The sequence below is a fragment of the Mytilus edulis genome, chromosome 9, assembly GCF_963676685.1.
Source record: "Mytilus edulis chromosome 9, xbMytEdul2.2, whole genome shotgun sequence".
NCBI lineage: Eukaryota > Metazoa > Mollusca > Bivalvia > Mytilida > Mytilidae > Mytilus > Mytilus edulis.
Genome location: NC_092352.1, coordinates 23536322 through 23788777, shown reverse-complemented (window position 1 = coordinate 23788777; position 252456 = coordinate 23536322). Strand labels below are relative to the sequence as shown.

The following is a 252456-nucleotide window of genomic DNA, read 5'->3' as shown; positions in this document are numbered from 1 at the left end:
AACCATTGAAGATATGCTGTCAGTACATCAGCTATAGTTCATGTACACTCGATGAACCATTGATTTAATGTGGCGGATCAAGAACTTTTCCTAAGGGTGGGCCCGCTAACTGACCTAAGAGGGGGGCCGCCCAGTCATGCTTTAATGATTCCTATATAATCAACCAAAGTTTTCCCACGAAAGGGGGGGGGGGGCTGGATCCGCCTATGATAAATTATATGTTGTGTTTAAAATGAATTGCAAGTCGTTTTCTTACCTTGCTCAGACAAAACATATGACCAGGATGTGAAATTACCAATTATGGCTTTCAAAATTAAAACAAATATTGTAGATAAAAAAAATGGCATTTGAAGTCGCAACAGCATTGTTTAGTTCGCATATGCACATATCAATGGAAACTCTGGTATAAACATGCCCAGTTATGCACTTCCTTCAGTACAAAAGACGTTATTCAAAGGACCTGGTCATAAAGAACTAGCCATAGTACTATTAGACGGATATAGCAACAAAAAAAGAAAATCCTTTATTTAATAAAGATGGTTACGATAGTACATGCATTTTGGCTGCTAAAATGAGTAATTAGGTCTTCAAATTTAAATTTAAGGATGACTTTATACATAATTATATATCCCATACGAATGTACTTAGAGAAAACAATCATGTAAACCTTCTAGAGTTACTTCCCTTAGCATGCAGGCAGAAATTATCAAAATAATCAATATATAGGTAATAATAGTTCATTCCAATTAAAGGATCCATGTTAAGAAAAGTAATTTATTGCAATGCTATTTTTGTAATTGATAGACACAAATAGTTTTGACATTCATAGATAAATGTGTATATTTCCAGAGATGACAAGACAAACAGAGAGTCCAGTCTCTCTGTTGAGCCTTCTAAATAACTATAACAACGACTCAACCATCAGTCAGTTACCAGATCCAGTTACACCTCTTGAATCTTCACCGGTTATACCAATGTATACTGCAGTTCCCATTGACAAATTTTATTATTCCAAAGGAAAATAGACGTCAACAACAGTTATGGAAAGACATATGGTTGGTCACACCTCCAGCTCCCCAGTTAAGAATGTAGGAACGACCCTAGATTACAGGTCCGTTGACCCCCATCGAGCTATCCAAAATAAATTAGGATGCAAACTGGGTGAAGAAAATTAGAAACAGAGCAAGGGAATTCAGTACCGAGGTTAAAGTCATACCAGACGGCTTTTTAGGAGTACGAAAGGAAGAGAAGGTGATCTTGACAGATTGAACAATCTATATGCTGAGTTCGACATGATTCTGACCAAGAAGTTGTAAAACGAAGAAATATTGGTGTACAGACAGATGAAGACAAGTCGATAGAGTTTGAGCTGATAGAGTTGGACGTGGAAGGGAAAGAGACACAAACAGAGATACAAACAGAGAATACAGGGATCCAGTGTGACATTCTTAAAGAGCTTTTTGATTGTTTTTAAATTTAATGTTTTAATATGCTAACCAGCTAACACTTCAAACACATCAAACAAATGAATAACAACTGTCATATTCCTAACTTGGTACATGATTGAACTTGGTTTTATAGCTAGTATGACAGTCGTTTCAAATTCAATTATATTGACAACAATGTGTTGGGAAAAAACAGACATAATAGGTAAAAATGTCAAAATAGGTGTACAACAGTCAACATTGTATTATAATCTTAATCACTGTAATCAAAAATATACAAACAAAACTATACATAAAAGAAGCACAAAAACCCATGTAGACAAAGTACAATAGCTAAATTGAAAGCAAAAAATACAAAAAATTACCATAGCAGAATAACAAAATGACGGTATGGATAAGTGCAGAACCACGTCAAATGTATCAAAGAAACATAAAAAGGCAAATTTACAAATCATATTAGCAAAAAATATAGACAAGCATACAAAAATTATCATACACCAGTACCACAATGATGGGATGTATGAGTATGGAGATCACCAAAAACAGACTTAACAGCGAAAGTATTATTCACAAAGAAAAATAAATGAATATATGTATAGATTATTACATGGCATTTTTCATATCATACCCTTTATCGGCCCTAGGTCATGATATCAGCCCAAGAGCCGCATCATTCCCTTTATAGGCCCTAGGTCATGATATCAGCCCAAGAGCCGCAGACTCGAGGGATGATATCATGACCGAGGGCCGATAAAGGGTATGATATGAAAAATGACATGTAATTATCTTTTTATCATATTCTTCAACAGAAGAAATACAGACAAAAACCATTAAAATTTTGTTTTTCTTTGATAATTTATAATTAACTAAATACAAATTTCTGAACTTTAATTGTTGTTATTAAACGATATAACAAGCATCAGGGTGACATAAATGTATGCAAACAATTACATGACTTGTATATTCATGATATTAATGTTCTTAGTTAAAAAAATTAATTGTCACATTTCCTGTAATAGTTGCCCCTGCGAACATATGCATTGCTTTTCCTTTGTGATTTTCATGTACTATTTCTGGCATTTCATTTATTACTGTAGTTGTTGTTGCTGAAACTGGTTTAGAATTAGATTCAAAATTTGAAATGTCTTTCAATACAAAAGAAAGTTCGGCTTCTGGGGAAGCAGACAAAAGTTCTGCATCATCATCTGATGGTATATCATTGTTGTTATCATCCAAAGGCCTTGGGTTTTATACGAAGTTATTTTCCCTGTACCAATTTTACTCAAAATATTAGACATTTCCTTCTGTTGTTCAATTGATACTGAGCTATAGGAGTTTATGGATTGAACATTTTTATGTCCACTCAGCTGCATTATGCGTGTATCTGGTATGTCCTCATGTACCAAGGCAGTGATAGTAGTTTTTCTGACACTATGATTAGTTTTTTCAACCCTGAATACCACCGTCTTCACACATTTTTTTTAACAAAAGAACTTAACGTGTTCTTTCATAAAGCTTGTCTTGAAAACGAGACACCGTCATCCTTAATTTGCCTGGAAAACCCCAAATAAAAGGGACAATCATCTGCAACCATATCTTCTGGTCTTCTTCTAAGAAACTGTTTATATGTCTGTATAGGACATCTAGGATTACCTGAAAGAAGATAAACCAGTTCAATATTGAAAAATGTCATTATTATACACATGTTTACAATATAATATATATATAGCTACACTTGTAATATCTGGCTGTTATTTTGTGATGGCAATATTTTGATATCTTGTTTAATACATATTTACACTACATGTATACTACATTTTATGTTTTGCTCGTAATTCAATTAAAAATGAAATACTTATTTTGAATCTTGTCCCCCTATAAAACTTTTCCTGAAACATTACCTATGTCAGCAAACAGCTTGGCTTGAAAGGCACGTGTATCTAAGTTAACACCATTTCTTGTTTTGGTTATCCTTTCTGTATGTTCTAGATACTGCTGACCATCAGTTGTTGCCTTCATTTGAATGTCTCCCCATCTCAAAGTTGTGTGCTTTTCCCGGGAGCGCAAACCAAAATGTAGAGTGTTATTCATCCATACTGTTCTTACTAGAGATTGAGGATTTCCTGCAAATAAATTTAAGGAATTTGTTTGAGTAAAAAATATTTGATTTAAGACTTGTGTATAGAATGAGGTTAAAATAATATACATTCTTACGACTGTACAAAATCAGGTGAAGATAATTCAAGTTATTGTCAAATCATTTTTTTAATACATCATGATCATATCACTGACAATGTGTTTATTTTTTAGAGAAAAATGTGACGTCAAAAATAGTCAAATAACAAGACAAAGCTACTTTAAATATCAATAACAAAAATAATAATTATGCAAAGAATTGTTACCTGCACCAAGCAGCTCTTTTTCGTATAGTAAATTAACTTCTTCAGCTGTGAAGGGGTCTGCTTTCCTTTTTTTTGGCTCCCATTCCTATGGATTTAAGCTGTTTCAGTTTGGCAGACATCACATCTCTAGAGTGGTGAAATTCTTTGTCAACCATTATATTTATTGCACATTTCTCTGTTAGATATCTTGAAATGCTGCTCTGCATTGACCTGACAGATTGAGGTTCATAGTTTGACTCGTCGTCTTTTTTAACTGTCATGAAGAAACGAGCCAAACATTTATCAAGTTCCGTAACAGGAATTTCTTCCGCTAACCTCATCTCGTTATTGCATCTCAACCATTTGTTGAAAAGTCTCATGTCACTAGCAGTTTTTCTAACTGTATTATCGTTTTTCAACGATTGAACAAAAGCAGCAGTGTCCGTGTCGTCTGCCATGTTTACAAACAACTTTCCGGAAATACGGAAATACCCGAAGTTGCATGTGATAAACCCCACGGACAATAACGGAAAGGCATGCGATAACATTCCGGAAGCAGTTAATAAAGGTGCCTTTATCAGCCCGCTGAGCAAATTTGTAGGAATCTGGTCAATAAACCTTGTAATCCTTTCATAGCCTTTTAATATGGGGATGAAGTCCCCTATTACAGTAGAAAATTCAATAAAAAAAAAAAAAAAAAAAAAAAATCGGGAAAATTTCCCCAATTTTTCATTGTACTAATGAACTCAAAATCGTTCAAATTTTTTTTTGTCGTGTTTTTTAATTTCCGGATCTGCGTAGAACGCAGAAATCTACTTCCTTTTTCCGGTCTTGTTGTCGTGAGACTTTGATTAGTCTAGTAAAATATAGGAACCTTAAGGAACACAATACCAATATTTCACTTTTAATCATTCTTTGTCTTTGATATGAATTGACGTTACCTGATGCATTGTGTTATTTTGTTTACATTGAACATGACGTCATAACTTAAATAACGTCACAAGTAAAATCCCTAACAACAGAACCAAAATCGGAAACGTTACGGTATTTCCGTTTCTTTTTTTCACAAATATTTTAAAAAGTTACAAAAAAAAAAATCATACAGACTTCGTCCCCATTCACAGATTATGCCTGCCTCATATTATTTTTAAATGTTATTGAACTGTAAAATTTAAGTATTATTTGATACAAGTATATGATAAAACACGTTATTCAGATGATAAACAACGTCTGTCCCAGAATCTTGACGTCAAGACGATCGTGACTTATTTGTGAAGTTGATACGAAATATTTATTAACAAGGTCTTAGTACCTTTTATTGTTTAACATTCTTTTTGTTACCGACTTCGAATGCCATTTTAAGCATTGGGGTATTCTGCTAACAATACCTTGAATTATACTGAACAAATATATGTTGGCTGCCTCCAAAATGCATAGTTGACTTATCATCTTTATTTAAGGCAGTGTATTGTCTCTTTGAAAATAGCGGCAGGTAAAATTGCTCTCTATTCATTCCTTCGACCCCCTTTTTAGATCTTACCTCATTGATTTGTAATATGTAATCGAGCTTGCTAAAAAAAATATGTCACCGACATTTATTCAGCATTTTTCAAGAAAAAAACATAAATAATCCTACTAGTAAATAATAGCAAATACATATGTAAAACAATATATCTGGTAGCAGCTATACCGTTAAAAATATGTTGTAAGTACATCAGTTATAGTTCATGTACACTCGCTGAACCATTGAAGATATGTTGTCAGTACATCAGTTATAGTTCATGTACACTCGATGAACCAATGATTTAATGTGGCGGATCAAGAACTTTTCCTAAGGGAGGGCCCGCTGACTGACCTAAAGGTGGGGGGCAGTCATGCTTCAATGATTCCTATATAATCAACCAAATTTTTCCCATGAAAGGGGGGCCGGGCCCCCCAGCCAACCCCACCCCCCCCCCCTTGGATCCGCCTTTGATAAATTATATGTTGTGTTTAAAATGAAATGCAAGTCGTTTTCTTACCTTGCTCAGACAAAACATATGACCAGGATGTAAAATTACCAATTATGGCTATCAAAATTAAAACAAATATTGTAGATAAAAAAAATGGCATTTGAAGTCGCAACAGCATTGTTTAGTTCGCATATAAACATATCAATGGAAACTCTGGTATAAACATGCCCAGTTATGCACTTCCTTCAGTACAAAAGACGTTATTCAAAGGACCTGGTCATAAAGAACTAGCCATAGTACTTTTAGACGGATATAGCAACAAAAAAAGAAAATCCTTTATTTAATAAAGATGGTTATGATAGTACATGCATTTTGGCTGCTAAAATGAGTATTTAGGTATTCAAATTTAAATTTAAGGATGACTTTATACAAAACAATCATGTAAACTTTCTAGAGTTACTTCCCTTAGCATGCAGGCAGAAATTATCAAAATAATCAATATATAGGTAATAACATTTCATTCCAATTAAAGGATCCATGTTAAGAAAAGTAATTTATTGCAATGCTATTTTTGTAATTGATAGACACAAATAGTTTTGACATTCATAGACAAATGTGTATATTTCAAGAGATGACAAAACAAACAGAGAGTCCAGTCTCTCTGTTGAGCCTTCTAAATAACTATAACAACAACGACTCAACCATCAGTCAGTTACTAGATCCAGTTACATCTCTTGAATCTTCACCGGTTATACCAATGTATACTGCAGTTCCCATTGACAAATTTTATTATTCCAAAGAAAAATAGACGTCAACAACAGTTATGGAAAGACATATGGTTGGTCACACCTCCAGCTCCCCAGTTAAGAATGTAGGAACGACCCTAGATAACAGGTCCGTGGACCCCCATCGAGCTATCTAAAAAAATAGGATGCAAACTGGGTGAAGAAAATTAGAAACAGAACAAGGGAATTCAGTACCGAGGTTAAAGTCATACCAGACGGCTTTTTAGGAGTACGAAAGGAAGAGAAGGTGATCTTGACAGATTGAACAATCTATATGCTGAGTTCGACATGATTTCCTGACTCAGAAGGGGTAAAACGAAGAAATATTGGTGTACAGACAGATGAAGACAAGTCGATAGAGTTTGAGCTGATAGAGTTGGACGTGGAAGGTAAAGAGACACAAACAGAGATACAAACAGAGAATACAGGGATCCAGTGTGACATTCTTAAAGAGCTTTTTGTCATTTTGTTTATTTTCTTTGGTTACATCTTCTGACATCAGACTCGGACTTCTCTTGAACTGAATTTTAATGTGCGTATTGTTATGCGTTTACTTTTCTACATTGGCTAGAGATATAGGGGGAGGGTTGAGATCTCACAAACATGTTTAACCCCGCATTTTTGCGCCTGTCCCAAGTCAGGAGTCTCTGGCCTTTGTTAGTCTTGTATTATTTTAATTTTAGTTTCTTGTGTACAATTTGGGAATTAGTATGGCGTTCAATATCACTGAACTAGTATATATTTGTTTAGGGTCCAGTTTAAGGACGCCTCCGGGTGCGGGAATTTCTCGCTACATTGAAGACCTGTTGGTGACCTTCTGCTGTTGTTTTTTTTCTATGGTCGGGTTGTTGTCTCTTTGGCACATTCCCCATTTCCATTCTCAATTATAATCTCAATCACTGTAATCAAAAATATATAAACAAAACTATATATAAAAGAAGCACAAAAACCCATGTAGACAAAGCACAATAGCTAAATTGAAAGCAAAGAATACAAACAATTACAATAGCAGAATAACACAATGACGGTTGTTAAGTGCAGAACCACGTCAAATGTATCAAAGAAACATAAAAAGGCAAATATACAAACCATATTAGCAAAAAATATAGACAAAGCATACAAAAATTATCATACAACAGTACCACAATGATGGGATGTATGAGTATGGAGATCACCAAAAAACAGACTTAACAGCGAAAGTATTATTCACAAAGTTGATACGAAATATTTATTAACAAGGTCTTAGTACCTACCGGTGAACTTTTTTTTAGAAAAAGGACGTGACGTTCTTTGACATACCCTGGTTAATCAACTTTCTGCTCAGACATTGGCAACTTAATACCAACTCTGGGTACAAACTGTTAGCTCTTGAATACCGAATAAGTTGGTAAATGTATATCCCAAATGCAGGTAAAGTTGGTTTATTGCTACTAAAGTGGGTGAGACCGCTCTCGCCAAAAGACCAAAATGACACAGAAATGTACAGCTATAGGTTGCCGTTCGTCCTTCGACATCGTTAAAATTTTCAATTAAAGTTATTAAACCAAGAAATGAAGAACTTACCTAGAGATGGTTTGAGGGTTTCATGAACTTAGAGTGGTTAAACCTAGAATTTGGCGATCAACCTGCAAAATGTGGTTCTGCTAATGTTGAAAAGTACTTTGCAAGCTGAGAACAAATATCATCTTCAGGAGGAACCACATCTAATAAGTAATATTGACGAGAAGGGTATAACACTAAATCATAAACCATCTAATGTTTCATCTGGATGTGAAAATGCCTCCGGATTTGCTTTACCTCCATATTTTGTATTCGAAGAGAAGATAATGATGAATGGTGCAACACATTGTGCTGTTAGTGCAGTATCAGACCCCAATACCAACATATTCCTACAATATTTGACTGACCATTTTCTTAATTATGTAGAAACAATGACAACATACATCTACTCCTTGATGGGCATAATTCACATGCTGCAGTTGACATAAATGAATGGGCACAGCAACACCACATCATAATTCACGTCTTACCAGCTCATACCTCAAATATATCACAACCTTCGCATGTTGGATGTAATGGGCCGTTTCAACGTATTTATGATCATGAATGTCATAAAACCAAGCGTCAGAACTCCTCAGTCATAATCAGATACAACATATGTGAGATGTTCTGCAAAGCATATCAGAAAGCACTATCTCCAGAAAACATTCTGTCAGCATTTATGAAGACTGGCATATATCCCTTGGATAATAGTGTCATCAAAAAAGATCAACTGAAACCATCAGAGGTATTTACAGCAAATGCTGAATGCAGCGACTACGGATGAACCAAAAACAGATGATATAAAAGTAGTTGTAGTTGATACAAATGGAAAAGTAACGGAAGCTGTTGGAAAGTGCTGTGACTTATTTATAAGTTTTTGAAGATTTGCAAGATCATGGTGTTTCTGTTCAACACTTTTTTGTCGAAAAAATAAACAAACTAAAGAAAATTAAGTCAGAAAACGACTAGAAAGGAAGAAAACCCTTGGAACGATTGTATCCGGTATGCTCATAACTAAAACTGAGGTAGCAGAAAAGGCAAAACAGCATGTTGAAAACCAATAAAAAAACCGCTGTGTTTGTAAATGGTCCAAACCCAGTCAAATTAGACTTGGAGATGGTATTGAACTTATCAAATGGGTGCAGTGTGACAATTATAGATCAGGTGCATCTCAAATATTGTACAGAACTGAGGGCTGTACATAAGGGGGAATGACAAGTGTTACTGCATGCATTGCAAGGACATGGAATTGGACATTTTACCAAATTTCTTTGTTATTGTTACTTGTTGAATATTTATCGTTAAATTCAATTTTTGTTACTTTATTTCAATAGTTATATTTTTAAAGTAGCTTGGAACAAAAAAATGCGAAAATGCAATGTGCTTGCTCTCATCTGTGTGACGTCACAAAGTTGTACATCTGGTGGACGAACTTGATGGGCGAAAGTAGAACAGACATTGATTTCAAGTAAGTGTTCCTTGTTGCGTTTTCGATATACTTACTAGGTCTTTTGTTGATTTTTTTGCACGTCAAAGTTAAGATTTTTTGCACTGCGATATTTGTAAGGTGGACAAACTTTGGGGAGTCGATGATAAATCATGGAAAATGGAAATTAACCAGACTAAACTGAAAAATAAGACATGTGTGAAATGAACCGAAAATACAAAATCCATATCACAAACGAGATCACATAATAACTGAATACATGAATTTGGATGTATAAATACCGAAACACGATGTACAGCAATGTGATTTCACACTGAGCAAAAATAGTCATATTCAAGATTATGTATTAGTATTTACTTTGGGATACCATAAGGCATATTTTGGTAATTGTGAACAACAAGTGAAACATGCTACACAGAGGAACAAGTGATCAGTATGCTGGAATTATTATTGACAATATATTTGTTTAATTTGGAGGTAGAGACTTTTTACATAAATTATCGGCATTCCGGTATGAACGAATTCATCTCCTTAATGACCTCTTCTTATTTTCATATTAGTCGGAGTTCCTTCAGACGCTTGTCAAAAACAAGGAAGATCAAAGAAGTCTGATCATTAAATTTAGCATTCTGATATATTGCTGATGTTTTATCCATTAACAATCCATTTTTCTGATTGGGTTCCAGTAATATATCCTCCAAAACTAGACACTACAAAAAGAAGACACGACTTCCTCTGCCTCATTCTTAGACTTATGTATACCTTGAAGTCGACATAAGCGGTCACCATAATACCAGCATCTAGGACAAACGAGACAATTTTAATTTTGAAAATATCAATTTCCCGCATCTAAGACGTACAATATGAAAATTAAACATTGGAATGAGGAATGTGTAAAAGGGACAACAACCCGACATTAGAGCAGATAACTGCCGAAGGCCAATGGTTTTCAACGCAGCAATAAAATCTCGCGCCCGAGATATGCCTCAGCTGACCCCTAAATAAAAATGTGTACTTGCTCAGTGAAAATGGACGTCATACTTAACTCCAAAACATATCAATGAATTAAATTGAAAAACATACAAGACAAACAAAGGCCAGAGGCTCCTGACTTTTGACAGGCGAAAAATGCAGCGGAGTTAAACATGTTTTACTAACTTTGCTTTATGTGATTAACATTTACAACTCATTCGGTACAAGTATTCAGGAACAGCTGCTACTCGGACTTTGTAAAACGTCATTAATGTCTGAGCTGAAAGTAGATGAATCAGGGGTATGTCAAAGAATATGTCGACCTTTTTCTACAGTCGTTGTTAATAAAAATAATACTCGATGGTCTTGATTCTTAGATGCATGATTTTTTTTGTATGAGTTTTTAGTGGCTTTGAACTGACTGTCAGTAACTGTGAGTACTCTCAGGTCTGTATTTAGTGTCTTTTAGTTGTTGGGATATACAAATACCCGGTCACGTCTACTCAGTGTAGTAGTATTTCTAACCATCTGGCGAGTAAAGTATTTTTCACCAGATTTTTATAGTTCGTTCTGTTTTTGTACTGTTACACTATTGTAAGGGGAGGGCTGGGATCCCGTTAGCATGTGTAACCCCATCACATTCTGTATGTATGTGCCCCTGTACCACGCCAGGAGCCTGTAATTCCGTGGTTGTCTTTTGTATGTGTGTTACATAAATAATTGTTTGTTTTTCGTTCAAATTTATGTACATAAATATGGCCGTTATTTTCTAGTTAGACAATTTTACATTGTCATTTCGGGCCTTTTATAGCTGACTATGCGGTATTGTTGAAGACGGTACGGTGACCTATAGTTGTAAATTTCTGTGTCATTTGGTCTCTTGTTGTCGCAATCATACCACATCTTCTTTTTTATATTGAAGTTTAAGTACTTTTTTTTTTGTATTTGTAAATGATTACTTTTACCGTTTAATCTATTTTTGGTAATATCCATTTGACGTGGCTCGGTACTTATACGTCCCGTAATTGATTTCTTGTGCTATGGTTAGTTTTTTAACTCTTATCTATCGTTTTTGCTTATGTGCTTTGTCTATAAGCCTTTTCGGTTTTTTTTTTGTTTTTTTTCTTACTTGAAACATGTGTTTGTTTGATAAGTATTATGATCATATCACAATGTTGACTGCTGTACCCTATTTTTTTTTTTATATTTTTACCTATTATGTTTCAATATAAAGGATTTTTATCCGACTGTCATACAAGTGATAGTTTTAGCTAGCTTTTTTTACCTCAGGAATAGATTACCTCAGCTGTATTCGGCAAAACTTTTTCAGTGGTCTACAATGCTCTTCAACTTCGTTTTTTATTTGGCCTTTTAAACCTTTTTTTAATCAAGCGTGAGTCTTTTGTAATCGAAACGCGCGTCTGGCTCAAATACAAAATTTCAATCCTGGTATTTATAATAAGTTTATTTGATGTGGTTGACCTTTCGGTTTGGCCATTTGATTAGGGACTTTGCGTATGAATTTTCTTTATAGTTATGTTTTGTTATTTAATTCTTTCTATAAGATAATTCACTGTTGTAGCGCGTCATAAAGTTAATTTAGATACGTTAGAAAATAGTATTTTGCAAATACTGTTTAACATATTTTAAACCGCTGTGAACCATTCTACTGCATTAAAAAATACATCAAAACATCTTCAGCTCTTCAACTATTCGGTTATTGTACATCGTCGGCTTTCAAATAGTCAACTTTGAGCGTTCCTGATTAAGGTAAATCTAGAAAAGCGCTTCGTCAAGTTCAGACTTCTAAAATTGTTTTTCGTGTTGTTTTCATTCTTTGATAAATTTCAGTCATTATCAAAACTTGAACATAAGATCAACATTTTTTATAAGAAACAAAAATACAGATCTAGCAGTAAAAATGTATGATGAAATAGAAGCTGCAACTCATATATAAAAAAAATTATAAAAGAAATGCACAATATTCAATTTAGAACAAAAACAGTTAATTCCCTTTGTATGTAAGTTTTTGTCATTCTTTTAAAGGGTTGTCGTTATTTTGTTATAGACACAATTTCTATACAGTATCTTTTTTATTAAAAAATAGGTTGCTGCTAAATATCAAATCAATATCTTTATAATAGATCTATTTGCCACATAGTCATCACAATAATAACCCAAAAGGTCAATTATAATTCTTTGAAAGAATGTAACAAACTAAGTATTAATTTTAAAGACGATACAAACTAGTATCCATAGGCGGATCCAGAATCATTGAAGCATGACTGGAGCGGGCCCCCTCTTAGGAAAAGATCTGGATCCGCCACTGGAATCTGGTATTGAAGAATACATAGACTTTCATTTTAATGTATATATGTCAACTTAATTGCCTAACGGTACACTAGAACTAAAAATTGAAGTAAGTAGTTTTACCAAGAAGAAAATAAAAGACGAGTATCATTTTGTTTTATTTTGCCCAGCATATAGATCTGTGCGAATAGACTACTTACATGTTATGTTTATTACTATTTATGTCCAAATCGGTACAAGTTAGATAATAAAAGCTTATTGTTAATCTCTGGCATTAAGACTGTTATTAATTAATAGCAGCTTGGAAAATAAGATAATATATAGTTGCATAATATTATTGAGTACATAGTTATTATATAAAGTAAAGTCACAAAAAAACTGAACTCCGAGGAAAATTAAAAAAGGGAAGTCCCTAATCAAAATTAATGGCAATATCAAAAGTTCAAACACTTCAAACGAATGGATAACTAAAGGCAACAGTTGGATACCGCCGTTCGAAAGTCATAAATCGATTGAGAGAAAACAATTCCGGGTTACAAACTAAAACAAACAGTAAACACATCAGCTAAAAGAGGAAAACTACGAAAACAACAGAAACACTAAAGTGCAACATAAACCAGACGACAAAATAACACACACCGAGACGAACTATAAGATAACAACCGCTATTTTTCTGACTTGGTGTACAAGACATTTCAAGAAAAGTGGTGGGTTGAACATGGTTTTGTGACTAGCCAAACCTCGCGCTTTTATGGCAATGTCAAATATATCACTAAAATGACAACATAACATGGTATGACTACAGCACAAATAAATGCAAGATCATTCAAGACAGAGAAATACACAAATAAACAAAGTATACAATAATACATTTCGACTTGCTAATAGTAATCAAAGGTACGTGACGTTACGCACGTTATTGCGTCAATACTGTGTAATCAACCAGTCCACACTAATAAACAGTTTTTCAATAAAATCATAACAGTTAAGGTATATAATACGTATATCCATAGAATAGACAGGTAAATACTATTCCGAACAAAAGTACAAATTGTTTTATCATATTTTACTATAGTCTAAAATAAGGACAACATATTGACAAAACGTCCAAAATATGCGTGTCAGACGTAACAGACTATACTCATAATAACTTTATCAGGGGTGTTTGTGTTCTTCAAAACAATGTTATATACACGAAAATTCGAATGAATAATATGCTTTATATATAAAGTGTTACAATATTACTGAATATGCGTTCCTGTAACGACCAACGCTATTTTTTGGCAAAACAAAATATTGTTCATTATGGTCAGATTTTGGAAAATGTTTAGTTATCAAAATTTATAGGTTTTAAAATATAAGATTATATGATATTTCGTTTGTGTAAATTATGCTCACAAAAGAACAAACATAGACCATATCAAAATCGAATTTTTGCAGCACTCACACTACATATATAAATGCAACGGCTTCTGGCAAATGTCTAGCAAGATCTCCAATGTCGGATTTTGCCGCTTTTTTACAAATAAATTGTCATTTGCGACGTCATTTATTGAAAATTTAGATTAGCTGCATGCTAAATAGTGTTTTACCGTAATTGTACTTTAACTTTACAAAACAGCTCCATACTTTTTGATAATTTGCGTAGTCAAAACGACTTCGTTTTAAAAGAAATAAAATATCTTGCAAGTTTGTCCACTGGACGATTTTCGTACGTTTTCAACGTTGTCGATTCGGGATCCGCTATTTATGGTGGATCATCAGTATATTCCTCAGATAGAATTTTCTTGATAGTCAGATACTATCAACCAGACCACAAAGTATAAAAAAATTCGATGACTGGCGTTGTTCGTTTAGATGAGGTTCTTAAGTTGTAAAAAAGTTTTGTATCACGAGAGGGGAAAAATCCTCTTTTTCAAATTTTCAAATTTGGGAAGCGTAAAACTGCGATTTTTTTTTATTTCTCTGCAATAAGATTCATATGTATAGAACTTATCAGTAAAAATGAAATTGGGCCTAAAGCGTACCATGGCTATTTACCTCTCCACATCATACAAAGCTTGTAAACATACGAGATGAATTATAATTAACCTTTTTTTCTGACAATCGTTTAATTTCTTAATCTAATTGTACCACTATTAAAAAAAGTAAAGTGAATTTAATAATCAATACCCGTTTAACATGTAATTCCCGACAAACTTTTTATATTGAGGCAAAATATATGTCTTCCTCCTTTTCGGATCTAAATGGGGAAACATTGCATTTTATTACGTTTTATGTCAATTGGTCTCTGGTAGCGAAAAGAGGGACGAAAGATACCAGAGGGACAGTCAAACTCGTAAATCGACAATAAACTGACAACGCCATGGCTACAAATGAAAAGGACAAACAGAGAGTTGTCTCATTGACACTCATCACACCGTATATATCTTTTCTTTTCATATAGACTTATGCATTACCCAAATACGATATATTTTCTTGTTTGTTGCTTACGTTACTTTCAGTGGGAAATATTTCATGCATATTCAGTACAAACAAACATTAAGAAGTATCTATATTGATATGCAAAACAAATATTGCAAGCGAAATAAAACACTTATCCCAAATAATCATTAATCGCCGTAAAACGTAAAAATTTGACGTTACCATTTGAGACGCAATATCGTGCTTAACGTCACAATGCTTATATTTTTTAATACGTTTCATCAACATAATAGTCATCAGTGACGCTCAGATCAAAATAGTTAGAAAGCCAAACATGCATTAAGTTAAAGAGCATTGATGACCCAAAATTCCAAACAGTTGTGTCAAATACGGCTAAGGTTATCTATGCCTGGTATAAGAAAATCCTTAGTATTGAAATAAACTCATAGATGATTAAAATAATTCATTCTTTTGCAAACAGTAAATTTATAAAAAAAAATGGCAGTATAATTGATATTCATGTCAACACCGTAACAACTGTCACATTCCTGACTTGGTTTTCTTATGTAGAAAACGGTGAATTAAACCTGTTTTGATAGCTAGCTAAACCTCTCAATTGTATGACAGTCGCATCAAACTTCGTTTAATAACAACGATTTGTGAACACTGAAACAAACAGACATAATAGGTAAAACTGTCCAAAAAAGGTTTAGAGGTCAACATTGTGTTTTAATCTTAATCGATTTTAAAACAAACAAATATGTTACAAAGAAGCACAGAAAGGCATGTACAAATCACAAATTAAGAAAATAGACAATGGCACGGTGAACAGAATACTATATTTTTAAATTGTTTGGAGAAAATACCAGACCATAAAGAGTACAGTAAAAGCAGGTGATAATCTTTGGTAACCAACATTAATGATGCAATTGTCAAATATGTATATTTATATGGAAAGTATATTAACATACCAATGTTCTTGCATTATCATATGAACGATATCAAAGTAATAGTAAAAACAATCATCTGAATACTTATAACCTTCTATTGCATATTTGTGGGGTTTCTACAGTATTAATTTGCACATCTAAATTATATTCCCATGCAAATTTCACAATAATCAAATGAATCTTCAGAAAAGCAACTTAAATGATCAATATCATCTGAAGGACACACAGGGGTCAACATCATTATGGTTTAATAAAGATAGATGTAAAAAAATATGTCCGGACTTGTGTACATTTTAAGATCATTCAATAGTTTTCATTATTCTGTAAAACAACCGAAATGAATAAAAGAACATTTAAAGTTTATAAGAACTCCCCTTGTATCCTTGTATGCAACTTTGTCTTGTCGGTATAGAATATTTATTGGACAATAAAGAAAAGGAATGTCATGTATCATTCTATTAATTTGGAAATATGTCTGAATATTCTAATTATGACCAAGGACAGGAGCGATGACGGTCGACTATTGTAAGAAGTAGAGATTTATTTATTCTCAAATGATAATCAATACAACAGCTTAAAGCTGATCTGATTGCATGGACATTGAGCATTTTTTCATAAATCTTTGACAGACAAAACATAATTCTCTTTGATACATTGAAGTTGTTAAAATAACTGAGTTTACAACATAGTTTTTAAAAAGGTTATTTTTCTCCAAAACAAATCAACATATGTCACGTGGTAAGACGGATATACCGAATATTGCCCATTATCACGGTAGGTATAGTGTCCGGCTAGGATCGTGGTTTTTCGAGTGATTCGGTCCGTTTTTTTCGAGTGTAGTTCGGGCTTTTTCGAATGATAAAACATGCGATGAGTTCAATTAACTGCTATTTCGTAATTATAATAGTTTTTTTACCTTACTACCCATCTTATATTGAATACTACGCAAGTTTTGATCAACAAAGAAGCACAATTTCCTTGTATTTAACCAAATAATTCAGTGTTTGTTATTGTCCGGTTTATGCGTTTCCGTCAGTTTTAGTTTGTTACCCCGATTTTGTTTTTTGTCCATGGATTTATGAGTTTGAACAGGGTATACTACTGTTGCCTTTATTTTTTCGAGGGCAACTGTGAAATCGTCCGGGTTTTTAAACAAATGGACCGTGTTTTTTACAGAAACTTTTAGTGCGAAAAAGGGTATTCTAGACTTTAAAAAATGACATTTTCTGGTATATAACTGTAATAAAGTGAAGGACAATATCACATATTCCCAATAAATCATCAAAAACATATTACTTCGTTGATCAAACGTAAGCTTTTTCAATTAAGGGGGTTCGCGGGTCTAAATCATTTATATAGGATTTCTCTATATTTTTCTATAAATGAACTTTATCTTATAGTTAATAGAAAAATAAAATAAAAAAGTGGGGTCACCGTTCATTTGCGCTCACAATCTGCCTTCGACAGAAGTATACATTTTTGTATAGGTGTTTTTTTTTCTGTTGAAGTAATAGGAGAAATAAAGGTAATATCGAAATAAAAAAAAGAAATTTATTACAGAAATCGCTAAAATTTTACAATAATTTAGTTTAAGTACAGCTTATATAGAAATTATATTAAAAAAGATAGGTCACGGATGAGTTGAAAAAGATATTTCAATTTTAGAGCCAAAAAATGGCATTTTTCCACCAAAGGGAGATAATTTGGAACTTTTTCAATGATGTATACATTTTGAAAGTCATCTGGGCCTACACGAATGGATTGTTTTGAATGATTTTTGTACCATATGATAAAGTAACAACTATAAAAGGAAATAAATAAAATTTGTAATGAAAAACAAATGTTTGATTTTTTTATGAAATTGTTATACCCTCGAGCCTCCTTTCTGTTCAGGGAGCGTTCTACAACTTCTTTCCAGAGTTTATTTAGAAATTACTTGATCCTTAAACGGTGTTTAGAACATAGTACAGGGAACTACGCTACTTTTAATTTTACAGTTAATATGTTTTTTTGTGGTGAACCCCGGAGATTTAAAAAAAGGTGTAAGAAACCTAATAGACAGCTGAGAAGAATCAGAAAAATCCTGTGTAATGAAAGATATTCTACTAAAAGAGGGATGCCCCCAACCCGACCCAAAATCCATGAATGATAAATTTAAAAAAAACCACACACACACGTAATCCACCCCATTTGTATTGCCATTGAAAATAAATTTGAATAAAATTTCATGTATAATCAACAATGAAATGAATAGTTCATTAGCCTCAATATGATCCTTTAGAAATGATAGAAAAATTCAAAATGTGTATATGCTATCACCAGCCAGATTGTCTAGTGCTTTGAACGACATCAGGAACAACATTGTAATGTCTTGATAGATATCCATTTTTTCCATCTATTAAGGCACTTTTCTTTTATTGAAAGGAAGTTCTCATGGTGTTTAGTATGACCAATTATTACGTATGGATAATCAGACTCCTCTTCACAGAAGAGTTGCGACATTAATAACGCAAAATCAGCACTACTTGAACAGCATAGTCTAGATTGGTTTATGTATGCATGTGCCTGTCCCAAGTCAGGAGCCTGTAATTCAGTGGTTGTCGTTTGTTTATGTGTTACATATTTGTTTTTCGTTCATTTTTTATATTGATTATCTTTATTTCCTCCATATATATGAAGATTTTTTAATTTGTATTATAAGAACAGATAAGTGAATAAGGCCGTGAGTTTTCTAGTTTGAATTGTTTTACTTTACATTGTCATTTCGGGGCCTTTTATAGCTGACTATGCGGTATGGGCTTTGCTCATTGTTGAAGGCTGTACAGTTACCTATAATTGTTAATTTCTGTGTCATGTTGGTCTCTTGTGGAGAGTTGTCTCATTGGCAATCATACTACATGGTTTGTTTTATAATTACAAGTTTACATAAATACACAAAACTGCGAACATACATAACTTTGAAAAATACTTTCTCTGCTGAAGCATACGTTAACCTTAACCTACAACGAAACGAACGGTCGATATTGTCTCAGTTTAGATGCGGAATTCTATCTCTAAGAATTGAAACAGGACTGTTTAGCGGCGAACCCAAGGACCAGTAGAATATGTAAAATGTGTAGCAAAAATGAAATTGAAAGTGAAATTCATTTCCTTATTAACTGTGATTTATATAATGAACTCCGTAATGAACTTTACTCAAGCATACCAGGCAAAGAAACATTTTTATCACTATCACATTGTGAACGATTAATACAATACTTTAATACAATTTCCAATTTATTTTCCAAGAAGAACATCTGAATATATTTAGCAAGCAATTACAAAACGCAGACGATTTATATATGTAAATAATTGTACTACAGCACTCTAATATGAAATGATTTCAAGATTTATATTTTTTAAGCGACTTATATGTCCAATGGGCCGGGCTTACAAACATTGTATTGAAAAAATATTGTTATACTTCTTTGTATACATACACAATGTCACTATAAACAAATTCGTATTCGTAGTAGCATTTAAACATTTTTAGAATGAGGCGCGGAAGCACAAAATGTACATCGGTCAACACTTTTACACCCCAATGAAGTAAAAAAAGAAGTTTTCAATTCTTAATTGAATTTATTATATGATTGTATAGGACATGATTACATAGGAAAATTAGTCTGGGGACATATATTACTAACATCGGACTAAATATACTAGTAAATTCTGTAACCATGGACTTTTTATACTAATATTTATCCGCCCAGACATATTTTACCAGGACAAATTTATCACTTACATATGTAACTTACATTAGATTGTTGACATCACGAATATATACTGAACATGCAATTTATAAGATGTGAGAAAAAGAATATATACAAATGAACGATACTTGTTTATAAAACGCAAGTGCTAATATTTGTGCTATGTGCATTGAAAATACTTTTAATTTGAACCTATATTTTATAGTTTTAAACGAAAATACACCAACAGATTACACTTTTAGTTATAAGAAATGTGTATGTATAATCACTCGATAAAAAAAGGCCACACTAAAAAAAGCCCGGACTGTTCTCGAAAAAGCCCGGTCATGAAGAAATGAATTAAGTCTCAAAATAGCATATGCAATAACATTATTTTTTGTTAAGTGTCTGTATATCTAAGGATATATAGATTCGATATATGCATTTCCGTCGACATTCACATTGGTATGTGTATAAGAATTACTTTATTCTGTTTTTTTGGAATAAAAGCATTGTAAGGCTAAATTTAACTTTTTTAACGAAAAAAATGTCAGAATGATAATATTTTTTTTTATCCCAAATACTAATATACCTTGTATAACCTTGTATATTAATCTCAAGCTTTTAAATCACGTTTTGTCAGAAATGAAGTCTGTTTGTTTACATTTTTGATCATATTCACTCGAAAAACCACGATCCTAGCCGGACACTATACCTACCGTGATTATAAGCAGCATCATGACTTTTACCGCGTCAGCAACTCAACGACACAGACACAGAACATTTTGTCGTTTAGTATGTGTTTCAATGAAATCTGTTACATCATTTATAGTTACCTAAATCTAAAATATATGACCGTGAATACAAGCCGAAAGCTTGAGAAATAGCTAAAATAGTTGTTTTTTTTTGTTTCAAGTCAAATAAAGTAAAAATATATAAGAAGATGTGTTGTGAGTGCCAATGAGACAACTCTCCATTCATATCATAATTTCTTAAAGTAAACCATTATTGGTCAAAGTACGGTCATCAAAACGGAGCCTTGGATCACACCGAACAGCAATCTATAAGACTGACTAGTATTAAACCAGGCAAACGGGAAAACCAAAAGTCTAATCTATATAAGAAACGAGAAAGCCTTTTTTAAAAGACCCGCTTCACAGTCCACCAGGTAATAAACTAATGAGCAACCGTCATTGACTTCTACATAATTTTTAATTCATAATTCACAAAAATTAATTTCAGTGTAATCTCTAGAGAATTATATCTAAAAAATCAACTGTGTCTACTAATATAAAAAAGAAGATGTGGTATGATTGCCAATGAGACAACTATCCACAAAAGACCAAAATGACAGACATTAACAACTATAGGTCACCGTACGGCCTTCAACAATGAGCAAAGCCCATACCGCATAGTCAGCTATAAAAGGCCCCGATAAGACAATGTAAAACAATTCAAACGAGAAAACTAACGGCCTCATTTATATAAAAAAAAAATGAACGAATAACAAATATGTAACACATAAACAAACGACAACCACTGAATTACAGGCTCCCGACTTGGGACAGGCACATACATAAATAATGTGGCGGGGTTAAACATGTTAGCGGGATCCCAACCCTCCCCCTTACCTGGTACAGTGGTATAACAGTACAACATAAGAACGAACTATAAAAATCAGTTGAAAAAGGCTTAACTCATCAGATGGACAAAAATACAAATGGACGTGGCCCGGTACTTATACATCCCGACACAAAATTTGTTTTTACCTTTGATTGCTATGGTATCAACCGTTCGGCGATTAGGCCACAGTTACAGTTGTATATTTAAAGATCATCAACTACAGAATAATTGAGAGATTAAACTTTTGGTGGCAGAACAGCTTACTGCTAAACTCTGTTGATTAAAGTGATAATCTGAAAAATGGTTGACTATTACTTCCTCTCATTGTGGTGTGCAATAGCACGTGTAAACATAACAAGTCCTATTCAAACTTTTACTACGTCTGATTGTATGCAATGTTTCTTAACGATTTATGGTGCAAATAAATGAAAGAAACGCAATTAACAGGTTGATTTCTTGCGTTGTTTTTTCTTGGGGTAGAGAGGAAGGGCAGGGGGTCTATAAGTTACAATTGGTTGTTGTAATAGACGAAAACTTCTATGGCCTAAACTGAATACTTATCAGAATGATCCAATACTGTTCTTATAAAAAATGAAAAACCAGAAAATAAATTCAATGTTAAGTTACGAAAATTTGAATGAAAATATACGGGACATAATATTCATTGATTTACCAACAGATTTTTTCATTTACATTAGCTTAAAATGAAGGAGTTAACATAGCTTCTGCCAATTTCGTTTCCTGTATTTTACAATATGCAGCTGCATTTAACATAATCAATAATAGCATTCATTTCCATGTCGAAGCTCTTTACACTAAAAATTGTGTTTCGTAATTTTAAAAATCTCAACATTGTTCGTTTAATTTGAACATTCAACAGTTTGCCATGAAAGTGTTTTAGTTGAAAGATACAGACAATGATATGTGCCTAATGTCTTCGCTGCATATATTGGTATTGTTAGCACGTGCTTATAAATGCTTTTTAATAAGAATTATGCTGTAATCGTTTCCAGAAGGAATTTATAAAATTGAGAATGGAAATGTGTCAAAGATACAACGACCGGACCAAAGAGCAGAAAACAGATAAAGGCCAACAATGGGTCTTCAACACAACGAGAAATTATCACACCTTGAGTCGGGCTTCAGTTGGCTCCTAAAAAAATGTTTACTGGTTAATGAAAATGGACGTCACACTCCAAAACATATAGATGAACAAAAATTAAAAAATATACATGACCAACAAAGGACTCCATTCCTTCTTTGACTTTCTTTTTGCTACTGTAGAGAGATCTTCCAGTGCTTTAAAACGAATAAAGCCCAGTCTGCAATCAACGATGGTGGAGACATACTCAAAGGTCTGTCATTGATGCATGTCCTTCCGGAAGTTCAGCTTGATCTTGATCAGGTTATCTCACCATTTTGCTTCAGATGGAAATAAGAACATTAATCTTCTATTTCATAAATGGGTAGTTAGTTTCTGTAAAATGCAAGAAAAAGCAATACAAGTTTTAAAAGAAAAAGACTACTACAGACGTCTCATCCTTGCCAAATGATATGGTTTTGTAATGTTCCTGATAAAATCATGGAAACAATGCCAAAGTCTGAATCATTTAACAAATTGTATGGTTCACATTTACGATTTTTTACAGTTATCATTAAATTTTAAGGATATTTTTTCAACCTCGTGCAATACTCGTGATATTTTTATAACATGTAAAATGCCAAGGTCAATGTTCACCATTAACATGCTGTATTGAGATATTGTTACCATCAGGATTACAAATTTAGAAAAGCGCTTCGGACGCGACGTTTCTAACTTTTTGTTTTTGACAGCACTGAAATTGTTCCTCTGCTGGTGGACTATCAGTCCCCGAAACCATCATCAACTCAGTCGTCGGGACTTCCGTACCTACATGATTTAAAACAAACTTTTATTAAATTTTCAGTTTTTGAATTTTGAAATTATGAAGAAACTAAGACTTCTACTACCTCAAGCAAAGTGGACCTAATATGTATTTGGCTAATTGTGTATGTTCTTATTTCCTTATAGCTCAATGATTCGGTTATAAAATATCCTTGGCTTCCAAATAGTCGTCTTTGATCGCTCATGATGAAGGTAAATCCAGTAAAGCGCTTCGGACGCATCCAATTTAATTATAACGTGTTGTTATTATTGTTAAAGGACATTACAACTGAGCTGTTAATATGTTTAATTTATTCAGCATGTTTTATAACTAACATGATATATCAAGTTTAAAAGTCCTAATATTCTCTGGACCAGAATTTTTGAAATTGATTTAATTGTAAAATTTATAGCCCATATAATTTTTGCAAGACATAAATTTTCCTCGTTGATATTTCGAATACAAATGACTGTCTCTTTGATCGATTTTCTTTAGAAGATTTATTTGTTTTAAGCTTGTTTGCGTTTAGGTAATGATTTTGGCTTTTAGTGAAGAGAAAAGCATTGCATTAGTAAAATTGTCATGTTTAATCGTTGAAATATCATCGGAAAGTTGTGTAAGTATGTAATTTGATTCGGGAAATTAGTTTTCGTGTGCACGGTAACCTAATCAATGCTTGCATGCTTATGGACCAAAAATTCCGATGATTTTTCAATGCTCAATAATCGAATTAATTTCTGTTTTATAGAAACTATTTCATCATAACAAACAGTAATTCCCTGTTGGTTGTTAATCAATATCATTGATTGTGTGTACAATTTACATATTACAGAAAACGTTTTTATCATTGGACTGTCGTTTAGATAGTACATCTAGATAAAAAGTTTCTAGTTAAAAGTATAACAAAATGGCTGCTTGATTGAGTTTTGTGAACTGGGACGTTTCCAGTAGTTTGACTTATTGATTACTCATGATTCATGGATAGTGGAGAATATTCATACTCGGATATTTCAGTAAGTAAGAGTATCTTATTTCAGTATTATTGTATTATTAATGTACTGCTTTCATCACGCAAGATCATAGGAATTCGATAATAAGTTGGCTTGCTATATTTACTTTCTCGATTGTCGATTTTTAAGATACATTTTGAAAGCTCTAAATCATACAAATTACTGAGTATATTTAAAACGATTCAAAAGTTCTCAAGGACAGCTGATTCTGAAACAATTTTTTGGTGACGGTGTGGAATGGTAAACGTCTTTTCCATGCTTTAATATTTTTACTTTACATCCTAACATATTAAGATTGTACCACTGACTTGAATCTGGGAAATTTTTGAATTATAGAATTGACAACCATATGTTTTTAACCCATCCAAAAGTGTCTGTTATATTTGTGTGTGTGCGTATGACTAAACTTACTTTCACTTTAACCATTAAGATGTAACCAACCGTTAGGCATACATGGCTAACCGGAGATGTTGACTTACTGATGAAGTATGATTAACTTAATACTGTAGTTCGAAAACGACGGACAGAAACTGCACATAAATAACCAAACGGAGATACAAAATAGGCAATATATATATGACATGTTTTTCTTGTCTTGTTGCACAATAATGATGTTTTATTAAACTTGAGTTAGCTAGGTGAGAATAACTAGTCATGGGCTATACAGTTGACAATAACTCGTTAAAAGTTACAAATAAATAAAATATTTTACCAAACACAATACGACGTGTTTCACTAGCGAGGCGGGTAATGCTTACCTTTCTGGGCGCCTCGCTTAACCATTAGAATTTGACCGGGTTATTTAGCTTTATGAGTTCTTTCTATCCTTAAAGCAATGTCAACGGCCGTTTTGCTGTACAGGATGTATAAATACGCAGCCACGTCAGGTCATAATAGGATCGTTAAATATGATGCCTCGTGTAGCGAGACTGGATCGTTACCCTTGGCTAGCAAAGATGTTTTAAAACAAGCTCTCGTCTTTTGCATAAGTTTTTTCGCATTATAGTTTTCTTGTAATTGGTTGTCGGTTATATAGCTTTCTTGTCTTAACTCCTGTTCACCTAAAGCTAGACCTATGGTATGAACACTCGTCTATCGTTGTTGACCTGTAGATGTTTTTATGTTGTTACATAGCTTTCTTGGTCACACTGTGATGCTGACTTAGGGTAAGAACAATCGTATATCGCTGTATCTACCGTATGTTGACCTATAGATGTTTTGTTTGTTGGTTTGCTATGTGACTGACGTTAACCTAACTTTTTCTTATATTTAAGATATGTTAAAAGGGGCACTAGCTACGATATATGATTTTGTTTAGTTCATTCATTAATATAAGTGAAATAATGAAATGATAATTCGTTTTTAACAGCCAATTTGGTTCAATTTTATCAAAATAAGCAAAGAAACATTGGTGATGAATTATTCACTTGCAAGTGAATAATTACACTTCATTGAATCCGTATTCATGTGACCTTTAATTTAACCCCGTAGATAAAGATATGTGTGGTCAGCATTCAAAAGGGGGGGGGGGGGGGAATGGAAAAGAACACGTTTAATAATTTCATGCGTCCGAAACGCTTTTTTTGGATTTACCTGCATCAGGAACGCTCAAACCAAACATTTGAAATCCGAAGATGTATAAGTACCGAACCCGTTGAAGAGCTTTATGACAAAAAAGTACCTAAAATAAATAGCCAAATTCATCTAAAGTCAACTTTGCCTGAGGGAGTTGAAACCTTAGTTTCTTAATAATTTATAAACGGATAATTTTAGAAAAGTTTGTTAAATCATTTCAATACCGAAGTATTGACTACTGAATTGAAGATACTCGGGTACTGAAAAGAATGTCAATATTGAAAGTAAAACAAAGGCGAACCATCTCGTTGACTGATTCGATCCACAATAAATATGATCATTCTTATAGAGGTAAAATCCATAATTAACTTTTTATTTAACCTTTAACACAAAATCAATATAATTAGAGTATACCTTTTAGTATGATTTAAATCAAATATGAGAATTTGAGTCAAATCGGTGAATATGAGTTTGTCAGCTAGTGCCCCTTTAAGTAGCGAAAGACGTATAGAATACCATGGGTGTTTACAAAGGATATGATCAAAGCTAAGTTTGTGACAGTTTTGTCATTTTACATGCATACAAATTTTTTGAAAGACAGCTTTAATTCAGTTCAGTATTTGAAAAAAGCACTGAAAATACTGAACTAAAACCCTTTTATGTATTTTCTATCTTCGTTTTTTTAAAGTTTTTAGAATCTCTAACATCCATTTTTGTCTCACCAACCATCTTCTTATTGGATAGCGTGAAAATATTGTAATTCAATTTTTTTAGAATAAACCATGCATGAAAAAGTAACCGAAACGCATCTGCACACCTACAAAATCATTAGATTTCAAGTTCTCAGAGCAGATTGAGTTTTGAGATTACGCTTTCTGTGAATAAATGTGCAGAATAATTGTTATAGCGCTAGCATCAATGATCATTTTATAGAAACGTTACAACATACAAAAGCAAAATTTTCTTTAGGCTTTATGCTGAACTAACTTTTCTCACAATTTGGATTTCAAGTTGTCTGTAAGTTTTTCAGTTTATCGTTTCTTCATAAAATAAATAGTTTTCTTGCTTCACTTAAAATCATTTAAAACAATTCAACTTGCTCGTCATAGGAATGGGGACATTTAACCTACCCCCATTTTGGGAGCGTACCACGCTCTCGGCACACTAAAGAATGTTTTAGAACAACTCCTTGTGGGATCCATATCTTCTACCCTCACAAGACTTTTCCGTCGTTATTTTCCTTTATCCAATTGTTGACGTATCACAGTTAATTCGTTTCTTGCGAGCATAAGAGTATTACAGTGACTTCCTTTAGAATCTGATTAATGTCTCAGGAATTACTTAGTCAATGTTATCTTCCGTCTGAAGTCTGAATGATACAACTATTAGTCTATGCATTTAGTTAGTGTCATAGTTAGTATATCTTATTATAGTTAACGTAATATACGTTATAAGTTACCGTTTATATATACCATTTGTTGAATTACGAATAGAATATCTATTTAAAGGCTAGATAACCACTAGATAAACATATATAAATTAAGAAGATGTGGTATTGGATTGCCAATGAGTCAACCATCACTCATCGTTCAAATGAAGTTGATGTAAGCAATTATAGGCTACCGTACGGCCTTCGACAATGATAAAAACCCATATTGTATAGTCGGCTATAAAGGGACCCGACATGAACTTGAACAATTCAATTGCCAAACTATAACGGCCTAATTGATAACGAAAAAAATTACGAAAAAGAAATGACAGACAACGAACAAACGACAACCACTGAACTGCAGCTTCCTGCCATGGGACTATTGCTGTATTTGATACATTAACTGAATAGCAAAACAGTACGTCGGATGTAGGAGATGCTATTTTGATGTTACTGATATTAATTTTCACGGAAATTCTACCACTGTATATATTTTTTAAACGTTCGAATTTTCTAACAATCTTATAAGCTTACATTCTAGCTCCAGACTCGTGCAACTATGGTCAAAATAAACCGCTTAATTCGGCCTCAAATCAAACACTAAGTCTTGTATATTGTTGACTGATATCATGTTTACAATGAAAGAGATAAAATCAATGTCCCATCAATGTGTTTAATACTATGACAATTTTTTATAAGACCCCAAAAAAATTTTGGGATCGTATAATGGTAGAATGAAATTCAAAACAGTGTGGCTGTGGCCTTTGATTGACACATTAAATTCATCAATTGACTGGGACAATTTAGGTGAACATTTGTATGTAACGACCACTGCTCACTATGTACTTTTTAAAGACACTTAAACTATGGGATCACCAAAGGTTCTCAACACCTTAATAAAGTAATTCGAAAAACTAATCAGAAATAACACGATGTTTTGATTTATATCAATTATATAAATCAAAACATAAAGGTTATTAGCAATCAAAGACGGGCTTCAAAGTTATTGTGAAACTGCCTATTCTAGAGGTGGCGTGAATCAGATGTGGATACTTAAAAATTCCAAAGATCTTTTAGAGTACATACAATCTAACTCTCTTTCATCTTGTAACAGTATTAAAACATTTGACTTCTCTACTCTTTACACAAGTATTCCACATTCCAAACTTAAAGACAAATTAAAAGAGTTGGTATTACTTTGCTTCATAAAAAAGAATGGCCAACGTAGATACAAGTATCTTGTCTTAGGGAGGGATAAATCCTACTTTGTAAAGAATCACTCTGATTCAAACAAAAAATTCTCTGAAACCGATATTATCAAGATGCTTGATTTCTTGATTGACAACATATTTGTTACGTTCGGAGGACGTGTTTTTCAACAGACTGTCGGCATACCAATGGGAACAAACTGTGCCCCTCTACTTGCTGACTTGTTTCTTTATTATTATGAGGCTGACTTCATGCAGGAACTTCTTAGGAAGAAAGATAAGAAGTTAGCAATATCCTTTAACTCTACTTTCCGCTATATAGATGACGTTCTTTCACTAAACAATTCAAAATTTGGTGACTATGTGGAACGCATCTATCCCATCGAATTGGAGATAAATGATACTACAGATACAGTTAAGTCAGCTTCATATCTTGACTTACATCTAGAAATTGACAATGAGGGTCGGTTGAAGACAAAACTTTACGACAAAAGAGATGATTTCAGCTTTCCAATTGTGAACTTTCCATTTCTAAGTAGCAACATTCCAGCAGCACCTGCATACGGGGTATATATCTCTCAATTGATACGATATTCCCGTGCTTGCATTTCCTATCATGATTTTCTTGATAGAGGGTTACTGCTCACAAGGAAGCTATTAAATCAAGAGTTCCAAATGGTGAAGTTGAAATCATCCCTTCGTAAATTTTACGGACGCCATCACGAGTTGGTTGACCGTTATGGAATAACCATTTCACAAATGATATCGGATATGTTCCTCACGTCGTAACTACAATCCCCTTCCCTTTCATGAATTTGACCTACCGAATTAGACTATTTACCGGATTTGTAATAACATAAGCAACACGACGGGTGCCGCATGTGGAGCAGGATCTGCTTACCCTTCCGGAGCACCTGAGATCACCCCTAGTTTTTGGTGGGGTTCGTGTTGTTTATTCTTTAGTTTTCTATGTTGTGTCATGTGTACTATTGTTTTTCTGTTTGTCTTTTTCATTTTTAGCCATGGCGTTGTCAGTTTGTTTTAGATTTATGAGTTTGACTGTCCCTTTGGTATCTTTCGTCCCTCTTTTATTCCTGATTAATTTTTGGAATTATTTTATAATTAAAGGCGTTAAGAAACCTTTGGTGACCCCACAGTTTAAATGTCTATCGTAGGTACGTCGTGAACAGTGGTCGTTACAGACAAACGTTCACGAAAATGGTCCCAGTCAATGGATGAATTTAATGTGTCAATCAATGGCCACAGCCACACTGTTTTGAATTTCATTCTATGATGTCGTCATCTGCGTCGTCGTCCGAAGACACAATGGTTTCCGGATAATAACTTTAGTTTGAGTGAATAGATCTTTATGAAATTTTTTCAGAAGGTTCAATACCACAAAAGGAAGGTTGGGATCGATTTTGGGGGTGATGGTCCCAACCGTTAAGGAATTAGGGGCCCAAAAGGGGCCCAAAACAAGCATTTTTCTATTTTCAGGATAATAACTTGTGTACAAATATTTCAATTGCTCTGAAATTATACTGCAATGTTTAAAACCACAAGTAGAAGGTTTGGAATCATTTAAGGGGTTATGGGGCCAAAGTTTAGGAATTAGGGCCAAAAAGGGGCCAAAACAAGCATTTTTCTAGTTTCCAGACAATAACTTGTGTGTAATTGTATGGATCTCTCTAAAATTGTACCACAATGTACCATATAACAAAGGGGAGGCTGGAATTAAGTTTTGGGTTAATTGCCCAAAATATGTAGGAATTAGGGGCCAAAAAAGGGCCAAAAAGAAGCATGTTTCTAGTTTCCAAACAATCATGACAATAAAAGAGGGACGAAAGATACCAAAGGGACAGTCAAACTCATAAATCTAAAACTAACTGACAACGCCATGGCTAAAAATGAAAAAGACAAACAGAAAAACAATAGTACACATGACACAACATAGAAAACTAAAGAATAAACAACATGAACCCCACCAAAAACTAGGGGTGATCTCAGGTGGTCCGGAAGGGTAAGCAGATCCTGCTCCACATGCGGCACCCGTCGTGTTGCTTATGTGATAACAAATCCGGTAAATAGTCTAATTCGGTAGGTCACATTCAGGAAAGGGAAGGGGATTGTAGTTACGACGTAAGGAACATATCCGATATCATTTGTGATACGGTTATTCCATAACGGTCAACCAACTCGTGATAGCGTCCGTAAAATTTACGAAGGGATGATTTCAACTTCACCATTTGGAACTCTTGGTTTAATAGCTTCCTTGTGAGCAGCAACCCTCTATCAAGAAAATCATGATAGGAAATGCAAGCACGGGAATATCGTATCAATTGGGAGATATATACCCCGTATGCAGGTGCTGCTGGAATGTTGCTACTTAGAAATGGAAAGTTCACAATTGGAAAGCTGAAATCATCTCTTTTGTCGTAAAGTTTTGTTTTCAACCGACCCTCATTGTCAATTTCTAGATGTAAGTCAAGATATGAGGCCGACTTAACTGTTTCTGTAGTATCCTTTATCTCTAGCTCGATTGGATAGATGCGTTCCACATAGTCACCAAATTTTGAATTATTTAGTGAAAGAACATCATCTATATAGCGAAACGTAGAGTTAAAGGATAGTGCTAACTTCTTATCTTTCTTCCTAAGAAGTTCCTGCATGAAGTCAGCCTCATAATAATAAAGAAACAAGTCGGCAAGTAACTTTGTTTAAGTGTGTGGATCTCTCTGAAATTGTACTACAAGGTTTAATACTACAGGAAAGCATGGGATTGAGTTTAAGGGTTATTGCTCCAAGGAGGGGTTCAAAACATTGGGGGGGGGGGGTTTGTTTACCATTTTTTAAAGGGATTCCTTTTTTTCCAAAAAAATTCAAATTTCGAATTTTGAAAAGTTTCAAGAAGAAATCTTCAATTGCACAGTATTGTGCAATAGATTTGTTAGATCTTAATTTTGTGACAAAAACCTATATTATGTCAAAATTTGATCACAATCCAAATTAAGACAGTATCAAGATTGAATATTGTGATTAAATTTGCCCCAACTGTTCAGGGTTTAACCACTGGGGTCGTATAAAGTTGCGCCCTGCGGAGCACCTGGTTTAATGAGTATTTATATAAAATGAGGACCTGTGGTATGCCTGCCGATGAGAAAACAGAATGAAAATGAAGAAGTAAGCAATTATAGGTAACCCTACTGCCTTCAGCAATGAGAAAAAAAACATTACATGTAGTCAACTAATCTAAGTTCTAAAACAAAACAATTTCTTTTAAGAACTTTAATTTATGTAAAGTAATTCAATTTAAAAAAACGAAGCTGAAATTACCAAGTATACATTCAAGGACATTCAACACTCATCAGTCGAAAAACAAACTGACAACGCCATGGTAATATACGAAAGAACGAACAAATCCTCAAAACATCACATTTTTTCATATTAGTTATGAATATTTCCATTGCATTTTTCATGTCAAAATTAAAATATTGTATCAAAACCTCTTCATCAGCAATGTATGAAAGTGAATTGAATACAAGACTGTTTGATTGTTAGATTCGTTAGATTTCATCCACTTAAGAATTAGGGACCCCAAGGATTTACTTGGTTTACTAAGATACATGGTCAATTAAACAATTGTATTTCTAACTGAGTGAGTGAAACAAATTATTGAGAGCTTTGCCATACCTCTAATATTGTTTGTTTCTTTTGAAATATCTCTAGCTATACATTTAAATAGAATGAAATTCAAAACAGTGTGGCTGTGGCCATTGATTGACACATTAAATTCATCCATTGACTGGGACAATTTATGTGAACGTTTGTCTGTAACGACCACTGCTCACTATGTACTTTTTAAAGACACTTAAACTATGGGGTCACCAAAGGTTTTCAACACCTTAATAACGTAATTCGAAAAATTAATCAGAAATAACACGATGTTTTGATTTATATCAATTATATAAATCAAAACATAAAGGTTATTCCTGATTAATTTTTCGAATTCTTTTATAATTAAAGGCGTTAAGAAACCTTTGGTGACCCCACAGTTTAAATGTCTATCGTAGGTACGTCGTGAACAGTGGTCGTTACAGACAAAAATGTTATTGTAAATTGTCCCAGTCAATGGATGAATTTAATGTGTCAATCAATGGCCACAGCCACACTGTTTTGAATTTCATTCTATATCATGCCCTTTTTCTGTTTTGAATCTTTTCTTCTTTTTTTTTAGTGTGACGTTAGCTTTCGTAGTTTGTGTTGTTTTATCATCTCAACTTAGTGGTTGTGTCGTTGAACATTGACAATTTGTGTACTTTATCATGTGCCTAATGTCTTTTACATTCATCAGATATTAGTTGCATATTAATTATTGAAAATTATAGCATAACAATCCTCTAATATTTGTCATTCATCAGATATTACTTTTCAACCAGAGTTGCATATAATGATCAAATGAATTATTACAACTTATTGCATACCAATCATTTAATATCACATCAGTTGTTTTAGTATTTAAATTTTTTGTACTGTACCATGGGTTAAGTGAGCTTCTAATTTGATCTTTACATTTGTCTTTCATCAGATATTACTTTTCAACTAACGTTTTTCGTGTAAATTATTGAAACTTGCATATCAATCATTTAATGTTCCATCAACTGTTTAGCACTTTAAACAAGCAAATTGTTATTTAACTGAAGCCCGAGTTGACGAAGCAAATAACTATTAGATACAGAAATGTGACATGGTTGCAAATGAGACAACTATCCATCAGTGACTATAGGTTACCTTTATCAGTGAGCAAAACACATACTGCAAAGCAAGCTATAAAAAGTACTGAGATGAAAAAATATAAACCAATTCAAATTGATATATATAATAAGAAACCAACTAAGTAACAATGAAACCTTATCCTACCGTTGGATTTTGGTTTAGTTTCTGTGTTGTATTTTGTGATTATTCATTCAATTGTTTATTATTATATTCGTACTAAAAGTAGTCTCAGATCATGTAAAAAATTGTTTTACTCATACGCATCGAGGATTTATATTTGGTTATATGTAATAGAGTTATGAGACAAGAGATCAATCCAATATTGTATGATGTGCAGCCATAGTTCGGTATATATGCACATACTATTTGTCAATACACCTTATCGCGATAAGGTGTATTGACATTAAGCAAAAACAGCAACTACTACTCTATCACGTATATGTAAATTTTTGCTTGTTGCAAAATGCATGTTATAATTAGTAAACAAGCAACATATTCCAGCTTCCAATCTAGTGTATTTAGGATATATTTTTAATTATGACGACAACATTTTACGGGAATCTTTGTGATGTCCAGTAATGGCGGACAAATAGCGATAAGGAGTATTGACTTCAACTCGTCATCATCTGCGACTCGAACATTGTCATTGGTTCTGTCAATACTAATTTCCCTTGGTAGTCAATTTAACATGACAATCAGCCCTCTTCATATAAATACAACTTCTCGTGATATTAATAACGTTCGTTCACGATTAGTTATAAATGACGTCTCGACAACGTATGATGACGTAATAATTTCATAGCAGCAACGAATACGTACTGAATAAGAATCTGACTGAATGTTAGCAAAAATTGACTTTAGGGTACGAATAGACTCCATAAATGTCAGTATTTAAAGGTAAATTGCCGTATGAGTTATAAAATATTTAAGGAATGACTGTAATATTTTTCTGTCTGAAGAAATAACATCAAAAATGTGCACACTGAAAAACACGCGTAGCGTGTTATTTTAAAGTGTGCACCACATCTTTTATGTTATTTCTAAATTCCATTTCAAACCGGAGTAAATCATGAAAGAACGCTTTTGACGTCACGGTCACGTGACAAAATTATGTCTGAGCTGATAAACAAAACAGCGTCAGCCAATCAGAAGACTTGTTACATACAAAATTAAATTATATAACGAGAAGTTTAGTAAACCACATGTTTTACATATTTATTACTTAAATGCACATTTATACCCCTAAGCCCGAAGGAGTTGAAGTTATTTAAGCAATACAATACAAATATATAAACACTGCAAAAATTATAAAATATTAAACATCATATATATATAGCGTTAGTAAAGAAAGTAATGATATTAATGCAGGTGTTGGATGTGTCCACTCTCCTCAAATGACTTTTTAATAAACGGAACAGTAAGCTACATACATACTGTCAAATAAAGATAGACGTAATTATAAATTTATCCTTTGAAGATAATTTCAAAATCCTGGACAAATATTACTTGAGTCTTTTTCAAGTTGTTTTCGAAAAGATTTATTTATTTTACATTTAGAAAGCGATGTTTTCCTTTTCATCCTCATTACTATTACATCACATTCTATTTGAATTCTTTTATATTTATTCATCTCTATCTTCAAGAAAAGGTCACTGACTTGCATTTTACATTTTATATTTCGATTTTCAAAATCTTTTTTAAGAATGTATTTGTCTAATTCATATTTTGTTTTAATTTTACTGTATAAGAACATTTTATACTTCTTTAACTAGTTGAAAATATTTTCAAAGCTATCTTGTCTCTCTTTTAATTTTATTTAGAAAGAACTCTTCTCTTGGTTATAGTTTATTTCCTGTATTTTATTAACGTCTGTTTTTTTGGCTATATTTTCTACATACGAGAACCATGGAAATTTACCAGTTGTGCTGAGACATTTAGATAAACAGAGAGCATCATATATAAGAAAGGGTTATTTACTTAACATTATGCAATCTTTCATATATAAATAATTTTCTTGGCGGCAGCTGTCACTGTTTAGATGTACTTTATTCAGAACTTATTTGTTCTGTGATTAGATAATTATTACTGGACGTAGATGGAATTATTTTCTTTTATTGTTATTTATGATTATATTGGTGATACTAAATAATTTAATAAATTCACAAAGCAGTTGCTAAACAATGCCAGCTGATGATAATGAAACATTATAAAATGTGAATATTACTATGTCGATATTTGAGGGTCTAGAATAGGTTTACAGACTAAAAAAGAAAAAGTAAAATCACAAAAATACTGAACTCCGAGGAAAATTCAAAACGGAAAATCCCTAAACAAATGGCAAAATCAAAAGCTAAAACACATCAAACAAATGTCATATTCCTGACTTAGTACAGGCATTTTCTTATGTAGAAAATGGTGGATTGAACATGGTTTTATAGCTAGCTAAACCTCGCACTTGTATGACAGTCGCATCAAATTCCATTATATTGACAGCGATAAATGAATAAAAAGACCCTTGCAGCAAAACCTTTAGTTGATTCGTAGGTTGACGGATGCAAAGTAAAATGTTTGCCTCCATCGTACCCTTATTTCACAATGGAAAACATACTTTGCAAGGCCTACCATTATGATTATTTATTTGTTTGTTGAGAAGCGAGAACTTGAGATACTATTAAAGGGATAATAAATGACGAACAGACTAACAACAGCCCCAAGATACTACACAGAAAACTAAAGATTGAGCAACATGAGCCCCACTTAGACTGCGGGTAAACTCGTGTGCTCTGGAACGGTAAGCAGAACGAGCTGTGCTCCAGGGAGATCAGCTGTATTGTAAAAAGCAGTTACCGGACTCATTTGACATACAGCATTTTAAAGCGCACTGTTCATATTTTCTTAACATTAACTTTGCCATTAGATTTGCCTGTTTTGTCTCTTTGTTCGTTCATTTATGGGATAATTGTTAACTATTTATAGATTAAGATAGATTTAAAAGATTAACGCATAGTCCAATGGCCTGATCTGAGCAAAAAGTAAACATATGTTGTACTGTTATACCACTTTCCCAGGTTAGGGGGAGGGTTGGGATCCCGCTAACATGTTTAACCCCGCCACATTATTTAAGTATGTACCTGTCCCAAGTCAGGAGCCTGTAATTCAGTGGTTGTCGTTTGTTTATGTGTTACATATTTGTTTTTCGTTCATTTTTTTATATAAATAAGGCCGTTAGTTTTCTCGTTTGAATTGTTAAATATATACGTTGTCTTATCGGGGCCTTTTGTAGCTGACTATGCGGTATGGGCTTTGCTCATTGTTGAAGGCCGTACGGTGACCTATAGTTGTTAATGTCTGACTGTGTCATTTTGGTCTCTTGTGGACAGTTGTCTCATTGGCAATCATACCACATCTTCTTTTTTATATTTTAATCAGGATCTTTAGAGTCTTGCATATTGTATGTAATTTTAAAACGCTGCAATCTAACTGACCAAATATTAAAAGTTATTTTGTTATGTACCCCCCTTAAATAAAATTTATAAGTTGAAAATGGCATTATGAAATTTGATTTTTCTGCCGGTTTTCAACATATCATAATAACGTATAAATTGTTTTCTTTAATAATTATGTTTCAAACCATCCAATTGACTGACTGTACACTGTAACTTTTACCTTTTGTATTTGACACTTTTTTAGTCTTGCAGAAGTACTCAAATGTTGAATATTAAAACAAACAAAAAAACAAAAAAAACAATCATTGCCTATTGAGGGCAAATTTCTAAATGAATGCATGTAAAACAGAGGGCAAGATCAAATTGTCTACTGAAATGCATAGATTAGTCGGTCTATACATGAAAATGAATGTGACAATGCCATCATTGTCTTTAAAAGTGAGTGGACAGTAAAATATTCTAATTTTGTACAGCTGAGGCTGCAATTTTGGGATTTTGTGAAGACTAAATACGTTACTAATGTTGAGTATAGTTTTGCTAATTTTCCTATCATATGGCGCTTTAAATGGATGACTTTTAAATATGATATTGTTCTATAAATCTTTTTTATAGACGCCATCTGACGCTGAACATGTGATGTAAATGTCATGGGATATGTACCAGCATGTCAGGTAAGAATCAATGTATTAGGATCGGAGTAATTTGATTTACCTGAAACTTTATAAATTATTTACAACCAACAACCACAAAAACTAAAAATAAGAATCAGTGTGAAAACTTATTGATCTTTGATCACTACTCATCATTAAACATGTCTTTGAAGGAATTGATTGTCTGTTTTGTGAGGAATTAATTATTCTTAGTTATCATCCTTCTCATTTAACTAGGGATTTATTGCTATTACAACTCACGCAACACGGGAGCTGTCAACACTGCTATAAATAACGTTTTCCTCTTTACTTTATGTTGATTCAATAATTTCACATATGAATACATTGATTGGGTAAAATATCGAAGGTTTTTTTTTTATCCAAAAGTAAAATTACAACATCCGTAAGCTTTTGGTGTTTTGAGCTGTTCTAATTACGTTTTGATTTTATGCTCTCAGGAAAGTAGGAAGTGCTTCAGTCTTGGTACCATGGTTGCATCTTCAGTTAAATCTAAGACGGTTGCAACCTCCGTAGAAAAAGTAAACGTAAGACAGTTGCAACTTCCTAGACATAGTTCAATTCAGACGGTTAGACAACGTAAATTCAAGATAGTTGCAACTCCCTTTACAGACTAAATTTCAGAAATTTGCAACTTCCTACACACTATGTCTGGGTTTTTTTTAGATTTCTATGTTGTGTCTTCTGTACTATTATTTGTCTGTTTGTCTTTTGATTTTTAGCCATGGCGTTGTCAGTTTATTTTCGATCTATGCGTTTAAATGTCCCTCTGGTATCTTTCATTCTAAGACGGTTACTACTCTTTAGACAAAGTAAATTTCAAACAGTTGCAATCCCTAGACAATGCAAGTCTCAGACGGTTGCAACTCCTTCGGCAGAGTAAATCTAAGACGGTTGAAACTTCCTAGACAGAGCAAATTCCAGACGGTTGCAATTTCATAGACAGAGTAAATCTACGTCATGACGTTTGCAACTCCCTAGACAAAGTAAATGTTTTTAAAAAGACGTTTGCAACTCCCTAGACAGAGTAAATCTTAGACGGTTGTTTGCTATTCTGTTTATGACCTCTTGGTGTGCATGCTAGCAAACACATTTTTTTTGTGTTTGCCTTTCGAAGCAAATATATCACTAAAAGTCCTGTATTAACTTGAAGATAAACAGCTCTTTGGCCCTTTCATTTACTGTTGACTATGTGGATCCTTGCAGTATGTGGACCTATGACTTAATATGGACCAATGACATTTTATGGACCTACGACATTTATTTTTATGATGCACATAATTTTTTTCTGTTGTAATTGTTGTTCAAGAAACAAACTTACGCATGCTAAAAGTGATAATTACGATGTCAAAAGAAATTATGTCGCAAATTGGTCTCTTTTATCTTACTCCTTAAATGGTGCACGCTATCTTTAGGTAGAAATGATAAAAGTGAAGGAAATGTTTTGACATTAATGGAAAATGAAGCAGTGGTGTTTAGCATCCGATTAGCTGCTAATTATCCAGGAAGATGTTTAATGGAAATTGATGAACAAACATTTCCAAGGAAAATAATCCAATGACATGCCTACTACTTGTGATAATACTTGAATTAATTACAGAAATGAAGAATTTAAGAAAAGTTGAAACGCATACAAAAATATATTACATTTAATGTTATTTATTTTTGTATACGTTTCAACTTTTACTATGACGGTTTGATTTTTAACGATACTGCATTGGTTAAGTTTGTTCATCGGACGACCACTAGAAAGGTGGTATCAGAAATCCCCACCTGGTAGGAGCTGAAAATACCATGCAAATTAATATTCTGCAACACTAAATGAAGAAAACAATTGTGTAAAAAAAAGAAAATAATTAACGAAAAAAATAAGTATGCGTAGCACAGAACAGATGAAAATGAATAGTCAATCCTCAAAACCCCTCCTGACCAGGCAGCCCCTATCAAATGGTCGGCCCCTTAGCATGTATCCAGCTAGATTTAAGTATCCTAATACACTATGTCTCTTCTATAGTATATAAATGTAGCGAATTAACATACATTATAATCTATGATTCAGGGCACGAAGCTAACAACAGTCAGCTGAAGAATTTAGCTGAACGTCTTCTTCAACAAGACATCAAGGATCATGAAGGAGCTAGCGGTAGCTTGTTTTATAAATTTACTGGGTAAGTGTTAGGAGTCCAACATCAAGGACCATGAAGGAGCCAGCGGTAGCTTGTTTTATAAATTTACTGGGTAAGTGTAATAAGTCCTACATTAAAGGTAAGTGTAATAAGTCCTACATTAAAGGTAAGTGTAATAAGTCCTACATTAAAGGTAAGTGTAATAAGTCCTACATTAAAGTGCATAATTGATTAAACATAATCAAATATAAAAATAAAAATAAGAAGTAACCAATATTCTAAACTTAAAAGTATATTTTAAAACAGCAATGGCAATGAATATTTACCAATTCTGCAGAGTATTTAGACGATCATCATTTGAACAATTTGCGAGTAAATATAAAATAGCGATTAAGACATCTAATTCGAAGTAGTAAATTGGAGGGGATCTTTCAAATTGTTTAACCCCTTGTCAACCCCTTGTTTCCTGTACGGTCCTGAATTATGTTTCTGAATTTTATCGTTCGAAAAAGCTTACTGTCTATACAGAATAACAGTCCGTTGTTAAGGCAAATGTTTGAATTGCTCTGGTTAAAATTAGTATTACATTTACCATGTGGTGTTAAATAGACGCTGGGAAGAAAAATAACATACCCATAATTTATGAAAGTACCTTTAAATGCGGGCAGGGCCCAAAAATGTTCGTTATTTCTAAGAATTAAATAATATCGTATTGAAGTGAAAAATTTATAAAAATTATTTATAAAAACTGAAGCAAAATTGAGTTGACACAATTGTTTCTCAATTCAATTTCATAAATGCTTTGAATTGTTTAATCACCTTTATATATTTATATTGTTTAGAATGAAGATACAGAATGCCAAACTTCCACAAGCTTCTATGGTAGCAGGAAGGCTGCAAACAAGAAATGGTGCTATTTGTATTAATGGAAACTACAGTTTATTTTATGATGGCATGTTAGTGTTATTTCTGCATTACTTGAAAAGCGAACACTTCCAGTTTGAATGTATTCCTCTTTTTTGATTGATTCATTGGTGTATAACGCCACTTTCGGTACTATTGCACTATTTCACATGGCGGTCAGTTTTTATTGGCAGAGGAAGCGAGAGAGCTCGGATAAAACCACCGACCACCGGTCCTACTGCTTCAATACAGGCCTAGCTCTAATCGAAAGGAAAGCCACAATTCGTTTCATTTTATGAAATAACACAACTATGAGCATAAAGAATACTCATTACTTATATTTCCTCAAACAACCCCGCGATAGTTATATTTTAACCAGTTTTTTTTTTTGTTTTTTTTTATAATTGCCAAAAAAAAGTGACAACGTGTTTAAACAATGAAGTTCTTCGAAGACTTTTAGGAGTATCAACACATTTTGTTTACAATTTCTATATACCCTTGACTACAAACTTGCATGCTTATTAATTGATGTTTTAGATTAAAACGAACAGCAGATGGCGATTTTACTGTGATGATATCTGATATGGCTGTTAGTCTGGAAGATGTCAGAAGCGCACGCAACCGTAAGTGGAAAAACCTTAAATATTATAACATAGGGCACAAGATATGTCATACCAATACCTTTCATCGGTTTTTAGAAGTTTCATGCGCATAAGTAAAATAATACCATTACTTTTAAACGCAATATTAAAATGAGAACCAACATCGCGTAACTCGATCACTTTTAAAAGTAGTGATTTGTAATAGTTACCAGCGCATCGTTTTGAGGAACATTTTCTTAGAAGACATTAAAAACAGGAAATAGGGTTTTTTATTAACTGAAATCAGTAACGTCTTCAATGATCTTGTTCAGTCATTATGTCTGCCATGTTACAAATTTATTTCACATTGCCAAAATAGGTTATTGATTCCGACTATGAGGATCGATGTCGATCGGTGTCTGCACTGCTAATATCATGGTCAATCACAGAAAATTAAAAATATTGTCATAAGTTGTAAATGTCAATATCGTGCCACTATTGTGGAATGATCTAGAGGGTATCGATTGTTTGGTTTGTTTCAAACTACACTACTATACTGAAACAATTTAATTGTGATGTTACATTTGTTTTTAAAAGTTTACGATGCATGGTTAATGAGTTATACCGAAACCTTTTAATTCCAAAAGCATTAGTTACAATATAAGGGAGGTATGTGTGTGGGTGTGTGGGTGGGGGGAGGGGCAGGACTGATGATTTCGAAAATGAATATCCTGGCCTAGTAAGAGCTGAAAATACGTGAAAGACATGCAGGAAGTAAAAGATTATTCTGAAACATAATATGGAGGAATCAATCGTCTGCAATTTTTTAAGTGCAATTAAATCATCAGCGCGAAAACAATAAGCTTGCTCCCGAATATCAAATGGTCGTCCCCTTACTATTATTTTTCCCTGCGATGCTTGCTCGAGAAATATTTCCTCGTTATGATTATTGGATTTTTAATTCTCTTTACAAATGCCAGAATACATTTTATTTTACTTTTCTCTTGCTTCTCCGACTGAAGTCTTTATGCAGACTGTTCATAATATACACACATTATACAGCCCTGTTCATCTATTTGGATGACCATCGAAACCTCTGATCTATAGAGATAGCTTTGTCATCTCTTAATACGGATCAGAAATGTACCATTGCACTTTTTGCTGAGTCCTTGGTTAATATTTTCGATGTTATCTCAAAATATATCAAACACCCGTCATGTAGTAAAGACCTGTAACGGTTTGTTACAAAGGTTAATAGCGTGGAGATATTCTGTCGTTCTCTCCACGCGATGCTTCCGATTTAATACACGTCCCCTTTCGGACCGGACATGCCTGCGTATTTATACATCCCGTACAACAAACTTTTAGGTACATCCCACCATGACAAGGCTGGGTTTTACTACAGGTCGATAAAAGACCCAAATGGACCACATTTCTAAGTTTCCCCGTCACTCTTTGGGTCAGTGACATTTAAGATTGAAATGGTTATATATGTTTAACTGTCCAGTCAGGGATTCGTTATCACATGTCTACGTCATATTAAACTTGATCAGTTAACTCCACATACTATCGTACGAAAATATATCTTCTTATTTTTATATTGTTCATAGAGCTCTTTAATTTAGATACTATCCATGCATACTCATTGGTCTTTTGAATAAACTTATAATATATTCTCTTTATAAAATAGTCATTAGCACTGAGGTCAGAAGTAAAATATTTTATTTTATCCATGTGTTGTTATTTCTTTGCTATATGATGTTTGTTTCTGATTTGTTTTTGTCACACACTAATTATGTTTATATGACAATATAGATATTATTCATCTATATTATATGTTATCAATTTATATTCCTTGAGGTTTTTTTTCAGTACTCACATTGACTATTGTTTAATCGGTACTAACATTGACTATTGTTTAATCGGTACTAACATTGACTATTGTTTAATCGGTACTAACATTGAGGTTTTTTTATCAGTACTTACATTGAGTTTTTGCTTTATTGTAGGTGGACGTGACGGACGGGACAGTGTTGACCATGACCTATTACACAGGTTAATACGGAATGGCGTCTGTGTTTGTAAAATTGGAAAAATTAAAGCGAAGTTTCAAGGAGGATCTGCAGGATTATGTTTGTTTTTCTTTAGAATTTTAGTTAAATTCATGAGAAACAGTTTGGAAGAACAGGTATGGATTTTAGTTGTAGTTGTTAACTTCTGTGTCATTTGGTCTTTTGTGGAGACTTGTGTCTTTACATATACACATTCATGGATCTACAATCTGTCGATAACTGTATCTTGGCATTGCACAAGGTCATGTTTTTCTCTTACCGTTTATGACGCCTTTCCTAAATCCATTGGAAGTTGGATGTGTACTGATTGATAATTTAGTCTTAGATGCAGGATTTTTTTTATAAGTTGTTAGTTACTTTGAACTAGCAGTCAGTAACTGCGAGTACTATCAGATGTGTCTTTTTGTTGTTGGGATATAAAAGTACCCAGCCACGTCCACTCTGTGTAGTATTTCTATTTGTATCCATCCGATGGGTTAAGCCTTTTTCAACTGATTTTTATAGTTCGTTTACATGTTGTACTGTTACACCACTGTCCCATGCAGGTTAAGGGGAGGGTTGGGAACCCGCTTACATGTTTAAACCCGCAACATACTGTATGTATATGCCAGTCCCGTGTCAGTAGCCTGTAATTCAGTGGTTGATTTGTTACATATTCGTTTTTCGTTCAATTTTTGTACATAAAATAGGCTGTTAGTTTCCTTGTTTGAATTTTTTTACTTTTGTCATTTCGGGCCCTTTACCGGTGACTATGCGGTATGGGCTTTGCTAATTGTTGAAGGCTGTATGGTGACCTGTAGTTGTTAATTTCTTTGACATTTGGTCTCTTGTGGAGAGTTGTCTCATTGGCAATCATACCACATTTCTTTTTTTTTATATATACCATATGCAATCACACCACATGATCATCTACTTATTTTTATATGTATTAGTATTCGATATTAAAAATATCATAGATATGGTATATGACATTTGTTTTTTAATCATAGAATCAGACCAACATATGTTACTCTTAATGGTTGCGTCTTTCTTTAGTATCTGATTGTTAATATTTACATCTACTAGTACCATACGAAATGTTTTCAATAGATTGAATCAAATTGGAGATACATTCATTGAACTATCTTTTCTAACATTTCTTAAAATACGATCGTTATATTCAACTACCTTTGTCATAGAACCGCATGATCCTGTCTAGCTTTTCCTTACTCGGTGGGAATCAATGCATTATTTAAGGTCATTGTATGTGTAATATATAGTCGTCGCTGTTGTCATCATTTTATCATCTGTCTACAAGCCTAATGGGAAGTTTAATAATGTTATATTGTCAAGGCGGTCGCTGTGGTATTGGTTACTAAATTCGAATCAGGGTTCGTGCAAATAACAATTGTTGTGTTTTTGGTAGACAGTTTATTTGAGTTGATATTGAAAATTTTAACAGTATAAGATTATATCGAGACGAAGACATTACTTCTAATTACTTCAGTACTTTTACCATGCAAAAAGAAAAAGAAATGGGTATTGATTCCATGATCACTGAGTTTAAATAACAAAATTTACGGCATCTAATAATGATTTAAATGATATTTTCCTGAATATTATTTTTTCAAACTGTGCATCTGCATGGGTGATACATGAGGATTTGGATGGGGGTTCACAGAAAAGGGGATAATGGGACAAAGATATAAAGAATAGAATAATGATCAAAAGGTATAAAAAATAGAGAAAAATGGCACTAAAAATTAAAGAATTCAGAAATAAAGGACTATCTAGACCCTCATAAATAGGACAAAATAACTATAAAGGAAAAGCGTTCCATTTGCAAAAATGAAGAAGAATCAAGATACGAACTATTATAAATATCGCAAATCAAAAAGGGACAGCCAACATCATGACCATAACCAAAGACAATGTCAAACATCAGTTTATCTAGCACTACACATAAAACTAAAGATAGAGCAATATAAATAGGATAGGAATCTCTAGCTGTACTTGTTACAAAAGTCGTGCTGCAAGAGTTTTGTATAATGTGGCATTCCTATTCATAACTAGCATCAATGTTGCGTCTGAAATAGTTACAGCGTATATGTCATGCTGGTTTGATGAACAGTTTGATAAACCTAAATATTCAATAAGCTTCAGAAATGTGGCTTATTGAAGCATAAAGTAACATGGTGCACAGATTGATTATAAAACGCTACAAACATATTAAATGGAGATTGGTGGTCGATACCTAAACATTGAAACTGAGATATTCAGCTTGATTCTCATAATTTCCGGCTGAATGATAATTGCATTTGATTATGCATACTTTAGTATAGGATCAATTTTTGTCATGCAGAGGTTTTTTCTTCTCCCCCCTCTTTTTTTCGGATGTTGCTTTCTAGCTAGCATACAATCAGTAAATATGAATCGACGTGCCTTGTTAACTTCTAGTTATAGTCTTCATTTTAAGTTTAATATGCCTCTTTTACTGCAAGAAAAAGCGAAAACTAAACAGTTATGAATAATCAATTGTTTAATATTTTCATTATGTTATTATAGTACATTAGTTACATGAACTATTATTTGCACATCAATGACGTTAACAATTATGTTTTCTTTTGTATTTTTTTTTTCAAGGCCGCACAAGTTGTAAAGAAAATGTTAAAAGATGAAGAAGACATGGCTGTGATAGGACTTATAGGTTAGTATGACAGTGGTGTTATAGAACTTTAAAGTTAGTATGACGGTGGTATTACAGAACTTGACAGTCAGTATGATGGTGGTGTTACAGAACTTGACAGTCAGTATGATGATGATGTTACAGAACTTGACAGTCAGTATCATGGTAGTGTTACAGAACTTGACAGTCAGTGTGAAGGTGGTGTTATAGGACTTGACAGTCTGTATGACATAGTTGTTATATGACTTGACAATCAGTATGAAGGTGTTGTTAGAGGAGGTAACAGTCAGTAGGAAGGTTGTGTAATAGACCTTGACAGTCAGTATGAAGGTTGTGTGATATGAATTCACAATAAGCGAGATATAATGACAATGAGTGTGATATGAGATGACAATGAGTGAAATATGGGATATGAGATGACAATGAGTGAGCTATGAGATGTTAATAAGTGAGATATGAGATGTCAATAAGTGAGATATGAGATGTTAATAAGTGAGATATGAGATGTCAATAAGTGAGATATGAGATGTCAATAAGTGAGATATGAGATGTCAATAAGTGAGAAGTGAGATGTGAGATGTTAATGAGTGAGATATGAGATGACGATGAGTGAGATATGAGATGTCAATAAGTGAGATATGAGATGTCAATAAGTGAGATATGAGATGTCAATAAGTGAGCTATGAGATGTCAATAAGTGAGATGTGAGATGTCAATGAGTGAGATATGAGATGACGATGAAAGAGGATATAAGATGATAATGGGTGTGACTTGACTACATATTGATGTGGTAATTGTTTATCATAGGGACACTCAGACATACAGTACATTTTTTTCACAACGGATAGTATATGCAACTGTTATTACAATACACTGCAATATTTCAAAGAATAGGTAAATGTTACCAAAGGGATAATCAAACTCGTATGTCAAAAACGAACTGACAATGTCATGACAGAAAACGAACAAATTACCAAACAACAAACTACAGTAAACAAAACACAATTTACCAAAACTGAGCTACACAAATTCCACAAAAAAAAACAGGGATGAACTCAATTGCTCAGGTAAGGGTATGTCAATTCTGCTCTACATGTGATGAGATGATGAGGCAATAGTGATTTTAATTATTTCTTTCAATTTTAAAGAATGGACTGTAAGTATTTGGTAATTTAAAAGTCTTATCTTATTGAGATGTCTCTTTACTGTTAAAAGTTGAAATTATCTTCCTTGTAAAATGGGATTCAGTTCTATAAAATTCAGAAATTATTTGTGTATTTATTATTGTGATTGTGGACGAAAATGTGTAGTTATTTATCTCATTTCAGAATGCAAGTTCGTATTATTGCTATACTCATCCACTCAATAAAACTCTAAAATAGTTTCTGAATCTACATTAATGACTATTGAAGATTTTGTTCATAAGTATACATTATACATTGTATACATTATTTGTTCTATATAATTTCAGCACTGTTTGCATTCAGTGAAGATCAGCTTCCAGAAGGTATGTTTTTTTGTGATTTAAACAATTGAAAGCTATCTAAATAAGTCAATGTTGTACATATAAAATTATAAATGTATATCAGTGGAAAAATAATTTACCAGGTATTTCAAATATTGATTAGATGATTTGATTATTTTGTCTGATTTATGTAATTTTGTATTCTTTTTTATTGTTAAATGTCAATTACCATTTTTTAAATAACTTTTTTTTATCATCAATTATTCAATTACCACTAGTACAAGAATCTTTATTGATTATGTAATTATAGCCATTAATTATTTTCGATTTTGTGATAACCAAGTATCCTCATGCTGAGTCAAGATAATGATGAACTGACAAACTATATAAAAGATTAATTCATTTTTAATTTCTTGCTGAATAAATTGGAGTTACAAATATCAAAATTCTGTTAGACTAATGCTGATCAATTGATGATGCAGAATTTGATACAAGTATAATTTGACCAGGTAATTTCAATGTAAAATGTAAAGAGTTAAGAGAGGTATAACTATAGATAAATGACCAAATTGAGATGTGGTTTATATTGTGAGATCAACTGACCAACAAAAACTAGGTATGCATGGTATTAAGATAGATTGATTGATAATAGCTATACTCGGCATCAAAACAAAATGCTATATTGCAGTGATATGGTATTTTAATAGAGTTAATAGATGGATATTTATGAAAGCTTTAGAAGAGAATTTACATAAGTTTATAATACTCACCAAAAAATTAAATTTGTAACGTCTCTCTTATTGTTTTCTCCCATTTTTGTTATAATATTACATTTGTATATATATAATATTTGATATTTTTCAGAACCCCCAAGAAGAGGTATAGGACGTTATATAGCAAGTTGTGCCCCTGGCACTAGAACAAGACATTAGCAGCATCTTTATTTTTTATACAAAAACATGCTTAATCCAAAGGTATACTCCAGACGTGTTGTGATCTACTTCTAAAATTATACACCTTGGTGCCATGATATAGAAACTCATGCTAAATTATAGAACATCATCATTCATCTGAATATTTTTTCCTTTAGAGAAAAAGAACCATGTTGTGCTTATATAGAACCAGCATTTTGTCATAGAAGTAACATTAAATGTTATATTTTTGTATATATATTCTTGTGTACTACATTTTGTTAACTTATTAAAATTCATGTTCAATGTGTACAAATATAACTTTTATGTATTTTGTTACTGTCTCTAGTTTTATATGTACCATCTTCTGAGGTGACTATACACATGACACTACATTAAATACATTTAAATCATCCTTTTTTTGAAATGGCTTGATCCGCCCCTAGATTAAGATATAAGATGTCCAATTTCAACCTCCTTATTTCATTCCTACTTAATTCTCTTAAGGATTCAAAATACCAAATACCGAATACAGACAATACAATAGGGAAACTTAACCTCTTACAGTTAAGTGTGTTATTTTTTTAGTTGTAAGAATTTACGGCTTTTCTTATTCCTGATTATATTGTACCTTGCAGATCAAATTTATGCAAGTAATTTATTATTTTGCAATTCTAATAATCCCTCATAAAAATATCCCACTTATCATTATTTAGATGATAAAGTTGTTTATAAGGTTTATCTTATCACAGATTCAATATTTTTTATCACATGCGACACATGACTAACACACACCTAAATTGACTAAATAAATGACTTTTACTTTATAACTCTTGTTCTAAATAGTTCATTCAGAATGCTTAAATACATAATCTAACATTTGTGAGACCAGCTGTGATTAGTAAACATCTGTCTGTTCCATGGTGTCTAAAAAGATTTTATTCAAATATAGTAAATTTGATGTTTTAATGAATCCTGAAGATAAATTGATTGATTGGTGGTGTTTAACACCACTTATAGAACACTTGGCTATATCACATCAGTTAATTATAGAACACTTGGTTATATCACATCAGTTAGTTATAGAACACTTGGCTATATCACATCAGTTAGTTATAGAACACTTGGCTATATCACATCAGTTAATTATAGAACACTTGGCTATATCATATCAGTTAATTATAGAACACTTGGCTATATCACATCAGTTAGTTATAGAACACTTGGCTATATCACATCAGTTAGTTATAGAACACTTGGCTATATCACATCAGTTAATTTTATTTGGTGGAGGATGCTGGAGCTTTAGGATAGCACCACAGAACATTGACAGATGGCAATCCTAGTCCATTAAGATCAGTCAAACACACCTTGCCAAAAACTTCCTAGTCCATTAGGATCAGAGTCAAACACACCTTGCCAAAAACATCCTAGTCCATTAAGATCAGAGTCAAACACACCTTGCCAAAAACATCCTAGTCCATTAAGATCAGAGTCAAACACACCTTTCCAAATATATCCTAGTCCATTAAGATCAGAGTCAAACACACCTTGCCAAAAACATCCTAGTCCATTAGGATCAGAGTCAAACACACCTTGCCAAAAACATCCTAGTCCATTAAGATCAGGGTCAAACACAGCTTGCCAAAAACATCCTAGTCCATTAGGATCAGAGTCAAACACACCTTGCCAAAAACATCCTAGTCCATTAAGATCAGAGTCAAACACACCTTGCCAAAACATCTTAGTCCATTAAGATCAGAGTCGAACACACCTTGCCAAAAACATCCTAGTCCATTAAGATCAGAGTCAAACACACCTTTCCAAAAAACATCCTAGTCCATTAGGATCAGAGTCAAACACACCTTGCCAAAACCAAACTACTCCATTAAGATCAGAGTCAAACACACCTTGCCAAAAACATCCTAGTCCATTAAGAGTCAAACACACCTTGCCAAAAACAGCCTAGTTCATTAAGATCAGAGTCAAACACACATTGCCAAAAACATCCTAGTCCATTAGGATCAGAGTCAAACACACCTTGCCAAAAACATCCTAGTCCATTAAGATCAGAGTCAAACACACCTTGCCAAAAACATCCTAGTCCATTAAGAGTCAAACACACCTTGCCAAAAACAACCTAGTCCATTAAGATCAGAGTCAAACACACCTTGCCAAAAACATCCTAGTCCATTAAGATAAGAGTCAAACACACCTTGCCAAAAACATCCTAGTCCATTAAGAGTCAAACACACCTTGCCAAAAACAACATAGTCCATTAAGATCAAAGTCAAACACACCTTGCCAAAAACATCCTAGTCCATTAAGAGTCAAACACACCTTTCCAAAAACATCCTAGTCCATTAAGAGTCAAACACACCTTGCCAAAAACACCCTAGTCCATTAAGATCAGAGTCAAACACACCTTGCCAAAACATCTTAGTCCATTAAGATCAGAGTCGAACACACCTTGCCAAAAACATCCTAGTCCATTAAGATCAGAGTCAAACACACCTTGCCAAAAACATCCTAGTCCATTAAGAGTCAAACACACCTTGCCAAAAACAACCTAGTCCATTAAGATCAGAGTCAAACACACCTTGCCAAAAACATCCTAGTCCATTAAGATAAGAGTCAAACACACCTTGCCAAAAACATCCTAGTCCATTAAGAGTCAAACACACCTTGCCAAAAACAACATAGTCCATTAAGATCAGAGTCAAACACACCTTGCCAAAAACATCCTAGTCCATTAAGATAAGAGTCAAACACACCTTTCCAAAAACATCCTAGTCCATTAAGAGTCAAACACACCTTGCCAAAAACACCCTAGTCCATTAAGATCAGAGTCAAACACAAATTGCCAAAAACATCCTAGTCCATTAAGATCAGAGTCAAACACACCTTGCCAAAAACATTCTGGTTCATTAAGATCAGAGTCAAACACACCTTGCCAAACACATCCTAGTCCATAAAGAGTCAAACACACCTTGCCAAAAACAACCTAGGTCATTAAGATCAGAGTCAAACACACCTTTCCAAAAACATCCTCGTCCATTAAGAGTCAAACACACCTTGCAAAAAACATCCTAGTCCATTAAGATAAGAGTCAAACACACCTTGCCAAAAACATCCTAGTCCATTAAGATCAGAGTCAAACACACCTTGCCAAAAACATCCTAGTCCATTCAGAATCAAACACACCTTGCCAAAAACATCCTAGTCCATTAAGATCAGAGTCAAACACACCTTGCCAAAAACAACCTCAGTGTTGACCGGCTAGTGCTCACTATTGATGAACTACTAAAACCTCTTGTGTATTTTATATGGCATTGAAATAAGAGATAATATGTCATATTTTTATTATATTGAGCATGGTAAAAATATAACAATCCAGTGATAATATTTTATATCTAGGATATGTACAAATTTTAAGCAGTGACTGGAATTATTACTTCATTATAAAGAAGCAATTAGCAAATAAACATTATTTCATCAATGTATAACATTGTCATAAACTTCTATAATACAATATTACTAAAACTTATTTACCTGACCTCATATGGATTGAACAGGTAGGTAATTACAAAAGCAGTGGAGGTATGAAACAAAAATTTTGAATTCAGACAAATATATGCTCCATGTAATGAATGAATAAAAGATACAAAGCTGATCTGCCATATGAATCTGCAATTTGACGTTAAAAACCATTTGCATTATGGGTAATATTTTCAAAAACGTACACCATTAAGATAACATTGAAATAACCAATATTTGGTTGAAAATGTCCAAAACAATTGAAATCTAACAATGACATGACAATTTTATATTTTGGGGTACAAACAATAAAATTACCCATAGTCCTTTGGATTCTGAAACGACCAATTGTTAATCATTCCTAGTTATATAGAGTAGTCCTTTAAAACTTAACACCACTCCTAATAGTGTGAAAACATGGTTAATCTTATATTGCATAGATCACATGGACAGCAAAAAGGAAAATTACAAATTAACATACAGATGGTAAAGTAACTAGAGAAGGAGTCTTATTTCCTAAAATTATGCTTTACCACTGAGAAATTTTTTTAGGTCATTGCCAAATGACACATATCAGATTGACATATACTTTTAACAATGGATTCATTTTCCAAATATTAATAACTTCTCCTGTATATTAACAGTTTTTTTGAATATTTCACCTGAAATTGGAATGTGAAAATGTATTAAAATTCCATTCGATATGAAAAAACTTTTGGCCCTGCTGTTCTTGGAATTTCTTTGCCTTTTTTATTTGGCCCTTCATTATGTCAGATAATCATATACTTCTTAAAAACTATATCACAAACAAAGCATTGTTGACTTGTCATGCATAGCTACTGAGGAACAGGTCTAGAACACAATTTTTACATTACTTCTAAAGCAGGAAACTGAGATCAAATTCTTCTGAAAATTACTGGCTGAAATTTCTCTTCTTAGAAACAAATTTTGTTAAGCATTTTGAATGAGGTTTGGTCAAATGTTGATTTATTGATTGAATGATTGGTGCAAATGACACTTTCTTGAGCACTATTGTGCAATTTCCTGACAGTCAACCGCAGAGGCAGCTCAAGTTCCCAGAGAGAACTGTTAGATTTATATGCTATTGCCATTTACACTACAAGTTAAGTACACAATGTATCGTCAAAGTTTCACTTGAAGTAAATTTTGTTGGAGTTGAAACTAAGACCCATTTTGATCAAATGAACATACAATTATTCAGCACTTATGAAATAAATATGATCTAAATCAATACAAATATCATTTTTAAAATGACAAAAAATATAGACAAATTGAACTGTTGGAAATAAGCACAATTATATATTCAATGAAAGCACCAATATGAAACAAGCAAATATCTATACATTGTTCTGACTAGAAAAATAATATACTTAAAATATATTTTCATTCTTACAAAATTCTAAATACATCATTAAAACACACAAAAATATAACAATCCACAAATTATAAAACACAATTTAACATACTGATCCCTCCGTAAACTACTACAAGTCTTGTTCCCATGGCTAATCACAATGAATCTAAATAAATGGTCTAACCAATGCTTTTCCAGTACAGGTTTTGTACCATTTGAGCAAGTAAAATATTTTACTTCTTTCATGATTGGTAAAATACTGAAGAAATGTTACACAAAATCAATAAACAAAAGTAACTAGAATAAAATATATACCTACATTGCATTAAAAAAATAAAAATTATATAGAAAATAATGGTAGCTAAAAGCAATACATTTTCCCCATCTCTTTTCCAGTGGCAAGCATATGGTTCATTAATACTAAAAGTGAATGGGAAAATGTAACTGGTTAGTACCTGGTCCATCATAAATTGGTGAAATATTTAATAATACAATCTCCTTCAAAAATATTTGTGAATAGTGCTCCAAGCAAAAAAAATATAGTTCATGAACTAGCAAGTGCAAATGGTATCCTGCCATAGATAAATGTCTTCCATTCTAATGGACAGCACAGACAAAGTTAAAGTGCCAGAACCTGATGATTGTTGTTTGTCACAATAACTATTATAATTGTATAAATATAAACAATATACCAAACTTTCTCTCATGTTGATTTTTAACCACTGGCTTTGCCTGACTTTTATGATTTTATGATCATATAATTTTAACAAATACAAATTTAGAGAATAATTACTGATTTTTGTAATATTATAAAAGCTTATGATATTTTTTTTTATAATTTAAGTACTTTTATGATCCCTGAACTTTATACTCTCTACACTTTAATCTCATTCTAACCCAAATCCCTATGCCATTAAATGTAAAAAAAAAATGAGTGCTATCATTCAACTCCAATTTTCCAGTCTTCATGACTAAATATTATACCAAAGTATAATTGTTTGTCTGAACTTCCTCCCATTCCCATCCCTGCTAGCTGTGTGATATTCAATTCCTCATTTATCTTCCAGTCAAATGTGACAGCTTTGTCTTGGACCTCTAAACTGACCCGTATCTTTCCACTAGACAAAACCTCCGTCTCCACATTTAACTTTGTGCCTTTTGTCAGATCGGGTAATTTGTTCTTCATTTCTTGACCATTTACAAATACACATCCTTGAAAAAAAAACACAAAAAAACTTGAACATTGAAATATTAAATTGATTTGAAAATTCTGTTTTGATACCTATTGTAACATTTCATATCTCAAGTTATTTTAAATTGTTTGACATTCACTACCACATACAGCTATGGAAGACGAATGTTCAAAGAATTGAAAATCCATTATACATGATAAGCTACTAAACTGATGATGAACATACTGACAAAATATTAATATATCTTTAAACGTATGCTTATATATTTTAAAATATGTCACTAGTGATGATGACATCGTTTTGCTATGTTTGTTAGTTATATTGATTTGTAATTAAATTATCTCCATATGCTAATAAATTGTCATATGCAAGGTCAAGGATTCAATATGCAAGACCTTCAGGTACTTTCACAACAAAGAACATCTACATTTTTACTAAATATATTCCAAAGATCAATATTTACTCTGACAGCCCAAAATGCTTTTCGTTTTTACAAAAAGAACTATAAAGTGTGATCAAGTTAGGTCACTCAATTCGATCTTAAAACTGAAAATTGAGCAACCCTTTGCCCTTTCAATAAATTCCTAGATTAACAAATACCTCTAGTTGTTAAAAAGACTGCATTTTCTCTCTGTAGAGTCGTTGTATCCTGATTGTCTATAGATAATCCTACTCCATCAAGTGGAGAACTCTCTCCAGCATCCAATAGCCTAAATGTAACACAACCTCCAGCAAGGTAGCTATTACTACTGGAGTATAATACTTTTGTTTCACCTTCATTTGTCCTTGTAGCTGTCTTATTCTCATTACTTGTGTCATACTCCAGATTACCCATTGACCATTCTGAAATTCAAACATTTTAAGGTAAATGCAAATGAAATTGAGAATGTAAAAGGGGAATATGTTAACCAAAGTCTAATTCAATGCACATGTTCCTTTAGGAAGAAAAAGAAAATATAAGATAAGCTAGCAGAAACTTTTACAATAAAATACATAAGCATACCATTTTTATGCCCCATTTATGGGCAATATATTTTCTGGTCTGTGCGTCCGTTCATCCGTTTGTCCGCGCGTCCGTTCGTCCCGCTTCAGGTTAAAGTTTTTGGTTGAGGTAGTTTTTGATGTCCAATCACCTTGAAACTAAGTGCAAATGTTCCCTATGATATGATCTTTCTAATTTTAATGCCAAATCAGAGATTTCCCCCCATTTTCAAGGTCCAATTAACATAGAAAATGATAGTGCCGATGGGGCATCCGTGTACTGAGGACACATTCTTGTTGGTACATGTATCACCATTGAAAAAAGGTCTTACAGTTTTGCCTAGAAGAAATTGTATTCTCTGATGACGTATTTTGCATTATATTTAGGAATTGTGCTGATATCATATTTAAAATTTCAAAGTATGTCTAATATAACTTCATTTTCAGAAGTCAAGATTATTTCATCAAGTTCAAGTTAAAACTTACAGTACTATACATTGTGAGTTTTTTTAAAGAATTTTATAACACTCTCATAATGTAAAGCTTCTTCATTATCAAACTATAGGATTTAATAGCCTGACAAACCATGTACTATGCATGTATAATTACACCAAAATGATAAAGAATTTCTATGTTGTGTTTCTGTAGAGGAACAATTTTGAATATATAAAAAACAAGAATGTGTCCATAGTACACGGATGCCCCACTCGCACTTTCATATTCTATATTCTATGTTCAGTAGACCGTGAAATTGGGGTCAAAACTTTAATTTTGAATTAAAATTAGAAAGATCATATCATAGGAAGTTTCAAGTTGATTGGACTTTAACTTCATCAAAAACTACCTTGACCAAAAACTTTAACCTGAACTTCACACAATCATTTTCTATGTTCAGTGGACCATAAAATTGGGGTCAAAACTATAATTTGGCATTAAAATTAGAAAGATCATATCATGGGGAACATGTGTACTAAGTTTCAAGTTGATTGGACTTCAACTTCTTTAAAAACTACCTTGACCAAAAACTTCAACCTGAAGCGAATGGACACACGGACGCACAGACGGACAAATGGAGGCACAGACGGACGAACGGAGGCACAGACCAGAAAACATAATGCCCCTCTACTATCGTAGGTGGGGCATAAAAAAACAGAAATTTAAGGAAACTTTGGTATAGTGAAGCATACCATAATGTGGTATAGTTGTCATGGCAACTCTTGGTACACTCCAGGCACTCCATTTATTGCTGTTTTCACATCGACATCGAACACGGAAAGAATATGGCATGTTTGTACGTAGATGTCTGACTGTATGAGATGTGGCTGGTCCTTTGTATGAACTGTGGAATGTTACTGATTTACTGTCAAACTTTATACTGCCACTGGTAAACTCTAAACAAAAATCTCCTGGTTCTATTTCTTCATCAATCTAACAACAAAAATATTCTGTATTACTAAGAGGAAAGATATGAAAACTTATAATTGATGTCTTATATTCATGTACGAATACAAAATAAAAAAGGTAAAAGTGGAAGAGAAATGAAACAACAAGATTTATAAAATTCTGACGAATATCTCAGTTATTAATTTTATAATCTTTGCCAATAAAACTTGTAAAAAATGGGCAAACATCTTGCACAAAATAATTATCATGTAATTGTTCTTGTCCTGGATATGCATGAATTAATTGCTACTGAACTTTAGAAACAATATATCAATTTAACTGCTTCTAGAGCAACATACAAATTAAATGTATAAAGATACGACTTTAGATAGCAAACAATGGAAAAGTAAGTATTTAACATTCTGAAATTGGTAAAAATTAAGTGAGTTTTCGTGTTTTTCTAGTTTTACTTATCTTTCTTAGAATGTAGTTAAAAATTGCAGTCCCAGAATCTTTTATGTGTAAAAATGAAATTGTTTCAAAAAAATTTCAATATAAAATATTTTTATTCTAAATTCGCCCCTGGATAATGACATACTTCGCTCCATTTAACAGTTAGGCCACCAGGTCTCTCTATAATGTCAATAATCTGAACTGGAGCTCTTTCTAAAATTCTGCCCTCCTGACTTATAAACTCTGCCAATTTCTCATCTAATTCCGATGATACTTCTATGGTAATGTAAGGCACATCTGGTAAACTGGGAACTTCTGGAATGCTGAAATAGATTAACAGTAAAGAAATCAGTTCTATTGACTACCTGATATGTATGGCATTCTTGCTTCAAAATATTAAGGGTACTGGTTTTATCCAAGCATGCTTATCCTAAATGCTCCATTATACATATATAATTTTTTTTAAATGAGTTGAGTCTTACATCTCTTGAAAGTTTCAAGGTACATGACATTGCTAATCTGTAATCTGTACACCTTATAGCTATTTGGAAATCTGTCCCAGCTGACCAATGAATCTGCCCCGCTTTAACTATTGAAGTCATACAACAATCACTTTTCTATTCTGGCGTCAGAATTTTTTATGGGAACCTTTGAGATGTCCAGTACTGGAGGACAAATAGCAATAAGGTGTATTGTTTTACTTTCAATTTTTAAGATCATTTTAGGATCCTCAGGTTTTGTCATATTAATAAAGACCTTAATAAATTACATTAGTTAAAGTTATCAGAACAGAAAGTAGACAGAAACATTTTCTGATTCTTTTAAAGAGAAGCATAGAATTAGAATCTGTTTTTAAATCAGATTGTAAATAATTGTTTTATCAGCAAGAGTCTTACTACCAGACAGAGGTAAGCAAATGCAACCAGTTATATATTTCTATATCAGTGTTATTGATGATTTTATAATAAATAATTATATATTTTTTAATATGTATAAACATGTAGGTACCTGCTAAGTGCTTTTATATCTGGATTGTCCTTAAATTTCACAAGACCCTCTATATTGTCAGCTGGATTGTTGTTCAGAAGTGCTTTACCTACAAAACATTTGAAAACCTTATAGAATGTAGATCAAGTCCATTATTATTCTGCTGTCTTGATTGCACCTATTTGTCCTTATAATTCTCGACGGGCTATCACATTTGAATGACAGGTCAGTTGATTGGGGTGTTAATAAAGTTTATGAGTCTTCCAAAAAAGATATGTGTCATGTAATGTCTACAAATAGTATGCAGAAATGGCTTAGCTATGTTTTGGTATGGGTAACCTCAAAAATCCTTCTGATGTAACAGTATAGTATATATTAGGGAGAATAACTTTTGTCCTGTAGAATGATCTATGTATCATGATGCATGTTTGTTGAAATTCTATCCAGTTGTTTTTGTTTTTTTTTAGGAAATTGGAATTGCAGATCAACAAACTGATATAGCAAAAATTCAAATAGCAAGATCACAACTTCATGTCCTGTTACAGCGCTTATCCTGAAGGATTTGCATTTTCACAATACCAGTTTCTTAAATATTTTACCAAATTGCAGTTTTTTATTTCATCATTACAAACTGATCAACTAGTAAAACAGTTTACCAAAGAGTCATCAACTTTAATCAACCCATCAATGAGATCCCATGGGAGATAATCTGATATATTTTTACAGGAGTTGGTAAATTGACTATTATCTCCCTTTAAAACTTCAAGAAAACATATTCTAGAATAAAACCATATTTCTCTGTGTGTTTTTAATAAGGATTTAAAGACAACTCTATAACATTTAGAGAAAATTTACAAGAAGGAACATTTAGAAAAACTTTAAACTAGACATTGTTTTTATTATTATTATGTAATTCAATTCCAAAATTGTAATATTATTAGTGCTTTTACAATTTCAATGACAGATGTGTACCGGTAGTTCAAATCTTAGAGGATTGTAAGTATAATTTTGCATTACACTGCATTGGCATCATACTAACAACCTTTCAATTGCTTTGAACTAAACTGTGTTACCAGTTGATCAGTTTGTAGCAGTAAATTCAAACTGCAATTTTAGTTTTAAGCAATAAGTATTGTGAAAAGGCAAAGCCTTTACGATAAGCACAGTAAAATTTTGTCAAGCTGTTTTTTCAAGGACTACTGAATGTTAAAGGTTAGATAGGGTCAATGAGTTAATTACAAAACAAGACAAAAGAAGTAATACCTATATGTGTGACTACAGCCACAAGAATATTTTTAGTTTTGTTTTTTCAGATTTACCGGTATTTGACAGAAAAATTACTGTTTATGAAAGTATTTAGAAGAAAATCTAAAATTAGTTTATGTGCTATACACTGTGTGTGTATCATGCATATGTACATTGAGATAGCTTATTGCATGTACATGTATACTGTATGGGTTTTACTCATTTCTGAAGGCCATAAATTGTATGTTGGCCTATACATGCTATTTATCTGCTTATTTTGGTCTCTGGTGGATAGTTGTCACATTGGCAATCATACCACATTCTCTATTTTTTATATGTGTATTTTTTTTGGAAATTAAAGTCAAGAAATCAACTTTTTCTGTAAACATAACAATTTATGTCAAAAAAGGAGAATACTGTAAACGACTATCTTTTCTGAATAATTGGTTATAAGATTTAAATCTTCTAATTTGAGATCAACAGTAGAATTAGAATTTGATTATTTTATGCATAATGCAATAAAAATCAAAATTAAAGGTCTGATTGATTGAGTATAACTTTCACATTAAATACTAGGCCAATTGGAGCAATGTACGAATGTATTAGCATTGTATTATGGAAATTAGTATGGCCTTCATTATCACTGAACTAGTATATATTTGTTAAAGGGCCAGCTGAAGGACGCCTCCGGTTGCGGGAATTTCTCGCTACATTGAAGACCTGTTGGTGACTTTCTGCTGTTGGTTTTTTTCTATGGTCGGGTTGTTGTCTCTTTGGCACATTCCCCATTTCCATTCTCAATTTTATGATACATGTACAAAATATTCGTACCATCCTGCATGATTCTGGCTGCTGCTGCTAAACTCTGATTAATGACATCTTCACACTGTCGTAGTGGCTCTAATGCTTCATTAGCTATAGACTCCACTTTTGACAGTAGATGTGAAAGCCTCTTGTTGATATTTTCTATCACATTTTCTTTAACTTTGTCAAAGTAATCAGTCAGATTTTGGCAGGATTCTGTTTTACTGTAGCAAATCTGAAAAGATTTAAAGGAAATTACAAGAATAAGTTTTTGAAAAATTTATAAAACCATATCCACATTTGTAGAAAAAAATGAAAATATTCAAAACTAATGTTTTGTAAGGACTTCAAAATACACAACCTAGTCTTTAGCAGACTATATATAAAAAACAAGAATGTGTCCACAGTACACGGATGCCCCACTCGCACTATCATTTTCTATGTTTAGTGGACCGTACAATTGGAATAAATTCTCTAATTTGGCATTAAAATTAGAATGATCTTATCAAAGGGAACATGTATACTAAGTGTCAAGTTGATTGGACTTCTACTTTATCAAAAACTACCTTGACCAAAAACTTTAACCTGAAGCGGGACAGACGGACGGACGGACGAACGAACAGACGGACGGACGGACGCACAGACCAGAAAACATAATGCCCCTCTACTATCGTAGGTGGGGCATAAAAAAGAAAGAAAAGCGAGAAACTCTAGATCAAAATTAAAACTATCCAATACAATAATATGTTTTTAAGTTTTGAATACAGATCTTTTCTAAGATTAACATATAAAGGACAATATTGACTTTTCAGTATCCACTATTCCTAGAGTTTTATATAATATAATACATGTGTATATTATTTTTAGCATGTGACTGTAAACTATTTGTTATTATTTGTATAGATAAATGCTTCCTTGTTATAATACCTGATCCTGGGCCTCTTGTAAGGGAGGTAATAATTCTGTCAGCTCAGCCCTCTGGTTGTGGGCTATGTCCATAACATCTATCAAATTCTGTATCAGTTCTTGTGTCATCTTTGATTCTGCAAAAAACAATGAACTAATTAGTGAGTACATAATATCAATATACATCCTTTAAAACATAACAATAAAAAGGTATTCATTAGGATTTTGTCATTCAAAACAAAGACAATATATGACTACAAAGTTTGCACAGTTTATATCCATTGATTAATTGAAAAAATACAATAGGTATGCTTTTCAGCAGATACATTTTAAAGCAATTCTGTGCAAAATGTACCAACAAAACAAATATACATTGCATACCTTTATCTAAATTTAACAAATCATTTAAGAATTGAATGCTTCTTTTTGTAAATTTATTGGGGTGTAAAAGCGTTGACCAAAGTACATTTTGTATGAAGCGCGAAAGCGCTTCATTCTAAAAATGTACACACGGTCAATGCTTTTACAACCCTATAAAGTTACAAAAAGAAGCATTCAATACTTATAATTACATTTTTTAGCTATGATCATGAAAACGCGAATTTTATATATTTTATTATTTAATTCACCTGTGCACTTTATTGTTGGAGCACGTGTTATCATGAGTGAAAAGTTGTATTGAGCAATGCAACTGCTTACGGAATAACACGTGATGTGCAGTTAGCCAATCAGAATAAAATATTATAATGAAACATACATCTAATGTAATTATTAATGCATAAATCAATAGGTTTTACATTCTTCCACGTCATTCAGCATAAAAGACATGAATTTGGTTGTACATACATTTTTGTACGAGCCACTATCAGAAATGCTTGTAAAGTAAATCTTTTCGTTTGTATGGATCCTTACTTATTAATTGAAGTGCAGCAATAGGAAAATTTAAATGATTTTACACCATACAAAGCCCATAGTATGAACATAGTGTAAATCAATAAAAGTATGTATATGAAGCAAGTCTTACAAATACCTTATTATCACTCAAGAGTCAAGACATTATAAATTAGTATTTTATCTACCAACACAATATAAATATAAATATGAAATTTCAACATGTTCAATAAAATTGAATGCATTTCATGAAATTCCTCATTTCTTGAACATGTTGAAGAAACCAACATACTTTTGATTTGTAAAATATATGTATTAAATGTCTATGAAATTCATGATTCAAACTAGAAAACAGACATATCAGGAAAGGCCCTGCTTGAACATTTCAATATGAAGCAACTATTAACACTTTCTTTACCAGATAGAACTGGATTGAGCCTCTCTGACATAATTATATAAGCTTTCATATTTATTACAACATGAATTAATATTAAATGTGTTCATGATGAATATAAAGTCTTATCGGGCGTATGACATTTGCGCCGATTTTTAAAATTTTCATTCTTTCATTTGCGCCGATTTTTAAAATTTTCATTCTTTCATTTGCGCCGATTTCATTTTTTCATTTGCGCCGATTTTATATTTGCTCCTAATTGGATTTACAGGTAAGTTAATACTTGTACATGTACTATACCGTGCAGGTATATTGGTAAAATCTGTTTATAAACAAAGGTTTTAGTTAATTTTGATTCATATTGTTCTGAACTTTGCTGTAATTGATGGACATATTGCACACTGCAACGAGCTGAGGAGTCAATTTTTTTAACCATCGACGGCCATACACATAAGTACGTTAATAGCAAGACAAAGAAAAGATGGATTTCGTTATTGACAATTACAACAAATATAGAAGAGACGAAATCGGCCTCACAAGAAAGGAATATATTAGATATGTTGCCTATAAATACTCAGCAAGAACAGATTTATGATTTTAATGTATTCCGTTTTTATGGATTTGAATGCTGTAAATAGATTTTCAATTCGTCATTTTAGTATAAACCAGAGTGCTTTTATCTAAAGTTTTTACTTCTTGATTTTTTTAAGTATGTCAATATAGTGTACAACTGGATGACAGAAGAGGTCTATAATGATAAATTAAAAATAACATGACTTGGATGGAGAGTTGTCTCATTTGCACTCATACCACATCTTCTTATCTATTCACCTGTAATTAACCTGTAATTTACCTGTAAAAAATCGGCGCAAATGAAATGCAGATCGGCGCAAATGCAAAACGCCGGTTTTATCATGTTTATTAAATTTAAACTCTATGTATTTATGGAAGCTATAAATGGTGGGCAACCAAATACATGAAAAAAAAAAGATTCATTGAAATATTTACTCAAAGAAGATATTTCTTCAAATTTGTGATATTTTCTTTGACAAAAAATAAGTTGTTACCCCAGATCTGACATTGAGAATTTGGAATAGCTTATATAATTATGTATATTTTTTGGAAATCCATGCATAACAAGATGTTTCCCAAAATTTATGATTTTTTCATTTATGCTGAATATCTTATTTTCTCAACACTTTTTGACAGCTCAATATGCAATATTTTTACAGTTTTATCAAAATTTATAATATTAACAAAATGTAAAGATTTTTTTAAGGTAACATAGTCATAAGTTCATACAACACTTCTTTTTTTTTTTCTTTTTTTTCTGCACTAGTCATTGAAGTTCTGATGAGCATGATGAGCACAAAAAGTTGTATCTCAAAATTTATGACTTAATGCTTTTCATCCAATTTCCCAATATCATGAATATTAAAAAAAAATATCTAAAAAAAACAATTACTGACATAATTTGGAAATAAATTTTGAGTGGCATATCATAACATATATAGTGTTCTTGTTGAAATTCTTCCACAAAATGATTTTTTCATTCTAGAAATTAGTCTCTAATGTGACAATAACTTTTTTTTTTATTGTTGTAACATTTTAATGTAACTGTAGCCATGAGTTATTATAGTAATCTCAGGTTTCAAATATTATAGTAATCTCAGATATGTACCTTCATGGTCCAAGACCACAGTTATTTTGTATGGCATTTCTTTTAGACAATAAAATGAAAATTAAAAAAAAACATCTGTGTTTTCTGAATAATATTTTTACAGAGTCTGTGTTGTACTTCTTTTAAAACAAATTACCCGGTATATCAAAATCATAGAAAACTTCATCAGCTTTAACTTAAAATATGGACAATTTCTACTACTTGACTTTTAAATTCATGACCAAAATTTTTTTTACAGTGTAATTTCATGCCCCTACTTGCTATTTGAGGCATAAAACATGAAGAAATGTATTTGAAAGGGGTGTAAAAAAACAAAAGGCAAGTAACACTCTGTCAAAACTAGGCGTTATACAATAACATGTATTCGTGGACAATGAAAATCAAAGGATGATAACTGTGTTCCCAGACCTCATGACAAATTACGGTAAACAATTCTTGTCAAGTAACGTTAATTGTAGTTTTTGGTGCATGACGATAAAATGTACACTTTTATTTCAACGATAAAAATAATCAACTGATTTTGACTATTCACGTTAATTTTTTCCAAAAAATGACGCTCTGACAAATATTGATGCAGATAGTTTGATGTTCACGTTAAAATTTTAACCAATTTGACGATAACGGTAGCCGAAATTGACTGTTTGACGACTGACGGTAAAGGACATTTATACTACCCTCCTAAAATTTATTGCAAAAAACTGTTTTCAGAGACTATCATTATCTCCCATATTGTAAAACAAATGACGCTGGGAAACAACAAAAGACTTTAGATGCAGAAGATAATGTTAACGAACGCTGCATAAATATATCATAAAATGTTTACCGATGGAATATATTGTCGTGTCAGATTATTCAGGGGACAGAATTTCGATGATGGAGGCTGCCATTAATATGAAAGTGCTAAAACAAGAAATATAAATCCGGTAACGAACCCAAATAACCCTTATAAGTTTCCAGCTATTCTTATACATCTACTACTACCAATTAATGACCACCCTCAACAATTTTGAGATCAAATCACAGGGGTCAGTAAAAATACTTCATGGATTAATTTGAAATGAATTAAGTTAGATGAAAAATAAGTATTACAAACCTGGGACTATTAGTATAATAGTATAAGTTTGATGTGAATAGCTGAATGTAATATTGAAGTTTTGAGATTGGTGATTTGAAAAAAAATTAAAGCATTTTAATATCAATACTGAGTAGGTACATTATTCAAATAGTAAACTCCTCTGAGCATATCATAGCACGGAGGGTTTCCACTATGTATTAGATACCCAAACTACCCAAAAAAAACATAAGATATCTTTCTATCTCCACTTCTAGTGTTCAGCTACTTATCTTTATGTCAGTGCTTTTGATAAGCTCCTTCTATCAAATAACTTACCATGAAATTTTGCAATAAAATCTTCAATCTTCAATCTTTGTCGTGATGACAGAGTAATCTCTCTTCTAATTATCCTCTCTTGTAAAATTATTATCACTAATGTAGTTTCTCCTTTGTACTTAGATATTGTAGGTGGCGCTTTAAAAATATTATAGAATATATAAATGTATCAAGTGAAAAAAAAGAAAAAAATGGTTAATTAGGTTATCGAAATGGCATGAAAAATTAAAAAATATTAAAAATTAAAAGAAATTAGTATTAAATTATCCACTAAAACGGTTTGTTTCCTCTATGTACTCCGCTAATAGTTGATTGATACTTTCTGCATTTGGCGAATTGATTGTTAATAAATTGTCTAAATCTGTTGGAATTTGTCCTGTTATGAAGTATGTTTGATGGAATAATTTGTCTCTGGCATCTGAATACAGGTCACGTTCAAAAAGGTAGTGTTGTACATTTTGACAATAAAACATAGTGAAACTATGGAATCAATTAACAATTCTTGGAAGCATACGCAAATCTGAGGATGTTTTAGATAAATAACGTGCTTTTGGTGGTATTTTTTATTAGATTGAAAGTTTTTGAACGACCCCACCCGCCCTTCGAATCAAACAAAAGTTTTTTTATTCAATTAAATGGTCGGTTGAAAAATTTGAGTGTAATTATTGCACGGCTGCAACTCATATAAAGCCCTTTCCTCTAACTACAAAGGTAAATATGCTAATGCTACAAGCTGCTAGAATAGTTACTGGTTAGCCTTTATTTACATCATCATCATCATCATCATCATCATCATCATCATCATCATCATCATCATCATCATCATCATCATCATCATCATCATCATCATCATCATCATCATCATCATCATCATCATCATCATCATCATCATCATCATCATCATCATCATCATCATCATCATCATCATCATCATCATCATCATCATCATCATCATCATCATCATCATCATCATCATCATCATCATCATCATCATCATCATCATCATCATCATCATCATCATCATCATCATCATCATCATCATCATCATCATCATCATCATCATCATCATCATCATCATCATCATTTGAAAATCCGTTAGGGGTTTACTATCATACCATCATAAAATATATAAGAACAAAATCAAAATAACCTGTGTCATGCCAAGAACTGGTTTTAGAATAAATGTGTGTATTTCCTATGCAAAAGACCCTAGGACTAGGAGTGAATCAATATTAATATCAAAATATGCCATCTCTAATGACCTGACAACAGTGTTAAAGGTTTGGTTAGCTTTTGTGGTGAATGCCGACATTTTTGTGCTTTGTAAAGAATATTACCATAAAAGAATGGATGTGACTGAAATACCTGAACGTTACGTATGAGATGTATGCATGTTGATTTATATTTACGAAAGATGTCCTTGTACCGATGATACAATACCAATACACCGGAATGCCCTCACGGTCATCCGCTGTTAAAAAAAATCACCTCTTTTATCATGCATTTTGGTATCATGATTAAGTTTTCCCATATCAGATGTTGTTTCGATGCATGGGTCTTCCGCTGATTTAAGTCATAAATTGTAACTCATAACTATACAGAAACAGGTCCGCAATAAGGGGTGCACATGCAGTTAGTCCCCATTGGAATTCCGATAACTTGATTATATATGGAACCACCATTGCAAACACAACTGTAACTCTAGCAAATTTCAAAGGCAGTTATATTATCAAAGCAGCAAAGTGGAAGTGTAGAAAAATTAAAACTTTGAACGGATTCGAAATCAACACTTTAAGAAGCAAATTTATCAATATATACTGTTGGGTCACCTATCTAATTGATTTATAAAACTCTTAATTTTTTTTATGAGCTTCGGGTTTTAATTATTCTAACCTCGATCATCACATTTTTTTTTTATCGAAATGCTTATGTTCAAGTTGGAGAAATTGTCGATAGTACCGTTAATGTTATCATTGTTATCTTGGGAAAATTCTTTAGTTAAATAATCCAGAAGGCTTCTGCAATTTACCCAAAGTAACTTACTTTAAAAAATAGACATTACCAGGTTTAGCTTTCCTTTCCTAGATTTTGATATTTCAGTTTTACACAGGAAACCTTACGCTTAAATTTACCATAGGTGCTTGAGGACAGGATACTGTTATGAGGCCCCCATGTCCCTCCCCCTTATCATCATAAATCTCAGATTTTTGTAACTTATTTGTAACTTATTTGTACCATATATACATTATATATGGTACAAATAAGTGATATATATGGTACAAATAAGTGATATATATGGTACAAATAAGTGATATATACGGTACAAATAAGTGATATATATTAAAAAATCTGAGATTTATGATAATAAGGGGGAGGGACTATGGGGGGAACAGGATCCTGTCCTCAAGCACCTATGAAATTTACTACAAAAGGGACGATATTTATGTCCGTATTATTAACATTCCCTTTTAGACGGTGTACGTAATAATGTTCCTTTGGTTCCGTTTTTGCGGTGTCTATAAACTGAGACTACTATAACAAATAGTAGTCTCAGCTATAAATCACAACCCAGTCGTTCACTATGCCGGTGTCTGTAGTAACGTTTTGGGATTTCAATGAGATTAATCTATGTAAAACTTGTAAATAATTAAGTCGGGAATTCCGTAACCTCAAACTTCTTTAAAACCTTTAGTGGACTGATTGATACTTTAATCTCAGATATACCGTGATATATTAGCTTTTTATGCCCCACCTACGATAGTAGAGGGGCATTATGTTTTCTGGTCTGTGCGTCCGTTCGTCCGTCTGTTCGTTCGTCCGTCCGTTCGTTCGTCTGTCCCGCTTCAGGTTAAAGTTTTTGGTCGAGGTAGTTTTTGATGAAGTTGAAGTCCAATCGACTTGAAACTTAGTATACATGTTCCTTATGATATGATCTTTTAAATTTTAATGCCAAATTAGAGGGTTTACCCCAATTTCACGGTCCACTGAACATAGAAAATGATAGTGCGAGTGGGGCATTCGTGTACTGGGGACACATTCTTGTTTGGCTTTAAACTAGATGTCATGCAGTGACTTGGAGTAATCTCATGTATATCTAATCTATATTAAAAAAAACCTGACCGTTGAATTTTGTACAACATGAAGTTGGTTGCAAAAAGCTCCGGGACCCATTTATTATTAAAATGATGTTAAAAACGGCATCATATAAACTACACTTTGGCATTTTGATTTAGACACTGGTCTACATTTATTATCAACTGCCGATTGAACTGATACTGTAAATATTTCAACATTTTATCCTGATTAGATAGAATATTTGATCATATGTAGAGTGGGGCGCCCATATTCGCCGGGGAGACAATTTCGCCGTTATATGATTTTGGGGTGTAAAAACTTCAAAGGATGGATGAAATGAAGAAATATGCCGGTGAATTATATTTTTATAACAAACATGATTATTTTTTAAACTGAGACAAAATTTTGGCAATTACCGCAAAGGACCGAAAAACAGACAACGATTTTCGCCCGATTTCCTGAATGAAAAACACGGTTTCAAAGAAGCATTTCTAAATAATTCTTTGACTTGATTGCCCTAAATTTTAGTTCTTTTCACCTTTGAAATGTCTGCTATTCGTCTATAATGTAATTGATTTGATAATTACGGCGAATATGTGTCCCGGCCCCATTGACAAAACATCAGGAAATTTCAAACACCCTTTAATCTCACTTTTAAGATGATTATTTTCAAGCAAACACGTTTTCAAGCTTAAGAATATTTTGCATTGGAAGTTATCTTCATATAGAAATATCAGTTTACTTCAAAAACATATAGACCGGAACATAAACTGTAGAAAACATTGAAAAATATGGCAAAAATGAGCACCCCACTCTGTATGGATCTTTTTTTGTCTGCAGTAAATGTTTTGTTTGTTACCTTTTAAAAACGTTTGCGCTAAATATTTATCACCTATAAACAATTTTATGGTGCTAGAAATTGAGACGGGTACGGATCGTTTTACAGGTTTTAGCCTCTACCGGAAACTACTGTGTTACAAACAAAGACACCACAGACAACTGGCACTGGCACTGGGCCCTTCTTGATTTTGTAGATTGATATTCGCATGATATAGGTAGCTATTTTATGGTGATAAAGACCAAGTAAAAAATAACAAATCACACATGCACAAATAAATTCGAAAAAAGTTCATTTAGATTCTGAGGCTGAAACAAGAAACACCAAACAAACAACAATTTTTTTATTTCATTATTTGCCAATAACGGCGCCAAACATAACAGTGTCACCTAGTCGTAAAAATTATGATGCCTTAAAAGATGGTAGCAATGCCCATTGGCATCAGTCATCGAACAGGATTTTCCGCTAAGTTTAGCGTCAAATTCATCAAAAATATTTGTCATGTTTGTGATTCGTCGAAATATCTTGTCCTGATTTGTCAGACGTCTCAGATAATTATCTTACCGATTTAAAAAAAAAATTAAGCTGATTCGTCAACATCATTTAATATTTTATCGTCTAAAAGAAGGTAAAATTGAGAAAGGAAATGGGGAATGTGTCAATGTTTTTGTCGTCATGTACCAAAAATACCGTTAATGTCATTTGCCAAGTTATTTGTATTAAGATTACCTCATTAGCACGCTGTTGAAAGGCTATTTTATTTATTTTCTTCCACTTAAGTTACATCTTCGCAAGCCAAGGGTTACGATCCACTCCCGCTCGCTAGCCAAGGGTTACGATCCACTCACGCTCTCTTAGACCCGCTCTCTTAGAGCGGGAGTGGATCGTAACCCTTGGCTAGCGAAGATGCTTAAGTTACTGCAATAAGGAGTCAAAGCAAAAAATAAGATAGTCTTTCTAGACGTCATAATTATTTAGACTACAGTGTCACCAGTGCTGCCTCCTAGCCTTTCATTTGCCAAGTTATTTGTATTAAGGTTACCTCATTAGCACGCTGTTGAAAGGCTATTTTATTTATTTTCTTCTACTTAAGTTACTGCAATAAGGAGTCAAAGCAAAAAATAAGATAGTCTTTCACGACGTCATAATTATTTAGACTACAGTGTCACCAGTGCTGCCTCCTAGCCTTTCCACTTGTAGTGTTTTAAAATTTATAGAATGTAATATAACTTCATAACAAAATGATAGAAAGTTTTTAGGCTTCAAATTCATTTTAGGACATCCAGATAAATATGAACACATGAATTCTTGGTACATTTATATAATACATTTGTAATATAAACGTATAAGGTGTCATTATAAATTTGCAAAGATAACACTATTTGCTATAGACCAAAAATTGATGATATTAATAATTGAAGGTCACTGTATGGCCTTCATTATTGATTTATAAGCAAAATCCCACAGTAAGCTATGAAGTTCAACAGATGCCACCCTGAGTTGGCTTTTACTTCAACTTTAGTCAATTTGACTTTTCGAAAATTGATCAGTTGACAAATACTTGACTCACTCATTGTGCAATCAAATATTAGACAGTGTTGAACTTATTTTCGCTGAAATTCTGAAATTTCCACACATTTCCATTCTGTGGATTGATCATTATTATACCAATAGTTGTTGATTTCATGGATATAGTTCTAGATAAAACAAATTGCAAAAGTCTGATGTGCACGAATTACAAATTTTGTGAGAGCTTGTGCATGTATATATGCAGACTTCAGTAATACCATAATATCAAATATCAATCATTGTCAATGAAATATAATTCTTGCTGAATACACCAAAAGTTGGTATCCAGGATAAATAAATGAATTTTGTAAAATTCTAAATCTGAATTTTCTTTGAACCAGATCTGTTTAATTTAAATCAAAACATTTAAAATGAATTCATAAGATAGATAATTCCTACATGAACCTATGTAATAGGTAACCTATTCCATTTTTATGCTCCATTTATGGGCATTATATTTTCTGGTCTGTGTGTCTGTTTGTCTGTCACGTTTCAGGTTAATGTTTTTGGTCAAAGTAGTTTTTAATGAAGTTGAAGTGATATCGACTTGAACAGTCAGGGGACTTACTTAAATAAGTGATTTTATAAATCACTGATTCAAGTAACATTATTTCCATAAAGGTTGGAAGTTAGAGTTGTCTTTCTTTAATAATCACCTATTTAAGTAGTACAAATTAATCACTAGAAGAAGTGATTTAATTTTATTGTAGCTTTAAATATAGAATACTAATGATCCAGGGACTAATTATGTTTCTAAACTTATCAGAACCAACATCTGTGTTGTCTAGGATGACCAGGTCATTTCAGGTGATGACCTTGTACTGAATCTAGGATAATGACATAAAAATCACTTGTTTAAGTATCAGACCTCAATTTCCTTAAAATTTTACCAATTAAAAGATATTATTTTAACCAGTCAGCGGACTTACTGAAGTACGTGATTTTTAAATCACTTATTTGAGTAGCAAATTCGAGGTTTTGTCACAAATTGGAATTTTGTATTTTTTTCAAAATTTTAAACACATAGGTTAAAATAATATTTCAGTTCTATTTACCGTTATTGTTTTGATAATCATTTCAATGCAACTAATGTGTGAGCAGAGTGTGTATATTATTTTGTAAAGGTCACTGTATATTTCTCGGCTTGAGGTCAATTCGTTTACCTTGTAGCTATTTAGCCGCAGGTGTGAGTTCAAGCGTACACAGGTATAAATGTTGTTATTTGGAAAGGATAAACAGAAAGGATTAGAAAGAGTATGCTGTCACGATGTTAATACACTAAGATTTAATACACGATGAGAATAAAGATACAATAATTAAATTGTGTAAATTAATTGAAAATAAAATTCAGATTCGTAATTCCGAAAGTGTATAAAAATAAAAGGAAACAATTTTTGATTACTTTCTTAGCGGCAATTGGCGTAAAGATTCAAATATGAAGCAAAAAATAGTAGTTTTAATCTTTTATAAAAACTAAATGCAATATTACCCAATTTGATATACCATTGTACATCTGTTTGATATCATTGACTTTACCGGAATTTCTTAACTTGTATTCAAATCTGGCTGTGTTTAAATGCTAATAAAACTATTGCAATTTTAAAGTTTTTAATTGACAAAAAAATACAACATACAACATGCATGATTTTTTTTTTAGTTTCTTTTTAACATTTTATTCTTACATAATTAAATTCATTTGACAATCATTTACACGAACTTTTTGTGAAAAGAATATCAATTATCTAAGCTAAGGCATTATTTCTTTTGAGGATTTTTGAGGATTTTTTTTAAAAATTCTATGATAATATTTGTGCAATGTTGAACATGATAGCCGTCATTAATCCAAATAAGTAATACAGTAGTTGTAATAAAAGTTATATTTTAGTCATGCATAACTGATATTGACGAATTTATAATAGTTCGTCCATACATCGTTGTTCTTGAAACAATCATTATTAGTATACATGTAAGTTTCCTGACGTATAAGAGCCATTGAGGATGAGCTCCAGAGAAATCAGACTAGTGGCGTTTCGTTCGTTTGTTTGTTGGGAAAGGAGAGGAAATGCAACCGCTTGTACAGATAAACGACAGAATTACCATACAAGCATTTATAGTCAACACAATCAGAAAGAGTTCCCATCGTTAGACGGGGAATATGAAGGCTTTCAAGAATGAACAAGTGACATGTCTTACTCTGAACAGTTAGAAAACAGACTATCGACATCGACCGCTTGTTCTTAATATTTGAAACTGTATGCATATATATACGTATACGTTTATGATATATATGAGTTATAAAAACTAAATTCCTTCATGGTTATATCTTGCCATACGTTTTTACATTGGTTTGTAAGGTGATTACTCACAATCGTTATTTGAAAATCCTGTTTGTGAGATGTAGATTCATTTCAATACAGAAATTTCGTCTATATATTTCACAAGTGTATAACACGGAGAAGCTCTGAAGGTCCATTACTCCCATTTTGTTTGGGTGTGAACCATCGATGTTTACAGCAATATCACAGAATAAGATGATGATGGTAGAAAGAACTATGGGCGTCATGTGGCAAATATTACATGCATATCGGACAATGAGTTGTCAATCTGTATGAAAAGATTTCCAATACAACCATATTATTGAGAAGGAATGTTTACATGCTATACTCTCGTACTAGTATTACAGGGTTCTTGTGGCGTTCACCTTAGACACACATCTTTTTAACGATGTTTAAAAAAAAGACAGAACCAATTTAATGTCATATTTCCCTATTTTTTTAAATATAACTAAAAGTCTTTTATCTGACAAGAATACCCCTATTTAGCGAACAAGTAATTTATTCTTTTTTCTGTTATTGAATACCAAGAAAGAAAATAAATCCCGAAATTAATTTGAAACTTTGATACTCAAAAGTTTCCCAGCAAAATATTCACATTCCCTGGGGATAATTAGTGTTCGTCCAGTGGCATATATAACAATTGTGATGACGAATTACTTCCTTTGTTCGAGAACAATCTTATTGAAATATAAATCTGTGATTTTACTAGGTCCACAGCTTCAATGAACCAAAGCAAAAGTTATACATCGACCTGTATTTAAATCAAATTGGTTCTCTTCTTCTTCTGGTATACTTATAGATTATCGTTGATCATCTCAACGAGATTGATTTTCTAGCTTGAGCTGGTACAGCGAAAGTGAGAAAAGCAATTGAGTTGAGATGATCAATGATAATCTGTTTATCGCTATTTTACCTATGACGACGTTGTCAATTTCATGTCAATTTCGTTAGCAACGCCACGTGGCCTCCTTAGTTTTTAGCGATAATTTTTCCATCTCAAGCGAGAAGCATGATATGAAAATTATCACAAAAAAAGATCAAAAGAAAAATGGACAAAATAGCGATAAAATAGTCTATCGACATTCGATGATTACATACTGTTGGCATACATGGACTAGTCTATTTACAACACTTTTACCCCTATTTATTCAAAAAGATATGTTTTTTTCTTATGTTCAATGTATACATGTATATATTTTAAATTGCGCTATAGTTCCGTAACTTTCTATCCAGTCGTATAAACGAATCGTCGGCAAGTGCGTACATTTTTTTAAATCAATATTTCTGGTCTGTTCCAATCTGTCCTTCACTATTGACAATGACTATATATTACATTTTCCCAAATTCACCCTTGGAAAAAATATTTAAATAGATTTTAATTTCATCAAATCTTATTTTTTGGGTATTATTTATATGTTTATGAATTATATTCTTTACATCAGAAATGTTATTTATAAACAAGCGTATGAGTTTAGTAATGACAAGTAAGACAGAGTTGTATATTATTCATCTGATAGTTCAAAATGGAAAGTTATCAGCCGTGTACACTGATCAATACCTGCAGAAGTGAAACGATGCATGAACTTGCAAGCCCGACAGGAAATCGCTTGAATACCTGGACGTGTCACCTCACACCCCTCACAATACCTTTGGAAGTAATACCTTTAGCCATGCTGGTGATCAGATGAGGGAAGATCAAAATATATTTGTTTATTACTTTAAAGAATTATGAACAAATTAGATTTTCGAAAACAATTTTCACGGAACACTTATTTATGATTTCAACTTTGACTTTTCACCTAATTCCAATATCAACAGTTTAAAAACAACAGACCATGGTAATTTAAAAAAAGTAAGAATATTTTTCGTATCAAGTTAGTTAGTCGGATAAAACAACCGTACGATTGACAAGATATCGACACGCAATTACGACTACATCGGTTACTGTAGTTTTGTTTCTTTGTGGTTTATAGACATATCGTTTTTATTAATCGGGAAAGAAGACAAAATGGCGGATCGCAGAGAATTGATACTCTAAATTTAAAATTGATGGTGATCGCTTATCTAGCGGAATAAAACTTTAATATCTATGAATTTGAGCATTTTTATACAGAATGAACATAATATCAATTTTTGATTTTTTTGCGAAGTTTCCCTTTAAAGCTACAATAAAATTAAATCACTTCTTCTAGTGATTAATTTGTACTACTTAAATAGGTGATTATTAAAGAAAGACAACTCTTACTTCCAACCTTTATGGAAATAATGTTACTTGAATCAGTGATTTATAAAATCACTTATTTAAGTAAGTCCCCTGACTGTTAACCTATGTGTTTAAAATTTTGAAAAAAATACAAAATTCCAATTTGTGACAAAACCTCGAATTTGCTACTCAAATAAGTGATTTAAAAATCACTTACTTCAGTAAGTCCCCTGACTGTTGAAACTTAGTACACACGTTCCTTATGATATGATCTTTCCAATTTTAATGCCAAATTAGAGTTCTAAACCCAACTTCACCATAGTGCAATTGGGGCATCCATGTACTATGGACACATTCTTGTTTTCAGTTCATCTATAAACATAACATATAGTTGTATGTCCCTGTCAATTTACCAACATGACTTCCAATTGTGTAGATACAAATAAAACCTTGACGAACCAGATTTATACGCTATTACATGTATGTGGCCAAAGTGATTTAGATCTAGACTTGATATGACCATTTATGATTAAATCAAGACAAGTGCAAGAAGACAATACATTTTGCAGTAAACAAATCTGTCCAAAAATGTTTTTGGTAAAAAATTCTGTTGTTATTTGTAACATAAAAAATTTAGTTAGAAATTGTTAAAATAACGTACATTAAGTTGCTATAAATTTTATGAAAGCTAAATGAAAATCCCCCCCCTTCCCCCAGCTAAATGTTTTTCATAATCAATAACAATTTCATTTTTCATGTCAATTTGGATGCAATGAATGTAATTATATATATATATATAGATGGCATTAATTTTTAAAAAATCATATGAGGTAAAATAATGTCTTTGCTGTTATCTGATTTAATCAATCATTTTTGTCAATGGTCAAAATCCTTGTTTATGTGGATTCAATAAATGCATGTAAGTATAGTGATAATTATTTCATGATGTTACATGTACATGTAGCTGAATGAAAATTATTTGAGAAGTTTTGCCCCTGGCCTCCAGATAGATAAAATAACATCTGGGTATAAAACTAGTTTCTACAGGAATATTTGTTGATTGATTGCATGAAAAATGAACTAGTTTATGCTGTCTTCTCTTGATTGATTGCTTTTCATATTTTTATCTGACAACTAGATTTAAACTTGTCACAAAATTTAACAGGACAACAGAACAAAGTTTACATTGGATCTTTTGATACTCATGCATGGGTATACCATTGTATGAAGATTACTAAAAGACCTTTAAACCGTTCCTTAATTTTAACCAGACTTGACGTGAATCATCATAAGGTGTCTGGTTTTCAAATTGTACCTGATTTGATATTATGGCTTTTCGTCAGAAATTATAGTTCTCAGGTTGAGGCAGTATTATGCACATATTATAAGATGCAGGTTGAGCGATATGGCCCTTATGGGCTCCTCTGACCCTTTTAATATTTTAAGAGTTCCCTTGATCATTGTGTTTGAAGAATATAACTTTGTTTTTAAATCAATTTTTCCAGTCTGTTGTAAAATCCCATGAATTACTCAAATTGAATATATTATATAACTAGATAACCTTGGGATCATTTAAAAAAGGAAGACATGTCTTTTGTAAATAATTACATATTGAGTCAACCATACATTTAAATGGACCAATTAGTCGAATTGTATGAGTTCATTTATATAAACATTCATACAAATCAAATCTTATTTTTAACCGGATTTTTGTGACAAAAATGTCGGTTATTGATTTGGGGATGTACGGCGGGCGGGCGGGCGGGCGGGCGGGCGGCAATCAAATGTTGTCCGTGCATTAACTCATGAACCGTTCAACCAAAGCTTTTAAAATTTTAATATGTTATTACTGACAACTATGCGAAGGTCAAGTTCAATAATGGCGATTTTGACTTTTACCGTTCAGGAGTTATGGTTCTTGAAAGATTGGAAAATGGAGTTGTCCGTGCATTTACGCATGAACTGTTCTACCAAAGCTTCCCAAATTTTAATATGTTGTTACTAATGAAAGAATGGAGGTCAAGTTCAATAATGACGAATTTGACTTTTACCGTTCAGGAGTTATGGTTCTTGAAGGATTGAAAAATGGAGTTTCCAGTCGTGTCCGTGCATTTATGCATGAACTGTTCTACCAAAGCTTCCGAAATTTTAATATGCTGTTACTGATGACAAAATGGAGGTCAAGTTCAATAATGACGATTTTGACTTTTACCGTTCAGGAGTTATGGTTCTTGAAAGATTGAAAAATGGTTTTTCCCGTCGTGTCCGTGCATTTTCTCATGAACCATTCAACCAAAGCTTTTGAAATTTTAATATGTTGTTACTGATGACAAAATAGAGGTCAAGTTCAATAATGACGATTTTGACTTTTACCGTTCAGGAGTTATGGTTCTTGAAAGATCGTAAAATGGCGTTTCCATTCAGGTTGTTGCATTTACTCATGAACCATTCAATCTAAGCTTTTCAAATTTTAATATGTTGATACTGATGACAAAATGGAGGTCAAATTTGATATTGACGATTTTCACTTTCACCATTCATCAGTAATGGTTCTTGTGATATAGCCAGGACACAAATAAATGTTAATAAATCCGGTTTGCTGGTTGTGACAGCCTCTTGTTTATTGTGTGTTTTTCCCAATACTGGTTTGAAATTTTCTGTGTGCAGGTTTTAAAAAGTTATTTTGTGTGAGTATTTAATTCAATACTATTTAAATTAATTGTATTTTTGTATAGAATGCATAGAACCACAGTTATATGAATCACATGTAAAATGATTACTTTATTTGTATTGCTCAGTTTTAATTAAAACTTTGCATGTTTTTTTGTTGTGTCTTTCTATATTTTTGAAAATAAGTTACAGGTATATGTGGGGTATACATCATTGAAACAGCAACACAATAAATAAAAAAAAAATACATCAATATACTTATAAATGTTTATGAAATATTTGCTTTCGCTTATGCTTATAGTTCACTGAATGAATCTCATTTATTACATGCATTTTAATTTCAATTTTGCTTCCGTCTGATATGCATGAAAAACTTTTTAAAATCTTTATGATATTGACTTTATCATATCATGTTCAATAACATCAATATTTACAGTATGAATTGTAAACTTTATTTCATGTAGAAGCTAGATGTACTTTTTTGAGTTACTTAGTAATTAATTGTCACACACCCTTTATAAACATCATAATCATACATGTACACATGTCACAAAATCACATGTTATACTAATAACAGTCCCAAAATCATAAAATTAAAAAAATTAAATAGTTTATTATACATTGCATTGAAAGAAAAATAAGACGAATTTGTAAAATAGATAAGAAGTTACTAGTCAGTCATTGTGTAAGTAAGAATTAACAAATGCTACAAAGGACTCATTGAATGAGTTAATTGACTGAGTATCAGGATGTCCTACTACAGAGTAGGTAACCTGTCGAAATAATTGTAGAACCCGGAGTCGAAATTCAGTAATATGAAAATGGTCCTTGGTCTATAAGAAATTTATAAGAAACTATTTCTTTCTGTTTTGAGGAGAAATTGCTTGGTTATCTCTATAACTATCTTACAAAATTTCAATGTTCCTCTTAAACATGTTTGGTTCTTTGATGTGCATGTAATACTTGCCAATAGAAATCCATCAGTTAAACAATTTCTCAAGTGTTATTGGAAATTATGAATTATGTATCAAATAAAATGTTAATAGCTATAGACTGAATGGTCTTTCTTTGTCAACCAGTTTGTTTGTAAATGTGAAATCCCTCTGTCTGTATCAGGGAAGGTAGATATTCAATTAGACAATAAATCCCATGTTTAATGGATCACATTATTGTGATTATTCTAGGTTATTTAACTAATTGATTCTATGAATAGAACATTGATCATGATTTTATCAATTGGTTTTATTTGAAGAAATATATATTGCCATGGTCGTGATGGTAAGTATCTTGGTTTTGGGGGTGACAGATTTATTGCTCATTGTAGAAGGCCATATGGTAACCTATAGTTGTTAATTTCTGTGTCATTTTGGTCTCTTGTGGAGAGTTGTCACATTGGCAATCATACCACATCTACTTTTTTTATATTATCTAATTTCCACAAAGCAGTTCAAAAGAAAATATTTTTTTAACACCTCTTGATAAAATTGAAATGACTTCATGCTGAGGCTACTATCAAATGTATAATTTAAAAAAAAAATATTTGTTAAGTTTGCAGACAACTTTTGTCTGTAGAGATTGAAGAATTTATTTCCTGGTCTTTGTTTATTTACTTGTGCTATTGACATTAATATCAGGTTGAAGGGTATAAAAGTTTGATGTATTTTTAACTATCTGTCACTAGATTGACATTGAGTGATTGGTGGTATTATAAAGCTTCAAATTTATGCCTTTAATTATACCTTACACTAAATAACCTGTGGTTATTATGATAAAGCTTTGTCACACCTGATTGGACATAATATTGTTTTCTATTACGTCTATTACACCTGAAGTAATACATAACAAATGAAAGCAACATAAAAGAGATATTTTTTGTGCTATAACAAATATATAAATATATATATAATTAGTTATGTATTGCATTTATAATTAAATCTTATGAATCTTATTATTTATATAAGATGTAAAGTCTTATTACTATTTTATTGTGCAATTAATAACCAATACACAAAATCAGCTGTCCAAAACCATACCAAGGTTACCTGTCTGAAAACAGGTAAAATGTTGTTAATTTGTTATTTACATAAACTGTGGCTATTATCTTTGTATACAGTTATTTACTCTGCAATAGTCCATTGTGATATTCATTTTTAAGAGAACACGTTTTGTATGGAGCTTAGTTCAGAACAAAGAAAGTATGTATATGACATACCTTGATGTAATACATCTAAAGAGTTGTAATTATTGAACTTTACCTTGTGTTACCTATATTATACCTATCTTTTACCTGGATTTTTCTTTATTATAGATGGTCAATAATATACAAATCCTTCATACCAGACAATGACAGTTTTATGACTAACACAGATAATAAGAGGATTTACTGCAAGGGATAAGGATTAAATTAAATCTGGCTCAACAAACTACTATACACCTGTACAAAAGGAAACTATATTTTAAACTATGACTATTTTTGCTGATGTGTTCAAAGACAAACTATACTGAGGATGTTCTACAATGCGATTGTAAATTTGTACATATTGTGATGATCATGGACCTAATGGCAGTACAACATGGCCCCAGGGTAAATTGACTTGTGCTCTTGTCTTTGATGTTATCTTGAATTTATCATCCTGATTATATAACCAAATAAAATCATAATGATTAACGTAGGACAATCTGTCACTCAGGCGACAAGAAGAGATGAGAGCGCACGCAGGACAACTGAGGTGAGCAGCTCCAGTGGCTCGTCTTTTGATTCATCGTCTAGTTCTACAGTGACGGCACAGGGAAATGCTGCCACACAGCCACATACTCAAGCTGTAAGACCTGATCATTCAAGTAATCCACAAACTAATGTAGCAACATCTCAGCATAATAGTAATATGCCATCCACTCGCCATATCACGACACATGATCCAAACTCTGGAATTTTTACTACTCGTGTTGAGATACGTCATGAAGCAATTCCCGACTTGCTACACTCACATGTTGTGCCATCACAACACTCACATGGCGTGCCATCGCAGCACTCACATGGTGTGCCATCGCAACACTCACATGGCGTGCCATCGCAGCAATCAACTCAGGCGCCTATTGTTACTCGACATGGACAGCAAGTAAGACAACCTCCACCTGCACATCTTCTTAATCAACGAGGTCAAGTACATGTGCGGCATCATCCATCTCGCCAAATACGACAACATCAACAACAACATAGACGGAGAACAAGATCTCGTTCTCATAGTAACAGTGAAGATGAACCTTGCAAGGCTGGATGTCTGTCATGTTTAGCAGCATCTACGTCTTTTCGATGGATTTTAGTAATTTTATCATTATTAGGAGTATGTTGTGTTGTGACTGGAATTGTTCTTGCTGCTCTTCATGCTGCTGGGAATAGTTTTCTTTTCTTAGCAATCATGTTTATAGGTAAGTTTAAAAATGTTAAAAAATGGTTATGGTTGCGATATGTTATTTGAAATATTCATGTGGTAATATTTTGATAAGGTTAAAAGAGGATTTAGTTTTGTGTACACTTCTGATAATGGCAGACTGGTAAAGAAAGACAGATATCTAGTGAGTGCAATTTTAGATAATAAATAACATATGAACTTTCTGATAAAATGTGAAATCTCCAGAAAGGATAACATGCTTAATATCTTCAATCAAATACAAGACAATACACACAGTAGACTTGGCAAAAACTTATATTTTTTGTCTTTTTACATACCAATTTAAATATTATTATGGATTTTGTCATAAGAACCATTATCAGTTGAAGCAATCCATTTTATTATGAAACTTTAATTTACCCATTCAATATATTCTATTCTTCATTTCTCCTGAGCATTGCCTAATCCGATGAAAATCTAGCCAATATTTAAATCAATGGATTTATTATATGTCCAACCTTTAATTGGAGGATTTGTGAAATGAAATTCCCTATCAGATTATATATGTATACAATTAAAAGTGGTTTCATTTATAATATACAGTAACATTTGTTGTGCCTTATTTTGTATGATCTTCATTGTTAATCAATTTGACAAAATTGAATTTCATATTAAATTTCATCAATTTAATATTACTGTTTCCATTTTAATTTCTGAAGTACAATGTAGCTTGTGTACTGGTAGTAAATAAATTAAACGTTAAAAGTTATAATAGGAATCAAAAGTAACATTGATTCATTTAACTTATTATTCAAAAGTTAGTCTTGGGGAAATTATAATAATTAACCTTATAGATCACCAGCACACTTCCCTGATTTAATAAATATCATCGTATATAAGGGATTAAAATGAATATGCATTGGTTTTCATAAACATTATAACACTTTCAAATTACTAATACCCATATACTTTTGTATTTTGACAAGCCTAAAGTATGGTTTATGTATACATGTACCAAAATTATTGGGATATTTTCATTGAAAAAGAATAGAAGTCGATATTATGTGGTAGATGACATCAACTTTTAGTGCATTAAACAAAATTAATGTTGCTGCACTTGATTAAACTTTGCATTTGAACACTAGTACATAAAGTTGATCAGCCATTACAACTTACAAGCACATGAAGACTTGCATACAAATTTTATTTCAGCAAAAGTTTTGAAAAGTTTTGTATAAATCCAAGATCCTTCTATCTTCCTATTATAATATTTAGATAAATGAAATGTTGTGAACTAGATTGACATGGATTGATTTTATCACCAGATCATTGGCATGATTGGGTATGATATATGGACCATGTGTTAACAATCCATCATGATTTTGCCTTGGGATATTGAATGTACAGTATGAGAATGTCAACATGTATACATTGTACATGTACATGTAGTTTCCTTATTGCTTGTCTTTCCTTGTTGTCTTTGGTTCCAAAGTTTTACATACAAGCTGAAATACTGAAAAAAAGGAAGGGGGCACCAATAAGGCAATGTTCAGGTTTGGACCATACATTAAATGTTCATAACTCCTTTCGGGTAGAGGACAACCCCCATCTAAATCCAACTCTGGGAAATAATTACAATGTATATCAGTGGAGGATCCAGAACTTTTCCTAAGGGGGGGCCCGCTCCAGTCATGCTTCAATGATTCCCTATATAATCAACCAAATTTTTCCCACGAAAAGGGGGGGGGGGGTGGGGCCCTGGATCCGCCTATGTATATAAGAATTAAGAGGTAGTCCTAGAATGACAAGTAAGGGCTATCTTGCATAAGGCAACAGTGATTCTCCTACATTTTTTAGTAAATAGATAAAAGCTAGGTTATAAATAGATTGCATTGTTTGTAACAGAAACTAAACCTAAATTTCAAGACCCTCACATAACATTTGAATACAATGTAAGTCTTATTTATGCCCTTGCCTCTAAGTGAATTGAGTGTTACCCTGGACCTTTCGTCGGTCCTATTACAAATATCATAAGCAAGTTTGAGCAGGGGCAATTGTGTCCCCTTACATCATGTACATATTTTTCTATTTTTTTACAAATTTTTTAATAAGCTTCTCATGTATTTATTTATTTATTTCCAAAATGATGGATTTATTTATTCTTTATGAAGTTTTATCTAGAAAAGGACAAATTAAGAATGTTTGATATTCAAAGGCAAGGACTTTTCTCTCCTACATTGTAAATCACTTTTATTTTTCAAGCAACATCTTTTTTGCCATAAGCTGATACATTGTACTTTAGTTTAAAGTTGAAGTGTACTCTTCCTGTAGTCAATATTGTTAAGAAGGATAAGACTTAAGTTATATGTTGTGTTTCCTGTATTAAAAAATCTCTCATACTTCAACTTTTTATTCCCCTAATCCTTTAAACGTGATATATAACTGGTTTCCCAAGAGATAGGAAACACATGTACATTTTTATGGTTATAACACATGTATTCCCTATTTTTGTTGTTCAAGTGCTGTCTCATTGATATATATACATGTATCCCACACTTCACACATATATTATATATGTATTAAACTATATATATTAATGTTCTAGTACATATATATTAGGAGTTATTAATAAAATGATAAGTTAGTTATGTTTTTAAGTAAAGAGGGTTGTAAAGATTTAACAAACAAAATTAGGTATATCTTTTATATCACATAGGAAAAAGGAAAAAATCATGAAAATGTTAAATTTTGTGTCACTTCTATACTGAAGATAATTCTGGAATTTAGTACAAAATACACCTGGTATTTTTATTGTGGTCCATGACCTTAGACCTTAGAAAACTTATCATGTGGTATATACCTATCTTGGTTTCATCACTACAGATAGTGCTGGTTCACTGAACAGGGTGTTTGGACCTACACCCATCATTACATTACTATAATATATATGTATCTTCTGAAGGATCTCTTTTAACTGTGGCACTTCATAAGTTCAATATGCATATATCTAGTAGCCCAGATCTATCTTATGACAGGTTAGTGGATATCTCAGAACTTTGTGTATTGACAAGTGGTCATTTGATACACAAAATCTATATAACCTGACAGGTATAATTTGTCTTTGGACCTCCAGGTAAACACAAGGTGCTGATAACATGACCAGTTTAATTAAGATATATATTCCCTTTACACCTGTATAGGATTAGAGAAAATTTATATAGATAAATTTGAGTTAGACTGGTATATTTGCCAGACAGTTTGATGTAATACGGATTATAGGGTGAAAATTTGACATGATTGACGTTTGATAACAGTCTGTATATGGTTTGAGATAGACCCCTACTGAGTAGAAGGAAAGTCCTTATCAGTAAATTGGTGTTGTTGCTAGTGTTTTGTCACTGTTTCATTGATATTTCTTGATAAGATTTGGCAAAATAATTTAATATTTATTTTTTTATTGAAAAATTAATAGCTTTCCCTAATAACTGTTTGTATAACATTTATAAGAACAGTCGAAACACAGATATCTAAAAAATAAATCTCCAAATTCTAAGCTTTTTAATAGAAATTTGGAACAAAAGCAATATATATATATAGTACACATTCATAATGCCACAAACCATAAACTGAAGGTGATTGTGATTCTGAAAGATTTGTGACAGTTTGTATACAACTGCAAAAAAATCGTATATTGGTATGACGTCGTCGTCGTCGTCCAAAGACACATTGGTTTTTGCACTATAACTTTAGTTTTAGTAAATAGAAATCTATGAAATTTGAACACAAGGTTTATGACCACAAAAGGAAGGTTGGGATTGATTTTTGGAGTTTTGGTCCCAACAGTTTAGGAATTAAGGGCCAAAAAAAGGGCCCAAATAAGCATTTTTCTTGGTTTTCGCACAATAACTTTAGTATAAGTGAATAGAAATCTATGAAATTTAAACACAAGGTTTATGAACACAAAAGGAAGGTTGGGATTGATTTTGGGAGTTTTGGTCCCAACAGTTTAGGAATTAGGGGCCAAAAAGGGGCCCAAATAAGCATTTTTCTTGTTTTTCGCACCATAACTTTAGTATAAGTAAATAGAAATCTATGAAATTTAAACACAAGGTTTATGACCATGAAAGGAAGGTTGGGATTGATTGTGGGAGTTTTGGTCCCAACAGTTTAGGACTTAGGGGCCCAAAGGGTCCGAAATTAAACTTTGTTTGATTTCATCAAAAATTGAATAATTGATATGCCAAATCTAACTGTGTATGTAGATTCTTAATTTTTGGTCCCGTTTTCAAATTGGTCTACATTCAGGTCCAAAGGGTCCAAAATTAAACTTAGTTTGATTTTAACAAAAACTGAATTCTTGGAGTTCTTTGATATGCTGAATCTAAACATGTACTTAGATTTTTGATTATGGGCCCAGTTTTCAAGTTGGTCCAAATCGGGGTCCAAAATTAAACTTTGTTTGATACCAACAAAAATTGAATCCTTGGGGTTCTTTGATATGCTGAACCTAAACATGTATTTAGATTTTTGATTATAGGCCCAGTTTTCAAGTTGGTCCAAATTGGGGTCCAAAATTAAACTTTGTTTGATTTCAACAAAAATTGAACATATGGGATGCTTTGATATATATATGCTGAATCTAACCATGTATATAGATTTTTGATATTGGGGCCCGGTTATCAAATTGGTCCACATTGAGGTCTAAAGGGTCCAAAATTGAACTTTATTTGATTTCATCAAAAATTGAATTCTTGGGGTTCTTTGATATGCTGAATCTAACCATGTATTTAGATTTTGGATATTGGACCATAATAGGTAAATGTCCAATTCAAATTTTTTTAGTTTTTAAGTTTAAGTTCTTAGACCACATTCATTCTGTGTCAGAAACCTATGTTTTGTCAACTATTTAATCTCAATCCAAATTCAGAGCTGTATCAAGCTTGAATGTTGTGTCCATACTTGCCCCAACTGTTCAGGGTTCAAACTCTGCGGTCGTATAAAGCTATGCCCTGCGGAGCATCTGGTTGTCATTTACTGTATTTAACACAATGTTTTATAATTTTGGGTCCTCAATGCTCTTCAACTCTATACTTTATTTGTACTTATTTGGCTTTCTAATTTTTTTGATCTGAGCATCACTGATGAGTCGAATATAGACCAAACTTGTGTCTTAGGGAGACGGATTTATAAAAGTTTTTCCAAACTTGTTTCCGAATCCCATATTTGAACTTTATGTAACATTGTAATATTTGTCTTGACATTTTTCATTAATAAATACTGTTTAAACTAAACTTGTGTCTGGCATATCAAATTATAAGCCTGGTACCTTTGATAACTAATCAGAGTAAATGTCATTAGTTTTCTTGAAACATTGGTTGTTTTTTTTCCTGGATGATAGTAATTGTTTCCCTTCACAGAATCCTGTAAATCCATATTGTGCAGGTCCAGTTTGATATAGACAGTAGACATTTACCTTTCAAGATGTTCAAGGGTAATGCTGCAGATGGTGATATCGGTGATCACTTAAAGTTTAGATCACCTCAATCTAGTTTTGTTCGGTTGACACATATATGTATGTACATGTCTCTGGTTGACAAGCGGAACATACCAAATAAACCACTGTATGCATGGTCTGCCTTTACCAAAAACAAATAGAATATACATGGAATGAAAAGGACACAAAAGCAATCATTATTTGTGTTAATTGCACTGGTAACTAATTAATCTTTGGGAAATGACAAATGAGAGCAATCAAGAAAAAACAACTTTACACTGTTTATATATCAATTAGTGTTATAGTAGTTGTCATACAAACAATATAACATTTGTTTTCACTTCTTTGTACATATGTTGGTAACAATTTATTGGTCTTGAAATGGAACTTATTATCAAGCTACTATTAGCTTATTTTTTACAATAAAGGTGAACATTGCCATAAAGTTTTATGACAGTGTCCTTACACTTTATAATCAATATGTATACTTGTACTTCAGGGTAAATAAGGTAGATACCTATATTGATTTTCAGTGATCAAATGTTCTACTTTGTATTAGAATTGTGAGATCAAATACACATCATAAACTTTTCAGAAAATATGTGTTACAGTCCAAATAGTTAGGTTCTGTAATAGGGATGACAGACTTTAATTTGGGACCCGTTACTAATGGAAAATTATGGTTTAATGGATAGGGACATAAATTTTGCCACCTACAGACTCCCTAAATAGTTGTTGAAATGGTTCTTAATGTACAGAGAGCATGTTATTCTCTAGTTGAGTCCTGCCTGGACTTTGCTGCACATTTAGACATCCAGCACAACCAAACAGACACCCCTCTTTGGCAAGTTTTTTTTTTTTTTTTTTTAATCTTTTAGCTATTTATTAGAAAGTAGAATGCTTGTGCTACATAAATATCGGTTGTTTTTGACAATACAATGCACATATATCGGGTACTAGCATCATTAAGTCATGCTCAATTACTGAAATCTTCACAATTTTAGCATTTTAGTTAAATTTTAGACGGCAAGGGTTTTTCTGGTAGACAGAAGTAAACAAAAAGTGACCACATGTCTATTCCTCAGTCACCCTTTGCTTGGGGTTATGAGCCTTGGTTAAACCATCACTAACCAAGCTCCATTATCTATCACTTACAAGCATATTCAATTCATATCCTGATTTTTGCAAATGACCCCCTCCATAATGATGAATGACTAAGTTGATTTGCCCTTATCATGCTTATTGCCTGGTAGCTTGAGCCCTATTGTTATTCTGAAATTTATTTTAAGTGTCATTAAAAGTATTTCAATCAAGTTTATAGGTTGTTTTTCATCTTTGTGTCAGAATATTTCTGTCATTTTTATGCCCATTGCTTGTTTTTAATACCGGTACATAGTTTTTTCCCTAATTTATGTGTTACTTTCATTAATATTTCATATATACTTTTATGCGTTCCTACATGTCCAATGCAAGATAGTCATGAAGATATATAAATAACTTTTAAATGTTTATGTAGGGTTATCAAGGATTTATTTTCTGATTTTGGTTTTATTACAGTCATAAAGTATTGGGGTCCAACTCGAACATATCTTATGCTGTGATATAAATCTTTAAAACCAACAGTATCAGCAAGTGTTCTTACACCAATTGACATGTGTAGTTAAGTTTAAACAACTTGTTTTGTTCAGGAAACATGCACTGTTACTTAAAATAGATCAAACATAAACAGATAATATAAATTCATTGCTTTCCGACATTTACTGTACAAACAGATTTTCTTAAAGAATACTTAAAGTATTCATAAAATAATGTTTACACAGATCCTGGACAAAGTTTTAAGATTTTAGGTTTTGTCGTGTTTGTCATGTCTTTCATTGTCTACTGTCGTTTTTTTAAATTTTTGTGTTATATCATGATTAAAAATCTCAATCAAAGAATATTTTCCTATTATGGAAAAAACATTTCTGATGTTGTCCTGCATAGATGAGAAATAGGGAAACATTGTGCATTCATACAGCCTATTACATTGTTATTAATTATGAAGGGAGCAACCATTTAACTTCAAGGGAAGTGATGTGTTTTTTTTGTCTGAGTCAGATTTTTTTTCTCAATCTGCTATATTTGTTTATATATAATAATGACTATCTTTTTTAGCATGTATCAATCAGCCAATTGTTTTGTTCTGTTTTCATTTGTCATGCTAGGGTGTCTTGTATATAAACCTACTATGGTTTTACTCATTGTTGAAGGCTTTTCAGTGACCTATATATAGTACTTTACTTCCTTGTCCTTTTGTCCCTAGTTGATAGTTGTCTTATTGACATCATACCACATCTCACTCCATTTGATATAATGCATTATTATTAAAACAAGCAACAGTCAATGAATCTCAACCAATCCATTGAAAAAAACACTCAATGTTAAATTAAGAAAATTAAAGTTTAAACATTAAAAAAAAAAAAAAACCCATTAAGAATTTCTTATATTTCAGGTTTGGGTGTTCTTTTGGTTGTTGTAGTAGCAGTTGGATGGAAATGTACACCTAGAGGTCATGAACCTTTACATGCTTTGTTTGGTCTTGGTGATTTTCGTAGGCGGAGAGGAGGTAGAAGAAGAGGACGAAGACGTGGTCATCAGAGAGGTGATGAAAGGTGGTATGGAGGTAGGTTCACAAGTAAAATAATTAATTATAGAACTTAAAATATAATATACATCTAAAAAAGAAGATGTGGTATGATTGCCAATGAGACAACTCTTCACAAGATACAAAATGACACAGAAATTAACGATTATAGGTCATTGTACGGCCTTCAACAATGAGCAAAGCACATACCACATAGTCCACTATAAAAGACCATGAAATGACATAGTAAATCAATTCAAAAGAGAAAACGAAGGGCCTAATCTATGTACAAAATAAAAAATGAAAAACAAATATGTAACACAGCAGCAAACGTTATCACTGAATTACAGGCTCCTGATTTGGGACAGTCACATACAAAATGTGGTGGGGTTATAAAAAACATATAACATGTATAAGTGGGCCCCAACCCGCTATTTTATTTGCCTAGAAATAATACTGATATCTTTCATCATGACTGTTCAACACATTCTAATTCTTTTGTAAGGACTTAACACATTGTGACAAATTTGTTGAAGTGAACAATACTAGTACACGTAGTTTGTTTCCAGGAAGTACATGGTCAGATCATAATTTCAGCACTTTTGTGATAAGATTCATTCATAGTGTTTATCTTTTTACTATGAATGAAAGAAGTTATGGGGTTATATATGTTAAACATCAGTGAGACAGCATTGTTAAGTTTGATGTCTGAAATAAACCAAGCTATTTTAAGAAAAGGTCACATTTTTACACACTGTAAATTTATTTGTGTCTGAACTGTTTTAACTTCGTGTATATAAAGTACAAAAGAGTATGTATTTCATGATACTCCTGAGGCATTGCCCTATATCTATGTGATATTTCCGTATAGACCACATTGTCTGTTGTAAAGTCATGTACATTTAGCCTGACTCCACAAGTCTTTATACATTTCTTTGTTCTTTGCCACAGTATGTATGTTTGATTTAAAATCAACCCATGAGGAAAGGTTGTCCTCAAGCTGAAGTCAGCCATATATTTCATTACTGTGCAATACCTGTAGGCAATGTTTTATTTAATGATGTATCATAAACATAATGTCAAACCAGATTATGAATCAAATTATATTTTTTTTACATTTCCTTGATAAATGATTTATAAAGAAATGAATTTAGTTCCACAGGGACATTTCATCCAGGTCGCTGAGCTAAAAACCTAAGTCATTATGAAATTTGAATTGAGATGAAAGCTTTGTTTACTTGTTACTTTCCCCAAGGTTATATCTTTAAGTAGAGAAAAAAGCTTTTATATCTACATGTAGGTGTGTGGTTGACTAGGTTCATTGTAAAGGACACTCATATGAATCCTAGTATTAAAAGTTGTTATAATTACTATTATTACATTAGACTTAGTATTTTGTGGTAACTTTAATGTCATTGAAATTACAAGAGAGTCATAGTTCTGTTTCATTAAACCTTGAAACCTTTATTTTATTTCAAGTATGTTTTTAAATTGTAAACAACATTTTATTTTTTTGCTATTCTTTATTGTTCCCCAATGCATGTATTGAATTATTTATATACATCCTTTGCTTTCAAATTTTGGGGTCTGGGTATTCCTAGTTAAAGTATATCCAGAAAAGTGTTTCTTATGCACCAAATAATTTATGTATTGTTTTTGTGGTAGAGTGGGGTGCTCATTTTCGCCATATTTTTCCATGTTTTCTTCAGTTTATGTTCAGGTCCTTATGTTTTTGAAGTATACTGATATTTCTATATGAAGATAACTTCAAATGCAAAATATTCCTAGCTTGAAAACATGTTTGTTTTGAGTAAAATCATCTGAAAAGTTGGATTAAAGGGTGTATGAAATTTCCTATTTTCTTGTCAACGGGGGACACATATTCGCCGTTTTTACATATCTATTTAAAACCAAATAACTGCAGCTTTAAACAATATTTATCAAATAAATTTCATTATAGACGAATAGCAGACATTTGAAAGGTGTAAAAAACTGAAATTTAGGGCAATCAGTCAAAGAATTACTAAGGAATGCTTCTTTGAAATCGTAATTTTTTTCATTCAGGAAATTGGCTAAAAATCGTTGTCCATTTTTCGGTCCTTTGCCGTAAGTGCCGAAATTTAGTCTCATTTTCAAAAATAATCATATTTGTTATAAAAATATAATTTAACGGCATATTTCTTCCATTTCAACCATCCTTTGAAGTTTTTACACCTCAAAATCATAAAACGGCGAAATTGTGTCCACGGCGAATATGAGCGCCCCACTCTAGTTCATTGTCTTTTTTTAAACAGTTTTGAAAATCATAATGAAAATGTCAAAGATAATTAGAGATGATTTACAATGGTTATTGTGGTGCTTTATTAATATTGGCATGTGCATTTATATGTACAATTATATAATTGTAACATTGGCAAATTCTTTAGCCATCATATACAATGCTGACATGTCATAATTTAAGTGTTTCATGTAGCTCCGCATGGCATAACCAGTTGCAACTATCAAGTCCAAATTTAAATTTTGCAACTCTTCAAATCCAGTCTTGACAGTAGTTATTATTTGAATTTATGAGAGAGTTTGTAAGTTAAACCTTGAAGTGTAAAGGTTTACATTACCACAATAAATTTCCCAACCAATAAAACTAACCTGACAGTTAAAATCACTATCAAATATACATGTACAAACAGAATAAAATGGTACACTAAAGATATACATTAATAACAGTATGCAAGGTTGAGAAGAAAACAATGAACTCAAAAGTTTTTGTGAAGTTTTGATATGAATATTATCATTTGTGGATTACACCTTATCGAAATAGCAACCATACAAAATAACAAAACAAAAAGAATTATTATTTGCACTGATTTTCTGGTACTTGTAATTAATTAGGTGCCTTTATTTATACTGAATGAATACATTGCTTACATTTTTAGTTTGAGTTCTAGTATGTAAATAAGTAGAACATCTGTGAAAAGACATGTTGACATATATACCAGTTCAATATTTTCATTTATTTTTCAGGAGTTATGTACCCTGAATTTCAGTACCGCAGACCTCCCCCATCATACAATGCATCATTACAAGATTCATTACATCAGTTAGCGATGGCTCAGAGTGCCATGGACATGGAAGAGGATGACATACCAGCAGAAGACTATAGTTTACCAAGTTCCAATCCTCCGTCCTATAGATCTCGCGCCAGTACTGTTAGAACTGGTATACAGATAACATTTCCTCCCAATCGTGAAGGTCTTCCCAATTCCAGACCACCTACCTACAGGTCACATGTTAGTACTCATCCCTCTCGACCTTCACTACCTCATGACATGGATTCTGCAGGAGGTGACGTTGCCTTTACTGGTCCCGATTATGATATAGCTAATATTGACGATGTGAATATGTCGCGTACTCACAGTAGACAGCCCTCTGCTAGTGCAAATTCACATAGTGCTAATCATGGAGAACCTCTAGATCATATTGTTCAGCAAACATTACAAACGTTAGATGATGCCACCATAGAGGGACAACGAAGGAGTAATGATGACAACGATGATGATTACCCACAATTCACTGCTTTGTAATAACAAGCTTAATATATGGATAAGGAGCAGGGATTGTAAAACGAGCACACTTTCAAAACTTGTGATTCTAAGCAATGGAGCGGAAACGTTTCAAAGTTATATATAATATCATGACTCACCAAAAAAGGAATCTCTAAGGAAATTGTGTCCCTTTGTGGCTTCTCATTGAAAAGACTAAAGAGAGGTTCTCAGAATCAGCTTTAAAGTATAGCAACTAAAGTTGTTTCCTAACAAGAAATCGTGGAAAAAAAAGTAGGCCAGGACGTTCAAGACATATCATACTTTCTATGCAAATATTTTTTTTTCGTACAATTTTCATTGTGATATTATCATAATGGCAGCATTATAATTTAAAGACACAATTCAGTATTTTATTTAACACTTTCTAATGTTGTAGTTAGAAAGTTTTAATCTAACTGTTAAACTTATGTTATGTTAAAGATGTCGCTTAAATAAGAAATTAGTAGTAATTGTGTAGCTGTGCAATAAATGGCAAAAGGATGAAAGTGTAAAAGTCATTTCTCCTTCCATTACTTTTAAGATTTCAGTTTGTTTAGTAAAAATCATGTATAAAGAGTTAAGCTGTTCATTGAAGGTGCTTAGTGCTATTTTAGAGCTTTAACCCTTATTTCTTAAGTATGGTTTCACATTGTTGTAAGTGTGTTAATTATTTAATGATAAGGATCAAAATATTTTAATATCAATAGTTTTAAAAGTCATGTGTAAGCTTTTTTTTTTTTAAAGAAATGACAGAATGTGATTTTAAATTAATTTTCAATGAAATGTTAAAGAATTTTAAATTAAATGCTCTAGGCAGTATTGTTTTGACAAAGACAAACAACACCAAGATAATTTATAATTTAATATTACATTGCCATTTATAATTTAATATTACATTGCCATTTAATTTAATATTATATTGCCATTTTTGCCATTATATATGTAATAATGATCTAGATATATGAACAAGTCATACCTATAATTGACACCAAAGTAAAGATACATTCGTGCATTTTAATTGAAGCAGGTGCCCTCTAACAGCTATTATTAGGTTGATTATCAGAGTTCTCATCATTCTCATTGATTTACAATAGATTTCTTTGTGTATAGCAGATACTGTGATGGTGTAATAACATATCATGTGTTCAAGTTTTTCAAAACAAGGATATTTCTTAAGAGTTTTTGTATATCAGTTTTGTTTAATACGTTGTTGCAAGATATATAGTGTTGTTATCATCTTTTTACAATACCTGTTCATCATTATTTCACACATTTCATAAAACATTCCAATATCAAGAATATATTATATATTTTCATGTATAAAAAGAAGTAACTTATATAAACATTAGGATCCTGATCACAAATATTTTAATTTAATATTTTTATAGGCATTGTTTTGAAGGATTTTTTACGACATAGGTTGTCCACACAACCATCTGTTATTTCTTGACTTTTTTATGAACTTTTACACTATGTTTGGTTCAAGGAAAACAAGATCCCTTGGATTCTTACACAAATTAAATTGAGAATGGAAATGGGGAATTACACAAAGTTCACTTTCACTTGACAATTTTTGTTTATTTTAAATGAAAATTGTAGAACAAGTTTACTTTTTATTGCCTATATTTAGAAACACTTAACAGTATTGCCTTTTAACGAGTGTCTTAATTTTTATCAACCTGTAAGGTTAGGAATTTCGACATGAAGCAAAATACATATTTTTTCTTTTATCTACCTGCTCAAAGTTGCAATCACAAATATAAAAATAAAACCTTTATTCTAGTGATAAATCTGCAGGACCAGTACTAGTACATGCATTTAATTCAAAAGCTTCAGATGACAAATTAAAACTTGCATAGTGAAATTATTATATACTCTGATCTCAATTATACCCTACAAGAATGAGCAAATACATAAGACTTTCCATAGATCTGATCTTTAATGAATTCCATAGGATAGATTATCTGTGATTAATGTAATATCTCAGCATATCAATATGATGTAATATTTTATCATAATGAGTGAGCTGGTATTGTTTGGTAAACCTGTTGTAATCATATGTACAAAACTGAAATACCAAGGGAGATTATTCTTTGTGGTTTGCTTTTTTTAAGCCATGATTTAAGAAAAAAATCACAATGGGCTTGTCTTTTTGTTGTTTCTAATTCTTTATATTCAAATATAACTGTCTCATTATACTAGAGTATGGCAAAAAATTGTAAAATGTTTTATGTACTTTCTGCCAATTAGGAATTTTGTAAACTTATCTAAAATGATATGTTTCTTAATCCATTTAGACTTTTGAATTGGTGCATCAGCTTATTTTTACACTTTAAACTACTTCTTTTTGAAATGATTCTTGCTTAGTTTTAACGAAGCATTCTCTAACATATTAATTCAAGTAAAGATACGTAGTACATGTATAGTATTTATTGAGAATCATGAGAAAAAGATTTTTTTTTTAAGTACAATCAACTGTTTTATAGACTAGATACTTTCCTCTTGAGCTCATGTTCTCCTTGAAAACAAGAAGTTGATTGAATATTATAATGCTACAAATATATTTGAGATTTTTGTTTGGTGTGCCAAAGACTTGTATATAAATGAGAAAACTATTATTACTTTTGTGTTAAACTTTTTTAAGACATAACTGATTAATGGATTAAGAAGGAATAGTTTTGTTTGCTTATTTTTATTTTTAAGATCAATTAAACTGACAAAAATAGGATTTGCTTAGACAAATATGTCATTAATGGATGGTTCAAAATAAGAAAAGGAAGGGGGGGGGGGGGGGGGGGGGGTAACGATAGTATTGCCTGGGGAAAGGGGGTTGAGTATTTTGGATACATTTATGTAATGGGCAATTATGATTTTTATGTTATTAAAAAAAAAACATTTTAGATGCAGTGGAATGCATTTTTATAGCATGGTTTTTCCAAGATTTTTAAAACAGTTAAGAGGCAGTTGAATGTATTTTTATTGCAAGGTTTTCTCAGATATTTTTTTAAGAGCATGAATTTTTAAAAGACGGCAATTTTGTTAAAGACAAAAGGTAAAGCTTTTATGGGTCTAGTCTGTTGTAATGTACTGTTTTTAAATGATTTCAAATAGCTCTTCATTCTCTGAAGAAATGAGATTTATAAGTGTGTATCAACTCATTTTAGAAACATACTTTTAATCATTTCGTTTTATAAGTTTAACACTTTAGGATATATTTTAATCTGGACAAGAAGATAAAAACTTGTTTTCCCAAATAACATTAGATGTTATTTTAGATTTTGTGTTAAACATATTCAATAACTATTTCATTTTCTTAAAATGATGTTGGCCCCCTTGTAACAGAATAAAAGAACAAGAAATAGTACAGTGTACATACATATCATTCCCATGTTTTCTTGTGATGTTTTTGTTGTTATATATGTTATCATTCAGTACCAATTATTTATTAGTTGTAAATGTGTTTTTATATGTGTTGTGTTTTTTAACTGGTTTCATTCCATCTTATATTTATTTAGTATCTTTTAGAATCCTTTTTATAGGATTTGCAATAAAATTTTAGAAATGATTTTTGTCTTTCTTCTCATTTGTACAATTTATAGATGAAAAACAAACTGACAAATCCATGGCTACAAAAAAAAATAAGACAAACACACAAACCAAAGTATAGAAATACTGACTACCCCCAACATGACCCCAACAAAAACTGAGAGTGATCTCAGGTGCTCTGGAAGGGTAAGCAAATTGTGCTCCACATGTAGCACTGATTGTGTTGCTCATGTTATTACAAACCCAGTTTATATTCTAATTCGATAGGTCATATTGGTGAAAGGGAAACAGGATTGCAGTAACTACTTTAGCAACATATCTTAAATCATCTGTGAAACAAATATTTTATAACGTTCAACTAACTTGTTATGGCGTCCGTAAAATTCATGAAGGGATAATTTCAACTTCACCATTTGGAACTCTTGTTTAATAACTTCCATGTGAGCAGTAACCATCTATCAAGAAAATCATGATAGGAAATACAACCTCAGGAATATCGTATCAATTAGGAGATATAATGGTACTCCATATGTAGGTGCTGCTGGAATGTTGCTACATAGAAATAGAAAGTTCACAATTGGGAAGCTGAAATCATCTATTTTGTCAGAAAGTTTCGTTTTCAACCAACCCTCATTGTCAACTTCTAAATGTAAGTCAAGATATGAGGCAGACTTAACTGGTTCTGTTGTATCCTTGTATCTAGTTTGATGGAAGAACATCATCTAAATAGCGGAAAGTAAAGTTGAAGGATACTTTTGTTTCTATATAAAGTTCCTGTATGATTTTACTGTATACTATTATATCATCCGTGTGGGTGAGTACCTCACTATTCTATTTAAAACAGGGGTTTTCGTTGTTCCGGTTATAATAAGAATGCGGGGGGAAAGTCACTGGCTAAAGTGCCTCATAAGAATAAAGGAACAAGTCGGCAAAAAGAGGTGCACAGTTGGTTCCCATGGGAATGGCAGATAGTTTGTTGAAAAACGCGTCCTCCAAATGTAACAAATGTGTTGTTAATCGAGAAATCAAGCATCTTGATAATGTGTTTCAGAGAATTTTTAGTTTGAATCAAAGTGATTTTTGTCGAGCCTGTGACTTTAGTAGCAGAAAGTTTTACAGGGATATTTATCTGGAGGTTGCAGTGTTAACTAACTTCTGAAAAGCTTAATATTTTAGAATGTGGAAGACCTTGATGCTTCATACTTTGTATATAGATACCTTATGTTAAGAAGTTTACGCCTGTCACATGTTCATTATCCTTGACCCCATTTTCATGGTTCAGTGACTACTTGAAAAACAGATTAGGATTTTTTGTAATGTTAAATCCTCTCTTATTATAAGAAAAGGGATAATTTGGTATGTGGGTACATTGCAAGGTCCTCGTGTTGGACAGTTTTCACTTGACTAAACTTCATTTCATGGATCAGTGAATAAGGTTAAGTTTTGGTGGTCAAGTCTATATCTCAGATACTATAAGCAATAGGTCTAGTATATTTGGTGTATGGAAAGCCTGAAAGGTGTACATGTCCAACTGGCAGGTGTCATCTGACCTTGACCTTATTTTCATGGTTCAGTGGTGAGGTTTTGTGTTTTGGTCTGTTTTCCTTTAACTATAAGCAATAGCTGAAGGTCAACTACCATTGTTGTATGGAAGGATTGTATAAAAAGAGGGGCGAAAGATTTTATTGAAATGTGTATTCTTTCTTGATTGCAAAAATATATATTCACTTCTTATAAAAATTCAAATGACTAAAATAGACATCTTAATTGATTGGGAATAAACTAACAAACAATGATTTATTATAATTGAAAGTTTTAAAATTTTAAAACTGTTTCAAGCCAAATCCTGATAAAAAAAAAGTGAACTCATCTATATTGTTGATTAATTACAGATAATTATTGGAAATTTACTTAGTAAATTATAGGCCTCGCCAGTAAACTTAATTTGCGACCATCAAATCCCCAATTGATGCCGTCGGAGCTTAAAAACAAAACAGTTATCTTGTAAGTATTGTCCCGTTTTTAATTTGGTCTACATTAAGGTCTAAAGGGTCAAAAATTAAACTTTGTTTGATTTCAACAAAAATTGAATATATGTTAGATTTTTAATATTTGGGCCCGGTTATCAAATTGGTCCACATTGAGGTCTAAAGGGTCTAAAATTGAACATTATTTGATTTCATCAAAAATTAATTTCTTGGGGTTCTATTGTTTGCTGAATCTAACCATGTATTTAGATTTTGGATATTGGACCATAATAGGTAAATGTCCAATTTAAAATTTTTAAGTTTTTAAGTTTAAGTTCTTAGACCACATTCATTCTGTGTCAGAAACTTATGTTGTGTCAACTATTTAATCACAATCCAAATTCAGAGCTGTATCAAGCTTGAATGTTGTCTCCATACTTGCACCAACTGTTCAGGGTTCGACCTCTGTGGTCGTATAAATCTGCGCCCTGCAGAGCATCTAGTTTCAGTTTATATGTGTAATATGTGCACATATATGAGAACTATAGGGAACTTTATTTCAGTGTGAATATATTTATTAATAGTAGCTAACCTGTCATGTTGTTAGGGAGGCCAGTACCTAAGTAAAGATTTAGAACAAGTTCTAAGCTTTCCAAAAAGACAAACAGACAAATAAAAGTACACAACACACAACATAGAAAACTAAAGACTAGGCAAAATGAACCTGAACAAAAACTGGTGGTGATCTCAGGTTCTCCAGAGCAGTAAACAGATCCTGCTTCACATGTGGTACCCGACATGTTGCTTAAACTATTACAAACCCAGTAAATAGTCTAATTCGATAGGCAAGGGGATTGTAGTTACGACATAAGGAACATATCCGATATCATTTGTGAAGCAGTCAACCAACTCGTGATGGCGTCCCTAAAATTTACGAAGGCATGATTTCAACTGCACAATTTGGAACTCTAGGCTTCCTTGTGAGCAGCAACCCTCTATCAAGGAAATACTGATAATAAATACAAGACAGAGAATTATTAAGCCGTACATGTCTGCCTGGCATAGTTCATCTGACCTTGACCTCTTTTACATGGTTAATTAGTCAATGTTTAGTTTTCTTGGTCAAGTCTATTTCTTAGATACTATAAGCAGTAGGTTAACTATATTTAGTGTATTGAATGATTGTAAGGTGTACATGTATTTTTTGTTTGGTTTATATAAATAAACCATGACCTCATTTTATTGGATCATGTTAAGTTTATGTGATAGTTTTAGTAAAGCTTTATATTTAGGACTATCAACATAATAGCAATGATTAGTATAGAAGGTGAGACATTTCAGTGTGTGCAGTCTTTTTAACAAAGTAGGTTTTATCCCTCCCTAAGACAAAACACTTGCATCAATACATTGGCCATTCTTTGTAAATTCCCAGCATTGTCAAACTTGTAAAATAAAGGCCAGGCACCAGTTCTGTTGTAGCTTTGTCATTCACCAGTTTACTTTTAACTGACATAAGTTTATGCCATCATTAGTTTTTAAACTAAAACTGAAAACCTTTATTATCATTATTTTCTTAAAGTTTGCTTTGATCTTCTATATATTTTTTCTTCTAAGGAGTTAAATCTGCTGATTCAAATGTTTCCTTGTGCATGTTGTGTTGTGTCTCAAATTGTCATAAATGATGGAATCATGTTTTACAATTCTTTAATATCATCTGGTAACAATTTATATATGTAAAATATATAAACAAACAACAATCTATCACAGTAAATACAAACTGGTAACATAACAACAAATATTTACATATAACATTATCACCATGACAACCAACTTTAAATGTGAATGAATAAATATAATGATAAATGTATTGATCTCTTACATGATGTACAAACAATCAATGAATTACAATTTTTTTAGTGAAAAATATCATCTCACATTAAGCACCATTTACAAATACTTTCAGTAAACACTTACAGAATAACACAACATTCCAAATTTTAAAATTATTGAATAAATTATAAAAGTACCCTCCAGTCTGGGTTTGTTAAAATACCCCAAAATAAATCTGAGAATCAGTGAAATAGTCAATTTTTGTATGAAACTATGTTACAATTGATGAGCTGATAACTCTACTTATATTTGGATAGGTTAAGAAAATGTTTTGGCAAATGTATCATAGTAATAGGGTGAACATGATGGCTTGTACATGTAGATGTAACAAGGCCATATATATACCAGGTCCTTTTAAGTCAATTAAAATCACATTTTGGTGGCAGGTAGAATGGAAAGAAAGCAGATTTAAAATGACACAGAATGACATCTGTGGAAATGTGTTGAGGACTTGAGTAATAAGTTAATGGTTTTGAACAGATTGATTTTCAAACAGAAAATAAGATGGAAAGCTTGAATTTAAGTTATTAAGCCCATAATAATGCTTAATTTATTGTTCTTTTAAAAGAGTCAATCTAACCAAAAAATGGTACTTACAATGTTGAGCTAAAATATTGCTTTAAAAAAGTCTTAAGAATTTAATTATCTTAAAACAGAAAAATCAAAATATGCTTAGATCAAAAGCTATAAAAATTCCCCCAAAATATTTAACTCATAAGAATGGTTGTATTTTTTAAATAATGATGAGGTACATATACATTACTTTTCATAACAAAGGCAAGATCTCTAGCAAACATAAATTACTGACATCTAATGATGGCTGATTGTAAAAACTGAGGTAGATTATATTTGTCATCTAACATTTTGGTACAGAATTCTATTAATATATCTAGACTGTCAATACTTAAACCCTGGAAGGTATACATTATCCTCATATTAATCCTTCAAACTTCCTGTTCCTGCTTTGAATGTTCTTATACAGTCATATACAAAAAAATCAGTTGAGGTTTTGGCACCAGCTGTTGGATACATGTCTTTCATAACTTTCATTCATAGAATACATAGTGTTAATATGTCTTTCTAAATGTTCATCCCTGGAAGTTCTGGTACTGACTGAAATTGAAAATATATAACTATCTATCTAAGTTTATTGATATGAAAAGTCATGAAGATATAAGCAATAAAACCTCTAAAGACAACTACCAATAGAAATTTGCTAAGGCAAAAGAAAGGAAAGCAAGGAGCCAACAAGAGTATTGTTTATGGATTTGCTAAGAAAGAGCAGCATTAGACAATCTCCATAACTTAAAACAGTCTCCAAGTTTTGGATGAATGGATGGAATGACAGACAATCAGAAGATGACCATTACCATATCCCCTCTGGTCAAGTGTGAGGGACAATGACATAAAAATGCCAAACCCACATTTGCTGTCTGTCTGAATTTTAATAGAACAAGTCCTCCTATTTTGGTTGTTTTATTGAAGCTTTACTGTATGAATGATTCAATGCATGTTTTCTCCACATTCCCACATGTGTTTTTTTTTAAATATGAAATACTATAATGATTCATGCAAAGTATGTTCAAAATTTACCCATTTTGGACAGATTTTTTAAAGAGATGGCCACAAATACCATGTAATGGGAATACCTAAATGCAGTGCGTTAAAAAGCTCTGGATATTTCATGGGTTTTTGAATTCAGTCACATTGTATAATTCAATCAGACACCTTTATTGTGTTCCTGCTTTTCAGTATTTGTAAATAATTTAGATTCATAAATAACATGTATATAGTTTGTACTTTAGCCTTACCTTAATGTCTAACATCTGATAGGGTACATGGTAACAAATGTTTTTGTGGTCTACTATTAAATGTCCTTTCTTTGCTGAAGGTCCAACTACTCTAACCTCTGAACCTTTTCTAAGTACATTTTCTGGAGTATCTTTGGCTATAAAAAAAGTTAATATAACATTACCGTAACTTTAGTTTGGAGATCTCAAGCTGAAAATTGTCAATCTTCAGCTGAAACTTTAGCTTACATTTACTGGAATTCTATGGTTTAAAAAAGTCTCCAATTTAAAACTTTGTAACATATGTGCATGATTTACATGAGTAATCTAGAGATTAAAATATTTTGATGCTTTATTGTGAGACATGTCTAAAATCTTCTATTAATGAAAACTAGAGTCTGACTTAACAAAAAACACTCACACATACCCAAAACATCATGTTTAAAATCTCTTCAGTGAAAACAGCCTAGTATGTCTATATGTCTGATATTTCTATATACCTGAGTAGTCATATTTGAAAACTCTGATTAGATTAAAGCTGAGTCTATAATCATAAGAGTTGGCTGAATATCCACAAATACATTAATAGTCTACTTTTAGTCTAAGACCTCTACTCTAAAAATTGCTCAACCTGACCTGAAATACACATACCTGAATAATCATGTTTTATGACCCTGATCTGTGGATAGCTGAGCTTGACCTGACCATTTACACAATAGGACCTGGTATTAGGGATGTCTGGAGCTGCTTCCTGAAAGATACATGGTTGCAAATGACAAAAAGACAACAGATGACAGCATTTGTCAAATAAAAAAAGTTTACTCTACTGAGTAGGGCAAAGCAATATATAATAATGTAGATCAAGTTTCAATAGAAAGGTGAAAATTCAGTTTTTATTCTTTTCAATACATTTTTTTGAATTTTAAATCAAAATTTGGTAACCATCTTGCATACCATAAATGACTGTTCAAAACCAAAAATAGATTAAAATTTGATAATCAAATAATACATCTAGGTCCTCTGACAGTTTATGTAATGTAGCATACTCTGTGAAATAAGTAGCAGCTTTCCATATGCTTTAAAGTTATTTAAAAATATTATTTGGTTCATTTCAAGTATTAGATGTTCTGTTTACTTATGAACTTATACTCAATATAAAAGTGAATGAAGTTTTTCATTTTATCTGTCAAATTTCTCTTAAATTGAGGTCAAAGTCCCTATAAAAGACAATACTGCTTACCATACTTATATTGTAATATTTAGAAGCTTGATCTAATAAATATGGTTCCTTTTTAATAACTCCTGTTTTCTTCATATCTTTTCTGAAATAAAAATGTACATAGAAAAATATAAAATTACAACAACAAAAAAAACTTTTAGAAAAATAAAACCGGTAAGATTGTAAACTTAAAACATAGATAGTGCCATATATTCACATTGTTATTTTGTTCCACATGGGATTAGAGAAATACCAGTTGTCTGTCCAGGCTAGTAAAGCACTCTCATATGTGTAATACTCACCAATTTTTATGAAATTTAATCAACAGGCTATATCAACAATGTGTTATACAATTTGGAAAATCATTTCCAATCAACTATTTTTTAAGGAGTTATGCCCATTGGTTATATAAATTAAATGGAAAACTGCATTGGAAGTGCTCACAAACTATAGGATTTTTATGAAATTTATTTTGAGGGTTTTAACAGCAATATCTTGAACAAATTTCAAAATCAAAGAGCTGATAAATTGCATATAAACAGGAGTTATGTCCCTTGAAAATGCAAATTTTAAAGGAAAATCAGCATTGATTAGTTATATTAACAGGACGTATGTCCCTTGGAAATGTAAATTCTATATGTATATCAAAAGTTTATACAAGCAATGTCTTGTACAAAGTTGAAAACCAGTGTTGATAAATTATATGAAAAGAAGTTATGTCCTTTATTCATATTGTAAACAGAAAGTTAAAAAAAATGTTTCCATACTTATGTGACTGTGGTTTTGGTGACATTAAACTTTCTCTTTGCTTGGTAAGTCTTGGTTTGACAGCTATCCATTCTAGTCTACATTTCAGTCCCCTCCAATGAGCTTGTATCAGAGCAGCAGCATTGTGTATTTTTTCTTGTCTCATGGCTTCTAGTTGTTGCCTAGTTCCTTCACTGAAATAAACATCAATCATACTACATTATTGTCCTTATTTCTCTAGAAAGTTATCATTCCTGTAAACAAACAATAAATTGTCTTACTGAGCACAGCCTGATACGACCACAGAAGTTGAACACTGAACAGTTGGGGCAAATTTGAACACAATATTTAAGCTTGATACTGTCTGAATTTGCATTGTGATCATATTGACATAATACAGGTTTCTGACACAAAAAAAATGTGGTCAAAGATCTTACAAATCTATTGTGCAAATTAAAAGTTGCTTTTTTCTTCTTAAAACTAAATTTGAAAAATTTTGAAGAAAAAAAATATGAACCCCTTGAAAAAATTGGGACCCCCCCAAATTTTTGAAACCCTTCTTGGAGTATTTCTCATTACCAATGCCTTAGTACCTTACTACCTTACTAATAGTACATTTTCTATCAAATTACCTGAAGAAAATATGTTTCTTTCCTATTCTCCATTGTGTACTAACATATGGTAATTTACTTTCATCCATCGCTTTTAGAAACTTTTCTAAAATTATCTGTAAAATAAACAAATTGATTTTCATAATGAGATTATGCTATCTTTCATGTCTTTGTTATTCAATTGAATAAAACATTTGCTGTCACAAACTTTTGTACAAAGACCTGTTACCCTTCTGTAAAGTATGCCACTATAAATATTAACTAACAAGTGAAACTGTGAGCTACTGCTCACTGATGAAACCCCTGCCACAACTGGATAATTTTAATAGTGTAAAAATATATTAGTGTTCGGTAAACAAGAGGTTGTTGAGTGATAAATCTGAAAATGCATCACATGGTAAAGCGGTTAGCGTACTCATCTAAACCATGTAACAAAATTTCAGAAATCCTTATAATGAGACAAAAAGGACTAAAATTTTCAACTTGGATGTTATGTGTAAAATGATGTTAGTGTTTGGTAAACAGGAAGTTGTTAAGTGATGAATTTGAAAATGCATCATACAATAAGGCTGACTCATATAAAACCTTATAACCAAATTACAGAAATCTTTTAATGAAGTTCCTGAGAAAAATGCCACAAAAACATTCAAAGGACGGACAGACGGACAGACAGAGGTAAAACAGTATACCCCCCCTTTTTAAAGCTGGGGTAACAGTTTAATAATAAAAAAGTAAGGAAGTAATTTAACTCAGTACATATGGTTTGCTTGATTTAATTTTATCATTTCGGTATCATGAAAAGGGAAACCATGGCTTATAAAGTCACTAAGAAAGAACATGATGTTTTGCAGATCCTTGGAAAAGAAAAAACCTACTTATTATTTAATAATCATAAAAATAGAGATTCCACAACAGTATCATCTGCTCTGAAATATTTAAAATTTCGTGAGAGGAAAAACATTTTGGTCACTCAATACAGCTAAATCAAATGATGTTAGTGTTTCAAGAAGAAAATTGGACTAACCTTGCACTGATCTTGGGGAGATGTTAGTTGATAAGGATTATGTAATCCCATAAATACTCTGTATCTATGGTTAAACAGTTTAAATCTCATTCTGTGAGGGATTCCTGAAAATACAGACAAGTACAGTATTATGCGAATTACAAAAACCAAATGTTGTCCACAGTTGTGTATAAGAAGTTTGTGGGGGAATCCCTGAATTTATTCATCAATTCACTGTTCATATATTTTTAAAATTATTTTAAGCAATGTTTACTGATGCTTAATTTAGAATTCTTTTTCAATGGGTTTTATATAAAATATTCATGATATCACAGTGAATAAAATCAGCTTACTGCCCTGTTCTGATGTAAGATATATCGCCTAGCTGATGTTCAATAAATACATCAGAGCAAATTAAATATGAAGTATAATATACCTGATATTTATGCATATATTCATGTTTTTATTTTCTGGAATACATTTCATTTCACTCATTAAGCAGTGCAAATTTATATTGAAAAATCATTTTTTTTATCTTATAAATGTTTTGTCATAATTAAAAATATGTGTAACCGATTTTGCTTTCTTCTGTATATACCTCCTGCCATAAGATGAACTGTTTCTAAAATCTGCAATGATCTTAGTTGTCTGATTATCACATCTTTATCATATAAATCCATTTCTCCTCTATCATTGGACTGAAAATACACATAAACAAATTACATAATAAAGTTAAAGCATTCAAAGATTAAAAAAAACAACAATTTCTTTACTAAGTAAAGTTAGCTATTGAGTTATAGTCATTAGATTTTGTTAAAAGACTACTTCCGTTTATTTGCTCTCTTTGTAAATATTATCTATAAATGCCACATAAAAAAAGCAGGATTGACTTGCTTACTTTTTATATTTTCAATATTAGGTCAACTGGATGTTAAAAAAAAACTACAATCACTCATCAAAAGGTGAGATGCTGATTCTTGCTAATTGTAACATGAAAAAAGTTGACTGGTTTTTTTTCAAGGATTATTTCAGGATAATTATAAAAATATATATATATTTAAGGAAAGCATGCCAATTTATATTTCAGTGGGTATCAATTTTCATGGATTAAGGAAACATTTTATTTTCATGGACATTTAATTTTCAAGGTTTGCCAATATCTGCATACAAGCTTAAAGAAAATATTTACTTCCTTTAACATTTAAATTTGAGGTTTTCCTTAAACTACATCAAATTCATATTCCATTGAATAATAAATAATCCACAAAAATGAAGTCACTTTCAGTAAAACCAATAATTCTAAAGTTTTACAGTAGTTTACCTTCAAACACTGTACAAAATGACATTTAGCATGCACAAGTGTTTTCAATAAATTGTTGATCTTCAACTGGAAGTCAGAATATACTGATCCCTTGCATTCACTGAAATAAAAAAATAGATCTCACAGTATGTCAATGGTAATGAAGAATATTCCTAATTTGAAATTAGCATATACATGTACATGTACATGATTATTAATATTTACCCTGAAAATATTTTGAGTTATGTCCCCTGTTTAAATTTATGGCAGGAAATTCAGAATTGTCTGTGTTAAATACAATTCAACAGCAGTTTTATAAAACATTGGAAAATTTTATAAATAGATTGTGAATTTGTGAACAAAAGAATGGAGAATGTTTCCCTGGGCAACAGATGATGCCCATGCTTGTTTAACGTTATAAAGGGACATAACTCAAGAATGGTGAAAGTGACTCCACCCAAATTCAAAGTTAATCTAAGTTTTGTGGTAAAAAGCATTGTGTATAAGTGACATAACATCATGAATATTGATTAAGGCAAACTTTAGTTAGAAAAAGGAAACCTAAATTCAGCAATTTTTCTATTTGTAAAAAGGCATAACTATAGAACGGTAAATGTGATGCCATCCTAATTCATTCTTGATCTGTGTTTTGTTGTAATAAGCATTGGTATAAGTTTCTTTATATTTGGATGAGGCAAACTAAAGTTAGAGAGCTAAACCAATTTCTGGACATACAGACAGACATTGGTAGCACTTAATTCCCCTACTGCTGCTGGGAGAAGGGATAAAAATGATGAGCATTTGGACCCCCCCTACCTTTGAGTACAGGAGTCGATTTCACAAAAAAACTTACGACTAAGATTGATGGTAAGTCATGAAAAATTGAGTATACTTAAGATAAATCTTAGTAGTAAGTTTTTTTGTGAAACCAACTCCAGGCTTCTTTGTCTTGATACTTTCAACAATGAACTTGAACTTTCAAAATTAACAGAGAGCGTCACGTTTACAGTCAAATTTACTTACCTTTTACTTGTACCACCAGGCAAAATTCTATGTTTCAGACCTTTTGGTCCATTCTCTGTAAATAAAATAATTTTATAGTCTTCAAGTAATATGTTATTGAAAGCATTATAAATAGTCTTCATATGCTGCATAACCATTTTTTCTCAGCTTATTTAATTTTATATTTTTGTAGCATGTACATTTTCATAAAAATAAATACCAAATTTTGCAGCTGAGTAGACACCTGTTCTGAGAAACAACTGTTGAATTTGTTTTATGATGGTTTAATAATTTGAAGTGTTTACTGTCATTTTTAAAGGCATTATTGATATTCTGAACTGTGGCCATTATTAAGTATAATTTTAAATAATATTAAACTTTAAAAACAATGAACACTGTTCCCTATGAATTTATTTGCTTAGAGATAAATCTTTCTCTCTTCTTTGCAACAAAATGGAACTGTTTTCTTGTAAATAAGATGCATATGCTGAAGTAATATCTCTATACTCTTAATAAACATTAAAATGGTCATTTTCTAAAATCATAAATTAACACACCAAAATACTGTATATAGATCATGCATTTGTATTAACATTCTATAGGAGATAAACAAAATACCTCTTGGTTGTTTTATTTCTTGGTTAAACAGATGAGTAGCAAATCCAAAGTTACAGTTCTGTTTGGAGAGCACCCACATAATATCATCTGGTAAGTGGTCACGATTACTTGGTAAGAAATTAATGGCATCATACACTACACGACCAGAAAAATGACGAATACCAAACTGATGATCTGACTTTGGCAATGGTTCAAAGAAACTGAAAAAAATAAAATAATCAGAAAACTTATTCAAATGCATCTTCATATTTTCCTAATTTGTGGCTGTAACAAAATTTAACTGGAGAACCTCAAACATGTGTACATATTTTTTTTTAAATCTATTCTTTGAACTGTAGTTGAAGTATTCAACCAGAAAATAAATTCTCAATAACAGGCTGCTTTTCCAACTAACATGTATTTTTTAATGCAAAAAATTACTAATACATCATATTTTATGAATAAACAAGATAAACATACTGAAACTGATATCAACATAAAGGAACAGTTCAGTGCATTCTCATTCAATGTATAACTTTCACAGCTTTCATAGCTATACTTACTAATTATTAACTCTATGATGAATTTTAACTTTAGATACAAATGACTCTGATGACGTTTTAGGCTGTGTACATTCTGTGTCAAGAATGTTAAATATTCCACTTCTCTGAAAATATACAGAAAATAATTCTTCATTTGTGTAATAAAATTTCCTGTTTGAAAGATAAATGATTAAAAACAAAACTCATTAAAACTGCTTAAATCTCGAAGAAGCCTTCAATTTAGGATAAGATACACAACTTTAAAAGTTTGGTTCTGTGTATTAATTCAAATGCATTACAGATGTACAAAAAAATAGAATTTTATAGAGCATTTATTGATACAGTGTAATAATAAATGGTATTTTTTATTGTTTTATAACATTTAATATTTGAAAACTTACCGGTGATGATAACAATTCTAATATAGGATCATTATCAAAATAAGTAACATCCACATCAGTCTGAACCTCCTCCTCTCTCAGAGATTCCATCGTACTTTTAAATATATGTGTATTGTAAAAATGCTGTATTGTCTCTGCACACAAGTTTATACATAACTGTTCTAATTGATTTGTCTGTAAAATAAAGACATATTGACAAATATTAATCTTAAATAGATTGCATATGATGGAAATGTAAAAAAAAAATGAATTATTATCATTATTATAACATTGTTGTTTGCATCCATAAATTTACATGACCCCTTATCATAAACTATTAACAACTTTTTATTGAATGTCTTGCTTTTCCTAAAGTATCTTATTGATGTTGTGAGTATGTTACAACCTATTAAACACTTGATGATGCAATGTTATTAAAAAGAAATATCTTATTGCTTCCATTTTAGATTGGTTTTTAATCAGACTGTTGGTAATGCAAAAGAGTCAACAAATTAAGGACACATGCTTTTTTTCCGACCTTTCAAAGGGATTAAATGAATTTTTAACTTTGAGTGGTTTTTTTTCTTACAAAGTATATTACTTTATACATATACAGATTTTTTAATTGATTGATGCAATAAAGAATATTACCTCAGCCACCTCAAAACCAAACATATCTACAATACTTATAAAACCATCATATTTTGTCTTCTCAAACTGACTAGATGTACTGCATGTTAATGATGTTCTTCTACTTGATATAGAGTCAGGCGATGTAGGTTCTAAAAATATCAACAAAAACATAGTTTTAAGTTGTCTGTGGATATGATCTATTTAAAGAAGAATCCTTTGTAAATAAAGTATAATAAAAAGTAATGATCACCTTTCTTATTCCGATGCTTCAGACTGTGCAAAATCAACATATATTGTAATGATTATACATGAAAAAAAGCATTATAATGTGAATAGAAAACAAGAGGCTGTCAGGGCAATAGCAAACTGGATTTATTAACATTTATTTGTGTCCTATGACAAGGACCATAACTGCTGAACAGTGAAAGTGAAAATCCTCAATACTTGACCTCCATTTTGTCATTTGTAACAACATATTAGAATTTGAAAAGCTTTTGATGAACCGTTCATAAGTTAAAGCATGGACACTGTTTAGCAGCAAACTTTTCAGAACATCTGTCATCTAATAAATGATCTGAGTTATCTCCCCTTTTATACCAAAGCATTTACATTTGAGGATTAATTAAAGTTATATTTCTGTAATTGCAAAAATAGTTTTTATTATATTATTAATCACATAAATTTATTGACCATCAAGTAAAATGTTCGAAATATCCCAAGCTCAAATAGTTGGCACAAGTTAGTAATAGTGATGTGGATAAGGCAAAATCTGTTTTTGGAAATTCAAAAAATAAATCAGATCAAAACAATTAATTGAAGGCAGAGAGGCTTTAAGGTGCTACTGATTAATTTTAATGTTCATAAAAATCATTATCAAATATGCACAAGTCCATTTTTGTTTCTACTGTAGATTTAAAGATTCATGATGCTGATGAAAAAAATACCCAAATCCAATCTTAACCCTTGAGCTCCATCATAATTACAGCAATTTTTAAAGCTAAGCAAAATGTTTCTTGAGTGTGAAAAAGAGAAAACAATCATTTGTCTCTGTGACTATAACCTATGTTTCCTGAAATCATTTAATTCAAACATGTACATCAGAAATTGCAAGTCAACCGAGCAAATAGTTTGAAGCGTATGATTCCAGTAGTGTTTTCAGTGCTCTATAACCTTTAACACTTTGCTCTTTGAATATAACTGGTCAATGTTTTTCAGGACTTACATTTATTGAGGTAAAGACAGATGAATAAATAAACAAAATTGCTTATATAGGCTGTGAGTGTAGTCAGGGACAAGGTCAAGTTTGGAAAAATCATTTGTCAGACTGACACAATCTATCTGGAAGCACATTAGTCCACAGTTTACTAAATTTAATATTACGATTTCTTTTTCTTTTATAAAATACTTTTTTACTTTTAGTCATACAATTTGATCATTAATGTCTCTGATATTATAAACAAACCTTGATGAATGTTTGATTCTGTACTATCTGATAATAATGAATTGATACTTGGTCTCTTTAAACTGTTGGCTCTCTTTAGTATGGCTGATACCGTTCTACAGTACAGTGATTTGGAAAATGAATCTCGTGTAGCATTTGCCTAGTAAATATAAGGTACAATGAGAACAACAAAATACACATGATGAAGTGTAACATTAATTGTCTTCACACTCAATTTAAATTTACACTTGAAAGTAATCTGAAGTGGTGAGATAGAATTTTGCACATGACATATGCTTTTTATTACAATCTTAAATGACTAGGATAATCAGTTTTCCTATCAAAGGTCAATAGTTCTCTCTGGACACTTAAGTTTACTCCAAAAATAAAAACTGAGTACCATGAAATAGCCAATATGAAATGAAAATGACATTAAATACCAATCAATCATTCTATGCAATGTATTGTACATATCATAAAATCATTTTGAATAACTTCATTATCTTCTGTCTATATGGTCTTGTAAAATTCTGACCACTTATTTGAATTCTATTTTGTCTAAGCTATACTGACTGTATTAACATCCGCCAATGATTTACAAACTTGTCCTCTAGTATTTCTTGTCTTTGTAGTAAAACCTCTGTATAAGGCTACACCAGACACTCCCAGTAAGGCTGCTACAGCTTTTATTTCTACAGCATAAAAGGAGATTATGTCAATAATTTTTTTTAATTTTAATTGTGGTTATGATAAAGTCTTGCCTGAATTTTTTTAGCTGTCATCACAATTTTGAGGTCATCTCTTTCATTTTTGTTTTGTTTCTGAAGTACAGATTATTTTACATATTTCAAAATTCTTTCAGACATTTTGTAGCTCATTTCTTATTGCAACTTACTTTTTTTATAAACATAAACCATACAGGTGTTTGTCAATTTTCTTAAATGAGGTTAATTCTATATTTCATTTTATCAAGCGCTAAAAATATAAAATACAAGGTGTTCAACTCAGCTCAGCTAGGATCTAGTATAATTATTTTAAAGACACAAAAATAACTGTCTGTCCAAAGCAGTCAGCTGTTTTAAAAAAATGTTAAATAACTAGAGGAAGATTGGATGTAATTCAGATAATTTATTGTTTGGATACCGTCTCACAGGAATATAAATGGTTAATGCTATGATAGTTTGAGAAAAATTAATAGAAAAATATGCATTTTCCTGAATTATTTTAATTTGTTGTTTGATTGTTCAGACTCCCTACAAAATTAATATAATATGACACTTCACATATAGCATTTTAGTATTTTAACTTTTGCCTTTTAAATCTACGTTCTTTAAGAAATTTTAGAATCAATGATAAGTATATAAAAAAAATAATACCATTATTGCCAACAATATCCAGCTCCAATCCTGTCCCTTCAACAAACTCCACGTTCCCTAACAACAATACAGCAGCAAATATCCTCATAACATCAGAGAATGGTATACCAAGAACTGACAGACAAAGCTAAAACAAAATATAGATAAATTAGAACCTAATAACAAAACAGCAGCAAATATCCTCATTATATCAGAGAAAGTTATACCAAGAACTCACAGGCAAAGCTAAAACAAAATATAGATAAATTAGAACATAGTTCTATATTACATGTAATATAACATTCTACTTAAAGATTCTCAAAAACTCATGTGTACACAATTGAATTTAAATGAAACATTTGCACTGTCAACTGAAAAATTATTTGACTTCCACTGCTGAAATAGTTAAGTGAACAACTTATATATAATAAAAAAAAGTTATCTGTTCCTTTTGTCATTCATTGTCTAAACCTGTTTTATCCTTACTCAGTCATTCACGATCAGTCTTAAGATGTAAAGTCTGAAAAGAGTGGACCAGAATATTTTTTAAATTTCTAACGAGAACATGTTTTTCAGTTGACCCGATGTTTCTCATTCCTTAAATTTATGTTAGCCATTTGATATACCCACAGTTTCTAAAGGTGAGTATATGGAATAGAAATGTCTATCTGACCATTGTAATTATTTGCACATATCAGAATATTTAGATTAGAGATGAAATCAGTCCTTTTTTTCCAAAACATTCATTAGAAAGAGGGTACGATGTTCAGTTGATTATTACCTGAAAAAGTTAATAGTATGTTACTGTGTGTTCTGGCTTAAGGTATTTTTTTTTATAAAATGTTTACTGCTATTAGAAGGATTGTTCCTAAATTGTGGCCTAATGTGGAGTGCACGTTTTTTTCACATTGTTGTCAAATTTAATGAGACAAACCTATTTATATAACTACCTGTAAACAAATCTTTGCATATCACATAAGAAAAGACGTTCTCTTTGAATATAGTGAATATTACATGCATATTTATAGATATTCTTCAATAAGTGGAAATACTAATTTCCTTCTTTTAACTTTTACAATAATCCAGCATCACTGCCTATCTTTTTAATAAGATTTACAATAATGTTCACAACTTACTTTCCATGAATCAAATCTAGATTTATCTTCCATGTCATTAAAATCTGTATTTCCACAACTCAGATATCTCAAATTATGTACAGAATGTCCTGTCAGGTGTAACTTAGCTGTGAAGAGAAAATGATTTATATAAAACAGTGGTACAGACAAATTCATTTATAATCAAATGCATCATTAAAACTGATTCAACAGAATGTATAAAATGATTTCCTGGAGCATATTGAACAAGAGGCTGTCACAACGACAGCAAACCGGATTTATTAATATTTATTTGTGTCCTGGCAATATCACAAGAGCCATTACTGATGAATGTTGGAAGTGAAAATCGTCAATATCAAATTTAACCTCCATTTTGTCATCAGTATCAACATCTTAAAATTTGAAAAGCTTAGATTGAATGGTTCATGAGTAAATGCAACAACGTGAATGGAAACGCCATTTCACAATCTTTCAAGAACCATAACTCCTAAACAGTAAAAGTCAAAATCGTCATTATTGAACTTGACCTCTAATTTGCCATCAGTAACAACATATAAAAATTTCAAAAGCTTTGGTTGAATGGTTCATGAGAAAATGCACGGACACGACTGGAAACACCCTTTTTCAATCTTTCAAGAACCATAACTCCTGAACGGTAAAAGTCAAAATCGTCATTATTGAACTTGACCTCCATTTTGTCATCAGTAACAACATATTAAAATTTGGGAAGCTTAGGTAGAACAGTTCATGCGTAAATGCACGGACACGACTGGAAACTCCATTTTTCAATCTTTCAAGAACCATAACTCCTGAACGGTAAAAGTCAAAATCGCCATTATTGAACTTGACCTCCATTTTGTCATCAGTAACAACATATTAAAATTTGGGAAGCTTAGGTAGAACAGTTCATGCGTAAAAGCACGGACACGACTGGAAACTCCATTTTTCAATCTTTCAAGAACCATAACTCCTGAACGGTAAAAGTCAAAATCGCCATTATTGAACTTGACCTTCATATAGTTGTCAGTAACAACATATTAAAATTTTAAAAGCTTTGGTTGAACGGTTCATGAGTTAATGCACGGACAACATTTGATTGCCGCCCGCCCGCCCGCCCGACCGCTAGTCCGACTGCCCACCCGCCCGACCGACCGCCCAAATCAATAACCGACATTTTTGTCACAAAAATCCGGTTAAAAATTCAAAGTTTAGACAAGGTAGTATTGGTAGGTATCTGAGTGATCCATAAGTGTTAACAAGTTACAACTCAACACTGTCAAGCTGCTTACCAAATATGAAGTCATTCTCTAGTGAAATTTCTTAAAAGGAGCAAGGTGAACAGACGGATGAAAATACAGACAAGAAGATTGCAAGATAGCCCCAACTGAAGGATATAATATTGAGTTTTATGCGGGATAGTATCTTGTGACAGGATCCCTGAAAGGGATATTAGACCAATAGCATGATATTGATAAACAATAGTCTGAATTTTCAATGAAACATTTAGTTAATAAATAATGTTTCTTAAAAATATAATTTTACCCTTTTCCTCTGCAGAAAGACCAGATAACATTTGGTAGAATATGTGGTAGTTCTTCTCAAATCTTTGTATACTGCACACTCTTGACTGAAAAAAACAGTAATAAGTTTTATAATGTATTTGTTTTCTGGAAATTGCAGATGAAGGAATAACATTAGGTTATATAAATTCTAAATTAAGAAAGAAGGTGCATTAATAATAGTATCCTATAAAATAAACAAAAAAAAATTCAGACAATTAAGTGTCTTTTTACACATGAATTGCAAAAATCAAACCATAAATGCCTTCAAAACATTTTTTGTATAAAACATTTAGTAAAAAATTGTAGATGATGAAGTTTTAATTGCATAACGCTGTAACTGATTGATGGTTAGATGGTTTTAAATGTTTGTCCTTTGAATGAGAAAAATCGTACAAGAAATATTAATAGACTAATTAATATTACCCTATCGAGCAGGTATGCATGAACTTTAGTACGATAGATTGCAGCATCAGTAAGAAAGTTCTCCACAAACATTCCCTGAAAAAAAAACCAAGTTTTCATATCAAAGGTTGCTTTTTTTACATATCAGTATATAAGGACCTTTGAAGATTAGATGTTGCTCATGGCAGTTATTTTGAAGTCGCTGTTTTAAATTGAAACATCCAAACATTTTATCAACTATTCATGAATAAAATGTAGAATAAAAAGGTGAAATTTTGGTTTGCAGCATCAACCAAATAAATTCTACTATGACTTGTTTATGATTAGATCTGGCTCTCAACATGAAATTTAATATTAATCTTTCTTCATATGAGTAGAACTTAATTTGAGCACTGAAAATCAAATCTTCTCTGAATTGTAGATTCTAAGAAAGAACAGACCATCAATACTTAATGTCCTCTCTTTAACTTTTGCTGTATGAACAGATTCTGTACATTCATTTTCTATTCCAAATTAAGCACTTCTATTTAAAAAGTCTAATAGTTACAGAAAATTACAATGTGTAATAATTGTGCATGACAAAGAAAACATGTATGATCTAATGACTTACTGCTCTACTACATTCAGGATTAGTAATGGTAGCAGCACTGGTTAAGGACCTCAGCACTGTTAGTGTGGCTGACAGGTGTTTGAAGGCATCAGTCTCGGGTCCTCCACCTGCTATGTCAAACAGTTGTCGTAGTAACTGCATAGCACAATGTGTTTTACCACTTCCACTCTCACCACTGGATAATACAACTTATATATTAAGAAATAATTTCTATGTTTGTTTCAATCATATTTAATTGAGTAACTTAAAATTTGTCAATACGGGTAGTTAAATGAATCTACTGGAGAGGAAAATAATGCTTTTAACACAAAGCTTGATTCATAATTCAATCATGAAACAAAACACTATTGCTTATCTAGCAAAATCCTTAATTTACTAATTTGTTATAACAGAAACCAATGATATTTTCAAATCGGGTATTTCTGGTTATCAACTTTTTTCAACACATGGTTTTGTATTACACTTCATTTCAATTGAGTTTCTATGTATTAAATGAATTAAGAGTTTTGTTTTCTGCATGGTTGACTGGTTGTTGCTTTCTCATTTTATAAATTTTAGTAAATGTGTTGCTAATTTTCACAATCATGCTTTTTTCAAATTTATTTGTTCAGTGTATGTTCACTTGTGTTAATATGTCTTTTGATTGAGTTAAGCCACTTCAATTGATATGTTATAGTGTGTATTTCTTTGTTGTGATGTAAATCTATTGTTGCAGATAAGGGTGAAGGTTGCTACCTATCAAAACGTTTAAACCGACTGTATTTTTTGCACCTGCTTAAGTCAGGAATCTGATATTAAGTAGTTGTCATTTGCTAATGTGGTTCATAAGTGTTTCTTGTTTCTTGTTTTTTTTATAGATTAGACAATTGGTTTTCCTGTTTGAATGGTTTTACACTAGTTATTTTTGGGGCCCTTTATAGCTTGATGTTCGGTGTGGGCCAAGGCTGTGTGTTGAAGACCGTACTTTGATCTATAATGGTTTACTTCTACAAATTGTGACTTGGATGGAGAGTTGTCTCATTGGAATTAATAGCACATCTTCTTATATCTATTTGTCTTTTAGATCTTCTTGTCTCTCAATTACCATTTACTTCATGTTAGTTATCACCATACCTTACAATGACTGCCTGTGAATGACCATTTTCTGAGTGTTGTGACACAGCCTCTCTAATCATACGTTTCATCATCAGTGATGGTTGACTATCTGGATCAACCATGACTTTATATGACGGTTTGTGTCGATTACAATTAACTGATACTATTACTGGTCCTATTTTGTTCTGAAAAATATTTTATTATGAGAATGTAAAAAACATGAACAATAAAACAACCTTATTCCAGTTTATATGTACCAAGAACTTTCAGTCTTTTCTTTTTTATTGTTTTAATAATCAGGTTACAGAGACTATTCAATACAGATATCAAGTCAGCACCATAGGGTTTTGATATCATTTCATGCAACATTTACCCCAAAACAGGTCATTTATTAAAGCAGCCTTCATATTCAAATTAAAAATTACAGCATATGATAAGGCTCAGATTCACCTTATAGAATAATGAAAACATCATGTTATAGATTTCAAGCAAACAATCAAACCAAAAAAGAATCTATAGATAAAAGCCATCTTTTCTAAAACCATCAAAATTGGTTCCAATAAAATTATATAACCCCATGTTATTTGGCTATATAGTCAATGTACCAAATCAGATGTTAAACTTCAAATGACTAAATCTGATGTTAAACTTTAAATTACTCATACTATCATTTGTATAAAAGTTTTAATGATGATGTGAAAAACAACATAAAACAACAAACAACATCAGTATTGTATAAACTAACCATTAAAGTTCTTATAATGTCAATATACTTCATAATATTTAAAACCCTGGTTTAGGAGTTTTTGTAAGTAGTTATGATACATTGACACCTAATTATTACAGACATTTGTCTACCTCAATGAATGATATAAAAACATCTCAACATCTTAACAAAATTACAAAAACCACTGAAGCACAGTTGTAACCAAAAGACATATTTCATCCATAATCCTCTTAAATTGTTTACAACAACTATTTTCTTTAAATACTTAAATTGCTTAAGATTTAAATTCATGTGGATACTTTCCGATATATTTAGGACAAAAAGCTACAAACTAGATGTTCTCCTGGCAAAAAAGGACAATCATAATTCAAATAAAATAAAAATCCACAGCATTGTGTCTAAACATACCCCTTCTTTGTTCTTTTTTCTTTAAAGTAAAAGATGAGATACATAAGATTAGGTTGTTCAGGTTTTCAAACATCTTAGTTCCAAATTCTTAAATTTCCCTTAAGTTATGAAAAAAAATTGATGACTGCCATGTGTTATAACTGTAATTCTTAACTGCGAGCATAAATATTTCGTATTGACTTTAATATTGTTCATTGATATTCACCAACATAGGCCACATGTATGTATCTTATAATATACATGTGGGAGTAATAAATCAATTGTATAAAACAACCAGTAAAATATATCTGTACATATGTCATTAGCAGCCACAACTTTTTGTCAATGAAAAATAAAGCAATTAAAAGTTGTTATTTAATATATTAAACATGTTAAACTTGTTTCTACTCTTCTTAAAATCTACTATCAAATTTTAAATCATACAAAAGAAAAAAATCAGGAAATTATTGAGATTAATAAAATGAGATCATCAATAATGTGATTGATAAACATGAATGATTTATGATTGATCATATATTGACAAGTTTCCTGCAATTTAATGGTAAAAATCTCTATATTATCATTGTATAATTCTACTCTGTAACCATAAACTCATGATCACTTTGTAATAATGCAAAAAAATATACAATATATACATAAAGGGAAATTTTTCCACAAATTGACAAATGGCTAAAGTCATAATAGTTCAAATTAAAGAACCTTAGTGAGCACGCTCACATACCCCACGTCCCCACATTGTCATTGGAGAAATTAAATAAGTATAAGAAAAAAAAATTGTATAAGAAAAAATACTGAATAATAATTTCCTGTCAATATACACATCTACATAGTATGTCCTTATTATCTACAAAATTTCATGAAATTCTGTTGTGTGTTTTCAGAGGAGTTGAGATGACAAACTGTTGCAGAAGTACAATGAAGCAAATAAGTTCAAAGGGCATAACTCCTAGAAAAAAAATTGAATCGTAATTTCCTGTTGATATGCACAACTACATAGTATGTCCTTATTATCTGAAAAGGTTTCGTGAAATTCTGTTGTGTGGTTTGAGAGGAGTTGCTATGACAAACTGTTGCAGTAGTACATTAAAGTAAATAAGTTCAAAGGGGCGTAACTCCTAGAAAAAAAATTGAATCGCAATTTCCCGTCGATATGCACAACTACATAGTATGTCCTTATTATCTGAAAAGGTTTCGTGAAATTCTGTTGTGTGGTTTGAGAGGAGTTGCGATGACAAACTGTTGCAGTAGTACATTAAAGTAAATAAGTTCAAAGGGGCGTAACTCCTAGAAAAAAAATTGAATCGCAATTTCCCGTTGATATGCACAACTACATAGTATGTCCTTATTATCTGAAAAGGTTTCGTGAAATTCTGTTGTGTGGTTTGAGAGGAGTTGCGATGACAAGAAACAGGACTGACGGACTGACGGACGGACGGGTCAAAATCATTATACCTTCCGCAACTTCGTTGCATGGGGTATAATTATTTGTGTGTTCTTTACATTGGAAGATTTCATTAAAAACAGGAATGTGTCAATAGTACAAAGATGCCCACTTGCACTATCATTTTCTATGTTCAGTGTACTGTGAGATTGGGGTCAAAACTCTAATTTGGCATTAAAATTAGAAAAATCATACCATAGGGAACATATGTACTAAGTTTCAAGTTGATTGGACTTAAATTTCATCAAAAAATACCTTGACCAAAAACTTGAAACAAAACTGCAACCTGAAGAGGGACAGATGGATGAATGGATGAACGAATGGATGGACGAACAGCATATGAACACACTGACCGAAAAAAGATAATGCCCCTAACTAAGTGGTGCATAAAAATGAGTATTACATCAATGAGACAGCAATCCAAGAACACACAAATCAAAAAAACATCTAGGGTTAAAATATAGCTTTCAGCAATAGATAGCCGTCTTCCTAAATGTGTTCACCATATAATAGAATAGGTCCACAGGCTTGAAATAGGCCTTTTTTTTTAATCTGAACAAAGACTCAAACTTTTGAACTAAATAGTTGTGATACATGTATTCAACTAAATTACTTCTTTTTGGCCTTCGATTTTTTATATTAAGTTATATGAATGACTCCTTCACCAATCCATGCATTATTTGTTTAGTAACATCAGATACAGAAAATAGTTGTTTCTATGGATTCAATAAAATGGTAAACATAACATTTTCAATCATAGGTTTTGAGCAACATCTCTAAAATATGGTTTTGGAGTCTCAAACATATTTTTTAAAGAGAGATTTGTTTTATATAGCAATAAGTTCACTGTTGGATATTTTAGTGAACAAGCTATTTATATTTTGCAAATGGAGAATATTCACCGATACTTATGCAACTGTTGTTCTCATATCCCAGAATCAGTTCACTGATATTATAAGCCAGAGTTTACTTTTAAATGTCAATGAAATAACTGTCTTTTAATTTCAATTCCTCTAAATTCAATCTAATTATGTTATAATTCAGTATAATACTCTGATCTCTGATTTACATCAGAACAGATAACCACCAATAATGATCTTCTAATAAAAAAAAAGACATTAATTCAAAACCACACACAGAAATTAAAGGATTATAACAAAGATTTTTTTAACAGAATGAGGCATGTCTATTTCAGATAACTTATGACAAAGTCCTTTCAGCAAAATTTTGAATGTAATTCAATAGAAGAAAAGTTGTGTTTATTTTCTTTCCATTAGATCATAATTACATTAGTTGACCATTATTTATTTATTTTTAATAGTTCTACATCACTGAGTGTAAATTAAAATTCCTTCCAATAAATAGATGGTCATTCTAGTAGCATTATTATCCTTTTAAAAGAGATTAACTGTAAAACTATGCCTCATGATGGATTTCTATTTTTCTTTTCATTTCTAAACTGAAAATATCAAATTTAAATAATTTTCATTTATTTTTCTATACAGGTTTCCCTTTTTTAAGATTATAAGTATTAAGTTCTGTTTTTCTTAACCTCTATCTCTATTTACCAGTCATTAGATCACCATTCAATGTCATAACATCCAACATTAGGTGGTCTAGTAATCATAGATATCCCATGATGTACAAGACTGTAGAAATTTGAATATTAAATGGTCATAACTTTTCAATAACCTATCAAAACCCAAATTGTCCTATTTTGTTGATTGATTATTGGTTGCTTAATGTCCAGTGGCAAATATTTCATGCATGTTCAGGATGGTGCCCTATTCAAGGGCTATAACATTGTGTAAAGTTTCATAGATTTTGTTAGTAATAACTTCAATATGATAACATTTGGAAACTTTGAAAAGTCGAACTCAGATGGATATCATTTCAACAGAATGACTGATTGATTATTTCATGTTTTATTTACAGTGTAAAATATTTCATGCATATTCTTCAACAATAAATCCAAAAATGTTATATAAAGTGAAAATGTGAATTGACACAGTAAAAAGTATTGCAAGAGGTCCCCCAAAGACCCTGAAATAGTTAATACAAGAGTACTTTACTGCAGAGAGCATGGCATGTCCCATATTGAGACATCATACTTGACATTTCAATTCTATTCAGACTTTACTTGGTGTTGTATTTTACACCAAACACACCAAACTGATGTCTCCACAGCATGGGTCTAACTACTTAATGGGAAAAGGTCCCACCAACTACCATTCTTTACTTCATTCATCCATATGGTATCTTTCATAAGAAAATAGTAAATTAGACAAAATCCTTGTTAAACTACATCTAGAAACCTTACAAATATAATTATTCAAACAATGAAGGCAATATTACTATGTCTGCCAAAATTGAAATCTTGAACAGTAAATGTGAAGTCTGAAATTTTCAAATTAGTACTCTATTATCAATAACTGACAGACGTGAAGATCTCATGCAATCATACTATTCTGAGCAGTTGTTAAAAAAATAAATAATTCTATAGCATCAGATGTGCTCATTTCAATAAAGTTGCCAAAATCACCTATATATGAGGCTCCTTCATTCTGTATTTTTTAAAAAGCTTGTACATTTTCTTTACTGGGGTTTACTGTATAGCACTTATGCTACATGGACCATTTTACATCTGATCACACAAAATATCAAGTGAGTAATCCCATTTTTTTATGGTTAAAAAAATTATCTGTCAATATAACGAAAATCAGGTTTTTCACACATTTATTGAATGTATGCCAATTAAAATGATTACCTATTTTTCAGTCTACAGTTCAAGGGAAATTCGACATATTTGTAAACAATTACCTGATATAAATGTGAATAAAAGCGAGCCTGAAGGCACCTGACCACTGTATCTTCTGTCATTGGACCCACTAAATGTGTCAGATCTTCTATACAGGAATACACACTCATATCTACAGCACTTCTTTGGTCTGTAAAAGATAATTCAGAAATAATTCATATAGAACAAGCAAACTATTTTAAATATTCGAAATAAATTAATATTTTTGTCCATGTCACTGCAGTGGTTAGCCACAAAATAAAAACGTACTGACATTTGTCAATCTTTTATTTTTGTTCTAAAAATTAATCTTTGATTGTAAAAAAAGCTATTAAAGTCAATAAACAGGAATCACGTCAACTGTTTGTGTTGAATACTAAAAATATGCATGGATATTGCAAAGGAATCAGGATACAGCTTTTTTTTTTTAAAGTACATTAACTGGCCGAGGAACTCTGAATTCCCTTACCAACTGTGCAAGGGCTGTATAGCCAGTCAAAGTTGTTAAAAACTTCCATCGTCGTTGGATTCCTGTGTAAACCTTTGACCTCCAACATGTATACTTAACTGGAACTCCCTTCTTATAAAATTAGTAGTCAGAAGTGAAGTGAAATTTGGAAAGCCTACTTCATGGATATTAGCATAGTTAGAACTAGCATATTTCAACAAGATTACACCAAGCCCCAACAAACACCTCAAACGTGTGTGTTAGTATACATTTTACAATAAAATATACTACAGTTTCAAGCAGCTACAACCTACACATTTTAAGAAGAATTATATCCATAAATAAATCCTAAAGAGTTCCTACATTGCTAATTCATTTGATTCAAATCTTGAAACACCAGCATAGCTCAGTGAAATGATCCCACCCCAAAGTTCTGAACATGTTAAAATTCTTCCATCAATGTTCTCACTCTGGTAGATGATTGTCTCACTTGCAATATAATGCTTCATTTCCTGATTTTTATATTGATAGCAGGGTAACTCAGTTGCTTGTGCTGTGTGGGTGCAGTCAAATGTGTCCCCATGCTTATGGTGTATCGGTATGTCCTTACATTTCACAATTTTGGGTCATTTGCTAGTGAGAGAGCTGTCTTCCAATTTTCTGTGGCTGGATATTTTTCTCATTGAGAATCATACCATGTCTCCTTATTGTTCACAAGTTACATGTAGAATTGAAGATACAACATTACCATGCAAGTGTAATTGCAAAACAAGATGGGCTCTTAACAGGCCCAAAAAGTAAAAGTTAAAAGTGACCAGAATATCCTATCCATATGGACATCTGTATATTAGAACATAACAATGTCTACTTTCTTGAATTTTGTGAAGATACATAAAACAATTCAAAATGGACAAATCTATAAACTAGAGCATTCAAGCAACATGTATTATACTCTGCACATTAGAATTTAACAATGTACTTTATTAGTTTCCCTATAACCCTTACAACATTGTTAACTGAGTTTGTTTATAGATTACCTGAATCATATATGCATACCTTCCAGTGAGTATAAGTAATCCAAATAATGGGAGAAAACAATTCAATGAGTTGAAGTATTAAATCATTATAACAAAAAATAGTTTCAACCTGTACATTTCAAATGCAATTTTTCTGCAATTTCAGAATCAAAAGTTCTTGTAAACTAGCTAAATATATAGGTATTTGTAAAAATAGATTTTATTATACAAAAGGTGGGAATTCAATGATTGAGGGCCAATTTGAATGTCAGAAAATGTCAAAAATGTTCATTCAAAAAGTATGTTATAAATAAAATATGGAAGGACCTGTAACTATTAATAAAAATAAATTTCCACTTACTGATAATGAGGAATATATTGTAAAATCTAAATTTGATTTTGATTTAATGCTTGAGAAATGAAAGCTGTTACTGTCCGACTAAGTTTTGCCAATCAAAAATAAATTATTGGGATATGTTAACCGTAGGAAGGGATTTACGTATAACATAAACATACATCATAGTAAGTAAAAGGACATTTCAACACTCACATTATGTAAATTCAAGTCAAACAACCTGATTTCACATGCCAGATTTTCTCTTGGATTGGTTCGTAGAAATATTTGCACAGTAAACTACATTTACGAATAAATTGTAGTAATATATGTACTTGATGAATGTACTTGGTTGCTTTAAATCCAGTGGCAAACATTTCATGCATGTTCAGGCTGGTGTACATGAAGGAAATACTGGTCCTATTTTAGATCAATGCAAACAGATATCAAAAGTGTTTATAGCATACAATCAAAAGAAATGTTATGTAATGCTAAAAGTTGAGTACTGCTTTGAGGTTTAAAACCATAAATATAGAAATAGTGTTGTATGTAAGGTACATTAGTGAGCCTCTTACAAGTTACTACTTATCAAAGGCTCTTATAAAGTGCAACATCTCTTAGTGTTGCTACTTATCAAAAGCCCTCATAAAGTGCCACATCTCTTAGTGTTAATCCTTAATAATGATTTTTATTGTCAGAGCCTAACTTTCCATAAAAGCCTTATTTTCAGTTCAGAAGCAGTTAGACTTAATAAGTTCAACTTTTCCAGATCATAACATATAAACTGTATATTTCAAAAGGTTTCAAAACTGAAAGTAATTTCCCTCATGTTAGTTTAATACAAAATTGTATGCAATTATTTCAATTATCTCCTTTAATTCTTTAAAAAAATCAAAATGGCCTTAAGGTGGATCCCTACAGATATAGCAAATTTTTTTTCACCATTGAATTTTTCTTAAAATTTGCATACATATACTATGCAATGGCCTCTATGAAAATTTGAGTTAAAAATAGTATGTCACCAGACTCGTTTCCATGGTAACGGTCACCAAAGTTGGTACATCACGTGTATGCATAAATACATACCTGATGTAGAAACTCTGGATTTTTTTCAAGCCTTTGACAGTATTTTGAAGGGTTTGTTCTTCATTTATTACAAAACTATTATTTAAAATGTAAATAAAACACAAATAATGGCAGTTTTATTCATTTTCATTGATTTCGTCTCTAATTTCATCAACACTGCTCCACAAAAAAAAACACAGATTTTGTTAAAAATTTCTATTTTTCTTAAATTTCCAAAAAAATGGTCCAATGAATATTTTTTTAAATTTGACATAAGATGGTCATAACAATGAGCTTTAAAAAGAAATTAAAAAAAATATGGGTCACCAGACTATTTTTTGCACGAAAAATGTTTTTGTGACCCCTAACGAAACAGTGATCAACAGCAGTTTTTTGTACATCTTTCATCATCGGTGATCAAAGTGTGACATATGTTGTCATATCCTTTGTTAAACTAACACAGAATAATACAGTTTCACAAGGCAATCAAATGAGAACAATTTTTTGGTTTCTATGAACAACGGTTACCATGGCAACAGGACATGAAGTTGGAAAATTCAAGTTTTTGCATTGTTCTGATGTGCAAGATTAACAACCTAACAGACAATGGCAGATCAAATACCATGATTTCAGACCAACAACACATGGCTTCTATGTAAATGTAAACAAATATTATGATACATTGTAATGCAGCTTATATTAGCATTACTGTGGTCTTAAATGAGCAAAATAGATTACTCAGAAGTTAGCGAAAATCACCAAATATATTTTTTTTTAAATTATCGATTCATAGGTAACAGTCATGCAAGTAAATGGATTAAAAAAGACTTTGTCACCTTTTCCACAATTAATGATTTAAGTTTGATGAAGCATAATGATAATACATTATATATTTCAGTTGTCATAGTAACATAACCAAAAAATGATGAAATTATAACTTTTTCAAAGGTTTTTCAACTTTCTTTATTTTGAATGCCTCAATAATCAAGCAAACATATAACTGTTATATTTACAAATGTGTAAATAGTTTACTCCTCTGATTCAGTCAAGTACTTATTGATAGTCATAGCATTATTAGAGTTCACTGTGTTCTCAGTCAAAATTATCAATCCTTCCATATTGAATAGTACATGTTGCTCCCAGTCAGATATAGCATATTACTATTAGTGGCAATTCTTTTCTTTCAAAATCTTTGTTTTCTGGTTATCTGTTTGCCTCTCTAATTTCTTATTCATACTTTCCCAAATTTTCTACGTAAATTTTCCAGGGGAACATTCTGTTGCTGCATTTACCTGAAAGTTCAATTTATTTATTTGTAATGAAAAGGTGTAATATATACTAATAAACTACTAAATCTATATAATATTTCAGTGAGTGCAAAATCAATCCAATCATGCATTACAACATCAATTTAAAAAGATTATATTATACCTGACTAACAAAGGTACTCATTAAGAGTTTTATAATATGATATATGGCCAGGTTTTTGAAGTGATTGCAATAATTAGGTCAGCTGATGGGTATGCATTTTATATTGCTTTTGCATATGATGGCCATCCTTTTTAGTGGTTTTTGTTTTGTGAACAATGGCAATTTGGAATGCAATAATTGACAATATAAATGATATAGGGAGCATTATAGGGTCCAATGCAAATAAATTCAAGGTATACATGTATATTAAATAGGTGTGACCTTTACCATATATGTGTACCTTAAATCAAAACAGTTGAACTGTTCTTTTTGGTAAAAATTTACATATATACAGCATGTGACCAAGTTTGAAATAAACATAAGTTATCTACATCACATAGTTATCTTCATTGTCAGAATTGTGGCACATAAGAACCAGTGGCAGTCTTGATAATATACTTTGTATTTAAATTATAAAATAAAGTACAAATCAATAGTGTAAAATGTGGATCACTGTGACCTTCTTTTGCCTGGAAGCTGAGTTACTTACTGAGACTCTGAGAGTGTATATATAAGTTTGCATGATCTGACACCTTTTAGTTGCTGAGATATACATTTGTTGTATATGAAATTGGATGTTTAATGTAACCAAAGTCAGTGAAGTGGAAAATGTAGGTCAGTGACATCTGTGTACAAGTTTACATGATCCTACATTTTATAGTTGAGTCTACTAAATATATTGTCCAAAAAGAAATGTTATAAATGCCTGCAAAACACCATTATCAGATTAAAAAGTCTCAAATGGAACCTAAGTTTTTTTTCAAAGGTAACTACATGTAATTATCCTAAAATGTATGTATTTACCATTGACAGTCATCCTTCATTTTTCTACAAAACTGCTGCTAATAACCTGCTGTTAAATGATGACCATGAGACCTACAATTGATAACAAATATAACAAAAATTAAATAAGTAAATTAATATAATCAGATAATATAGGATTCATAAAAAGTGAGAGTTTTATATTACTTTTTATCAATGTTGGTTGTTCAATATCAAAATAGTGAAAATAATGATAAAAAAAGCCATATTCCATAAAATAACAAGAGCATTGCTAAGTATGGCATCCTCTCACCATAGAAGACTGTTGCTTTCACATGGGTGTTTAGAATCTACAATGTCCACTTTCACCTTGACATTTGGGAATATCTTTTCTATTAATAAAGTTAAAGTCTAAATTCTTTAAATTTACCTGTATTACTTTCATAGTTTCAACCAGTACCAAACATTTGCAATTCTGCAACATAACTAGCTTCAACCTAATGAAAAAAAGTGATAACAAATATATATAAATGAAAGTGCATGCAGTGTTCAAATACTATAGCTAAAACATATTACATTTAAAATTAACTGGAAACTCAGGCTGTTAACAATGAAATTTGTAATAATAATATGTATAAAGGCTTTCAAAACCAAATAGGTTTCATTAAATTTGTTGAAATTATACATTAATATAGATTTCATTTAATAAATTATACATATGTAACTAATTCTAGTTCAATATTTTTGTTGAAACAAATTCTGTCATGTTCTATACATGAAAGTCTTCAAGTATATATAACAATGCTTTACCACAAAATTGATTTGAAATATTGACCCTAAACTTGAAATTATTACCAAGATCTGTTAATTCATTTTTATGACTGCTTAAGTGCAAATATGAATATAATTATGGTCCTCATTATACTTTATATCTACTTAGGAAAATTTATGAATTATATGACTAAAGGTTTAATTACCTTCCAATTATTCATTAAATTAACCATGTTTAAAACTGTTTCTTCTTTTGAATTTATTTACAGGATTCTTTTGCAACTGCAAATATTTTCTTTCCAGTTTAATTCTCCTTTTTCTTTAAGTATGGCTGATGAATTCACAGACAGTACATTCAATCCATTAAGGAAATTGTTGAAATGTGTGGCACAAATTCCTGCATGTATCATTCCTGAAAAATATGATATGAAATGTCAGTCTGCACATGTATTGGTTAATTAGATAAACTATAAACTATTTAGACTTGAGTTCATAATTTTATTTGGAATATACAATTGATTTTTTCAATTTATATTTATATATTATGATTGTGAATTCATGTTTACCTTTATTCTTATAGATCACAGACTCACATTTATTTCTAATAATGTGGAATGAGGGTGGGTGCCCCCCTTCTTAATTTTCTTTTTTGCCTTCATGCATTATCCTGCATTCTACACATCATTCTAAATGACTAAATATGTAAGGTTTCCGACCACTTGGTCTCTGATCACATGCAAAAGATGACTTAATATGAAAATTCTGATTATAAAATAAAGAAAACTAATATTTTGAGTTTGTAAAACATTATTTTTGTGAATGAATCATTGTGACTGCAATTGTTTACTTTTTCAATTCTAATTTTATTTATGGTTATATAATTGCTATCAAATAAGTATTTACAAAATAATCCTCTCCTTTTGGATGCAAAACTAAAAAGCCCCTTATGTATAGATGTCTTTGTGTACATTGCAAAAATGATAAATAACTTCCAGGGGCAAAATTCCAGAAAAATTACTAAGTCCAGCTTCATAAAAAATTTGGGCAGCACTTCCCCTCAAAATAAAGCTTTTTACCCTCAAACCACATAAACCCCAGACCATAATAGAGGGGATTTAAAGAAAGAAAAAGAGAGGTGTGGGGCAGGTTCATTTATTCAAGACATGAAACCATACACCTTCTCCAACCAGTAAAATGTGTAAAGTCTAAAGAGAATATATAATAAAGAGAAAATTAAACTCTCTTACCATGTGCAGCTTTTGAATTGATAACAAATCCACCAGTCCCATTTTCCCCCTCGTTTCTACACTGTCACACATGATATGCAGGTTACATGCACTGCAGCTACAACGATATGGTATGGACAAAATGCTCCACAGCCTCCACCTCCTGGTCCAAGCCTTGAAGGTCGTATTTCCGTTCACAGACAGTATCCGCAGGGGACAGTTTTGCATCTTAACAAACATATTCTGCGCTAGGTGATCATCAGAGCTAGCCGTCGACCTTCTTTCCAGGTTCCGTCAAACGAAACATCACTGTCTGTGATCGGACGCCGAATTTCTCCAACTCTCAAAAACTTATATGATATGATATTATAAGTTGAGAATCATTTAAGACTGTGTGAACTTTCAGGCTGAAGCTATTCATATTCTTTATTTTTAAAGAACGCATGCATTTATCCTTTATGATAAACCTTCCTTTCTTCTGAGCGATGAGCTGTAACTTGGAAGTTGTTTACACACGTTGACAACAGACGACATCGGAACTGTTACCGTGACCTAGATATACAGGCGATATATCCTAAATTTTTAAACGGGAACCAGTTTTACATCAGTAAAATGTTGTTATCTCCCTTAGTATCGGAAGTCACCTTAAACCATGGTACAAGATTTTCATGTTAACTATAGCAAAAGTGTAAATTGAGTTTGTGTACCAGACTGAAGCATCATCTACTGTTTGTTTATAGCAAATATAAGATAATGCACCTTGTTATATTCTTAAAATCTTTACATAAAAAAACATCTTGCTAACTAAATATTTATAATGGAAGAAATTACAATTGTAAACTACATTTATTAAATTTCTATGTTTGTTCTTCTCCTGGGACTCCCAAAACAATTATATGTCAAATAAAGAAATACAATTACAATGGTTGATTTCCAATATAGACACAGGACATCAAATTAAATATGTTGCACTCTGCAAATAGTTTTATCTGCAGGGAATCTTAATAGTAAATGCAGTTTATGGAAATTCATATTAGTTCATTTCCTAAAGCTATTGACATAATCAGATATGTAATTCTATTCTCCAATCATAAAGTTTCAGTTTATTTAGACCTTAGACAATGATTAGCAAAAATCTAGACAAGTAAAAACATTTCTTATTGGAAAAACATTATGTCTGCATTTAAGTCTCTTCATCAATAAATTCATTTGTTATCTGTAATGAACACTGTCATATAAAACTAAAAGACAATCCATGCAGCAGTCTGAAAGGTGTGGACACAGAGAAATGTCAAATAGGCATTATGGCTATGCATAAATGTATTTCAGTCTCCTGATATTGAAATCTATAAACAAACATATAAACCATAACAATAGGCGGATTCAGGGGGGGGGGGGGGGGGGGGGGGGACACCATTTGTGGGGAAAATTTGGTTGATTATATTGGGAATCACTGAAGCATGACTAAACCTTCATACTGTATTTATGGTTCGTCACTTCCTTATGACTAAATTATACACATATATCCCCAAAATGATATTTAAATTTTTCAAATGATTGCTGTAGTGATATTGTGATACCAATGAAGTTAATTTAACTCTGCCATTCAGAATTGCAAGACTGCAAATGCAAACACATTTTTGTAACAAGAACATGAACATGTTAATAGAATATCAAAATAAAACACCAGAAATTCTTTTCACAGAATCTGCTTTAAAAGATCTGACATTCCTGATTCCTTTATCAATTTAATTCTTATGCATACATTCTAAAGTCTTATGTTTTTGTTTGTAAATCTCTTTCAACATACACTGATTGGAATGTCACAAAATCTTCATATTTCTCACCAAAAAAAAAGCAATTTAAATGTGTTAAACATTGAATCAAAATTTACTTTTGAGAAGAAAAAAAACAGAAAATGTAGAAAAAAAGATGTCCAGGACATACCCTTAAGATATTTTATAAAAGCTTTTCAATGTTATTTCTTTTTAAGACTTAAGAATGTTATTTAATGTGGTAATGGTGTCAATCTGTACTATGTTTAAAGTTAATTAAATGTTAATCATACTGGACATAAATCAATTTTTATTAACATTTATTTGCTTTCACCCAGTCCAAATGTTTTATCAAATCATTTTTTTTTTATATTGTATGAATCCATAACTGCCTGGTATAATATTCAAATGATTATAAAAAATTATAAAGAATTAATTGTTTAATCTGAGATAACAATATCATTGTAGTGATCTTACGGTCGGTCTATAGTTTAAAGTGTCAATTGAAGCATAAAACATGCAAGTATAGCATTTTTAACAATGCATTTTTTGTTGTTGTAAATTGTAGAGACAATTTTAACTCTTCAGTATTGAAGTTTTGAAATTCTTCTTATTTTTTTCTAAATATTGACTTACTTTTGCATGCCATTGTTTATCTCACGAGTTACAGGTAATAAATTCCAGTTACAAATCTGAGCGATTGCTGTCAATCTATATGGGAATACACATCCCAAAACAAATAAGTTCAGATATAACATAAATCTTCTCCAAACATTACTGACCACATAAAGCTTCTAATCACATCAATCAAGTTAGTGTCATTTCTTTGTTTTTAAATTTCCTAAACTAACAAGTGCTGAAAATATTATCCCATATCATCCTTATTATTGCACATGCATAGTTTCATGAACTGAGTAAAACTGTGAAAAAGTAATTTCTCTACAGTTGAATAATATTTTTACTACTTTTCTATTATAACTATCGAATATAATAATAATCAATATTGGATGTAAATTGGTTCAATAGATCCATTTTAACAAAAATTCTATACAATCTCTTATTTCCAAATATCATCTACTGGTACTTGATAATTCAATGTCCCTTGTCCTATGTCGTGGATGTCAACGTTTTATTATCAGCACATCTCCTTAAACAGGTTATAGATTTTTTATGACAACATAATGACCTTCGATTGTATCTTTATGAAGCAACTTTCTCACCAAACTATTGTACATGGTATTTGAGGAAATCCAAACTTGTCTTTAAGTACTAATCCTATAGTACTACAGTGATATTACCTTCTGTAGTGCTTGTTTATAGACATTATTAAATGATACTTAAAACTTCATCAAATGTGGTCTTAAGTTGATGTCACACTTCAAAACATTTGATGGCCAGGTAAAAACATAGGTAACGGAGCCTGCATGTCACTTGACAGTCGTAAACTGGACATCTGTTTACACTAATGTATACTTTACAGTGGTATGTCACAGTACCCTGATCTGATTTGTATCTATTTATCCAATGTAAATTGTTTCCTCCACATTAATCCATCAAAATTTATCTTCTAATCGTAAATAATTCTGTTCAAATTGAGTAATGTTCTAATCAATTTTTGTTCTCCAAATTTAATATAAAAGAAAATATCTCACATAATTAAACTGGGGTACATTCCAGTTGGATGATTTTGATATAAAAAAAACAATACGGCTCTGTATTTGTTGTACCTGTTCCAACGATGACCTCTGGTACGATAACAATACAGAAGTGTATAACAATATTGTGATCAACAATGATAATTATTTTGATTGGTGTACGACAATCGTTTTATAACTATAAACTTCTACTTCATGTATTTTGTAGATTTAGGTTTTCTTCAATATGAATATAGATCTGCACTGATAAAGAATCATCTTGTTTCATTAAACTCGGACATATTTGGCAGTTTTTTAAAAAGATGAATTCATCCATACTAAGACATTTGTTAAAATGTCTATCGTTATATATCTATATAGCTGATAGCAATCAATGACTATTTTCTCAAGACCACATGCCAATAACAACAGCTTTAACTTAATCCTGACTTCAAAAGTTCACAGAAGGTCTAAAATAAGTGAAAATTTGATATAATGATAACTTGTAATAGTTCACATGGGACAGATCAAATCTGAGGATTATTACCACAATAGATTGGTCTACCTAAGTTTAACTAAGCTGATAATTCTATCTGGTCTTACAACACGTTAAATAACTACTGTATGTTAGAATTACCTTCAGGGTATTGTACATTTAAATACTTATGCAAAATCTGTACAAATACTTATTAACTTCTTTATGACCTGTTTGACTTTGCATTCAATTTAATTAAAACTTTAAATCAGAAGAACAAATCGGTTCAAAAATATTATTTTATTTGTCGTGTTTAAAACTGTGTCCTAGCTTAAATAATTTGATCAAATTATTCATGCAGAAGTAGTTACATTCCTATTACATAAAAAAGCTGTAGAAACATTTATTCTTCGTTAGCCTTTAATTTCAATGATCAAAGTACGAATCAGAAAAAGTTATAAAAAAAGTGTACCATATTTATAACTGCATAATAAAATAAGAATAATAGTTCTCTTTTACATAGTTTTCAATTATTATAGGCAGTTTGTTTTATTAATACTTTATATTCTTATATACATTAAAGAAAATTCCTACCTCAAACTCACAAGAAGAGAATGTAAATTTTGAACATTAAAGTAGCTGATAAAAGCATTTATACCAACTGTCCAATCCTGTGAGTGTACCTGGATTTCAATTTAATTGTAATAGCCCACTGACTTTTCTTTACCATTTAAGTCCATCTTTTAATATATTCTCCTTTTGAAATCATGCATTTAATTTGACTGACCAAAGTTTTTTTTTCTTCCGTCTAAATGATTTTAATAGAAAATGTGAATACATCATAATACTAGTATACATTTGTTTGAATAAGCAAACATACAGACATTTCCATAATTTTAGGATGAAACTTGTCCATCAAAATATAGTCATGAATTACCAAAAAAAAGTGATAAAGGACATAAAGGGTGGATGGATGTATATGGGATAAATATCTCATTAAATACTGGAAAAAACAAGATATCAAAGAAATATGGCTTTTATTGCTGTTTTATTATTGTATAGTATTTATATTCCTATATTAGACATACAAGGAAAACATCACCATTGATATTATTATAATTGTTTTCCCCATTTCAGATACACAAACACTTGTAAATGTATCATATTCTAAAATCAACCTTTTTTTCAACATTTGGAGCAGAAAGTTTTATTTCAACACTTTCATGTTTTAAAAAAAATATTATAAAAAAAGATTTGTTTCAAAAAGGCAAACCCTAAATTAAATCTATATCAAAGTGTTTATCAAATAGAATAAAGCATTACATGTCCATTTGTTTCAAAAAAAAATTAAATATAAACACCTCTCTGTGCAAGAAAGAAATTATATGAATATTCATACACTCCCACGATTAAGAACCTGATCTACTTAGTAGACCATTGTTGAAAAATCATATCAGTAAATGTATGTTGCTCTATAGATCCTTTTCTTTTATTATTTGTTGTGTTGCTGTCTATAAATTGATGTATATCCATCATCTTATTTTTTTTTACATTGATAAGTCTACAGAAGGAATTTAGGCATTAAAAAATAAGAGAAAAAAAAATCCCTTGAAATTTGAACTGCTGCAGACAAGATAAGATAAAATTTAAACTTTTAGAAAAGAAAAACTGACAGATTGTATGTATTTGGTATGGGAACACCAAATAATTATAACAAAAATTATAAGATAAACAGCTTTACTTCTAACATCTCTTATGACAATTCAGTAAAACAATAATTGCTATAGGATGTAACATAGAAGTACATGTGTGGAATGAACTCAATGGCTACCCAATAATTCAAATCAGTTCAATAACTTTTGTTTGTCTTTATCTGTTAGCCCAAAATTAATATTATCTGGATAAAGGATACTCTTATGTAAGTATTTATATAAAAATTCTATTTAATAAATAGTGGTTACAATGAAACAGGAAATTCAGTTAAATTAATTAGAAATAAATAGAAAATGAAACATCCTTGTAAGTAAATAGTTTGTATGATAATTTATGTAGTATATAAACAGAGGGTAATGTACCGTGTAACAATAACATGGTCTTTGATGAGGTAAACAATGTAGCCCACACCACAATCACTTTCCACAGTTCATGGACTCAATGTATCACTTAACAGTGATCATTAACTTTTTTTTTTATCAAAGTTTAGTTTTTTGTAGTAGTTGAGAATTGTTTTTGTCAAAATGTAACACACAATTTATTATTATCATCTTTGATCATCATTGTAATTGTCAAAAAAAGTAAAGGATGATTTCTTTTATTGTCTGCTTTAGATATTAAAGAAGGAGCATGATCAAAAATGTTTCTTATGGGTTGGTATTGTTTATTTTTTAAGTAGAAATGCTTACTCAAAAGCCGAACATTTACATTGAACTCCTGTAAATATTACTGAATTATTTTTTAAAAAAACCCAACAAGAATTCATAAATATCTTCACCCACTTAAAGACTATAACAAATTTGAAAGAAACCACAGCTTTTAATTGTGAAAATGACTTCATCCCTAATATTGATAAAACAAGACTTATTGTAATAAATCCAAAGTCACTGGAATGGACCCAGGGGACAGTGCCTCAAGTTTGTTGTCAAACTGATAAGTAATGATAGTAATAAAACTTTATACAAAATGTCATTGATCTATCCCAATTAGTTCCTATCAAACTGACTGACAACGTCAACAACAATCACATATGACAAGCAACATCTATGTCTCGCCCTCCATGACTTTCTATGCAGCTGAGACAAAAAGTACAATTTTTGTGTTGATTATTGTAAACTGAGAGGGGAATCTATACCGGGTAAGAGTTACCTTAAATTATCATGAGTGGGTAACAATTATTTTTAATGTTTTGACCTATACTTTTTATCTTTCTGTTTATTTATAAAATCATTTAAAATCTAGGATGGTATTCCAAGTTTTCCAGTTATTACTCAACAAGAACACAAGATATAGTTGGAACTATCTATCTGTCAGATTATCTCCATTCATAACTGTTTTAAAGAAAAGAGACTTATAAAAACAAATTCTTGTACCAAACAAAGTATATGTTGGACAGATGTCATTGTATAATTATTTTAATATCATTCATATTGACATTAATTTGCTTCAAAACCTTAAATCTAAAATGACACAATATCGCTACAAACAGCAAGTGAATATTACTCAAACACCATGCCACACACTAACACATACTTACATCAAATATAAAATCTGCAAGAAGATTACAGAGCCCGACCATGAGAGGTGAATTATCATCTGAAGGTAACGATTCAAACATATTGCGCATAAATGAGCGTCAATTCATTGTGGATAGTTTTGCACTCATTATTCCTTAATTCAATTCAAGACAATTAAAAAATTAACTTTTAATTCAACAATATTTTTTTATTGGAATATATACCAAACAAGGATTCAAAAAAATCTTTCAAAAAAATTGTTTAAAAGAAATGTTTTTTTTTTAAATCAACTTATTATATAAACATATTTATGATATCAGAAGAAAGTATTAAAAGATGACGACTGACGCAAAGTACCTATTCCCTAAACACCAAGCTAGCTTAATAATAAATTTTATGTGAATATAATATGAATATTTTTTTAAGAGACTTATAAATGGCTATAGTTGACATTAAAATATACCAGTGAAATATTTAAGCAATTCAAAGTTTAAAAGTCTTCTTTTTTTATGTCATAAATGTTACCTCTTAGTTTCTGCATGTCTGATATGTTGCTATCTGAAGAACTACCATTGGTCCATGTAGAATAACAGGATGAGTTGTCTCCCCATGACCAGGTTTCTGTAGATGAAGAAATTGTATCACTGTCATTAAACTGACTGTTTGAGTGATCTCCCCTTTCTAGATGGGGTATCTCTGCAGATTGAATGTCCTGTAGGTCATACCAGTATGGGTTATCTCCCATGGACCACACTGATGTTTCTGATGAAGCTGCTGCATCACTATCATTTGATGACTCACCCATTGTATTTGGAACTGTTCAGCATTAACCATCAAAGTTATAGTTGAATTTCACTTCAGACAGCAACTCCAGTCTGTAAGATGGATGAAGATAATTTGTCATGAGTTGCAATTCTAGGAAGTAATAGATTTAAAATTATATTTCATAAAAATAAAATTTTAAAATAAAAAATAATTTTCATTCGTAACATACATGACATAAATATATGTACATACTTCAATGTACTTCGCATTTGAACTTTGATTGCAATTTTTATTGCATAATCTTGAGAAAAACTCTCACAACAAATCAATTCAAATATTAATATTTCAAGGTAGTACTTCACATGAAGTCATTCCAACAGTCTGGCACTAAAATATAGACAAGATAAAACAATCGTCATATTTCAACATGTTCAAACATATCAGCACTTTTGCTAATGATTTTATATAAGCAACACTCAGACTTACAACTCATTAACAATAAATTTTTAGAACTACTGAGTTCAGAGAATACTTGTTTTGCCATCTTGAAATGTTTCAGAAATCTGTTTCTTATTGTGATAGTTACAAGTATAAGCGTCTTATCATGATTTTCACACTCAATTGTTCGTAATTTCAAAATGTGGTTCACTTACTGATGGCTGATGGTGCTTTCAAGGCACAAATCTTCATTATAATGAATTTGTAAACAGCAGCCAAAGTTTTCAAGGGAAACTGACTTGATACATGTACATGTATGCCTGTCCATAATGGCCTTTTTTCAACTAAAATAACATTCTTATCACATTTGAAAAGCTATTTTCATACAAAAACAATTTTAAAACCTTTTATTTATGCTCTTTATAGGTCCATGATTGTCAGATACTTCAATTTTGGTTTTACTCTATGATAACCTCATTTTTATACATAAATTATGTCATTAGTTTTCTCGTTTGAATTGTTTTACATTGTCATTTCAGGGCCTTTTATAGCTGACTATGCAGTATGGGCTTTGCTCATTGTTGAAGGCCATATGGTGACCTATAGTTGTTAATTTCTGTGTCATTTTGGTATCTTGTGGAGAGTTGATCATACCACATCTTCTTTTTTTTTTTATATTAAATGAAATTCTAATCATTTCACATTTGTTCAAATTCTCATTTCTCCTCAAATCTGCACTGAACAATTTCCTTTCATGAATTTGACAGTGAAACCCTATCAAGGATGACACTTCATCAGTGTTGAGTATGCAAGTTATGTATAAATTTTAAACATTGCAACATCATATATGTTCATGTTCAAAGTTAGAAATCTAGTTAGTGATTGCAACTGTCTATATGAAGTTGGTAGATATAGGACAGTCAGTATTTTACCTGTTGTGTACAAGTTTTTTTTTTAAAAGAGCAATATTCAGACACTGGTTATAAATTAATTTCTTTCAAAATATATTTCACCCATATCTTTCTGCCTTGAGCGCAGGATATGGCTGCCACACAGCACTATTTACATTTATTCAGGATAAGAAAGAGTCTATGTATTGCTGCTGTGTTGATGGACCCCTCCAAAGTATTTCTTGCAATTTATGAATTTTGAATCTGAAAGCATATGAATTTTCTGAATCAGATATAAGCTTGATTGACAGCTACATGTACATGTATTTAAATGGAAGTAAGCAATGTGTTAGATTTGAAATGTTGTTCCAAATTGTTGGGTTTATTCATTTCTTATTACTGAATTTATTTATTTTAGTTGTAATACTTAGATACTATTTTTGAGTATTTGCGCATATGTTATTTTTGTCCTTTTGTTAAGTTTTATGATGTTACACCTTTGACATATATGTTATGTTGTCTTTATATTCATTGCAAGTTGTTTATGACTCGGAGACACATCTATATTTGTTTAGAGAGAAAATAATCAGTAAAAAATATAAGAAATATTTATGTCAATTTTTTAGTTTGAACAATTTATAATACTAAAATAACAAGGTCCAATTTGTCAGCCGTCATGGGGAAAAAATGACAAATCAAAGAATTCAACTTTATACATATAGCTAGTTATAGGACAATGGTGTAGATTAAAAATTACACCACTCCAGACCCTTTTGTTTTCCACATAATTAATATTGCCAATAATTAACAAGTTCCGGGTCCAATCTGATACCAATACAAATAGTATTTTCACCTGTTACCTATTACCTTATCTGCACATTCCGCATCTGACAGGTGCACCACCAAACGGTGTATTTAGGATTTTGCTATATACACGGGTCATAATCACAGAGTTGACACTACTAAATTCAATCATTGTCAAATTGTTCCCTATTGTAGTATTTTAATCAGTAAGACTTTCTAAGAAAACAATACGAATACTAAAAATCTGGACTTAAAATAAAACAGCGAAACAAAGAATTCAACTTTATTTATAACTAATATAGGACAATGCTGTTGATTAAAAAATACTCCATTCCTGGACCTTTTGTTTTCCAAATAATTAATATTACCAATAATTGATATGTTCCAGGTCGACGGGTTCAAACAGAAAGATTTGAAAGCAGAGAAAACTGTGTATCTTATAATCAACATAACTTTATCAGATGACAAAACCAATACTAAAATAAGGCTTACGCATAGTTATATACATGTATACTTTAATTCAGTCACGGACCCACGATATCATGGGTGTGTTCTAGTATTTATTTAAACAAGGATTTGTATAGTTACAAATCCTTGATTTAAAGAAGAATATATTGTATCTTTTCATAAGAAATGTAACAGAACGGGTCCTACTAAATTGCGCCCGGGAGCGCCCGGGTGAAGAAAAAGCGCCCGGGGAAAAGAAAAAGCGCCCGGAGAAGAAAATATAGCGCCCGGGGACCAGAAAAAGCGCCCGGGGGAAATATATAGATATTTTATTGGCATGAGACAACTTTGTTTAGTTATGTACATTGATTTTTTTTTAAATTTTAGACAAGTAATTTGCAAATTCAGATAATAGACATTTGTAATGAAGCACAAAAACAAGTATGAATATTTCAATTTTAACAATAATATATGAATACTATTTCGAAAGTCTGATAATAATAGATCACAGTTTATGCGGAAGATTTATAACATGTAAGACATCAAAAGACATGTTTTTCAAAAACGATATCACAGTTTATGTGGAAGATTTATAACATGTAAGACATCAAAAGACATGTTTTTCAAAAACGATATCAATGAAAAATGTATAACTCAAATTTCACAAAAAAATATTAATTAAATCAAAATTAAAAGAGGTACACATAATAAATCAGCAAAAAAAGACCTCAGGCACCGATTATTTTTAGTTACAAAATATACATTTTGATCGAGGACAATATATATGTCTTTCATGATTCTTCTATATACTCTTATTTATATTTATTTACTTACTTATATACAATTTTGAAATCTAAAATGTAAAAGTACAACAACACTTTAGATGTAGCATCGTACATATCCCAATTTATATTAAGGACAAAACAAGCAATGATTAGTTATTTTTTACATTGTAAAAATATTATTATTTCCTTCTCCCGGGCGCTAATTTTCTTCTCCGGGCGCTAATTTTCCTTCTCCGGGCGCTTTTTCTTTTCCTCGGGCGCATTTTCTTTTCCCAGGCGCTTTTTAGTAGGACCGAACAGAACTTTAATATTTATTTCAATTAATTTTTTTAATTTAACAAGTTATTTATGAAGCATGTACATTATGAAAGAAAGTGATTCCTATACAGTTGTAAAGATTGTTTAGTATAATCATGATAATGTGTACATGTATGTCAATGTTTATATGTCTTTTTACTGCAGAGAATCGGTTGTTATGTCACACTTAGAGTTTATGAATCAAATGTAATGTGATGAATAAAGATACTTATATATATATAGTTTAACAGCATACTCGAAATGTATTGACTTTTATTGATGTGATCCGAAATATATAAAAGTTGGTATGGATATACATTTGTAAATTACTTGAAAACTGTATAAAGGAGTACCCCAACTTGCCAAGTATGTACATTTATGATATTAGGAACTTTACTTTTTAATATTTTCCTAAATGATGTGTTTCATTGTGTTTCAAGCAGCTCATCGTATAATTATGCAGATGATATACTTTTGGGAAATCAGTTTAAATAAAGGAATATATACATTGTATCTCCCTCATGCTAAGCTCATATTCCTTGTCCATTGTTGTCTTGATTTCTCTATTATATTTTTTAAGCCATTAGCATGATTAGGTTCTTTTTGTTTATCGTCTCTTCAATTTTTATATTCTGTTCTGGATTTTCAACTACCTTGGCCTAAAGTATCTAGCACAGCAGAGACATTAACTTGAAAGCATTATAATTTTAGCATAATGATCTTCCAATCTTCTTAAATATATATCAACACATTATGGATACAGGTGAACAAATTTCATCATTTTTTGTTGTACGCAAGAACAATACGAAAAAGTACTACCAAATCGTTAGTGCCATTGGCTGAACTGTTCACCAACTGGTTGTGTGGCCGAAACGTCTTGAATACACCTTATCACTAATCCCGGCTGAACCGGCCGCTTGAACTTTTGATGCATACAACAATCACTTTTCAATTGTGGCGTCAGATATTTTGTTTTATGACATCAAAATTTTACAGGAACCTATGTCATGTATGTCATGTATATACATTTGTACATGTGATATCCAGTCATGGCGGACAAATAGTGATAAGGTGTATTTCAAAAACAGTCATGATTCATAATCATGCACATTTTGTTAAAAAAATATATTGTAACTTTTATCATTCTTTCCTTATTCTTCTTATTCTTCCAGGTATAAACGTATTTACACTTTTGATATTTTGCTGTATTTTGCCTCCGAATGACCTGATATCACCTCCGAATAACCTTTTGACGTCAAGCAACAATCACTTTTTAGTTGTGACGTCAAATATTTTGAATTATGAAGTCAAAGTTTACGGGAACCTATGTGATGTTATGTAATGGCGAATGAATTTGCATACAAGTGTAAATACGTCTATTAAAGGAACTGAATTCAATATTTGAATGTATGAGGTCCTGCGAAAACTAACGCAATGTCTGACAACCCAGAAAGTTTTCTCTTGGCTATTTACAGGATAAAACGTTCTCTATATATATACAAGTAAAACTATGTATATGATGTTGCTGTCTAAATTTTAGCAGAGCATGCCTTCAGGGCAGCTCTGAATCCTTCAACTGTGTCAGATGTTGCTGACGTTGGCAGTTGGTTCCAGTCTCTAATGGTCCTTGGAAAAAACGATTGTCATACCACTTATTTAGAAAGCTTTGATATTACAATAAACTACTTACAATTTGCCATTATAAGTTATTGTTATTTTCTGTGTTTATTATTTTGTCTAATGAAAAAAAGTTTTTTTGGAGTCGATACCGGAAAATTTTGAAATTCCGTATCTGTCATAAAAATGAAATCAGTTTGCCATTGGATACTTTAACATTTCTTGATTAAATACATGACAGAAGAATAAAAAACAATGCAACTTAACTACAATAAAAAAGATTAATCACACTTTGGGTTACACTGTTTAAAGCCTCGAATATAATAAGTTTATTTTCCGGGGTTTTTTCACCCTTTTTGTTTTGCACTTTACTTGAGTATTGTTTACTTCCGTTACTATTTGCAGATTTCACAACACCCATCACAACACTTTTTCTCTTCCATGAACAGCTCAAGACATGTTGCATATACTATGAAAGTAATGTAGAGTTCAAAGATATAATATTTTATTATACACAGTTGTACAAACTAACAAAAAACTATGCTTGAATGTAACAAAAAAGGCAAGTGATGCACAGCCACAGGCACTTCTTTTCTTGGAACTTTTATTGTCAATAGAAAAAAACGACAATGTCTCCGTCTCTAATGAAACACTAATGCGATTGTTGGGTGACTTTATTTGCGAGTCGCGCCGGTTTGATTAATGTAATGTTAGATTTTTTTCTTTTTTTTTTTTTCTTTCTTTTCCTTTAAATTTTCATGTTAATTAATAATTGTATATATATTTTTTTAATTTTTGAAAAAATATGTTCAGCACAGTTGCCACCTAAAAGTATGTATTTTAAAGTACAAGTGAGTTGTTTACCAGAGTGAAATATAAATACACGCGAGATTTAAATAATTACAAGGGAGACAATCCAGTGTCAACAGCGACACCTACAGAATACAGAATTTCTTGGGGGAAAATCATATATACTTTTATATAGAATAATCAAGGTCTATTGACTTTTATCTAGTTTTCATATATTTGTTTGTGATAATGTCAGTTAATGGGAAATTGCTAGTGGTAGTTCAATGATAATTGATATGTACTAATGTAGTCCAAATAATTATGACGTCTTGAAAGGCTATTATAATTTTTTTCTTTGACGCCTTACTTCGTCAAAGAAAAAAATTATAATAGCCTTTCAAGACGTCATAATTATTTGGACTAGTACTAATGTAGTTGTATACACCTTATCGCTATTTGTCCGCCATTACTGGATATCACACAGGTTCCCGTAAAATTTTGACGTCTTTAAACAAAATATCTGACGCCACAATGGAAAAGTGATTGTTGTATACATGTGTCAAAAGTTCAAGCGGCAGGGTCAGCCGGGATTAGCGATAAGGTGTATTAGCATTGGCACATCTCATTTCCATGGAGATTATATACATGTATATATAATTAGTTGGCCCAGGTCCCTCAGTCATGGTCTTTTGACAGAATATTTTGCATAACCTACATTTCAAAGTATGGCTATTTAAATTTCAACATTTACATTTTACTATCAAAATAACAAAAAGGATACATACATGAATCTCTATATAAACATTTTATTATATATTAATACTTTATATAAAAGATTACCTTTCCTCTTTCTGATTTACAGGCTAAATAAGGCAGAGTTAATTGCTAGATGACAGACTCCAAAAGGTCCATTTTGTCCTTACTCACACAGTGAATACAAAGAAAAGGAAACCACTCAAATCAAGATCAGTATGTTGATGTAGAAAGATATTTAATGAAATACTTAAATTTACAGAAAGTAACAGAAAAGCAACTTGTATATAGTAAAAAATAATTGTTAATTTTCAGATCTTAGTAACTATATAAAATCAAAGAAATGATCTTCTGTCAGTGAGATTAAAAGTCCACTCTGAGATAAGGTCACCTAGAGATAAGTGTTTAACATAAATCAAAATGTGAGGAATTTACATATGCAGTTAGGCAAAATGCTTTTAATTTTTCTTAGAAAAAGTATTTTTAGAAGGATTTTTGTTTTCATTTTACTATATATACATGCTAGAAGAATATGAAATTAACATGCTATTTTGATGAAAAAAAACTTTGAAGAGAAAAAATATAAAAGGAATGGTCTTTGTAAACAATAGTAACAATTAACAGAATTATAAACCTCTCTCTGAATTAAAATAATGAATGAAATATAGCGTTGTGTCTGTTTGTTTGTTTACTTTTGTTTATGTGAAGTTTTGTGCTAGGTTTCAAAACTTAGCAACTGCAAATAATGCTTCTTGTTTACTGTAAAACTGAAGTCCTTTACACTAAAATAAAGTCACTTTGACTTTCATTTTACACATGGATAAGTTCAGATATTAAAGTTTTGCAAAATGGTCTTTAAATATAAAAAAGAAGATGTGGTATAATTGTCAATGAGACAACGGTCCACAAGAAACCAAAATGACACAGACATTAACAACTATAGGTCACCGTACGGCCTTCAACAATGAGCAAAACCCATACCGCATAGTCAGCTATAAAAGATTTAAATAATTACAAGGGAGACAATCCAGTGTCAACAGCGACACCTACAGAATACAGAATTTCTTGGGGGAAAATCATATATACTTTTATCTGGAATAGTCAAGGTCTATTGACTTTTATCTAGTTTTCATATATTTGTTTGTGATAATGTCAGTTAATGGGAAATTGCTAGTGGTAGTTCAATGATAATGATAATTGGTATGTACTAATGTAGTCCAAATAATTATGACGTCTTGAAAGGCTATTATAATTTTTTTCTTTGACGCCTTACTTCGTCAAAGAAAAAAATTATAATAGCCTTTCAAGACGTCATAATTATTTGGACTAGTACTAATGTAGTTGTATACACCTTATCGCTATTTGTCCGCCATTACTGGATATCACACAGGTTCCCGTAAAATTTTGACGTCTTTAAACAAAATATCTGACGCCACAATGGAAAAGTGATTGTTGTATACATGTGTCAAAAGTTCAAGCGGCAGGGTCAGCCGGGATTAGCGATAAGGTGTATTAGCATTGGCACATCTCATTTCCATGGAGATTATATACATGTATATATAATTAGTTGGCCCAGGTCCCTCAGTCATGGTCTTTTGACAGAATATTTTGCATAACCTACATTTCAAAGTATGGCTATTTAAATTTCAACATTTACATTTTACTATCAAAATAACAAAAAGGATACATACATGAATCTCTATGTAAACATTTTATTATATATTAATACTTTATATAAAAGATTACCTTTCCTCTTTCTGATTTACAGGCTAAATAAGGCAGAGTTAATTGCTAGATGACAGACTCCAAAAGGTCCATTTTGTCCTTACTCACACAGTGAATACAAAGAAAAGGAAACCACTCAAATCAAGATCAGTATGTTGATGTAGAAAGATATTTAATGAAATACTTAAATTTACAGAAAGTAACAGAAAAGCAACTTGTATATAGTAAAAAATAATTGTTAATTTTCAGATCTTAGTAACTATATAAAATCAAAGAAATGATCTTCTGTCAGTGAGATTAAAAGTCCACTCTGAGATAAGGTCACCTAGAGATAAGTGTTTAACATAAATCAAAATGTGAGGAATTTACATATGCAGTTAGGCAAAATGCTTTTAATTTTTCTTAGAAAAAGTATTTTTAGAAGGATTTTTGTTTTCATTTTACTATATATACATGCTAGAAGAATATGAAATTAACATGCTATTTTGATGAAAAAAAACTTTGAAGAGAAAAAATATAAAAGGAATGGTCTTTGTAAACAATAGTAACAATTAACAGAATTATAAACCTCTCTCTGAATTAAAATAATGAATGAAATATAGCGTTGTGTCTGTTTGTTTGTTTACTTTTGTTTATGTGAAGTTTTGTGCTAGGTTTCAAAACTTAGCAACTGCAAATAATGCTTCTTGTTTACTGTAAAACTGAAGTCCTTTACACTAAAATAAAGTCACTTTGACTTTCATTTTACACATGGATAAGTTCAGATATTAAAGTTTTGCAAAATGGTCTTTAAATATAAAAAAGAAGATGTGGTATAATTGTCAATGAGACAACGGTCCACAAGAAACCAAAATGACACAGACATTAACAACTATAGGTCACCGTACGGCCTTCAACAATGAGCAAAACCCATACCGCATAGTCAGCTATAAAAGGCCACGATATGACAATGTAAAACAATTCAAACAAGAAAACTAATGGCCTTAGTTATATAAAAAAATGAACGTTAAACAAATATGTAAAATTGAGATAACGATTTTTTTAAATGTTGGAAATTTGTGCATTGCATTTGTATAACAACTTTAAAATGCTGGAGTATTAACATTCAGAGACTTTTTCAGAATTGATGAAATGGCTTACAAGGCAGTGACAAACAGTAACGGAAACAATCCAAACTTTGTAGAACAGTGGGTGTCTAAAGTCCTTCACTATTCTTCACAGTATGATTCTCAAAGGTAAACTAGTTTTCAAATATTTCCATTATTTCCTATTTGTTTACATGGTTGTCTTTCTTGGCTGTTGCAAGATGTAGCCAGTATTGGGCTGTGAACCAAACAGACATGTATTGGCTGTTGTCTGCTCTATGGTCGGGTTGTTGTCGCTTTGACACATTTCCCATTTCCTTTCTCAATTTTATGTATTACTTGTGCCAAAATGATGAAATTATACATATTTCATTGAAAGTGATCAATTGATACAATGTATATATCCCAGTCATCTGTGTTTTTATTACAGTTGGCCAGCATCTTGTGTTGAAGGAAAACCTAGGGTGTACCCAAAGTATGGTGATATAGCTGGAGCTTGGGCTCAAAAACAGAAAGATGCCAATCAGTTTATTGAGGTACATGTATATTTATATATAGTATTCAGAAAAAAACTACACAGTTCAGTAACACCACTTTTAAGCACCACTTTTGGGTTATTTTGTGGCAGCCAGTTTTAATTGGTAGAGTAACCTGGAGTGCTCATCAGGATAACCACCAACTTTTGATGGGAAAACTGACAATCCTAGTCAATAATGAATTAAAATTGGAGTCAAGTGCACCCGTTCACTCTGCCACTGAGGCCCCTGCTACCCATTTTAAGATTTCCCTAAACATTCTTGTGAAATCATTAAATTAAAAAAAAATCTAAAACAAAGATGTATAAAAATCTTACAGTTTCTTCAATTAAAATATCAAAATAATTTGCATCAATATTGCAAAATTCTCTATCTTTTGACAATGTAATAGAAATTTAACATTGTAATGATGGAAATGAAGATGATGTTCATTGATCAACAAATGCATAAACAAATTCAGAAAACGAATTTCTTATTCTATGGTACATTGTTTATCCAACAATTCTTTTTTTCATGTGTAATTTCAACTTTTGTTTAAGAAAATTTTATCTTTTCAAGATTGAATATGAAGAGAAGATCTACATTGATAAAATAGATATTTATGAGACATACCATGCAGGGATGGTTAAGTGTATAAAGGCAAAACATCCAAATGGAAGCTGGGTTAAAGTATGGAATACTCCCAAAGTCAGTTGTATTACACATAGTAGGATATTTTCACCAGAGTTTGAGGTAAAATTATTTAAAAAAAAATCCAATATTAAAAGGTGAAATTTACCAATCTTAAAAGCATAATACATGAAATGCATTGTGATTACATTTTCTAATCAATCAAATAAAAAAAACCAAGCTAAAAAGCGTCTATCTCTTTGGTTGCTGTCAATAAAACAGCAAAAGGAACACTGTTGCAAAGATCTATTAGGGTTCTGTTTTGTATTCTTTAACTAGCAAGAGATATTTTTTTCTGCCCTATGTACACCCACTGTTTATCCTTTAGTAACTATCTCAATGATTTCATGTTTGTCTGCTTCCCTTCAGCACATCAGTTTGTAGGTTTGTGTCAAATTATTACTTTAAAATTGGTATTTGCTGTTTCTCCACCAAACATTAAGCACTCAGAAGAATGAAAAATTAAGAATCAGAATAATGTCTCATGGAAGGAAGACATGTCTTTATGAATAACTACCTGGTGAACTAGCATACTTAAGTTCCAATTCATTGTATCAGTCTAAAGAAAAGCAGAGTGTATTCCAATGACTTGAAATTTTATTTTCTCAACCCCTATTGGAAATTCCACTAGACATAAAGTATTTATAAATCAATCAGTCACATCCATTCTTTTCCTTCTTATAACACATTTGTTGTTATTTAGAAAGTACAAAAATACATGCACCATAATTCTCAATTGAAATTGTTATTCATTAAAACCTTAAGATTTGTTTGGTTCTAATCTTGATTCTATTTTTTAATATTTTACAGAGACTGTCTTTCCAGAGCAATGTACTTAGGATAGAGGTTGATTGCACAGTTGCTGGTAACTGGTGTGAGATTGATGCTGTAAAAATATCTGGAACAAAATTCAACTTTGGTAATTTTATATTCTACATACATGTACATGTTTATGTTGTTGTTTATAGGTTTTTTATGCTCCACCTACGATATCCTACGAAAGTAGAGGGACATTATGTTTTCTGGTCTGTGCATTCGTTTGTTCATCCCTCTCGTTTGTCTGTTCGTCCATTCGTCCCGTTCCAGGTTAAAGTTTTTGGTCAAGGTAGTTTTTGATGAAGTTGAAGTCCAATCAACTTGAAACTTAGTACACATGTTCCCCATGATATGATCTGTCTAATTTTAATGCCAAATTAAAGTTTTGACCCCAATTTCACGGTCCACTGAACATGGAAAATGATAGTGCAAGTGGGCATCCCTGTACTATGGACACATTCTTGTTTCAACTTTTGTTTAAAGCTTACTTCAGATCTTTACACATCTGTGTTGTTATTTTTTGTGTTATGTTAGCATGAAATGCAATCAAAAGTCAAATTCTATTGTCTTCATATCTAACTCACAGGTTAACAAATGATCCATATATTGACCTTCTTCATAGATCACTCATCTAATATATATACGGGTTAGTTACCATTTCTCTATAAACAAGGATCTAATAGTAAACACATGAAATATAAATATTGATAGATTGATGTACACAGTTGCTCATTTCAGTATGACACAATTATTTAAAAAATGAAACTTTAAACTAAAGTATAATTGATAAATGTGTTATTCTGTTATAGACTTGCCGCCTTCTCCAGCAGATATTACCAATGATCTGGCCAAGCTTGTGAACAATTCACAGTTCAGTGATGTGTCGTTTAATGTAAACGGGAATATATTCCATGGTCACCGAGCTATCATGTCTGTGAGATCAGAATATTTCAGAGCTATGTTCAGTTTTGATGGTTCCAGTCAAAAGGTAAAAACTATGAGCACTAAAAACTACATATATTGTATAGCAATTAAACATCTATAAAATGATATGTAAGGATAAATGTACTAAGGAAACAGATTTTTTAAAATGAATAGAAAAGTAAGATGAGCCTCCTAGTTGGGATCCAAAATAATTTATTGAATGCTAATTTGAATTTTGTTTTAAGGTCCTATCAGTATGATATTTTAACACATTGATACATCGGATCAAATTTTGTAAAATGAATAAAATGAAATGGTACAGTTTTACCTGCCTCATTTTATCATGTTTATAATCAGGTTTCAAATAATGACCTCATAATTGTCTTAGGTTGTTTGGTTTAAACTGAAAGTCGATTTTATCAGGGTTTGGTTAACCAAGGTTTCACTATGCTTAGTAGCAAATACAAGTAAATTGTATGTGCAATACAATCAATGGCAATAATGCTGTATATGACTATATGCCACCTGTAATGATATTGATATCAGTCATGGTTGTAAAGGCTTTATCAAACCACTAATCTGTATGATGTCACATCATTGATATCAGCAATTTTTACCAGGGCTTTATCAAACCCCTTATATATGTTTTACGTCATGTCACCTGATATGGGTTTTTTTTTCAAAATCACTCTCTGTATCAACTATCTACCAACATAATCCCTTGAGCAAAGCATGCGCAGTTGAGACTATATTCAATTATTGGTGTCTTGGGTTGATACAGGTGTGATATAGTAAAACCCAGATGACATTCTCTATTTACAGTCCTGCTTAGCCATAAGATTTTTCTTTCTTTTTTTCAGAATTCATCAGCGACAAGTTATGATTTATCAGACAAATCTCCTCCATCATATGAGTCACTTTCAAAGTTACATGAGGTAAGATACCTTGATTAATATTGTAAGTCCAAGTTGAAGCTCCATTTGAATAACACTATTTTAATATTTTTTTAAACTTTATAAAGCTCTATGGATTTCGTTTGACTTTGTTTACAATATTTATGCCCCTTTAAACTCTGGTTTAGTTTGTTTTAATAATTTTCAATTTTGTTCTGTTTCCCACGAAAGGGGGGAGTGGGGCACAGGCCCCCCAGGCCCCCCTGGATCCGCCTATGAATAAAAAAAAATCTCCCTTTTTCACAACCTTATAGCAAAGGTTCCACATATTTGAAGATTTCAGTTTAATCACTTTACCTACCATAAACAAAATGGTTTGGAGACAAATTTTACTTATGATTGATCTTTTTTTTTTAACAGAAACCAATTGAGTTAAAGGACGTGGATGACAGAGCGTTCTCAATCATATTACATTACATCTACACAAACAAGCTACCACAAAACTGTCAAAGTCAGATTCTTCCAAAGGTTTGGAGAAGTAAGTAAATAATGAGAGAGGTTCTCAATCATATTACATTACATCTACACAAACAAGCTACCACAGAACTGTCAAAGTCAGATTCTTCCAAAAGTTTGGAGAAGTAAGTAACTAATAAAATTGAAAATATAAATGGGGAATGTGTCAAAAGAGACAAAAAAACCTGACCAAAGAGACAAAAACCTGATCAAAGAGCAGAAAACAGCCAAATGCCACCATTGGGTCTTCAATACAGCAAGAAAATTCTGCACTAAAGGCGTCCAGTGAACGATGTTTGTCAATATTTTCAACATTGCAATGCCACCTTTATAGTGTCGTTATTGTGTTTACATTGTATCCTATCTATATGTTATGTACCATTGTGTTTACATCATTAACATCGTATACAACATGATGTTAACAATGTCGTGTCAACATTGTGTTAATGTTGTATATATAGAGTCTACACCTTTGTGTTTACATCGTTCACATCGTATACATCGTGATGTTAACAATATCGTGTCAACATCGTGTTAATATTGTATACAGAGTCCATACCTTTCTGTTTACATCGTTTACAGCGCAATGTTAACAATATCGTGTCAACTTCGTGTTTATATTGTATACAGAGTCCAAACCTTTCTGTTTACATCGTTCACATCGTATACAACGGAATGTTAACAATATAGTGTCAATATTGTGCTTATGATCGACTCTATAACTTTCTGTTTGTCTTGTTTATATTGTTTACATCATCAACATCACTCATTGTAATGTTGACAATATTCACAAAAAAGTTGTTTTTTTCAATTATATTATTCAATAAAGTCTGTAGATTACATGTATAGTTTGCATTTTTTTTAACCAGAACAAATCTGAACATCGTTAACATTGTATACATCGCGATGTTAACAATGTCAACGATGTAAACAATATACAAGGGTTCAAACAATGTAAACGATGTTGACACAACATCATGTTAACATTGTAGATATCGCAACATCTACAATATTGAATAATCATCTTGCACTGGACATTAATGCTTCAGCTTGCCCTAAACAAAAATGTATGCTAGTTCAGTGATAATGAATGTCATACTTAACTCCAAAATATATAAAAGAAGCTAAAATTAAAATCATACAAAACTAACAAAAGCTAGAAGCAAACCACCCTATAAGTTTTATCATTAAACCTTTTTGCTTGTACTCGCTTTATAAACATTAACATTAACTTAATTCAATTTCAAATATTGGATTACCTCAGTTATACTAGGAAATGGATTTTATATCACTTATGTTTGGCTTGTCAGGAAAAGAAACATTGAATGAAGGTTGTCAAGTAATTTCTTTTTTGTGTATTTTTGTTGTTTTTGGATAGGGTATTTGTATAAAGATTAAAAATGAAAAAAGTAGTTCTCTATATAACATTAGGGAGCTACCATTTGATTTTTATGGGGGGGCTAGGATGAAATTTGAAAAAAATAGGCAGGACAGGAGTTTTGAGTAAAAAAAAAAGGCAGGATGAGCAACTTGGTAAAAAAAAAAGGCAGGATGACAATTTGTGTAAAAAAAAGTCAGGATAACTAGTAAAAAAAAAAGGCAGGACCGAATAGAGTAAAAAATAAAAAGGCAGGACAGAGATTACAACTAAAAAAAAAAGCAGGACAAAATTTTTAATCCTAGCCCCCCCATAAAAATCAAATGGTAGCTCCCTTAGGTATGGTGTTCAAATATAATTTTTCATAAATCCACATTATCGCTATTTTGTGCATTTTTCCTTTGATCTTTTTTTGTGATATTTTTCATATCATGCTACTAGCTTGAGATGGAAAATAATCGCTAGAAACTAAGCAGGCATGTGGTGTTGCTAACGAAATTGACAACCTCGTCATAGGTAAAATAGCGATAAACAGATTTCATTGGTCATCTCAACTTGATTGCCTTTCTCGCTTTCGCCGTCCTGGCTCAAGCGAGAAAATCAATCTCGTTGTGATGATCAACGATAATCTATAAATACTTCACATTTTCACTTATTCATATTGATCTCTTTGTAGCTGCAGACAGGTTTTCTTTAGATGGTTTGAAGTCATTGGCCATCTTTGAATTGAGTTCAGCATTGACTATACAGAATGTTGTAGAGGTATATGTAGATGTTATCTCTGCACTTCCTATAATAGGTAAGAAATTAGAACATAAAAAAATGCCTTGCTGTAAAGAGAAACAAATCTATACCTTTACCTAAATCAATTAGTTATATATCATAAACAAGAAGGTTAAAAATTTAAATTTTATCCCCTTTTCCATGATACTCATGGTAAGAAAAATTGTATTTATCAATGCTGTTTTCCCCCTAATATTCTGCAACAACAAAAAATCTGTGATATTTAGGGGAAGTTTTTAATGGGCATGTAGGCTGTTTAATATGTATCTGATAACAGTTGCTCAAACATGTTAAATTGAGATGAAAATGGTATTGTCTAAAAGGAGGATGTTGTATTCAAGATATGTGGAATTTGTTTACTCATTCTTAGTAAATAAAATTCTTTGGTTAGACTTGTTATTTAAAGACTTTTGCCTCTATCTTTCAGAAAGTATCAAAACTATTTGTGAGAATTACATGCAGGAAAACATGGCAGAGGTAGTACGACTACCATCATTTACATCACTTCCTCAAGGCTTGATGTTAGAGCTTATACAGAAAATGACGGAAAAAATGAAAATATAATAAATAAATTTCATGTAGCACATTAAAAAAATATGTATATTTTCATGTTGATTTCAACAATTATTTATAGTTCCAATAATGGTGTTTACTTAGCCATACTTATTGCATTCCATTAGCTTTACATTTGTTCTTATTTTTTTTTATATTTTCCACTTAAAAACTGTATTTATGATGATAAGATATGTTGATACATTGTGGTGATTGAACTCTTTATACTAGAGAACTTGATTTTAATGCAATTCTTTTTTTTTTTCTTCTTTTTTTTTTCAAATGCAGTACAAGTTTTAGTACATTTTTTAGTGGAAAAGACAATTAAGTTTTAAGGAACAATTTAGTTATAATTTCATATTTATTTTGTGTTATCCCTTATTACATATATTATTAATGCGCTAACTGGAATTATAATGTCTTATTTTTATGTCTTAAAATTATTTTAAGTTTTGCTGATTGTTAGTTATGGGTACAACAAGTTATAGATTTAATCCCTTTCTTTAGTTTTTTTATATTTTCATGACGAATCGTTAATCATATTGATTTTAAATATTATGATTTTTAAGATATTAAATCTACTTAATTTACAACTACTGTAACATTTGAACCTGTTCTAATTTTACATTTCAGATTATGCACCTTTGTCTTTCATCAAATTTGTTTTAATTAGATTTCTAATATGTAGATTTTTGAGGGCTGATCCAAAAAGTTACAGCTGATGATTTTCAGATTTTTTGTGTCCATAAACATTTTAATCAGTCCACATATTCATCATGATTTTGATGAATGATGCTTGGTAAATTTTTTGTTTATTACTTTTTATTATATATACTTCATATACTTTAAAAATTCTGTGATACATGTGTGTGTATTTATATAATTGCAAAAATGTTATGTTCATGTTTCAGTCTATGGTAAAATATGTACAGGGTTTTCCCTGGATTGTTTTTTTTATTATACCTCACATGTCTCCTCAGACAGATTATTTTTAGACAAAGAATCTTTAGAAACATGCATTCATAATGAAAAACAGATATAAAAAAAAAATGATAATGTCAACTTCAGTGAAGGAAACCTAAAATTCCTTTCACAAATTATTTTCTTTGCCAGTTGCAATTTTCACAGCTAGCAGAAATCTGTTTGGTGACTCTTATATATTTTGTCATGTATAGTACCATTTTTATTATGAAAACGGTTTGAACATATTACCAGTATATATCACATAATTGACCAATATAGAATACATACTATAATTTTTGAATGTCTTAAGGAAACACTGTTGTTATTTTCTTCTCCTCATCATATTTGAAATTAAGTTATATATATTCTATTCAATATATAAAATTCCTTCTCTTTGTCTTTAGAAGATTATTGAATTTTGAACTCATCAGGCTGAATACTGACCAACTTACAATAAATTTGTTATTATATATCTTTAATTCTTTGAAATGTGTAAATTATCTACAATTCTGAAACTAAAATGTGAACATTTTTATGTATTTTATTGATGATATACAGTTCATAATTTTTATTTTTATCTATCTTTGTTCTTCAATATATTTGTGTTATAAATTTGTTGCAAATTATTCTTATTAATTTATTTTTGTATATTTGTTAATTATCTCAGGGCGTATTATCAATCATATTTTTTAGAACTTCAATATACACATTTGTATTTGTTACCAAATAATCTATACACTTTGATGTTGTTATTTACTTTATTTTACAAGTTAAATATTTTAATGAAAAATACTTGTTTGTTATCGGACTTATGTAATCATTGATTAATTTATAAAATTTACCACTATCTTACAATGTGTTTTGTTTTAATTATCACACAAAAATAAATGTAGGTTAATCGAATTACAGTATGCATTTTACATTTATTAATCAGGTTTTAAGTTACTGAAGATTCATTATTATTTGTTGGATGATTTTTGTTTATACAAGATGAAGCTAACAACAAAATTAAATATTCAACCAATTATAAATTTTTCTATAGACTTGTATGCAGACTTGGCAAAACCACGAAATTAAATAGCCATTAAATGTATTTTTTTAATGATCCACGAAAATTAGTACCCAAAAAAATAAAGGAATCCACAGTATGCTCTGGGAAACAAATGCATAACTTTAGCAGATGTTTGGAAAAATTCATAATCAAAATGGCTAATTTTTTTTAAATGGAAACAGAAGACCTGTTGGTGACCTTCTGCTGTTGTCTGCTCTATGGTCGGGTTGTTGTCTCTTTGGCACATTCCCCATTTCCATTCTCAATTATAATTAAAAGTTAAAAATTCTTTTTTTATAAACAAGTGTTTTGCATTTGACAAACATTTTTGGAATCTTCAGCAGGAAGGCTGAGAGTAAAAACACTTAAAAAAACTTTATCTGATTCTCTCGAATGACAACATTACAGGTTATTTAAATGAAGAATACATAAAAAACAACATAAGCTGGTGTCCCTATATTGAATTTTTCCAAAATTATTTGTAGATTTCCAATGATTATCAAGTTTTCTTCTGATTTATACTATGAAGGGTTATATAACTTCAAGTCCCAAATTGAACCTTTCTGTTGATTGAGTGGAACAAACCAACCAAAAACTTGATTGTATCAAACAGCTTATATTTTAAAATATTTTAATTTCAAGGATTGCATAAAAGAAAATTCATTTGTTATAACATGATTTTTTTTTCTCAATATGAGTTATTATAAAATTACGATATTTAGTCATATATTCATTATAAAAATTAGGAGATGTGGTATGAGTGCCAATGTGATAACTATCAACTAGAGACCAAACAACAAGAAATTAAACTGTATGGCATTGAATGTAAATTATATGGCACTAAACAATGAGTTCATCTCAACAATGAGTTCATCTCATACTGTAAGCTATGAAAAGCCCAACCACTAAGAGATTCTAAACAATTGAAAAGGGAAAAAGTAAAGGCTGATTCATGTTCAAAACAAAGAAAAAAAAGGCAGACAGCTACCAAGGAACACCACTGAAATACATTTGATCATAACAAAAAATAAGATGTGATATTGGCGGCTTAATTTGTAATGTTATTCCTACAACCAATCTTTCAATCTGATTCCTAATGTATAATTAAAGAATTCAGTAAAAGCAGTCTCTTGACAATTTGTGATAACCTTTATCTCAAAAAAACTAATTATAATTATATGATTTACTAGGTATACAAAGATTGGGGTGTTCTTTGAAATGTAATTAAAGTGACACTTCAAACACAGGCCAGCAAAGGCACACTGTTAGAGATGGCCAAAAGAATATCACTATCAAGATTAGGAAAGCAGGGGGAAAAAAACATCAGGAATCGGAAAAAAATCAATAGATTTTAAGAGTCATTTACAAATCCATGATTGCATGAAATCTTATTCCATGATATAACTAAACAATATTTTATAGGTGTCACATGATAGGTGTCACATGTGGAGCAGTATCTGCTACCATTTCTGAAGCAACTGAGCTGACCTCTGGTTTAAGGTCAGGTTCATTTTGCTCAGTCTTTAGTTGTCTGTACTGATATTTGTCTTTTTTTTTGTTTTCTTCCCTTCTAGTCACATGTTCATTAGGATAATTCTTAAAATGTAAGGCCAAATTAAAGTGTTTATCCTGATTTCATGGTTCACTGAACATGGAAGTGGGTCTCATTAGGATCTAAGTGTGACGCAGGATTGACAATTTTTTGTAAGCATGACACGTGAAAGGTAAATTATTGTGCCATGAAAACTGGAAATTGCAAAAAAAAATGGGAATGGCTTACGTACATATATAGTGTTACCAGGATGCAGGAATCTGAAAAAACAGTAAGCGGGATCCGGGATCAGAAACACCCCCCCCCCCACCCCCACCCCCCCCCCCCCCCAATGAGACCCCCATAAAAGAATGATGTCCTGTTCACCATTGTATTCTGAAATTTTATTATACTTTTCTCTTCTTGATTTTGAATAAATCTTGTATATTAATTAAACATGTTATGACAGGTAAATGGAGCGTTAAAGCAATGCACAAATCAACTGTATTGACCAAAACTGATACAGTTACATTTGTACTGCAGTCTGTTTCTCGTTCCTTAGTTAATAAACGGCGGTGCTCTTACATAGGAGGTTCTTGTGTAGACAGGGAGAAGTTATTAATGAAATATGTATAGGCAATATATTCAGTGCAATAAGGAAAGATATGAAATGAACTTCAACATTATGTACATATGTGTATAGGTAGAGGCAGGGGTGTCCTGCTTTCCATTGTATAAAGTACCCTATATTTTTAGATTTTAGTTGTGTACAGTAAATCTTATAAGTAAATATTGATAGGGCCTAGATATTTTTACCTTTTATTGCGTAAATTATTTTATCAGTCCTTACATATTTTTGATTTTATCAAGGATTTGTATAGTAAGACCCCTTACTATACAAATCCTTGATTTTATCTAATATAGGGCCTAGATATTTTTACCTTTATTGCGTAAATTATTTTATCAGTCCTTAAATATTTTAGATTTTACCCGTGTACAGTGAATTTAAAAATTTTAAGTTAGTTGGGGAACTTTTTTTAGTGCATAAATTTTAATTAACTCCCGTCTGGATGATATCCGCTGATGAGGAGGTGTTCCATAACTGGAAGGATTTACGAATAGGAGAAGAAGAAGAAACGTACATTTATAGTATCTTTCCCTTCTCTCTGATGGTTCCTGCTAAATAAACGGAAAAGGTATGTGAAATTTAATTAAAAGAGGATAGACACTTTACAACTTGAAGTCATGTGTCATTTAGCATATATTTGAATGCTGTTAAAGAGTTGACGACTTCAAAGATAACAAGGATAACAATCCACACAAAAAAAATCACTGACACTGTAGTTAGTATGGTTCGTTTTTGTCACAGGAGTTTGAAATCCTATCAATAAGGGGGTAAAAATATACCAAAGTCGACTATCAGACTTTGGTATATATACAACAATTTATTATACTGTAAAGTGAATAAAGAAGCTGCAAAGAACCCGAATAGGCATAGTATGTACAGCCTACATGAGATTAAAATATTTAAATGAGAGGGAAGAGAACAGCACATGTGAGCTGCTGTCTGAAAGAATCAACTGTCTGTGAATTAACACCTTTAGATGTTTAGGTATGGGAAAAATTAAAATCTGTAGGAGCCTCTGGACAAATGTTGAATGTACATGTATATACCTGATAGGCTGTTTAGATAGATGTGTTGTACAGGCATTTGTCTCAGATTTTTTTCCCCTTAATATTTAAAATTAAAGTATATAGAAAAAAATATTCTGAGACAAGTGCCTGTGGTGTGTCTGAAGGTGTGTGAATGATGTTTTCTGGTTTTACACCATATTACTTGAAACTTCTTTAGGAGGGATGGGTGGTCAATACACCTTATCGCTAATCCCGGCTGACCAGGCCGCTTGAACTATTGACGTCATACACAATCACTTTTCCATTGTGGGGTCAGATATTTTGTTTTATGACGTCAAAATTTTACAGAAACCTGTGTGATATCCAGTAATGTCGGACAAATAGCGATAAGGTGTATAGGCATATGCTAGAACTTAAAACAGAAAAGCTATGGTTAAGATGCTGGAGATTCTATCAACTTACATGTATCTGTATTGTACTTAATTTTGTCGTATTATATTCTTAATAAAATTGAGAATGTAAATCGGGAATGTGTCAAAGAGACAACAACCCGGCCATAGAACGCAAAACAGCAGAAGGTCACCAATAGATTTTCAATGCAGCAAGAAACTCCTGTACCCGGAGTTGTCCTTCAGCTGGCCCTAAAACAAGTGTATATCCTAGTACAGTGATAATGGATATCATACTAAACTCCAAATTATTCATGTATAACATCTTGCAGATATTCACACCTTACACATGTACATCATGTACATCAAAACATTTAACATACAAATAACTATCATTATACATGTTATATGACATCATTGAACTTTTGTAATAATTAAGGAAAAGTAACCTGCCTTCAATGCCTTCATTTGCTTTAAATTTCATGCCCTGCATAATGCCATTGGTGTCTGTCTGTTTGATTATACTGCAAATTAGTTTTCCTTTGCAACTGCTATTAAATTCACATGACTTTCTTTTTGAGTACATGTAGTAAATTTTCCAATGAATTTTGGTTGCCTAATATGGCAATGTCTGACACATCAACACTTTAAATTTTGATGGATTATTACCTTCGCTTGTATCTTATGCATGTAAGCAAGCAATAATAAATCTATTTTACCTTGTGGACAATTGGACATCCATAACGGAATGTGGCGTTAAATCAGATGCTTCATGTCTAGGTAGAATTCCACTCTCTATCCATGTCAAAGAACTCTCTGAGGGGTCCCTAGGTTTTCTGTTGCAAAGAAAAATTATTGACACTATCCAACATACCCCCATTTCTAGTGACAATCTACTTTCCATCAGTGACCTTAGGGTAAACATGTAATCAATTACATAAATTTTAACAGTTACCATCCTGTACATGCTTGAAATGTGTGCCACCATGGCCACTACATTTTCAATAAAAAAAAAAAACATCAATATTTTGTAATGGTTTTAACTAAATTTATCATACAAGCCTATAGAAAATATTTTTCACAGAGGAAACGATCAAATCACTCAATATGATGTCTGAAATATTCAGGATTTCCTTTACTAGATCAATCATCTACTTCAGCACATATTCATGTCTTACCATCAGAGACAGACTGACTGATTATCAGACTATTGGACAGGAACTGTCAGACTACTGGACTATCAGATTCTAGGTCTGACCCCAACCTATACACCACAAATAACAATGCATCCACATTATGCTCTTATTGTACACCTATTGTTCATTTGACTTCTAGTGGAAATTTCATTATATGCTACCTGGAACTAATGAGGGCCCTCATGGGGTTTTTGATTATGTGATTACTTGGCCGTTTTTTTAATGATTATTTGATTATTAAGCCAAATATTTCATGATTATTTGATTACCTAGGACTGTATTTTTAGTTTATGATTATTTGATTACTAAAGATAAGCAAATATTTAATGATTATGTGATTATATTGGCAAAAAAATGGTGATTATGTGATTACCAGACCCCCCCCCATGAGGGGCCTCACTAATACATGAATCTATTTGTCTATTGATGTAATATCACTTTGAAGAAATGATTGAATAATTTTTATACGACCGCAAATTTTGAAAAAATTTTCGTCGTATATTGCTATCACGTTGGCGTCGGCGTCGTCGTCGTCGTCGTCGTCGTCGTCGTCGTCGTCGTCGTCGTCGTCCGGCGTCCGAATACTTTTAGTTTTCGCACTCTAACTTTAGTAAAAGTGAATGGAAATCTATGAAATTTTAACACAAGGTTTATGACCACAAAAGGAAGGTTGGTATTGATTTTGGGAGTTTTGGTCCCAACATTTTAGGAATTAGGGGCCAAAAAGGGCCCAAATAAGCATTTTCTTGGTTTTCGCACTATAACTTTAGTTTAAGTTAATAGAAATCTATGAAATTTTGACACAAGGTTTATGACCACAAAAGAACGGTTGGGATTGATTTTGGGAGTTTTGGTCTCAACAGTTTAGGAATTAGGGGCCAAAAAAGGGCCCAAATAAGCATTATTCTTGGTTTTCGCACAATAACATTAGTTTAAGTAAATAGAAATCAATGAAATTTAAACACAATGTTAATGACTACAAAAGGAAGGTTGGTATTGATTTTGGGAGTTTAGGTCCCAAAAGTTTAGGAATTAGGGGCCAAAAAGGGACCCAAATAAGCATTTTTCTTGGTTTTCGCACCATAACGTTAGTATAAGTAAATAGAAATCTATGAAATTTAAACACAAGGTTTATGATCATAAAAGAAAGGTTGGGTTTGATTTTGGGAGTTTTGGTCCCAACATAATAAGGGGCCCAAAGGGTCCAAAATTAAACTTTTGTTTGATTTCATCAAAATTGAATAATTGGGGTTCTTTGATATGCTGAATCTAACTGTCATGACTGTGTATGTAGATTCTTAACTTTTGGTCCCGTTTTCAAATTGGTCTACATTAAGGTCCAAAGGGTCCAAAATTAAACTTAGTTTGATTTTGACAAAAAATGAATCAGTTAGGTTCTTTGATATGCTGAATCTAAAAATGTACTTAGATTCTTGATTATTGGCCCAGTTTTCAAGTTGGTCCAAATCAGGGTCCAAAATTAAACTTTGTTTGATTTCATCAAAAATTGAATAAATGGGGTTCTTTGATATACCAAATCTAACTGTGTATGTAGATTCTTCATTTTTGGTCCTGTTTTCAAATTGGTCTACACTAAAGTCCAAAGGGTCCAAAATTAAACTTAGTCTGATTTTAACAAAAATTGAAATCTTGAAGTTCTTTGATATGCTGAATCCAAAAATGTACTTAGATTTTTTATTATGGGCCCAGTTTTCAAGTTGGTCCAAATCAGGATCTAAAATTATTATATTAAGTATTGTGCAATAGCAAGTCTTTTCAATTGCACAGTATTGCGCAATGGCAAGAAATATCTAATTGCACAATATTGTGAAATATCAAAAAAAAAATTTAATTAGAGTTATCTTTCTTTGTCCAGAATAGTAAGCAAGAAATATCTAATTGCAAAATATTGTGCATTAGCAAGATTTTTTTTTAATTGGAGTTATCTTTCTTTGTCCAGAATCAACTTAAATCTTTGTTATATACAATATACAATGTATATTCACTTTTTACTACCAACTGATAAATTAAAATAATCTTTACCATTCAGTGATAACAAGCAGTTTTTTTACATCTTAATATTTTATGATGTATTTAAATGAGTAGTTATTGTTGCAAACTCCATTAGAAATTTTAATTGAGATTAGTTTTGGAATAAGGGAAAGGGGGATGTGATTAAAAAAATTGGGTTCAATTTTTCTCATTTGAAATTTCATAAATAAAAAAGAAAATTTCTTCAAACATTTTTTTGAGAGGATTAATATTCAACAGCATAGTGAATTGCTCTAAGAGAAACAAAAATTTCAAGTTCATTAGAACACATTCATTCTGTGTCAGAAACCTATGCTGTGTCAACTATTTAATCACAATCCAAATTTAGAGCTGAATCCAGCTTGAATGTTGTGTCCATACTTGCCCTAACCGTTCAGGGTTCAACCTCTGCGGTCGTATAAAGCTACGCCCTGCGGAGCATCTGGTTCTTCTTATAATAATAAAAATTCTACATTAATTATTTTGTATTATTTTCATTTACAGAACTTTCCAGCTATAAGATGTCATCACCAAGAAAATGTTTGAGTGGAAAAATTGGTCCGTCGATTCTCAACTCTGACCTTTCTAACCTGGCATCAGAATGTCAAAGAATGCTAGATAGTGGTGCAGATTATCTTCATTTAGATGTTATGGATGGTCATTTTGTACCAAATTTAACTTTTGGCCACCCAATTGTTAAATGTCTCAGACCCAAAATGCCAAATGCAATGTTTGAAATGCACATGATGGTAGAGCCTGCAGAAAGATGGATTGAGGATATGGCAGCCAGTGGAGCAAATATGTATACATTTCATTATGAAGCAACACAGGATGTTCCTGGATGTGTGCAGAAAATAAAGGAGGCTGGCATGAAGGCTGGAATAAGTATAAAACCTGGTACTAAAGTTGAGGTTTTGGATCCATTTATTGACCTTGTAGACACAGTTTTGATTATGACAGTTGAACCAGGTTTTGGAGGTCAAAAGTTTATGGCAGACATGATGCCTAAAATAGAATATTTGAGAGAGCATTTTAGTGATTTAGATATAGGTGTAGATGGTGGCGTTAGTCTGGATACAATTCAAATGTGTGCAAATGCCGGTGCTAATATGATTGTTTCTGGGAGTGCATTAATGAAAAGTGATAATCCAAGGGAAGTAATGCAAACTTTGAGGAACACAGTGGAGGATTCAATACAAAAATCTCAACTTGAACGATAAAATTAACAGCTAAGCTAACTTAATTTGAATTTTGGTATTTTCATACTTCAGAATTGAATGACTAAAACATGATCATGATGAAGCATACATTTTACTTTAAAAAGTGCAGTGAGAATCTATAGATTTAGTCACTATTGGTAACAAAATTATTCCTATATATTGATAGATTCTTTGATTGGAGTATGAAACAAGGAAAAATTATTGAAAAAAATACTTTTTTTATTTATTTACTTCTGATCTGAATTGTTACAATGACCAGATATTTCCAGCAAGCATAATAAAATATGATTCTTTTAAGGGTTTTTTTCTTCCTACAGGCATAACAGTATTTTTTGTTATTTTGTAAGGTTTTTTTCTGAAGAAACGATTAAAAACACATCATTTATATTGTTGCTGTTCTGTATAAAAATCAATTTAAGTTGAAAATGAATTTTTCGTCAACAAATACTTTTGGAATTGTTATGCAGTTTAAATGAAAAATATGAAGGTGTGGTATGGTTGCAAATGAGACAGCTATCCAATGCCAAAAGGACAACTATAGGTCACTGTACTGCCTCTAAGGTTGTTTAATCTCCTGTTGCTAGATGAAGTAGAATCAGTCCTTTTGTTAACTGTTATCTCCTCTTGAACATGTTGAATATTTCTATTAATTGGTGTTATAAGCCACTTTCAGCACTAATGCATTACGGCTATTTTGTGGAGGACAGTTTTTTGGTAAAGATTGCATTTCATGCAATCGAAACTCTATAGTAATGACTTCATATCTATATATTTTAAGGTTTATCAAAACTTTTGAGATACCCAAAATATAGTGCATTGATCATAACAATGTTATTAACATTCTTGAATTCCTATCAATGAACATTTCTAGAAATCTATCAATGCACTATATATGCTCAGTAATTCAAGTTTCAAAATGTTATAGTTGTCAAGAAAATTACATATCTTAAATTCTTTTGCAAGGTGCAGGAATCTAATATTGGTTCTAAAAATATCATTGATGTCATCGCTAAAGTAGTCTTAACAAGAGGCTCTCAAGAGCCTGAATCGCTCACCTATTGTTATTTTTTGCTTAAATCTTTCATCAATGATTATTTTTGCAGTTTACCCATATGTTCCATTTTAGCCATAGTGTCTTTGTTTCTTTACGTAGCAGGGAAATAAAATACAAATTTAAACTATATTCATTTGTGAAGATTTTTAAAGTTAATAAAAAACATAAACAACTTGTATAAATTGTCCTTTAAGGGCAATAACTCCTTAAAGGGTCAATTGACAATTTAGGTAATAAAACTTTTTTGTAGATCTTACTTTGCTGAACATTTTTGCTGTTTACAGTTTATCTTTACCTTCAATAATATTCAAGGCAATAACCAAAATCTGCAAAATTAAAGTAGCAGCAACCCAACAATGGGTTGTTTCGTTTGTCTGAAAATTTCAGGGCTGATAAATTTTGACCTTTTGAACATTTTTAGCCCATGTCAGATTTACTCTAAATGCTTTAGTTTCTGAGATATAAGCCAAACACTGCATTTGACCCCTATGTTCTATTTTTAGCCATGGTGGCCATGTTTGTTTTCAGATACAATTCGTAAACTAGACTGCTAAAGGAACATTCAAAGTTGAGAAGTAGTAGGCACAATAGTTTCAGAGGAGAATATTTTTAAATGTTAGCAAACTTGATGAAAAAATTGTGTAAAATTGTCTAATAAAGGGCAATAACTCCTCAAGGGGTCAATTGATAATTTTTGTCATATCAATTTTTTTGTAGATCTTACTTTGCTGAACATTATTGCTGTTTATAGTTTATATCTGTCTATTATAATATTCAAGATAATAACCTAAAACTGCAAAATTTCCATAAAACTACCAATTTAGTGGCAGCAAACTTGATGAAAAAAATGTGTAAAATTGTCTTTAAAGGGCAATAACTCCTCAAGGGGTCAATTGATAATTTTGGTCATATCAATTTTTTTGTAGATCTTACTTTGCTGAACATTATTGCTGGTTATAGTTTATATCTGTCTATAATAATATTCAAGATAATAACCTAAAACTGCAAAATTTCCATAAAACTACCAATTTAGTGGCAGCAAACCAACAATGGATTATTCGATTCGTCTGAAAATTTCAGTGCTGATAGATCTTGACCATTGGAACATGTTTACCCCATATCAGATTTGCTCTAAATGCTTTAATTTCTGAGATACATGTATAAGCCAAAAAGTCCATTTGACCCCTATGTTCAATTTTTATACGACCGCAAAAAATTTAATTTTTTGGTCGTATATTGCTATCACGTTGGCGGCGGCGTTGTCATCGTCGTCGTCCGAATACTTTTAGTTTTCTCACTCTAACTTTAGTAAAAGTGAATAGAAATCAATGAAATTGTAACACAAGGTTTATGACTACAAAAGGAAGGTTGGGATTGATTTTGGGAGTTTTGGTCCCAACATTTTAGGAATTAGGGGCCAAAAAGGGCCCAAATAAGCATTTTCTTGGTTTTCGCACTATAGCTTTAGTTTAAGTGAATAGAAATCTATGAAATTTTGACACAAGGTTTATGACCACAAAAGGACGGTTGGAGATTTTGGGAGTTTTGGTTCCAACAGTTTAGGAATTAAGGGCCAAAAAAGGGCCCAAATAAGCATTATTCTTGGTTTTCGCACAATAACTTTAGTATAAGTAAATAGAAATCAATGAAATTTAAACACAAGGTTTATGACCACAAAAGGAAGGTTGGGATTGATTTTTGGAGTTGAGGTCTCAACAGTTTATGAATTAGGGGCCAAAAAGGGGCTAAAATAAGCATTATTTTTGGATTTTGCACCATAACTTTAGTATAAGTAAATAGAAATCTATGAAATTTAAACACAAGGTTTATGACCATAAAAGGAAGGTTGGGTTTGATTTTGGGAGTTTTGGTCCCAACAGTTTAGGAATAAGGTGCCCAAAGGGTCCAAAATTGAACTTTGTGTGATTTCATCAAAAATTGAATAATTTGGGTTCTTTGATATGCCGAATCTAAATATGTATGTAGATTCTTAATTTTTGGTCCCGTTTTCAAATTGGTCTACATTAAGGTCCAAAAGGTCCAAAATTAATCTTAGTTTGATTTTAACAAAAATTAAATTCTTGGGCTTATTTGATATGCTTTATCTAAACATGTACTTTGATTTTTGATTATGGGCCAAGTTTTCAAGTTGGTCCAAATGGGGGTCCAAAATTAAACTTTGTTTGATTTCATCAAAAATTGAATAAATGGGTTCTTTGATATGTCAAATCTAACTGTGTAAGTAGATTCTTAATTTTTGGTCCAGTTTTCAAATTGGTCTACATTAAGGTCCAAAGGGTCCAAAATTAAACTAAGTTTGATTTTAACAAAAATTAAATTCTTGGGCTTATTTGATATGCTTTATCTAAACATGTACTTTGATTTTTGATTATGGGCCAAGTTTTCAAGTTGGTCCAAATCAGGATTCCATATCAAGTATTGTGCAATAGCAAGAAATTTTCAATTGCACAGTATTGCACAATCGCAAGAAATATCTAATTGCACAATATTGTGCAATAGCAATTAATTTTCAATTGGAGTTATCTTTCTTTGTATAGAATAGTAGTTGATAACATATGTTGGAAATTTAACAGAGATGACTATGATGTCATTTTCTATTTTTATTTGCCAATAACTTTATGTAAATAACTTCATTGGAAATTTGCCAATATAAAATGTTGCTGATGAAGTTTTTTTTATTGTTCTATACAATTAACAATGTATATTCACTTTTACTACCAACCAATCTTTACCATTCAGTGATAACAAGCACTTTATTTTACATTTTAATATTTTATGATGTATTTAAAAGAGTAGTTATTGTTGCAAACTCCATTAGAAATTTGAATTGATATCAGTTTTGGAAAAAGGGAAACAGGGATGTGAAAAAAAAATGGGGGGGGGGTTAAATTTTTCTCATTTCAGATTTCATAAATAAAAAGAAAATGTCTTCAAACATTTTTTTGAGAGGATTAATATTCAACAGCATAGTGAATTGCTCAAAGGCAAAAACAAAATTTTAAGTTCATTAGACCACATTAATTCTGTGTCAGAAACCTATGCTGTGTCAACTATTTAATTTTAGATTTAAATAAGTTTGAAGAAGAAATCTTTAATTGATTTGTAAAATCTTGACATTTGTTTTGTGTATAAAAACCCATGTAATGTCAAAAATTTGATCACAATCCAAATTCAGAGCTGTATCACGCTTGAATGTTTTGTCCATACTTGCCCCAACTGTTCAGGGTTCGACCTCTGCGGTCGTATAAAGCTGCGCCCTGCGGAGCACCTGGTTAGCCATGGTGGCCATGTTTGTCGATGGATCAAAACTTTGGATATATTTATAAACTAAATACCCTAAAGAACATTAATTTAAAGTTTGAAGGTATTTGGCCCAGGTGTTTCAGAGGAGAAGATTTTTAAAGTAGTTTACGACGACAGATGACGGACGAGGATGGACGCAAAGTGATGGCATACGCTCACATGAGCTAATAATTGGAGTTATCTTCCTTTGTAGTCGAATCAACGGCTTTTTGTACAACCATTGCTTTATACAATGCAGTGTTTATTTTTTCTTCCCACTGATAAATTTAAGCAATATTTTTTCCTTCAGTGTTCAAAAACTTTCATTATTGTCAGTGTTCAAACACTTTCATTATTGTCAGAAAAAGATGCAGTGCCTGGAGAGAACCATCCAAATTTGGCATACAAACTGACAACCCTCGTCAATTTAGATTGGAGTCCAGTACCTGCCACATGCAGGATTCGAACTCACAACATCACTGTTGACAAGCTAGTGATACAATAGTTGGAACTACTTAGAATATCAGCCTGTTTGTTTTGACAGTGATTTTGTAAGTTTGCATGTAACATCATTTGTTATCAAGGATGCTCTGAAGAGTTTGCAATTTCCAGAGCTTGTATTTCCCATCATGATTTCTGTGATAGACATGATAGAGGCTTTCTGCTTATAATGAAGCTACTCAAACAATTCTTTTTGGTGAAGTTGAAATCATATGGAATTTTCAAGGACACCATTATGAAATTGTCATTTCAATGCTTTTTGGTGAGTTTTTTTGTCATTGCATTGTCAGTTTTTTCCCACTAATTAGATTGAATGTCCATTTGGTATTTGAGGTTGCTATGGGTTTATATTCCTTTAGAAACTTTAAAAAGGTACGATTTGTTTATGGAAACATCTGTGAAAGAACTATATTAAAATTTTAAATAATGATATAAAGATTGGTTAGTCTTGTGGGAAGATAACTTTAAGTGCTTTCTACAAACATATTTATACTAAACTCTCTAACATGCAATGTGATTTTCTCATTTCATACACCATCTTAATATTATCTGAAATTCAAGGTTTCCCTGAACTAGACTAGGGATATCTGTTAAGTTTTAAAAGTAGTAAATATTAGGCTTATTTGGGGTTAAAAAAAATAATTTTTATGCCCCGTCGTAGCTGAAAGGGATTAAAAAAGAGGGACGAAAGATACCAAAGGGACAGTCAAACTCATAAATCTAATACAAACTGACAACGCCATGGCTAAAAATGAAAAAGACAAACAAACAACAGCACACATGACACAACATAGAAAACTGAAGAATAAACAACACGAACACCACCAAAAAACTAGGGGTGATCTCAGGTGCTCCGGAAGGGTATTAAGCAGATCCTGCTCCACATGTGGCACCCATCGTGATTAAGTTTTATCCTTTTCCGTCTACGGACGAACGAACGGACGCACGTCCCTCCGTACGACCCAAAATTAGTTTTCGTTCTCTAACTTCAGTTTGCCTCAACCAAATGTAATGAAACTTATACACAACGTTTTTACCAAAAGACCCAGATCAAGTTTGAATTTTGGATGCGTCATTTTAACCGTTCTAGAGTTATGCTCCTTTACAAACTAAACAAAAACGTTTTTCATTGTTTCTGTTCTCTAACTTTAGTTAACCTCAACCATATGCTATAAAAAAAATTATATACAATGCTATAAACTACCACAGATCAAGTATGAATGTTGGGGGCTTCACATTAACCGCTCTAGAGTAATGCCTTTTTACAAATGAAAAAAAAAATGCTATTTTTTAAGTTTTCGTTCCCTAACTTAAGTTTGCCTTAGCAATGCTTATTACCAAAAAATACCGTTTTCCTTTTCCGCCGTTTAGCAACACCCCAAAATACAAATCAAATTTGAGAATTTTGCAGGCGTCACTTCAACCGTTCTAGAGTTATGCCCCTTCACAAATTGCAGAATTTTTCGTTTCCATTCTCTAACTTTAGTTTGCCTCAACCAAATGCTATGCAACTTGTACACAGTGCTTATCATATCACAAAACTCAGATCAAGTACAAAATTGGGTAGGGTCACTTTTACCGTGTTTTTCAGTTATGTCTCTTTATAACTTTATTATATGATATGCAAGCGGGGGCATCATCTGTGTCCTATCACGGGACGCATTCCCTATATATTTTACTTCATTTTTTGCCCCATTTATGAGCATTATGTTTTCTAAGCCGTGCGTCCGTCTGTCCTGTATTTTTTTGTGACGCTGAAATCCAATCAACTTGAAACTTAGTAAACATGTTCCTTATGATATGATCTTTCTAATTTTAAGGATGTTTGCTCCTCTATTTTATCAATTTGAGTCAGATTTTCGGAATCCTCTGGTTTTATCCATGTATTGCCATTAAAAAAAAATTGCGTTGTTCTAACCCCTATTTTTCTTTTCATTATTTTATAACATTAAGTTTTAAAAAGCCATATTTCAAAATCTTATAAAATCCTTGTTGTTTTTTCATAGTTTTTAAAACAAAAAAGGTGCCAATGTTAAATGTATTAAAAATCTAGAGAGAATTAATTCCCGCCAAATTTTCAATGGCTTATATCTCGAAAACAAGCACACGGACCCTCCATTTTTTTCTTCTTTTTTAGTTTCTTTCTTTATATTCTATCAATTCATAACCGTCTTTTAAAAACCTTGTTATTTAAAAAAAAAAGTAGCGAACATCCTTAATGCCAAATTAGAGATTTTATCCCATTTTCACAGTCCACTGAACATAGAAAAATGTTCGTACGGATTGGGCATCCGTGTAATTGGGACTCATTCTTGTTAAAATATGTATTAAAACTTATACAATATCTTTTCAAATTTATCAATAGGTTTTGGGTTACCTACCATATTAAGCTGGTACCTAACACTTTACCTAAAATTAATTTGGCTCGTTTAATTTTCTACAAATTTTGACAAAGTATTTACTTTGACCCTTTGACAAAAATATAAAAAATTCAAATTGAACCAACCGTTTTATCAGAAAAATTAGACTGGTTATATAGTAGTTTGACAAACAATTATTTTGATCATTGAGAAGCTTAAGGAAGCTGGCTTGTCATGTTTTGGATTTTTTGTCAGATTTTCGGAATCTTCTGGTTTTATCCATTTGAATGCCTTGAAAAAAGTTGCCCGGTGACCCCCATTTTTCTTTTTGTAAATCTTTTACATGTATAATGATAAGCAATCTGTTAAAGTCTTATAAAATTTTAATTATTTTTTAATAGTTTTTGAGAACTTAAACTTGTCAATGATAAAGCTATGAAAAGTCAAGAGAGAATATTTTCCCGCCAAAATTTCAATGGCTAATATCTCGAAAACAAGCACGGTGACCTATATATTTTTTTTTTGCTCTTTTGATTCCTTAATTTACCCTCTATCAATATAAACTAGTGTTTTGAAAAGTTAATTACGTTGAAACTGAGAAGCAAACTCCCTTAATATTCCCTTATAGACACTATGTCATTATTATATGAAAAAAATGTTCCACTTGAAATAAAGTCGATGTCACAACATGCCTTGTTATAAGAAGCGGCGGATTCAGAGGGGGCGTAAAGGGTGTTTTCATGAGAGTGTAATAGTCTATAGAGACTTGTCCATATGTTTGCTATTAGAAACGGAAATTTCCAACAAACCTATTTAGCCTTAAATGAACATGATGAATAAAACACGGGCGATTTTTTTTTGTAGCCGGGGTTTGCATGTCTGACCGGAATGTCTGTTTCGCCGGACTTGTATATTGAATACTTTTTTCAAGACCAGACTGTTACCTCCCTGCTGGGTGTGACTTTGTCGACTGTCATTCATAAATTCGTTGTCATTACAGAATCATTCGTAGCATTTGGATGATTTGGAACCCCTCACTTCCCGTAATTTTGTTGGGTGGAAAGTATCAACTAAACATTTGAATACAAACTGCTCGTTTGACAATAACTTTGTCTTTTTTGACTCGTGTCGGTCGTATTGTAAATTTCATCTAATAGTCTTATCTTGTTTACCACAAAAAATCTGTAAGGTTATGATAACTAAGTTAGCTTACAACAAACCGGCGAGAATTTCCATGTTTATTTTTTACTGACAAATCCCACATCAATTATATTAGTACATAGCTTAAGATCCATACTATAATTTTGTGATAGACAATTAATAGGGAGAGTACAGCATCAAAAATGTCCAACCCTTACACTTTACAGCAACTATAAAATATACATGCACCACGCCAGGAAACGTTTAAAAAGTACATATTACACTTATTTTATGTTTTTTAGCCCCAAAAAGGACCCAAAAATGTTTCGCCTCGCTCCGATCGGCAATCTTTAAAAAACTTCGCCCCCCCTTTCCAAAATCCTGGATCCACCCCTGATAAGAGTTAATTCCCTTTAATAAATGATGAACATTTTTTGGCTAACTTTGCCTATTATCTAGAAAACTTTTATAGATTGGTTTGAAATGTACATAACAGAAAATGATCTGCAATATACAAGATCTACAAAAATGTCTATTGCCTTTAGTCGTCATTTTGACTACAAAAATCTAGTGTCGGTAAAATAGCCATTTTTACAAGAATATGCTATTTTGCCGGCTTGAATTAAGACAATTTAATCAGAGCCGACAAAATAGACCTTGCCTTACTTTTATTAAGTCTCTGGTGAACGACTTTGAAAAGAATCACGATTATAGAACTTTTTGAGTGGTGAACTCTCGTAGATGATTACGATCTCTTACCCAAAGACACGGGCAATGACGTAAATTAAACGCAAGTAGACTGACTGTTAGGTTACTTTTCCAGAGTACATAATATCACTATTTTTTTTTTTATATTTTTTTATTCTATAAAGTATACTGGTATACTGGTTTTCCCATTAAGCACGTCACAATCTACCTTGCTGTTATTGTTTGTTGTTTTTTGCCATTTTGTTTCCATTTTTTATCACACAACCAACATACTGACATTTTCAAAAAGGGAAAACTAATTGTCTTTTCTCATCAGCATATAATTCAAGAATTCATTGACAAAGTTTTCTTTATTATAATTAATATAACCTCACTTTAAATGTGAATCTTTTTACTATACAGATCTATACAGTTATTTCAGAAGATTTCTTCACTAAACGTCGAGCTATCATTTGTTGCTTCACAACACCTGAAAACGAAAGTTTGCATTCCTTCACAAAAGTCTGAATTTTTGCACCCATGTCTACTTTTCTGATTCCATTTCCTGGAAGCTTATGTAAAGACTCGATACTCTTGACAATTTCACGAACAGATCTTTTGTTTTTACCTTCAACATACGCTGGAGACAAAGACTTTTCCAAAAATGAATACCTTGGATCGTTAGTTAGTCCTGGTATAGCGCCACCAAATTTACTGAACTTATTTGTCTTAGTTAGTTTTGATCCTGTATGATGATAGCCCATGGGCGTAGAAGCTTTTAGAACTCGGCATTCTGGTTTTCTTGATTGTGATGGCATGAAATGAACAGTTCTTGCGCGTGAAGGGAGATCTCTTTCTCCTGTGTCATAGAATTCGGCATCGTTAAAGCGACGTAATCTCATGTCACCTTTCTCCGACATTATCGACTGTCGTGAAACGGATGTTCCAAGACGACCTGGAGCAGACGACGCTGACATAACACGTGCTTTCATTGCATTGATTCGTTTGACTTTCTTATCCTGAAACTGCTGTTTTTCAAATGTAAATCGTGCCAGAAATTTATAACGTTCATTTCCGAGTTCAAACAGTCTGGATCTCAGCAATCGTTCTTCTGTAACATTCTCTGGAAGTATTCCCGACATTCTAGAATCCTTATGACTACTACGATTCATAAAGTCATCAAAATCACTCTCTCCTTCACGTTTGTGTTTTTCATTTATCCAGTCTTCAATATCTTTCATCACACCCTTTTTTCTAGTCTGCAAATTGTGATTTTTCATTATTTTACTCATTTTGGTGACTCTTTTGTATTTGAAAAAATCTGACACTATAATTCTGTTTGGTATAATTTTATGATGTAAGATTATCTTCACGCGTCCATCACATTAATCCTTGGTAGCTAAGTGTTCATGATGTAATTTTCTAAAAAAAAAAAAAAATGATAAATTTAAATTAAATTAAATAAACCTGCACATACAGCGGTTGTTATAGTTTGATATTATCCCCTGTCTTGTTTGCTTATAAAGCTTATAAAAATTTTATTTTTTTTGATAAATTAATTTTAACATTAATCATGCATCTCAATGGACACTCATTAAAGTTGCAGAAGAGAGAAGTTTACTAGAGAAATTAATGATTTTAAGTTCAGCAGTTAATTGATAGACGTACTTAGTATTAAAATTAATTTTACAACCGACATAAAAGAACCATTCGCTGCTTCAGTCTTCATCGGAAAGAGTCATTATAAGTCTTACCGATTTTTGAATAAATTCATTCCATCAAGGCATGAGAAAATTCTCCTACACAGACATGACAGAAATATATTTGACATCATTTAACTTGTTATCGTTATTAATATCAAACATTTGTCAAAAACACAATGCCGAGTAAATGGTCGCTTTGTTTGTATAATTTAGATCAGGGTACGCAAAGACAAAAACAATTTTATACATTTTACATCGTTATCTGTTAAACTTAATTAAATGATTAAGTTATTCAAAATGTATGTCTAACTGGAGGTCTCATATTTTAAAAATCAACATCTGACTATTTTTGTCATCTTGTGTTGTGGGTCCGCTGTGTTGTTGTGACACCGACCTTATTCCAAGTGGAACATTTTTTTCATACACACATTCCGGTTTTTTATAAAGAATAATTTATGACTAGTATAACTTAAAAGAAAGAAAAAAACTTCTCCTAGCCACTTGTTGATGTGGAAGTATAGTCTGATCTGGTCCCTTGAATGTCAGTCAAGTCTTACCTCGCCACTTGTTGGTGCGTTAGTGCTGTCTTACTTTCCCACTTTCTCCATTTTTCTATAATACTTGTTGATGTTAAATTAATCATGTCAGTGGATACAGTTGGCTTTGCATATATTTTTATTTATTGAACGAAAATTTGATGCTAAATATTGTCAGATATTTGTTGAATTTACAACTCGTCAAGACTCGGTGCAATTTCTGCCGTACCTAATTACCATGCTTACAGCTTTTATGTTTGTCTAGCAAGATCGTATGGTAACGGAGCTGTAGATGTCCTTTTTGTCAACTCGTTAAGGTGTGTTGCTGTATCTTCTGGTATATTCATCATAACAAGAAACTATTACAGAAGAATTCTCAAAATACACATTTCGTTATTACTTACGTTCAATATCTAAAATGATGAATACCATAGTTTATTTAATTTCACAACATAATCCCTCCATTGAAGTATATTCGGGTAGGGATGTTATCTCTAATTTTAAATTGACGGTGTTTAAATAAATGGAGTTCAATATTTAAAGAAATACCACATTGAAGAGGCAACAATACTATAATTTATCTGTCATTGTCTTTAACCTTTTGAATAGCAATTGTTCGTTCGACTAGTACATCGAATATTTAAATTCGGTTAATAATACAGTTACTACGGTGTGTACGTTGATAACGTAGATATAAGCTTGAAAGATTTTTAATTTATAGTTAGATATAGACCAACTTGGTATTCCGCATTTCGGCTCACGGATGGTGACAAACATGTTAGATGTTAAATTGTTTTCTTTTGCTTCTTTTCATTTGACTTTAAACGGCCTTACGTCGTAACTACAATCCCTTTCCCTTTCATAAATGTGACCTACCGAATTTGTTATCTCATATGCAACACGACGGTGCCACATGTGGAGCAGGATCTGCTTACCCTTCCGGAGCACCTGAGATCACCCCTAGTTTTTGGTGGGGTTCGTGCTGTTTATTCTTTAGTTTTCTATGTTGTGTCGTGTGTACTATTGTTTGTCTGTTTGTCCTTTTCATTTTTAGCCATGGCGTTGTCAGTTTATTTTCGATTTATGAGTTTGCCGCTGTCCCTCTGGTATCTTTCGTCCCTCTTTTATAATAATGATTAAATTAAAATCTTAAGTCCAAATCCTTTCTGATAGAATTAATTGTAGTTGGTTCTAGCTACTCTTTTAACAACCTTTCATCTTATATAGCCCCTCCCCCTTGTATTTTATTTATGTTTGGCTTTTTCTGACTTCTGGTTCTAACGCAGCAAAATCGTATGCTTGTTTTTTTTTTATTTGCTTCCACTGTATCGTTAATTTTCTAGTGGTTAATAATTCGAAAACGAGCTGGTTTCTCGGGGACAACAAACTTGCTATTTTGCGCGATTTAAGCATAGTGTCAGTAATATCTTTTATATATTTCAGTCTATGGAAGAAGCGATTCGATAAAAACTTTTCTTATATCAACGAGCGATATTGTCTTATATCAACGAGTTGCATTGTGGGAAATTTCAGACGAATGTTAGCATTTGTACGAAGAAAGGCAAATTTCTCGGTATAAAGAAATGACTTTTTTCTTAAAACTGGGTGACATTTAACACGACATACGTCTGGTGTATAATTTCCATGAATTATTTTATGTAATAACAAGCAAGATGTATTTAAACGAGAAAATTGAATTGTTGAATAAATGCAACATGAATGCACGATTATTCATTTGTAGATGTACACATTATATAAATATCATGTAGCAAATTCAGTGGAATGCAATTGAGATGAATTCAATTGTTTGCTAAGCCAAAATCACCTATAAGTCAAAGATACTGCTATATTTTATTATATCAATGCGATATTTGTCTTATATCATAGCGATGATTTTTTAATATCAAAAATTTATGAATGCGATATTTTTCTAATATAACTGCTATGGTTTCTAATATAAAATAAATACGATGACACGTCACAATGCATGTCAAGAAAACTGCAAACATAATTCGCAAACTTAGATCATTACCGGCTTAATGTTTTTGGATCAATATCACTAAAATTTCGTAACTGTAACAAAATTAACGCTTACATGAACTTATCATTTCGAAAATGTTGCTTGACCCTATTAATAGTTGCAAGTGTTAACAACCTGTTCAGTCTATTGTTTTCAATCACATGGTTTAACCGACTAATTCTATTTGAAGTGATGATGCAATGGCGGAATTTAAATGCGGTTGCAAATAGTCTACCGACCTATTAGATTCTAATATACTGGTCACACTGCTATAGCATATCCACCTTGGTAAAATCGAAATAGACAAAAAATATCATTACTTAAAGCCTCGGTCACACCTTACCGGATAGCACGAACGGACGCTTAACGGATGAAAATAAAAGTTGTCCGTTGACAAAATATTTATCCGTTGGGAGTCCGTTGATGTAATGACTGAATAAAACGGACGTGTAACGGATGCATAACGGACACACACCGGATATGCAACGTACGAGAAACGGACACGTACCGGACAGAACGGATGTCGAACGTACATCCAACGGACGAGTAACGCATAAAACGGACACCTAACGTAAGCGTACCGGATAAAACGGATGAAAAAGATATACCCCTTAGTTTTAGCCTGGATTTTTAGAATTCGTATTGTCATTTGGTAAAGTCATGCTGATTATAAGCTGCACAGTTATTCCCTGTATAATGACGAAGTTCAGGTGTGATTATTACCCATGTTTATAGCAAATCCTCAATACACCGTTTGGTTGTGCGCCTGACAGAGGCGGAATGTACAGATTATGTAACAGGGATCAGGTAATTTTGTGAAATATACTATTGGAATTGGTATCGGATTCGACCCGCAACTTCTTAATTATTGGTAATATTAATTATGTGGAAAACAAAAGGGCCTGAAATGGTGTAATTTTTAATCTACACCATTGTCCTATATTATTTATATATAAAGTTAAATTCTGCGGGCAGTACATCGACTGAGCATGCGAAAGCGTATAAGACACGGATAGATAACGGTCTCCGAATTTAGATATTTTCTCAAAAATTGGCATTTTCTGTGGAAAAAAAGATTGTTTCAAAAACAAATTTAGGAAGTACAAGACATTACATTTATACGTCATATCACAAATATTTCTGACTTTGTATGGTTTCAGAGGAGTTTTTAGATAATAAGGACATACTATGTAGATGTGCATATTGACAGGAAATTATGATTCATTTTTTTCTAGGAGTTACACCCCTTTGAACTTATTTGACCCAATATACTACTGCAACAGTTTGTCATCGCAACTCCTCTGAAACCACACAACAGAATTTCATGAAACTTTGTCGATAATAAGGACATACTATGTAGATGTGCATATCGACAGGAAATTACGATACAATTCTTTTTCTAGAAGTTACGCCCCTTTAAACTTATTTGCCTCAATATACTACTGCAACAGTTTGTCATCGCAACTCCTCTAAAACCACACAACAGAATTTCATGAAACCTTTTTAGATATTAAGGACATACTATGTAGATGTGCATATCGACAGGAAATTATGATTCAATTTTTTTCTAGGAGTTACGCCCCTTTGAACTTATTTGCACCAATATACTACTGCAACAGTTTGTCATCTCAACTCCTCTGAAATCACACAACAGAATTTCATGAAACTTTGTAGATAATAAGGACATACTATGTAGATGTGCATATCGACAGGGAATTATGATTCCAATTTTTTTCTAGGAGGTATTCCCCTTTGAACTTATTTGCCTCAATATACTAATGCAACAGTTTGTCATCAAAACTCCTCTGAAACATCACAACAGAATTTCATGAAACTTTTTAGATAATAAGGACATACTATGTTGATGTGCTTATTGACAGGAAATTATGATTCAATTTTTTTCTTACAGTTATTTTATTTGTCCAGTGACAATGTGGGGGCGTGGGGTATGTGAGCGCGCTCACTAAGGTTCTTTAATTTGTGTTGATGTTAATTGACGGATTACAGCACCGTTTATTTTTATACCATGGCCACAACAAAACAGCATCCTACAAGTTTCATTTATATTTCTATCCACATACCAAAAACCTGAAACAAGAATAATTCTGCAAAACCTTATTCATATTTTTTATAGTGTACACTATTTGTAATAATCTATTTAGCATAAACAAATAAATTGGATATACCATGTAATTAAAATTATTTCATTCTGGTATCTTTTATCATGTTTATATAACTTCAATCAGGCCATGGAGAATCTAAGATAAAGACAATTTCAAAGAAAGAATTAAAATGTATGTGTGATACACCAGAAGTGTACTTTCTTGCTCATCTAGCCCCATGTGCATGCCAGGTATTATCATCACTTTGAACTATTAGACATCTAAGAAACAATGTCGAACATGTAAAGGGAATCTTTCACTAATGATACTGGGATGATCCTTGACTACAGTGTTCCAAGTAAGAAATGCCCATCACAATGGACATAATTAGAACCATACGAGAAGAACATACATACAGGTTCTTATAAACCTTCTTGCATATCAAAATTACAAACAATGTAGAAATGCAGCTTATGTGTTCCTCTACTAATTTTTTTTGTATTTTTTTTTTATCCAAAAGTAAAGTAGTGGATCTCATTTTAACAGAATCATTTGGTAATCCATATATTGTGTACAAAAAGTGTCTCCTCCAAGATAATCTTGAACATAAAACCCAAATATTGAAAAAAAAACCAACACTACACATTTTTAGTGTTTGGTACTGGTCTGATATTGAAGATGGCTGTTACTGTGGAACACTATGGGGGGGGGGGGGGAACAGATTTTTTTTAATCAGAAAACACCGTCAAACATTCAAACATATTATCCACATTGATCTGTGTCCACACTTGTAATAATTACAAAAAGTTATGATGGGTTGCATATTCCTCTTTTAGTGTTTTCGTGCTATAAAACGAAGATACAGAAAGTTACACAGGAGCTAAGCGTTTGGCTTAAGAATTTACGTATCATAAACGGAGCAAATTGTCCCCGAAATATAGAAACAAAAAAGAAACATTAATCGCATCATTTGTGCACGTGAATGAAGAAGTAGTATGCAATGTACTATGTACTATGTACAAATTATTAATAAGTATGACTGAATGCATGTACTAGAAGGGGTCAACCTTTTTATCAATACATTTTAAGAATAAACACGCTTTTAAAAACTAATGGTTTTTCTCTGTAACTATTTAGATATTTACAAATATACACTCTACGTTCGAATTTCAACCGAGAATAGCAAAACAGTTAAGTATAAAATTCATTAAGTATATCGCTGGAGTTTATAAAGTATATTTTTCTCTAAACAAAGTATGGTTGGTTACATGTTCTGAATTTACTTAGAATTTCGGGTTTTTTTTTGCATGAACCTTATATATTGGCGAGTTTTGGATGTGTCTATGAGCCACTCGATATCTCTCGGCCGGAAGTCAGAATAAAATCCTCGGAACGTCTCTAAAGTTTTCGGTCATTTATACAGGTCTTAACAGGTTGTTATCTACGTCTTTGATACGGTCCCTTGATGGCCCTTGACGACGCAATACTCTAGTTCAGGAAAGCTTGTTCGCGACCTATAGAATTCTAAGTGGGTCAAGCGTTTAATTGAAATTCATACGAGAATATGCGAGATTTGGATGAACTGGGGGCACAGTCATATATGGTACACATCAATATTCGGTGTTTAATAGGTGTTTATTAGGACGCCTGCCGCTTTCCCATTTACCTGTGAAGTCGTTGAGTGTCATCTGTTTTTTGTTTGTTTATGTTTATGTGAAATAAAGTAAAATAAATAATATTTTGAAAAATTTCGGGACATAGTGTTTAAAAATTACGGGAGAAAATTGGAAAAGAAATTTGAAATTACTGCTTGCAAATAGCCAAAACGAAATGTTTGATAAAGAAGGAACGAGGTCCTTCAAGTCCCTGGAAGCTGTTAAGAACTTTGAAGAAGTTTATGTGCAGAAATATATTTTTTTGTCGATTGAGAATAATTTCCAGAAACATGCTGGCGTAATGGCATTAATTGCCAAAACAGTATATCATACAATGGTGACACTATATAATTTATTCTCTTTAGCTTTTTTTCGGGAGAATATAGATGACCATATGATTACCATGTAAGACGGAGCTTTTTGAAAAGTTGTTGCTGGTCATAACACATAGTCGTAATATTATGCGATGTATTCAATAAAAAATAAACATCATGGCTTCATAAATGTTATGTTTTCAATATTGTATAAATAATCTGACCGTTAAACCTTGGTACAGTATATATACGTTCCTTGTATAAATTATAAAATATATTTCATTCAAGTATAAATTTGAAAAAGATATTTTTGACTAATTTGTAATGATTTTTCAAGCTGTTTCTCCAACTAATTTGAAAACTAATTTTCAAGCTGTTTCTCCAACCAATTTGAAAACTATTTTTTTATTATGTAACAAATTTTAACAAAGTTTCAAATACAATTGTAATGAGCAAATACTTACATCATCATTATCTGGCAACTAAAATGAAACCGTCTTCCTTCAGGTGTAGGACTGAACTTTCATCTGGGCTCATCCAGGGGTCTGTAATACAAAATAAAAGAATTCTTATATTTATGAGACAACAGTTAGTAAATTGAAATAAAAATATACTTAAATCAAAGTAATATGAAGATATCCAAATTGACAATCAGAAACTTTTCTTTCGTTCAATTAGTCTAAATCAGAGAAAAGGTTTCCAAATTGTCAATGATTAGATAATTAAGAGGTGACTGCCACGAGCGCATGATATGCTGGACGCTTTTTAAAGAATAAAGTTCCATAAGTCCTCAATGTTATAAATTTATAAATAAAAAAGAATTAAAGGAGGTTTAATTTAATAGGTAGAAACCAGTCACCAAAGTTTCATGGAAACTGCTCAAAGCACTTGTAATATTATCAATAAATGTTTGTGAGTTCTCAGCTGTAAACATTCAGGTCCCGGTTGGTTACACATCTCCTTAATTACCCCATGCGTTTTTCGGATCTCCTGTTTTACCTCTGTCTGTCTGTCACTTCCGTCCGTCTGTCCCATGAACATTTTTCGTTGCATCTTTCTCAGAAAATACATCATAAGGATTTCTGATATTTGGTTCCAAAACTTTAATAGTCAGCTATACCGGGTGATGGGTTTTCAGATTCATCACTCAACAACTTCATTGGCCGGCGGGTGCATCATCAGTGAGCAGTAGCTCGTAGTTTCATTAATTATTTACATCTTCCAATTTCTTGTTTTTGTACATTCCCGTTGAAGTTATACCAATGCAGAATAGTGTTCCAAATACACTGAATGTGTAAGTGTTATTTTACATTATTCAGTTTTCTCATACCTTTCTTCTGTAAGCGTAGGCCATTTTTTGACGCATTGATAATTTCTGTACCCACATTTTGTTTAGCATAGCTTAGTCAAACTACACATTGTCGAAGTTACTATATGTGTATATATATACAACTCGTCTAAAAACATCAACCCGACAATGTTAGATCTGTAAATTTGCTTTCGCAATTTTTTTGTTCTTACCTCGCCGGGATTCGAACCCATGCTACTGAGATATCGTGACACCAAATCGCCTGCACTGTAACCGGCGCGATAGACCACACGACCTCCTGGGCTTCAAAATGAAGCTTTCGGTGGCCGGGTGTTACCTTTCCACGTCAGTTTTAATCTAACGTCGTACTACAGTAAATGATATACAAGGCATGGAGATGTTATTTTTACAGATCAGCTAAATTATCTATAGTAAAGGATCCTACAAATTAATGTAAGATACAGTCACAGAAATAATTATATTTATAAGTACTTCTGAACCAGTGAAACTCTACAACAGATTTATCCATCGGATCATCAGCAGTGATGGTGATACATGGCTGTGTACATTCTGTATATACAACTCGTCCAAATATGTGTGTGTATATATATATAATATAAGTACGTTTGAACCAGTGACAACTCTACAACAGATTTTATCCATCGGATCACCAGCAGTGATCGTGTGGAAGGATATCTGTTCTCCGAAATATTTATGAATAATTACATTTATAGCTACCTTTTACTTTGTATTTGGTGTTGTTGGATACATTTTTTGTAAGTATAAACATATAGTTGGGTGCAGACTAAGCATTAAAACAAAGTTCTATATTGCAAGACGCCACATTTTTATTACCAATGTAGAAGTCAATTCGGAAGTATTTCCATTGAAATCCCTGTTTTGGAATGAAGAGATAATGGAACAAGCTGCCTTTAAATAGTAAAGAAATGATGGCCTTTGAAACTAAGCAGGGAGCTGATGGATTCCGGAAGTTTTCCTATAAATTTAAGGAGTTGGTTGGTGTGACCTATAGAGCCGATGGTACCTGGGTTTCCACCAACGAGGTGAGCGGCTATATGGAGATGGTCGGTCACTATGTAACAATTTTAACAATGGTCCCATCATATATGGGAATTTCACAACGGCCCTTTTAATGGCCACTATTTTTTTTCAAAATAAAAGCCTTACTTGTGCATCATACACTTTTCATTTTACGACGTAGTGCAGGCTTATGGTTAAATAAAGGGGATATAAAGGTGTTCAATTAAAGCGTTTAGCTATGAAGGATCTGACCCCGTTTTAAAATAAAAATATCAATCTTAAACCACCTACATGTATGTGTAGCAGGTCTCAAGTCCGTCCTGAACCAGATCTTGTATCTGGTAGTGGGAGAGTGTTTATCCACTTTCAAGGGTGTGACGTCACTTATAGTGTCCACCTTGAAGGGTAGCCTGGTCCAACATTTAGGTATGTCAGAGTCTCATGGTCCAACCCTAAGGTATGGTGTTCGTGTCTGAATTAAAGGGCTTATATGGCGTCGGCGTCTCGAGGTCAGAGTCACATGGTCCAACCCTAAGGTATGATATTCGTGTCCCGATTTAAGGGTCTTATATGGCGTTGGCCTCCGTGGTCAGGCCTTAATATGGCGTTGGCGTCCGACGTCTGAGTTTTAAGGGTCGTACGACGCGGATATTCCTACTGATGTCACATTGGCAAACACATTACATCAGCTTATTTTTATATTTTTGCTCAGTACAATAGTTAATATTCCCAATTTTCCCGTAACATAAAACCTTTGCTTATCCCCAAAAACAAATCTGTCGACACAATGTGTGATGTAATCTTATTCAATTCAATACTGCACATAGTATGTTGCATCGATTTTGCAAGACACACTTCTCAAAATCGAAATTGAATCACTGGCCCTAACCGTGTTAACAGTTATTTTGTTCATATTTATATGAACTGTCATATATGTTTCGTGCAATATGCGAACACAACAGCATTGTTTTGAATTGAGATGTCTTTATTCCGTATCAAAGTATTTCTTTTGACTGTATTAGTTATAATTGGCAGTTGTACATCATGGTATCGTTTTGTTTTATTCAAGGTAAGAAACTAACCAAGTACACACTATTCAAATTCAAGGCAAACAAAAATTATTTTTTTAAATGTCGATCAGGACTAGAGGGACACCGGATTTTATTTACATCTATTTTTATTCAATACTAATATTTATTATAAATCAGTGAGTAGTACTTAAAATTTGCTTATATTTAACCCAAACAACCGCAGCAAAAAAATGTATAATATTGGTAAAAAGTACATGTATAGTGGGAAAATATGAAAATGTAAACAAAAGTATTTGTAAACGAAAGGCGAAACATACCAAAGGAACATTCAAACTAATAAGTCGAAAATAAACTGACAATGTCATGGCAAAGAAAGAAAAAGAACAAAAGATACACAGCAGTATCTGATACACGCTCTAATCTAACACCTTTTCCTCGGAGTTCAGTATTTTTGTGATTTTACTTTATACACAATATTGAAAACCAAGGACGCAGCAACACACCACAAACACCGGGTAAATATATTATTATGTTATATAACAACGTGTCAATACATGTATAAAATTGAGAAAGGAAATGGGGAATGTGCCAAAGAGACAACAACCCGACCATAGAAAAAAAACAACAGCAGAAGGTCACCAACAGGTCTTCAATGTAGCGAGAAATTCCCGCACCCGGAGGCGTCCTTCAACTGGCCCCTAAACAAATATATACTAGTTCAGTGATAATGAACGCCATACTAATTTCCAAATTGTACACAAGAAACTAAAATTAAAATAATACAAGACTAACAAAGGCCAGAGGCTCCTGACTTGGGACAGGCGCAAAAATGCGGCTGGGTTAAACATGTTTGTGAGATCTCAACTCTCCCCCTATACCTCTAGCCAATGTAGAAAAATAAACGCATAACAATACGCACTTTAAAATTCAGTTCAAGAGAAGTCCGAGTCTGATTTCAGAAGATGTAACCAAAGAAAATAAACAAAATGACAATAATACATAAATAACAACAGACTACTAGCAGTTAACTGACATGCCAGCTCCAGACTTCAATTTATAAACTGACTGAAAGATTATGATTTCATCATATGAACATCAGGCACAATCCTTCCCGTTAGGGTTTTAGTATCATACCATCATAACATATATGAGAAGAATATAACCCGTGTCATGCCAACAACTGGTTTTTGAATAAATGTGTTTAGTTCCGATGCAAAGACCCTATAAGTGAATCAATATTAACGCCAAAATATGCAATCTTTAATGACCTGACAACAGTATCGTAACTATATCCCTTCTTAATAAGTCTATTCAAATGTTTTGTTAGTTTTTGAGGTGAATACTGACACCTTTGTGCTTTATAAAGAATATTTCCATAAAAAATTGGATGTGAAATACCTGAACGTATAAGAAGTCTGCATGTTGAGCTATATTTACGAATGATGTCCTTATACCGATGATAAAATTTAGTAAATGTTTTGACTAGTTTGTGATATCGAAAACCCTGGTGTAATAATTTTTCAGTAATACATAAATTTCTCTCGTTAAAATCTAAAACATTGTTACATACACGAGCGAATCGTACAAGTTGAGATATATAAACACTGTAAGATGGTGACAAGGGAACGTCACCATCTAAAAATGAACAATTAACGATATGGAATGAAAAATCATCTCTTTTATCATAAATTTTAGTATTCAGCTTTCCGTTAGTGATATAGATATCAAGATCGAGGAAAGGGCAGTAGTCATTGTTAGTATTAGCTTTATTTAAAGTAAGTTCAACAGGATAAATTTCTTTAATATACATACTGAATTCGTCATTATTGAGAGCCAAAATATCATCCAAATATCTAAAAGTATGATTAAACTTGTTTATCAGATGTTGTTTCGATGGGTCTTTGCTTATTTTTGTCATAAATTGTAACACATAGCAATACAAAAACAGGTCCGCAATAAGTGGTGCACAGTTAGTCCCCATTGGAATTCCGATAATCTGACGATATACGGAATCCCCAAAGCGAACAAAAATGTTATCTAGTAAAAATTCAAGGGCATATATAGTATCAAAGCATGTCCAATTGACATAGTTTTTTTGTTTATTGCTACTAAAAAATGACCTAAAAGAGTTTGAACATATATATTCACATTCTGACTTTTTAAATGTCCATTTAATTAGGTGTGTGAATTTTTTCTTAATGAGAATGTGAGGCAATGTGGTATACAGGGTAGAAAATTTAAAATCACCAATATAAGCATGCAATTTATCAAGTACTTCCAACGAGTTCTTGACACTCCAAAAGTAATTAATTCCACTATTTTCGAAGGCCTTATTTGAACAATTTATTATCAGGTTTTTAATTGTATCAAGTGTGCTGGTAAGAAGAATAGACAATTTAGTAGTGGAACAATGGCTTGAAGACGAAATAAATCTATATTTGTAAGGTGTTTTGTGTAGCTTCGGAAACCAGTACATAGTTGGGACTTTCATTGTATTTGGCTCTGCTTGTTAAGCGGTAGCTAAAAGTTTATGTTTGTTACAGATGTCGTTTTCTGAAAATGGAGTCAGTTGGAATGTTGGTGAATTGGTGATTTCTTTTTTCAGAACCTCAATGTAAAATTTACGTCAAACAATAATAATATTATTAGCAGCTTTATCGGCCGGGACAAAAACAAATTTCTTGGCTAGTTCTTTTAGTTTATGTTTGATACGAGAAATAGTTTTTTTGTGGTTTTTGTTAAGAGTAAAATGTTCTTTAAAATGTTGAATACGTATATCAACTATCTTCATTACTGACTTAAAAAAGAGTCCAAAGATTTTTTGTCAGCTTTTTCCCGTTTTATCCATTTCATACAGTAAGTATGGAGTGAGTCGTGGATGATATTACGACACTCATTCCAATTAATAATTGACGGGGGACGATATTTAGGTCCTTTACTGAGGAATTATTTTAACTCTCGGTCTTGAACGATGTTAAGATCTCCTGTTATAACATGGGAAATGGGTCCATAAATATATTCGGAGGTACTACAATTACATGAAGTAGGTGTATTTTCACTGATATTAACATCTTTACACAGTTGACTATAATTAAACACAAATTTCCGGGTAGATTTCTTGTAAATATAACAAATAAGAGGTAGCTCAGTATTGTCAAAATATCCAGGAATTTGTTCTTTAACAGAATGGTCGTTAAATATACCGGCAATATTTACAAAATCAAAACCTTTATTGACATACTTTATTTTAATAAAATGTTTTTTATGATCTTCAGGGCGATCAATTTTGGGAAATAGTTTAGAATAACAATATGCCATAATAATTTGAACAATTTCATGCTTAGGACTGCTATATGAAATTGTGTTGCAATCCTCCAAAATTTTATTTAACTTATTAACCGGTAATGAACAGAGTTTTGTTAACAGATAATGTCTGCCGTTGTTTTTTTTAAATAGAAATTAGGTCCGAAATATTGGTATGATTGGTCCGAAATATTGGTATGATTGGTCCGAAATATAATTCTTTACGAACAGTTTTAGAAACTATATCCAAAATGTTAACGGAATCGGTTCTAGATATATTACCAATTCCCATGATATTATCATTAAGACCGAGAGGGTAGACTGTCTGTAATTTTTTAATCCAAATGCATGCAGAACTGTTAGTAAACGGATTTCTATGTATTCATCGTAAATCGGAAAATCATTATTATTGTTTAATTTCCTTTTTTAGCGAACCCATGAGTCCCAGCGAGGGAAGAACAAAAAAATTGCGAAAGCAAATTTACAGATCTAACATTGTTGGGTTGGTGTTTAGACGAGTTGTATATACACAATGTACCCAGCCATGTATCACCATCACTGCTGGTGATCCGATTGATAAATCTATTGTAGAGTTGTCACTGGCTCAGACATACTTATAAATATAATTATTTTCTGTGACTGTATCTTACATTACTTTGTAGGAGCCTTTACTATAGATAATTTAGCTGATCTGTAAGAATAACATCTTCATGCCTTATATATCATGTACTGTAGTACGACGCTAGATTAAAACTGACGTGGAAATGTAACACCCTTCCACCGAAAGCTTCATTTTTATGAAGCCCAGGTGGTCTAGAGGGAGGGCTGCAGTGCAGGTGATTTGGTGTCACGATATCTCAGTAGCATGGGTTCGAATCCCGGCGAGGGAAGAACAAACAATTTGCGAAAGCAAATTAACAGATCTATCATTGTTGGGTTGATGTTTAGACGAGTAGTATATACACAATGTACACAGTCATGTATCATCATCACTGCTGGTGATCCGATGGATAAATCTATTGTACAGTTGTCACTGGCTCAGACGTACTTATATATAATTATTTTCTGTGACTGTATCTTACATTAATTTATAGGATCCTTTACTATAGATAATTTAGCTGATCTGTAAGAATAACATCTTCATGCCTTTTATATCATGTACTGTAGTACGACGCTAGATTAAAACTGACGTGGAAAGGTAACACCCGGCCACCGAAAGCTTCATTTTTATGAAGCCCAGGTGGTCGTGTGGTCTAGCGTGACGGCTACAGTGCAGGCGATTTGGTGTCACGATATCTCACTAGCATCGGTTTGAATCCCAGCGAGGGAAGAACAAAAAAAATGCGAAAGCAAATTTACAGATCTAACAATGTTGGGTTGATGTTTAGACGAGTTGTATATAAATATATATATATATAACAATTTCGTAGGTGGTCGAGTAGTCTAGCGCGTTGGGCACAGTGCATAGCGATTTGGTGCAACGATATTGCAGAAGCAAATTTAATTGAGTCCAAATCCCGGCCAGGGAATAACAAACAAAAAAATTGCTAACGCAAATTTACAGATCTAATATTATTGGGCTGTTATTTTGGACGAGTTATATATATATATTTTTTAATCTACAGGTATCCTGTAATGAAAAAATGAGCATTAAAGTCGGGAAATGTCTTCCAGAGGAACACCCTGAAAAATGGATGGAATATCTTTCGCCAGACGTTACAGAGCAAACCCAGATGAAAGATCTTGTAATACCAGGTAACAATCACATAAAAAGTGTAAGATAGTAGCTTTTAATGCTAACATGGTTATTGATATTTTCACTTTTATAAGTCTTTTCAATTTAATGTCTGTTGTCATTTGAAATACTAGGAAAATTTAATATGATGAAGATGCTATGTATTAGTTATCAAAAGTACCAGGCTTATAATTTGATACGCCATACGCGCATTTCGTCTACATAAGACTCATCAGTGACGCTCAGATCGAAATAGTTATAAAGCCAAAGTTGTAGAGCATTGAGGACCAGAAATTCAAAAACGTGCCAAATACCGCTAAAGATATATATGTCTGCGATAAGAAAATCCTTAGTATTTCGAATAATTCATACATTTGCAAACAGCAAATTTATGAGAATGACAATATAATTGGTATTCATGTCAACACCGAAGAACTGACTACTGGGCTAGTTATACCGTCGGGGCCGAAATGTCCACCAGTAGTGGCATCGACTCAGTGGTGTAAATAGTATCAAAGGTACCAGGCTAATAATTTGATACGCCAGACGCGCGTTTCGTCTACACAATACTCATCAGTGATGTTCAGATCAAAATAGTTAGAAAACAAGCTAAGCTTATAATCTGATACGCCAGTCATATTTTTCCATATTCTCTTCATATTTTTGGAAATTAAAAAAGGAAAAGGAAACAAGAGAGCACACATTTGCAATTGTTAAATCGCAGGTGCAACTGCTTAATCATTCTGATAATTCCATCACCACAACTTAGAACTTTAAACTCATACTAGTTACATATGAAAATCAGAGAATTAACAAAACATACTTAGGAATCGTGAATAAAACTGAAGAACGGTAAAGGGGTCATTAAATGCCATCTACCAATGGTAACCACATTGAACAATCATTGAGAAAAAAAAGCCTAGTTCAATAAACGAGAAAATAATAAATAGACACATTTAAAAACTAATGATCACTTAAGGTTCCACTAAAGTCAAAGTATAGGACACTTCAAAAACATCTAAACTTTGCCTATATTTTTCAATCTATAATGAATAAAGTCCTAAACTATGGGAACATATCTTCATTTAAAAATACTTAACATATACATACAGTGTAAACTTGAAGTTGTTATGTTGTGGCCAAAACGGTTCTTGGGGTGAACACTGAATTTTCAAAAATATCTGGAGGCCTGCTAGACGACTTAGTTTGTTTAAAATTGGTATGGACGAATACTGTTACATGTAATGCAGTACAAGCTAATGTTTTGTCAAATAAATATGTTTCAATGGCATATTTGTCCAATTATTGTATTGTACCTTCGAAATCCGTTCACTTAGATACATAAAATTGCCTGACACTCGTAAATAAACACATTTTCTAAAAAAATCAACATTAGCTTGTACTGCATTTCATGTTACAATATTCGTCCATACCAATTTTAAACAAATTAAGTCGTTTAGCAGGCATCCAGATTTTTTTGAAAATTCAGTCTTCGTCCCCAAAAACCGGTTTGGCCACAACATAACAATTTCAAGTTTATTAACAATTTACACTGTGTGTATATGTAAGTACAATTAAATGAAGATATGTTTCCATAGTTTAGGACTTTATTCATTATAGGTTGAAAAATACAGCCAAATTTTAGATGTTTATGAAGTTATTTTGACTTTAGTAGAACCTTAATATCTGTAACAGTACAATGATTGTTGTTTACTGGTTAAAAATATAGAGAAACGATACCAATCGACAAGGATAATGCAAAGCAAAAATAGGTAATGTCATGGCCCGAAGAAAAAAGAGAACAGAACATAAAAATGTTCACAGAAACCTAAAGAATGAAACTGACATACGTCGTATCTATCTATCTATCTATCTATCTATCTATCTATCTATATTATTAGTTATCTAATGTGTTAGTGACCTAATAAGATATATATGAAGTCAGTTAATTCCACATTGAATGAGAGGGAAGCCCCATATGGGATTTACTGACCCCATATATATCGTATTAGGTCATTAGCACACCGTGTAACGAATTTATCTTACCGACTATCTTCACATGTGGTATTTTGACTAGCATCCTAAGCCTACCAAAGTGATCAAGTCTTCAATGCTTAGTATAAAGATCATACTTCCATTTGTCTATACAGAAAACTTACGCCAACAATGACAACGTTTTAGCTTTAAATTTGTTTTATGAAATTGTTTCAATCGTTTATTACATGTATCAATTTCTTCGTCTGTTGAATCCTTTTAGATTTCCCCTGATTTTTTGAAAGGGAAGTAACTCTGTAATGCCAACAATAACAACTTGTTAGCTTTAATTATGTTTTAAGAACTTATTTCAACCTTTCATCTTCAATTTCTTCGTCTGTTGAATCCTTTTAGATTTTTCTTCAACACCGTGTTGTTTTTATAAAGGGTTGTGGCATCTTTTTTTGTTTTGAAAGGGAAGAACCTCCTTACTAACCCCATATGGTAACTAACCCTATATATTTTAGGACGCCCTATATTAAATATACATAGTCACCACGTGTAGTCCTTTAACCAATCTCTATAAATCTATAGGAGGTAAGATAAATATATATATATATATAAGCAAGCATTTACTTGGACTATTACGGTAATCGTGTTTAGTTAGTTAAAAGTTATGTTTATTTGCATTTCATTGGTAGGATCACATGATTCTGCATCATTCGACCTTGACCCGGGAAATGGAAGAGCAATCGACTTCACTTCATACATTGAATTGGCCGAAGAAAAGTTCGAAAGATGGTTTAAAACACAAAACCTAGATTTTACCGAGCAATTGAAGATTGGCGTTCGATACTTTGATCTCCGGACTATAAAGCACCCTGTGACAGGGGATTTTCATTTTGTCCACGGGCTGTTCAGCCATAAAACGGTCGAAGAGTACCTGAAAGACATTCGGAGCTTTCTTGATAAAAATAAGAAGGAAGTAGTCCTTTTGGACTTCAATCATTTTTACAATATGAGAAAATATAATCACAGATCCCTTTGTACGATAATTGAAAAATCTTTCAATGAAATGATGTTAAATAGGAAAAAATGTTTGTATAATAATATGACTGTAAGTAAAATAACACTGTCAAAACTATGGGAATTGAACGGACGTGTAATAGTATTGTATGGTAGTGCAAATAAATGTAAAGACCACGAGCATATATGGTCTCGTGATGAAGTTGATATTTTGTGGCCATCTACATCAAATAAATATTTAGTGGTGGACAATCTCTTACATGAATACAAAAACCTTTCTGGAAAAGATATTATAGTTGTGTGGCCTGGAATATTGACTCCCTTCGAAGATGATTACTACTTAGAAAGAGTGAAAAGTTTTTCAAATCTTCATGAATTTGTCACGCCAATATTAGAGATTATGGTGAAGTGGATAAAATCTCGTCCGAATATTCCGTTTAACATCATCTCTGCGGATTTCGTTGAAGAACATGATTTTATTAAAACTGTTATACATGCTAACAATAAATCTCTATAAACAAAGCAACAGCACTGTATAAACAAGTGTTAAAGATAAAACATAAAGTTTACACCTTCCTGGAAACACATTATTATATCATGTTAAAAATTTAATCATTTACACTGGTGTTTTTTAATTGTCAGCATGTCGATGTGTTGATTTAACTTACTCATCACACGTATATATGTTTGGAAACACCCAATTCTTCTCATTTATCATAAAATGAGAACGGTAAAATATTTATAAGAGGGAAATTAAAAAAAATCACCACCATCATAGTTTATCTTGTTACTAGATTTCAACAAAGTGTAAAGGTCTCGTATAACCTTCAGTTGTTGTATTACTAGATTAAACTAGATGCTCTTAAGAGCCTTTTCGCGCACATTGGTGATCTAAGGGCATACCAAACAAAGAACACTCTCCAACATTGTAGACGAGAATAGACAATGACAAAAATCTCTGTTTTGTTGATCTTGTATAACTGATCTTTTTGGTCTGTTTAGTTTTTTTTTTACATATTAATAGATCTTGACTTGCTGATCATTTTGGTAATTAAGAGTGTTTATTTATCTATCATAAATAGGCATAACAGAAAAGGTTTCTCTCTAAATAGCATAGTTTCATTATAAAAGGCAAATATGAAGGAAAAAAAAGAGTGCACATGCTGAAATGTCTGGTCCTCTTTACTTACTATTGATACTATGTTGATAGTCCTAAATATAAAGTTTTATTACAACTATCACATAAACTTAAAATGATTCAAGAAAATGAGGTCAAGGTCATATAAACCAAACGAGAAATACACTAAGAGAATACACTAAGTATAGTTGATCTATTGGTTATAGTTTCTAAGAAACAGACTTAACCATGAAAACTAAACATTGACCAATGAACCATGAAAATGAGGTCAAGGTCAGATGAACCATACCAGACAGACATGTACAGCTTACATTCCTTCAATACAACAAATATAGCTGACCTGTTGCTTATAGTTAAAGAAAACAGTCAAAACATAAAAACTTAACACTGAGCAATGACCGCAATAATGAGATCAAGGTCAAATAAAACCTGCGAGACTGACATGGGCATCATAAAATATATCCATACATCAAATATAGTTGACTTATTGCACATAGTATTATAAAAAAAGACTAAAACTCAAAAACTTAACTATCAACACTGAACCAGGAAAATCTGGTCAAGGTCGAATGACACCTGCCAGTTGGTCATGTAACTCTTAAATCATTCCACACACCAAATATGGCATACCCATTGCATACAGTATAAGAAAAACAGTCAAAAACACAAAAACTTAACTATAAACACTGAACCATGAAAATGAGGTAAAGGTTAGATGACACCTGCCAGTTGGACATGTACACCTTACAATCTTCCATACACAAAATTTACTAGACCTATTGCTTATAGTATCTGATATATGGAATTGACTACCAAAACGTTACCTTGTTCACTGATCCATGAAATGAGGTTGTGGTCAAGTGAAAACTGTTTGACGGGCATGAAGACCTTGCAAGGTACACACATACCAAATATAGTTATCCTATTACTTATAATAATAGAGAAATTAATATTACAAACAAATCTTAACTTTTTTTTTTAAAGTAGTAACTGAACCATGAAAATGAGGTCAAGGACAATGGACATATGACCGACGGAAATTTCATAACATAAGGCATCTTTATAAAAAGTATGAAGCATTCAGGTTTTCTACCTTCTAAAATATAAAGCTTTGAATAAGTTAGTTAACGCCAGCTTACTATCCCTATATTGAGACAAAATCGTAAAATTTGTCATTTGTGGGCAATTACTCCTATAAGAATTTGTTTGAAGAACAGTTTTGACGTATACATGGACATTTGGTAGAGCTCATTTTTCAAAACATATGTTTTCCTTTCAGATTTTCTCTATTTATAACGATTAAAACAATGATAGCCACAACTTGCTTTTTATCCCTATGTTATTTTTCAGCGATGTCAGGTTAGTAGGCAGGGTTATCTGCATGACACAATTTTTTATCAAGTGTGAAACAAAGTCACTAATATTGAGGCCCTGGATCAATTATAACAAAACTATACATATTTGTGATTTTACTTTTCCCTCAGCAAGAGTAAGTCAGCGGAAAGGTTAAACAGTTGTTGATTTTACGGTACCTTTGATAACTATTGTACATCAACATTACGAAATTTGTTTATGAAGGTTCAAATTGTTCAGGACTTGTATAAAATATATAAATTAAGGGATATATTCTTTGATTACATATCTTCTTCTTCAAAATTCCCATGTAAATGCAATCTCCATTTCATACAGCTCCCAAGAGATTTCGAACAGAATTGCGTATTCTTATCAAAATTTGTATTGATTAATTAGAATCATATGCATAACAGTGTAGGCACCCGTAAACCTTTTGTTGGTAATAATACTGAATAGTTTACATATAACTTGTTTGTCATCGGCTATCGTTAACAATGATTTTATGCTTACTCAGAGATCAGAGGACGTCCAGTGGGGATTTAAATGATCACTTGTTACACATTAAAGATAAATTTAATGAGTCATAATTAGGCAGTGAGGTCGTTGAGACGAATCAGAATTAAGAAACTGAATGGGTCTATCAATGCCCATGCTACGTCAATCTTTAAAGACCAAAATGTTGCAAAACACTTATCCTACCTCTATAACAAATATGTTGTTGTCCCCGCAGATAAAGCCCCAAACAACATCGTTTGTGAGTGTAAAACTCATTACATTAACTGCTTGATAAACGAATTATGTATCGACAATTCACTTGGAAACTCAACATATACCCTCACGACACTTACCAAAGAGGAAATCCTGGATAATCATAGGTCTGTTCTATGTTCCTTTGGAATTTCAACCAAAGATGAAAAACTCGATCTTCAATCACTGTATTGGATACATAAACTACATAAGTGTCCTTACAAACAACGGTATATTGCTGGGTCTTCCAAGTGCTCCACGAAACCTCTTTCTAAATTATTAACATCTATTTGATCAGCAATCAAAGACGGGCTTCAAAGTTATTGTGAAACTGCCTATTCTAGAGGTGGTGTGAACCAGATTTGGATACTTAAAAATTCCAAAGATCTTTCAGATCGTAAATATAAGATCTTTTAGAGTACATACAATCTAACTCTCTTTCATCTTGTAACAGTATTAAAACATTTGACTTTTCTACTCTTAACACAAGTATTCCACATTCCAAACTAAAAGACAAATTGAAAGAGTTGGCATTGCTTTGCTTCATAAAAAGGAATGGCCAACGTAGATACAAGTATCTTGTCTTAGGGAGGGATTAATCCTACTTTGTAAAGGATCACTCTGATTCAAACAAAAAATTATCTGAAACTGATATTATCAAGATGCTTGATTTCTTGATTGACAACATATTTATTACGTTCGGAGGACGTGTTTTTCAACAGACTGTCGGCATTCCAATGGGAACAAATTCTGCACCTCTACTTGCCGACTTGTTTCTTTATTATTATGAGGCTGACTTCATGCAGGAACTTCTAAGAAAGAAAGATAAGAAGTTAGCGATATCCTTTAACTCTACTTTCCGCTATATAGATGATGTTCTTTCACTAAATAATTCAAAATTTGGTGACTATGTGGAACGCTTCTATCCAATCGAACTAGAGATAAAGGATACTACAGATACAATTAAGTCAGCCTCATATCTTGACTTACATCTAGAAATTGACAATGAGGGTCGGTTGAAAACAAAACTTTACGACAAAAGAGATGATTTCAGCTTTCCAATTGTGAACTTTCCATTTCTAAGTAGCAACATTCCAGCAGCACCTGCATACGGGATATATATCTCCCAATTGATACGATATTCCTGTGCTTGCATTTCCTATCATGATTTTCTTGATAGAGGGTTGCTGCTCACAAGGAAGCTATAAAACCAAGAGTTCCAAATGGTGAAGTTGAAATCATCCCTTCGTAAATTTTACGGACGCCATCACGAGTTGGTTGACCGTTATGGAATAACCGTTTCACAAATGATATCGGATATGTTCCTTACGTCGTAACTACAATCCCCTTCCCTTTCATGAATGTGACCTACCGAATTAGACTATTTACCGGATTTGTTATCACATAAGCAACACGACGGGTGCCACATGTGGAGCAGAACCTGCTTACCCTTCCGGAGCACCCGAGATCACCCCTAGTTTGTGGTGGGGTTCGTGTTGTTTATTCTTTAGTGTTCTATGTTGTGTCATGTGTACTATTGTTTGTCTGTTTGTCTTTTTCATTTTTGGCCATGGCGTTGTCAGTTTATTTTCTATTTATGAGTAGTTTGACTGTCCCTTTGGTATCTTTCGTCCCTCTTTTAATGAAACTTTCTTTTCACAAAACTTAATAAAGGGATTTTTTTTAAAATATTTTTTATACCACCACATACAACAGTTTCAAATTTTAAGAATAACAATTTTCAGAGCTGACATCATAAAACAAAACACGTTTATTAATTGTAAAACAATTTAAGTTGACGGGGTTAGTTCACAAAATATCTTATTGATTAAGAGCATAAATACTTCTTAGTTGTGATCAGTTAAGAGTTCTATTAATTCAATGCATACATGTCGGTTTTATTGTGAATAATTCCCGATATTAAAAAAATCATTTGTATTGTTTTTTTAATACTTAATACCATAAATCGTTTCATTCAGATATTTGTCAGTTTCAGTTTGCTTTGGCCAATCAAGTCCTACACAACTTCTCACGAATTTGGTCCCTTTCTAACAAAAATATATTCTTGTGATGTATTCTTTTGTTGAAAAATGAATGTTGCCTCTTTTTATTATTTGTTTTGGTCGTTTTTGATGTCTCATTGGCGTATAGGACAACCGGGACATACAAGATGGCATCAATACCAATTCATGACACAAAAAAACTTAATTAAACTTACAACAGAAAAAAGATAATGAATATCGGCTTTATGATCTACTTAATTTTGAAGTCACAATATGGTCTTTGTAAAAATTTTGTAAACTAATATAAAAAAAAAATAAAAAAAAAAAATAATTCAAATGTTCTTATTGGAAAAAGTAACGTTGTGTAGATCATAATAACTATTTTATTTCAATTGAATATCAAGCTGTTGCATTTTTTCACTTTGAGCAAATTTTGACTTTTGACCGCATTTTTATAATGAATTTTCTTGTTGTATTCCTGTTGGAAGCTGCACTGTGTAGTTTATTTTTCTTGCATTGCTTAATGTCATATATAGTGAAGACAGACACAAAAAGTTGGAAGGTTACATATTTAAATAGAGAATTGAAATGGGGAATGTTTCAAAGAGCCAACAACCTGACCAAAGAGTCAACAAAAGAACCGACAGCCACCAACATGTCTTCAACACAGCGAGAAAATCCCGCATTATAATGCACACTTCAGCTGGCCCCTAAACAGAAATGTGTACTAGTTCAGTGAAAATGGAGATCATACTAAACTTATATACAACTCAATAAACTAAAATTTATTAACATACAATAAAATTGAGAATGGAAATGGAGAATGTGTCAAAGAGATAACAACCCGACCAGAGAGAAGATAACAGCCGAAGACCACCAATGAGACTTTAATGCAGCGAGAAAATTCCGCACCAGGAGGCGTGCTAAAGCTGGCCCCTAAACAAAAATGTATACTATAAAATTGAGAATGGAAATGGGGAATGTGTCAAAGAGACAACAACCCGACCATAGAACAGACAACAGCAGAAGGTCACCAACAGGTCTTCAATGCAGCGAGAAATTCCCCCACCCGGAGGCGTCCTGCAGCTGGCCCCTAAATAAATATATATACTAGTTCAGTGATAATAAAGTGTAAAAATGAAACTAAAAATCATACAAGACTTTCAAAGGCCAGAGGCTCCTGACTTGGCACAGGCGCAAATATGCGGTGGGGTTAAACATGTTTGTTTTTAGATCTCAACTCTTCCCCATTACCTCTAGCCAATGTAGAAAATTAAAAAAAAACCACAATAATACGCACAGTCAAAAGTCAGTTTAAAGTAATCCGAGTCCGATGTCAGAATAGGTAACAAAAGAAACTTAACAAAATGACAATGATACATAGATTAACAAAGGACTACTAGCAGTTACTGACATGCCCAGACCTCAATTAAACTGATAGAAAGATTATGTCGTCATTATATGAATATCAAGCACAGTTCATCCCGTTAGGGGTTTAGTATTATACCATCATAAAATATATGAGAAGAACAACCCGTATGATGCCAAGAACTGGTTTTAGAATAAATGTTTTTATTTCCGATGCAAAGACCTTATATTATGAATCAATATTAAAGCCAAAATATGCAATCTTTAATGACCTGACAACAGTATCGTAACTATATCCCTTCTTTATTAGTCTGTTTAAAGGTTTGTTAGCTTTTGAGGTGAATATCGACATTTTTGTGCTTTGAAAAGAATAAAACATAAAAGAATTGGATGTGAAATACCTGAACGTTTAAGATGTTTACATGTTGAATTATACTTACGAATGAGGTCCTTGTACCGATGATAAAATGTATTTAATGTTTTGTCTAGTTTGTGATATCGAAAACCGTAATGTTATAATTTTTCAGTAAAAAATACATGTCTCTCGCTAAAATCTAATACGTTGTTACATACACCATCGAATCGTACACGTTGAGATATATAAACACCATAAGACGGTGACAAGGGAACGTATCCATTATATATAATAAACTGTTATGACAAGGGAACGTATCCATTACATATAATAAACCGTTATCACAGAGATATATAGCTCGTTTTTTTGTAATTTTGATAATGCAAATGTTGAAATTAAAATAGCAACACTCAAACATGTAAGTTTTGCAAACGTTCAAAGTCATTGAACCATGACTGAAGGTACTTGGCTAAACAATCTACATGGACATAAGATGTACCAATGTTAATAAGACTGCATACCAAATACCATTGACTTTTCATAAGTGGTTCTTTTTAAACAAACCCAAACACAAACTAATACATATAAACTAAGCAAAATTTCAAAACCAATTAACCATAACTGTGGGGTGGGGACAAATAATCTCCATGGAAATGAGATATGCCAATGCTTATACAACTGCATACCAATTATCATTAACGAGCCACTACTGGTTCCCAATAAACCCACCTAATAACAAACTAATACATGAAAACTAAGAAAAAGTATTGAAGTCAATAGACCATAACTGAGGGAGCGGGGCCAAATAATCTCAATGGTAATGAGATGTGCCAATACTAATACAACTGCATACCAAATATCTTTGACTTACCACTAGTGGTTCACTATAAACTAGATCTAATCACAAACTAATACACTGTTGTCGTCGACGACGGAAACAGCATACCTATGTCTCGCTTTTTTACTCCGTCAAGTGGGACAATTTATGTAGTAAACAGTCTTTATGTAGTAAACAGTCTGGAGCTGGCATGTCAGTTAACTGCTAGTAGTCTGTTGTTATTTATGTATTATTGTCATTTTGTTTATTTTCTTTGGTTACATCTTCTGACATCAGACTCGGATTTCTCTTGAACTGAATTTTAATGTGCGTATTGTTATGCGTTTACTTTACTACATTGGTTAGAGGTATAGGGGGAGGGTTGAGATCTCACAAACATGTTTAACCCCGCCGCATTTTTGCGCCTGTCCCAAGTCAGGAGCCTCTGGCCTTTGTTAGTCTTGTATTATTTTAATTTTAGTTTCTTCTGTACAATTTGGAAATTAGTATGGCGTTCATTATCACTGGACTAGTATATATTTGTTTAGGGGCCAGCTGAAGGACGCCTCTGGGTGCGGGAATTTCTCGCTACATTGAAGACCTGTTGGTGACCCTCTGCTGTTGTTTTCTATTTGGTCGGGTTGTTGTCTCTTTGACACATTCCCCATTTCCATTCTCAATTTTATACTGAAGTCGTCATTATTGATAGCCAATATATCATCAAAATATCTAAATGTATTGTTAATTTTTGAATCAGATTTTGTATCGATGGGTCTTTGTTGGTTTTAGTCATAAATTGTAACTCATAACAATACAGAAACAGGTCCGCAATAAGTGATGCAGAGTAAGTCTTCATTGAAATTCCGATAACTTGATGATATCTACGTAATTTCCAAAGCGAACAAAACTGTTATCTAGTAAAAATTCAAGGGCAGTTATAGTATCCGAGCATCAATTGACATTGTTTTTTGTACTTTATCAAGTAGTTCCAACACATTTTTGACACTCCAAAAGTAATAAATTCCACTATTTTCAAAGGCCTTATTTGAACAATTAATTATCAATCTTTTTTCTTGTACCAAGTGTACTAGTTAGTAGAATAGACAATATAGTAGGAGAACAACAGCTTGAAGACGAAATAAATCTATATTAATAAAGTGTTTTGTTTAGCTTCGGAAGTCAGAATATTCGCCGTCACGTAAAATTGGTACCATATTTTTGGTTGAAAAGTGTTAAACTAACCACCACTTTCATTCAAAATAACTCTTTTCAATTAGCGGAATCAAATATCAGTTCAAAAATTAACTACTGTCCTTCCTTATATTGTGTTTGCATTGTATAATCCTGACCTTCACATAATCCAAGATTATTTTGTATGGTGGAATCCGACATTGTTATTACCGTAAGTGTTGCCGTGGACGCTCTTTTACATCGCGATGTCCGTGAGGGCATTCCGATGTATTGTTGCCACAGAGTTTTGACTTTCGTTTTTACTAGTAACCGATCGTATAAATACGCGAACATTTCTTAGTGCAAAATAACAATCCGTATCTCTTGTTATAAATTCATTTCTTCAATGAGTACTAAAAAAAATGTTTAGAACACAAATGAATAAGATGTAAATTGTCTTTTGACGTTAGAAATGTGTATATATCTTTTCTATATTTATAAATTTAGATCGTTCAGTTGGAGGACTGGAAAGCATTTATTTATAAGGAGAAATTTTAAAGATTTATATATGGAACTAATTCGTAAATATAACTCAACATGCAGACATCTTATACGTTCAGGTATTTCACATCCAAAATTTTATGGAAATATTCTTTATAAAGCACAAAAATGTCAGTATTCTCCTCAGAAACTAACAAAACCTTTAAATAGACTTATTAAAAGGGGATATAGTTACGATACTGTTGTCAGGTCATTAAAGATTGCATATTTTGGCTTTAACATTGATTCACTGATAGGGTCTTTGCATCGGAACTAAACACATTTATTTCTAAAAAAACAGTTGTTGGCATGACACGGGTTATGTTCTTCTCATATATTTTATGATAGTATGATACTAAACCCCTAACGGGAGGGATTGTACCTGATATTCATATGATGAAGACATAATCTTTCAATCAGTTTAATTGAGGTCTGGAGCTGGCATGTCAGTTAACTGCTAGTAGTCTGTTGTTATTTATGTATTATTGTCATTTTATTTATTTTCTTTTGTTACATCTTTTGACATCAGACTCGGACTTCTCTTGAACTGAATTTTAATGTGCGTATTGTTATTCTTTTACTTTTCTACATTGGCTAGAGGTATAGGGGGAGGGTTGAGATCTCATAAACATGTTTAACCCCGCCGCAATTTTGCGCCTGTCCCAAGTCAGGAGCCTCTGGCCTTTGTTAGTCTTGTATGATTTTAAATTTTAGTTTCTTGTGTATAATTCGGAGTTTAGTATGACGTCCATTATCACTGTACTATTATGCATATTTTAGGGGCCAGCTGAAGGACACCTACGGGTGCGGGAATTCTCGCTACATTGAAGACCCATTGGTTGCCTTCGGCTGTTGTTTGCTCTATGGTCGGGTGGTTGTCGCTTTGACATATTCACCATTTCCTTTCTCAATTTTATAGATATAAGAAGGCCTTAAACACGGAGCCTTGGCTCTCAGCGAACACCACGCTATATAGAAACAAAAACATTACTAGTGTTAAACCATTCAAACAGGAAAACTAACGGTCTAATTTGTATAAAAAAAAGGAGATTCAAAAGTACAGGTCAGATTTTGTCGAATCAATCTGAACGAGGACAGTATGATTCATTTTTGTCACAAGTTAGTTTCATTGTTATCAATAAAGAAAGTCTTCCATGCGTGCGTTGCGAGCATATCGGATATATATTATTTCGGTGCGTTCATTATAAAATTTGCTAAATGTTATATATGTGAAAAATCATTTTGATACTTAGCTATTTGATTACGACATTGTTTATAAGACCCTAAATTATTTGATTAGTTTTGCTTCCAAAACCAATTGAGAAATTTGTAAGATGTTACCAAAAACAATTTGAATATAAGCAATGGTCTTAAAACTGCTTATTTACATACAATACTACTAAGAAGTAAAATCACAAAAGTACTGAACTCCGAGGAAAATTCAAAACAGAAAGTCCCTTATCAAATGGTAAATCAAATGATAAAACATACCAAACGAATGTATAACAACTGTCATATTTCTGACTCGGTTCTGGCATTTTCAAATTTTGAAAATGGTGGATTGAACCTGGTTTTATAGCACTTAACCTCTCACGTGTATGACAGTATCGTCAAATTCTGTCATATTTACATTGATGCATGAACAAAACAGACATAATAGGTAAAATTGTCAAAATATGGGTACAGCAGTCTAATATTAATACTAATTAGTACTAATATTGATATAACAAAAACACCGCTATGATATTTTAAAAGTATCGCATTGATATAAGAACAAATAGTATTTATCATATAATCCATTAATAAATTTCATCGATCTTGTTTCCTCAATTTGTCTGTATTTGTGATACGTTTTGTAAGTCTATTTTCTTTTATCATTAAATATATTTGATTAGAGAAACATTCCTTGCTCTATGTGTGTATTAGTCCTCCATAGTGCTGAGATGATCAAGTAAACACGGCAAAATTAGTACTTTAAAAAAATGAATAAATGTCTTGTGTACGTATTCTGTGTTTTTATTAAACTTGCCGGTTTGAAAATCTCCTAAGATCTCAACTTTGTATATCATTTTTTATATAACACCTTTAAATAAAGTTTATTGTAGAAATATAGGCTACGAGGACTCACGGCGAACCACTCATCTGACAATGCAACAAGAATATACTTAATTGAATGAAAACTATATATGTGGGCCAAAATCTTGACTTGCCGATTACTTTAACTGCTCAGAGTTTAGCGTATCCATTATAGTTTTCCAGTTCCAGAAACAGACAAAAAATGCAAAAAAAAAAACAACCAACATGCAGTTGAGTGTGATTTCATAGATCTTGTGATGCTGGTTATGTTGGTTATGTTGGGTGTTAAACGTTTCAGTGTATCTACATGTATTATAGTTTTCAAGATATCAAGAAAACACTTTATTTTTGGTTTAAAATTATTATTCAAAGTCATGTAAGGGGTCGAATGAGGATTTCAATCGCGTTGAAATATTTGTCACCGTATGATATTGTCAGCTGATTATTTTTACTGTTTCAAATTTCTCTCTTTCTATGTAAGTTTAAGATAATAACCTGCAAGATTCCTATTACTGACTTTAACAATTGGATTTTTATATATCTTGTACAGCTGATTATTTTTGCTGCTTAATGTCATTCCTCTATTTTTATTTTAGTTAAAAGTTTTACCATTTTAGCCAAAATACAAATGGTGATAAAACTCGTCATTTAAGGATAAATTTGTAGAACAATTGGAATTTCATTGTTAATAAACATTTCACGGAACTTGAATTGGTTGACTTAATGTGTAATACAAACACTAATATTAATAAAAATATGTTTATTGATACAGTCATGTCAAGAATGTTTGATAATTATATTGTAGAATGGAAAAGTATTGTTAGTTCATCCTCTTCAAGACGGGGAAATGGGCGTAATAAATTGAGAACCTATCATGTATAATATTTTTAAGAAGGATTGTGTTGTTGAAAACTAATGCAAACTGTTAATGCCTTTTTGTTAAAGAAGCACCTTTGCAAAATTTAGATGTGGGGTGGCTCCTATTAGACTGGAAACGGGGAGGTATGTCGGAGAATTTGCCGCTGGAAGAGAGATGTTGTTTTAATTGTTTTAATACTGTCGAAGATGAATATCATGTTATTTTACATTGTCCTGTTTATAATGATCTTAGACAAGTTCTTTTTACTTAGTCTCTTAAAATTGATGGTCCGTGTAACACTTATCAATTCAGGCAAAGTTTTAAAAAGTTTTGAAATTTTAGTTCTTGGAATTTTTATCAAAGTTTTAAAATATCAAAATTCCAAATTGTGTAAAAGTTTTGAAATTTTAAAATTTTAACCAAATATTTAAAATATTAAAATTCTAAATATCGTTTTTAAATTTGATAGTTTAGAAAGGAGTAGGTCCGGGTAAGGGCCGATTTTGGCCTCAAATTTCAGGTTCATTTAACGAAAGTTTTTGGACACTTTTTGAACACTTAAGTGTCTATTTCAATTGATTCGATTAGTGTATGTGAAAGAGTTTAACTGATTTAGTCATTAAAAACGCTCTGAGTCAAGCTTAAATGTGAAAAATCTATATGCCAAAAAACGTCACTTTTCAGATGGTTTTTGTCAAAAATGAAAGTGGCCGCATCCGTGTTCATTATCCACCTTTATATATGTTTTGTATTATCATCAAATACAACTTACATTTCAATATTATGAATGATCACGAATGCGGCCACTTTCATTTTAGACGGAAACCGTCTAAAAATTAACGAAAATGATAAGATTTTGAAGATTTCAGTAATTTAGCATGACTAAATGATGCTAGAAAGCGATATTTGTGCATTGTATTGTCAAAAAAGCTCATATTTATGTAGCAGAAGCATTTTACTTTCCAAAATATAGCGTAAAGATTACATTTTCACAATTTTCTAAAACTGCTATATTTTGGGGCCAAAAAGGGGGTTTTATTGAACCTACTCCTTTGATCAAACTTTTAAAATACTGAAATGAACGTGCAATTTTGATTATTTCACTGTTTGAAAGTTTGATATTTTAAATTTTTGATTAAAATATTAAAAATAGAAAAGGGGCGAAAAGAGGGAAACATATAAACACGGCACTGATTATAATCATTCTTAGATAGGAATAAATAGCACGAAATATATCAAATCATTTTTAAATACAAAATAAAAATTAAAAGAAGAAGTCGTTTTTTTTTATTTTAACATTTTAAACATCACATGGGATAACAGTATTGAAATTATGAGATTGTGCATCTATTAAAAAAAATATTCAAACCTATTTAAACCGGCATCAAAAAGGCCAGAGGCTCCTGAATTGGAACAGATACAGGCCCAAAAATGCGACAGGGTTAAACATGTTTCGTGAGATCACAACCCTCTCCCTCTACCTCTAGCAAATGTAGAATGCACTAACATTCACACAGTTAAACAAACTTTAAAAGAAATCCAAGTCCTATGTCAGAATAGGAAACAAAAGAAACTTATCACAAGCACAATGATAATAAATTAACAAAGGACTACCATATATATAAAGCCAGCTCCAGACCTCAATTAAACTAATTGAAAGATAATGTCTTCATCAAATAAATAACAAACACAAATCCTCCCTGTTGTATTTATTGCTGTCATTCATGAAATATTTGACAACCAAAAATCGATAATTCAAAATAGGTTCTTTACAAGCAAATTTCAAAGAAACTTAGGATTCAGCTCGCACGGGCAAAGTAGCCCTTATAGATGGATATGTTTAATAGATATATAGGAAGATGTGGTATGAGTGCCAATGAGACACTCGACATCCAAATAAAAATTTATATAAGTAAACCATTATAGGTTAAGGTAAGGCCTTCAACACGGAGCGTTGGCTCACACCGAACAGCAAGCTATAAAGGGCCCAAAAAATTACTAGTTTAAAACCATTCAAACGGGAAAACCAACGGTCTTATCTATATCAAAACAAGAAACACGTATGAACTACATCAACAGACGACAACCACTGTACATCAGATTAACTTCATTTTGGCGAAACACCTCTTCAATTGATTCGGTTCTTATATATACTTCACTTACAAATATTTAGTTTTCAGCGTTCTGTAGGTGAATGCTTTACTTGAAATTCAGCATTTTACAATGTACTGGTTTTTCGAGAGCAACATTGGTGTATGACCAAAAATGGGAAAATCCATCATGCAGCTGACAGCGTGGCACTCTCTTTACACGTCCCATTCTGATTGGACGTACCTGTGTTCTTTTACTTTGATCAAAGTTGATTATCGTACGATAGTTAACATGCATAAATAACAAACACGGAAAAATGATATCCCTTCATACAAAAAAAAAAACCCTTTTCTATATTTGCTATATATATTTAAAAACAGAGGTTGATTTAGAGCCCCTAATGGAGCTACGTATATGATAAATACATATACTTTTTACAAGCATCAGTCCAAACGTTGTCTAAGGGAACAACCATTTCACTTCAAAAGTTGTTTTATTAATGTGAAAAAAATCGCGCTAAGCGCCTAAAATTTAATTTATTAAGTTTTTTTTATCGCTATTGATCAAATTATTTGGTTCAAAATTTAACACTATAAGGTATGGGGGAATCTGGATTCAGATATTTGTTTTGTCCTATGCTTGCACAGATTTTTTCCCCATCAAACTGGGGCTCAAAATATTTTTATGAGATTACCATTTATCGCTGATATAAACTATTTTTTAATTTTCAAAATGCCGACGCCTACAAATGGATAGATGGGGGCATAATGTACAGCGGCAACTTTTACATAAATATGAAGGCTGAAAATAATGTTTATGGTATACGTTTATAATAAATATGATGAATGTGCTCAGCTTTTACAAAACCAGAACGATAAGTTGGATGTTAACGTTTCTTATTTTTTTTGGCCTTTTAATTTAATTTGACTTCATTGGCTTTTTTTAAAACTTAATTTGATTCGAGCGTCTTCGATTAGTCTTTTGTAGACGAAACGCGCGTCAGGCGCAAATACAAAATTTACACCCGGGTAACTATCTATGATGAGTTTATGTAGATACCTTATAAAAATTTCCTGACTCCAGGCTACCAATAATTGATATTACTCTTAATTTCGGCGTAAAAGATATCGAAAACCCCCCTCATTCCAGACTAGCACAACGTTCATTGGGACACCATGAATTCAGATTTCCTACCGTACCAATACTTAGAATTGAAATCATTGATACAAGGCAATATACGATCGTCATGCAAACGATAAAAAAAATGAAAACAAAACGTTAAAAGTTACGACCGAAGCGCTTTTCTGGATCAGGAACGCTCAAAGCTGAATATCTAAGGCCAACAATTAATAAAAAAAAAGGAAATTGTTGTTGATTAAAACGTTAAAGATGGTCGTTAAAGATTTATTCATCTACCGACATGATTGCAGAAACGGTAAGAAATCAAATGATGTAATACAATGTGTATTGAACCATTTTATTGCTTAAAGTCCAGCAGAAAACACATATTTTCTCAACCTAACCATACTATTTGACCTACTGCGAGTTGGTCAGTTTTTACTGTTACTCCTAAAATATGGGTGCTGGGTAAACCATCATGTAAAATGGTCATTATCAGAGCCGTGTGTCTTGTTTCAAAATGAATTCTCTTCTTTTGAGAAATATTTATTTTGTCATCCTATTTTTCGCCTCATAGAACTGTCCGTACCTGTGGTTTTATTTTATACATTAACTTTTATGTATCAGCATGTTTTCATTTCATTCTGTTTCGTTTCATTTGCTTTTATTTCATTTTGCAGTTTACAGGTACCCCTCTTTTTGCCCCTTTTCTATTTTTGATATTTTAATCAAAAGTTTAAAAAATCAAACATTCAAAAAGTGAAATAATCAAAATTGCACGTTAGGTTTAGTATTTTTAAAGTTTGATCAAATTTCTAAACTATCAAATTAAAAAACATTCATTCATTCATGTCTTTATTTCCTCATAATTGAGATACAATGAATACATACAATTAACTAAATATCAGACAACAAAAAAATAAACGAAATAGGTACAGAACAGTTTTTCACATATACAGAAAAATATATATAATCTCGATTGATGACATATCATATATTGCTTAACCTGACACAACGTCCATATAATGCTTAGCACTGAACCACATGGGCGTGACAAAGCCTCTCAAACTCCGAATGTTCTTCACTTAAATTAAATGGAATTCTTCCAAGCAAAATTTGATATATATCCTCATCATCATATTCACTTAGTTCAAAATAAAGTTGTAGCGAAAAATTCTCGATGATAATATCCCACCACAAATCGCGCAGTTCTATAGTGCAAGTGCAGGAACAACATGCATGTACATATACATCATTAAAGTCATTTTCGCATTCGACGCATTTATCTCCTGATGAATTTGGCATATCAGCTAACAGTTTTGTAATAAAATATGAATTTCGTATTTCTGCAAACGATTGTGCTTTTTTCCAGAAGTTTGTCATAGAAACTGTTTTATGAATATTTCTAAAACGTATCATGAAAATTGTCATCTAACGCAATACGGTTTAACCAGTTGACTGACTGTTGTTCGTTAACTGTTTTGTGAACAATCGATTTCCATTGACTTTTTGATGGGAAACTACCAGTATCGATATATTCAGTAAAATATTGAATAAGTCCATATGTTCTTAGAATGTCAATAATATCAGTAATGTATCCATAGTGACGGCGGTGTGGGTCTATAAGGAATGAAAATAGTCGAACCAAAAATATTCTTTTTGAAAGATAATTGTTATCTAATGTCGTGTGTACTATTGTTTTTCTGTTTGTCTTTTTCATTTTTAGCCATGGCGTTGTCAGTTTGTTTTAGATTTATGAGTTTGACTGTCCCTTTGGTATCTTTCGTCCCTCTTTTATCTAACATACACAGTTTTTGAAAAAAGAACAGTTTTCTTTTGTGAATAAAACTCATAATCGGATGAATTCCAATAATGCTCTTGCACATATCAGATCTGGTAGAAGTTTTTAAAGCTAAAATGTGTTTGACAATGAAGTGCTGAAAACAATATATCACAGGATTTGAGGTTACTCCATGTTTCGCAGCCATAAAGAACGCTTGGTAAGACAACAGTTTTGTATAATTTAACTAATACAGATGGATCAGTTGCTCTTGACATTACTCCTTTCAATGCGAAGTATGCGTTTTTACCTTTTCTACAAGCATTTATAGTTCTGTCCTTAGTTTGGAATCGAGAATTAAGTTCAATACCTAAATGTGTATAGTTGTCAGATAATGGAATATTCTTATTTCCAATACACCAGTGGAAGTTAACATTGTTTTCTCTTGTATTTATGGAGAATTGCATAATACTTGATTTGCTTACGTTAAAACAAAACCGCCAGTTTCTAGAGTACTGGAAACACACACCAAGCATGCTTTGGAGAGACAATGGGGACGTGGCAATACATGATATGTCACCAGCCAGAGCAGGTGCGCCACAATTGATACTGTATATACCTGTGTTTTGATTGCATTTCTCAATTTCACATATTAAATCATTAATAAAAATCAAAAACAGTAAACCAGACAGCACACTGCCTTGTCTTACACCTTCTAACACTGGGAAAAATTTGACTGGTGCTGGTTAACAACTATAGCACTTTTGGTGTTTGTATGAAAGTCATTGACTATTACCCATTATTTATTGTTCACACCTAGTTGAATCAATTTGTACATAAGACCAAGTCTCCAGACTGTGTCGAATGCCTTCCTACTATCAAGAAAAGCTACAAAAATCTTACTACAAAATTCAAGATTATGAAAAATTGTCTCATGTAGATTAAAGGAAGCTGTAAGGCAACCGATGTTCTTCTGAAATCCTTGTTGTTGACAGTTAGGGAAGTTTATGTTTTCCAATATGATTAGCAAACGGTTTTTTATAACATGCTTAAAGACCTTTGAAACACACGGCAAAAGTGTAATCGGACGATAGCTGTCAGGAGATGTTTTAGGTTTATTGTTTCCTTTAAAAAGTGGTACTAGTAAACGAAGCTTCCAGTCATAAGGAACGCGACCTTTCTTCACTATGAGGTTAAAAAATGAAGTAAGGCAACGGATAAGAACTTCTCCGCCGTATATCAAATGTTCGTTTTGAATTTTGTCGTGTCCGCTGGCTTTTTTACGCATCAAGGATTTGACAATATCGCGCACTTTACATTCTTTGATGACTCCACCAGGTAGGTTCTCGAAACATGAAATCCAGCAATTTGATTGGTTGATTTTGGAGTCTGAGTACAAAAATCATGCTCGAAAGTTTTATGACCGTGAGGCCGGGTGTCCAGTATGGTTTTGTATATGGGTTAAATACGCACTTAGGAATAACGGAATCTGCCGCTGCATGTAAAATGCTTTCGATTTCCGTGTTAACAGTATCTACATCTACATTGTCTGAATTAATTCGGTCGGTTAACAATTCTATTGGTACGTCCGTAGCTTCTTGATAGTTTCTTATATGTTCGTCATTAATTTTATGCCAAGCCGGAAATTTGCTATACGAATTCATTATTCGGTGTGGATTATTATCTATTAAAAGTTCTACTATTATCGGTAAATGATCGGAAGTACTGCTAATCGAACCTTCTTCAAGAATTTCACAAGACCTCAGTTGCCTAAGTTACACAATTTTGATATTTTAAAACTTTGATAAAAATTCCAAAAATCTAAAATTTCAAAACTTTTAAAACTTTGAATTGATAAGTGTTACACGGACCATTGATGAACATTTTAATAGTTTTACAGATTGTCAGAAAATGGTATTTTTATTTTCGAATCAAGATATTATAAGATTATGTGCCAAAACCTGTAATTTTATTCTTAAAAGACGCCGAAAAGTTTTATATTGTAAATAATAAACTATGAAAATAAGTCCATAGCTAGTAAAATGTGCCTGGTACTTATTTTCATAGTAAAATTTATATATATATATATTTATTTCTCAAGACATTCTTTAAAACTAATCAATATCAGAATTGAGAAAGGAACATTTGTAATAATGTTCAACATAAAAGATCGTAAAAATCTGTGATATCAATTTTCCTAGGGGAAAAGTTGGACCTGTTTCTGTATTGGTATGCGTTACAAATTAAACTAAAATCTTGTTCGGACAAAAACATTTGTTTTACAAGTTAACGGGCGACAGTCCGTGAGGTATGGTAAAAAGTATCAATATGAGATTGTCTCCCCTTATTTTTGCACCTGTGTCACGTGATGATGACTTCCTGTTTTGGAATGTAAACGAAGGTGTTAAACAGTTAAATGAAAAATGATAAAATATCACGGGGCTGCTTTGCCCCTGATATGTATCCTATTGTGCTGCTTAGTAAAATATTCTTATGAGGATCAGGTCGTAGTCAGTACACGCCATGGCTCAGTGAGAGGTTTCAGCATTCCCTCTCACTATTCAAGATATGACAACAGACGAATTAATTTATTCCTTGGTGTCCCATATGCGAAAAGACTAACACAATATCTAGACTGGCGTAGAGAGTTCCGTTTTAATGTAAGTGGTATAACCAAGGGCTGTCACTGTTTATAAATACAATGCTTTAAGGATTCACACCTTATTTAGGTGCACTGGTTTGTCTGGACTAAATACAACCTTATTTGACATTTCCTTCTTAGAACCTTGATGAATGTTGAAGTCTATTACGCTACTGTAGAATTTTAACTAGTTATTCAATAATGTACACAAACTGATGTTAAATATTATAAAGGTTGATATTAAAATTGTTAATTGCTGTATGTCATGTATGTCCAGTGGCAAATGTTTCCAGGATATTCATGACAAAAACACATTTAAAACAATGAATAGGTACGGTACGAAAGTCCTGATAAAAGGGTTGTCCAAAATGGTGGTCTGTGGTCATACATGTACATGTATGATCATACCACAGGTTATGTTTTGTAAATAATTGTACATGTACAATGAAAACACAATTTTTTGGGATTCCGGGTCCGTTCGCCCTGATTCACGTTTGCCCTGGTATCTGTTCGCCCTGATTCCTGTTCGCCCAGGGTCCATTCGCCCTGATTTTTATTTTTTTCTAATTGTTCTGATTTCATAATTTTAAGTATTTGAACAAAATATGTTAAAGTTTGTTGAAAAATTGACAGAATATTTATATTCCCGCAATCAATTTATCATTTTCCCTTTGATTTACAGAGTAAATTACTGGAATACAATGTATTTCTCTTTAATAATTACTACTTTCAGAGTATAATACTAAATGAACATGTTTCATGATTTACAGTTCGTACATCATTGTTTTTATTAATTTCCAGCTGAATATTTTATCAAAACAAAACGTTTGATTATTATTAATAATCCATCAAAAGACTAGTATCAGTGATCCGAATTATTTTGTCATTGAACAATTTTAATGATCCTAAACAAGCCATACACTTTTAAATATTTCCCTGTTTCCATAAATTTCAAGAATATATACCATAGAAATATTTGAATAAGTTTATTCAACTTAAATGCCCTGAATATTAATATTTTTTAAGTAGGGCGAACATACTCTATGGGCGAACGAACTCAGGGCGAACGTACCCAGGGCGAACATGTTATTAGGGCGAACAGTCCCGATACCATTTTTTGGTAATAAAATGAAAACTAAAGATATTATTTGAAGATCTAGAATATGAGAAGATACATGTCTCTCGTGTAATGTGTTTTCAGAAAATAAAGATAAAAACTAGGGTCTGACCATCACAGTACTTGTGGGTGGGGATTGATTGTCCTTGTAAAAATAATTGTTGTATAAACATACATTATAGTGACACATCTCCATTAATCCCGTTAGGGAGTGTACATGGATGCCACTGTACCCTCGCAGCTTTCGAGGGGTTCTTCGGATATTGGAGGCATTTACCAGTACATACATACATACATAAAATTGAGAATGGAAATGGGGAATGTGCCAAAGAGACAACAACCAGACCATAGAAAAAAACAACAGCAGAAGGTCACCAACAGGTCTTCAATGTAGCAAGAAATTCCCGCACCCTCGTAATACATACATACATACTTGTTTTCTTGATACCCTACATTACAGGTTACCTGAGGTAAGATCAGAACACTTTCCTTTTTAAAAGTTACATTATTTGCATTATCTTCACTTTATCTATGGCAAAGTTGAAACAAATTGAATCAAACAAAAAAAATACTCCATATTTCTCGTAAAAATATGATATAATTAGAAGAAGAGCCTAACTTAAATGGAAAATAATTTCTCCATCTATCAATATTTTATTAGAACTAATAGTAAAGTGTTTTAAGTTTGGGATTTCGGGATTGATCCTTTTCAGGATCCGGTAAATCTTTTTTCGAATTTCGGGATGTCAGGATTTAAATTTTTTTAAATTCGGGACCTCAGGATTTCATGTTTTTAAGCCGGGGATTTCAGGATCAGGACCCCTCCAACCCCCCTTCAGTAGTGGCCACTAGAGGAGCATTGTATTAAAATAACACTTGTAATCTTGTAGATACCAGGTACCAGGAGAAACACTGCATACAACAATGTTTTATTGGTCATGACAATATCTATTCAGTAACTACAAATGTACGTTGTACTAGAATGTGTCTATTGTGCTTTTCCTTAACATGAGTGACTTCTAAACATTCTATACATGTAGATAATGGAGAGATATATATTACATGTACATGTAAAAGTCCACTTAAACAGTTGTAATTACCCTAATTTATTGTATTATACTTCTAAGTATAATATATAATAATACATTTTACATCAAAATGTTAAAACAAAGAAAAATTATAAATTTTCCTTATGAATTTTACAGAGACCAGATAAACCAAGTTGGTCAGGGACATGGGATGCCAGTTATTACAGACCTGCCTGTCCACAACATATGTGGCATGTCAAAGAAACTGTCCCAGGATTCAACAAACAAAATGTCAGTGAAGACTGTCTATACATGAACATATTTGTACCTCATGTAAGTAAAAGTTTGTTTTGATAAAAAGGTCTTTAAACATGGAAATGAATAAAGAAAATATAACATTTTAAAAATGTATTTACACATTAAAATGAACAATTGTAATGTACAAATGTAGATACATGTATGTTGTGAAAATGAATTAGATTAATTATTTAATTTTAGTCTTGTAAATTGTTTTAATTGAAGTCATTAATTCATAATGACAAAATGAATGATATTAAAAAATTAAAAAGCCACTATCATTAAAAAAAATGTATATTGATTTATAATTCCAAATGAAAAAGTTAACAAGAACCAGTACATTATATAAGTCATAGCTTCATATTTACAAAAAACTTTTACAGGAACAAATTATTTTAGTGTTTATCAATATAGCAGTAATTATAAATAAAGATTCCTGTTAAAATGTAAGCAAGCTACAATTTCAATTTTTTACCTAGATATTAACCCACTACTGCTGCATAGATGAGTACTTATCAGTCTTGAACACATTTAATTGTATAAGAATTGAACTAAGTGTTTCTGTTTTACAGGATACAGATGAAATTCCCAGCAACAGTCCTACATTGTATCCTGTCATGGTGTTTATACACGGTGGTGGCTTTGTTGTCGGAGCATCACAACAATATCCTGGAGTATTTCTAGCAGAGAGAAAGATAGTAGTCGTCACCTTTAATTATAGGCTTGGACCACTTGGTAAGTCTTTGTGAATGTTACATATAATTTATATTCTTTAGATACTTTGATATGTATTTTTGAATTGTTAAAATGCACATTTTCACATACAATGGAAATGTATATAGACCTTAGAAATTCATAAATGTAAAAAATAATATTGTGAAAACATCAAAGAGGTATCAATATGATAACACTAAAAGACATTACCACAACATGCAGTCTCTAAATAAAGACAAGTGTCTAAAACAGTATGTAATTATAAGTTTACTTTAAGATAGCCTGATCTTTCAAAAAGTTATGGAAGAAATTAACATATTTTCAAGATTTTTCGTTGACCACTGAATTCCTCAAAGGACAAAAAAAACACAATATAAGCAAAACAACTATTGAAATGATCATATATTCTAATCTTCCCTATACATTATGTAGATTGAATTTACATAAGGGGGTATTTTCCTGGCTAATTTATTGGAAAGAGAACATGTAGCAAAATGTTTCCCCATTTCCATTCTCAATTTTTTTAGTATTATATTTTATTTCATAAATAAATTATGGAATGTGGGATGTAATAATAATAATATTTTTATTTATTTCAGGATTTCTGAGCACTAATTCTAGAGATTCATGGGGAAATTATGGAATGTGGGATCAAATAAGAGCATTGGAGTTTGTTAAAGAGAATATAGAAGCATTTCGTGGCAATCCTAATTTAGTTACAATCGCTGGACAGAGTACAGGGGCAGCCTGTGTTGGACTTCATCTCTTGTCTCCAAGATCTAACAGTAACTAAATATTTGTAATATTATATAAGTACCGGTACTAATTTTCATCCGAAAAAGTTTACTACAAACACTTCTAAAAATTACTTACAATGTAACTATGGAAAATTTTAAACCAAAAGCACTTAGCTTTGAAAGGACGTGAAATGAAAGGCAGTTAGACCAGCTGTTTAGAATTACCTTTAAAGATTTTTTGATTACGTAAAAAAGAAAGTAAAAACATATATGTTCCATACATTTCAGCAGACAATCATTCTTAACTGCTTCTACTCAGAACTATTGAAAACCTTAAACAGTTACTTATTAATCATTATTATATATATCTATCTTTATATTTTACAGAATTATTTTAAAGAGTTGTTTTTTATTTAAGAATTATTTGTGAGAGCTATTATGCAGAGTGGATCTGATCTTAGTGAATGGGCCATTATAAAGTCTAACGATGATGCCAAGTCGTATGCTATAGATCTAGCAATGGAAATAGGTTGTCCTACCGGGGACATGTCTAGATTGGTTAACTGTCTACAAGTATCTAGAACAGCTGATGAAATTGTAAACGCCTCATCATTGGTTAGACTGAAGGTATATACTTATAAAAATAACTTTTCAAATTAAAAACCCTGAATAATGATGAATGAGGGTAAATGAGTTTGGATTAACCAGCTGGTTTATAAAGTTCTGACACTTATAATATGTCAGTGATATTGTCATTAAAACAAATATTTCTCATTATCCCTATTTTGTGCATTTTTCCTTTGATCTTTTTTTGTGATAATTTATCATATCATGCTACTCGCTTGAAATGGAAAATTATCGCTAGAAACTAAGCAAGCACGTGGCGTTGTTAACGAAATTGATATGAAATTGACAACGTCGTCATAGGTAAAATAGAGATAAACAGATTATCATTGGTCATCTTAACTCGATTGCCTTTCTCGTTGAGATGATCAACGATAATCTATAATTATTGGCATAGATAAATTTTTATATATTGGGAGCCTAAAACAATCATTTAAAAAATAAGGAGATGTATGTGGTATGATGGTTGATGAGACAACAATCCATCAAAGTTCAAATAAAGTGGATGTAAGCAATTATAGGCAACTTTTCAGCCTTCAACAATGAGAAAACCCCATACTGTATGAAATGCTTCAATCGAGAAAACTAGCGGCTTAATTGTTCAGTGATGTATGCAATTCCATAAAGGAAACTTCCAAAAGGTTTTGACTTTACAACACATAACACATACAAAATTTTAACACATGGGAGAAGGAATACTTTGGTTTCCTTTATTTTTTTTATAGATTGAGGAGTGAATCATATTTTCTTGGATATTTAATTTTATGGTTTTACCCAGATTTGCATTTAAGTCTAGAAATTTGTTTTTAGTTGAACATTTTAATTTGTGGTTCACCTCCACCCATGAAATGCATGCAAATTGGTATGGCAAGAATAATAATGAATGTACAGTATCCAGAATACAATATGAGTTATTTCTTCTCTGTTGTAGCCAGCATCAGTAGGAAATCCCTGGGGACCAGTTGTAGACATTGGACAGGGAGCTATGTGGGCTTTCCTTCCTGAAACTCCAAGGTCAATGAGAAGTCAAGAAAGATTCAAATTATTTGAAGTTATGGCGGGGCTCAATAAGGATGATGGATCATATTTTATACGTGAGTGTATTTGTTGGTTGTCCGTTTGTGTGTTAAATTGACAGAGACAGTTAACATTAAGTTTTACTATTTCAACGAATATATTGAGATGAGCCTATAAATGAACGAGACGGTACTCAAACCCTAAAAATACATCTAAGTTCAGTATACAATATGGTCTTCAACAGTAGACAGATGTTTTATACAATATGTCTAGCTCTGAATCACCACAATTCTAAAAAAGTTTGTAAAAAAACCTAAACTAAATTCAAAGATCTACTTTCAATATTCAATTCTGCAAATGACACTAAACATAAAGATATGACACAAGACAACCAGGGTATCCCCTGGGTCAATTATTTTTTTCGCCACCTCTTTCACCAAAACAATATATTTTTCACCACTTTGTTATTGTTTTCGCCAAGTATCATTATATATTTTTCGTTTAAATTGTTCCCAATTTTTGTACCCCCCCTTTGATAAAATGATTTTAGGTTGCCCCATCGTTGTCTATGATTATTCTCTCAAACTTATCTTAGAGTCTACATTGTAATGAATAAACACTGAAAATTTACTATTAAAAAGACGGAACTTTTTTTTAGAAAGGGTGAAAATTCATTAAACATGTATTTTAAACAACTTTTCTAATTGAGGAGGCCACCTACTTTTGATAATAAAGAAGATATATCAGTCCCATAATATAACAAATTCTTGGACATATTTTGACCGTATGATACAAGAAAGATATACAGTTCTTTGGGAAAGTTTCTTCAAAAGAAAAATAGGTGCCCTTTTGTTCTATGAACTGGTTTAAAAAAAAAAGAAGCTTTTTTCACTTGGAATTGATCCCTCATTTAAGGTGTAGGTATACATTGAAGGATTACTCCCTTTCGAGGGGTTGTTCCCAATCATTTGAAAAGATATCTTCATAACGACAGTTTTCTTTTATTCTAGACCATCGTAAATGAAAAGTTGAGACGTAAAACTATGTTTGAAACATGTCGAGTCACACAAACGACTTTAAAGTACTCTTTAAAATCAATTATCTATATCAAAGTCAATTGACAAAGTTTTAAATCGAAGATTTTTCTTGCTTTTAAATTTTTTTCGTCATAACAACAGTTTTCTTTTCTGGACTATCATTAAAAGAAGGAGAGGAGACATCAAAAGTTTGCTTTGAACACGTGCGTCGCAAAGTAGTTAATAAATGATTCGTTTCTGACATATGACGAATGCCATTTAACCATATCATTTTGTTAAAACAATACAATCAACACCTTTATTAATTAGTCCTTTGTTGTTGATATCACAAAATGCAATCAGCTGATTATTGATTTTCTGTCAATATCTTAACGAGTTCAAGGTGAACTCCGAGTATATTGTCTGATCAGGTAAAATCCGAGAAACCCGAAAAAATGTAAATAAACAAGATGGCTGAAAATAAATCGTATAAATATATTTCTTTCGCCAAATTCTTTCGCCAACGATGAATTTTAATCGCCACAATTATTATTTTTTCGCAAATTGCGAAAATGGCGACCGCCAGCGGAAACCCTGGAGACAACCATGGATGGTGCTTTTCAAAAATGAAAAATTTCAATTATATACATTGTATTTAGAAAAAATCTGGATGTTTACAGACAATACATAGACTGAATATTTGAATATTTTGTTAAAGATAGCTTATATTGTTTTTTTCAGAGTTGTGGCAATATAGCAAACATTCTTTTATGCCCGCGTCACACTGTCCCGATTTTTACGCCGATGGTAACACGATTATTGAAATTTTCAAAATCGGGACTGATCGTATCCAGATCGGGCTATTCGTAGTGCCATCTTTAACCATCGTAGAACCATAGGCCACTTTTTCTAGCCTTCGGTGATAACTTCGGGAAGGGTTCTAAATTTTTTAACATGTTAAAAAATCCCCGAAGGTGCGTCCGATGTTGAGGGTTCGTATTGAGTTCGTATCACCATCCTCACCATCGTAATGTCACCGGGAATGCATCTTTGAACATCGTATTGCATTCGTGTTTCCATCGTTTCCATCGGGCAGTTTTGACATTACGATGTCTACACGAATGAATCACGAAGCTACCCGAAGGTTTTACGATAGCAACACGACTTCGTGAAGAACTCGTAATTCCGTCGTGTTGCCATCGAATAAAAGTACGAAGGCGACAAGATGGAACTACGACGGCAATAAATCCAGCTCAATGTAAGTTAATTTTCGCGCTAAAATACATTTAAAGTGCCATGCGCAATATTAACTGGTCAGTCTAATACGACAGTTAAGAAAGACGTTCACAAAACATGGAGCTCATATATGATTCTATGAGAACAAGAAAGGCGACAGCGATGTTTCTATTAATTCAAATGAAACAAGAATAGCAGCTATTACAGGCTCAGGATTTAGTTTTACAAGTAAAATATTATTTTTTGTCAATTTTTCATATCAAGTAACATAATGAAAATCATAAACGCGCCTCGTACACCAACACTGCAGGTACACGTATATAGGGAAACCAACTTTTTCTTCATTATTCTGATTTTTTATGCATCGTCTGAGTTGTTGTCACACGAATGTTTACTCCATAACCATTTTTTTTTCTATATGTCATATTTTGCCGCATTTGTTGCTTTCCCCACATCCTTCCTTTTGTCTATATTATTATGATATTCTCCTGGAAAGAGCTCTTTTTGAATAAAAGGGATCAAAGAACCCATTACCTTACCTTTAAGATAGACCAGTAAACATGGGCATAATTATGGGTGATTATTCAGACTAGTGCACACATTTTACTGTTCAAACAAGGCAATGCCGAGCGTGGCATCCCCTCGTATGTAACATATTGGGGACAAATATGGACACTATATTTGTATATGACACATGCAGAAAATGGTAAATTGAATATGCATATTTGATACATAAACTATTTTTTTAGAAATCAACCAAAACATTCAGTAACTGGAAATACCTTTAATATTGTCTTAAAAACCAGCAGGTAAAAAAATGAGCAACTAATTTCCTGTGTATTATGCTATTTCAAGGATAAAATATAGGTCCATCTGCATGGCCTTGACCTTTGGCCTTGAACGTAAAAATTGTCAGATTATTACAAGGAGGAACAATATACCAAATGTGGTTAAAATCTTTTGACGCATATTGGTTTTAGAGTGTCCACAAGGGTGATATTGCCTTGTATTACAACTACCACTGTGACCTTGACCTTTGAACTTTAAAGTCAATAGCGCTTAAGATATTCTTAACGAGTAACACCATACCAAGTTTTGAGTATTAATAGTTATCCCATAAGGACGCGGTGTGTCAGTGTAAGATCACCCCGATGGCCGGAGGCCAGAGGGTGATCTAACACTGACACACCAAGTCCGAGTGGGATAACTAATTTACATCCCAGCTGTTTTAGATTAGACGAAAAACCATTTAAAATTCATAAAATCTGGTTTAGAACGCCACACAACCATTACAATATGCTTTATATATTACTATATGATGTATACCCTTTATGACCCCCAGACACGATGAGTAGATATCAAACAATGTCAACTCGCCCCACTTGCCATTCGGCCCACACTATATCGCCACTTTATAAAAAAAATCGCCCCACTCTTGTTTACCGACTCGCCCCACTTTTGAAAAAGTGTTAAATCAAATTGAACAATCAGTCTGAAAACTCACCTATTAACGAAAAAGGTTTAAACCCAACCGAATAAAGGTTTGACAACTCGCCCCACTTATAAAAATATCTTGCTTCCTTTAAGTATGTCAAATTACTATTTGTTCGTATCCACTCATCCTGGTGTAGTGGTATGTGTCATGCCTTGATATGCTAAAGGTCTTGAGTTCGAATCCCAGCATATACACTGGATTTTTTCTACGTGAATTTTGATACATAGTCTTTACCGTATAATTAATTATAAGTTTTATAGTGGATTTGACATTCCCGCCAAAATGTTACAGAACAAAGGAAAGCATGCATAACAAAGAATCTCAAACTTGGGTGATCTGGTAGGTGTGATCCGGCTCAGATCACCCCTGTTAGAACAAAGGAGCTGGGATGTAATTTTGGTTCTAGAGTGTCTAAATGTACAATATAATATATTTTCAATATTGATCAAACAATTTTAAACGCATATAATTTAAATGCATCGTAAGCTGTACACAACGTCTTTTAGACATCATATGGCCATCACGCCATCATCGTTATCCATCGTGTAGCCTTCGTAATCCATCGTGTAGCCTTCGTGATCCGTCGTGTAGGCTTCAGCTGAGATATGAAGCTTAAATACCCTTCTTCGGTTAACCTTCGTATGTCCATCTTTTGCTATCGTATATAATTTCGGCACCATCGTTTAGACTTCGTTATTCATCGTACTTGCTTCGGTCACTTTTTGGTATTTTGACGAGATCGGGACCAACTTCGTACGAACTTACAATTTTCGCATTCGGGTGTCCATCGAATATAAAAATCGGGACAGTGTGACGCGGGCATTAAGATATACTCCAAGTTGATGAAAATATTTTCAGAATATGATTAAAAGTAAAGAAATGAAATTCTAAATGCTTGTTTTTACTAAAATTAAGAAATAAATTTTAAAAATTTTATCTATCTTTACAGCTAATGTAAGAGATTTAGAAGAAGGAATTGAGAGTAACAAATTCGGTAACATCATAAATGAGTTTCTGACTGATAGAAATGTGGAAGATTTATTCAACACAAAAGATGCTTTAGAGTTTGAGTATACATGGTGGCCACAGCCAGGAAATAAATCTATGATCAGACAGATGTTGATGGATGTAAGTAGGACCCCTGATGATGGCAGATCTGTCATTGATTTATTTTTGTGGGTACCAATTTTTATTGATTGAGGAAAAAAATTGTATTTGTTAATAATTGATATCTTGGTTTTGCCAAATTCTACATAAAAGCCTATGATAATTTTACATTTCGTTAACATCTTAATTCATGGTTATATCCATACAATATTTATGAATCTGAAGTAAATGTTGATGAAGAATTTTGATATTATATGTTATTCTTGATCTTCTCATGAGACATTGGCTCATATTTGCATGAAACATGGAAACTTAGAGTTTTCAGCAGTTTGTTTGAACAAAAAACTGGCAAGCATATTGCGTGACAATAACTGCTAACTATTCTCCTGTTAAATTTACAAATTGCATGTTTAGTCATATTTTTTTGTTGCTGGAATGGCTATTAATGGGAGATAACTCCTGCATTTTAATTAATGTTTTACTGGTTTTTGTTATAGATGATGACAGACTACATGTTTGGTACAGGTCTAGATGAAGTGGTGAAAGGGCAAGCCAAGCACAATAAAACATATGTTTATAACTTCAACTATTACTCATGGAATGATTATCAACCACCATGGAGAGGTATGTATACCAACATTTTATTTGCCTATTTAATTGGTTAAAAAAAATTATTAGATAAATATTATCAGTTAGTAAAAAATTAATGAGTCAAGAACTAAAAAACTCAAATAATGAAAATTTATAAGTTTTTACATGCATTTATTATTACGATTTTGGGAAAATGAACTCAAATGCCAGATAAGTTATTGCGATTTTATGTGAAACTAAATACATATGTTTGTATCAGATATCAGAATGAGAGTTCTTGTTATTGGGATACTCACCCAGTCATATAACCTTATAGCGGGTTATTTTCACAGGTTGTAAATTTTCGCTTATTGTCGCAGATAGAACACAATCACCAAAATGAATTCTGCCAATTTAAAAGTGTACATGCAGAGGTATTGATTAAAGTTTTAAATCTGCCAAAATAATAACCCAGTGATTTTGCTAGCGCTCGTCACTTTCGTATTTTACGAAAGGGTTTTCTCATTGACGAAAGTATTTCAAATCAATTTCGTCACTTTAATTTTGAAAGTGTAAAAAAAAATTCGCAATAAAAACTATAAATCTATCTGTCTTCATGTTTTTGACAAGTTTATGACCTCCAGGTAATTAAAATTTTTAACAGGTGTTACAAGTTGTGATTACAACTAATCCGCTTATCGCCATCGGATGGGTCACTAATCCGTTAATTATTATTAAACCCCATAATTGAATGACCATCATAATTATTTCCCCAGGAAAACCAGTCAGTCGGCAAGTCATTTCTACAACCAGCTAGGAGTTTAGTTTCGTCAATTAATCAAAAATGTAACAACCCGGTCAGTTCGCATTTGAATTTCAATATTTTTCCAACGATCTGAAGTTCATTTGTCGTAGATTCGTCATTCGAAGGCATTTTCGTCATATTTGATTTAAATTTTCATCAAAAAACTTTCGACAATTTCCATTTAAAATAAAGAACTTTAATGTGTTTATTCAAAACTTTCACGAGTTAAACAGGTGCTTCCTGTATTGTGTTCTACGCATGCGTGAAAGTATTCCTTTGACTATTTATAGACTTTAAAAAAACGTAAAATACGAAATTATTTAATTTAGAATCATTAAACGAGAGAGACAAATATCTCTTACTAAAGGAATTTAAATCAAAAAATGATAATTTCCTGATGAATCCAGACTCGTTTTGAATTTATTATCCACGTGTCACTTCCCGTTTTCGTTTCATTTTAAAACCGAAAGTAGAAAACGTGATCTATTGTTGATTTGTTTACAACCTACTTTCAGTCATTATTATAGTTCCAAAAAGGATTTTACACATTTCCAACTTGAAAGAAATGATTCCAAATATCGATTTAGACCTTTTATATGGATAATGATTATGCAGTGAAATAATCATTGCAAGTTAATTTCTGCTGTGATTCTTTGTTTAAAAAAAATAGAATCCAACTTTTGTTGATCAGGAATGACCCCTGGAACAAACTGAAGAGAAATTGTGAACTAAATTTCTGGATTCCATGTCAGAATCTTTGATAATAATGGCCAATACAGTCAAATCATACAATAACTGCCAATCATGCTGGTGTCTCAATCCCTTAAAATCTGACAAAGTCAAAAGATGAAGCTAGTAATATACATCATTGGCCCCTTGCTTTTACCCAAAATAAGGTTGATTTTAATAGCGCGCAAAAGTGACTAAAGCCCTCAAAATCCTAGCTTAAACCCTGATAACCTCAAAAATTTCGTATACCTTATTCAATGCAAATCTCAAAATTATATACGCCTGAAAATAACCCGCTATACTGTATTCACATTTTAAAATACTAAAAACTTTGCAATTTCTGAATTAAAAGTAGCCAAAAAAGGTGTAGAGGACAATATACAGCTCTTTACCGTAAACAGGTGTCTATACAATATATGTCAAGCTGTAAACGCTCTGAATAGGTTTTCTTCAATTATGGAAGCAACATAATTTGTACAATAAGAATATGAAAATAATCTTGTACATATTGTATGTAATGCCTTGCTATGAAATACATCCATGATATTACAGGTATAGCTCATGGACAGGAATTACAGTATATGTTTGGATTTCCATATATAAATCAGACCTACAAGGAACTGTTTGGAGTATACCCACGTCAACAGTATGATTATCAGGATAGAAATATCAGTGAATATATGATTAGTATGTGGACAAACTTCACTGCATCAGGGTAGGTTTTTGTCAATGTTTTAACTTACATGGGTTGTATGATAGTCAATTAGCTATGTCTTACATTACCAGTAATGATTATTACGGAAAGTAGTAAACTTTAATATAGAGATCCAATAAATTTACATTACTTTTTTATTAGATATACTAGAAGACATTTATTTCACTTTATCTATTCTGAATTGCTAGTTTACAAATGACTAAACAAATCATTTATGCAAGGTTTTAAGGAAATTGATTAGATGTTGAATATATTTTTGAAATAGATTAACATTAAACAACCTATTGTGTAGCTAGTTGACATTCACTGACTTTTCCATGGTTAGAAAAATCCTATTTAATAAATTATTCACATTTCAGTTGTTGAGTCTTCAATTCAATTTTTTTAATGAATAATTTGATTTCTTACTTTTAAAAGATAAAAGTGTTCTTGTGTTTTAATCTGTAACTATCTTTTTCAGAAATCCTACACCAAAGACTTTTGATACAGCTCTTCATTTTAAAAATGTTACCTGGTTACAGTATAATAACTTCAATCACAGCTATTTAGAGATAGGAAATACGTCTCGTAATTTGATAAACTATAGACAAAATCATTATGGCTTTTGGAGAAAATATTTTCCACAGCTTTATAACAGACCTAACTGTAAGTCAATACTTTCTTTTTTCTGACAAATATTTTTGTCACACTTTTGTCAGAAACTACTGAACAGAATCAGAATGACTTCATATTTGATCAGCAGTTTAACAGTGATAAGTAACCAATAAAAATATGTTTAAAAAAATATGGATTCTTTTCTGTATAAAGACAGCATTTATAAGATATCAATTGTGATGGTAATGTCAGTTAATGAATAACTATTCTCTATTAATGGTTATCTTGAGACATCATTTGCTGAAAATTAGAAATTTTCTAATGTAGACTAATTATGCACTGCCTACAATAGTTAATTAGGATCAAGTTTTGGTGTATCTCTAAAATATATATTTGTAGTTCATTAGATACGACTTAAAGCCATGAAATTGTCAGTTTATTTTAGATCTTTAAGTTTGAATGTCCCTCTGGTATCTTTTGTTCCTTATTTTTATGACATTACATCTTTTATTTATGGTCCAATAAAATTTTTTTTTCTGTTTCAGTCATAAAGAATACAGGTTCATCGAGTACTGATGACCAGCAGAAGAATTATCAGATAGCCACATACTCCTTAGTAGGCCTAGCTGTACTATTATCAGTTATAGTGCTCTCATTATGTATAGCAGTTTACAGGAGGAGGCCAAAGGACTATTAATAAATGTTTTAGATGAGGGTTCTGTCTGTTAATTAGTAAATTGTTGGTGTATGAGATTATGTACAGTTGAACAGAATAATGTACTGACATAAATGATATATCTTCTTTGTTAAATATCTTGATTACTGTGTTTATGAGCATTCAAAGTGCATCTTTTGCATCCCAACTAATGGATATTGGAAGCATTTTAGATTGTAACCCATTTTGAGTAATCTGAAATGCATTCTTGAATATTTCAATTTTAAAGCCTTCCATGGAAAATTTATTTGTTATGGTATATCTTGATAAGCAAATTCTTAACTGGAATTTATGCATTTTCTGTTCATGCAATCTCAAAACCAGTATGAATATGAGCTTAAGTTCATAAAGTATATGGTGACAAATATCGTTTGTAAATTCTGTGAAATTTTTGTTCTGTCCTAAATAAATCAACTGAAATCATAATAAAGATCATACTTATTCAAGGAATCACATTTGCTCAATTTATATAGTTAGATAGTATCTAACTTTATGTTGGTAAAGAAGTTATTTGGTTGATCAACTTAGTCAATCGCCCGCATTTTATTGTTTTATTTTTATTGTTTTTGATATTGGTCATTGATGAAATTTTTCACTATTTTTTTAATTAGAGGTCAAAACTTTTATCTTTGGTTGAAGTTTTTATAGAAGTATAAATCGTAAACAATACATTGTTGTATGAATTGTTTAGTACCTGTGGTTGCTTTTAAAAAGTGCTGTATATATCATATATTTTGTTACTCAGTTGTATGTACAATTGACAGTAGATTAAAACATGTAATCAGATGTATATTACCATGTAAATATTTCCCCAATCTATATTTTTTTAAATCTTGTCATAATTAAATTTTACCAAAGTCATTTTGCAGTATTCATTACAAATTTATTTTGATGATCTAGAGTTTTTTGTCTACTGCAAGCCACTTTTACTATAAAAAGTGATTTTAAATGAAAATTTTACATTTAATTTGTTAAATCTATGTTCAAAATATCAATCTTCTGTCTACAGTATGCTTCCAAATAATTGTAAAAAGTTTGTGTTTGTAAAAAGAATAGATATTTACAAATTACAAATAAGCCTGCAAAAATTACTTTTCTCGGAAAGTGGGTCAAACAGTGGTGTATCATTATTTTAATCAGTGTTATATACTTATTTGTTTAAAATCAAAACTAAGAGTTTAGTTTCATGGTTAATGGATTTTATTTGTGCTTTGTTAAAACCAGACATCATTTATAAGTAATTTTAATCAAGGTTTTAAGGCATTGATTTATGACTCAAATAACTGCAGCAGGTGGTATGTCTTCCATGGAAGACACTACTTTTTTGTAAATTTTGTAAATAAAATTTTCTTCAAATGTTGTACTTTTTAATGTCAGATTTTGTTTACAAATCTATAGCAATATGTATATATGTATAAACAGATATAATCGTCCAATTTAAAATACATTGACTACCTTTTGTTTTTATCATTCTTTGTCCTAGCTACTATCATGTACTTTCATGTCTATTCCATATCATACATTCCATTTAGATGACCATCAAAATTCATCATTTTTGTGGATACCAATTTCCATGGATTTAAGAAAAAACAAATTTTTACAAAAGTCGGCATAAAAGTATATGAAAAATTTGTACTGCACTGGTTTACCCTTATCAATGAAAATTGGTATCCTATGAATAATAATAATCTATACCAGGTTGATGTTGTGGCTGACTTTTTAGCAATAAATTTTTCCTTTGTCATGCAGTCAAATTTGATTGTTGTGTTACAAATGTGCCATATTTGTATCTAGTTAATACAGTTGATTCTTGTTATCTTTTTTTATCCTGCTATATCAAATATATTTTGTCAGTGCGATTAATTCCAAGTTATCTAGAGTTGACTGTACTTTAAATAATCATTGTACAGTAACTTGAAGTTTACATTGTATTGGTGCAGAATGTTTTTGTTAGCTATATATGTAAAAAGGGAATGACAAAAGGTTATTGTTTATAGATCTGTCTTAAAAATTGATTTACTATCAATTAAAGAGGAGGGAGGTATGATAAGCATTTTAATTAATAGATAAATAAAATTAAAAGATTGATTGAAATCAAAATATTTTTTGGCCACATGCATTTAGCAGAAGTGTGTACTTTCTTGTTTTATTAAAGATATCTTTTTTAAAAGTTTGATAACTGAAACTTTAATTAAAGTAAAATTATCCCCCAAGTTAAAAAAAGCAATTTACCTCCAAGGATTTTTTTGAATAACCACAGGATATGAGGCATACAAAAATCAAGTAATCAACCTTTTTGTTGTACAATGAAAAAACAACTTTATTTTGAAACAAAATTTTGATGGTTCAGACTTTGAAATATATACTTGTCTGTTTGAGAAGCTATCAGTGCTGTATTACACAGTTATGTGACAGGGTTGTTGATATATTATTTATTAAGAATTATTGTTAGATATGTAACACAGTATGGACAGTACTGTTTTTAAAATGCATAATCAATTTTCTAATAATGTAAATAATACTATGTACATATCACAATATTTTTCTCAGGTTTTTTGTTTGAGACTTGAAATAGACACTATGTTATCATAGTCCATTATTAGGCATTAGTTCAGTTATATACATGACCTGAAACAGTAGAAAGAATTATACATTTTCAGTGTCTGACATACTATAATAATTACCTTAAGGGACATACAGAGTTAAGAATACAGCAATAATGTACACAAAAATCCTTTATAGCAAAACTATTGAATATGTTTAAATCATTCCATTAAGTCTATGAATATTTTATCATAATTATAAACAGTTTCATTGTTGTTTTAATGTCATAATATGCAATCATAGTAATCAACACCATTTTGTATATTTTTTCTACAAAAGGAAGAGTTGATTTTTTTTACATGAGATATCTACAATACATATCAATTACTTTTAATAAATCTTACTATCTCATGATATATATGTTGTTTTCTATCTGACCTATTTTTATTTTTTGTGAGTGATGTAAGAGATGATATCTATATACATCTGTGCCACTAACAATGTTGACTTTGCTCTATACCAATATTTATCCCCTTGCAACAAAAATGTAAGAAAGGTGTGAAATCTTTTTTTTTATCCGTTCCTCTACATAACACCTTGTAAAAAATTTAACAAAATAATCCAAGCAAATAATGAAATCCATAAAAACTGAAAAATCAAATGTTATCAATCAACAGAATAAGTGAAAAATAGCTACTATATTCCTGATTTGTAACAGTCATTTTCCAGACACAAATGGTGGGTTAAACCTGGTTGTATAGCTAGCTATCCTCTTGCTTGTAAACAGTTGTTTGTAGTTCCTTTAATTTAAAAAACTTTGTGAGCAAACCCAAGCAGACATAATAAGTCTAAAATGTGTAAACATATATTGAGTATGACTGTCCCTTTGGTATCTTTCGTCCCTCTTGTAGATATACAACACAACTTACTTTAAAAAATCAAACAAACATACAAATCTAGCAAAGACGCAAACAAAAAATGTGAAGTAATCTCTAAATAAACTCATCATAGATACCAGGACTAAATTTGTATATACACCAGACGCACGTTTCGTCTACAAAAGACTCATCAGTGACGCTCGAATCCAAAAAAGTTAAAAAGGCCGAATAAAGTACAAAGTTGAAGAGCATAAAAATATAGTATATATACCAATACACATAATTAACAGCGCCTGGTGATGTTTTATAGCCTGACCGGTTTCGGTCCGAAAAGGACCTTCATCAGAGGCAGAATGATGGAGCTAATGTGTTTAGAGACTACTTATGTCAGTACACGTTTCCTATATTGCCTACAAAGTTGAAGAGCATTGAGGACCAAAATTCCTAAAAGTTATTTTGCCAAATACAGCTAGGGTAATCTATGCCTGAGGTAGAAAAGCCTTAGTATTTCAAAAAATTCAAAATTTTGTAAACAGTAAATTTATAAATATGACCATATCAATGATAATTCATGTCAGCACAAAAAGTTCTGACTACTGAGCTAGCCTCAGTAGTTTTGTATTTGTAGTTGAATCTTTTGTAGGTTTGTGCTTTTGTTATATATTGAACATCGATATATGACTGCTGCCTTTACATACCAGTTTTGAAAACTATTGACACTGGATGTTTAACAGCCATCCATCTATTCATCTATCCAAACTTTTCTGTAATGCCTTATTAATTGATTTGATATTTAAAAGAAAGTCCTATCACAAGATGTTACAGATCCAGTTTGAGTTTTGTTCCTGTAGTGTTTTTTTTTTGCAGGAATTGTCCTTTGATATGCTTACTGTAGTTCTTAAATAATTGTCATACAATATGGTCCATTTTTGGCAAGAGTTGTGATCCTTTGAACAAGAAAATTCCTTTGGAAATATTAATTGTAGTCCCTTTTCTGTAATGTCTAAATGAATGGATACCCAACATACATTACTTTCACAAGAGATATAGATGCAGTTTGAATCTTATTCTCGATTAACAATTGTTACTGTAGTTATGATCATTGGACATACACAATTCATTGTATTAATATTCGCCACCATTTCATATAAAGTCTGAATTAACTACACACATTCCTATCCCAAACGGGTGAAAGATTGAGATTCAGTTTCATTTTGGTTAAAAATTGTGACTCTGAAACACAGAAAATTGCTCTTAAATATCACTTCTGTTTACTGTAACTGCTTGAATAAATTGATTTGATTGTCAAAATAAGTTTCAAATCCAGTTTGAATTTCGTTCTGACTAACAATTTTCTGTACCAGTTTTTGGTGCTTGAGCACATAGACATTGCATTTCACATAAGCATTAAGAAAAATAAAAACGTCATCTTTTAAACTTATTCTGACACAATTAACGATAAGAACGCAACTATTTGATACCTACCATATCCAGATTTTAGAAACGGATAAATTGACAGCCATATAATTTTATATGCAGTCGAATCATTGAGAGATTGACCAAATGCTATACAAAAAGGGTACAGAACTCATACTTCAAGTGTCATTTCTGAAATGAAATTTGTGTTTGACCTGGTTACTTTGTATAATGATGTTTCAGAGGAGTATAACAGACTCCAACAAAAAGGTCATTTTGATCTACAGTGTACTCTTCTAATTCATTTAAATTAAGTTTTACCTCAGAGTATAATTCTGAGTGACATCTATTCTATTAATGGGTTTAATGGTGGATGTAGACAATTGTAGCAGCAACCAACAACAATAAGTACTTCATCACCAACACTTAACGATGTTATCATACTATATAAGTTCACACAAATGAGTTCAGATTTCCAATACTAAATTACGAACAATCATAAAGTTTGTGTTTAGCGGAGTAAACAAGTTTTTCTTGAAGAATTCTAGTTGGTCAATCTGACGTACCTCAAACGCTTCGTTGGCATATACATAAAAGCATTGACAAAAGACTCATCCAACCTTATTTCATTCGGCATAGTATTGAGCAAATTAACATAACCTCTGATTTCCATTTTAATCTGGAAAACAGATGTACACGTATTTATGGGAAAGTTTGCAAAAATGGTCGAGATTTAAAAGAGGGACAAAGATACCAAAGGGACAGTCAAACTCATAAATCTAAAACAAACTGACAACGCCATGGCTAAAAATGAAAAGGACAAACAAACAACAGCACACACGACACAACATAGAAAACTAAAGAATAAACAACACGAACCCCACCAAAAAACTAGGGGTGATCTCAGGTGCTCCGGAAGGGTAAGCAGATCCTGCTCCACATGTGGCACCCGTCGTGTTGCTTATGTGATAACAAATCCGGTAAATAGTCTAATTCGGTAGGTCACATTCATGAAATGGAAGGGGATAGTAGTTACGACGTAAGGAACATATCCGATATCATTTGTGAAACGGTTATTCCATAACGGTCAACCAACTCGTGATGGCGTCCGTAAAATTTACGAAGGGATGATTTCAACTTCACCATTTGGAACTCTTGGTTTAATAGCTTCCTTGTGAGCAGCAACCCTCTATCAAGAAAATCATGATAGGAAATGCAAGCACGGGAATATCGTATTAGTTGGGAGATATATACCCCGTATGCAGGTACTGCTGGAATGTTGCTACTTAGAAATGGAAAGTTCACAATTGGAAAAGTGAAATCATCTCTTTTGTCGTAAAGTTTTGTTTTCAACCGACCCCCATTGTCAATTTCTAGATGTAAGTCAAGATATGAGGCCGACTTAACTGTATCTGTAGTATCCTTTATCTCTAGCTTGATTGGATAGATCCGTTCCACATAGTCACCAAATTTTGAATTATTTAGTGAAAGAACATCATCTATTTAGCGAAAAGTAGAGTTAAAGGATATCGCTAACTTCTTATCTTTCTTCCTAAGAAGTTCCTGCAAGAAGTCAGCCTCATAATAATAAAGAAACAGGTCGGCAAGTAGAGGGGCACAGTTTGTTCCCATTGGAATGCCGACAGTCTGTTGAAAAACACGTCCTCCGAACTGCTTGTCAGAATTTTTTGTTCGAATCAGAGTGGTCCTTTACAAAGTAGGATTTATCCCTCTCTAAGACAAGATATTTGTATCTAAGTTGGCCATTCTTTTTTACGAAGCAAAGCAATACCAACTCTTTCAATTTGTCTTTTAGTTTGGAATGTGGAATACTAGTGTAAAGAGTAGAAAAGTCAAATGTTTTAATACTGTTACACGATGAACGAGAGTTAGATTGTATGTACTCTAAAAGATCTTTGGAATTTTTAAGTATCCACATCTGATTCACGCCCCCTCTACAATAGGCAGTTTCACAATAACTTTGAAGCCCGGCTTTGATTGCTGATAAAATAGATGTTAATTTATTCAATTGGTTCCCATTGGACAACCGACAGTCTGTTGAAAAACACGTCCTCCGAACTGTTAATACGATAATTGTTAATAATTTAGAAAGAGGTTTCGTGGAGCACTTGGAAGACCCAGCAATATACCGTTGTTTGTAAGGACACTTATGTAGTTTAGGTGTCCAATACAGTGATGGAAGATCGAGTTTTTCATCGTTGGTTGAAATTCCAAAGGAACATAGAACATACCTATGCTTATCAAGGAGGCTTGTTTAGGGGGGTATCAATATCCCATATCCCATTAAGTTTTTATCCCAATATCCCGTATCCCTATAATGTTTACCCCTAATATCCCAATAAATAATTTTACAAATATTCCATATCCCTAACACTATTTTGAAATATCCCAAAAATTCATTCCCAAGCCCATTTTTTCCCTCATCATCACAACGTCAACAATTTTGACTCTGGGAAAACAAACTGTGTTAAAGAAAATTTAGTGCATACTTCTAGTGTTTATTAAGAATATACAATGTATGTGTCCAAAAGATGAAGTGTTCCATCTTAGAGTCTTGTATAACAATCTCTTTATATGTGAGGTTAAACGATAAATTTAGTGTAAGGGGTCTAATTTCAGACTTTTTTTTTAATTGTTCAAACCGTGATGCATATGACTGTAAAATATAATTTTGATAGCATTCTTCTTTCATTGATAAGAAACTTCATCCTACACGTTAACCTATGTTGGAAAGAACAGAAGGACTCAATCCTGTCTCTTGTCCGAGATTGCTCTGACATCCAACGGCTGTTTTGCCAGACAAGCTGAGACTGTGGGACGTCAGAGCACGTCCATATCAAAAAGTGGATATTTAGCATGCAAGTTCAATAACTCAAAATGTAACACAAGAAAACTTTCTGCTAATGTACCTACATTACACTTTACTGTTGCAATATTTTTACAGCAGGCAAAATTTGCACAGCCCTTGTTTTGCAAAGAAATAACACAACATTTGACTCTGTGATCTTGAACTTTATGAATTACATAGATCCCAATATTTTTGTTACTTTTTTTTAATTTCCTTCCTCACAACACCAGTAATAGAAGAAAATATATTAATTTACATTGATTATTTAGTAATTATTCTTTATTAACATAGTTTATACAGCGAAATATCTACTTTTTGATATGGGACGTGCTCTGACGTCCCTCGGCCCCAGCTTGTCTGGCAAAACAGCCGTTGCACATCAGAGCAATCTGTGAAACGTGGAGACCTCTGAAGATCCTCGCCACGGCACGTAAAAAGTAAGAGATAAAACACTAGAAAATATCCTGTAATCATATAAAGCATCAAAACAAATAAAAACATTGACAACAATAAGGCTTAACTCATCAGATGGATACATCTAACAAAAATCTATGATTATTTCAAGAAAATTATCAATGCATATGAGCATATAATATAAAAAAAAAGATATGGTATGATTGCCAATGAGACAACTCTTCACAAGAGACCATGTGACACAGAAATTAACAACTATAGGTCACCGTACGACCTTCAACAATGAGCAAAGCTCATACCTCATAGTTAGCTACAAAAAGACCTGAAATGACAAATGTAGAACAATTCAAACGAGAAAACTAACGGCCTAATTTATGTATAAAAATGAACAAAAACCAAATATGTAACACAGCAACAAACGACAACCACTGAATTAAAGACTCCTGACTTTGGACAGGCACATACATACAGAATGTAGCGAGGTTAAACATGTTAGCGGGATCCCCCCCCCCCCCCTTAACCTGGGACAGTGGTGTAACAGCACAACATTAGAACGAACTATACAAATCAGTTGAAAAAGGCTTAACTCATCAGATGGATATACATGTAAAAAGAAATACATCTAACAAAAACGGAGAGTGGACGTGACCGAGTACTTGTACATCCCATCAACAAAAAGACACAAAGTACAGATCTGAGAGTACTTGCAGTTACTGACATCTAGTTCAAAGCCAATTACAACTAATAAAAAGTAATGCATCTGAGACTAAATTATCAATCATTACACATCCAGCATCCAATGGCACGGTAAACAACATCTCCGTAAAAAAGAGGATGTGCTATCCCGTTTGAAATAAATTTTCTACAGGTAGAATCAAACTTCAAAACCAAATCTAGAATTTAGTAAAGATTTTAAGTGATTTGTGGTAACGAAATCCCTGACTTAATATTATTTACCAGTAATAAATAGATTTCGTTCATTAAAACCCAAAACGTTACAACAGACACGGGCATAGCGGAGGTGTTGTGATATACAAACACTGTAAGATAGTGCCAAAGGAACATCAGCATCCAAAAAAGGAAAATTAACAATAAGGAACGTAGTATGGAAAGCAAAACAAACACTTTTAAAATTATCAGTACATATGAGCATATAAATATCGAAAATAGATCAATACTTTTCGCTTGGGTTTGGATGACTTTTAAATAAAACGACCATTAACTCAATTAAAATCAACAAAGCACTAAAATGACCTTTAATATTAAACTTTTTTGGGCAATTTTATCAAGTGAGATGTAAATATTTCTGTACTTAACTTTTCAATTCCACTTATTTTTTTTTCATGTTAAAAATTCAATATCCTTATAAATGCATCAATATCCCATATCCCATTTACTTTTAGACAAATATCCCATATCCCTACAATTAAAATGGCAAATATCCCGTATCCCAATATACCCTATACAAGCCTCATCAAGGATTTCCTCTTTGGTCAGTGTCGTTAGGGTATATGTTGAGTTTCCAAGTGAATTGTCAATACCTAATTCGTTTATCGAGCAGTTAATGTAATGAGTTTTACACACAAAAACGATGTTGTTTGGGGCTTTATCTGCGGGAAGAACAACATATTTGTCATGGAGGTAGGATAAGTGTTTTGCAACATTTGAGTCTTTAAAGATTGACGTAGCATAGGTATTGATAGACCCATTTTTTTTCCTTTATTCTGATTTGTATCAACGACCTCACTGCCTTAATCCTTTCGGAAAGAGTGTCTTCGTCTTCCTTCTCGCGCTAAGCCCATTGCCTGGCATAATCCTCGACTGAATCCATCAAAATTTTGAAGTTATATTTCTAATTGATGGATTTAGGCTCACGACATTTCGGACCTTTCGATAACACATTTCGCAGGGAAGTGTTATTGACAATGTTGAGGTCACCGGAAATAACGTGGCCAGCCGCGGATTGTATGTGAATTGGGAACAAGCACAAGTACAATCATGAGGTAAGACTTGAAGTCGTCGATATTGGGATCCTGCAAAACGTGTTTGTAATTGAAAGTTCTAGTTGCAATAGGTTTCGTAAATAAGGAATGATTGGTACAGACTGATCTTTGAAATAAGGAGGTATTTTCGACTGAACTAATTTATGATGAAGGATATTGCCTAAGTTGACGCCATCGAGACCTTTGTTGGCAAAGGAAAGAAGATCTTATCTCTTTTTCATTTTTATCATGCGAACTGGTTTGAAAAGTCTGTGACTTGAAATATCCGAAATGATAGCTGTAAGTTTGTTGTCATCATGACCAGTGGCACTGAAAGATGGTAGGAACCCATGAGCACATCTTCAGCAAAACACACTAATGACTAGGTAATTCTGTCATAGAAACAATGTGCATACTTTTTAAACATTGCGTTATCACCGATTAGTGTTATACGCTTTGTTTTGAAATTTTCTGCTGTCGACTGTATGTGACACTGGAAGCTTGTGACAGGTTACGTATTTTGAAGGTTTAACTATTGATGTCTTTTTTTTTGTAACGCTGGCTTACTATCTCTTTGACATTCTCCCAAAAATTCATTTTATACTAAATGTTTCTAATTTAGAATGAAAAATTATATGTAAATCTAACGAAACTGAGTTTAATGAATGTACAACACGTGAAATTAAATAAATTTAATGTTAATTTAACAACCTTGAAAACATATTTAGTTCACTGCAAACATTTACATACGAAGATTTTCGTACTTTAAAGTTTTACACTGATCTCTTTCACTATGCAATCAAGTTTATTAGAGAGGCGAAAGATACCAAAGGGGCATCTTAACGTATAAGTCGAAAATATACTGACAACGCAATAGCTGAAAAAGGAAAAAGATAAACTAGTAAACAACATTACACAAAACACAACATAGAAAACATAAGACTGTGCAACACGAACCCCACAAAAACAAGGGTGATATCAGGTGCCCGGTATCAGATTCTGCGCCACATGTGGCATCCGTCGTAATGCTCATGTCATTACAAACACGGTGATTAGTATAATTCAGTAGGTCACATTCGAAGAAAAGGGGACCGGATTGTAGTTACAACAATTTGAACATAGCCATCGTCATCAGTGGAATAGATATTCAATAACGATCAATAATCAACTCGTTATGTCATCCGTAAAATATACGAAAGGATAATTTCAAATTGACCAATTAGAATTCTTCTTATTTTTTCAAATAGCTATTTTGTGGCAGCAATCCTCTATCAAAGAAATAATGTTAAGAAATACAAGCCGTGTATTTATAAATATGGTATCAACTGGGAGATTTAAACTCCGTTTGTAGACGCTGCAATTTGCAGCAACTTCTTCATTAAACCAAAAAGTATATATATACGGAAATGTAAGTGATATAATAAAGAGATGAAATTGAATGAGCAAAGGGTAATTAATACAGTTACATAAATCAACATATTTACACGTTATCTGTTAGTTTAAATCATTTTAGGATTATCATGATACAAATGAACTAATACATTAACATATGGAGGGGAAATCAAATGCATGTGCATTCCATAAATGTAGTGTATGAATGCCAGGTTTAAATAATAGAACGAATGTATATTATACATACTTAATTATATTTTACATACAAAGTTAAACGATTTAAATGGCCATAAATGTTTGATAAGAATCGATAAGAAACACATTTTATATAGCAATTTGCTTATTCTTTCTTTTTAAATCATTGATAGATAAATTTAATACTATTTTCATATTCAATGACATTCAAATTTATCAGTCTATGTTTCGGCTTGTTAAAGTGAAGGGCCATATACTTTTTTTTTTATCCATTTCGGTTACTAAGCCCCACAGGTCGCGTGGTTCGACTTGATTTGGTTTACATTGTATTATTTATAATGTATACATTAGGTTAATTATACGCGGTGAACAAACAATAAATTATTAATCCGACCAGACGGTTTAGACTTAACAACGGATTGACATGTAAAGCAGTTAGTTGCCTTGCGGGACGGTAGGATTTTCTTTCCATTATCAACTGGCTGCTTAAAGGAAAGACAAAAGAAAAAGAGAAAATGGCAAATGCAAGAATGAACGAATCATCTGATGCTTCGAGTAGCGTGAACGTCCCTGCTGTTAGTGTGAAAAAGTCTGCCCCACATCCGGAGGAATGGACATTACCTCACGAACACAGTATGGAGAAAAGAGAAAAATTTGAGGTAAGTGTTTCATCAGAAACATTTCTCAAATATCAATAATCATATATAAAATGCCCATATTTTCTAATGTCTAATATTGCAATTCACGATATTTTTTCATGGATTATTTTGGGGTGGGATGGGTGGGGGATTTTTTTCAATGAACCGGCTTTCGGTAAGTTACCCATCCTTATTCCCCATCCCTAATCCCTATATATCGTTTATAGTAACGAGGAAGTATTATAGCTAGACAAATACTCGCATATCATGATTGATATTATGAATGGTATATATAGAAATTGCTCGGGCAATAATCAAGGATAGTAGCTTTTTGATCCAGTTTCCAAACGCTTCACCCCGCAATCCCCCCTCCCCCCAAAAAAAAAATAATAAAAAAAAATAAAACATGAATCGGAAAACGAGCGGAATATAAAGGGGGAGGGTAAGTCAATTGTTCAATTTAACGTAATGTTGTATATACGTCTTACATCACACATACAAATATACAATAAAATAATCATAAAAGATACATTTCTTTATACAAAAGTCAATATGTATAGATCTAAAATAAGATTTTATCATTGAAAAATCCAAACAATCTGATTGCTACAGAATGAATGAAATAACACAAATAAACAATAAACATTTTGTTTTTCTTCTTTTAAATGCTAGATAACATACATCCCTCAAATTGGCAAAAATATCAATTGAGAAAAGTTGAAAAGAATAAAAGAAATGCTGCTTGCCTCTATTATGTTCGTTAAAATATTAGGGTTTACTAAAAAGAAAGAAGGTATACATATAAAAACGAACAGTTCATACACAATGCTTATGATATGAGAGACGATCATAACAAATGAGACAGTAAAAGTGGTGAAATGGATACAAAGATTATGGAGAAAGAAGGCAGACTTATTTTTACATCGCGATGACCTTGAAGTCATTTCGATGTATTACTATCGCCTAAATTTCCATTAATGCATACATTCTGCAAATTAATTTTGTGATTTTAACCGATCTATAAAACAATAAAATCGGCAAAGGGTTTGCAAATAGGTTCCAATACATGTGGATTTATACGTGGGAAGTATATTGTAACAGCCATTATTATGTATATCTCTGAGTCTTCGCTAAGTTTAGATATATCGAGAATTTTATCACGGTGTTGTTTACAAAGCAAAAGAAGCACGTCATATTAGAATTTGATATAATGTATAACAAAAAATCAGGGTTTATAAAAATGAAGATGTGGTATGATGGCCAATGAGACAACTGTCCACAAGAGACCAAAATTACACAGACATTAACAACTATAGGCCACCGTACGGCCTTCAACAATGAGCAAAGCCCATACCGCATAGTCAGCTATAAAAGGACCCGATACTGATTTTGTATCACTACAACATAATAGTTATTACGGTGAAGTTGAATTTCCTGTCATCCACACACGAACTTGTCTCAGAAAAATATGATTATCTGTACATTAATCTCAGTTTCAGGTAAAGCGATATGTGATTTTTTTTTCTAAGACAAGTGCTTTTGACCATCCACAAGAACTTGGGGTCATCCGATGTTCAGTACTTCAGTACTTTGATTTAAAGTTTTTATTGCTTTAATTTGAACTATTTTTGAGTAATTTTGTGTTTTTGTCTTTATGTTACCGTAGCTGTTTTTTTCTTCTTATAATCGGCTATAAAAGGCACCGACATGAAAAAAATGAACTTGGCAATTCATTATTATCAACAAAATAAAACACTCAAATGATACCAAAATATTGATGTTGATGTTGTAAAATAATATTTACCTCCGTTTCATAAGACAAAATTTCATGACAACTTTGGATAAGCTCCCTTTAACGAGACAAAATTTCATTGAACATTATCAATGTCCTCATGAATTTTTGTCATGAATGGAAACAAAATATGATGATATGTAATCGTGAAATATAGGGGACAACGTTTAATAAGATGACATTTTGCTCAACACAATTTCCAACTGATTTTTATTCTTATGTTGTTCTGTTGTATCATATTGTCTCGGTTTTTTTTTGGGGGGGGGGGGGGGGGGGGGGGGTGATGTGTGCTTACACACATGTGTAGCACTGTCACATTATGTGTGTACTTGTCACAAGGCAGGAACATGCAATTCAGGGGTTGTCGTTATCGATGTCTATTATATCTGTTTTTGTTTGTTTGTTGTTTTGTCATCAACATGCCTTTAGTTTTTTTTATTTTGTTACATGTTGTCATGACAGGGCCTTTTAAAACTGACTTTACGGTATTCATCTTGTTCCTCGGTTCTATCCTTAATTTAAGCAATCTTATGAATACTGATTGAATAAGGTTTATATCTTGCTGGTATACAAATAAGAAGATGTGGTATTATTGCCATTGCTTCAGTTCTTCACTTTAGAGACCAAACGACGTAACAGATTATCAACTACATTGTATATGTCACTGAACAGCCTTCAACGATGAGCATGAACAATAATGAAGCTATAATAGGGCTCGAAATGACTGATGTGAACAAATTAAAACTAGAAAACCAATGGCCTGATTTATGTACAAAACAATAAACGAAAAACAAATATGATATACAGCAATAAACGACAACAATATCACAGTATCCACTGACTTAGGACAGACACATACATAAAGAATGTGTCGAGGTTAAAACATGCTTGAGGACACATCAACCCTCCCTAACCTGGGACAGTGGTGTAACATCACATCATAAGAACAAACGATAACAGATCAGTTGAAAAGTGCTAAACCCTTCAGGTCGATATAAAGTACAAGTGTTAGATTGTGCACGGAGTCGCATTTTAAAATGAATTATTTCAAATTCTAAACGTTATATAATATTTTATTCTATTATATAAATGGAAAAATATAATCCAGTTTTGACAGTTATTCAAAGGTAAAATCAATAAAGATAAATGGGTTTAAAACAGGATATTGCTTAAAACCTTTCCATTGATTTATCTCAAAGTATTTTGTTCTTCTTTACAAGTTAACGGTTAGGGTAACTCGGATAGATATAGAAGTCATTTGTTGTTATGAAAAATAGATCATGGTTAAAGAATTTTGTACAAGTCCATCGGCAATACATACCGACATATTAATGTCAATAAAATATTAATAAATTGACAGAGACTTTAAATACAATTGTTAAGTTATTGATATTGGTTGTTTTGTATGGTTCAAAGAACTCTAGTTTATTGTTAAGTGATATAATATTCCCAGCTTTGTTTTAGCTAGGTATATTAATGGAGGCGGTGTATACTATAACAATTTCTATTCATATACAGTGTATAAAACAAAACCAGTATATTTAATACATTCCAAATCAGACCTATCAAAATACAATACAATAATAACACAGGGCATCTTTTTTTGTTTTATCTAGTTAGGGACGACATCAAAAGTTCAATGAAAGATAAAAAAAAACTTAATTCACATAGTTTTTTCACTGACCCCCCCCCCTCTCTTAACTTAATTTTGGAAAAAAATGATTGACCTATAGGGATAAATGTAAAATCGATTTTAGATTAACAAAACTTGCAGCAGTGGTGACCCCCACCCCCAAACTATTTGATTTAAGATGTTTATCTTACATCGATCTTTTGATGTCGTCCCTTAATGATATTTTAGCGTTATAAAGCTATTTGCACATCATGAGTAAGTTATAGTTTTGATATGAATAAAAGGTAATGTTCTGGTCTGCGACAATAAAGAAGCAGCTCAGAAGTGGGGTTAACATAAGGTCTTAAACTAGAGTACCAATGCATATATATAAAAATAAATCTGGCCAGCGAAAAAACACTTATTTTTTTTTATCGGTATAACATATTTTAAACATCAGGCGAAAGTATGAAAATAATACTTCTGAAACAATACCACTATTGAAGCTGAAAAAAAGACCAGAGCACCCTTTTATAAAAAAATTATATTTGCATGAACCATTTTCAAGGCCTAAACAAGAAAATATGCCAATATGACACCATGCCTCTCTCACACTATCAAATTTTCTCTTTTGTAATATAATAATCCAGTAACTGAATCTGGATATTCCGGCATTTATATTTAAAAGTTCACATCTTAATAAACACGTGGAAGTTCGTATGTCGACCACGTCATTTAGGTTTGTTGTATCATTGGAAATCATATACAACAACTCCTTATTTTATATATGTTTACTAACTTACAATGTAATTGTCCATAAGGCATAACTTTTATGGAGAACTACCTTAAATACTAACTTGAACTTAATTGAGACTGACGAGTGGACAGACATACATTTGTTGTACTACCGGACAAACAACAGGAAAAAAAACCTGTCACATTATAAAGTATAAATATAAATAACGACGTTGGAGCAAGATTCGAAACCTCGGCAAATATGAGATCATATATATTCTGTCACTTTAAATACTCAACATAGAAATTTTCAAAAACTCATGCCGCATACATGTATATCGAAAAAAAAGAAAAACATAAAGTATTAGTTTTTTTTATATATATAATTGTAGAACTGGAGAATGGACCTACAAACCCAAATAGCTGGTGTTGCGATCAATTTGGTAAGTGGATAATAAAAATCAAAAAAAATGATGAATATAATAAAAACTGAAAATTCAGAAGTCGATATGAAACAATGGACAATTATATATTACAATACAGACAATTGAAGAAGATACTGAACGGAATATTAGTATTTAAAATGATCAAAATGATGGTACCACAATGGAGACAAAATCATTTAAACGGCCCAACTTTCAAGACATTACCTACCGGAAATAACATGTTTTGATACCAAACATTCCTTTTGCCTTTCATGTATGGTCAACATAATTGTTCTGTTTGGCTAGAACATTTACTTTTCTAAAATAAATATAAGTTATGCATACTAGCAGAAGTCCATTACTAGTCTAGTAATAGACTTCTGATACTGGTAAATACAGTCTCTTATGGCAAAGAACATTTTATGTAGAGATTTCTATGTCATAGATTTAATGGTATGTTAGTATCTACTCTTATATGGAAACAATTAACGCAAAATAAAACTTAAAGTTTTAACGTAATACTAATAAATACGTTATTAAATTTGATAAAAGATATAAATGAATTTGATACGAAAACAAAAGTAAATAGTCACAAAACTTTGTTAAATGCGATATTCGTGCTGCAATAAACTGGTTTTGTACTTAGGTCCACTCGATTTCATTACATGTATCGAATCAGGATTAGTTTTAAAAAAAAAGTAATTTTTTACCATATTTAAATTACTACTGCACCGTTTTGGTTAGTCGCAAAATATGTTGCTTATAATGATAGTATTTGTTTGGCTTCAAAATAAACAGCACGAAATAATTTAATGTAATACAATTTAATCTTTAACAAATATTGAAAATATTTTGATATATTAATTCAATTCTAATAACAGTATGATAGTTTAATATTGTATTAGTATTTTTAGTATTGAGTTTGTACTATATTTGTTGTTTTTATTACGTTTTAGGACACTGTAACCTTTAGGACTATCATAAGACACCTATTTGTATATCCTAACTTAAGGACCAAATTTAGGACATATCTTATTTTAGGAGACTTTCGTTAACCTGAATTAGGACTAAGACGTGTCCTAAGACCACCCTAAGATATGTCCTAGTCCTAGGACAGCTTCGTTGACACGGTCCCTGGCTATTGTTGCTCTCTATATTGTCCATTATTTATGGGTGAAAATGTAAACTTTTTTTAATGTATTACAAACATAACTTCATTAAACAACAATTATTGGCAATAAATTTGTCGTGTACGTGCTGTCACTGTCCTGTCGAGCATCTTCATCTTTCCCCATGGCATGATAAAATAATGGTTGATTGTGTACGTTTTTTTCCCTATCATTGCAGTCTAAATCTTTACGAGAATATCCGAATGAAGACGCCGGAGAGGGCTTTGATTATTCCGATGAAATCATAAAGGCCAAATATGCAAAGGACGCCAGAATGTATGCACGCAAGATGGGCGAAACATTGAATTTAGGACTAGCCAGAGTACCTGTCATGGCAAATAAGGACAAATATTGAACTATGGAGGAGACATATTTGCAAAGTAAAGGTGCTAAAGTATCCGTCTTTTCTAAACAGTTGTAAAACCAATATACAATACCTTTGTTTGGTTGGATAAGAAGAATGTTCTGTATTTGAAAGATGATCAAATATATATATTTATTCTCACAAAAAAGTCACAGCATTTTACTGCATTTTTGTTGTTGAGTGTTTTAGATTGTATTTAGGTTTAGGTATTTATATTATCAAATTGATATTGAGTCACAACTATGCAAAGTGTATTTTGTGTTTATGTTGTATTTTGAAGTGATGTATATACGATGTCGAAATATTTATTTTCACTCATGTCTTTCATTAAAACAGTATCAGATTTTGTTAAAATGAATTGTCTCATTTAATAAGGTGATGCCAATATAAAGTTTCTGTTATGTTTCTATGCATTTCTTTTTCCATGAATAAAATAATGAAATGGATTTAAGCAACTATATCTCATCGTACGACTTTCAACAACGATTAAAACCCAAACCATAAAGTAAGAAAAAAATCCAAATACAAAAAATTCAAATACAAAAACGTATTATTATGATTACGTACATCAATAAATAGGCACCAGACTTGTGAAAGTTTTAGGACAGAAAAAGGTTTTGATGTTGTGATATTTTGTATTGATTGTCTCTTGATTGTCTCTTGATTGTATCAACTATGTCTCTAAACAATGTGTTAAACTTATTTTAGTACATATATATTGTTAATGGGTTAAACTTTTTGTGTGAACACTCAATCCTCCCCTTACCTGGGAAACTGATGTAGCAGCACAACCTAAGAACAAATTTTGAAGTATACTTTGACATTGTGTGAATTATCCTATTGGCACAAGGCACAAATAGATAAAATAAAAAAAAAAACCACACACACTAATTTAAGATACCTATGTGAATTACTGAAATACAAGTTCTTGCAGTGACTGAAAAGCATGACGCAAGTCATTTTAAAACGTTTTTAAGTACATGGTCTACCAGATATCGATAGGATGTAGGTCCAAAGATTTTCATAAATATATTGCATATTTAGTTATGTTTTAAATCATCAATAACATAATCAATGTTAGTACTGATTCAAACAATTTTCGCAGACCTTACTACGGTGTAAATTGATATCCTGTAAGAAAAATACGAACATTCAATAACCAATAAAAAATGACGTCATATTCTGATTAAGATGATTGGAGCATATCCGTCCTCGCTTGTAAACAGATATATGTTAGAACGTTCAACCAACAAAAAACTTCGAAGGGATGATTTCAACTTCACCTCTTGGAACTCTTGGTTTAATAAATTCTTTGTGAGTAGCATCCAGCTATAGAGGAAATCATGTCTTGGAACATCGGGTCGACTGGTAGATATATATACTCTATATGGATATTGCTTCATAGAAAATAAAAGTTCACGAATGGAAGTAAAGTTTTATTTCAATCTACCCGTATTTTCAATTTCTAAATGTAAGTCAAGATAAGAGGCAAACCAAACTGTATCTGTTATGTTCTTCATTTCAAGTTCGATGGATAATAATATAGAAAACAAACTATAAATTGTTAGGTGAGAGGACATCATCTTTATACCGGAAAGTGAAGTCAAAAGATAATACAAGCTTCTTTTCATTTTTCCTAAGTAACCCCTGTAAGAAGGCAATCTCATCTAAATAAAGGAACAACCGACAAAAAGAGGAACCCAGGTGGTTTTCATGTGAATGCCGATTTTTGTTGTTGAAAAAGACGCCGTACACACATAACAAACATATTGTATTCAAGAAATCAAGCAAGTTTAAAAAAAAGTAAAATCACAAAAATACTGAACTCCGAGGAAAATTTAAATCGGAAAGTCCATAATCAAATGGCAAAATCAAAAGCTCAAACACATCAAACGAATGAACAACCATCATATTTCTGACTTGGCACAGGCAATTTCTTATGTAGAAAATGGTAGATGAAACCTGGTTTTATAGCTAGCTAATCTTCCCACTTTTATGACAGTCCCATAAAATGTCATGATATTGACGACGATGTCTTAAAAAATCAGATATAATAGGTAAAAATGTCACAAATAGGGTTACAGCAGTCAACGTTGTGTTATTATCTTAATCACTATAAAAAACAAACATATATATTAACACACATTTACCTAGGCACAATAACACAGTGGCAGGATGTACAAAGCCAAGTCACATATAGTATTTGCAACTAGACTGATATAATAAGTAAGGTTACCTTGAGTTATCCAAGTACGTGTATGGCAAATGGCAGATACGAGTTGAGGATTAGACGTCTGTCTTCATCAAGCTCTCTGGTTATTCTGCAATGTTCGCTAGTACTCACCACAGGAAGTTGACAGTCGCACTATAGGTCAATGTCCGGTTTCGGTGATATCAGATCCGGACAAGTCGATTACAACATTCTTCCCCCTTCTCTCTGAAAAGATTGTTGGTATAATGTAAATTCATATAAAGAATGATTAGTGATAGTTCTCTATTCCGAAGTCCTCTTTGTCCCACTATGATTTCCTTAAACGGTGAATGAAGTTACTGTCATTTAATCATGTCAGAAATTGTCCCGCAGATATCATGATATCTCCATTGATTTACTTATAACTTGAGGTGTTACTGTCATTTAACCATGTCAGTAATAACCCCCCTTTGTCCTAATATTTCCAGTGGTCCTTTGAAACGAAAGTCATTCAATAGAATGGCACAATATTTACAGTTACACATCAAACACACATAGTTCACATAACAGTTTTACAACACAGTACAATTGTTACAGTTCCACATCATACACACACGCATATAGTTATTTACAGTTAAAAATATATATACACACAAAGATACGCTATTCAAACTTATATAGCTGCTGAGCATTTCGGGTGGTGATGTCAGCAATTTCCCTTCCTGGAATATTAAACATGATAGACAATTTCTGTATAATAGATCTAATCAATATTGGAGAACTGTCCTCATAGTTCTTGGGGTGGAGGTATGGTGCATCACTTTCCAGAATGATGTCCTCTAGGCTCATCTCGCAAACCTGTGAGCGGAGTTGTGGATAGGTATCCTCCATTAATAGTAATGGAGAAATACCAAATTTTGTATTAGGAAAACACCGCTTTATATTTTCATATGTTGTCTTGTCCTGGGAGAAACAGTGCCAGTGGACACCATGATCCCTGTCCAGTATCTCTGACATGATATCTAAGCACCTGGCAGTTATGTTTTTACCTCTGCAGTGAATTACGACAGGTAACTTGTAATCTCTGGCCAACTCTAATTGTACTCGTAGTACCTTAACTTGCTCTCTTATATCTTTCTCCCCCTGACTTACGTCCAATCCACATTCCCCTATTGCTAAAAAATTACCTGGGATTCTTCTTTTCAACTCATTAAAATTCCGACCCACCTGGTTCCCTGCTACCTTCGGGTGGATTCCAATAGTGTGGAGAATTCTCTTATCCTCCCTTAACAAATCCCCATCTAGGCAAGCTGTCCATCGACTTGGAAAAACAAAATTTGATATTAATTTTCTAATCTGAAATTTTCCATTATCTTGTTCTTCCCAAATGTATGATGGCAAGCCAGAAAATCTGGCTTGTAGGAAGAATTTGTCCCAATGAAAATGTGTGTCAATAACTGTGTGTATCGGATGTGAAGTAATTTTACATAGAGACAATTTACAATTATATGAAAGTAAATTTTCAGAATCCTCAGATGATTTAATCAATAAAGCTAAAACCTTCCAGTGTAAGAGAGAATGTATGTTTGATGGTGGAAAGACCGTGTAAGCTGATGATGAGTGAAAATGGTTTATCCTGTTGAAATTTAGCAGAAACGGCAGGTCTGTTTGATGAAAGGTTGCTTTGTCACACTGTTCTAGAGTGGACATCTCCCTGGCGAATGTTACCAATTTGTCCAGTGTGGAAACCGCGAACTGACGACAAAGTTCTATGAGTAAGCCATTCATCAATTCAACCCAGTCAACCAAAAATTCCTCTTTATACCCATGTGTCTGCTCTGAGTTGTGATAGTCGTTGCAATGTATAGTAAATGCACCCTGTTGGCCAAATTGAAGTTGACAGGTCCAACATGCCAACAGAGGTGCAGTATACCAGGGTACATGAGCCCGAAGCACATGTCTTCTTACATTCACAAACCTACCAGAGCATATACAGCATGGTCTTGATCTTTTTTTATTATTACTGCTACCTTTAATTCTTTGTTCTTTCAGCAAACACCCTTCCTTTTCTATCTGTTCTTTCAGCACACCCACTTCCTCTTCTTCTGGCTCATAGTCTAGCTCTTCCTCCTCCATTCTTTAAAAATAAGATAAAGAAAAAACAAATTAAACATTTAACCTATATACACTATTTATACACAAACTGCATCATCATTAGTCCATTACAAAATCTCTAAAGTGGGCAGGGGCCTTCCTGTCCCTCCCTCTGCTCCTATCAGACAGTTTAACTTGTGCTTCCACAGTATCGGCTACATTATAGATTATTGTCTGATCCCCAAAATTATCATCAAGGTTCATTAGGGTTTCCCAATCCTGTAGTGTAAACTGATCAGCTTCTTGTGAGCTCCTTTTATTAGTCAGAAAATCTGACTGCCCAATTCCAGTATTGCCTCCACCAGTCAGAGAGTCTGACTGTGCAAGGCCATTGTCCATCATGTTCCACAACATTGGCTCATTATTACTGAAAAGCCAATCTAGCCCTAAGTCACAGTGTTCTTCCTTGTCAGTTAAATCTTCCAACATTTTCCTCTCCACCTGTTCTAGTATTCTTTTCTTAAGCCTTTGTGTCCAGACAGGTAAGTCACGAATTTGACTGAGTTTGAGCCTATCATGATGAACAACTTCAGATGTTTTTTTGTTCCTAATTTTGTATAGGACCCGTGATTTAACCTCAGCTACCACAAAGGGCCCTTTCCATGGTGCCTTCAGTTTTGGACACACCCCAACTTTCCTGGCTGAATCTATCTTAAAAACAATATCTCCTACCTTATATACCTTACAATTGACATTCAGGTCATAATCTCTCTTCTGTCTCCACTGAGCCATTTTAATGTTTTCCCTGGCAAGGACATGTACCTCTGTCAGCGTCTCTCTAAGAATCTTGATATAATCTGTTAGCTCTTTTTGTTCTCTAGTCCTGTTAGGTGCATCAAGACCCAAAACTAGGTCAATAGGTTGACTATTTTCCTTGCCAAAAACCATGAAATTTGGTGTGAACCCAGTTTGTCTGTTTTCTGTAGCTCTAATGGCACCAGTAAGTTGCTGTAGGTGTACATCCCAGCTATCTTGTCGTCTCTTAGTGAAACACCTTATCATCTGCGCAAGAGTGCGATTATAACGTTCAACTTGACCGTTTGAAGCTGGATGATATGCTGTCGTCCTTGTTTTTGTTATCTCTAAGAGTTCACAGAGCTGTCGTATCACGTTGCCATCAACATTTTTCCCCTGATCTGTATGAATCTCCAAGGGA

General features: G+C 32.1%; 10 protein-coding genes and 2 long non-coding RNA genes across 24 annotated transcripts; 7 read left to right on the top strand and 5 right to left on the bottom strand.

Moving 5' to 3' along the window:
- Positions 1–2318: 2318 nt before the first annotated feature.
- LOC139487854 (uncharacterized) lies at positions 2319–4422 on the bottom strand. The gene is made up of 3 exons (XR_011655885.1): positions 3848–4422; positions 3347–3568; positions 2319–3098 (listed from the first exon to the last, which is right to left on the bottom strand). It is a non-coding gene; the product is annotated as an uncharacterized lncRNA (long non-coding RNA).
- Positions 4423–24292: 19870 nt separating this feature from the next.
- Positions 24293–48634, top strand: LOC139487852 (bactericidal permeability-increasing protein-like). Of its 4 annotated transcripts, none has more exons than XM_071273018.1 (9): positions 24293–24479; positions 37520–37578; positions 39635–39743; positions 40544–40657; positions 41142–41227; positions 43195–43373; positions 45880–45943; positions 47394–47429; positions 48252–48634. In XM_071273018.1, the coding sequence occupies exons 2-9, from the start codon at positions 37572–37574 to the stop codon at positions 48317–48319; spliced, it is 663 nt and encodes a 220-aa protein (XP_071129119.1). In that variant the 5' UTR covers positions 24293–24479; positions 37520–37571; the 3' UTR covers positions 48320–48634. The 4 variants fall into 4 exon arrangements, with proteins under 4 accessions (XP_071129119.1, XP_071129118.1, XP_071129120.1 ...); XM_071273017.1 differs by lacking the exon at positions 24293–24479 and adding an exon at positions 34227–34358; XM_071273019.1 differs by lacking the exon at positions 24293–24479 and adding an exon at positions 34280–34323.
- A 3012-nt stretch (positions 48635–51646) lies between these two features.
- LOC139487851 (cytokine receptor-like factor 3) lies at positions 51647–65041 on the bottom strand. Its single transcript, XM_071273016.1, has 8 exons — positions 64952–65041; positions 61184–61299; positions 60284–60491; positions 58229–58316; positions 57366–57543; positions 56572–56812; positions 55004–55246; positions 51647–54422 (listed from the first exon to the last, which is right to left on the bottom strand). The coding sequence occupies exons 2-8, from the start codon at positions 61289–61291 to the stop codon at positions 54151–54153; spliced, it is 1338 nt and encodes a 445-aa protein (XP_071129117.1). The 5' UTR covers positions 61292–61299; positions 64952–65041; the 3' UTR covers positions 51647–54150.
- A 4503-nt stretch (positions 65042–69544) lies between these two features.
- LOC139487850 (uncharacterized) lies at positions 69545–96864 on the top strand. 2 transcript variants are annotated; one of them, XM_071273014.1, is made up of 4 exons: positions 69545–69648; positions 80518–81638; positions 89587–89757; positions 92740–96864. In XM_071273014.1, the coding sequence occupies exons 2-4, from the start codon at positions 80870–80872 to the stop codon at positions 93297–93299; spliced, it is 1500 nt and encodes a 499-aa protein (XP_071129115.1). In that variant the 5' UTR covers positions 69545–69648; positions 80518–80869; the 3' UTR covers positions 93300–96864. The 2 variants fall into 2 exon arrangements, with proteins under 2 accessions (XP_071129115.1, XP_071129116.1); XM_071273015.1 differs by lacking the exon at positions 69545–69648 and adding an exon at positions 78170–78226.
- Positions 96865–100502: 3638 nt separating this feature from the next.
- On the bottom strand, positions 100503–143881 carry LOC139487846 (unconventional myosin-VIIa-like). Of its 3 annotated transcripts, XM_071273007.1 has the most exons (26): positions 143802–143845; positions 139955–140042; positions 138211–138560; positions 123503–123630; positions 118125–118291; positions 117012–117186; positions 116423–116497; positions 115980–116064; positions 114459–114565; positions 113344–113470; positions 112541–112659; positions 111989–112127; positions 110545–110675; positions 109915–110088; positions 109535–109638; positions 108993–109192; positions 108396–108450; positions 107394–107493; positions 106671–106770; positions 106094–106197; positions 105091–105185; positions 104479–104652; positions 103733–103814; positions 103144–103243; positions 102514–102650; positions 100503–101815 (listed from the first exon to the last, which is right to left on the bottom strand). In XM_071273007.1, exons 3-26 carry the CDS (start codon positions 138488–138490, stop codon positions 101783–101785), a joined length of 2991 nt encoding a protein of 996 aa, XP_071129108.1. In that variant the 5' UTR covers positions 138491–138560; positions 139955–140042; positions 143802–143845; the 3' UTR covers positions 100503–101782. The 3 variants fall into 3 exon arrangements, with proteins under 3 accessions (XP_071129108.1, XP_071129107.1, XP_071129109.1); XM_071273006.1 differs by lacking the exon at positions 139955–140042 and having other exon boundaries at positions 143802–143881; XM_071273008.1 differs by lacking the exons at positions 138211–138560; positions 139955–140042; positions 143802–143845 and adding an exon at positions 132983–134407.
- LOC139487843 (uncharacterized) lies at positions 127281–131065 on the bottom strand. Its single transcript, XR_011655884.1, has 5 exons — positions 130593–131065; positions 129552–129757; positions 129005–129071; positions 128617–128688; positions 127281–127634 (listed from the first exon to the last, which is right to left on the bottom strand). It is a non-coding gene; the product is annotated as an uncharacterized lncRNA (long non-coding RNA).
- A 205-nt stretch (positions 143882–144086) lies between the features above and the next one.
- LOC139487845 (TD and POZ domain-containing protein 1-like) lies at positions 144087–156965 on the top strand. Of its 2 annotated transcripts, XM_071273005.1 has the most exons (11): positions 144087–144205; positions 145380–145486; positions 148117–148230; positions 148511–148616; positions 149175–149348; positions 150096–150204; positions 150911–151089; positions 151886–151960; positions 152339–152456; positions 154489–154611; positions 155023–156965. In XM_071273005.1, exons 3-11 carry the CDS (start codon positions 148127–148129, stop codon positions 155157–155159), a joined length of 1125 nt encoding a protein of 374 aa, XP_071129106.1. In that variant the 5' UTR covers positions 144087–144205; positions 145380–145486; positions 148117–148126; the 3' UTR covers positions 155160–156965. The 2 variants fall into 2 exon arrangements, with proteins under 2 accessions (XP_071129106.1, XP_071129105.1); XM_071273004.1 differs by lacking the exons at positions 144087–144205; positions 145380–145486 and adding an exon at positions 147035–147145.
- A 2860-nt stretch (positions 156966–159825) lies between these two features.
- Positions 159826–165460, top strand: LOC139487844 (ribulose-phosphate 3-epimerase-like). Its single transcript, XM_071273003.1, has 2 exons — positions 159826–159888; positions 164448–165460. The coding sequence occupies exon 2, from the start codon at positions 164465–164467 to the stop codon at positions 165161–165163; it is 699 nt and encodes a 232-aa protein (XP_071129104.1). The 5' UTR covers positions 159826–159888; positions 164448–164464; the 3' UTR covers positions 165164–165460.
- An 8901-nt stretch (positions 165461–174361) lies between these two features.
- LOC139487841 (uncharacterized) lies at positions 174362–183090 on the bottom strand. Of its 5 annotated transcripts, none has more exons than XM_071273000.1 (2): positions 183003–183090; positions 174362–175630 (listed from the first exon to the last, which is right to left on the bottom strand). In XM_071273000.1, exon 2 carries the CDS (start codon positions 175498–175500, stop codon positions 174634–174636), a length of 867 nt encoding a protein of 288 aa, XP_071129101.1. In that variant the 5' UTR covers positions 175501–175630; positions 183003–183090; the 3' UTR covers positions 174362–174633. The 5 variants fall into 5 exon arrangements, with proteins under 5 accessions (XP_071129101.1, XP_071129098.1, XP_071129099.1 ...); XM_071272997.1 differs by lacking the exon at positions 183003–183090 and adding an exon at positions 176852–176966; XM_071272998.1 differs by lacking the exon at positions 183003–183090 and adding an exon at positions 175963–176094.
- A 2668-nt stretch (positions 183091–185758) lies between these two features.
- LOC139490277 (PI-PLC X domain-containing protein 3-like) lies at positions 185759–194929 on the top strand. Its single transcript, XM_071277121.1, has 3 exons — positions 185759–185957; positions 190848–190977; positions 193633–194929. Exons 1-3 carry the CDS (start codon positions 185868–185870, stop codon positions 194472–194474), a joined length of 1062 nt encoding a protein of 353 aa, XP_071133222.1. The 5' UTR covers positions 185759–185867; the 3' UTR covers positions 194475–194929.
- Positions 194930–213719: 18790 nt separating this feature from the next.
- LOC139487840 (neuroligin-4, Y-linked-like) lies at positions 213720–231488 on the top strand. Of its 2 annotated transcripts, XR_011655883.1 has the most exons (12): positions 213720–214033; positions 216337–216492; positions 217029–217191; positions 217770–217955; positions 218326–218534; positions 219463–219625; positions 224245–224423; positions 224900–225026; positions 227059–227221; positions 227682–227866; positions 228361–230700; positions 230770–231488. XR_011655883.1 is itself a non-coding variant. In XM_071272996.1 (11 exons), exons 1-11 carry the CDS (start codon positions 213797–213799, stop codon positions 228510–228512), a joined length of 1920 nt encoding a protein of 639 aa, XP_071129097.1. In that variant the 5' UTR covers positions 213720–213796; the 3' UTR covers positions 228513–231488. The 2 variants fall into 2 exon arrangements, 1 of the variants encoding a protein (XP_071129097.1); XM_071272996.1 differs by having other exon boundaries at positions 228361–231488.
- An 8855-nt stretch (positions 231489–240343) lies between these two features.
- Positions 240344–247313, top strand: LOC139487839 (uncharacterized). Its single transcript, XM_071272995.1, has 3 exons — positions 240344–240879; positions 245390–245440; positions 246770–247313. Exons 1-3 carry the CDS (start codon positions 240736–240738, stop codon positions 246944–246946), a joined length of 372 nt encoding a protein of 123 aa, XP_071129096.1. The 5' UTR covers positions 240344–240735; the 3' UTR covers positions 246947–247313.
- The last annotated feature ends 5143 nt before the right edge of the window (positions 247314–252456 follow it).

Bases quoted from the DNA above. Each gene is read 5' to 3' on its own strand.
- LOC139487852 (XM_071273018.1), top strand. The intron at 40,658-41,141 runs GTTAGTGTTATT...TTGATGTTTTAG, and splicing joins AGTTTATTTTATGATGGCAT to ATTAAAACGAACAGCAGATG. The intron at 41,228-43,194 runs GTAAGTGGAAAA...GCTTTATTGTAG, and splicing joins TGTCAGAAGCGCACGCAACC to GTGGACGTGACGGACGGGAC.
- LOC139487851 (XM_071273016.1), bottom strand. From the start codon at position 61,291: ATGACACAAGAACTGATACAGAATTTGATAGATGTTATGGACATAGCC. The intron at 60,492-61,183 runs GTATTATAACAA...AAATCTTTTCAG, and splicing joins TACAAGAGGCCCAGGATCAG to ATTTGCTACAGTAAAACAGA. The intron at 55,247-56,571 runs GTATGCTTCACT...TTTGAATTTCAG, and splicing joins GACAACTATACCACATTATG to AATGGTCAATGGGTAATCTG.
- LOC139487850 (XM_071273014.1), top strand. From the start codon at position 80,870: ATGATTAACGTAGGACAATCTGTCACTCAGGCGACAAGAAGAGATGAG. The intron at 81,639-89,586 runs GTAAGTTTAAAA...CTTATATTTCAG, and splicing joins CTTAGCAATCATGTTTATAG to GTTTGGGTGTTCTTTTGGTT. The intron at 89,758-92,739 runs GTAGGTTCACAA...TTTATTTTTCAG, and splicing joins TGATGAAAGGTGGTATGGAG to GAGTTATGTACCCTGAATTT.
- LOC139487846 (XM_071273006.1), bottom strand. From the start codon at position 138,490: ATGGGTGAGTCATCAAATGATAGTGATGCAGCAGCTTCATCAGAAACA. The intron at 116,498-117,011 runs GTAAGTCATTAG...TTTTTTTTTCAG, and splicing joins ATCCTGAATGTAGTAGAGCA to GGAATGTTTGTGGAGAACTT. The intron at 106,198-106,670 runs GTATATACAGAA...CTGTATTTTCAG, and splicing joins AGTTCATCTTATGGCAGGAG to GAATCCCTCACAGAATGAGA.
- LOC139487845 (XM_071273005.1), top strand. From the start codon at position 148,127: ATGGCTTACAAGGCAGTGACAAACAGTAACGGAAACAATCCAAACTTT. The intron at 149,349-150,095 runs GTAAAATTATTT...AATATTTTACAG, and splicing joins TATTTTCACCAGAGTTTGAG to AGACTGTCTTTCCAGAGCAA. The intron at 151,961-152,338 runs GTAAGATACCTT...TTTTTTTAACAG, and splicing joins CACTTTCAAAGTTACATGAG to AAACCAATTGAGTTAAAGGA.
- LOC139487844 (XM_071273003.1), top strand. From the start codon at position 164,465: ATGTCATCACCAAGAAAATGTTTGAGTGGAAAAATTGGTCCGTCGATT.
- LOC139487841 (XM_071273000.1), bottom strand. From the start codon at position 175,500: ATGAGTAAAATAATGAAAAATCACAATTTGCAGACTAGAAAAAAGGGT.
- LOC139490277 (XM_071277121.1), top strand. From the start codon at position 185,868: ATGTCTTTATTCCGTATCAAAGTATTTCTTTTGACTGTATTAGTTATA. The intron at 185,958-190,847 runs GTAAGAAACTAA...TTTAATCTACAG, and splicing joins ATCGTTTTGTTTTATTCAAG to GTATCCTGTAATGAAAAAAT. The intron at 190,978-193,632 runs GTAACAATCACA...TTTCATTGGTAG, and splicing joins GAAAGATCTTGTAATACCAG to GATCACATGATTCTGCATCA.
- LOC139487840 (XM_071272996.1), top strand. From the start codon at position 213,797: ATGATAAAATATCACGGGGCTGCTTTGCCCCTGATATGTATCCTATTG. The intron at 217,192-217,769 runs GTAAGTCTTTGT...TATTTATTTCAG, and splicing joins TTATAGGCTTGGACCACTTG to GATTTCTGAGCACTAATTCT. The intron at 224,424-224,899 runs GTAAGTAGGACC...TTTTTGTTATAG, and splicing joins TCAGACAGATGTTGATGGAT to ATGATGACAGACTACATGTT.
- LOC139487839 (XM_071272995.1), top strand. From the start codon at position 240,736: ATGGCAAATGCAAGAATGAACGAATCATCTGATGCTTCGAGTAGCGTG. The intron at 240,880-245,389 runs GTAAGTGTTTCA...ATATAATTGTAG, and splicing joins AGAAAAGAGAAAAATTTGAG to AACTGGAGAATGGACCTACA. The intron at 245,441-246,769 runs GTAAGTGGATAA...CTATCATTGCAG, and splicing joins CTGGTGTTGCGATCAATTTG to TCTAAATCTTTACGAGAATA.